Genomic DNA, 288,358 nt, shown 5'->3' with positions numbered 1-288,358 from the left:
GTGGGTTTGACCCTTGATCCTGGGTTGGGGGGGTGGGTCTGAGCCTCGATCCTGGGGTGGGGGGGTGGGTCTTACCCTTGATCCTGGGGTGGGGGTGTGGGTCTGACCCTCGATCCTGGGGTGGGGGGGTGGGTCTTACCCTCGATCCTGGGGTGGGGGGGGTGGGTCTGACCCTCAATCCTGGGGTGGGGGGGTGGGTCTTACCCTCGATCCTGGGGTGGGGGGGGTGGGTCTGACCCTCGATCCTGGGGTGGAGGTGGGTCTGACCCTCGATCCTGGGGTGGGCCTGACCCTCGATCCTGGGGTGGGTCTGACCCTTGATCCTGGGGTGGGGGTGTGGGTCTTACCCTCGATCGTGGGGTGGAGGGGTGGGTCTGACCCTCGATCCTGGGGTGGGGGTGTGGGTCTGACCCTCGATCCTGGGGTGGAGGGGTGGGTCTGACCCTCGATCCTGGGGTGGGGGGTTGGGTCTGACCCTCGATCCTGGGGTGGGGGGGGTGGGTCTGAGCCTCGATCCTGGGGTGGGGGGTTGGGTCTGACCCTCGATCCTGGGGTGGGGGTGTGGGTCTGAGCCTCGATCCTGGGGTGGGGGTGTGGGTCTGACCCTCGATCCTGGGGTGGGTCTGACCCTTGATCCTGGGGTGGGGGTGTGGGTCTGAGCCTCGATCCTGGGGTGGAGGGGTGGGTCTGACCCTCGATCCTGGGGTGGGGGTGTGGGTCTGAGCCTCTATCCTGGGGTGGGGGGGTGGGTCTGACCCTCGATCCTGGGGTGGGTCTGACCCTCGATCCTGGGGTGGGGGGGAGGGTCTGACCCTTGATCCTGGCATGGAGGAGTGGGTCTGACCCTTGATCCTGGGGTGGGGGGGTGGGTCCAATCCTCGATCCTGGGGTGGGTCCGATCCGCGATCCTGGGGGTCTTTGTACGGCGGGGGGTTCTGATGAGGGTAGCTTGAGGGTAAGAGAGGAAGCACTCCTGCTCCTCCTGGCCCACAAGCAGTGCTGGAAAGGTACTTGCCTTCTCCCCGCTACCCTCGCCCCCTGTAGCTGTTAGGTTTCATAAGGCCTTTTAAGCCCATCTGGCCACTGGTAAGCCTGCAAAGCAGGTGAAATCAGCGGCTGCCTACCTGATTAAAAAATGTTAATTGCCAACCTGCCTCCTGGAAGCAGGTTGGCTGCCCACCCCTTGTCCCGCCTCCGTTAAAGGTGGAAGTGAGCGGGTTGGAGGCAGGTTGGGGTCGGGTTTAGATATTTAAAATTTTCACATCTGACCCGACCCCACCTCATTCTTTTTTGGAGGTTAAAATTCGCCCGAAAGAATCTTTGTTTAAAAAGTTGACAAGTAGAAATACTGAATATAATTGTAGCATTTAACTCTCTCCGCAATATATAAAGATAATGTGACATTTTACAGATAGAATTATAGGACAGGATTGCTCCATATTTTGCATCACTGAAACCAAATTGGCGTTGATTTCAGACTCAGCTTTACATATTGTTTCATCTTCATAATATTACAACTGCTGAAAAGCCAACTTTTTAAACTTTAAGGTTACATTTTTTAAATGATGTCAGCTGGGGTCCGCTGGGTTGCGTTTGCATTTCTAACAGTAGAATATTGTTTCTAACATTAGGAATTTCACCAGCATTTGGATGCCAGTTCACAGGATTCAGTGCACGTATTTAATTATGCAAACACAGAGCCTCGATTTCTCCTGACGAGGGAGTGGTGCACAGCCAGCAGTATAATTCAGAACTGTCAGTTTGCACTCCCTCCATCTGTGCCTGCAGGGGTTGAAGTGTTCAGGAAGTGTGGGACATTTCTATTGTCTGCACCATTAATACATTAAAATATAATCTTGCTTTACATAATCTACAAAATGCCATCATGCTGCTCAAGAGATGCATTCATGAAAAAAAATGTTTTATATGTTTATGGGATGGGAACGTCGCTGGCAGGGCCAGCATTTATTGCCCATCCCTAGTTGCCCTTGAGAAGGTGGTGGTGAGCCGCCTTCTTGAACCGCTGCAGCCTGTGAGGTGAAAGTGCTCCCACAGTACTGTTAGGGAGGGATTTCCAGGATTTTGACCCAGCGACGATGAAGGATCAGCGATATACTTCTAAGTCAGGATGGTGTGTGACTTGGAGGGGAACTTGGAGGTGGTGGTGTTCCCATGCGCCTGCTGCCCTTGTTCTTCTAGGTGGAAGAGGTCGCGGGTTTGGGAGGTGCTGCCAAAGAAGCCTTGGTGAGTTGCTGCAGTGCATTTTGTAGATGGTACACACTGCAGCCACGGAATGCCGTTGGTGGAGGGAGTAAATGTTTAAGGGGGCGGATGGGGTGCCAATCAAGCGGGCTGCTTTGTCCTGGATGGTGTCGAGCTTCCTGAGTGTTGTTGGAGCTGCACTCATCCAGGCAAGTGGAGAGTATTCGATCACACTCCTTACTTGTACCTTGTAGATGGTGGAAAGGCTTTGGGGAGTCAGGAGGTGAGACACTCGCCGCAGAATAACCAGCCTCTGACCTGTGTAGATGAGATGCTTTCTTTTGCTTCTAACATCTGTCCAACAAAACCTTCTGTCGCTGTTTTTTCTATTCCTGCAGGGAATTACTTAAATTATTTAAGAAGTTCATTTTAGGCTGCTACAGTACTTCAGTTGCATGTGCTGCAGAATTGTTGACAAGTGGGAGATGTAGAGTAGAGAAAGCTTTAGGGGGAAAAAGTCATTATTGCCCAGGAGTGGGCGCTAACTTGGAAAAGTTTGAAATTTAGCTTCAGGTGCTAATGAATCTCGCTGCATGTAAAGTTTAGTGTCATTGCTCAAAGAGAGGATGGGAGCGCTAAATCAAGCACTAATGACCCAGCTCAGTGGCGTTAGACTCAAAGCGCTAAGCAATTTCAGGTGCAGTCTAACCACAAGTCATCATTGCCACAGGCTCTTTCCAGTTCTTAAAGGGGAGGTGCAATAATGCTGCAGAACCTCATTCTCAGCATTGCTGGTTCTGCAGCTGTCTGAGCAAGCAGCAGAAGGCCAAGGAGAAGGAGCCGGACCACTGAAGGAGGTGTTATTATGACAGATCAATGGCCCAGGGAGAGAGCTCACAGATTCTGCGACCAGGCATTGGAGGTGCTGGTCATTGCTGTGGAGAGACGGAGGGTGGTGCTGTACCCAACAAGTGGCAGGAAGCCCTCGCCACAAGTCTTCCGCACCATGTGGAGGGAGGTAGCCCAGCAGGTCTCGGGCAGCACTGTGGCCCCCCGGACCCACACACAGTGCAGGAAGAAATTTAACGACCTCACTCGGGTGGTCAGGGTGAATGAATTTTTCAACAAATGCTACATACCACCATCTGTACCACAATCTTCACACACTGCCCAAAGCACCACACCCCCAGCACTCACCCACCAACAATCTCTACCAACCAACACTCACACCCACATCTCACACCTTGCACGCAATTACAGCTATTCAACCATGGCAGGCACATCACCCAAACACATTGCTCCACACTCACTCACACACTTTCCTTTCTCTTGCAGGCCAGGGTGGTTCACAACAGGAGGGAGCAGGAGCGCATGGGCGGGGGACAAACTGACACCCAACCACTGTCTGCGCTGGAGAATCGGGCACTGCAGATTATTGGGAGCCAGGTGGTGGGCGCCGTGACCACCAGCGATGTTGACCCTGTTGGGGACATCAACGATATGTTCATCCCTACTCCTTCTTCTCACATCCCACTTCCTCCTCACCCCACAAGCGTTTCGCACTTTGCAGCTAATCATGCTGTATCCATGCATTTCTCCCTTCCTGCCCCCCTCCCCTCACCTTAACCAGACTCTTGTGCCTTTAAGATAATCAGCAAGCACCTGAGCAGCCTGTCCCTGAGGGTACCATAGAGAGTGAGGCGGGAGAAGAGGAGGAGGAAGAACACACCGTGTCACTGCATGTCTCACCCGTAGACATCAGCTCACGGAGATGATACGTGCAATGGCAAGGATGCCCAAGAGCCTGTCAGCAATGATAAGGAGCGTGGAGGAGTCTGCCTCCAACATTGCACAGAGCTCTGCGCACACCATGGAACCCATCATTTCTAGTCTGCAAAGGATGGTCGACTCCCAGAGAGACCGTAGCGACCCAGACCTGATGCCACGTGTGATAGGCGATCTTGCAGTTTCCATTGCAGCACAGTGATGCAACATCATAGTGCTGTAATGCAGTCTATGCTTGGTGGCATCCAATCTCAGACTGCTCTCATGCAGTCTCAGCTTGATGCCATGCAAGCTCTAACTGCTGCCATCATGGCTGGGTCTACCACCGTCGACCAGGGCTTTCATGGTGTCGCAGCAGGCCAGCAATCTGTGCTGCAACAGATTGCTAGGGATGCTGAGGTGCTGCCCCAGGGGAGTGGTAGTGGGTCAGTAGAGTAGGAACCTTCTGTGCTTTCTCAGGATGACAGCATTCCTGCTCCCAGCACTGCCACTCCGCCATTGCCCTTGTCGCTGCCTGTCATCCAGCCAGCCCAGATTACTGCTGCCCATTCTGAGGTGGCGCAGTCCACAGCCGGGCCGTCCAGGCCCAGAGCTGGTCGAGGGCATCCTGCAAGGCCATCTGAAGTCTCCCGCACGGACACTCAGCAGCCTTCCACCAGCCCTGCTGCAGCAACAGGGCCAACACTTTGTAGGAGCACTAGAGTAGGCAAAGGCACAGTAATGAAAGGCACTAAGGATTGCACAAGGGTGAATAGTTAATATTTTTGGTGTAGATATGTGTTCACTGATTTTTGATAAATTTATTAATTCACTTACCATTCTTTTGTGGTGTCCGTCATTTCAGCTTTGCAGTGTAAAATGGCCTATGAGAGGGATGGAATGATGGGGATGTGGTGAGCAGAGGGGATCTGGGCTTTAAGTCATCCTGGTGCGAGGCTGCAGGTCTGTTTGGAGGAGGTGGCAGAGTCCTGTGACCACCTCCTTGGTGAGGCGGAGCTGTCTAATACACTGCTCCTCACTTAATTGAAGGTAGAAGAAGTGCTCTCGGAATACCCTCGGAGGGTAAGGCCTCCTGGTGAGAGCCCTGATGTCCCACCTCATCCCTCTGGACACATGTTCCCGTCTTTCTCACTGCCTCCGCTCCCTCCGCCATAGATCCTGGAGGGCGAGGTGGCGCCAGTACAGTCCCCATTAATATTACCAAGTGTAGCAGTTTGATTCTTTGAAGAATAGATGTAACTACTTTTAGTTGCTGCAAGACTGCTGATACAAAAGAGCCTAGAAATTACTGAATGAAACTGAAAAGAAACTGTTGTAACTGCACTAACCTGACAGCTGCGAGTGATTACTGATGATCCCTTTAAATAACGTCCCTGGAGCCGGCTTCCTGGTGCCTCACGCCAGCTCTCCCTGTTGGTGTTTACTCCAGTTGCTAAGGTAAGTGGTGAGAATCAATTCAGCAGATCGGGTGGTCAGTGAGCATTGCACACTCACTGATGTTACGATCCAACTGCCGTTGACATTCCCGGCGATATCTCTTAGCGGCGGCGCTACGGGGTGGGTAGCGGGATTTGGCGTGCAGCGCTGGATTCATCTTGCCATGGTGATACTGCCATAGCGCCCCATTAGCGTCATCTGCTTGCACTAATGGGTGGTGATAAGGGGATGAATTTTCCCCCCTAGAGTTTCAAATAGGATTCATGGAACATTAAGGGCTGGATTTTGCCAGGCCCGAGGAGGCGGGAATGGAGGCATGTGGGGTGTTAAAATTGCAAAAAGTGGCGGGCGAGCCCGACCCCGCCTCCATCCCGCCTCCAAGCAATTTTCCCAAATGCGTGGTTTCTGATCCCGTCTCCGTCCCGCCTCCAAGAGGTGGGATAGGCCCTTAAGGCCCTTAACTACCACTAAATTGCCTCTATAATCCCATTTTGAGAGGTCTTTCCGATTTTAACATGTTTCCCACGTGATTCCCATCTCCTCTGAAATACGGCGGTGAAACCTAGCGGGAGCACAATTGGATTGCTGACTATCAACTGCAGCTCCACCATTAAATAGGAGATTTGATCAGTCATCATTTGCAGGTTGCAGGACTTTGTTGTCTCAGGTCTGGGGAAACTTTTAGCAGGCATAACCACAGCTGTGGAAGGTTGGAGCCTGACACCCATCTCCAGTGTGACCTCCTGGGAAACCCCTCTCGCCACATTGACTGAGTGCTTCCTCAATTGAGGCACCTACCAGAACCATGGGAACCATTTATTTCCTTTCCTGCTGGACATCAGATTCAGACGAAGACCAGCCGTGGCACCAGCAGAATCATGAACAACAGCAGCACCAACAGCAGCAGCACCAGCAGGAGCGCCAAGCTGCTGCTCACCCACCTGAAGCTGCACAGGCCAGAAGGCGCCAGTGCATGGAAGCCCGTCGGCGCAGGAGATACCCCCCAAACAGGGTCTACAGAGGATCAGCTACCTCAACATGAGTGAGCAGCAGTGCCAAAGGCAGCTCCGACTTTCGCGAGAGGTAGTAGGTGACATCTGCGCAATGGTGCAGCAAGACCTGGAGCCCAGAGGAGCAGGTGGACACCCCTTACCAGTGGCCGTCAAAGTCACCAACGCACTCAACTTTTTTGCTTCAGGCTCATTCCAGGGATCAGCAGCAGACATCAGCGGCATCTCCCAGGCAGCCGCACACACTTGCATCATGCAGGTAACCAATGCCCTCTTTGCCATCGCGCACAATCACATCCATTTCTCCAAGGATCAAGCAAGTGTCATGGCGCATGCCGTTGGATTAGTTAATCTGGCAGGCTTTGCAAGGGTGCAGGGCGTCGTTGACTGCACACATGTGGCCCTTAAGGCACCCCATTGTAATCCAGGTATTTTTGTCAACTGCAAATGCTTCCACTCCCTCTCAACGTGCAGCTGGTGTGTGACCACAAGAAGAAAATTTTGCATGTTTGTGCCAATTACCCTGGCAGTTGCCATGACTCCTTCATACTGTGCCAGTCTAGTGTGCCTCCGCTCTTCAGTCCGCCAGACCAACTTACGGATGGCTACTTGGAGACAAGGTCTATCCCCTGAAGACATGGCTAATGACTCCGTTGAGGAGCCCATCCAACGAAGCTGAGAAGAGGTACAACTCCAGCCATATTTCCACCAGCTCCATAATCGAGCAAACCATTGGCATACTGAAGATACGCTTCAGCTGCCTGGATGGATCAGGTGGAGGCCTGCAGTACTCAGCAGCCAGGGTCTCCAGAAGCGTTGTGGTTTGCTGTGCACTTCACAACATGGCACAGCGTCGTGGCTTGAAGGTTCCTGAGGACCAAGTGGCTCCTCACATATCCTCCTCAGATGAGGAGGAGGAGGAGGAGGAGGAGGAGGAGAGCAAAACCAAACATCTTGCAGAGGCCCATCAACCAGCGGCAGCAGTACGCGAGAACATTGCTGCCCAGTTGCAAGGAACGCACTCATCTTGGCCAGATTTGCTTAGTCTAGCCAATCAAGCACTTTTGCCTCACCGCTTCTTACCAGAGCATCGACAATGGCCAAGAACCAACGGATTCCTAGCACTCTGACCACCCTACTGAAGATGGAAACACTTTGGCAATTGTTGAGTCAGGGACCAGCTATAGAACGGGTAGCATGATCACACCCAGATGATAATGGGCTGGATACGCCTCTGAATTACCAACCATTATGGGGTGGATTTAGGGCGGTTAAAGGCATCAAATACACCAGAAAAAAAACTGCAGCAGAATCCTCCCAAGAAACTGCTAATTCCCTTTACCATCTTCCACAAGCCCATTCTGCCACTTTTAAATAGGGTCAAGGGGGCACAAGGGGGCCCTTCCACCACATTCCCATCTATTTTTGCCCCAACCCACCCCAACTAATTACCGCCACTGTATCAAGGAATAGTGGCAGGTGTGCTACAAAGTATTCCCTTGGCAGATTCCACATTGAGGAGGCCATTTTGTGTACTACCACTGAAGGTAGGTGTTTCTTTGTCTGCATAGCGATAGTTTTAGTACTTTGGGAGTTGAATCAGTATTTTAACCGTTACTTTAACTCAGCTCTGTTCTCAGCAGTGATACGCCAATGAAGGGCATTTTTCTGGTATCCAAACCACCATGCATTGTTAATCAGGATCAGGAAGGAGATTGCATTGTGTTTGTGGCAGGTGCACGTTGGTAGGTTTTAGGGCTGCCCTGCCACAGACTGCCAATGGGACAAGATCCAAGCTTCTCGTCTGCAGCACATTGAGGGTTAATTATTTTTGTACTGAGCACATTGATAAGAAGAAAACTGACAGCTGACTTGCCGACAGAATATTCCACAATCAGTTTCTGTGTAAAGCATAAACAACCCTTTCTCATCTGTTTGGCCAGGAGTTGACACTGTGACACTGGGTACCATCTGCTACCATAATGTAAACCATGAGGGAAAGGTAATGTAGGATAATAAAGGATGGGATAAAGACAGTAGAGCGAAAGGATCTTAGCTCCGAAAATCAAGAAGTGGAATCAATTTGGGTGGATTATAAGAAACAGCAAGGGGCAGAAAACATTGGTGGGAGTTATTTATCGGCCCCCAAACAGTAGTTGTAATGTAGGGCAGAGTATAAATCAGGAAATTAGAGGCGCATGTAACAAGAATAATACAGTAATCATGGGGGATTTTAATCTACATATAGACTGGGCAAACCAAATTTGCAGTGATAGTGTGGAGGACGAAGTCATGGAATGTATACAAGATAGTTTTCTAGATCAGTATGTTGAGGAAACAACTAGGGAACAGGCTATTTTAGATCTAGTATTGTGCAATGAGAAAGGGTTAATTAATAACCTTGTAGTAAAGGGGCCTTCAGGGAAGAGTGACCAGAATATAATAGAATTTTATATTGAGTTTGAAAGTGATTTAGTTAAATCTGAAACTAGGGTCTGAAATCTAAATAAAGCAAACTACGTAGGTATGAGGGGTGAGTTGGCTAAGGTAGATTGGGAAACTAGATTAAAAGGTATGACGGTAGACAAGCAATGGCTAGTATTTAAAGATTATGGGGACAAAATTTGGTTGCTTTGCGACTCCTGAAGGGGTGCTAACGGTGCGCAAAGTAACTAGCGCCCAGGAGCCGCATCGTTAATGCCTCCCGTGAAATTCAGTGAGAGGTTAGCGGCAGTGGTAGCCAGTAGCATCCTGTGGTGCTACACCTCTGGCAGTGACATCATCGCCGTGCGCAGCACCCCACTCGCGCCCTGGCTGCAAACATTGGTCATGCCCCCGACTTACCGCCGGACGGGGGCATACGTGCGGCCAGGGCAGCGATAATTAATGGGCAGGTGCCGGGTGGCCATTTTGTTTGCTGGCCGCCTGCCAGCACCTGCCCCCTCTGCCATCCCCGGCCTTCTCTGCCGCCCCCCCCCCTGCGGGAGGCGCTCCCCCTCCCTCTTGGGGTGCTACCATTGAATTTCGGAAGCGGGGCACTATCCTTTTCGGGGCACCAAAAGTAGCGCCCTGGCGAAGCTATCGCCCCAAAGGGGGTGTGACTAAATTTTTGCCTCTTAATACATAATTTACAACAAATATACATTCCTTTAAGGCACAGAAACCCCACAGGAAAAGTAGTACAACCGTGGATAACAAGAGAAGATAAGGATAGTATTCGATCAAAGGAAGAGGCTTATAATGTTGCCAAAAAGAGTTGTAAGCTTGAGGATTGGGAGGATTTTAGAATTCAGCAAGAAGGACCAAGAAATGGATAAGGAAAGAGAAAAAAGTATATGAGAGTAAATTAGCAAAAGACATATAAACAGATTGTAAACACTTCTATAGGTATGTAAATAGGAAAAGATTAGTGAAAGTAAATGTGGGCTTACTAGAGGCAGAGACAGGAAAAATTATAATGGGCCATAAGGAAATGGCAGAGACATTAAACAAATACTTTGGGCTCTATTTTTCCAACCTCGGTGGGTCCGTGGCAGGTGTTGTCCATGGCGTGTGGGGATCCCGCATCTGTCTAAATCCCAGCCTCCAACATGATTTTCCGTTGATGGGGCTTGTTAAGCCCGCCCTGTGAGGTTCCCGGTCAATTAATAGGAAGCGGGTCTGATGACGTTATTTGATGACGCGTCATCAGCCGGTTTCCTTAAATGGACCATGCCCACATTCATTTTGACAGTTCTGCTGTCAGTCTTCTGCAGCATTGAGGTGCTGCAAGCACTGCACAAAGGTGCACGGCTGCACCCAGGCTCTCCCATTACTCCCTCCCTCCATTTCCCTTCCCATGGGCTGAAGAAACCTCCCCAGGACTCCAATGCAGCCTGAATGCACATTGCACAGGAGGGCAAAAGCAGGGATGTTTTCAGGATGACCAGGCTGCAGTGATCTTTTTGATCTTGACAGCGGACCTGCCTCCGAACCCACACTCTGAGTGCTGGTAAAATTCCAGCATTTGTATCTGTCTTCACGGTAGAGGACACAAAAAACAAGCCGGAAATAATGGGAAACCAAGGGTCTAGAGAGAATGAGGAACTGAAAGAAATCAGTATAAGTAAAGACATCATACTGGAGAAATTAATGGGACTAAGTGGCGACAAATCCCCTGGACCTGACGACCTGCAGCCTAGGGTTTTAAAAGAGGTAGCTGCCGAGATAGTGGATACCATGGTATTAATCTTCCAGAATTCCCTAGATTCTAGAACAGTCTGCAAGGATTGGAAGGTAGCAAACATAACCCTGCTATTTAAGAAAGGAGGAAGAGCAAAAATGGGGAACCATAGGCCAGTTAGCCTGACATCAGTAATAGGCAAAATGCTAGAATCTATTATTAGGGATGTGGTAACATGGCACTTAGAAAATCGTAATATGATTAGGCAGAGTCAACGTGGTTTTATGACAGGGAAATCGTGTTTGACAAATCTGTTAGAGATTTTCAAAGATGTAACTAGTAGGATGGATAAGGAGGAACCAGTAGATCTAGTGTATTTGGATTTTCAAAATGCATTCGATAGGGTGTCACACAAGAAGTTATTACACAAAATTAGGACTCATGGTATTGGGGGTAATATATTAGCATGGATTGAGGAATGGTTAATGGACAGAAAACAGAGAGTAGGAATAAACGGGACTTTTTCAGTTGACAGACTGTAACTAGTGGGGTACTGATAGGATCAGTGCTTGAGCCTCAGCTATTTACAATCTATATTAATGACTTAGATGAAGGGACTGAGTGTAACGTATCCAAGTTTGCTGACGATACAAAATTGGTGGGAAAGTAAGCTGTAAGGAGGATACAAAGAGCCTGCAAAGAGATCTAGACAGGTTGACTGAGTGGGCAAGATCATGGCAAATGGAATACAATGTGGGGAAGTGGGAAGTTATCCACTTTGGTAGGAAAAACAAAAAAGCCGAATATTTTTTGAATGGTGAGGGACCGGGAAATATTTGCACTCAAAGGGACCCGGGTGCCTTTGTACACGAATCACAGGAAGTTATCATGCAGGTGCAGCTAGCAATTAGGAAAGCAAATGGTATGTTAGCTTTTGTTACAATGGGATTAGAGTATAAGAGTAAAGAATTCTTACTACAATTATACAGGGCATTGGTGAGGCCACACCTGGAGTACTGTGTAGAGTTCTGGTCTCCTTACCTAAGGAAAAACATACTTGCCTTAGAGGGAGTGCAGCGAAGGTTCACTAGACTGGTTCCTGGGATGAGGGGATTGCCCTATGAGAAGAGATTGAGTAGACTAGGCCTATATTCCTTAGATGTTAGAAGAATGAGAGGTGATCTCATTGAAACATATAGTGAAGGAATAAGCCGTACAACCTATTCAGAAAAAGACACCATTCTAGGAAAGAATTCTGGCCTTATTAAAACATGACAAACTGGGTCTGGAAATCTAGAAACCGAACGATGAAAAAGCTGTGAAAGCATTCTGGCTATAGAGATAAGATAGTTGTTGACACTGAATCAATAACCTTATTGAAACAGAAGGTTAAAGGCTCCGGTAGGCTGACCTTTCGGAACAAGTCAATGGTTCACCCTGGTTAGGGTGTTCTAATTTAGGGTTAGGGTTAGGGTTAGGTCATAAAAGTAAGAAACATCTGCCTTCATAAAAATGACATCAAGTAAAACACACCTGCCGTTACACTGTTTTTTCTGGTAAACTTAGAACACCTAGAGAAGAGACATAATTCTGTAATGCTACCAGCTGAGGTGACTGTAGGAATTGCAGGGGTCAGCAGAAAAATGACTAGAGATAATTAGCTTACATCAGCAGAAAACCTTAAAGGAAATACCACTGGAAAAGGGTATAAATATTGAACTCTCAAATAGGATAGTAGACTCACTTTAAAGGGGCAAAGCGATTCTCAGCTTCCGAGGCGGCTCTGTAAGTCTCCAACTGTTTGTACCTTGAGGATCAAAGGTATTTGATTTTGGTGGATATCCCGTAGAAAACTAAGAGCTGTAAAACTGTAGCGAAGTTATGATTTGAGAGTAAAGTTCTCTGATAATAGAATTGTAAGCTTTCTCTTTTTGGAACTGTTAATGTTGCAATTGACTCACCAACTGTAAATTACATGTCGGTTCTTTAATAAATCTATATATTTTTAGAATTGTCTCACAGAAGACTTCTGTATCAAACTCGCGAACTCAATCACTGTACATTCTTTGGTGAGGAGTTGCAGAATTCTGGGGGAGTTTTCAGGACCCTCATAATATCCAGAACATTACAGTTTAGCTAAACTTATTAAAAGTGCTATCTGGAGGACGGTAACATTTTCAGGTTGTTCCTTTCCTTTAGGGAGAGATAGTCCAGACCTTTAGACCCAATTAAGCGTCTTTAGGATTCGGCTACCTCAAACTTTAGTTGAAAGTGAATGTCTGAGGAATACGCATGATCCAGGATAACCCTAAAGGGGCTATGACTAGTAATTATATAATAATATAAAACCCGACTCTCCTGACTTTCTGTTTTCAACTAATCAAGACAAAGCACCCGAGTAGCCTGTCCCTGAGGTGTTGCAGGAAAGCGAGGGGGGAGGAGAAGAAGAAGAAGACACAGCCTCGCTGCATCTGTCACTGGCAGACACCAACTCAATAATTGGCACTGCATGTACTTTAGAGGCTAGTGTAGAAGCGGGATCCGCACAGGGTGAGGCACCAGGCACGAGTGGGCTGCTGCAAGACCAGGGGGAAAGGGTAGCTCAGGGGCCAGCTCCCCGGAGGGGAAGTTCTGCTGCACAGGACTCAAATGAGGACCTCGATGAGGGCGGCCTTCAGAAGAAGGGTGATGGGCATGCACACTCAATTGTAAGGTGCAATGGCAAGCTTGCCAGAGAACCTCTTGGCAATGTCAAGGAGCATGGAGGAATCCAGCTCCTATAGAGTCATAGGGCTGGATTTTAATTCAGGGGCGGGCTAGGGTCGTGTAATCCGCATTTCATGTTATCCACCTGAATCTCAATCAATGTGGGAGATTGATGTGATTTTAACTTAATTGGCCAATTGAGTTCCAACATGTGAGAACCCATAGCCAATGAGTTTTTCCAGTCTGAAAGTCGCCTCCGATTATGTCATCATTGCTGCTGCATTTAAGGTCTGCAACAAGCCTTGCTTCTTCTGCAGACTGCCAACCTTTAGGCCTTTCATGCTACAGGGACCTGGAGGAAGAATGGCCAACCAGAGAGCTAGGACTGCTCCGAGGTTTGATGACGTTGCCTTGCAGGCTTTAGTTGAGGGAGCAAGAGCTCATAAAGAGGTGCTCTTCCCTTCTTCAGGGAGGAAGAAGCCTGCCCAGCAGACCAAGGGTGTGTGGATCCTGGTGGCAGAGGAGGTCAACTCATTACCAGTAACCCGCAGAACCTGGATTCAATGCAGCAAGAGATTTCCTGACCTTCTGCGCACTAGAAAAGTGAGTATGAATTTCCCATCACCCTCAATCTGATCCCCATTGCCTTTCCTCACCAGCACTCAGCTTTAGCAATCTCTTCCTCCACATCGCACTTGACACTGATATCCATGCACCTTTCCCCATTCCCTCTCTCTCTATGGTCACATTCACCTAACTATTCGACTATGCAGTCCTCAAACTCCCTATCACTGTGATACTATGAAAACATCTGACAACACACAGGGAGTGCCCTTGGTCTTGCCAGCTCACTCCATCTTTGTCTCCTTCTAAGTATCTATGCTATGGAATCTCTACACTCACTCCTTCATTCTCACTCAACCTCCACTTGTCTCCCTCATTGCAGGAAAAGAGAGCTCACAATAAGCGAGAAAGAGCGAGGACAGGAGGAGGGCCTCCCTCAGTAGCCCACCTCACCCCCTGGGAGGAGGCGGTCCTGGAGATCATAGGAGTGGAGGAAGATGCGCAAGGGGGGACGGACAGAGGGGTGCATCACAGCAAGCTGGTGACAGAATAGTTTACCATCTCTCTCATTGACACTGCATGAGTTGCTGATAATGATTCTGAAGCTCTAACAGATGGACTAATGATCATCTGCAATATGCATTGTGCATGTAACCTTGGCATCACATCTCTGATTCGTTCCTTTACTCCCGCACAGGAGCATCGCAAGTACCCATCCCCACTAGCCAGGAGGAACAGCATGAGCCTCAAGACTCCTCAGAGGAAGCTGCAACATCTGAGGGTGCAGGGTCAGCAGAATTCAGCGCACCCAGCACCAGCGCAGACACTCACACCTTGGTGGACCTTCGGGACATAGAGTAGTGTTGTCACCTGGTGTATCACAGCTCACAAGTGAGCATCAGTAGATTGTGGAGACAGGGACAGCAGTGGAGAGTCCTAATCGGAGGGTGCATGACTCTGCCAGCTCGGCTCAGCTGCATGTCGACCCTCTGCCTTTGGGTCCATCCATAAGATCAGCGGTGCTGGAACTCCAGGAACAGGTGCAGGAGTCTCTGGCAGGTTTTGTCTCCAGGGTCGCTGTGAGTGTGGAGCGAATGGAGGAGTCCATAGCGAACATGAGCAGAGCCTTTGTGGAGTCATTGGCGCATGAACGCATCACCATGGAAAGGATGGCAACCTCCATGGAGGTGATAAGTTGCTAGAGTGCAGAAAACATGGTGAGTGTTCAGAATAGAATAGAATGACATCTCTGGAGGAGCAATGGTCATCTATTGAAAAGAGAAACCAGACCTTCATGGAAGTCCTTCTGAGTAGGACAGCCAGTGTAGATACGGGCCTCCATGGCCCCCCTGATGTGCAGCAAGGTACTCTCAAGCCACTTGCAAGCACTGAGGGGGACCTGACCCATGAGAGGGAAGTTGGTGGCAGACATCAAGGAAGTGGGGGCTCCTCTCCAAGCGCTCACACTTCCATGCCACTGCAGAGCCCTCGGTCAGAGCCCCACCAGAGTTCACACCCAATTGAGATCGGCATCTCAACCCCTGCACAGCCGCAGGAGCAGCAGACTGTTGACGAGCCCTCACAGGTTCGCAACCCCAGAGGACGCCCGCCAAATGAGTTGAGACAGGAGTAGCAGGAAAGTGAGCAAAGGGCCTCCACATCTGCTGAAGCCACAGGGGAAGCACCACGTAGGAGCATGCGTAAGAGAAAGATACTGCACAAATAGTCACAAGGGTAGTCACTTGGGTGAAATTTGATGTTTTCTGTGAAAAAGCCATCAGCTGAATAATGTAAATAAAAATCTGATGGCTACTGCTGTAGTTGTGGCGTGTGTCATTTTGTGAATGGGACTTTCACACTGAGGGCTTAGGTTTACTTGCAATTGTTAGTATTGTGGTCAAATTGCTAGGAATCCGTTGGTTCTTGGCCATTGTCGATGCTCAGATAAGAAGCTGCGAGGCAAAAGTGCTTGATTGGCTAGGCTAAGCAAATCTGGCCAAGATGAGTGCACTCCTTGCATCCCGGGCAGCAATGTTCTCGCGTACTGCTGCCGCTGGTTGATGTGCCTCTGCAAGATGTTCATTTTCGCTCTCCTCCTCCTCATCTGAGGAGGATATGTGATGAGCCACTTGGTCCTCAGGAATCTGCAAGCCACGGCGTTGTGGCATGTTGTGAAGTGCACAGCAAACCACAATGATTCTGGAGACCCTGGCTGCTGAGTACTGTAGGGCTCCACCTGATCTATCCAGGCATCTGAAGCGCATCTTCAGCAAACCGATGGTTTGCTCGATTATGGCTCTGGTGGACATGTGGCTGGAGTTGTAGCGCTCCTCAGCTTCGTTGGATGGTCTCCTCAACGGCGTCATTAGCCACGTCTTCAGGGGATAACCCTTGTCTCCAAGTAGCCATCCATTAAGTTGGTCTGGCGGACTGAATAGCGGAGGCACACTAGACTGGCACAGTATGAAGGAGTCATAGCAACTGCCAGGATACTTGGCACAAACATGCAAAATTTCCTTCTTGTGGTCACACACCAGCTGAACGTTAAGGGAGTGGAAGCCCTTGCAGTTGACAAAAATACCTGGATTGCGATGGGGTGCTTTAAGGGCCACATGTCTGTAGTCAACGACGCCCTGCACCCTTGGCAAGCCTGCCAGATTAGCTAATCCAACCGCACGTGCCATGGTACTTGCTTGATCCTTGGAGAAATGGATGTGATTGTACGCAATGGCAAAGAGGGCATCGGTTACCTGCGTGATGCAAGTGTGTGCAGCCACCTGGGAGATGCTGCTGATGTCTGCTGCTGATCCCTGGAATGAGCCTGAGGCAAAAAAGTTGAGTGCGGTGGTGACTTTGACGGTAAGGGTTGTCCACCTGGTCCTCTGGCCTGCAGGTGTTGTCGCAGCATTGCGCAGATGTCACCCACTACCTCTCGCAAAAGTCGGAGCCGCCTTTGGCACTGCTGCTCAGACATGTTGAATTAGCTGACCCTGTGTCTGTAGACCCTCTTTGGGGGTATCTCCTGCGCCGACGGGTTTCCATGCGCTGGCCCCTTCTGGCCTGTGCAGCTTCAGGTGGGTGAGCAGCAGCTTGGCGCTCCAGCTGTTGCTGCTGCTGTTGGTGCAGCTGTTGTTCTTGGTTCTGCTGGTGCCACGGCTGGTGTTCGTCCTCATCTAATGTCCAGAATGAAAGGAAATAAATGGCTCCCATGCTTCTGGTATATGCTGCAGTTGAGGAAGCGCTCAGTGACGGTGGCGAGAGGGGTTTCCCAGGAGGTCACACTGGAGATGGGTGTCAGGCTCCAAACTTCCACGGCTGTGGTTATGCCTTCTAAAAGTTTCCCAGACCTGAGACTACAAAGTCCTGCCACCTGCAATTGATGGCTTATCAAATCTCCTCTTTAATGGCTGAGCTGCAGCTGATAGGCAGCAATCCAACTGTGCTCCCGCCAGGTTTCACCGTTGTGTTTCAGAACAGGTGTGTTTCATGTGGGAAAAGGGTTAAAATCGCTAAGGCCTTTCAAAATGGCATTATAGAGGCAATTTAGTGCTTGTTAAGGTCCTTAATGCCCTATCCCGCCTCTTGGAGGTGGGACAGAGACGGGACCATTAGACATGAATTAATGAAAATTGCTTGGAGGCAGGATGGAGACGGGTTTGGGCCCGCACACCAGTTTTTGCAATTTTAACCCACAACACACCTCCAATCCTGCCTCCACGGCCCAATGAAAATCCTGCCCATAGAGTCATAACGGCACAGAAGGAGGCCATTCAGCCCATCGAGTCTGTGCCAGCTCTCTGTAGAGTAATCCAGTCAGTCCCATTCCCCCGCTCTATCCCCGTAGCCCTGCAAGTTTATTTCCCTCAAGTGCCTATCCAGTCTCCCCTTGAAAACATTGAGTGTCTCCGCTTCCACCACTTCTGTCAGCAGCAAATTCCAGGTCATCACCACTCGCTGCGTAAAATGTTTTTCCTCACATCCCCCTTGTATCTCTTGCCCAAAACCTTAAATCTGTGTCCCCCAGTTCTTTTACCATCAACTAGTGGGAACAGCCTTTACCCGTCTAGCCTACCCAAACCCATCATAATCTTGTACACTTCTATCAAATCACCACTCAACCTCCTTTGCTCTAATGAAAACAAATCCAGCTTCTCCAACCTGTCTTTGAAGCTAAGAACCCCCATCCACGGAACCATTCTGGTAATTCTCCTCTGCACCCTCTCAAGTGCCTTCACATCCTTCCAAAATATGGTGACCAGAACTAGATGCAATACTCCAGTTGTGGCCTAACCAGCGCTTTATAAAGGTTCAGCATAACTTCTCTACTTTTGTACTCAATACCTCTATTTATGAAGCCCAAGATCCCATTGTTAACCACTCTATCAATATGTCCTGCCACCTTCAGGGACCTTTGCACATTAACTTCAAGGTCCATCTGTCCCTGCACACTCTTTAAAAAAACTGCACCATTTGCAGGGTGTCACAGCAGTCCAGCAATCTGTCCTCCAACAAATGGCTAGTAATGCTGAGGTGTCACCCAGGGGGAGTGGCAGTGGGTCAGTGGGTCAGTGGAGCAGGACCCTGCTGTCCTCTCTCAGGATGCCAGCATTCCTGATTCCACCACTGCCAGTCCGCAATTGCCCTTGCCACTGCCTGTCAGCCCGTCAGCCCAGACTGCTGCCGCCCATGCCGAGGCGGTGCACTCTACAACCGGGCCTTCTAGGGCCAGAGCTGCTCAAGGTCATGTTGCAAGGCCATCTGAAGTCTCCCCCATGGAAACTCAGCAGCCTTCCACCAGCCATGCTGCAGCCACTGGGGGAGCACTTCATAGGAGCACAAGTTCAGGAAAGGGCACACAAACGACAGACACCAAGGGAATAGTTCATATCGTAAGTGTAAATATGTGTTAATTGATTTTGGATACATTTATTACTTTTGATTGGAATCTTTGTGGTGTCTCTCATTTCAGCTTTGTGCTGAAATATTCCGTGACAGAGGAATGGTATGATGTAGATATGCTGAGCAACGGGGTTTTGGGGTTTCATTCATTGGAATTGGAGTCCGATGAAGCATTCATGGGCAGCCCGCCAGGAAGGGATTGACGGCCTGCCTCCTCCCTCCTTCCTCTTCCTCTTCCTCTTGCTCATCTTCCTCCTCCTCTCCCTTGTCCTCCTCCTGCGGTGGTCCTGCAATCCCTGGTGGCAAGTGAAGCACCCTCATGATGGCCAAGTTGTGGAGCATGAAACAGACCACCACAAAATGGGACAACCACTCCGGCGTGTATTGAAGGGTGTAGTGTATGTACCTTTAAGGGGAGAACTACTTTTTACAGCTCCTGTATATTGTAGTACCAGTAGTGACCACACCGGTATATAAACCCTGAGTAGGGATCTGTACTTTAGTTTTTGAGTAACCTGCATCCAGTAAACACCTGTTAATTGTTCCTCTGCAGTCTCTGTCGATTTATTGACGAATACCATACATTAACATTCACGGATTCAACAGTGGCGACGAGTTGATTCGAACGTCCCTGCAATTCTGTAAAAGAAGGCCGATTCCACCAGTGCGGGCGTCGACCATCCGGAGAGGACTTGAACATCGCAGAGGAGGCTGTGGAGAGCTGGGCTTGGTTGCCCAGTCGAGACGATCCAGTACAGCGGGCTGGCAGCAGGTATGGCGCAGACCCTTCCCGGACGGCGGCGGCTGGAGCCGATCGACGGCACACAAAAAGGCTGAGCAGCGTCGACGGGGAAAGAGAGAGGGTGAAGCGCACAGGGCGCAGCCGGGGTTGAAGACCGAGCGGCATCAACGAGAGAAGGGAAAACGCGCAGAGTGCGGCCGGGGTTTCAAGTGCTGAGCAGCGTCCGCGGGGGAGGAAGGAAGCGTGGGAGATGCCATTTTGAGCCGGCAGAGAAGAAGGGAGAGTGCAGGAGACGCCATTTTTAGCCAGTCTAACCACACCCAAGGATGCAGAAGAGTGGCAGTGTCACAGCATTCGACAATGAAGTCGAAGATTGGGCAACATACATAGAACGTGTAGAAGTGTACTGCAAGGCGAATGAAGTGCCAGGTGCCAGGAAAGCACAGGTATTGTTGAATTCCATGGGTGCAAAAACATACGGCTTACTGCGAAACCTAGTAACCCCAGAGAAGCCAGTGGAAAAGGATTTTGAAAGCATAGTGGCAATCCTACAGGACCACTTAAACCCCACACCACTGCTGATAGCCGAAAGATTTAAGTTTCACGAAAGGAACCAGCATAAAGACGAAAGTAATGCTGAGTATTTAACGGAACTGCGCAAACTATCGAAACATTGCCAGTTTTGAACGGGACTAGCAGATACTTTAAGGGACAAGTTTGTGTGTGGGCTTCAAAGTGAAGGAACCCACAAACTGTAGTGTATGTGCCTTTAAGAGCGCTCTGTGTACTGTAATGCGGTAATGGCCACTCGGGCTATATAAGCCTGTATATTGTGTTGTATCAGTTAGTGCACCTCCAGACTTTGTTCAGTAAACACCTGTGAAACCAACTCCTGCCTTCAGTGTCTCTATTAACACACGGATACAAGAGTGGCGACGAATTGGAAATGGACTTACCTGCAATTCGGCAGCACCTCAAGGACATCGATTCCTCAGACGTCCAAAGTCGAAGAAAAGCAAGAAAAAACACACAAAAAACAAACAAACTGTGGTTTCACCAGCTAGACAAGCTGGTGGCAGGTACTGCAATAATCCTTCCTGGATGGCGGGCTGGGGCTCTATCGGTTGGCTCTGCAGCGAGGCCAAGCAGCGAAGGCGGAGGCAAACAGAAACAGAGGGGGGGAGCACTTGGGAGACGACCGGCGCTGCAAAGCAGATCGGCGTTCGGACCTAGCAGAGGGGGGGAAAAGTCCCAGCGAGTCCGGCGGGAACGAGTCTGCACCTGTAAATAAATAAAAAACCGCGGAAAACTGCGTTGTCAGCAGCAGCAGCGGCGGGAAGCGCCATTTTTTTTCTGCAGGAAGGAAAGGAAAGCGCGGGAAGCACCATTTTTTTTCCAGGATGCCTAAGGCTGGCAATATTGATGCTTTCGATAACGATATAGAGGATTGGACCACATATGTGGAAAGAGTGGAGGTATATTGCACAGCAAATGGAATAGAAAATGATAAAAAGGCATCAGTATTTCTAAATCTAATGGGCGCAAAGACATACGGGCTGTTACGAAACTTAATCACTCCAGCCAAACCAAAGGACAAGAATTTTAAGGAAATTGTTGATACCCTACAGGAGCACTTAAACCCAACACCGCTGCTGATAGCGGAACGATTCAAATTCTTCAAGAGGAATCAGCACAAGAATGAAAGTAACGCTGATTACCTCACCGAATTAAGAAAGCTATCAAAGCACTGCCAATTCGGGGCAGGACTGGCAGATTCTCTTCGAGACAAATTCATCTGCGGTCTCCTAAGTGAAGGAACACAGAAAAGGCTGCTTTCTGAGAAAGATTTGACACTGGACAAGTCTTTCAGTATGGCTGTATCATACGAAGCAGCCACAAGAGGAGCAGCAGAGATACAGCAAAAGACACAGGACTTCGGCACCCATGAAATGACACAGGGTTTCGAGAGATGTTATTGCTGCGGCAGATCCACCCATGACCAGAGGGACTGCTGGTTCAAGGACAAAGCATGCAGGCAATGCGGAAAGATTGGACACATTGCACGGGTATGTCGATCTGGACAAAAAAAATCCACGGACAGGAAAAATATCAATAAAGAAAAGTACAGAAAGGTACAAATGATGACGGACAGTAGCTCCGAAGACCAGAAGAGCGATAGCGACTCCGGGAACAAGAGACTAAGCTGTCTCAAATTACATAATGTAATTGCCAAAGAAGATTACCAGACCATTTGGGTTACCCTCACGATAGCAAGGTCCCCAGTTAAAATGGAGCTAGATACAGGATCAGCTCTGACCATCATAAATCGACGGGATTACGAGCGGCTATTTCCGCATATACCTTTAAAAGACACATCCATTATCTTGAAAACATATACGGGGCAGAAAGTATACCCCAAAGGACAAATAAGGGTGCCTGTTGTATACAACGGCAAGGAAATACAGAAGTTATATTCATACGTTCTACAAGATGGTGGTCCACCGCTGTTGGGACGTGAATGGATCAGGAAGATACATTTAGACTGGTACTCCATTCAGGCACTGACAGTGACCAGTAAGAAAAAAAATGATGATGACGTCATACCTGAATGATTAAAAGACATCTTGGCCAACGCCAAGGAAGTGTTTCAAGAGAAACTAGGAACCTTGAAAGGCATCACCGCCTCAATAAAAGTGGAAGATGCGGCAATTCCCAAGTTTTTTAAGGCAAGGCCGGTGCCATACGCAATTCGTCCAGCAGTCGAGGCAGAGCTGGAGAGTTTGGAAAAGGCAGGCGTATTATCCAAGATAGATTGGAGCAAGTGGGCAACACCCATCGTCCCGGTCATGAAGAAAACGTTGAATAATGATGAATCTGAAGAACAGAGAAAAATTCGCATCTGTGGAGACTTCAAGGTGACTGTAAACCCGGTCCTTCACATGGTACAGTATCCTCTTCCGAGGATAGAAGATATTTTCACCTCACTATCCAGAGGGAAACGTTTCACCAAAATTGACTTGGCACAGGCATATCTACAGATGGAGGTTGAAGAGGCCTCTAAAAAGTATCTCACGATAAATACACACAAAGGTCTGTACCAGTACAATCGACTGGTTTTCGGAGTAGCATCAGCTCCAGCGATCTGGCAAAGAGCTATGGAGCAAGTCCTCCAAGGGATTCCGGGGACTCAATGCTACCGAGACGACCTCCTTGTAACAGGAGAAAACAACAATGAGCACCTTGCCAATTTGGAGCAGGTGCTCACCAGGCTGAGAGAACGGGGCCTACGAGCAAATCGCCCCAAGTGCGAATTTTTGCAGAAACAAATCATATTGTGGCCACATAATTAATAAGGAAGGGTTGCATAAGTCACCTGAAAAAATTGAAGCGGTCATAAAAGCCCCAGCACCTGAAAACGTTTCACAATTAAGGTCGTTCCTGGGATTGATAAGTTCGGTAAAAATTTATGATAGTAATTTATCAACTCTTCTGCACCCTCTTAATGAACTGCAACAAATAGGAGTAATTTGGAAATGGAGCGATGACTGTAAACGTGCCTTCCATAAATGCAAAGACTTAATAACGTCCAAGGAAGTTTTGGCTCATTACAACCCATCACTGCCAATCAGACTGGCGTGCGATGCATCCCTTACGGCGTAGGAGCGGTATTATCGCATAGATTCCCTGATGGCTCGGAGCGGCCGATTAGCTTTTGCGTCACGCTCATTGAACTCAGCTGAGCGTAACTATGCCCAAATCGACAGGGAAGCACTCAGCCTGGTGTGGGGAGTGAAGAAATTCAACCATTACCTACACGGACAAAAATTTACCTTGTTGACTGACCATCAACCCCTCATCTCCATATTCAACCCAAAAAAGGGTGTTCCCATTATGACAGCGCAAAGGCTACAAAGGTGGTCCCTTTTTCTAGGGGCACACCAATATGACATAGAATACAAAGGATCAAAACAGCATGGGAATGCTGATGGTTTATCGCGCCTACCGTTGCCAACGGTAGAAGAGGCACCTACAGTAGACCCAGTGGAGATGTTCCACTCTACCATAGTGGAATGTCTACCAGTAACAAATTCTGCCATTGAAAGGGAAACGAGATATGACCCGACTCTCTCACGAGTCTACGATTTAACAGTAAAGGGATGGGCAGCACATGGTGAACCACTGTTGCCAGCATTCTCGCAAAGAAGAGAACAGCTGTCAGTGTGCCGAGGAACCTTGATGTGTGGATCCAGAGTGGTGATTCCACCCAAACTCCAGGATAAAGTGCTAAAGGAGCTTCATGACGGGCATCTGGGTGGAGTGAAAATGAAGAACCTAGCCAGGGCATTTGTATGGTGGCCAGGTATCAATGGAGACATCGAAGAAATGACCAAGAGCTGCCTAGGATGCCAGAAGGTCCAAAACGCTCCATCACAAGCCCCTCTACATCCATGGGAGTGGCCCTCATCTCCATGGCAAAGGGTACACATCGACTTTGCTGGTTCATTTATGGACTCAATGTTCTTAATCGCGGTTGATGCACACTCCAAGTGGCCGGAGGTAATAAAGATGTCCTCCACCACCAAGGAAAAAACCATCACAGTATTAAGGACCATATTTTCCAGGAATGGGCTGCCTGAACAGATCTGTTCTGATAATGGACCGCAACTTGTGTCCGAAGAATTCAGGAAGTTCTTAAAAAGCAATGGGGTTAAGCACTACACGTCCGCCCCATACCATCCCGCCACCAATGGATTGGCTGAAAGTTTTGTCCAGACCTTCAAGAAGGCCATAAAGGCCATGGGTAATGAAGACATAAAACTTCAGCATAAGGTAGATAACTTCTTGTTTGCATACAGGAATGCAACACATATGGTTACAAACCAAACTCCCGCCATGATGTTCTTCAATAGAAGCCTAAGATGCCAGCTGGATTTGATCAAGCCAAACATCAGAAGGGACGTGGAAAACCGGCAATTTCAAGGCATGAATGAAAGGCCAACTAGAACCTTCCAGATAGGTCAACAAGTTTTGGCCCGGGACTACCGTACCGAGAAATGGCAGCCTGGAACTATTTGCACACGACTAGGACCGCTGATGTATACCGTGGACATTGCAGAAAGCATAATAAGGCGCCATGCTGACCAGATCATAGAATCATCTGAAAAGGGACAACCTATACCACAACTCTATACGCCAAATGATGAAGTAGAGATACCCATAGTATCTACCTCCAATCCGGTGATACTGGAACCAGATGAACCCGACACTGGCATTCAAGCCGAATCAGCCTTGCCAAAAGAACCTACTACACCACCAGAAACTAATACACCACCGAGGCATTATCCGGACCGAGTCACGAAGCCTCCAGAGAGACTGACTTATAATTGATTAACGGCAGCAATGTGTAGATTATTGTACTTGTAACATGTAATTAATGATTACTTAAAATATTATGTACTGGTTGGCTAAGAGGGGAGGAATTGTACTGTATGTGCTTTAAGAGCCCCCTATGTACTGTAATGCCAGTAATCGCCACACGGGCTATATAAGCCTGTATATTGTGTTGTATCAGTTAGTTCACCTCCAGGCTTTGTTCAGTAAACACCTGTGAAACCAACTCCTGCCTTCAGTGTCTCTATTAACACACGGATACAACAGAAACGGCTTCTATCAGAAAAGGATCTGATGCTGGACAAGGCTTTCAACATGGCAGTATCACATGAAGCAGCCGCACGGGGCGCTGCAGAGATACAACGGAGATCGCAAGAATATGGCACAAATGAAATGTCATATGGATCAGTGAAGTGTTATCGCTGCGGCAAAACAACACACGACCACAAGGACTGTTGGTTCAAGGACCAAGTGTGCAGACAGTGTGGGAAAAGTAGGACACAGAGCAAGTGTCTGCAGGTCGGGAAAGCAAACCAGCAGCAAGAAATCTCCACAGGAGAAGTACAAAAAGGTACATAAGGTGACGGAGCGTAGTTCAGATGAACAGAAAAGTGATACAGACTCCGGAAGCAAGGAGCTGGGTTGTCTGAAACTACATCATGTAATCAAAATGGAGGATCACCAAACTATCTGGGTCACGCTCAAGATAGACGGAGTCCAAGTGAAAATGGAATTGGACACAGGATCAGCCCTAACAGTCATAAACCAAAGGGACTACAAGCGGCTATTCTCACATATACCCTTGAGAGATACAGAGATTGTCTTGAGACGTACACGGGGCAAAAAGTCTACCCCAAAGGAAAAATAAGGGTGAACGTGATATACAACGGCAAGGAAACACCAAAAATGGACATATATATATTGCCAGATGGAGGACCGCCACTAATAGGGCGTGAATGGATCCAGAAGATACAGCTAGATTGGCATTCCATACAAGCACTGACTGTAGATGCCAAAAAGGATGACGACGTCACACTGGGACGACTGTCAAAAATGCTAACTGATGCACAAGAAGTGTTCCAGGAGGGACTCGGAACACTAAAAGGCATAACAGCAACGATCAAAATAGAGGAAAATGCAAGCCCAAAGTTTTTTAAGGTCAGACCGGTACCTTATGTGATCCGCCCAGCCGTCGAAGCAGAGCTGGAAGGTTTGGAACATTCAGGAGTGCTAGCCAAAGTGGACTGGAGCGAGTGGGCCACACCCATCGTTCCTGTAATAAAGAGGTCATTGAGTAATACGCCTGGGGAACCAAAGAAGGTTCGCATCTGTGGGGACATTTAAGGTGACAGTGAACCCAGTCCTTCACACTGTACAATATCCGCTTCTGCGGATTGAAGATATTTTCGCCTCGCTATCTGGAGGGAAACGCTTCACTAAGATTGATCTGGCCCAGGCGTACCTGCAAATGGAGGTAGAAGAAGCCTCGAAACAGTACTTCACGATCAACACTCATAAAGGTCTCTACCAATACAACCGGCTGGTGTTCGGGGTAGCATCAGCTCCGGCTATTTGGCAAAGGGCAATGGATCAAGTCCTGCAAGGAATTCCAGGGACCCAGTGTTATTTGGACGACATCCTGGTCACGGGCGAAAATGACAGTGATCACCTCGCCAACCTGGAGCAGGTGCTCACTAGATTGAAGGATTATGGGCTCCGAGCTAATCGCCACAAATGCGAGTTTTTCCAGAAGCAGATCTCGTATTGTGGCCACGTTATTGATGAAGAGGGGTTACATAAGTCCCCTGAAAAGATTGAGGCAGTAGTCAAGGCTCCAGCACCGGAAAATGCGTCACAACTGAGGTCGTTCCTCGGGTTGGTGAACTACTACCATAAGTTCTTGCCAAATTTGTCTACAGTTCTACACCCACTGAACACCCTACCGCAAATGGGGATACCATGGAAGTGGAATGACGAATGTAAACGAGCTTTCCAGAAGTGCAAAGAATTGATCACATCAAAAGAGGTGTTGGCTCATTTCAACCCAGCACTACCAATTCGGCTGGCGTGTGATGCATCACCGTATGGCATTGGAGCGGTGCTGTCGCACAAATTCCCGGACGGTTCGGAGAGGCCAGTAGCCTTTGCGTCTCGGTCACTAACCTCAGCCGAGCGTAACTACGCCCAGATTGAAAGGGAGGCCCTCAGCCTAGTGTGGGGAGTGAAAAAGTTCAACCACTATCTGCACGGGCAGAAGTTCACCTTGCTGACTGACCACCAACCACTTGTCTCCATCTTTAACCCAAAGAAGGGCGTTCCGGTGATGACTGCGCAATGGCTACAAAGATGGTCCCTTTTTCTAGGGGCGCAACAGTATGATATCGAGTATAAGGGTACAAAACAGCATGGAAACGCTGATGGGCTATCACGCCTGCCACTACCTACAGTGGAGGAAGCACCAGCAGTGGATCCTGTTGAAATATTTCATTCGACTATAATTGAACGCTTGCCAGTAACTAACGCTGGTATAGAGAAGGAGACCCAAAATGACCCGACACTGTCTCGGGTATATGATTTGACGGTGAAGGGATGGCCAGCACATGGCGACTCACTGTTGCCAGCATTCTCATCCAGAAGAGAACAGCTGTCAGTATGCCAGGGGACTTTGATGTGTGGATCCCGAGTGGTAATTCCACCCAAGTTAAGGGAGAGAGTGCACAATGAGCTTCACGAAGGCCATCTGGGAGGGGTGAAAATGAAACGCCTTGCTAGGGCTTATGTGTGGTGGCCGGGGATCGATCAGCAAATCGAGGACCTGACAAAGAGCTGCTCAGGATGCCAGAAGGTCCAAAATGCACCACCACATGCCCCTCTACACCCATGGGAGTGGCCCTCATCTCCATGGCAATGGGTGCATATTGATTTTGCTAGTCCATTCATGGACTCAATGTTTTTAATAGCTGTGGATGCGCACTCGAAATGGCCTGAGGTGATCAAAATGTCCTCCACCACCACAGAGAAAACTATTGCTGTCCTACGGACCATCTTTGCCAGGAACGGGTTGCCAGAGCAGATTTGCTCTGATAACGGACCACAGTTTGTGTCCAAAGAGTTTCGAAGATTTATGAAAAGGAATGGGGTAAGGCATTACACCTCCGCTCCGTATCATCCAGCCACCAATGGATTGGCTGAGAGATTTGTACAAACCTTTAAAAAAGCAGTAAGGGCCATGTGCGATGACGACATTCCACTGCAGCATAAGGTGGACAATTTCCTGTTAGCCTACAGAAATGCAACACATAAAATCACCAACCAGAACCCGGCCATGATGTTCTTTAACCGAAGGTTGAGATCTCGTCTGGATTTGCTCAAACCAAATGTACGAAGAGATGTTGAGAATAAGCAATTCCAGCACATCAATGAGAAGCCGACAAGGAGCTTCAATGTAGGGCAACCAGTCTTGGCTCGCGACTACCGAACAGAGAAATGACAACCAGGAACAATATGCACACGGCAGGGGCCACTAATGTACACCATGGATGTTGGGGAGAACATCGTGAGATGCCATGTCGACCAGATCCTAGAGTCACAGGAAAGAGTCCAACCCAGGTCTCGCATACCTGGTGATGAACCCGACATACCGGTAGCATCTACCCCAGAAACAGTAGCTTCGGAAGCTGATGAACCAACTGACGACAGGGGGCCAGAATCGCCTCTGCACCAAGAGCAAGACACTCAGGAAAGGCGCTACCCAGAAAGGATCAGGAAGCCGCCCCAAAGACTGAATTTATAAATAGACTATTTGCCGTTAATGTTACATGTTAAAAGTGTTAATTGTTAAATGAATGTTATGGTACTGTTAATCTAAAAGGGGAGGAATTGTAGTGTATGTACCTTTAAGGGGAGAACTACTTTTTACAGCTCCTGTATACTGTAGTACCGGTAGTGACCACACCGGTATATAAACCCTGAGTCGGGATCTGTACTTTAGTTTTTGAGTAACCTGCATCCAGTAAACACCTGTTAATTGTTCCTCTGCAGTCTCTGTCAATTTATTGAAGAATACCATACATTAACATTCACGGATTCAACAAAGGGCTCCTCCCGGGAGATCAAGGCAGTGGAACCGTTGTTTCAGTACCCCGATTATCTGCTCGATGATGTTCCTGGTGGAAGCATGGCTCTCATTATATGAGTGCTGAGCAGGGGTGTTGGGGTTGTGGAGGGGAGTCATCAGCCAGGTGGAGAGCGGATAGCCCTTGTCTTTGAGCAGCATCCTCGAGGTTCTTGTGGTGGCTGGAAAATTTCTGCTACAATGGACTGACGCAGGATGAAGGCATCATGGCTGCTGCCAGGATAGCGGGCATTGACCATCACAAAGTGCTGGGCGTGGTTGCACACCAACTGCACATTAAGTGAGTGGTAGCCTTTACTGTTATGGAAGACCTCAGGATTGTTTTACAGCGCCCACAGAGCCACATGTGTGCAGTCGATGGCGCCCTGCACCATGGGGAAGCCCACTATCCTGGCAAAGATACATGCACGCTAGTCCAGCTTCTCTTTGCTCAGAGAGAAGCAAACATAGTCCCTTCTCCTACTGTAGAGAGCCTCAGCGATCTCCCTGATGCAGTGATGGATGGCGAACTGCGAGATGTTAGCTAGGTCTCCTGTTGCAGTCTGGAAGGATCCACTGGCGAAGATATTGAGGGCGACGATGACCTTGACTGCCACTGGGAGAGCCGTGTTCGGCCAGTTCTGAGGCTGCTGGTTTGGCTGCAGGAGGTGGCAGAGTTCTGTGACCACCTCCTTGGTGAAGCTTAGCCTCCTAATACACTGATCCTGGCTTAAGTGGATATAAGAGAAGTGTTCTCGGAATACAGTAGGTGGGTAAGGCCTCGTGTTGAGAGCCCTCCTGGTCCTCCTCTTTCTCCCTCTGTGCACATCATTTTGTCTTCTTCGCTGCCTCCACCCCTCTCCTGAAGACCCTCGAGTGTGAGGGGGACTGCCAGTCGAACCCCATGACTGTGAACAAGAGTTGTGAGCAGAAGCCTTTAAATAAAAATGAAGGCGTCTCCACTTGTAACAACACTCCCTGTGACCTTAGAACCATGAAAGAAGTTAATAAAGCTGCTGAAGTTGCAGAAAGTTGTACAGAGCCAGTCAAACCGCAGAAACATGTCAGCTGCATGTGATTGCTGGTGATCCCTTTTAATACCACTGCTGGAGCTTCCTTCCTGCTTCTCAATGCTTGCTCAGCTGGTCGCACTTCAGGCCTGCCAGTAAGTGGAGTGGCGAAGTCGAAACTAGCAGGTTGGGCGTTAAGTGAGTGTTGCGAACTCACTGACATCATGATTTGCATAATCTACATATCCCTAGAAAGCGCAGACATCAGCAACGCTGCCAGCCATCCAAAAATGGCGGCTGCCATGGAACCCGACGGCAGCAGGTGGAAGAGCGGTGATATGCCATCAAAGACTCAAAGGCAAGGATTCAACTGAAGGCTTTTAATCACTAAGAACATAGCAGCATAGCAGGTCTTCCCACATCGGGTTCATCTGGTAGTGAGTGACTCATACAGCTCCTGAGACCTTTATATGGCAAAAGACAGGGGCGTAGCCAATACACACAATACGAACAAAAGGGTGTGGTTCACACAATACAAGCAGGTAAAATACAAACAGGTCTAATGAAGGCATATTTCATCACATTCACCCCTTCTACAGATTTAATCTGTCCGGGGGTGTGATAGTCCTTCCTGAACGTCGCAACAGTACCTCGGGTTCCGACCGGGAGTCCGTGGTGCCCTCCTGGGCATACCCATGTGCCGGGGGTGTTGCAGGTACTTCTGGGGGTGTTGAGGATACCTCTGGGGATGGTGGAGGTTCTTCTGGGGGTGGTGGTGATGGGTCGTCGTCGTCGCTTCCTGCCGAGGCGAGGTCCTTTATGGACACGGTGTCCTCACGCCCGTCGGCGTGCTTGACGTACGCGTACTGTGGGTTTGCATGGAGTAGGTGTACTGCCTCCATGAGGGGATCCGTTTTGTGGCCCCTCACATGCTTCCATAACAGGACTGTCCCTGGGGTGGAGAGCCACGAGGGTAGGGATACTCCTGAGGTTGATTTGCGGGGAAAAACAAACATCTTATTGTGAGGAGTGGCGTTAGTAGCAGTACACAGTAGCGACCTTATCGAGTGGAGTACGTCTGGGAGGACCTCCTGCCAGCGGGAGGTGGGGAGGCCTTTAGACCTTAGTGCTAAGGTGACCGCCTTCCACACTGTCACGTTCTCCCTCTCCACTTGCCCATTACCCCGGGGGTTATAACTAGTGGTCCGACTCGTGGCTATCCCCTTCGACAGCAGGTATTGGCGCAGTTCATCGCTCATGAACGACGCCCCCCTGTCAGTGTGGATGTAGTTAGGCATGCCGAACGTGCAAAACAGGTTGCCGAGGCACTTGATGACCGTGGCACTGGTCATATCTGGGCAGGGGTAGGTGAATGGGAAGCGGGAGTACTCGTCCACAATGTTGAGAAAGTACACATTGCGGTCGGTGGAGGGGAGTGGTCCCTTGAAATCTAAGCTCAGGCGCTCGAATGGCCGTGTAGCTTTGATCAGGTGGGCTCGGTCAGGTCTGAAAAAACGGGGCTTGCATTCCGCACAGGTGCAGCAGTCCCTGGTCATAGACCGGACCTCCTCGATGGAATAGGGCAGGTTATGGGATTTTATAAAGTGGAATAGCCGGGTGACCCCCGGGTGGCAGAGGCCATTGTGGAGGCCCTGTAGCCTGTCCCCCTGGATGCTGGCACACATCCCTCGTGACAGGGCGTCGGGGGATTCGTTGAGGGCCCCCGGCCTATATATTATGTCGTACTCAAACGTGGAGAGTTCGATCTGCCACCTGAGAATTTTGTCGTTCTTGATCTTCCCCCTCTGTTTGTTGTTAAACATGAAGGCTACCGACCGCTGGTCGGTAAGCAGGGTGAAGCGTTTGCCGGCTAGGTAGTGCCTCCAGTGCCGCACTGCCTCCACTATGGCCTGGGCCTCCTTCTCTACCGAGGAGTGCCTGATCTCGGGCCCTTGGAGGGTTCTTGAGAAAAAGGCTACGGGCCGCCCACCCTGGTTGAGGGTGGCTGCTAAAGCGAAGTCGGACGCATCGCTTTCAACCTGGAAAGGTATGTTTTCGTCCACTGCCCGCAGCGCGGCCTTCTCAATGTCGTTTTTAATGCTGTTGAAGGCGGCGTGGGCCTCGGCTGTGAGCGGGAAGGACGTTGATTTCAGGAGGGGACGGGCCTTGTCGGAATAATTGGGGACCCATTGGGCGTAATAGGAGAAGAACCCCAGGTACCTTTTCAGGGCCTTGGGAGTGTTTGGTAGGGGTAGCTCCCGTAGGGGGCGCAATCGGTCGGGGTCCGGACCGATTTCCCCGTTTTCCACCACGCAGCCCAGGATACAGAGGCGCGTGGTGCTAAAGACACACTTATCCTCGTTGTAGGTGAGATTGAGTCTGAGGGCGGTTTTCAGAAATCTCGCGAGGTTCGAGTCGTGGTCTTGCTGGTCGTGGCCGCAGATGGTGACGTTGTCTAGGTATGGGTAGGTGGCTGTTAACTGGTTCTCATCGACCATGCGGTCCATCTCCCGCTGGAAGACCGAGACCCCGTTCGTTACCCCAAAGGGGACTCTGAGGAAGTGGTAGAGACGTCCGTTCGCCTCGAAGGCGGTGTATGGACGGTCCTCCGGCCTAATGGGGAGCTGGTGGTATGCCGATTTTAGGTCGATGGTGGAAAACACCCGGTATTGCGCGATTTGGTTAACCATATCCGCCATGCGGGGCAGAGGGTAGGCGTCTAGCTGGGTGTATAGATTAACCGTCTGGCTATAATCTATCACCATCTGCTTCTTTTCGCTACCCTTGACCAGTACTACCTGGGCGCGCCACGGGCTGGTACTGCATTCGATGATACCCTCCCGCTTGAGTCTTTCTACTTCCGACGCAATGAACCGTCTAACCTCCCAGCTGTACCGCCTACTCTTGGTCGCTATGGGTCGACAGTTGGGTGCGAGGTTGGCGAACAGAGAGGGCGGCTTGACCTTCAGGGTAGCCAGACCGCACACTGTGAGGGGCGGCTGGGACCCACCGTAGGTAAGCGTGATACTTTGGTGGTGGCACTGGAAGTCCAGACCCAAGATCACGCTCACACAGAGATCTGGCATTATCAATAGTTTAAAACCTCTGTAATCATTGCCTTTTACCGACAACATAACTGCGCAGAAACCTGTAATTTTTGAGGTATGAGTCTTATCGGCCATGGCGATTTTGCCCTGTGTGGGGACTATCGTTAGAGAAAGTCGTTTTACCAGGCTAGGATGAATAAAGCTTTCGGTGCTCCCGCAGTCAATCAAGCATTTAACCTTGTTCCCGTTTACCTCTATGTCCATCATCGATTTAGACAACGGATGTGGCCTGGATTGATCCACTGTGATCGAGGCCACCAGTGGGTCCTGGAGGTCCGTGTAGTGGGGGCAAGATGGTGGACTCCATGAGGGTGGACAAGATGGCTTCCAAGATGGCCGCTCCCATGGCGCGCACGCGGCAGTGGTGGAGTTGGAGGCAGGGTTCCCTCTGCAGACTTTGCTGAAATGTCCTTTCTTCCCGCATTTAAAACAGGTGGTGCCCTTCGCTGGGCACAGATGCCTGGAGTGTTTCTCCTGACCGCAGAAGTAGCATTTCGGGCCCCGATGCATCGCGGCAGTAGTGGGGCTCCTGGGTGGAGGCTGGGGTTCCGATGGTGCTGGGCTGGCCTGAGACCTGGGAGGTGAAGATGGCTCCCAAGATGGCGGCCCCCACGGCGCGCACGAGGCGGAGTGGGCCGCGTGGCCTGGGGAACAGGATTCAGAGTTCCTCTGGGCCATATCCAGCGATCGCGCTATATCTATAGCCTGTTTTAAGTCCAGTCCCTCCTTTTCAAACAGTTTCTGCCGAATATAATTTGAACTGAGGCCCGCAATAAGGGAGTCTCGAATCAGCTCCTCCGTGTACACGATGGCAGACATGGCCTTACAGTTACAGTCTCTGCCCAGTACTTTTAGGTTTAGTATAAAGTCCTCGTAGCTGGTGGCATCTTGGATGAGAGGGGAGACCCGATGGCTCACCCAGTTTCGCAGGATTCCCAGTTTCATGTCTCCGGTAGCGGTTTCGGCTGCGGCTATGGCAGTGGATGAGTTTGCAATGAAAAATTCGAAGCATTGGAACCAGTGTCCGAACTGTGTGGCTGCGTCTGAGGCATGGGGGTCCAGATCCAAGCGCTCTGGTTTCAGGAGTCGATCCATCTTGGTGTTTTAGTGATTAAAATTGATATGCCATCAATGACTCAAAGACAAGGATTCAACTGAAGGCTTTTAATCACTAAGAACATAGCAGTATAGCAGGTCTTCCCACATCGGGTTCATCTGGTAGTGAGTGACTCATACAGCTCCTGAGACCTTTATATGGCAAAAGACAGGGGCGTAGCCAATACACACAATAGGAACAAAAGGGTGTGGTTCACACAATACAAGCAGGTAAAATACAAGCAGGTCTGATGAAGGCATATTTCATCACAAGCGGCAGCCACCAATTTTTTGCCCAAATCTGGTGGTAACGGGTGGCACGAAATACCCGAGTTTCTAGGCTGCAGTCTCAAGAGCAAAGCAGACTGATGGCCATTAACAAGTTTATAAAATTGGATGCTGGGAAATACTCAAATACTGGTTTACTTATAAAAACGTAATGAACTTGGTGAATTAAGGCACAACGCAAAAGATATATGTTCCAAAAGAAACAAGAGAGATCAAATGAGTGTTGCAGTGTCACTGTCCTCTTATCTCTGTTACCTGGGTTTGAATGCAATCTAAACTGACGAGATAAATGCTTCCTCTGTTAGCTGGCTGTAAAGCAGCCAAGTGAACTGTGCCTGAGCGCACACAGCTTAGTTACTGGTGTGTGTGATTCTAAACTAAAATAAAGACTTGCATTTATATAGTGCCTTTCATGACCTCAGGACAGCCCAAAGTACTTTACAGCCAATTAAGTACTTCTGCAGTGTAGTCACTGCTGTAATGTAGGAAACACGGCAGCTAACTTGCACACTGCAAGCTCCTGCAAACAGCAATGTGATAATGACCAGATCATCTGTTTTGTGGTGGTGGTTGAGGGAAAACTATTGGGCAGGACACCGGGGAGAACTCCCCTGCTCTCTTTTGAAAGAGTGCCATGAGATCTTTTATGTCCACCTGAGAGGGCAGATGAGGCTTTGGTTTAACGTCTCATCCGAAAGACGGCACCTCTGACAGTGCAGCACTTCCTCAGTACTGCACTGGAGTGTCAGCCTAGATTATGTGCTCAAGTCTCTGGAGTGGGACTTGAACCCACTCCAGGTGCTTGACTGTGAAATCTGTTACTAGTTTAGTGCAAATTGCTACAGAAGTCTAAGAGGGCATTTAGATAGAATGGAAATGTCACAAGTCACAGTATGTGGAGCTCTTCTTAGGTGGCTGTTAAAATATATTTTTGGGGTAGAGTGAGGCGAGCAGTGCCCTGCACATTATGCCATTTCTGACCTTGGAATGTTTGACGCAAATCTTGGGTGCCTAAAACTGGGAATTTATTGCATTGCCACGTGGCCTGCTTCACCTCGATGAACACAAAAGCCCACTAAAAGAGAGCAAAAGACACATATTCGTGAATTTTACAAAGTTCCACTCCCGCAGCAAAACCTTGTTTGATGAGAGTGCGGATGGGAGAATTGGACGGAGAGATTAGCGCGACCAATTTGTGGCACTCTCAATTTTCCGATCATTAAAAGTAATCACCGGAAAAATCAGGAGCACTGCAAACTGGGCATGCTGACCTCAGCACCTGATTCTCCAATCAGTGCTTCGGTCACATGAACCTTCCCATCAGCTACTGTAACCATGTAGATACAGGTCAGGTCAAAGTTAGCACATAAACATTTATGGAACAGCTAGTTAAATTGCGATGGGAATGGAAACCTTTATGGAGAAGGGAAACAAGTTTGAAGCTGTGCCTGAACTTCAAATGCAAATTAGATAGATTTCTTTCAGAAAATAACTTTTTGGGATACAGTATATGAGTAATTTAGACATGACATAAGTGCTTGGGAGGAAAAAGGTGACTTTGGACCTATGGTTCCCAAAGCTCTTCACCACTGAGGTTTTCCTTGTATCATTTTTGGGTCTGTGATCAAGATTGATTGCCATGATTAGTCAACAACTCCATTATCGTTGTATCATATGACTACCAGGAATATAGAAGGCAAACTAGATGGACCTTGGCCTTTTTTCATCTAGCAATTCCTATGTTCCTATATAAGCCTGAAATTTACTGTCAACAGTGCTTTCATACAAAAACATAACGGCCCAAAATTTGCGATCGGAGGCTTCCCGCGGGCGGATGCCTCCGACCTGTAAAAAATCTATGCATTTACCTGGTGGCCCGGGAGGTACAGAGACTTGCGATCCTGGGCCTCTCCAGGTATGCGCGGGCAGAGGCCCAAGTATCCCAGGGGCGCATGCAGTTCACAAGCGCCCCTGGGATCATGTGGGCCGGCCCAACCAATCAAAGAAGGAAATCCCAATTCATACTTATGGGAGTTCCGTACGTACAGAAACATAGAAACATAGAAGATAGGAGCAGGAGTAGGCCATTCGGCCCCTCGAGCCTGCTCTGCCATTCAATGCGATCATGGCTGATCATCCAAGTTCAGTACCCGGTCCCTGCTTTCTCCCCATACCCCTTGATCCCTTTAGCCTTAAGAAATATATCCAACTCCTTCTTGAATATATTTAATGAATTGGCCTCTACTGCCTTCTGTGGTATAGAATTCCACAGGTTCACCACTCTCTGGGTGAAGAAATTCCTCCTCATTTCTGTCCTAAAAGGCCTACCCCTTATCCTTAGACTGTGACCCCTGGTTCTGGATTCCCCAACCATCGGGAACATCCTCCCTGCATCTAGTCTGTCCAGTCCTACCAGAATGTTATAAGTTTCAATGAGATCCCCTCTCATTCTTCTAAACTCCAGTGAGTACAACCCCAATCGACCCAATCTCTCCTCATACGTCATTCCTGCCATCCCGGGTATCAGCCTGGTGAATCTTCTCTGAACTCCTTCCATAGCAAGAATATCCTTCCTCAGATAAGGTGACCAAAACTGCACACAATACTCAAGGCCCTGTACAACTGCAACAAGACATCCTTGTTCCTGTACTCAAACCCTCTCGCTATGAAGGCCAACATACCATTTGCCTTCTTAACCGCCTGCTGCACCTGCATGCTTACCTTCAGCGACTGGTGCACAAGGATACCCAGGTCTCGTTGCACTTCCCCTTCTCCCAATCTATTGCCATTCAGATAATAATCTGCCTTCCTGTTTTTGACCCCAAAGTGGATAACCTCACATTTATCCACGTTATATTGCATCTGCCATGCTTCTGCCCAATCACCCAACCTGTCCAAATCATCCTGTAGATTCTCAGCATCCTCCTCACAGCACACACGCCCACCCAGCTTTGTGTCGTCTGAAAATTTGGAGATATTACATCTAGTTCCCTTGTCTAGATCATTAATATATATTGTGAATAGCTGGGGTCCAAGGACCGATCCCTGCGGTACCCCACTAGTCACTGCCTGCCACTCAGAAAAAGACCCATTGTAAGTATGAATGGGGATCACTTAAAAAATACACGAACACATGAAATAAATGTTTTTAAAAATTACATATTTAAATTTAATTAAATATTTTAAATGAAAATTTAATGTTTTGAAAAAAAAATTATGGCCTAGAAATTCGGTTGGCTTTGCGCCCAGTTTTCGCCCAAAGAGAGCTTTTGCGCCAATAGAGGAGTTCACGCTGATATTCAGCGCTGCGGTAATGGTGGCGGTAGCCGGTAGCGCTGCGCCGGCACCGATGACGTCATCGGTGTGCGCAGTGCCCCGGTTCCGCCCCGATGCCGGCCCGAATCCCATATTCAGTTGCCGCCGTCTCCTCCGTGGCGGCCGCTACTTACATTCGGAGACCAGGGCCTTACTGCAGCCTTAGTGGGGCGCATAAAGGTGGAGGTGCGGCCGGCCGCTTTTTCGGCGGCCGCCTGCCCGCACCTCCTTCCCCGGCCTCCTCCACCACCCCCCCCGCGGCATTGCCGGCTGCTTCCCGCGAGCCCGGCACTTCTCCGTGGTGCCGGGCTCATTTGCCGGCACAATCCAGCGGCGATCTCCCCGTTGCAGGCACCTCCACCTTAAGAGAAGGAGGAGGCCTGCAGTACCGCAGCCTGCCGCACCGCATCGGGTGGCGCAGCGGTGCCTACAGCGCTGAAATTCAGTTTCAGCGCCCCAAGCGGGGGCGGGCACACCCTGGAATAGCGCCCGGTTCCGACTTGGGGAGCAAAAGCCGAATATCTGACGGGCGCAACTGGCTCCGCGCTCAGCGCTAACTTTTGGGTGCAAACCAGCTGGCGGGCCCAAACTGAATTTCTAGGCCTCTATGTTTTAACGGGGCTAAAAAAAACTTACCTTATTGGACAGGGTTTTTAATGTATAAATGAGTGATAAAATTTTATTTTTCTATTTTTTAAAACTCTTATGTTGATAAAAGCAGGAGTTTCAAGAAGATGCTTGACAGATTGCAAGTTCCGGGTTTTAGCACATGTGTTTCCCATGCCTAAACCCGGAACAGCGCGGCCCCTATGGGCACGTACACACCTCGTACGTACCCATAGGGGTCGCAAAATATGGCCAAACCTGTTTGTATAAAGTTCCTTGTTGAGCTATTTGAACAGAAATTTAAAAAAAACACCGACTGGTACTTCTATTAAAATAACAAAGAGAAATTTGAAATATGTGGATTAAGTGATCAAATGATGGCATCTCTGACTGTAATTTCTAGCCTTTGGTGACGAGGATAGGTGCACAGCAGCAGATGACTGTCTAGGTGACACCTCGTTATAACGGGCAACATTCCAGGGTATATATTGTTACACCAATTGCGAGCAATAATTACATCTACTGATGAAAATTGATGCACTTCTTCATAGGAGACCACTATCTACATTTCCAAATGTCTAGTGGCTAATTGAAATTCCAATCTGTTTCCATAGAAAAGATCAAAGCCTCCAATTTGCATAAACTGTTGTTGGGAAATTATTCTGCTTCACATATTCACTATAAGATAAATTCCTTAATTTTATTCAGAAAGATAACAGAGCAAGGCCTGTCAGTTGTAACTAACATAACTCTCTCTTCCACAGCCCTTAAATGGACAAATGGCAGAGCCACATAGAAGTGAATGGAGCTGGCTGATGAGCCTCATTCACAATGCTGGCCCTTGAGAGAAACAAATGACCAAGAATCATAGAATCATACAGCAGAGGAGGAGGCTATTCGGCCCATTGTGCCTGGGCCGGCTCTTTGAAAGAGCTGCCCAAATAATCCTCTTCCACCTAGAAGGACAAGGGCAGCAGGCGCATGGGAACACCACCACCTCCGAGTTCCCCTCCAAGTCAAACATCATCTTGACTTGGAAATATATCGCTGATCCTTCATTGTCACTGGGTCAAAACCCTGGAACTCCCTCCCTGACAGCACTGTGGGAGTACCTTCACTACACGGACTGCAGCGGTTCAAGAAGGCGGCTCCCCACCACCTTCTCAAGGGTCATTAGGGATGGACAATAAATGCTGGCCTTGCCAGCGATGCCCACATCCCATAAACGAATTATAAAAAAAGACCTGTCATTTTTTCCTTTTTAATTATATATCCATTTCCCTTTTGAAAGTTACTATTGAATCTGCTTTGACCACCCTTTCAGGCAGTGCATTCCAGACCCCAACAAACCGCTAAGTAAAAACAATTCTCCTCATCTCCTCCCTGGCTTTTCTTTTTGCCAATTTTCTTAAATCTGTATCCTCTGCAACATAGGAACAGGAGTAAGCCATTTAGCCCCGCAAGCCTGTTCCGCCATTCAATGAGATCAGGGCTGTTCTGCGACCTAGCTCCATATACCCGCCTTTGCCCCATGTCCCTTAATAACTTTCGTTAACAAAAATCTATCAATTTTAGATTTAAAATTAACCTAGCGTCAACTGCTGTTTGTGGAAGAGAGTTCCAAACTTCTACCACCCTTTGCCTGTAGGGGTTTTGCTACAATGGATAGGGAGAAACTGTTTCCACTGGCAGGATGGTTGGTAACCAGAGGATGTTACACAAACTAGGGTTGTATTTCCTGGAATTCTCTCACCACCTGTCACAGGCCCAGTCTGCCAGATATGTCCTTCAGGACTCAGCCAGCTCGGTCAGTAGTGGTGCTACCGAGACATTGATGACCCCCCAGCCAGAGTACGTTCTGTGGCCTTGCTACCCTTAGTACTTCTTCCAAGTGGTGTTCAACATGGAGGAGTACTGATTCATCAGCTGAGGGAGGACGGTAGGCAGTAATCAGCAGGCGATTTCCTTGCCCATGAGTGACCTGATGTCATGTGACTTCATGGGGTCCGGAGTCAATATTAAGGACTCCCAGGGCCACTCCTTCCCGACTGTAAACCACTGTGCCGCCATCTCTGGTGGGTCTGTCGTACTGGTGAGACAGGACTTTCCCACGGATGGTGATGGAGGAGTTTGGGACATTGACTGAAAGGTATGATTCTGTGAGTATGACTATGTCAGGCTGTTGCTTGACTCATCTGTGGGACAATTTTGGCACAAGTCCCCAGACTTTAGAGAGGAGGACTTTGCTGGGTGTGCCTTTGTCGTGTTTGGGGCCTAGGTTGATGCTGGGTGGTCCGTCCCTTTTTTTATTCTTAGTATACTTAGTAGTGGTTTGTTACAACTGAGTGGCTTGCTAGGCCATTTCAGAGGGCAGTTAAGAGTCACCGCATTGCTGTGGGTCTGGAGTCACATATAGGCCAGACCAGGTAAAGACAGCAGATTTCCTTTCCTAAAGGACATTAGTGAACCAGATGGGTTTTATGACACTCATGGTCATCATTACTGACACTAGCTTTTGATTCAATATTTAATTAACTGAATTTAAATTCCCCAGCTGCCATGGTGGGATTTAAACTCACGTCTCCAGATCATTAGTCCAGGCCTCTGGATTACTAGTTCAGTGACATAATCACTATGCTATTGTATCCTGAGTGAGAGAGGCTGCCTCAGATTTAACCTACATTTTAAATTTAACTGTGGCACTAATGGATGGCGAGGACTACTGGATCCAGCCTTTACACTTACCTCCTGGATCCAGCATCCCTGCCTAACCCACCCCCCCGTGATCGTAGACCCCCTCACAAGGTCTCCGATCCCCACCCCTAGACCCCCGATCCCCCCTGCCAGGCCCTTCCCAGCCTTCCCCCTCCCCCCACCGATCGTTCTCCATCCCGACCCCATTCTCTCCTTCCCCCCCACCAATCGTTCTGCATGCCATTAAATTCGGCAGGGCCTGTGGAAAACCCGTTCTCCCAGGCCCACTTCTGAGCCCCCCCTCCCCCAACCTCCCGATTAAAATTCCAGCCCATTTGTCAGTTCTCCCATATATACCAACAAAATGAATTCAATGAATTACATATAATTTGTAGCACAGAAACAGGCCATTCCGCCCAATGCCAGTGTTTAAGTTCCACACGAGCCTCCTCCCACCCTACTTCATCTCACCCGTCATCTCACAAATCCTTCTATTCCTTTCTCCCTCATGTGCTTATCTAGCTTCCCCTTACGTGCATCTATGCTAATCGCAACAACCACTCCATGTGGTAGCGAGTTCCACATTCTCACCCCTGATTGAGAAGTTTCTCTTGAATTCCTTATTGGATTTATTAGTGACAATCTTATATAGAATAAATTCATGTATAGAACAAAAGCCAGATTATATTTGGAAATGTGTTGCAAAAGAAAGAAAGAAAGAAAGAAAGAAAGAAAGAAAGAAAGAAAGAAAGAAAAAAAGAAAGGCCTACATTTGTATAGCGCCGTTCGCAACTTCAGCATTGGGGTGACAAAATGCAGTGAATGGAATACCTCATGTTGGACTTCTTGTCTGCTTTGCAAATATTTTATTTCACTCATGGGTGGCCTAGTAGGTCTCCCATCGGAGCTGGAGGAGGAGGAGGAGCACCAAAGGTGACAGCAGCTGGCTGGAGCAGCTGGGAGAAGGGGGAGGAGCAGGGCACTGGGCAGGAGGTCCTACCCACAGCGCATCCGCAGGGAGTATTTTCCTACCTCAACCAGACTGAAGAGATGTGTGTGAGGGACCGCTGCTTCACCAAGGAGACTGTAACGGAGCTCTGTCACCTGCTGAAGCTACAACTGAAGCCTCAAACCAGGCCATGGACAACACTGAGTGTGGCTGTCAAAGTCACTGTGCCCCTTCACCTTTACCCCACAAGGTCATTCTGGGCTGCAGCAGGTGACATAAGTGAATCTCGCAGTTCACTGCTGCGTCAGGAAGGTGATCGACGCTCCCTACTCCAGGAGGAACGCCTACATCTCCTTCCTCAGGGACCGAGAGAAGCAGGATGAAAGAGCACTAGGCTTCACATGCATTGCAGGCTTCCTCAGCATCCAAGGAGTCATAGACTGCACACTCACATTGCCTTCCTTGCTCCCTATCCACCAGCCTGGCATCATCTTCAACAAAAACAGATACCAGTCCCTCAAGATCCAGCTTGGTTGTGACCACAGGCAATGCATAATGCAGGTCTGTGCCCAGTTTCCTGGCAGCAACCATGATTCATTCATCCTGCGCCAGTCCTCTGTCTCGTCGCTATTCCAACCATCATGTCAGAGGCTGGCTTCTTGGTGACAAGTAATATCCTGTCCAGACATGGCACATGACTCCTGTCAGGAACCCAGGCACAAATGCAGAGCAGGCCTACAATGAGACCCATGTCATCACCAGAAATATAATTGAGCAGACCAATGGTGTGCTTAAACAACGGTTCCACTGCCTGGACAATTCTGGAGGTCTGCACTACACCCCTGACGGTATATCAAAATTTGTTGTGGTGTGCTGCATGCTGCATTACTTTGCTGCACAAATGGACCAGACCTTACCACAATCTGGGAATGAAGAAGTGGAGGAGAAGGAGGAGGAGGAAGAGCAGCAAGAGGAGCAGGATGGGCAGGAGCCCCTAGTTGCCAGAGCTCTTAGAGAACAGCTACTACAAGATGGGCTCCACCTGAACCATCACTCCCCTCCCCAATACACCTGTAGCCCTGCCATCCTTATAGCCACCGTCTGATTGCTTCCTTCAGTCCAGCCTCATGGGTCTTGCCCTTACTTGAGTATAAATATTAACACCAACACCAAATTCCGGACAAAAAACTTTACTCCAACAACTCAATTCATATTTGTCTGACAGTTAACTTGCTGAATTAAGCATCATCCTCCTGCAAACCCTTATTGCCTGCCTTGTGTGCTCATTTACCTTTCCTAGTGCTCCTATGAAGGCAGCACGGTGGCATAGTGGTTAGCACTGTTGCCTCACAGCGCCAAGGACCCGGGTTCGAATCCGGCCTCGGGTGACTGTCTGTGTGGAGTTTGCACATTCTCCCCGTGTTTGCGTGGGTTTCCTCCGGGTGCTCCGGTTTCCTCCCACAGTCCAAAGGTGTGCGGGTTAGGTTGATTGGCTATGATAAATTGACCCTTAGTGTTAGGGGGATTAAATACGTGGGGTTACGGGGATAGGGTGGGATATGTGTTGGTGTAGGGGTTACGGAGATCGGGTGGGATATGTGTCGGTGCAGGCTCGATGGGCCGAAATGGCCTCTATCTGCACTGTGGGGTTTCTGTGATTATCTGTGATATCCCCAGTAGCTTTAGCTTGGAAGGCTGCTAAGCTTCTACTGAGGACACTTCAGATGACAGTGGTGGGCGACCTCGAACAACTTTGGGTTTCGAGGGCCAACTGCAGACAGCATCATCTTGGCGTGGGCCAGGGCAGTCTGGCCCAGTTGGGTATGTTACACTGACTAGGGCACTGGAGGAGTGGATGGCAAGGGAACAAGCATGCTGAGAGCCTGAGAAAGGACAACAGCTGCTTCTTCCATGGAGCTAATGCCAATTGTCTGAAGCTGCACCTCAGCACTCCTACTGCTCTTTGCTAAGTGCAGGACTGATGAGATGTTCTGGAAGCCCCCGTCAATGATGAACCCCAGAGCCAAAATGGCAGCAGTCTGAGCTTCCATGGCAGCAGTATGAGTTGTCACCAGACGCTCCATCATAGTGGGCCCCACTGCCGCGTTCATGGAGCTGACCACTCTCTGAGAGTTTTGAGAGTAGGAGGTGCAGAGTGTGTAAGGAGGAGAAGAAGGTGGAGTGACGTGTGGAGCAGTGATTGTAGGAGAACAAAGGGAAATGGGAAAGGGGAGTGTTGTGAGTAATGGAGTTGCAGGTGGTGTAGGTTTGAGGAGAGAGCAATTGAGGTTAGAAGAAACATTGGCCACAATTTTGCTTACCTTAGCAGGAGGGGCCCGATCCCGCTGCTGGCTCCATCCCACTTTCTGAAATGAATTGCTGTTGATGGGGCTTGTTAACCCTGCTCAGCACGTTTCCCGGTCCATTTCATGATGCGTCATCAGTCGGTTTCCTTAAAGGGACCATGGCCAACTTTCTTTTGATATTTGTGCTATCAGTGTTCTACTGCATTAAAGTGCTGCAAACACTGACAAGCACTGCACAGGGGTGCAGGGCTGCACCCAGGTTCTCCCATGACTCCTTCCATATGCTTATGGAGGGAGTCACAGCACACAGGGAGGTCCTCTTCCCTTCTGATGGGCAGAAAACACCTCCCCAGGACACCAACACAGCCTGGTTGCACATTGCAGAGGAGGGCACAAGCAGGGATGTGGTCAGGAGGACCTGGGTGCAGCGGCGCAAACCTTTCAATGATCTCTTTAGAACACGAAACATTACTGCAAAGCCACACTCAACCTCATCCTGTTGTGCCTCTCATCACATCCCCATCACTCTGCCTTCCCAACCCTACTCCTGCACATCCTTACTCACACCAACTTACCTTGCACCTCCACCCATCCCTCTCTCTATCTACATTATCACATCCCCATCACTCTGCCTTCCCTACCCTACTCCTGCACATCCTTACTCACACCAACTTACCTTGCACCTCCACCCATCCCTCTCTATCTACATTATCACATCCCCATCTCACTAGCCCTCATCCTAGTGCAATCATACCAACTAACAACACACAAGGGTAGGCACTTGGGTGTTTTATCCAATGTTCATGTGAAGTTTCTGTTAATGTGCTGTTTAACATTTAAACCTTTATTTTCTCCACTTTGCATTCTTGGACAGATTTGTATGCACCTTTGGAAGTGGCTTAGTGAGTTGTAGTGAATGGTGAGACATAACGGTACCACCTGCAATGGTGGTGAGTGTGAACAGAATGGTTTGGACATTATAGGGATGCTTTATGGTGCCGGTGTGGGGTGGTGCCAACCTGGCATATCATGTGGCAGCCAGGGTGTACAGCGTCAAGTGAAGTAAATCTGGCCATGATGAGGCCATCCCTGGCCACCCAGGCAGCAGTGTGCTTGGGTGCTGATGCCCTCTGTCCTGTGCAGCATCAGGTGATTGCAGAGAAGGTTGGTGTTGATGCTGGTGCTGCTGGTGTGCCTGGTGCTGCTGGTGTTGGGGCTGAATGTGGTCAAGTTCTGAGGACCAAGGTGAGACAGTATAAAGGGCACCCATGTTGATGGAATAGATGGCAGGTGAAGTACAGATGACAGAAGCATTCTGTCAATGGGGAGAGAGTTCTTCCAGAGAGGTGATACTGGATGAAGAGTGGAAAGTGGAAGGCCTGCTGAATCTGTGCTGGAAATGGACTGAAAAACAGCTTGTGGCTGAGGAAGGTAAAGATCTGTCAGGTGGGAGCTTTTACTGTACATTTGAAGCTGTCAAGTAATCAGCTGGAGCAATGGCCACTGAACTCCCTCCTCAGGTTGACAGATGTGGTCCCCGAACAGCGTAGCTCCCGTGGCCATGAAGTTAAAGTGAAAAGGTAAGTTAAAAAAGCCTGTTAATGATCTGTCAACAAGGCAATAATGAGTTTAATTGGGTCGCCTGCCGCTGTCTATCGGGTCTGCTCAGTGCTGACAGACCCGACATTTGGGAAAGGTGCGTGGCGGTGGGTTGACAGCGGGGTCCCGATCCGCTGTCAGAAATACAACACTTTCCCACCTGACCAGCCACCAATCCTGCCCACTGACACCCCAGAAAATTCCCCCCATTGTTACCATGACAACTCTGGTGAGGTTATTAAACATATTACGGTATTGCAGCCATGGCATAGGAGCCTAGATTCTTGCATCACCTCTTCTCCTTATCTTCTGTGGTTTTGCCTGGAGGGCCTTCTGCCCCCCCAGGGGAACAGAATCTCCCTCTTCCTGTGAAAAGTCTGGACCAGGGACTCCAATGCTGCATTGGCGAACCCAGGCCCCTCTATGGAACTCTTGCAGCCTCTTTACACCTTTCAGAATGTTTCGTATAGTCTGCAGCCACAGGCACTTTCCCTTTAAGAGGTGCAGGCTGCCAAAGATGAACAATTTACCACCTCCCCCAACCGCCAAACTGCCCCCCCCCCAAACAGGCGCATAGGCAATAAACAGTGCAGATAGCACAGGCTACACGCCTATCTCATTATAATGAGATCCCAGCACCAATTCCCCATGGTTCTTGTGACCATTTGAACAGGCACATGCAGTGCACGCCCCACCTCCTGTGTGCTCAAATATCTAAGTCTGTGTGTGCCAGACAGTGCAGTTCAGCCCTTGGTTTTTGAGGGAGGCATAAGATAAGGCAGTCGAAAAGAACAAAAGAGGGCAGGAAGATTAACAGCATTCTCTGGAATCTTTCAGAAACATGCTCATCCCTCCTTCGATGTGCACCAGGCAATATATCGCTACCATTCTTCAGGGCATATTGTAGAATCAAAGCACGGGAAATGAGTATGCAAATGTCTTCTGATAAATGTTCCTGTCTCTCACATGTATGTCATTAAATGCTGTATGATGGAAGGCAAGAGGTTGTACCCTGGTGCCATGAGCTACCTTTCTAAGGGTGGCTGCATAAATCCAAGGAGTCAACCATCCAACTTGTCTTCACCCTGAAATAAATCGGAAATCCATGATTTCTTTAAGATGTGGGCATTATGAGCACTCTACTCTCTGGATGTCATGCATTCACATAGTGGTTACATAATATTTGGATGTTTGTTGACTGGTGTTCTTTTCAGTTAATGAATGTTGCATAGGGTTTGAATGGTAATGTGGGTATAGTTGATGGTGCCCTGGGAGCCTCATACCTTCTGAAAAAGCCTGTTAGTCTTTTGTGCTGCCACTGCAATTCAGGACTGATTTTAACATATTCATTAGTATGTCTATGGCTCCCTTGGTGAGGTTTAAGCTCCTCACAAACAGATCCTTGGTAAGGCCAAGGTATCTGTGTTGTTGTTAGACGTGTTGCCTGAGGTAACAGTGAGTCTTGATAGTCCATCTCCTACATTCCCTGCTAATCATTTCTCTTTTCTTTTCCCAGTTGTGGCTCAGTGGGTAGCACCCTCCTCTTTAAAGTCAGAAGGTTGTGGGTTCAGGTCCCACTCCAGAGACTTGAGCACATAATCCAGGCTAACACTCCCAGTGCAGTGCTGAGGGAGTGCTTCACTATTGTCTTTCGGATGAGATGTTAAACCAAGGCCCCATCTGTCCTCTCAGATGAATGTAAAAGATCCCGTGGAATGATTTCAAAGAAAAGCAGGGGAGTTCTCCCTCGTACCCTGTCCAATATGTATCCCTCATCCAACATCACTAAAAGATTATCTGGTCATTATCACATTGCTGTTTGTGTGAGTTTGCTGTGCACAAATTAACTGCTAAATTTCCTACATTACAATGGTGACTGTGGTGTATGTAACCGTTCCACCTTTAAGAGAATTATTTTAAGAGTTGCACTACTTTATCTTGGCTGCTGTATACTGTAGTACCGGTGGTGACCACACCGGTATATAAGTGCTGTGTAATGATTTTTGGGCAGTTCAGCCCGGACCTTCGACTAGTAAAGACCTGTTAAAATTTACTCTTGTGGTCTGTGTAGTAATTCTCATTATAACACACAGACTTAACAGTGGCGACGAGTACGATCTTACCCTGCGGCAGAGATACATCCAAGGCAGTTTAACGGGCGTCGAGAAGAGGCATCCGACCTCATCATTCTGCTGAGAAAAGACTCGGGTCTGCAGAGCAAAGGAAGAATTCTGACACGAAGCCTTAAATCAACAACAGGCAGTGATCATTCCTTCTATCACGGTGGTGGGTAAGCCGATCAGCGACGAGCAGCAAGTCGGCCACGTTGGCTGTGAAGTAGGGGAGGGAAAATCGGAGGATATAAGGGCGGAGAACTCGACCACGGCCGGGGAAAAGAGCCGGACAGAAGTCGGGGCTAGAGGCGCTGAGACTGGGGCAGCGTTAGGCACGGGAGCCGCGGTGAATGTAAACGCAGCCGGTGTAAAAACCGGGCTGCAAGCGGGCTGGGAGACGCAACAGCGTCGAGAGAGAGCTCGACCGCGACCGGTGAAAAAGGCCGGGCAGCTACCGAGGCCGCGAGGCGCAGCAACCGGGACAGCGTAAGGCGCGGGAGAAAATAAACAAACCGCGGAGAACTCAGCCGCAGCCGGGGGAAAGGACCGGACTGCAAGAGGGGCTGGGAGGCACGATTTGAAAACCGCTGGGGAGGGCGAACGCAGCAATACGGCAATTGCCATTACAGCCAGTGGGGGAGAAAGGCAAACGCGGGAAGCCGCCATTTTCGTAGGCGGGGGAAGAAGACAAGCGCGGGAAACCGCCATTTTGAAAAAAAAAAATAAAAGAAAAATTTCTTTTTGTTTCTCAAGAAGATTGCGAGGATGCCTAAGCGTGGTAACATCAACGATTTCGATCCCGATGTTGAAGATTGGGCCACGTATGCAGAACGCATAGAGATATATTGTAAGGCAAATAAAATATCAAATGAAGATAAAGCACTAACCTTACTAAACTCAATGGGTGCGAAGACATACGGGCTATTGAAGCATCTTCTATCACCAGCTAAACCGACGGATCAGACTTTCGCTAATATTGTTGCTGTCCTGAAGAATCATTTGAACCCCACACCGCTGATGTTAGCGGAACGATTTAAATTTTATGCGAGAACGCAACTGAAAGAGGAAAGCAACGCGGAGTATTTAATTGAACTCCGTTAGCTAGCGAAATACTGTCAGTTTGGGGAAAGACTGACAGAGGCACTGAGAGACAAATTCGTGTGTGGATTGTCGAAAGAAGGAACACAAAAGCGGCTACTTGAAGAGAATGATCTTACACTTGATAAGGCTGTCACTATTGCAGCATCGCACGAAGCCGCAGCGAGAGGCACTGCGGAAATGCAGCTGAAGGCAGCGGTACTCAGCGTAGATCAAATGGCTTTGAGTACAACGAAATGTTATCGTTGTGGAAAGACAACACACGATCAGAACCAATGCTGGTTTAAAAACCAGGAATGTAGAAAATGTGGCAAGCTTGGTCACATAGCTAAAGTATGCCGGTCAGGAAAGAAGACCAGCAACAAAAAGTCACCGCAGGAAAAGTGCAGAAAGGTGCATAAGGTGGCTGAGAAGAGTTCGGATGAACAGAATTCGGATTCAGACTCCAACAGCAAGGAACTGGGTAGTCTGAGAATTCACAATGTGAGTAAGGAAGCTGACCTACAAACTATCTGGGTCACACTTCAGATAGCAGGAGTCCAAGTGAAGATGGAATTGGACACCGGATCGGCGTTGACGGTCATGAATAAGCAAGATTACAAAAGGTTATTCACACATATTCCCCTACGGGATACGGAGATAGTATTGCAGACATACACGGGGCAAAGAGTATACCCCATCGGAAAGATAAAAGTCAAGGTGGTACACAAGGGCAAAGAACACCAAGGAATGGACATATATGTACTACCTGAGGGAGGTCCACCACTTCTGGGACGGGAGTGGATCAGGAAAATAAATATGGACTGGCACGCCCTAAAAGCAATAACGGTAGATTCCGGAAAAAAATATGTCAAACCTGAACGATTGTCCAGAATATTGGATGAGAGCATATGCAGCATTGACAGTGACAAAGCAGAGAGTGAGAACTCGGTGAAGACAATCAGCTCAGACTCTGGAACTGATGATGGTAAGACCAGCCCATGTGCAAAAGACAAGTCTAAAATGGACTTGCAGACTAATGATGGAAAAACGAAGGAGTGCATAAATGCTTCAGAAGAGAACAAAGTATCAGAACAGAATTCCACTGAACAACAACAACATAGTTTGACAGAGAATTCTGAGTCTGTCCAGTCTACAGACATGCACATTTCTGAGGAACACCGGGCTCGAACTCAACTCAATTTCAAACTACAACAGCAATTAGAACAAATGATTCGCCGTTTTGAGCAAGAGATGAATGCAAAGAAAAAGTTCTTTGACACAGAGTTGGAGAATCTGGGAAGACAGCAGAAGCAGCTGATTGAGAAAATGGATCAGGAACACACAAACCGTCTGCGCGATGAGGCCAAACGAATCAAAGCTGAGCAAGAAAGGGAATATGTCAAATTCATCGATCAGTTGAAAGCTAAGAAGAAAGAGCACCCTTTTGTGAGCAGTGTCAGCAGTAATAAGCCACTCAGGGAATTGGTGGCAGAGGCAAAAGCTGAAGTGATGGAGGAAATAGAAGACAATAGAGAAGAAGCAGAAGATGATGACTCATCTGAACCATTGTCACCCCTACCAGGTCACGCACGTGGTCCCTCCGAACTGAGCCAAATCAGTCTGGAAGTAGAAAAACTTCCCAAGGTACTCGAGCCTTTAGAAGTCAGCAATGCTGGTTCTGAAGTTATGAAAGTTCAAGCTGTTAAGTCCAGTGAAGGACTATTAGATGAGTCACCCCAGCAACGAGAACCTACTACACCACCGAAAACTACTACACCACCGAGGCGTTATCCGGACCGAGTCAGGAGGCCTCCTCAGAGACTGAATCTGTGAACTGTTTTTACATGAAGTTGTGTATATATGTTAGTATGTTATGTTTAATGGGGAATATATACTGTTAAGCTAAAAAGGGAGGATTGTGGTGTATGTAACCGTTCCACCTTTAAGAGAATTATTTTAAGAGTTGCACTACTTTATCTTGGCTGCTGTATACTGTAATACCGATGGTGACCACACCGGTATATAAGTGCTGTGTAATGATTTATTGGGCAGTTCAGCCCGGACCTTCAACTAGTAAAGACCTGTTAAAATTTACTCTTGTGGTCTGTGTAGTAATTCTCATTATAACACACAGACTTAACAGTGACTACACTTCAAAAGTAATTAATTGGCTGCATAATGCTTTGGGACATCCTGATGTTGTGAAAGGCGCTGTATAAATGCAAGTCTTTCTTGCAGCAAATTGAGCATTGCTGATACACCTATGCCACCCATTACAGTACCTCCTGCTGTGCTCTATTCTGCACCTCAGTCAGCTCACCACACTACCATCACGTTAGTTTTATGATGGACATTGTTCATGAGATGTGGGCTGAAAGGCAAGTATAAGTAAATTTTCAAATATTTACATTTCAACTTGTAAATAGTATTACCAAGATACTACATAGTAAGATGAATATAATATTTATTCTGTTCATGAGGCTGATTTGTATAATTTATTCAGGTGTTTTCAGCCTTCAGAGCTCTACAATCTGAACATAAGAACATAAGAAGTAGGAGCAGGAGTAGGCCATATGGCCCCTCGGGCCTGCTCCGCCATTCAATAGGATCATGGCTGATCCGAACCTAGACTCGCGTCCACTTCCCTGCCCGCTCCCTGTAACCCCTAATTCCCTTATCAGCTAGGAAACTGTCTATCTCCGTTTTAAATTTATTTAGTGTTGCAGCTTCCACAGCTCTCTGAGGTAGCAAATTCCATAGATTTACTACCCTCTGAGTGAAAAAGTTTCTCCTCATCTCAGTTTTGAAAGGGCAGCCCCTTATTCTAAGATTATGCCCCCTAGTTCTAGTCTCACCCATCAGTGGAAACATCCTCACCGCATCCACCCGATCAAGCCCCCTCACAATCTTATATGTTTCGATAAGATCGCCTCTCATTCTTCTGAATTCCAATGAGTAGAGGCCCAACCTACTCAACCTTTCCTCATAAGTCAACTACCTCATCTCCGGAATCAACCGAGTGAACCTTCTCTGAACTGCCTCGAGAGCAAGTATATCTTTTCTTAAATATGGAAACCAAAACTGTACGCAATATTCCAGGTGTGGCCTCACCAGTACCCTGTATAACTGCAGCAAGACTTCCCTGCTTTTATACTCCAGCCCCCTTGCAATAAAAGCCAAGATTCTATTGGCCTTCCTGATCACCTGCTGTACCTGCATACTAACCTTCTGTGTTTCATGCACCAGGACCCCCAGATCCCTTTGTGATGTAGCACTTTGCAGTTTCTTTCCATTTAGATAATAACTTGCTCTTTGATTTTTTCTGCCAAAGTGCATAACCTCACACTTTCCAATATTATATTCCATCTGCCAAATTTCTGCCCACTCACTTAGCCTGTCTATGTCCTTTTGCAGGTTTTTTATGTCCTCCTCACTTACTGCTTTCCCTCCCATCTTTGTATCGTCGGCAAACTTGGATACGTTGCACTCGGTCCCTTCCTCCAAATCATTAATATAGATTGTAAAGAGTTGGGGTCCCAGCACTGAACCCTGCAGAACACCACTAGTCACTGATTGCCAACCCGAGAATGAACCATTTATCCCAACTCTCTGTTTTCTGTTAGGAAACTTTCTTCCTAAGCCCCGCCACTTTGTTACCACTCTTCCCCAAATTCAAAAGCCTTCACAAAACATACCTTTTCAAACATAACTTTGGTCACTTCCCCTAATTCTTCTTCTAATTTTGCTCCGTTCTGCTTCTGTGAAGTGCCTTATGATGTTTATTATATGAAAAGCATCATATAAATGCATTTTGTTGTTTACTTGTGAATTACAGGGTCATAAAGCCTTGGCTGTAGATTAGTTTATCTCTACCCAGACTAATCCTGTTATTTAAATGTATTGTTGTGCTACATCTAATCAGAAATACACGGAGGGAACACAAGCAAAGACACTGATCTTATTAATTATTTGCAGGAATACATTTTGTTGTCTCCTTATGTATATGCCATGTGCTAATGTGCATGTCAATAAATGTTTACATTAGTTCCTTCCATGCTCCCCATCTGGTAGCAGTGTCACTGTAGGAAGGTGGCCTATTGATTCTGGACCTTCATAAGGAACGTTGGAGAAGTCAGTGCCACTCCTTGAGGGTAGAGTATCAAGATAAGGAACGCCTCAGCATTTGCTATAGAGGGTTCTCTGACTTTCAGTGTGTCACTGCAAGAAATGTGAGCAGAGCTGCAGGACATCAGGAACAAGCTAACAGTATGAGCACCAATATCCTGCCACTGGTAGTGAGCATCTTTGCATGACTGCCACTGATCCGTCTGAGAATAAATAACGTGCATCTTTGAATTGAGAAAAATTGTTTACTGCATTCTTCTCCAAGACGATCTAACCTTAATGGCAGACATTTCTGGATAATACATCCCACGTCAGACAGAGCAGCGAGCTTCCCATTACAGAAGTCCTTCTATGATGCTCAGTCTCTTGGTCAATGAGACTTCCACTTCAGCCAATTGTTGGCATAGTACATGATGGATGTCAAAGATTGAGGTACTCATCTCTGAAATGCAGATATTCCGTTCACACATGAAGGTCTCTAATCTGTCCAGCCTCTATTTTATTAGTGTGCACTGCGACAATAACATTGTGAAACTAATCTTCCATTATCTGCAGTTTGAATTTGGGCCCACTAATCTCTGTCTTTGTTCTGGTGCTGGATATAATAGCAGTTGTTTTATGCCTTTTAGTGTGTAATTATGTCTGAATGACCCAGGTTGTTCTGTGGACAAAAGACAGTGATGACAGTCTAAAGTATTGCTCATGTGCATCCATAAAACATACAACTCTTATTGCAGACCACTTATTAGGTGCAAAGTAAAGGATGCAGTAAAAAGAAAGACACTTACTGGAGCCAATGGCAGATGAACCATTGCTGATGTGGAAGTCTGTAAGCAAACATGGATTATTTCCATTGATGCAAGACATGTTACTGTCCTTTTTCTTTGGTGAATTGTAGGATCCGCAAAATTAATATTGTCATATAAGGGTCCTTTGGCAGAAGAGGCCTTTACTTTTAAAAGACTGTTTTAAAAGAAGCCCAGGAAAAGAGGCATACAAAATGGCCACCAGACCCCGTGACCAGCTTTTTGGACACTTTAAAATGGTTCCTGCAGTCCCCAGACAGCCTTTGTGGATTCAGCCCACAGTAAGTTCTGGAAGGCCATTTTGGAGAAAACGAAACGAGACAGAACCACATACATATGGATTGGATGCAGATCCAGTCAGATCGGCCTGTAGATAAAGGCCATCTAAATGTTTACCCAGACAAAGGGAAACAGTTTTATATTCATAGGGGGAGCATCAAAGACCCATTAAAGACATCAAGAAGACATTCAAAACAATACCAGGTCATTCCAGACCAGAGATGGCCATCACCGGCCATCCCGAAAGCAGTTTAAATATAATAACTACCCCGCTGTGCTACAAGCCCGCCAAAAGTTAAACAAAGACTAACCTTGATTTGGCGGGAGATAAAGGCTTCTTTGAGAAGTATAACTGGAGACCCGGGGTAGCGATCGATGTTCTGAAAAGATCGAGGTGCTGAGGAGGTTCACAGGACCTGTTGCTTCAGCTGGGGGAATCATCCTTCACAGATCGCCAGCTAGGAAGGGCTGGAGAAGGAAGAACATCGCCAGCCATCGACAACGCAGCCCTGTTCGGTGCAGAGTTCGGGTGGGGACGACGAGGTTCGAGATGGGAGATCAAGTCAGCATCTAGCCCCAGGGTAACTATTGGGAGATCATCGACCAACCCCGGGATGCTGACGAGACAGGAAGAGACCTATATGAAAATGGTCAAACAGTAGGTCTCGCCCCGCATCAACTTCCAGGCCTGCTGGCATCCAGCCTGTCCGTGATCGTCACCTCGAGGGAGGAGAAGGTGTGTCGCAGCCCGCTGCGTTCCGCTGACCACATGGAGACAGGACGCCTGAAAGGATCAAGACGCAGACCTGTTTTCAAAACTCTATATTTTCCAACTGGATTGGTGAGCATGTTTCTGGCCCCTCACAATCTGATCTAGATAGGTTTAGGGGGTGGGCATTTAAGGGGTAATTTTTAACAATGAGTTGTTGTCCCTCGATGTTCCGTGTGCTTCCCCATTTCATGATGACCTTTGTAAAGTATAATATGCCTGTATCTATCTCAGTTAGTAATGTATTATGAATTTGTTTTTCCCTCCCATGTACCTTTTATTGACTTGCATTTGATTTGTGTTTCTCTATGCAATAAAATCCCATTTCGTTTCCATTAAACCTGGCCTATCGAGTATTCTCTACATTGTAGTTCCTGCATCAAAGTCCAGTGTCTAGAACCTAAGGGGCGAGTGGGTCGAACCACTCAAGATTTTATTGTGCAAGAGAGAGAGGCCTCTAGAGAGAGAAACCTCTGCGATCTAAAACCCCTTACAGAATTCTTCAAGGAAATAATCATTGAGCCTATTATTTTCAGTCCATCTTCAGTGATATTAGAAGTGTTAAAATTAACTGTTCAGTTCTGCAGAGATTATGCCCTAGAAATTCAGTTAAGGCCCGCCAGCAGGCTAACGCCCAAAAGTTAGCGCTGCGCGCGGAGCCAGTTGCGCCCGTCAGATATTCGGCTTTTGCGCCCCAAGTCGGAACCGGGCGCTATTCAGGGTGTGCCCGCCCCCGCTTGGGGCGCTGAAACTGAATTTCAGCACTGTAGGCCCCGCTGCGCCACCCGATGCGGAGCGGCAGGCTGCGGTACTGCAGGCCTCCTCCTTCTCTTAAGGGGGAGGTGCCTGCAACAGCGAGATCGCCGCTGGATTGTGCCGGCAAATGAGCCCGGCACCACGGAGAAGTGCCGGGCTCGTGGAAAGCAGCTGGCAATGCTGCGGGGGGGGGGGGTGGAGGAGGCCGGGGAAGGAGGTACGGGCAGGCGGCTGCCGAAAAAGCAGCCGGCCGCACCTCCACCTTAAAGCGCCCCAGTAGCGCAGCAGTACGGCCCCGTTTTTCAATCGCTGTTTGCGGCCGCTGCAGAAGAGGCGGCCGCAACTAAATATGGGGTTTGGGCCGGAAGCGGGGCGGTACCGGGGCACTGCGCACACCGATGACGTCATCGGTGTCGGCGCAGCGCTTCCGGCTACCGCCGCCATTACCGCAGCGCTGAATATCAGCGCACCCTCTTACACTGGCGCAGAAACCCTATTTGGGCGGTAACTGGGCGCAAAGCCCACTGAATTTCTAGGCCTATGAGGTTTGACATACAGATGCACAAAATAATTAACATATAGTTCACTTTTATAAATCTGAATCAATACTTTCGGAATAGCTTTTTGCCCGAAATTTTATTCTCCTTGTTCTGAACTCCAGCCAATCTTTCCACACACACGTTTAAAATAATAAAGCTATTTTCAAAGTTCTCTCTATTGCACACATCACACTACATATTATTCTGACTCGCAGGGGGAGAAATTGGGTATAGCCCCGTTTGGGGCGCTAGAACTGGCGAAGCGCAAAGCCTAGTGCCAGTTGCGATTTAGCACCACCTGGCACTATATTGGGTCGTTGCGCCCCTGAGGGTGATTGCGGCGCTAAATCAGGCGGTGCACGAGGCTCTTAAGGCGCTATCCCGGGGGCGCAACCCAATTTAGCGGCGGCGGAGCACAGCGCAGGTGCTTTCAATAATCACTGACACCGAGACACACTGGCACCGGCCAGCTCTTAAAGGGGCGGGTCCAGTAGGTTCACCAGACCCAGCACTTCCTGGCACGCCTTAAATTCGGCGCTAACTTACCTGAGGCGCTCCATCCTGTCAAAACATGGAGAGGGCGAGACAGAGGGCAGAGCGCTTCACCGAGGAGGCCCTTGAAGCTTTGGTAGGTACTGTGGACTGCAGGCGTGATATTTTCTACCCTGAGGATGGGAGGAGGGCTCAACATGCAGATTACTGGCGAGCATGGAGGGGTGTGGCCACCAGAGTGACCTGCAAAAGCGTGGTGGCCAGGAGCACCGTACAGTGCCGGAAAAAGTTCAACGACCTCACTCGGGTAATCAGGGTGAGTGCCTTTTCCATGATCATCCTCATCCCTCCATCTGCACCTGACTTAATGGCTGGAGGGTGCCCGAACCCCCAAAGGCCATCTGTCTGCCTGCACTCATGGCCCTTCCAGGAAACACACACGCACATTCAGCTCAATGCATAATGAAAGGGCTAATCTACCAAGGGGGGCATGTAATGTCAGCTCATTGCACAATGTAAGGGCTAATCCACCATGGGGGGCATGTAATGTCAGCTCATTGCATAATGCTTCAACACTTCCTGTTCTTTCTCCTGCAGGCAAAGCTGGCGAGGAACCATCGAGAGTAGCTGGCCACCGGTGGAGGCCCGCCTCACCTGCAGAACCTAAGCGAGTTGGAGCTGAGAGTGCAGAGGATAGTGGGACACCGGCTGACTGGACCAGTCGCCTCTGGAGCTGCCGACCCCAGAGTGGACAGCGATGGTAAGGCTCTCACCTTTTTGATCTCTCTCCTACCAATTGTTCCCCCCACCAGCATGATTCTCCACTGCCGAGCCACTACAGTACATTGCAGCACTTATGCCTCCCTCGCTGCCACCCTGTCCTCACGCTAAAGCCACTCCTGTACCTCCCTGCTTTCAGATGGTGAATCACCAGGTGAGGCTGCGGGCCCTCAAGCTGCCACTCTGAGTGACTCTGGAGGCGACGACCAGGAGGATGCCGGGCCATCCCAACCAACTTCAGGCGAGCGAGCCCAACGCCAGACTGGGGGCACAAGTTCCCTGGAGGGGGGCGGGGGGACCAGCTCTGAGGAGGAGGCAGTTCCAGGCACCAGCGGGCTGCAGCATCGCAGGGGGTTGAGGGAAGCTCGGGTGCCGTCTCCCCGGAGGGCGAGTCAGGCCACCAGTGCTGCTGCACAGAGCGCAGAGGAGGTGCGTGCCCGCAGAGAAATGAGCGCCCAGGTTGGCGGGAGGAACACTGAGCTCATGGCTGCAGTGGGAAGGTTGTCTGAAACCATCGAGACACTGGCGCGGAGTGTCCAAGACATCGGCGCAGCAGAGGCCCGGAGTGCGGTGGACTTTGGGTTAGCATTGGAAAGGTCTGTCCAGGGCTTCGCTGGTGTCCTGCATTTGCAGAGTGAGGCCAGGCGACCAGTGACTGCTGCCACCCTCGATGGCTCAGACAGGATTACCCGGGGCCCTCAGAGCACCACAGCAGGCCAGCAATCTGTGCTCCAGCAGATTGCTCCAGATGCTGAAGCGCTGCCCTGTGGGAGTGCCAGTGTGTTGCTGGAGCAGGGAGGTACTGTCCTCTCTCAAGATGACAGCATTCCTGCTGCCACCACTGGCACTTCCCCACTGCAGCTGCCACCACCTGCAGGGCAGACTGCTTCCACCCATGCACAGGTGGAGCAGTCAGCAGCTGGGCCCTCTAGGCACAGAGGTCGTCCAGGCCGCACCTCAGGGGCATCTGCACTCAGGGACAGTCAGCAGGCCTCCCCCAGCCTTGCTGCAGCCACTGGGGTCACATTAAGGAGGAGCTGCAGGGAGGGAAGGGGCCAGTACGCAAGAGACCGAGATCCCCATCCGGGGGCAAAGAGTAAAGGGGGTGGATGAAGCCTCTGTTGAGGTTGAATCAAGGCCATAGAGGATGCCATGAGAGAACCTCATGTTTTGGACAGTCTCACGGGAGGGAGAGTTTTAATGTGTCTGTGTTATTTAAGCTTTCTGTTGTTATTCCTTTTTCATGTTGAAATGAAGCAATTTCTTTGTATTAAAACACTTTATTCATTTGCAAAGGCCAAATCTGTTTTTTACATGATTTTTGCCCCTCACTGGCTTGGGGGTATGAGGGCGGCTCCAATCCTGCTCCTGGAATGGCCACAAGCATTCCGTCAGAGGGGCCTAGAAGCGACTTCTGATGAGCCTCTGACGCACGGCCCTTCCAGAAAGTCCCTCCCTCCCATCTTGGTCCTCCTCCTCCTCCTCCTGCTCCTCCTCCTCCTCCTCTGCTGGTGCGTCAATGTCTGCTGGCATTGGCTGGGAACGTAGGATAGCGAGGTTATGGAGCATGCAGCAAACAACGACGAAGTGCGAGACTCGCTCGGGCGAATGCTGCAGAGCTCCCCCAGAATGGTTGAGACAGCAGAACCGCTGCTTCAGGACGCCGATTGTGTGTTCGACAATGTTCCTCGTCGCCAGATGGCGCGCATTGAAGTTTTCCTCAGCAGGGGTTCTGGCGATCCGGAGTGGGGTCATCAGCCACAGGCACAGAGGATAGCCCTTGTCCCCGAGAAGCCAGCCTTCTGGGTGAGCTGGGGCCTCAAAAAGGTCAGCAACAGAAGTCTGGCACAGGATGAAGGTGTTGTGGCTGCTGCCTGGAAACTGCGCATTGACTGTGAGGATCAGCTGCCGGTGGTCACAGACCAGCTGGACATTCAAGGAATGGAACCCCTTGCGGTTGCAGAACTCCTCCGGATTGAAAACAGGTACGCGCAAAGCCACGTGCGTGCAGTCAATGGCACCCTGCACCATGGGGAAGTCCGCTATTGCTGCGAAGCCCTCTGTGCGCTCCCGCTGCTTGTCCAGGGTCATTGGGAAGGAGATGTACTGCCACCTCCTTCGAAACAGGGCATCAGTCACTTGACGGATGCAGCAATGCACCGCGAACTGTGAGATGCTGGCTATGTCCCCAGATGCGGACTGGAAAGAGCCGGTCGCGTAGAAGTTCAGGGCAACAGTCATCTTCACAGCCACCGACAGAGATGTCCTGCACCTTATCTGAGGCTGCAGATCTGTCCGAAGCAGGTGGCACAGCTCACTCACGACCTCCTTTCTAAAGCGCAGCCTTCTGAGACACTGCTCCTCCGACATGTTCATGTAGGAAAACTGCTGTTGGAAAACACTGGCAGCGTAAGGTCTGGTGTGGTGACGTCTGTTGGCCCTCCTCCGTCTGGCCATGGCCGGTCCCCTCTCCCTGCGTCTCAGCACCCTTTCTAGATGATGCTGCAGCAGGACGTTCCCCTCCAATGCAGCCCCCATAATAAGCGCGCACAGGAAGTGTCCCCATTGTAAAAGCTCACCAGCAGCAAGGCGATGGTCAGAAGGCTGAAGTTCCTCTGCTTGCGCAGGCTCAGTGGTCAAAAGGCTCTCTGTGTGCAGCTCAGCAACTCTTTGTAACTCACGAAGAAGTTGTGCTCCAGAAATGGCTGTCGTTTTTAAACCACACCAGTCCCCTTTAAATAATGCCCCCCCAGACTGAAAGCGATTGGGTAAGGTTCCCTGTAAGCTGTCACTAATAGCGCCAGGTGCTACGGAGGGGGGCGCCACTGAATTTCCGATCCGGGGTGCACAAAAGACGTTGCACACTGAAATGACGTCATAATCTGCCTGTGCCCATGGGCAGGCGCTACGAGTTTGCGCCGGCGCTAAATGCATGGGCAATATGGGGCGAGGCGTTAGGCACCCTGCGCCCACCCAGAAATTGGCTAGCACCCCACTTCTCGGCCTCTTTAGGCGTTAATCGGTGGCGCTACCAACCGAATTTCTCCCCCGCATAGTTTAAAAAATCGTTTTTCCCCAAGATTTAAAAAGCATATTTTTGAGGTTCAATAGATAACTAAGTTTGCGAATTGTCTGAAAAAGCTGTATCAGCTCCAATCTCATCCCCTAACTGTTGCTTGAGTTACTATCTTTCAGTCCAACATCAGTTGGTGGTTTCATCCCTTTTTTTTAAACCAGTACCATTGTATATCCTGGGTCTGTATGCACATTGACCTATTACTGAATCCAAAAGGAGTATTTATGAGCACAAGCACTGAACTGTGTTGCTTTAATGATATGTATATCCATTAGAAGAAGCTAATGAGTAGCAGAATCCTCTCTGCAACATCCATAATAATCCGTAAGCAGAGGAACAACTCAAAATACCTTGCTTATTGTCATTTAGAATTCAGCTGTTTGATACATCCTTTATCTGTTGCACAATGTTTAAGATTCCTGGTCAACCATGGGCATTACAACATTACAACAGTGACTACACTTCAAAAGTACTTCATTGGCTATAAAGGCACTTGAGGTTGTGAATGATATAAATACAAGTCTTTCTTTTCTTTTTTATACGTGATCAAACTTACACAGTAACCCGTAGCAATCGTTGTGTTATGAGTTGCTATGCTACAAAATAAATTTACTCTCCAGGTGGCTCAGGAGCCAACTGCACTGCCCAGTGACAAACTGAGCTATACAGATCAGGCCGTTCCCAGCTTTGATCATTGAGTTCAGTTGGTTGATCACAGACTCGTTGTTGAAGGAGTGTTACATTTGGCCTCAGCTCCCCAACTGAGGAGAGGGGAGAAAAACAACTGGGTTTCCCTATTCTGATCCAACTCAGGCTGGAAAGTGCATGTGTCAGGTAAGGATATGCTTGACTCTGAAGCCTTCCAGAATCAAATAGCCTACTGATCCTTATTGTCTAGGTGCATGCATGAAGAATGATCACTTGGGCAATACACAGGAGATCGCCTGGTGCTCATAAAATCATGCCCTAGTGATGACAGAAGAGGAGGGGAAAGGATTGCAAAACAATGTTTTAAAATAAAGGTTTTTTTTATTTGTTTATGGGATGTGGGTGTCGTTGGTAGGGCCAGCATTTATTGCCCATCCCCAACTGCCCTTGAGAAGGTGGTGATGAGCCGCCTTCTTGAGCCGCTGCAGTCCATGTGGTGAAGGTACTCCCACAGTGCTGTTAGGGAGGGGGTGCCAGGATTTTGACCCAGCAACAATGAAGGAATGGCAATATATTTCCAAGTCAGGCTGGTGTGTGACTTGGAGGGGAACTTGGAGGTGGTGGTGTTCCCATGCGCCTGCTGCCCTTGTCCTTCTAGGTGGAAGAAGTTGCGGGTTTTGGAGTTGCTGCCAAAGAAGCCTTGGCGAGTTGCTGCAGTGCATCTTGTAGATAGTACACACTGCAGCCACAATGTGCCAGCGGTGGAGGGGGTGAATGTTTAAGGTGGTGGATGGAGTGCCAATCAAGTGGGCTGCTTTGTCCTGGATGGTGTCGAGCTTCTTGAGTGTTGTTGTAGACTAGGTAACATTTGCATTTCAGATCTAATACAATAGTTTTATATAATGCACATTGAATGTAATAGCTGGAATCAAAATTGCCACCCACTTGTTTTAATATCTTTAATAGTCCCATTTTTTGCAGAATACGTTCATTTTCTTCTCTGACCCATATCCTTTCACAAACATGCCTTCAAAATTGCCTGATGTTCTAAGTACTGTGGAGAAAGACATTCAATATGGTTTATCTACTATCTTATTTAAATTTACACATCGACAAATAAAAAAAATCTTTAAAAGTAGTTACTGGAAGAGAAGTACAATAAGGACAGATACAATCCACAATATGATTTCATAGTTGATGTAGTTTGAAGTGTTAACAGGGTGCATTTTTAATGAAGTAATCATTACATCACTCACAATATAGGAAGACTAGACATGATGTGCTAGTATTATGATACGGTACTGTGAACAGTAATACAGATGATTTATGGTTTCATACATAAAAAGGTCACAGGAACAGTGATTTGCTGACAGTCAGTCAATCTTTGTACGGTAACAAGGATGGAAATTTCAATGGAGTCATTCTTTGCTTTTTAATGTTGACATGCTATGTTCGGCTGCCTGTATGTTCTGGTGTGACATATGACATTGGTGTTAAGATTCAATGTATTATCATACCAATGATTTTCATAGATTTCAAATATACACTATATTTAATCTGCAGCCATCAGTGGCTGTAGAAACAATCCCACAGTTCCCAGGACACAAGCTAACACAAATACCCACAGGAATATCCTGTCAATTACCAAAGCCACATATTTCCAATCATCTTCTACCTGCAAAACACAAACAGAGCACAGTATTACCTACCCACTTATTTCAAATATAGATAGCTAATACCCCACTATGCTTAGTTTTTAAATTTTAAAAATAGAACATAAGGCTTGGGACAGGATAAGTTGATTAAAAGAGATACGGAAAAACCAAAAGCATCAAAATATATAGAGAGAATTTTTGTGTAATTTTATTATTGAATATAACCTGATTTGCCTGAAGTTTTATATCCAATGTCTTATCCTGTGACATTCTCCAAGACACAATATAACTAGGTATTAAACAAACAAGTTAGTAAATTGCAAACAAATCAGCATCAATAAAGTATTTTAAAGTGTAATCACTGTTGCAATGTGGGGAAACACAGCAAGATGCCACAAACAACAATGAGATAAATGATCAGAAATAATCTGGTTTTGGTGGCGGTGATTGAGAGATAGACATTGGCTAGGACACTGGGAGAACTCCCCTGCTCTTCTCTGACTAGTGCCATGGGATCTTTTACCACGTGAGAGGACAGATGGGGCATCTGAAAGACGGCACCTCTGACAGTGCAGTGTTCCCTCAGTACTGGACTGTCAGCTAATATTTCTCTCTCAACCACCACCACCAAAAACAGATTATTTCTGCATCATTTATCTCATGTTCAAGTCCCTGGAGTGGAGCTTGACTCACAGGCTTCCTATTAGTTTGTCTTACAAATGTGGAAGTTAGATTCTGAGAAAGGGACTGCAGTTATACTTCAGGTGCAGTTTGACACTGGTACCAGGTTTAAGAATGGTGAGAGTGACCAAACTGAATTATTTGGTTCTCCAGTCAGGGGGAAAATATGGTTCTGTGCAGGTGTACTTAAATCCATGCCCAGAGTTCTTTTGACTGGTCTCTTAACTGGTAATGTTGGAAAAAAACTAATAGGATCATGAGGGGAGAGACCGCTCTTTTTTTATTACAAACTTAAAAAAGATCCAATAGATCTTTACAAATGTATAGGATGTGCTTTTTAAAGTTTAAAGGTTGGCTTTCCATCTGTGCAGTTAGTGATGGGAGTGGGTACATTTTCCGGGGATTAAAGAATCCAACCAAATTGCTGAAGTGATGCTGGTTCGACTGCAATCGAGTGGCAGAAAACGCTTGCACTTAAAAACAAAATGTGCAGCACAGCTCCACTGCTAACTTTTAAAATAATCGAGTGGTGCAACCGCACGACTAACTTTTCGGAAACGAGATTTAATTTGTCGACGGATTTGAAAAAGAACCCTAACATCAATCCCTCTGCGCTGGCTCTGTGAAAACCTTTGTCAGCTGCCATCTGTAACGTTGCTGCTCGCTGGTTGCTCTGGTGATTTACTGGTCTGTTTGCGCAGCTCTGACACAATGAAATTTGCCATCTCTTGGTTTGTTCAGACTCATTCGTATGTACAACTATTCGCAATCAACTGCAAAGTGACACTAAGGATAGTGTTGAGCAGTGTTAAATTGGATACTTTAGCAGGTGAACCAAACACATCAGTTCAGTTCTCCATGCTCTTTCCTTATTAATGACAGATTCTTATTCAAATGTGGAAAACCCGATAAACCCAATGTTTAGATGAAACACAGAAGAAAACTAGAATTGCCCACATTTTCTCTTTTCTTTTAAATCCAAGTCTCCTTACAGATAGTAAGAGTTTTTATAGTTATATGAAAAGAAAAAGGGTGGCTAAAGTAAATGTTGGTCCCTTAGAGGATGAGACCGGGAAATTAATGGTGGGAAATATGGAGATGGCAAAAACACTGAATGAATATTTTGTATCAGTCTTTACAGTAGAGGACACCAAGAATATCCCAACACTGGACAAGCAGGGGGCTATAGTGGGGGGAGGAGATAAACACGATCAAAATCACTAAGGAAGTGGTACTCGGTAAAATAATGGGACTCAAGGCGGATAAATCGCCTGGACCTGATGGCTTACATCCAAGGGTCTTGAGGGAAATGGCGGTAGGGATTGTGGATGCATTGGTAATAATCTTCCAAAACTCCCTGGGCTCAGCAAAGGTCCCAGCAGACTGGAAAACTGCTAATGTAACACCCTTATTTAAAAAGGGCAGGAGACAGAAGGCTGGAAACTATAGGCCAGTTAGCCTAACATCTGTGGTAGGTAAAATTTTGGAGTCCATTATTAAGGAGACAGTAACAGGACATTTGGATAATCATAGTTTAATAAGACAAAGTCAGCATGGTTTTATGAAGGGGAAGTCATGTTTGACAAATTTACTGGAGTTCTTTGAGGAAGTAACATACAGGGTGGATAAAGGTGAACCAGTGGACGTAGTGTATTTAGACTTCCAAAAGGCATTTGACAAGGTGCCACACAAAAGATTATTGCTTAAGATAAAAAATCACGGGATTGGGGGTAATATTCTGGCATGGATAGAGGATTGGCTATCTAACAGAAGGCAGAGAGTTGGGATAAATGGTTCATTCTCAGACTGGCAATCAGTAACCAGTGGTGTTCCGCAGGGGTCAGTGCTGGGTCCCCAACTCTTTACAATCTATATTAACGATTTGGAGGAGGGGACCGAGTGTAACATATCAAAGTTTGCAGATGATACTAAGTAGTGAGAGAGGAGGACATAAAAAACCTGCAAGGGGACATAGACAGGCTAAGTAAGTGGGCAGAGGCTTGGCAGATGGAATACAATACTGGAAAGTGTGAGGTTATGCACTTTGGCAGGAAAAATCGTAGAGCAAGTTATTATCTTAATGGCAAGAAACTGGAAAGTACTGAAGTACAAAGGGATCTGGGGGTCCTGGTGCACGAAACTCAAAAGGTTAGTATGCAGGTGCAGCAAGTGATTAAGAAGGCCAATGGAATGTTGGCTTTCATTGCTAGGGGGATAGAATATAAAAATAGGGAGGTATTGCTTCAGTTGTACAAGGTATTGGTGAGACCGCACCTGGAATACTGCATACAGTTTTGGTGTCCATACTTAAGAAAAGACATACTTGCTCTCGAGTCAGTACAAAGAAGGTTCACTCGGTTAATCCCGGGGATGAGGGGATGGACATATGAGGAGAGGTTGAGTAGATTGGGACTCTACTCATTGGAGTTCTGAAGAATGAGAGGCGATCTTATTGAAACATATAAGATTGTGAAGGGGTTGGATCGGGTGGATGCAGGGAGGATGTTCCCGATGATGGGTGAAACTAGAACTAGGGGGCATAGTCTTAGAATAAGGGGCTGCTCTTTCAAAACTGAGATGAGGAGGAACTACTTCACTCAGAGGGTGGTAGGTCCATGGAATATGCTGCCCCAAAAAGCTGTCGAAGCTACATCATTACATAAATTTAAAACAGAAATAGACAGTTTCCTAGAAGAAAAGGGAATTAAGGGTTACGGGGAGCGGGCAGGAATTTGGACATGAGTTTAGGTGCGGATCGGTCATGGCCCTGTGGGTAGCGGAGCGGGCCCAGGGGCCGTGTAGCCTGATCCTGCTCCTGTTTCGTGTGTCTAATTCTGTTAGATTCAGGAGATAGTCGTGTCAGTGGATTGGCGGTTAGGATCAGATCAGCCATGATCTTATTGAATGGCGGAGCAGGCTCGAGGGGCCAATTGGCCTACTCCTGCTCCTATTTCTTATGTTCTTATGTCCTATTCCCATTGCCTGAAAAAAATGTGCAGCAGTAAGTTAGCTGCTGAAGGACGTTTATACTGCATTGCTCGAAAAGAGGTCAGCCTTGGCTCACTGGTAGGTAGCACACTCACCTGGGTTAGTAGGTTGTGGGTTCAAAACCCACTCCAGAGTCTTGAGTGCATAATCTAGGCTGGCACGTCAACGTAGTACTGAGGGGGTGCTGCACTGAAGGGGGTGCCTTAAACGCGGTCTGGGGGACCTTAAACACTGTCTTCTCTCTCAGGTAGACATAACAGATCCCACAGCACTATTTCAAGAAGAGCAGGGGAGTTCTCCCCAGTGTCCTGGCCAATATTTATCCCTCAATCAACATCACTAAAACAGATTATCCGATCAATTAACTCATTGCTGTTTGTGGGTGCTTGCTGTGTGCAAATTGCTGCTGTGTTTCCCTACTTTACAACAGTGATTACACTTCAAAGGTAATTAATTGGCTGTAAAGCGCTTTGGGACATCCTGTGGTCATGAAAGGTGCTATATAAATGCAAGTCTTTCTTTAAAAAGCACAGTAAATGCTCAATGCAAACAGATCAAAATAATGTAAGAATTATTTTAAGCAAGTTTAAAGGGCAAGTATGTTTACATAACTTGCACATGTTTAAAACTAGGAATGGATAGTAAAATGTTACTCTTCTGTGCCATTTTCACTGTTTACCTTATTGCTCATCTGAATGATTGTTATTCATTAGTCACTGGACCGTGACACTCTCATCCGCAACAGTCATAACACCCCCAGGTCGAATCTAACATGGTTATAACGTTTTGTTTTTTCTTGGTGACATCCAATAATTAGATAGACCGCATAATATTTGATTCAAAAAGCCACATTAACCCCACGAGTGCCGGGCTTCCCACTATTTGAATTAGTGAACAATCAGCACATTTCACAGAAAGGGACATTGATAGCAGGACCTATAGAAGCAGGGAGAAAATGGCCTGATTTTGTAACAAAACTTGCCAAGAATAAGATATAAATACATAAATATAAATGTAAAATAATAATAAAAATATAAAATAAATACACATGAAAAATATAAACACATTAAGATACAAAGATGTAAATACAGAGAGTGGATTGTGGATGTTTGGGGATGATTAATACAGCTGTAGTTTAATCCCTCTATTCTGATGATGACATAAATCACAGAAGTAAAACTGCTGTGGGTTATAGATATCTGCGTGCATTTCAGAATGGTTTTAGAGCCAAGGGCAGATTGCGGAGGACCATCTGCAAATGGTGTTTCTATTATCCATCAATGATACTAAAATTACTCACCAATTGGTAACATTATTGTGATACACATTGCTATTTTTTTTTTTTTTTTTTAAGTAATCTGTATTTTTTTCTGCCCCTTTGTCTTAGGTGAATGGGCTCCTTTACATGTACTTAGGTCATTGGCACTACCCAAGGAATCGGGCGACGTGTGAGTGTCTTCCTGCCTGGGAAAAAAATCATGTTTATTTCTTCCTCATTAGTCAATGAGAACACATGCTAGCTGGGATATGTGAGTTTATGCACGTTAAAATCTGCCTAAAATAAAATGTAAGCAACAGTGAAGTGATATTGACCCAAGACTGCAAGAGGTGTATGGTGATGTGGGCAATGTCAAGGGACACTGTCAAAGTTTGACTGCAAGGTGCAATATGGGCATCTAACTTAGTGTATAGTCTGGTCTCCATATTATAAATAGGATATTGAGGCACTGGAGTAGGTGCAAAAAAGATTTACAAAGATGCTACCAGAAGTGAGAGGTTATACCTATCAAGAAAGATTGAACAGGCTGGGGCTCTTTTCTCTAGAAAAAAGGCTTGGGGTGGACCTGGTAGAGGTCTTTAAGATTATGAAAGGGTTTGATAAGGTAGATGTAGAGAAAATATTTCCACCTGTGAAGGATTCCAAAACTAGGGGCCACAAATATAAGATAGTCACTAATAAATCAAATAGGGAATTCAGGAGAAACTTCTTTACATAGAGAATGGTTAGAATGTGGAACTCGCTACCACAAGGAGTAGTTGCGGTGAATAGCATAGATACATTCAAGGGGGAGCATAAACACCGGCATGAACCAGTTGGGCCGAATGACTGGCTTCTGTGCTGTAAATTCTATGTAATTCTGTGTAATTTGCAGCAAAGAAGCAAAGCAGCAGGACTGTTGAGATTATAGTACATGACCTTATTGCTTGCCCATTAAGCGGAGGCACACTCAGGATGGCTACCTACCTCATTGGCTGCTTTCTGGCTCTTCATGTTTTCTGCAATGTACTTGACACTCTCTATAGCCTGTCGGATTTCAGGAGAAAGAACCGAGACACCCAGCAGACCCTCGAGTGACTGAGGACTGATGTGTCTGCTCAGATTACAAGAAGCAGCGTCACTGGGCTCTTTGCAATGCTGGCAGGGACATTTTGTCTGGTCTTTGGCAAATCTGAAGTCATCGTATTCCAGGTAGTTGGTACAGTCTGTTTGGGGACAGTTAGCCTTCCTTCGCCTGCTCCTCGATTTTTCAGCTTGCTTTTCATCTATAGGCCTTCTCATCAACATCACTCTGGGTAGGGAGTGCAGGAAGACCCTCCGCACCCACTCCGGCATGATGTGAGTGGTTGGAGTTCGATAGTGGACATTCAGGACAAAGACTGTTATAACAATAGAGAGAGTTATGAAGATCATTGTAAATAAGAGGTACTCGCCAATCAAGGGAATCACCAGAGAGGTGGAAGGGATGGTTTCGGTAATAACCAGCAGAAATACCGTCAAGGAGAGGAGGACAGATATACACAGAGTGACCTTCTCCCCACAGTCAGAGGGCAGATAAAAGACTAGAACAGTCAGAAAGGAGATCAACAGACAGGGGATGATCAGGTTGATGGTGTAAAACAAGGGCAGCCTTCGTATGTAGAATGAATATGTGATGTCCGGATAAATCTCTTCACAGCAATTGTACTTGATGTCATGCTTATATCCAGGAGCATCGATGATCTCCCATTCGCCACTCTCCCAAAAATCTTTCAGATTTACTTTGGACCCTATGATGACGAGGTCAATCTTGGCTTTATCATAGGTCCACGACCCAAATTTCATTGAGCAGTTCTGATAATCAAAAGGAAAATAGGTGATGTCCATTGGACAGGAGCTTTTAAAAATAGCAGGAGGTAGCCAGGAAACGGTGCCGTCATACTTGAGTAACGCTTTAATTTTGTCTTCAACTTGGAAATCCCCTACTGCACTGCAAAGGCCAAGGGTCCAAAAGTAGTCAGTGCACCTAGAAAACATCTGGAGAAACAGTGATTAAATACTCCCATCAGATTAGCTAGTGCCCATTTAATGGTCATGTGGAACTCACTTGTTATACAGCACAATGTCTGGTTTCCATATCTTGTCAGACGGAACTCTGATGTATTCGATCCCGTCATAGTCAACTGGGTTCCACCGCAACTTGTAATCGTTCCAGATCTGTTAGAAGGACCCAGCGAAGAATGGAAACGTTGCATTCATTGTAAATATATGCACGGTTGTTTTACCAATAGCAAAAGTATTTGTGAGGCATGGCCCACTATTTACTGAAATGTTTTAATACTGGAGTTACTCTACAATATGTGCAATAGAATCATTGAGCTCATTAAATAGACCACAATAATGCGAAAATAACAAAATCCATAATCTAGCGTTACAGGTGAGTTCTAAGTGTATCATCTTAACTGAATATTAATAAAGCGGTGATGGTAAATACTTAATCAGTAAAAGTGTTATGCTCCTGAAAAGGAGGAAAGCCAGACTTTGTATTTGCAGTATCACGGTCCAGTGTGTTGTAATGATGCCACTTGTGGCTGGAAAGGTGGCATACTGCAGGTTTCTAGGTAGTGAGCATAGACGATCCAACAACAGGTTTTTTTGAGATATTTAAATCATTAACTTGTCTAACTGGTGCAGCTTCTACATGACTGGAGAAGTCAAACTGAACGGGACAATCCTCGAGATCGCAGATCTGTTGTAGCAATTGTCCCTTTGAATGTGGGGTGGGAGATGTGCAAATGTCAGAGGACTCAAGTCAAATAATGTTCGGTTGCTTACCGTACAAGTGATGTCCTGATTCTCGATGTAAATCCCCACCGTTACCCATAATGTAATACCAACTGTTCAGGGTCGTTCAGATAGACCAATCTTTAAAGACCGACACCCAGGGATCATTGACAATAATTTAAATTGTCTTGAATGTTTCCTGATTGTGTGCATTTATACTGCCCCAAGTGAACTGATAGCGAATTGCTCCGCAGTTGCGTCTGGTTTACAGAGACAGTTTACGCTGACTCTTCCAAAACCTGATATTTCCTGGGTTTAAATACTCCTGAAGTCTGTTGAATTGATTCCGTGATGACTCGGATCACATGCATATATGTTGCAGTTACGAATGGCGGAACACATTTCCTACATTACGCACGACCAACTGTTCATCAAATTCCCAATTTTATCTGCCGTGCGCCTTCTCTGGTGTGAATCCTGGAAGCAAAAACTGCAGAAGACCGAGTCGGAATCTGCAATCTAGCTGTGAAGCCAGCAGCTCCCTGGGTTGTTTTGTAACATCACATATCCCACTGTGATAGCTGGCCTCAATCTTTGTACATCACATACCAACTTCAACACAGCACGGCCGAGACTGGTGTGCTGCAATGCTGGTGCGTAATCGCATCCCTTATACTGCACTGCCAATCCGAAACCAGTAGCTGTCAAATTTGAATGCACGGGCAAGACGACCCAAATGACACTGCCCTCCCTCTCACCAGCAGGGAGCACTGCAGATCACAGAATCACAGGACGGTTACAGCACAGAAGGAGGCCACTCGGTCAGTCGAGCCCGTGCTGGCTCTCTGCAAGAATACTTCAGCTAGTCCTATTCCCCCGCCCTTTCCCCGTAGCCCTGCAAATTTATTTCCTTCAGGTACTTATCCAATTCCCTTTTGAAAGCCACAATTGAGTCTGCCTCTACCACCCTTTCAGGCAGTGCATTCCAGATCCTAACCACTCACTGTGTAAAAAAGTTTTTCCTCATGTTGCCTTTGGTTCTTCTGCCAATCACCTTAAATCTGTGCCCTCCAGTTCTCGATCCTTCCGCCAATGGGAATAGTTTCTCTCTATCTGCTCTGTCTAGACCCCTCATGATTTTGAATACCAATCAAATCTCCTCTGCTCTAAGAAGATCAACCCCAGCTTCTCTCGTCTATCCATGTATCTGAAGTCCCTCATCCCTGGAACCATTCTAAAATATATTTTCTGCACCATGCGTCTTCACATCCTTCCTGAAGTGCAGTGCCCAGAATTGGACACAATACTGCAGTTGAGGCCGAACCAGGATGGGTACTTGCAAGCGTGCGCAGACCTAGCTTTCCTGGTGGCTATTTTGTTTAATGTTGAGAGAAAGCAGGTGGCGGTGTCTGCTTTCCCAGAACATTTTTAAAATAAATGTCCAGCACAAAGTTTCCATAGTGGTCAGGGAATGGGAGTTGCCACCTGATCGCTGCATAAGGCCAGCTCCACAGTTACACTGATGGCTGAGCGCTGTGATGTAGTTGAAGGAGTGGGCAAATCTCACACTGCTTGGGTTTGATCGTCAGGGATCAGGTTGGGGCTCGACACCCTAGACAAACCATCACTTTCACATTAGTGGGCACCTGAAATTACTTCGCATCAATGCAAACGTGATAATATAGCTACATCCTAATATACGCCTAAATAACTAAGGATTTCTTGAAACACCCAAGCCTAGAAATTACTGTTGAAAATATCAGCAGATGAGAACTAAACGCATTCATATGACATTCTCCTGTTTCTATACTACTAGTGGTTTTAACCTACTTAAACAGGTTAATCCCGGTCTTAATCCCTCCTTAACAGCACTGTGGGAGTACCTTCACCACAGGGACTGCAGCGGTTCAAGAAGGTGGCTCACCACCACTTTCTCAGGGGCAATTCGGGATGGGCAATAAATGCTGGCCTTGCCAGCGATGCCCACATCCCAGGAACGAATAAAAATATGTGATAGAGGAATTACGTCATTGGATTAAGCCTTGGTCCACTAATGTCGCCAACAGTAATTTCTAGTTTATAATTTGGAAATTATTGAAAAGTAAATTTAGAACAGACACTGAGACCTGCATTGGCTCTCGGTTAAGCAGCGCCTCAATTTTAAAATCCTCATCCGTGTTTTCAAATCCCTCCATGGTCTCGCCCCTGCCTATCTCGGTCATCTCCTCCTACAACCCTCTGAGCTCTCAGTGCTCCTCCAATTCTGGCCCCTTGCGCATCCCTGATTTTAATCACTTCACGATTGGCGGCCGTGCCTTCAGCTGCTGAGGCCCTAACTCCAGAATTCCCTCCCTAAACCTCTTCGCCTCTCCACCTCTCTTTCCTCATTTAAAACGTTCCTTAAAACCTACCCCTTTGACCAAGCTTTTGGTCACCTGCCCTAATTTCTCCTTATGTGGTTCAGTGTCCAGTTTTGTTTGAGAATGCTCCTGTGAAGCACCTTGGGACGTTTTACTACAGTAAAGGCATTACATAAATACAAGTTGTTGTTGTATTCTTTCAAAGAGTGATGTTTGTTTGTAATAGTCTACCAGTAAAGTTAACAGAGGTAGAAAACACTCTGGTTATTTAAAGTATAATTCTGTGTTATGATGGGAGAGTTAATGCACCAGCGGGTGAGGTTCAATGGATTGAATGATCTTCTTTATCATTGACTTTTTTCTCACGTTATCATGTAAGCCCTCTTTCCTTCATGCACTCTTCGTAGAATCATACAGCACAGAAGGAGGCCATTCGGCCCATTGTGCCTGTGCCGGCTCTTTGAAAGAGCTATTCAATTAGTCCCACTCCCCTGCTCTTTCCCCACAGCCCTGCCAGTTTGTACTCTGAGTCCTATTAGCTCTCAATCATCTGTTGCAGCTTTAAAATTGGTTTCTTTCAAAGAGCCTCCCCCAAAACAAATAGTGCCCGTTCTGGTACTGAGTCTGGCGTCCCCAGACCGAACCGTTGTAATGAAGTGAACAAGACACCCTGCTTTTATAAACCCTGCCCTTTCAATAACTGAAGAGGATCCGATTTTTCTATTGCTACTAATTCAGTGCACATATCAAAGCTCACTCTTATGCTTCTGATAATCACGGTGGACTGTGATGAAATTAAGGGCTAGAAGGGAATCAAGTTCCCAGAGACTGGAAGCAAATAGCAGAAACTGCAGCTGGCCCTGGTTCCGTTAAGTGAGAAACTAGATTAGTTCAACATATACGGGCCCCAATGTTACAGCTGCTGCATGAGGTAAGCATTTATTCCCATATAAAAAAAGACTTGCGCCTTTTACGACCGCAGGACCTCCCACAGCGCTTTACAGCCAATGAAGTACTTTTTGAAGTGTAGTCACTGTTATGTAGGAAATGCAGCAGCCAATTTGCACACAGCAAGGTCCCACAAACAGCAATGTGATGATGACCAGGTAATCTGCTTTTTAGTGATGTTTCAGAAGAGCACTGTTTATGTACAGTGTACCTGGCTCAACTTACATGTCGCAGCCAAAGATTTGTCTCCATGATTTGGTTGACTTCGTCCTGCCAAAGAGGTGATTGAAACGAAACGAATTACACTTTAAAATAACATCCAAAAAACACATGTGCAATTAAGTTCTAATTATATATATATATATTTATTTATTAAATGTATAAAGGCGCACTCGTAGTCACTCCCCTTACCACTTTGACCAGCTGAGACATGGAGACCTCGAACTGTACTGTGACTGGGTCAGAAACATTCTCCACCGGCCTGATGTATCGATTATATCGGCGGAATATCCTCCGGAACAGCCGGTCTTCTGCTTTGGAGGAACAACAACCTACAGACACACACACACACACACACACAAAAATATCCGTTTACAAGCAAAGGGCGCAGAATGTAAATTGCACCGTATCTCACTGACTGCAATCTGCAAACAGCATCAACAACATTTTGTGCGAGAATTCGCTTTTCGACCAATAATTATGCTCGCAATTTTTATGTTTTATTGTGGTTAAATAAATCGTGCCCTTACCGTGTATAAAAAAGGGCAGAACAAGGAGGATGAACGGATGCGGTTTCCGAACAGTTGCCATCTGTCCCCCCCTGTGTGCGGGAGCGGCTGCTTTGGGTGGAAGTTCTGGTCGGAAGGGACGCTCACCCGGACTCTCCCGTTAGACTAAGACGGCCACACACACAGCTCCGGGCTGTGCGCCCTCCTTCAGCTTTGAGTGCAGTTTTGGACTCCTCGCCTCCTGTCAGTCACCCTCAAGGTAGTCCGCCCGCGCTCCTCCCCCCAGCACACTGCAGGCTGCAGGGCTGAACAGTGCGTCCCCTTGGGGATAAGAGCTTCAGACTAACACACACAACGTTATCGACCTTTGGGTCCGCATATCGAAACTATTCTGCTTGGACAGATATAGAATGGAATTTCCTGGGGGATGGGGGGCGTCATGTCTATTACACCTAAATTTCCCAGGAAAATCACACCACAGATTCCAGCCTGGAATTCCCTGCGGCGGCCGCAATCTGGAAGTTTCACCTGAATTATGCCCATTCCGCTGATACCAAATTACGCTTGAGAGCTCGCCCACATACCAGCCCTCATTTGCGGTCTGCTGGCGGGCATGGGTGGAGGTGGCAGAGGCACTGAGTGCCGCATCCATAGGGGCCAGGGTGGCGGCGCAGTGCCTCAAGAAATTCAATGACCTGACCAGAGCAGGAAAGGTAAGACACTCACCACGCTCTACCTTTCTCTCTCGCCCACTGCAGCCTCGAATGGCCTACTCCTGTTCCTATTTTTCTATGGTCACCTTTTATATTTCGAATATTGAGTGTAAAATGGCTTTCTGCAGTACCAAAAGATGAGAATGGCTTCAACGCTTCTGGGATCAGTTGATTTGCGCCTGATTCAGGTGACTGTGGGCACCGGTGAGCCTGAAAATCTGGTCAGAATTTGAAGAGACCCTCTCCGAACAAGTGCAGTTGCAGGAAACTCGCATTTGAAAGTTGAGGGTGTGACCAATTTTATAGGCGGCGAGGCGTTTGGGCAGAGGGATCAATAGACAGCTGTAAAGAATGAGGGGATTTAGGAGTATTGGCCCAGAAATTCGGGTCTCCACGGGTGAGTACGCATGGGGTACTCACCCGTAAGTCCAATGGAAGTGCCGGTTTCCTGCATGCACTGCGTATGCGCGGGAAACTGGCACTTCTGTTCCCCTGAAAGAAGGGGTTCAGAGTTCGAACGCGTGCGCCGGAGAGGCAGCGCGTGCGCATCGAACTTACGTTTTTTTTGCAGGTTTTCCCAGGAGGGTAAGTCTGCAGAAGTTACACATTTAAAAATGCTTTTTACAAGGTAAGTGGTGAATTAATTAAAATTAAAACATTTTTTCCACAGGTTTATTATTTTTAAATACTTTAAAGCAAGGTAAGTTTATTTTTAGCCCCGTTAGAAAATAAAATTATTTTTTTCAAAAATGTAAATTATTGTTTAAAATAGTTATTTCATGTAATTTATAGTTTATTTAAAAAATGTGATTAAAAAAAAAATTATTTGAAGATTTAGTGATGTTTTGGGGCCCGTAGTATTTATAAGTTTTGACAGCACTTCCTGTCAAATTTATGAATGGGCATTCCCTGCTCCGATTGTCTCCCCATGGCCCACGTGATCCCAGGGGACACATCAAACTAACTGCGCCCCTGGGATATGAAAGCACTGCGCGCCGGCAGTTGGAGCAGGCCCAGGATCGGAATCCCATGCGGGCCCACAGCACAACGGTAAGTGCAGGTCGGGGGCTTACATCCACGGGAAGCCCCCGACCCGAATTTCTGGGCCAATGTACTTACATGTGTAACTCACTTATGCCCAAGATTCCGTGATAGGTTATTCCGCATAATTAATTTGCAGCCTGGTCACGCAAATGCACGGGAAATTCAAGGCCAGCATGTTTAAGAACTTGCAATCGGGGAAGCTTCAAATCTTTATTCTGCGCAGTTGCAGCAGACTCGCATGCAAGGCTCCGTAACTTGGGGGGACATTATTATGAATGGAGAAGCATTCGGGCTGAAGGACCAAAAGAGGGTTATAAGAGGTAGAGGACATTGTACTTACGCATGTAACTCACTTATGCCCAAAATTCCGCGATCTTTTAGGTCGCGCAGGTGCATGTCTCAGGAAGCAAATACGCAGGAAATCCCAGGCCTCCTTTTAAGTATGAAAATTAAAGCTTGAAGCTATCTAACCATCATTCATTAAGCCCAGCATTTTGTAGAAAATGTAATCATGGAAGCTTTCCAATTATTGTTAAAAACAGAAAATGCTGGGAATACTCAGCAGATCAGACAGCATCTGTGGAGGGAGAAACAGAGTTAACAGTTCAGGTGGATGACCCTTCGTCAGAACTTCCAATTATTAATGTCACTCATACTGATGCCATAAAATGCATTCAAATAAATATGTGCAGGTCTCAGTGAGGATAAATTTTAAAAATCACTTCAATAATTGCCATTAAACACCAGAAATATGACTGCTTCCTGCTGTGTCAAAAATTCTGGGCGATTTACGTGTAGGGCTCTTCAGCCTGGGGGCAGAGCCATTATAATGAGCAGAGATGCGTTTGGGAGCAGGGAACAATAGATGGGCATAAAAGATCGAGGAAACTTGGCCATAACGTAATTAACATGCGTCACTCACTTGAGTCCAATTTCCCTCTATCTTTTGTGCCATATATTTGCTTTATGCCTCGATCACACGTTATACTGGCTGCAAATACACAGGAAATTCCGCCCCTTGCATGTTGAAAGGCAGTTACACAGCAAATTATACATGACTGCATTTATACCTCTCAACGACTCAACCATCCAGGTATGGAGCTAGCCCATAAAAATCAGAGGAATTTGACCAGCGCGAGGACAATTTAGTTTTGACTGCATGCGTCACTTGAGGCTAATTTGCACAGCTCTGTGTAGTGCGATAACCCACCTCTTGAGCTGAAAGCTCTTTCAAAGCATCGGGAGATGCAGTGGAATCTAAAATAACTTTGTTCAGATGCTCCAGAAATAAGTCACAAGACATCATAAGGACAGAAGGCTTTTCCCTGATATTTGGTCCAGATTACACAACTAAATTGCCTCTTTTTAGCCTCCTGATTGCAAGTATTTCCTACAAAGATCCTCAGTGTTTGGGTTAAAGAAATGCTAACATAGACTCGAGGACATGAATATTGTGACAGATCTGAGATCTGTCTTGTTTCAAATCATAAAAGATTAATTTTTTCGGGGATTTTGGTAGCTGGCCAGCTGGTGACCACTTATATTTGATTACTCCTAGCCGGAAACTGTCTGTCTGTGTCTACTCAAGATACACATTATTTATCTCATCTGCGAAAGGGTGGATGAGTCATCGTATCTACGTGGATTGCTTAACAAATCGTAGATGCAAAATTCATTCAGGTGTCTAGGAACAGTTAATATTCATCATGGGACTTCTAATAAGAGACAGAGCTTATTATTTAGGAATCACTGCCTGGCTCATTCTCTGAAAAAGTTATTACTTTCTGCCTTTGTTTTGCATTGTAAACATTGCATTAGGAAAATCTGTCAGGCAGACTGATTGGTGCATTTAAACTCCACTATGATTGGCAGCTGTATTTAATTGTGGAAAAAAAAGGGGCTGTGGATGCTCAGTCGCTGAGTATATTCAAGATTGAGATCGATAGATTTTTGGACTCTAGGGGAATCACGAGATATGGAGATATGGCGGGAAAGTGGAGTTGAGATTGAAGATCAGCCATGATCTATGGCGGAGCAGGCTCAAGGGGCCGTATGGCCAACTCCTGCTCCCAATTCTTATACTTTTTTGATATTCCTTTGTCTCCTTTTGAGCTTCAAAGCGTAGAGTGGGTATAACATTTGCCCTGTAATAGGATTTCTTTCAAACAACAACCACAACTTGCATGTTTTTAGCGCCTTTAACATTACAAAAACATCAGCAAGCACTCCACAAAGCATAAATCAAAAATCAAAGTGAATATCTGCTTCAGTAGGCTGTTGAACTGGGGTTAATGGAAACGCTGGGATTATCCAATTTTACTTTTAAGATTTTCCTCACAAATACATGTTTCAAGATGCGGGAATGATCAAAGTTTTGAGACATTTAATATTTTTGAAACATATTTGAAGTACTGGCCAGAAACCAAGTATTCTTTGCTGTAATCTAATCAAATCTGCTGTGATTGCTCTCGTTTCTATTCCAATTTACTTCTTAATAAATCTGATTCATAGTTTATAGATTCAGGTTTAGGCTGTGTGTTATTTTTGGCTGGAGTAGGGATTCAAAACCAGTCCAGGAGGTCACTTGGCCTGTGTATAACTGGGCAATGGTTGTACCCACTCTAAGCTTTGAAGCTCAAAAGGAGACAAAGGAATATCAAAAAGGTATAAGAATATAAGAATTGGGAGCAGGAGTCGGCCAGAGAAACCAGAAGAACATATAATAATGACAGGCAGGAAAAGACCAGCTGGTCCATCAAACCTGCCAAATATTCATGATGGCTGGAGTAGGGCTCAAAACCAGTCCAGGAGATCACTTGGCCCCTGTATTATCTGTTAATCCACTTACCTCCCATATGATGCCATCTCTGCCCCAGTCTCTGCCCAGTCTCTGCCCCAGTCTCTGCCCCAGCTCCCTCTTGAAGACATGCAGAGAGTCAGCACCTAACACATTCCAGAGGCTCCCTACTCTCTGCTCAAAGAAGAACCGTCCAACATCTAGTCAAAAATGCGAGGCATCTTGTCTTATTTCCATTGAAAAGGCTTATTGTTCACCCTGGGTATGCTAAACTATCATGTACATTGTACATAAGGTCAGGCTTCAGTCAGCAAGGGCTCACTTATGGGAGTGGCCTTTTTTGCTGGATATGAGAAAATATTTGTGATGTGAACCTAAATTATAACATAGATAAACCATAAGCAAGACTTAAGATTAGAAATATTTTTTACATTTTCATTTGGATATATGCAATGTACCCTCTGATAAAACAATGGATGCTATGTTAATTAAATGACAACTAGATAAATATTTGTTTAGGAGTGGGATTGAAGGTTACAAGGATAAGTAGAGAAGTGTGGGCTAAAGTAGGTGTTACCTTTCCCAAGATTTCCCATTATTCCTAAGTTCTCTTGTTTTTAATGTTGATAGTGTGTGATCCTCTGCCCGATGATATTTTTGATGTACTGCATTATATTTCCACAAGGTCACGTAATGCCAGAGGTATTTTAATTTCCACACAAGGACAATAATAATAATAATAATATTAGGACACACAACCTGTTCAGAATCACAGAAATCACAGAAACCCCACAGTGCAGATAGAGGCCATTTCGGCCCATCGAGCCTGCACCGACACATATCCCACCCGATCCCCGTAACCCCTACACCAACACATATCCCACCCTATCCCCGCGTATTTAATCCCCCTAACACTAAGGGTCAATTTATCATGGCCAATCAACCTAACCTGCACATCTTTGGATTGTGGGAGGAAACCGGAGCACCCGGAGGAAACCCACGCAACACGGGGAGAATGTGCAAACTCCACACAGACAGTCACCCGAGGCCGGATTCGAACCCGGGTCCCTGGTGCTGTGAGGCAACAGTGCTAACCACTATGCCACCGTGCTGCAATCTCTAGTCCACCAAAAAAACTCTTTTTTAATAATGTAAACGCTGGAAGATCTCCCATTGTGTTGCTGATAGTAAGTCATAGATCATGCTTTTGCAAGCGGTGTGTGGGGATGGACGTGGGCACTGTCAGGATTTTGAGAGAAGTTTGTGAGAAATGTGTTCAAAGATGAGGAAGTAACATTTGTTTGAATGGTTCCTGGACAATTTGAGTCAATTAGTTTATGTTTGTATTTTGGACTCTAGGGGAATCAAGGGATATGGAGATTGGATGGGAAAGTGGAGTGGAGGTCGAAGATCAGCCATGATCTTATTGAATGGCGGAGCAGGCTCGAGGGGCTGTATGGCCGACTCCTGCTCCTATTTCTTATGTTCTTATGTTTATGGGAATCATGCTTGACAGGAGTAATGAACATGTGCCCGATGCAGCAGTGTTTTTATCAATATATACAAGTCTGATATCTAGCATCTGTCCATCACATCTCAAAAACTTCACACCTGAAAATGTACGTTGTACTTGCATCTGATTTAGCTGAAACATTACTTTCAGAAAACAACAATTAATCAAGATACGGAATGTGTCAATCAGCAAATAGGAAGTTAGAATGAAAACTTTCAATCACAAATCGGTAATCAGGGAGAAGCCTTTTTGCACCCTGCCCAATTATCTTTTCCATTGATGTTAATGAGAATGGGATGCAGCTGGGGGATGATGGATGGAAAACAGGCTGCCCATTCGCTATCACCCATGCAAAGACCAGTATCACCTCATTATTTCTGCCATCCAGATAATATTTTCAGTGCAAGTGGTCATTGTAGTGTCCGTGTGTTGATAAAGACACTGAAGACAGGAGTTGGTTCATAGGTGTTTACTAAGCAAAGTCTTGGGGGGGTTCTAACGGATATACACAATATACAGGCTTATATAGCCCGAGTGGCCATTACAGGCATTACAGCCACCTGGGGCTCTTAAAGGCACATACACTACAATTCCTCCCCTTTTAGCTAACCAGTACATCATATTTTAAGTAATTATTAATTATATGTAATAAGAAAAATAATATACACATTGCTGTAGTTAATTAATTATAAGTCAGTCTCTCAGGAGGCTTCCTGACTCAGTCCGGATAACGCCTCGGGGGTGTAGTAGTTTCTGGTGGTGTAGTAGGTTCTTTTGGCAAGGCTGATTCGGCTTGAATGCCAGTGTCGGGTTCATCGGGTTCCAGTGTCACCGGATCGGAGGTAGATATGGGTATCTCTACTTCATCGTTAGACGTATAGAGTTGTGGTGTAGGTTGTCCCTTGTCGGATGACTTTATGATTTGGTCAGCATGGCGCCTTATTATGCTTTCTCTGATGTCCACGGTATACATCAGTGGTCCTAGTCGTGTGCAGATATTTCCAGGCTGCCATTTCTCGGTACGGTAGTCCCGGGCCAAAACTTGTTGACCTATCTGGAAGGTTCTAGTTGGCCTTCCATTCATGCCTTGAAACTGTCGGTTCTCCACGTCCCTTCTGATGTTGGGCTTGACCAAATCCAGCCGGCATCTTACGTTTCTATTGAAGAACATCATGGCGGGAGTTTGGTTGGTAATCATATGTGTTGCATTCCTGTATGCGAATAAGAAGTTATCCACCTTGTGCTGAAGTTTTATGTCTTCATTACCCATGGCCTTTATGGCCTTCTCGAAGGTCTGGACAAACCTTTCAGCTAATCCATTGGTGGCGGGATGGTATGGGGCGGACATGTAGTGCTTAACCCCATTGTTTTTTAAGAACTTCCTGAATTCTTTGGACACAAATTGCGGTCCATTATCAGAACAGATCTGTTCCGGAAGCCCATTCCTGGCAAATATGGTCCTTAATACTGTGATGGTTTTTTCCGTGGTGGTGGAGGACATCTTTATTACCTCCGGCCACTTGGAGTGTGCATCAACCGCGATTAAGAACATTGAGTCCATAAATGGACCAGCAAAGTCGATGTGCACCCTTTGCCAGGGAGATGAGGGCCACTCCCATGGATGTAGAGGGGCTTGTGGTGGAGCGTTTTGGACCTTCTGGCATCCTAGGCAGCTCTTGGTCATTTCTTCAATGTCTCCATCGATACCTGGCCACCATACAAACGCCCTAGCTAGGTTCTTCATTTTCACTCCACCCAGATGCCCCTCGTGAAGCTCCTTTAGCACTTTATCCTGGAGTTTGGGTGGGATCACCACTCTGGATCCACACATCAAGGTTCCTCGGCACACTGACAGCTGTTCTCTTCTTTGCGAGAATGCTGGCAACAGTGGTTTGCCATGTGCTGGCCATCCCTTCACTGTTAAATCGTAGACCCGTGAGAGAGTCGGGTCATTTCTCATCTCCCTTTCAATGGCAGAATTTGTTACTGGTAGACATTCCACTGTGGTAGAGTGGAACATCTCTACTGGGTCTACTGTATGTGCCTCTTCTACCGTTGGCAACGGTAGGCGCGATAAACCGTCAGCATTCCCATGCTGTTTTGATCCTTTGTATTCTATGTTGGATTGGTGTGCCCCTAGAAAAAGGGAGCACCTCTGTAGCCTTTGTGCTGTCATAATGGGAACACCCTTTTTAGGGTTGAATATGGAGATGAGGGGTTGATGGTCAGTCAACAGGGTAAATTTTTGTCCGTGTAGGTAATGGTTGAATTTCTTCACTCCCCATACCAGGCTGAGTGCTTCCCTGTTGATTTGGGCATAGTTACGCTCAGCTGAGTTTAATGAGCGTGATGCAAAAGCTATCGGCCGTTCTGAGCCATCAGGGAATTTATGGGATAATACTGCTCCTATGCCGTAAGGGGATGCATCGCACGCCAGTCTGATTGGCAGTGATGGGTTGTAATGAGCCAAAACTTCTTCGGATGTGATTAAGTCTTTGCATTTATGGAAGGCACGTTTACAGTCTTCGTTCCATTTCCAAATCACTCCTGTTTGTAGAAGTTCCTTAAGAGGGTGTAGAAGAGTTGATAAGTTCGGTAAAAATTTATGATAGTAATTTATTAATCCCAGGAACGACCTTAATTGTGAAATATTTTCAGGTGCTGGGGCTTTTATGACCGCTTCAATTTTTTCAGGTGACTTATGCAACCCTTCCTTATTAATTATGTGGCCACAATATGATATCTGATTTTGGAAAAATTCGCACTTGGGGCGATTTGCTCGTAGGCCCCGTTCTTTCAGTCTAGTGAGCCTCTGCTCCAAATTGGCAAGGTGCTCGTTGTCGTTTTCTCCTGTTACAAGGATGTCATCTAGGTAGCATTGAGTCCCCGGAATCCCTTGCACGACTTGCTCCATAGCTCTTTGCCAGATAGCTGGAGCTGATGCTACTCCAAAAATCAGTCGATTGTACTGGTACAGGCCTTTGTGTGTGTTTATCGTGAGATACTTTTTAGAGGCCTCCTCAACCTCCATCTGTAGATATGCCTGTGCCAAGTCAATTTTGGTGAAACATTTCCCTCCGGATAGTGAGGCGAAAATATCTTCTATCCTCGGAAGAGGATACTGTACTGTGTGAAGGACCGGGTTTACAGTCACCTTGAAGTCTCCACAGATGCGAATTTTTCTCTGTTCTTCAGATTTATCATTATTCAATGCTTTTTTCATGACTGGAATGATGGGTGTTGCCCACTCGCTCCAATCTATTTTGGATAATACGCCTGCCTTTTCCAAATTCTCCAGCTCTGTCTCGACTGCTGGATGAATTGCGTATGGCACCGGTCTTGCCTTAAAAAATTTGGGAATTGCTGCATCTTCCACTTTTATTGAGGCGGTGATGCCTTTCAAGGTTCCTAGTTTTTCTTGAAACACTTCCTTGGCATTGGCCAAGATGTCTTTTAATCGTTCAGGTATGATGTCATCATTGTTTATTTTTTTACTGGTCACCGTCAGTGCCTGAATGGAGTGCCAGTCTAAACGTATCTTTCTGATCCATTCACGTCCCAACAACGGTGGACCACCATCTTGTAAAATGTATAAATACAACTTTTGTATTTCTTTGCCGTTGTATACAACAGGCACCCTTATTTTTCCTTTGGGGTATACTTTCTGCCCCGTATATGTTTTAAAGATAATGGATGTGTCTTTTAGAGGTATATGCAAAAATAGCCTCTCGTAATCCCGTCGATTTATTACGGTTAGAGCTGATCCTGTATTTAACTCCATTTTAACAGGGGACCCTGCTATCGTGAGGGTAACCCAAATGGTTTGGTAATCATCTTTGGCAAGTACATTATGTAATTTGAGACAGCTTAGTCTCTTGTTTTCGGAGTCGCTATCGCTCTTCTGGTTTTCGGAGCTACTGTCCGTCATCATTTGTACCTTCCTGTACTTTCCTTTATTGATTTTTTTTTCTGTCTATGGATTTATTTTGTCCAGATCGGCATACCCGTGCAATGTGTCCAATCTTTCCACATTGCCTGCATGCTTTGTCCTTGAACCAGCAGTCCTTCTGGTTATGTGTGGATCTGCCGCAGCGGTAACATCTTTCGAAACCCTGTGTCATTTCATGGGTGCCGAAGTCCTGTGTCTTTTGTTGTATCTCTGCAGCTCCTCTTGCTGCTGCTTCGTATGATACAGCCATACTGAAAGCTTTGTCCAATGTTAAATCTTTTTCAGAAAGCAGCCTTTTTTCTGTTCCTTCACTTAAGAGACCGCAAACGAATTTGTCTCGAAGATAATCTGCTAGTCCTGCCCCGAATTGGCAGTACTTTGATAGCTTTCTTAATTCGGTTAGGTAATCAGCGTTACTTTCATTCTTGTGTTGATTTCTCTTGAAGAATTTGGATCGTTCCGCTATCAGCAGCGGTGTTGGGTTTAAGTGCTCCTGCAGGGTATCAACAATTTCTTTAAAATTCTTGTCCTTTGGTTTGGCTGGAGTGATTAAATTTTGTAACAGCCCGTATGCCTTTGCGCCCATTAGGTTCAGCAGTACTGAAGCTTTTTTTTCATCTTCTATTCCATTTGCAGTGCAATATACCTCTACTCTTTCCACGTATGTGGTCCAATCCTCTATTTTGCTATCAAAAGCATCAATATTGCCAGACTTAGGCATTTCAGAAAAGATATGGCGCTTCCCGCGCTTTTCTTTCCGCTGCTGCCGATGACAACGCTGTTTCCCGCGGTTTCCGTTCTTTGTTTTTTTTAATTTATTTATTTATTTTATTTGTTTACAGTTGGAGACTCGTTCCCGCCGGACTTTCTCTGCAGGTCTGAACGCTGACCTGCTTGCCGCGCCGGCTATCTCCCAAGTGCTCCCTCCCAGTCCGTTATTGCTTGCCTCCGATTTCGCTGCCTGCCTCAGCTGTAGAGCTAGCCGCTGGAGCCCCAGCCTGATGCCCAGGAAGGATTAGCGCAGTACCTGCCACCAGCTTGGCCAGCTGGTGAAACCACAGCTTCTCTCACTTTCTTGAGTCTTCTGGACGCCCGAGGAATCGATGTCCTGGAGCTGCTGCCGAATTGTAGGTAATTCCGTTTCCACTTCGTCGCCACTGTAGTGTCCGTGTGTTGATAAAGACACTGAAGACAGGAGTTGGTTCATAGGTGTTTACTAAGCAAAGTCTGGGGGGGGTTCTAACGAATATACACAATATACAGGCTTATATAGCCCGAGTGGCCATTACAGGCATTACAGCCACCTGGGGCTCTTAAAGGCACATACACTACAGTCATGCCGTACAACTTTTGGCCACTTACCTTTAAGTGGTCACTTCCCTTTAAATAGTCCCTGTGACTGCAGGCCCCTTATGTTCCTGCAGCAACATGCAAACTCCTGCTCCTCCACTGTCTGAGCTCCCAGAGGCAGGCCAACAGCTTGCAATGGGAAGAGTCCGGAAGCTTTGAGTATGAACAGGTTTGCGAAGTGCAGGTGAGTGCAAAGCCCAGAGCGCACTGTTCCCACTGAAAGGCGCCTAGATTGTATGAGTTCCCCCCACAGTTCCTAGATTTTGTTTATATTGACTAGAATACTCAGTGCTACATAATTGCAGCAATATACTTTGGTGGTAAAATAAGGCCATAAAACACAAACAAATGATTTCTCAATAAAAAAAACACATGGGGCTAAAAATTGAGTAGCGCCCTGGAAAAATTAGTACCCCAGCGCTGGAAATTGAGTGGTTGCACCACAAGAGGGAAGCGGGGCGCTACTGGAAGCGCCCCGTGTCACTCTTGGGTGTTGCGAGTGAATATCGCGGCGCTATGAGCTGCAGAGCCATGCGCTGTGTCACGTCGCGTCGTAGTATTGCAGGCCTTCCTCCCCTTCTTAAAGGAGAGGGGCCTTGCGCAGTGCGACCCGGGGCCCAGCTGGGCCCCTGGGGATCAGGAATGCCGTCAAAAGAGCCCAGCACTCAAGGGAAGTGCTGGATTTTTGGAGCGCAGCCGGTATGCCATGGGGCGGGGGGGGGCGAAGGTAAGGAGGCCGGGGACAGGAGCGGAGGCAGTTGCTGGCAGGTGACCAGCAACAAAAATGGCCGCCCTGCTCCTCGCCTATAAATAGCGCCTCTCCAGCCACAGGTAGGTCCCCCTGACCCCGTCAGACATGGCGTCTGACAGTAAGTCAGGGAGCACTCCCGAAGATCGCGGCCAGGGCACGAGCGGGGCGCTGCACATGGCGATGACGTTTTGGTTGCTTTATCTAAGGAAGGATATACTTGTCTTAGAGGGGGGTGCAACAAAGGTTTACTAGGTTGATTCCTGGGATGAGAGGGCTGTCCTATGAGGAGCGATTGAATAGAATGGGCCTATATTCTCTGGAGTTTAGAAGAATGAGAGGTGATCTCATTGAAACGTATAAAATTCTTAGAGTGCTTGACAGGGTAGATGCTGAGAGGTTGTTTCCCTTGGCTGGAGAGTCTAGAACTAGGGATCACAGTCTCAGGATTAGGGGTCGGCCATTTAGGACTGAGATGAGGAGAAAGTTCTTCACTCAAAGGATTGTGAATCCTTGGAATTCTCTACCCCAGAGGGCTGTGGAGGCTCAGTCATTGATTATATTCAAGACTGAGATAGATAGATTTTTGAATATTAAGGGAATAAAGGGATATGGAGATTGGGCAGGAAAGTGGAGTTGTTGTAGAAGTTCAGCCATGATCTTTTTGAATGGCGGAGCAGGCTCGAGGGGCTGTATGGCCTACTCCTGTTCTTATGTTTGTAAATAGAAAGCAACACAAATGCTGGTGTGATGTAATTTTTAGACAAATTATGGACCAAACTGTCTTAAGTTATGACATCTTCTTCTGCATCTGTTCCCAGGTTCTGCTGGTACTTAAAACACTCATAACTTTGCAGCTCACATGTTACACGGTTAGCTGCACCTTGTTGCTTAACAATTGTGTCACACTGGCAATAGAGTGATATCCTCCGAGTACAAAATAGCCACAGTTAGGGGGCATCTATCCAGTATTCCCATACAATGTCCTTTAGCTATATTGTTAAAATAGCCTTGGTGTAATGTCCTACTGTTCCATTGTAATGGTAACAACATCTTCAATGCATATATTTTCTTCATGCTACCTCCTGGCTTATTATAGTGATGTGCTGTGGAGTTCTGCTGTGGAACATGTATATCTGTCCAAGAAGTTAATTTCAGTTTTGTGGATTTTCTTTCGTTCCTGCTCCTGAAATTTCCCTTGCGTACCCTTACTTTAAGGTCATTATGCTGAAGTGTTCTCCAACGGATTATTGTGCCGCTGATTATGCATGATGGATGTTTAGGACAGGGATTCATTCATGCTTCCAACCAGTTCCCCCAACATATGTCTCCTCATCATTTATCTAGTGCATTGTGTGAGTAATCAAATGTAAAAGAAATCTATCAAGCTAAACGTTATCAGGATTAGCGCACAATAAGTTTCCTCCAGGATCATACATTTCATGACATTTCGTAAACCTGGAAATACATGTTGGCTATATTAAATGGACACAATGCAGTCATATAATGCTCCTCACTGTTCTTTTAATGGAGCTGTTAACCTGTGGGTCTACCGTAGATATTTCTCTGGTTAATGGCAATAGCTAGACATACGATAGCATAAGTCGGGCGGGGAGGTAACAGTAAGACCTCCTTGGTAAATAAATTTGATATTGTTGTCCTCACACTTGCCCTCACATGCAATTCCTATTCTTCAAAAGGCACACTGATTAACACTTTAGTGAGATGAGGCCAGATGTGAGTCATTAAGCTACTTTATTTTAGTCAGCCAGTGAACATATAGAGTAGCAATTATAGCAAGTCTCATATTAATATAACAACTTTGTTAGTAATACAAATAATAAAAATGCACCACACTGAGACTGGGCTAAAAGCATTCACTTTCCTTTTTCTCAGAAACTTGACCAGCTAATTGAGCTTAGACCAGTATTCTTCTTAAAGGGGTCTTGCCTCCTCCCTGCCCCACTAGGCAGAATTTGTTGGAACTGAGTCTAACTATGTATTTCACTCTCTTTTGTTACCTGTATCCCGGGGTGGTGGTGGGTGTGATTGGACTTCCGACCCGTTTGCTGACCAAGGGGTTGGTTAGTGGAGCTGACAATTTAACCCCAGCTACTGCCCCAATTTCTCTCCCTCCCCCACCCGCCCCCTCCATCCATCTGCCCACGCCCCTGCCGTCACCCCACCCCAACACTGCCTCTGCATGGTAGGTTTGGCCTTTGGTGATGATAATTCATCCAAATTCAATTGTAAATGCCTACAGGAAACAAGATAATGGGCTAGATTTTCAGTATAGGCAGTTTTGGGGCGCTAACCTTAGCGCCCGCCCGAAGTTAGCGCCCGCCCCAAAGTAGCGTCCCGTTGCCGGAAATTCAGTGGCTTCGCCCTAAGAGGTTGGTGGAGCGCTAAAAGAGGCGTTCCACTACTATTTTTAGGCGCTAAGCCGGCAGTCCAGAGGGATAGCGCCCAGGCGGGGCGCAGCGCGGGTGCGGTCATTTTTGGACTGACAGCAGACCCCGCGGCGCCGACCAGCTCTTAAAGGGGGAAGGGACGAATTGGTCTGCTGCCACGCCCTGCACACTGCAGCCTTGCAAAGAGGCCTCAACACTGCTGCTCAGCCCCAGGGAGTCATGGCAACGCCAGAGAAGGCCCGTCAGCGTGCCCTGCGCTTCTCAGAGGGTGATCTGGACATAATGGTCACAGCTCTGGAGGTGAGGCGCAAGATCTTGTTCCCAGAGAGTGGGAGGAATCCAACCCACCACGACTGCACGAAAGCCTGGAAGCAGATCGCCCAGAGGGTGACGTTCACCGGCGATGCCCCCAGGACCCACAAACAATGTCGTAAAAAATACAACGACCTGACCAGGATTGTCAGGGTGAGTACCCTTTCCAGTCTCCTCCTCATTCTTGCATGTACACCTGACATGATGGGCAAAGGGAGCTGAAAGTCCTATTGGCCAGCCCTCAGCCAGCAGCATTGGGACAGTCATGAGCATCAATTGGCCATTCGGCACTCTACACTCTGGCCAAGCTATTCCACCATGGGAGGCTGTGCACACTACATCAGGGCTTCACTCTGTCCAAGCTATTCCACCATGGGAGGCAGTGCACACTACATCAGGGCTTCACTCTGGCCAAGCTATTCCACCATGGGAGGCAGTGCACACTACATCAGGGCTTCACTCTGTCCACGCTATTCCACCATGGGAGGCAGTGCACACTACATCAGGGCTTCACTCTGTCCAAGCTATTCCACCATGGGAGGCAGTGCACACTACATCAGGGCTTCACTCTGTCCACGCTATTCCACCATGGGAGGCAGTGCACACTACATCAGGGCTGGAGGAGCGCATGTGTGTGCTCATGGGAGCCCGTGTGATCGTCCCCACAGCGTGCGGAGTATCCGACCCTCCACTGCCCGGCAATGGTAAGGACCTCGCCTTTTGGCCCTCTCGCGTCGCACTGGCCCATCCGAGCTACCTCCTTTGCCACTGTCCCACCAATGCGCTGAATGCCACCAGTCCTAACTCCCTCGCTGACGCCGTCTCCTCACTCTGAAGCTACTCTTGTGCATTCCTGCTTTCAGCTGGTGACGACCAGGACCCTGAAGCTGCCAGTGACAGCACCTCCGAGCAGGAGGAGGAGGAGGAGCAAGCCGGACCATCGGGGGAACAGTCACGTCCCGCAGGAGAGGAGGAAATGCTTGACACCTCCTCACTGGACGAGTGCCTGGAGGAACTGTCGCAGGGCAATGCAGCTTCTGGGACCAGTGGCGTCCAGCCACCCAGGAGCCGTGCGCGTGGCCCGCGGCCTTCCCCCCAAAGGGGGCAAGGATCAGAGGGGAGTGCTGCTGATCGGCACACTCGCCGCCACCAACATGGCAAGTGTCCCCTAGTTCGGCCCCCTCCTCCCCAGCGGGAGAGTCGCGACTCCAGTCCGGACACCTTCACCTCGGAGGAGGTGCGGAAGCTGGATAAGATGGCCGAGGATTCGGACCGGCGCCACACGGAGCTCATGAGCGTGGTGGGGCGCATGCCTGAGGCCATCGAGTCGCTGGCGAACAGTGTGCGCGAGTTCGGGGCAGCAACTGCTGCGAGTGGCCGCATGCTGATTGATGCCGTCAAGACCCTGGCGGATGCGATGCGGGCGCACACCAGGACCACAGGGGCACTCACTGCTGCCACACGCGCTGTCTCAGGCAGGCATTGCCAGGGCAGCCGCCGCGCTGGACCATCCCAGCAAGCCGCCCCTCGGCTGATTGTTGCGGATCCTGCAGTGCGGGCCCGGCCGAGTGCCACCGCACCACAGCACCAGCCAGCGCGTCCCAGACGCCAGCTGGCCCACATTGCGCCATCCGTCACCGCCATTCCCCCACTGGGGCGTCAAGGGCAAGCGGCTGCAGCTGATGGTGGCCAAGCTCAGGTGCGCCACTCAGCAGACGGCCCCTCGAGGCCCAAACGCCGTGTAGGCCGCCCCCCAGCGGCATCTGGCGGAAGGGCATCTGAGCCTCAGGCGCCTTCCCCCAGCCTCGCAGCAGCCACTGGGCAGAGCTTGCGAAGGAGCAGCAGGCCGGGCAGGGGAGGCAAAAGGCTGGGCAAGGTCTCGCCCTCGCGGGCCACTCAGTAGAGGGTGTGGCCAGCTTTCCTTTTATATGGCGGTGGCCATCTTTATTTTGCCCATGGTTGTGTTGTTGGAGGGCTTATTTTTTGCGTTAGGCCGACGTTGAGGCCCGGTTTGAAGAAAGGTGGAGTGACTCCTCCCCAGTTTGTGGGAGTGAGTCGTTTGTTGGGCTTTTTGTGGGGCCCGTTTATTGTTTTTACGGATTCATGTGGGAAGGGCTTTTCATTTTTGTGTAATAAAAAATTATCTTTATTCATGCAGTCTCCATGGTTGTTCTTCTTAGTGTTTGTTGGCTTCGCCGGCTGAGGGGTTGCGGAGCGGCTGCATTCATCTTCCCTCATGGCCCCTGGCCATTCCCTGACAGGGGGCTTAGAAGTACCGTGTAATAAGGTGGCGTCGTGCGGCCCTTGGCCCTGGTCGCTCCCTCCTGGGAACGTACTCCTGCTCCTCCTCCTCCTCCTCCTCATGCTCCTCCTGCTCCTCCTCCTGAGGTGCTGGTCCAACGTCAGGTGGCAGTGCCTGAGTCCTGCGGATAGCCAGGTTGTGTAGCATGCAGCAAACCACCACAAATTGGGAGACCCGGTCCGGCGAATACTGGAGAGCTCCTCCGGAGCAATCAAGGCAGCGGAACCGCTGCTTGAGGACCCCAATAGTTTGCTCGATGATGTTGCGGGTGGTTTGATGGCTCTCGTTGTAGGCCTCTTCAGCAGCGGTCCTGGGCGCGCGGAGCGGGATCATGAGCCAGGTGCACAAAGGATAGCCTTTGTCCCCGAGTAGCCATCCTCTTGGGGGAGGCTGTGCCTGGAACATGTCATGCACAGTACTCTGCCGCAGGATAAAGGCATCGTGGCTGCTGCCTGGGAAGCTGGCATTGACTGCCATGATGCGCTGCTTGTGGTCACACACCAGCTGCACATTCAGAGAATGGTAGCCCTTCCTGTTGCGATACTGCTCGCCATGCTCCAGAGGGGCCCGCAAAGCCACATGCGTACAGTCAATGGCGCCCTGCACCAAGGGGAATTCCCCGAGTCTGGAAAATCCCAATGCGCGCTGATGCTGGCTCTCCAGGGCCATGGGGAAGGAGATGAATTGGCTTCTCCTTCTGAACAGTGCTTCGGTCACCTGGCGGATGCAGCGATGCGCGCCGTACTGGGAGATGTTTGCTATGTCCCCAGCAGCGTATTGGAAGGAGCCGGTGGCATAGAAGTTCAATGCCACCGTCACCTTCACTTCCACCGACAGAGACGTCCTGCACCTGAGCTTTGGCCGCAGATCTCGGCGAAGCAGGTGGCAGATCTCTGCAATCACCTCCTTTCGGAATCGGAGCCTTTTAACACATCGCGCGGCACTCATGTTTAGGTAGGAGCGCTGCTGGCGGTATAGCCTGACTGGGTAAGGCCTACGTGGCCGACGCCTGTAGCCCCCTCTGCCTCTAGCCAGGGCTGCCCCTCTCACAATGCGTCTGCGAGCCCTACGGACATGGAGCTGCAGCTCCGCGTTGGCACCCCATGCAACCCCCATCAAATCCTGGCAAACACTCAAATTTCCAAAAGGCCATTTGCAGCGCTCTGGCCTGAGTCCAAAAATACCTGAGCTCTTGCTGCTTGAAACCAGTTAGCTATCCTCCTTGTTGTGTCTCCAGAAATGCGTTGCACAAGAGTGTTTTCTGAAAAAAGGCTGGCCTTTATACTGGAGAGCACGCCCCCTTTAATTTGCGCCCCCCGGGGCCCGCGCTGGTTGTGTTGCGTTCCTTTTTCCAAACGCTCCGGCCGCCAGCCGCACAATGGGGCGGTCCGACTGAAGTTTGGAATCGGGGCGGCCAAAGGGCGTTGCACGAGGATGTGACGTCATTTTCTGCGCGCGCATCCGGGCGGGCGCTAAACTTTGCGCCGGCGCTAACGGGCAACTTAATTTGGGGCGGGGCGCAAACTGCGCTGCGCACGGGCGCTACACGCATAGCGCCCGAAAATCACTTCTCTTAAGACGCTAACTGCTGGCGCTATCAACTGAAAGTCTAGCCCCACATTTATACAGCACCGTATCGCGTCACGAGAAACATCCCAAAGCGCTCCACATACTTTGGAGTACAGTTTACCCTCATTATGTAGACTGCAATGGTGACAAACCAGCAGGAATTTCAGGAGCAAAGGAAATAAGTGGACCTCATTTAGAAACCTTATGGGAATTACTTAATTTTTGATGCTTGAGTATACATTTAAAATCTAGGGCAACAGTTTGTAGTGGAGTAAATTACAGGTATATATTTTCTTGGTAGGAAACGTGAATATATTTATTTAGCTGTAATTCAGATCAGCTGCTTTCATTAAATAGCTTATCTTATTTCTGTGCCGAGTGTCTGTTTTATTGTGCCTGCTTTATTTTGGCAGGCAGACCATTCTATCGATACTTTGTTCTCCCACTGAATATAATGGCAACAGAAGAACAGAAGAATTAGGAGCAGGAGTAGGCCATGGGGCCCCTCAAGCCTGCTCTGTCATTCAATAAGATCATGGCTGATCTTCGAGCTCAACTCCACTTTCCCGCCTGATCTCCATACCCCTGATTCCCCTAGAGTCCAAAAATCTATTGAACTCAGCCTTGAATATACTCAAAGACTCAGCATCCACAGCCCTCTGGGGTCGAGAATTCCAAAGATTCACAACCCTCTGAGTGAAGAAATTTCTCCACATCTCAGTCCTAAATGGCCGACCCCCTATCCTGAGACTATATCCCCTACTTCTAGACTCACCAGCCAGAGGAAACAACCTCTCAGCATCTACCCTGTCAATCCTTCTCAGAATCTTATATGTTTCAAATGAGTTTATTCCTGTCCTCACACAGTCTTTTTCTTAGTCAATGCTAGTGCAAGGAGGTACGCTTTAATGAAAGGTACACTTGACAAAACTGAGAGGCATTGTCTAGTTTTAATTTAGTTTAGTGGCTGTTCTTTTTAAATACAGTCACAGTCCATAAGCAGCTGAAAATGAAATGACTGCAGTTCAGATCCCCGTACCGAGCTTATTTCGATACAACATTGCATGTTTTGTTGGTTATGAGCAGGAGGGAGGGATAATTCAAAACAGTGGTGCGTGACTGATTCAGTTTGTATATGGCTGACGGTTTCTTTTTATGTTTGACTGGTGGGATATTGAAAATACAGGAATTCCCGTTGCTCTTTTCCAGGATATGAAAAGAGCTATCCTGTTCAAATCCGAGTGTCTGGGGGGGGGGGGGCGGGAATGGGGAGGATTTCAGAGGGGTCAGCTTGAAAAGAACTCATCTGTTTGAAACTCCTGAAGGAGAGAAAATAAATTTGAATTCCCAAGAAACAGTGCAGATTAACTAACCTCCCACCATGGTAAGAAATTCAAGCCAAAGAAACACTATATTATTGAAAAGTTATTTACAAAGAGTTAGCTTAGTTCTAAAGAGTTGTGATCTTTGTATTATTCTGCCCATTAGGCAGAAGGATGTCCACTGTAAATATGTAACTATTTTACATGACTGCTACTTGTGCATTTGTTCATCTTCTGTTTAAAATAAAGTTGCTTAATATTTTTAACTTAGAATAAGGACTGACATGATGTTCTACCATCTCAAAGACTGGAATGAGATCTTATGGAGGTGCAAGACAAACTAGCAGCTAAAAGCAATTACTGGACAGGGTCAGCTGTTTGTTTTCACAGGCATGTTACTGAAAGCTTATTTAGATCTTAAGGAAGGAATAGACATTCTTGAAGGTATGGGCAGTTGGGACTTACCCACCAGTGAAATTTGAGATGTAAGAGCCAAAACAATCTAGGATAAGAAGGTAAGAAAAAGACCCAGAAATGTAACATTATACCAGGGCAATGGGCTACATGCGCGGGCAAGGTTTCTGCCCATTAACTCTCTCTCTCTTTCTTAGGCAGTCCCTCAGAACCGAGGATGACTTGCTTCCACATTAAAAATGAGTTCTCAGGTGACTGATGAGTCCAATGCGGGACCTACAGTCTCTGTCACAGGTGGGGCAGATGGTGGTTGAAGGGGCGGGTGGGTGGGCTGCTTGGGTTGACGTGCGCTCCTTCCGCTGTTTGCACTTGGCTTCCGCTTGCTCCCGGCGAAGAGACTCGAGGTGTTTGGCGCCTTCCCAGATGCTTCTCCTCCACTTTTTGCGGTCTTGGGCCAGGGATTCCCAGGTGTCAGTGGGGATGTTACACTTTTTCAAGGAGGCTTTGAGGGTGTCCTTGAAGTGTTTCCTCTGCCCACCTGGGGCTCTCTTGCCATGCCGGAGCTCCGAGTAGAGCGCTTGTTTTGGGAGTCTCGTATCAGGCATGCGGACAGTGTGACCAGTCACATTGTCCATTAACTCTAAAGGAAGCAAAATCACAAGGTGGCAAGTGGAGAAGCAGAATATTCCATTGTAAAAGAAATCTTGCATTTATATAGCGCCTTTCAGGAACTCAGGACGTCCCAAAGCAATTTACAGTAAATTAAGTACTTTTGAAGTGTAGTCACTGTTTTAATGTAGGAAACACGACAGCCAATTTGCGCACAGTAAGCGCCCACAAACAGTAGTGTGATAATGGTAAGATAATCTGGGTTTTGTTTAGTGATGTTGATTGAGAGATAAATATTGGCCAGGACACCAGGGTTAACACCTCTTCGAAATAGTGTCATGGGATCTTTTACGTCCACCTGAGAGAGCAAAGAGGGCCTCGGTTTGCCATCACATCCGAAAGTCGGCACCTCTGACTGTGCAGCACTCCCTCAGTACTGCACTGGAATTATTATGCGCAACTCTCCTGGGGTTTGAACACACAACAGAAGCTGCCATGCTACCCACTGAGCCACAGCTGACATCTATATTGCTGAAGTAGTTCTTAAGCTGCAAACTAATTTCTGCCAGAGGAACGAATCCAATGCCGAGAGGCGTGGAAGAAATAATAGAGGAGATTTTGAGGCCTCCTGTCCAGTGAAAACGGGTGTGGTAGTACCCCAAGAATGGTGGAGTATGACTTACCGCCCCGTTCCCACTGGCAGTAAGGCCGTCCCTATCTTCCCGAGGACCTACTGCTAGGCGGCTGGAGAGCCTGGCTGAGTCAGGTGATAGGTCCTTTAAATATGCAAATTAGGGTTGATGGCGTACATAGAACCCAGTTTCGGCCGGCAGTCCAGCCAAAGATGAGCCCGAAGGTAAGGTTTTATTTATTGTTATGGCTCCAGTGCTGCACCGGGTAACCAACCCTCTTTCCGAGTAGTGAACACACCCGGGGCACTCGTTTTCTGCCCGCTGGCCACCGGCCCTATGTTAGTGAGGCCCAGCCCGGCCCTCAAAATGGACCAGTCCTCTCGCCGCCGCCATCAGGTGCCAGTGAGTTCTGAGGCCATTCAATAACACATCGTTTGTTAACAAGTCTTGTCAAATCTCACACTAAAACCTAACTGGAAGCTCAGTGCAAGAATTCGAAATGTGGCACCTCGTCTGTCAGTGAAGAAATTCAATTCCAATTCATTTTTATTTTCCCAAATATTTTTGCACATATAAGTTAGTGTTAGCAAGTTAGAATGGTAGGCTTGTTTGATTTCTGTTTCTTCTTCTGTTTCGGAAGTTTGAACACAGACGAGAGGCAACAGCAGTTTACTCGCTGGCCCTGTGATTGACCTCTGACTCACAGAAACAGCTGGACAGGTGTGGTTACAATTCAAATTGTGATGTGGTAACATTGGGAAAATTGTCAATTTTCTCCCTTTAATTGCTTTTGATAACATTTTGTTGAAATGCAAAAGGCCTATTGCATTGCTCCTGAGGCTACACTTGTGTAATGTAAATGTTTAATAAAGGTGCACTTCTCCGGCAATCTTGGTGCAAGATGGTTAATTCTAAGCAACCTTTGTGGCATTTCCACGTCAGATAGTGCAAACTGCTATTACGTTTTGTCAAATGCATGTGTGATTGATATCTTCAAGGTCGACATTTATAAGGGATCATCCACATTTTCCTTCCTTCCGTACTTGTTTAGGCCCCGTAATCTAGAAAATGCTGTTTATAATATTAGTTTATAAACACTTTGACATGACATGTCTCTCTGTCATTTTAACTTGGGCATTAACCCTTTGGTTTTAAACATCTTGTATTATTTCTGACCAGTTTTTCCACGGAAAGGATTCAGATAGAAGTTATATTGAAGTGTTGCTTTTATGTTAAAGCCAGTTTTATAAAATTTAAGATCCTCCTTGCTGGCACATAATGGAGCTGCTGGGTCCAAAGTGCATATTGGTAATGTTAATGAGTTAATCCGAGAGATAACGTGCAGTTACTGAACCTGTGGCCCGTAATAATCCTTGATAAAAGGAGAGTCTAGGGCTAGATTTTCAGTTGCTAGCGCCAGCAGTTAGCGCCTTAAGAGAAGTGATTTTCGGGCGCTATGCGTGTAGCGCCCGTGCGCAGCGCAGTTTGCGCCCCACCCCAAATTAAGTTGCCCGTTAGCGCCGGCGCAAAGTTTAGCGCCCGCCCGGATGCGCGCGCAAAAAATGACGTCAAACCCTCGTGCAACGCCCTTTGGCCGCCCCGATTCCAAACTTCAGTCGGACCGTCCCATTGTGCGGCTGGCGGCCGGAGCGTTTGGAAAAAGGAATGCAACACAACCAGCGCGGGCCCCGGGGGGCGCAAATTAAAGGGGACGTGCTCTCCAGTATAAAGGCCAGCCTTTTTTCAGAAAACACTCTTGTGCAACGCATTTCTGGAGACACAACAAGGAGGATAGCTAACTGGTTTCAAGCAGCAAGAGCTCAGGTATTTTTGGACTCAGGCCAGAGCGCTGCAAATGGCCTTTTGGAAATTTGAGTGTTTGCCAGGATTTGATGGGGGTTGCATGGGGTGCCAACGCGGAGCTGCAGCTCCATGTCCGTAGGGCTCGCAGACGCATTGTGAGAGGGGCAGCCCTGGCTAGAGGCAGAGGGGGCTACAGGCGTTGGCCACGTAGGCCTTACCCAGTCAGGCTATACCGCCAGCAGCGCTCCTACCTAAACATGAGTGCCGCGCGATGTGTTAAAAGGCTCCGATTCCGAAAGGAGGTGATTGCAGAGATCTGCCACCTGCTTCGCCGAGATCTGCGGCCAAAGCTCAGGTGCAGGACGTCTCTGTCGGTGGAAGTGAAGGTGACGGTGGCATTGAACTTCTATGCCACCGGCTCCTTCCAATACGCTGCTGGGGACATAGCAAACACCTCCCAGTACGGCGCGCATCGCTGCATCCGCCAGGTGACCGAAGCACTGTTCAGAAGGAGAAGCCAATTCATCTCCTTCCCCATGGCCCTGGAGAGCCAGCATCAGCGCGCATTGGGATTTTCCAGACTCGGGGAATTCCCCTTGGTGCAGGGCGCCATTGACTGTACGCATGTGGCTTTGCGGGCCCCTCTGGAGCATGGCGAGCAGTATCGCAACAGGAAGGGCTACCATTCTCTGAATGTGCAGCTGGTGTGTGACCACAAGCAGCGCATCATGGCAGTCAATGCCAGCTTCCCAGGCAGCAGCCACGATGCCTTTATCCTGCGGCAGAGTACTGTGCATGACATGTTCCAGGCACAGCCTCCCCCAAGAGGATGGCTACTCGGGGACAAAGGCTATCCTTTGTGCACCTGGCTCATGACCCCGCTCCGCGCGCCCAGGACCGCTGCTGAAGAGGCCTACAACGAGAGCCATCAAACCACCCGCAACATCATCGAGCAAACTATTGGGGTCCTCAAGCAGCGGTTCCGCTGCCTTGATCGCTCCGGAGGAGCTCTCCAGTATTCGCCGGACCGGGTCTCCCAATTTGTGGTGGTTTGCTGCATGCTACACAACCTGGCTATCCGCAGGACTCAGGCACTGCCACCTGACATTGGACCAGCACCTCAGGAGGAGGAGCAGGAGGAGCATGAGGAGGAGGAGGAGGAGGAGCAGGAGTACGTTCCCAGGAGGGAGCGACCAGGGCCAAGGGCTGCACGACGCCACCTTATTACACGGTACTTCTAAGCCCCCTGTCAGGGAATGGCCAGGGGCCATGAGGGAAGATGAATGCAGCCGCTCCGCAATCCCTCAGCCGGCGAAGCCAACAAACACTAAGAAGAACAACCATGGAGACTGCATGAATAAAGATAATTTTTTATTACACAAAAATGACAAGCCCTTCCCACATGAATCCCCAAAAACAATAAACGGGCCCCACAAAAAGCCCAACAAACGACTCACTCCCACAAACTGGGGAGGAGTCACTCCACATTTCTTCAAACCGGGCCTCAACGTCGGCCTAACGCAAAAAATAAGCCCTCCAACAACACAACCATGGGCAAAATAAAGATGGTCACCGCCATATAAAAGGAAAGCTGGCCACACCCTCTACTGAGTGGCCCGCGAGGGCGAGACCTTGCCCAGCCTTTTGCCTCCCCTGCCCGGCCTGCTGCTCCTTCGCAAGCTCTGCCCAGTGGCTGCTGCGAGGCTGGGGGAAGGCGCCTGAGGCTCAGATGCCCTTCCGCCAGATGCCGCTGGGGGGCGGCCTACACGGCGTTTGGGCCTCGAGGGGCCGTCTGCTGAGTGGCGCACCTGAGCCTGGCCACCATCAGCTGCAGCCGCTTGCCCTTGACGCCCCAGTGGGGGAATGGCGGCGACGGATGGCGCAATGTGGGCCAGCTGGCGTCTGGGATGCGCTGGCTGGTGCTGTGGCGCGGTGGCACTCGGCCGGGCCCGCACTGCAGGATCCGCAACAATCAGCCGAGGGGCGGCTTGCTGGGATGGTCCAGCGCGGCGGCTGCCCTGGCGATGCCTGCCTGAGACAGCGCGTGTGGCAGCAGTGAGTGCTCCTGTTGTCCTGGTGTGCGCCCGCATCGCATCCGCCAGGGTCTTGACGGCATCAATCAGCATGCGGCCACTCGCAGCAGTTGCTGCCCCGAACTCGCACACACTGTTCGCCAGCGACTCGATGGCCTCGGGCATGCGCCCCACCACGCTCATGAGCTCCGTGTGGCGCCGGTCCGAATCCTCGGCCATCTTATCCAGCTTCCGCACCTCCTCCGAGGTGAAGGTGTCCGGACTGGAGTTGCGACTCTCCCGCTGGGGAGGAGGGGGCCGAACTAGGGGACCCTTGCCATGTTGGTGGCGGCGAGTGTGCCGATCAGCAGCACTCCCCTCTGATCCTTCCCCCCTTTGGGGGGAAGGCCGTGGGCCACGCGCACGGCTGCTGGGTGGCTGGACGCCACTGGTCCCAGAAGCTGCATTGCCCTGCGACAGTTCCTCCAGGCACTCGTCCAGTGAGGAGGTGTCAAGCATTTCCTCCTCTCCTGCGGGACGTGACTGTTCCCCCGATGGTCCGGCTTGCTCCTCCTCCTCCTCCTGCTCGGAGGTGCTGTCACTGGCAGCTTCAGGGTCCTGGTCGTCACCAGCTGAAAGCAGGAATGCACAAGAGTAGCTTCAGAGTGAGGAGACGGCGTCAGCGAGGGAGTTAGGACTGGTGGGATTCAGCGCATTGGTGGGACAGTGGCAAAGGAGGTAGCTCGGATGGGCCAGTGCGACGCGAGAGGGCCAAAAGGCGAGGTCCTTACCATTGCCGGGCAGTGGAGGGTCGGATACTCCGCACGCTGTGGGGACGATCACACGGGCTCCCATGAGCACACACACGCGCTCCTCCAGCCGAGTGAGCTTCTGCAGCTTGGCGCGGCCACCCCTGGCACGGGCCTGGCGATTAAAGGCTACTTTAGCCTGCAAGAGAAAGGACGGGCTGTAAGTGCGCAGTGTAGCCCTGATGTAGTGTGCACTGCCTCCCATGGTGGAATAGCTTGGCCAGAGTGAAGCCCTGATGTCGTGTGCACTGCCTCCCATGGTGGAATAGCTTGGACAGAGTGAAGCCCTGATGTAGTGTGCACAGCCTCCCATGGTGGAATAGCTTGGACAGAGTGAAGCCCTGATGTAGTGTGCACAGCCTCCCATGGTGGAATAGCTTGGCCAAAGTGTAGAGTGTCGAATGGCCATTTGATGCTCATGACTGTCCCAATGCTGCTGGCTGAGGGCTGGCCAATAGGACTTTCAGCTCCCTTTGCCCATCATGTCAGGTGTACATGCAAGAATGAGGAGGAGACTGGAAAGGGTACTCACCCTGACAATCCTGGTCAGGTCGTTGTATTTTTTACGACATTGTTTGTGGGTCCTGGGGGCATCGCCGGTGAACGTCACCCTCTGGGCGATCTGCTTCCAGGCTTTGGTGTAGTCGTGGTGGGTTGGATTCCTCCCACTCTCTGGGAACAAGATCTTGCGCCTCACCTCCAGAGCTGTGACCATTATGTCCAGATCACCCTCTGAGAAGCGCAGGGCACGCTGACGGGCCTTCTCTGGCGTTGCCATGACTCCCTGGGGCTGAGCAGCAGTGTTGAGGCCTCTTTGCAAGGCTGCAGTGTGCAGGGCGTGGCAGCAGACCAATTCGTCCCTTCCCCCTTTAAGAGCTGGTCGGCGCCACGGGGTCTGCTGTCAGTCCAAAAATGACCGCACCCGCGCTGCGCCCCGCCTGGGCGCTATCCCTCTGGACCGTCGGCTTAGCGCCTAAAGAGAGTAGTGGAACACCTCTTTTAGCGCTCCACCAACCTCTTAGGGCGAAGCCACTGAATTCCCGGCAACGGGGCGCTACTTTGGGGCGGGCGCTAACTTCGGGCGGGCGCTAAGGTTAGCGCCCCAAAACTGCCTATACTGAAAATCTAGCCCCTGCTCCTTTCTCTGGAGTAAGACTTTGACCTCTGTATGCATGTCCAAAATTGTGATTCAGAGGCGGATGTGCTGGACTCAACTATGAAGGCATAAGAGACAGTTTATGTAATTAGACTTCTGATGGTTCTGCAATGATACTGCTGCCGGAAGACAGAAAGCAGATATTTGATTTATTTCTTTGGCATGCAGCAAGCTATGAAGGACATTATCTGGGGACTTGTAGGACCATTTTGCTGTACCACAGTGCTCACAATGAGATTATGGATTTATGATTGCCGACAACATCACAGAATATTACAGTACAGAAATAGGCCATTCTGGCATTAAATCTGTTTCTACACATCAGCCATCTAGTCTAATTGCATTCTTATTAGCTCCAAATCCCCTTTCGTATATTTATTTTACAAGCAACTATTTCATTGCCTAATGATTTTAAGGACACTGTTTCAGCAGCAATTTGTGCGGCGAATTCCTCATTTCACCCAGCTTATACATAAAGAAATTGTTCTAACCACCCCTTAAATTTCTATTTCTGATTACCTTATCTTACATTTATCTTCTTTCATTACTGCCTCACTAACCACCGGGAGCAATTGATCACCGTTAACCTTAACGTGACCCGTCATAATATTGAAGACCTCCATCAGGTCAGCCCTTAACCTTCTCAGCTGAAGTCAACTAAAAGTTCAATTTACTTAGTTTATTAAACCTTCCTCGCACCTCCAAGGGGGTTTGACTAAATGAAGTAAATGTACTGATGATATATTGAATCAATCTGTGAGGGACTAGTTTTAATGGATCAGGATTTATAGTTTATTGGATGGTAAGGTTCCTCCAGGGCTCACCACTGGGATTAATTGGTAATATGATGGGGACATGTAACCGTAGCCCTTCATCCCTGCTAACGTTTCAACATGGAAATTACTGTATCGGCTATCAGGTTTTGCAGCAGTCTCAGATGGTGTAATTTTGCTTTTTCTATTGTGTTCCAATTGACATCTTGCAAGTGCTACAAGTCATTGGCCCAGATTTTTCCGAAATAATAATGGTGTGTGAACGATGCACGCCGTTATTAATGCACAAATCGGCCAGCAACTTGTGGTGAGGAACAGATACACAGTGAATTGTGAATCGCCATGAGTTGCTGGCCAATTTGCGCCGCTCCACTGTTAGCTTAGTGAAAACAACATCTCACGCTTAACTTCGCAGTGATTGGCATGAAGTTGTTGCATTTGCACATTAATTGCCCATTAAATTTGCCATACAGAGTTAAGTTTAGTAATTAATGTAAAGTGGCAGGTGGCAGAACATATTGAGAGAGAGGTTAACAAAGCTTATGGGATCTTGGGCTTCATAAATAGAGGTATTGAGTACAAAAGTAGAGAAGTTATGCTGAACCTTTATAAAGCGCTGGTTAGGCCACAACTGGAGTATTGCATCCAGTTCTGGTCACCACACCTTAGGAAGGATGTGAAGGCCCTTGAGAGGGTACAGAGGAGATTTACCAGAATGGTTCTGGGGATGGGAGATCTTAGTTACAAGGACAGGTTGGAGAAGCTGGACTTGTTTTCATTAGAGCAAAGGAGGTTGAGGGGTGACTTGATAGAGGTGTACAAGATTATGACGGGTTTGGATAGGCTAGACGGGGAAAGGCTGTTCCCACTAGTTGATGGTACAAGGACTAGGGGACACAGATTTAAGGTTTTGGGCAAGAGATACAGGGGGGATGTGAGGAAAAACATTTTTATGCAGCAAGTGGTGATGACCTGGAACTTGCTACCGACAGAAATGGTGGAAGCGGAGACACTCAATGTTTTCAAGGGGAGACTGGATAGGCACTTGAGGGAAATAAACTTGCAGGGCTATGGGGTTAGAGTGAGGGAATGGGACTGACTGGATTGCTCTACAGAGAGCCGGCACGGAGTCGATAGGCCGAATGGCCTCCTCCTGTGCTGTTATGACTCTATGATTCTTAGTACCCTTTTAATGTGATAATTCTTAATGACTGCCAATCAAACACTGTTGCCCAGAAAGTGAACAGTTATAAGTGTGCAGTCTATTTGATTCAGATTGCAAATGTCTTAAGAGATTTTAAAACTGTTAAATTAAATTTTTAATTATTTTCTTACTTTCTGTCTCTTTTTTCGCTCTCTCTTAATCCAATCTTCTGTTCCCTCTCTTTATTACTCTTTCTGTGTCTAATTTGACATTGAATTCACCCACTTTAATTCACCTCATGCTCTGTTAGTTAGACTTGTTCGCGTACGATTTGGTTTAAAAACATTTCATACAAAGTTGCTGGAAATGTGAGCTGATAACAGCACAGCGAGGGCAACAGGGCATCTGGGACCTTGGTGAACGACAGGACCAATGGGGTATCTCCTTCACCAATGAGATTTAAGGATTGAAAAATAAACAGATGAAGGAATGAGAAGGAGGGTGAATTAGAGTGGGTGAATTCAATGTCAAATTAGATACAGAATGAGACATAAAGAGAGGGAAAGAAAGATTGGATTAAGAGAGACGGGAAAAAAAGAGACAGAAAGGAAAAGTAAGTTTTTTTTTATTTGACATTTTTAAAAATCTCCAATAAATTAACATTGTTACAATTCACAACCTGAAGGAATGAGACGTCACACCTATAATTGTTTACTTTCTGGACCTGAGAGGTTGAATGGCAGTCATTAAGAATTATCACACCGTTAAAAGGGTATTTACATTGTTAATTACTAGACTGAATTGAATTGACTGAGCTTTCTTTGGCGAGTTTAGTGGGCAATTAATGTGCAACTGCAGCAACTTCATGAAACTCAAGGGGAGGTTAAGCACGAGATGCTGTTTTCGCGAAGCTAATGGCGGAGCGGCGCAAATCGGCCAGCAACTTGTGGCGATTCAGAATTCATGGGCTCTCTCTTTCTCGTCACAAGTTGCTGGTCAATAATAACACCTTGCATCCTTCAGAATTCAGCGAAATCTCGGCCAATATTTGGGAAATAGCAGACACAAGTGAATACGATACCTATCCCCTCTGACCTTCCCCTCTCTGACCCTGAACGATCAGTCCTCAGCAAAGGCCTGAGCTTCATCCCCTTACACCCCCACCTCAATGAATTTCGAGCTCGGCACGATGCTGAGCTCTTTTTCCACCGCCTTCGTCTCCGTGCCCACTTCTTTGGCCAGGAGTCTTTCCCTCGCATGGCTGACCCTTTCTCCCGCTTTCAGAATTCCCGTTCTACCTGGACCCCTCCCTCTGGCCTCTTACCCTCTCTAGATCTTTTCATCGCTAACTGCCGCCGTGACATCGGCCGTCTCCATTTCTCTGCTCCCCTCACTCACTCCAACCTACCTCCCTCTGAACTTGCAGCACTTCACTCTCTCAGATCCAACCCCGACATTGTCATTAAACCTGCTGACAAGGGTGGTGCTGTTGTTGTTTGGCGAACCGACCTCTACCTAGCGGAAGCAGAACGCCAACTCTCCGACACCTCCTCCTACCTCCACCTGGACCATGACCCCACTACCGAACATCAAACCACCATTTCCAAGACTGTCACTGACCTCATCTCCTCTGGAGATCTTCCCCCCACAGCCACCAACCTCTCAGTTCCCCAACCCCGCACAGCCCGCTTCTACCTTCTTCCCAAGATCCACAAACAGGACTGCCCTGGTAGACCCATCGTTTCAGCCTGTTCTTGCCCCACGGAACTTATCTCTTTCTACCTCGACTCTATCTTTTCTCCCCTTGTCCAGTCTCTTCCCACCTATATCCGCAAATCTTCTGACACCCTCTGCCACTTTAACAGTTTCCAGTTTCCTGGCCCCAACCGCTTCCTTTTCACCATGGACGTACAATCCCTCTACACCTCCATCCCCCACCAGGATGGCCTGAGGGCACTCCGCTTCTTCCTTGAACAGCGGCCCAACCAGTCCCCATCCACCACCACCCTCCTCCGCCTGGCTGAACTTGTTCTCACATTGAACAACTTCTCCTTTGACTCCACTCATTTCCTCCAAATTAAAGGTGTTGCTATGGGTACCCACATGGGTCCTAGCTATGCCTGCCTTTTCGTGGGCTATGTGGAACACCCTTTGTTCCAGTCCTACACGGGTCCCCTCCCTCACCTCTTTTTCCGGTACATTGATGACTGTATCGGTGCCGTTTCCTGCTCTCGCCCTGAACTCGACAATTTCATTCACTTTGCCTCCAATTTCCACCCTTCCCTCACCTTCACATGGTCCATCTCCGAATCTTCCCTTCCCTTCCTCGACTTCTCCGTCTCCATCTCTGGAGATAGGTTATTGACCAACATTCACTACAAGCCCACTGACTCCCACAGCTACCTGGACTACACTTCCTCCCACCCTGCCTCCTGTAAGGACTCTATTCCATTCTCCCAGTTTCTCCATCTCCGCTGCACCTGCTCCGACGATGCCACCTTCCACACCAGTGCTTCCGACATGTTTTCCTTTTTCCTCAACCAATGGTTCCCCTCTACCGTGGTTGACATGGCCCTCAACCGGGTCCGTTCCATCTCCTGCACTTCTGCCCTCACCCCTGCCCCTCCCTCCCGGAACCACGATAGGGTTCCCCTTGTCCTCACCTTTCAACCCACCAGCCTCCACATTCAATGGATCATCCTCCGCCATTTCCGCCACCTCCAACGTGATCCCACCACCAAATGCATCTTCCCCTCCCCTCCCCTTTCTGCATTCCGTAGTGACCACTCCCTCCGAGACACCCTAGTCCACTCTTCTATCACCCCAGCACCCCTTCCACTTTGCCCGGCACCTTCCCGTGCAAGCGCAGAAGATGCAACACCTGGCCATATACCTCCCCCCTTCCCACTGTCCAGGGCCCCAAACACCCCTTCCAGGTGAAACAGCGATTTACTTGTACTTCTTGCAATCTAGTATACTGTATTCGCTGCTCACGATGTGGTCTCCTCTACATTGGGGAGACCAAACACAGATTGGGTGACCGCTTTGCGGATCACCTCCATTCAGTCCGTAAGGGTGACCCCGAGCTTCCGGTCGCCTATCATTTCAATTCACCGCTTCACTCCCACTCAGACCTCACCGTCTGCGGCCTCTTGCATTGTTCCACGGAAGCTCAACGTAAACTCGAGGAACAGCACCTCATCTTTAGAACAGGCACTTTACAGGCTTCCGGACTCAATATCGAGTTCAACAATTTCAGATCATAACCTTGGCCCTTATTATATTTTTATATTTTTTTATCCACACTTTTGGTTTGTGCCTTTTCCTTTTATTTCACTTTCTCCCACATGGCAGCTGTCTTTCACTCTGCCAGCGCTTTTCACACTTCATCTAGAGCCATTGTTTGCCTCTTTACCTGTCCTTTTACCATCTCATCTCACCTTGAATATCTCTTAATGTCTCTTCTTTCATCCCCTCCCCCATTTCCCAGCCCCCAAACTGCCTTTTAATCTTTTCATTTCCTGCCTTTTTTTCGCAGTTCTGTAGAAGGGTTTCGACCCGAAACGTCGACTCTGTTTCTCTCTCCACGGATGTTGCCTGGCCTGCTGAGTTTTTCAGCGTTTTCTGTTGCTAGACACAAGTGAATGCCCTGCTACTGTTCACTGCAATACATTAGTGCGCTGCTTGGCTAGTTATAGTAATACGATATTAAGATTTAAATCAGCCTGATAGTGATTAATTAGCTTTTCAAGCGTAGATTATAATGATAACCTTAATTAAATGGTTGCTGTTTCATAACAAAAATAAGACATTCCTTAATAAGGAAGCGACAGTATGGGTATTGGGTCTATGTGATCTCACTACACTACCAATGATGTTGGTGAAGTGTACATCACATCCGCCATATGTTTTAGCATTCAAACGGGTGTGCAGCGTAGAGTATGGAGTGTTAAGTCAATGTAAGTTCCAATTTTGGTCAGCTCAGCACTCTACTTGCGATCAATGGATAGATTGCCAGCATAAGTTAATTTACATACTAAATAATGTCTGTATGTTTTGACTATCCCATAAATTAGAATTTCTGAACTTTCAATTGTTTGCCTGAACCATTTCCACTTGCCAATCTACCAGATTCCATCCCTGTATGAGATACTATGGCTGATCTTGATCTTGGTTACTATCGTGACATATGTCTTCCTTGAACAGATAGGGACATCATAGTATTGATTCCTTTCAGGCTTCAATGAGATTATTTAATTGATAAAAGATGGATAGCTGGACCATACTTAGAAATTGAGAACATGAAATATTGAACAGAAATCCAGACTGCAGATTAATCTTTCCAACAAGCTACCTAAAGTCAGTTCTCCAATAGAGTACAATACATCAAAAGTTAATTCTACTATTATATCATATTACTATGGGTTTCTTCTCCAGTTAAAGCTTCAATCTGTCATCAGAACTGTTTTGCGACAGTGCCATTCTTAGATAGCTATATTTTGCACAGGAACAGCATTAAGAAATATATAAGGTAGCGATGTTGGTGTCTTGCCCAGAATCCCAACTTGACCTTTTGTATAGAGCCATCCATCTTGGGTCCATTTCTGTATATTGCTCCACTGTGATTGGAGCTTGTGTATGAGCTAATTGCCCTTCAAGTTCTGAAGGGCTTAAAAACAAATTTTGTAAATACACATATCATGAACTAATTTACATTCTAATGAAATTGAAATGATCCCAATGAAAGGCATACACTGCACAATGAAGTAAACTCATTCTGTAAAATTCCAGCATTAGGAATGTGAGTACAGTTCATGAAAGTCATCCTGGTATCAAAGTGCTAGGCATGAGGAAATTGGGATATTGGAGAGGCAGAGGGGTTCACGCAGGGAATTCCAGAGTGCGAGGCCTAGACAGCTGGAGGCGTGGATGCCAATGGTGGAGCGAAGGGAAAGGGGATGTACAAGAGGCCACAGTCAGAGGAACACAGAGTACTCGCAAGGTTGTAGAAGCGGATGAGGTTACAGAGGTGGGGAGGGGTGAAGCCATGACAGGATTTAAACATGACAATGAGAATTATAAATGTGATGTTTTGAGAAACCAGGAGCCAAAGACAGGGGTGATGAGTAAGACGAACTTGCTGTAGGATCGGATATGGACAGCAAAATTTTGGATGAGCTGAAGTGTACAGATGGGGGAGGATGGGAGGCCAGCCAGGACAGCATTAGCATAGTGGAGTATGGAGGTGATAAAGGCATGGATGAGGGTTTCAGCAGCCGAGGTAGAGGCGCAGGTCAGTGATGTTACGCAGGTGGAAGCAGATGATCTTTGTGATGGAAAGGATATTGGATTAGAATCTCGGCTCCGGGTTGAGTCGGACATGAGGTAATGGCTGGGAGGGCTTCAGTTTTCCTAATGTTTATCTGGAGGTAAATTGTGCCTCATCCAAGACTGGATGTTGGACTAGCACACGGAGACAGTGGAGGGGTTGAGATAGATGATGGAGAAGTAGAGCTGGGTGTCGTCAACGGTATATGTGGAAGCTGACCTCATGTCTATGGATGATGGTGCCAAGGGGCAGCATGTAGATGATGAGGAAGAGGGGGCCAAGGATAGATTCTTGAGGGACTCTGGAGCAATATTCCCCCTAAGGTGCGCGGGCGCACGGCTGCTCATCAATCGGCAGGTGCCGTGCAGGCCGCTCACAAGCTGATGCCGCTGGAAGATACCGCGCAGCAAATTTAAAGGAACCGCGCACGAGAAACAAAAATTAGAGAGGACATTACTCTGGAGGTATTGGTGCAGGGATAGGAAGAGAAACAACTGCTGGAGATGCTCTTGCTACAATCGGATAGGTACGAGTAGAACCAATTGAGGGCAGTCCCATTGAGCTGGTCAATGGAGGAGATGCACTGGAGGAGGATGATGTGGCCAACCATGTCAAGGGCTCCAGAAATGACGCACCAGATTCAACACAATCATAAAGGATGCCATTTGAGACTTTGATTATGGTAATTTTGGTGCTTTGGCAAGGACAGATACCTGTTTGGAAAGATTCAAACATCAAGCTTCAGGAAAGATGGTCACGGATTTGGGAAGCGACAATACTTTCAATGAGAGAAAAGGAGTTAAGAAATAGAGTGGTAGTTTTCAAGCACAGCGAGGTTGAGGGTGGGTTCTTTAAGGATGGTAGTTCTAAAAGACAGAACCTGAGGAGAGGGAACCATTTACAATGTCAGCTAGCATGGGGCCAGGAAGGGATGTTGGGTCATCATGAGTTTTTGGGAATGGGGTTAAGGGAGTAAAAGCTTGGTCTGGTAGAAACGATGAGTTTGATGAAGGCATGAAAGGGGGTAGAAGAGAAAGATATGAGTTCATGGCTAGTGCATGGGGAGCCTGCGGGGAGGTTTGGCTTGGTGGGCAAGGAGAAGATGGGACGCAGCAGAGGCAGCTGAACAGATGGTCTCAAAGAAGTCCATGAGCTCCTTGCACTTATTATTTGGGGTCAGGGTAGGGAGGCAGGGGAGACGGTTATTGGGAGATGGTTGGTAGTTGAAAGAAAAAAGCCAGTTAGAAGGCAGAGGAATAGTGATGAGTTGAAATAAGGACTGGGAGGGAATAAAGCATCCGAGTGGGGAGATATGGAAGGTGGCATGAATAGGTAACAGGAAGGAGAGGGAACAAGAGAGAAAGGCCTGAGATGGGGCCTTCTGAGAAATAAGGGAGATAGAAGTAATGGGTGCAGGTCTGGAGCAAAAATGTGCATGAGAATGTACACTGAGGGGATTCAGGTTACATAGGAATGGACAGAGATTTGGGGAGAGATGTTCTGTTTGTAAACAGAGGATATGGAAGCAACTATGAAAGAGTCCAAAGTTAAAGTCTGAGATCCTGTAATAGGATGAAGTTGACTTGTAGATAAGGTGGAGTCAGCTTGGAGCATCCATGAAACAGTTTCTAATCTTAGAGACAGTTGTGGAGATGGAGTGGATCCAGGCGTTGTTGGAGGGGCAGAATATCAGCTGAGGCACTGATGGAGGTTGTCCAGTAGAAACGGATGGTTGAGGATGAATGGAGAGTCAATTGTGAGGCAGCAGAGGTTGATCCGGGGTCAGCAGAGGTGCATAGTAACAATGTAATGGCATGCAGTGCCATGAATAGGACAAAAATGATCATTAGCTACATGAGTGCATAAATTCAGGGCTTAGTGGTTAACATCATTAAATTGAAGAGGCAAGCTGGTATTGTCAAAACTCCACACATGGTGGCATGACCATTTGACTGGGTATGTTATGTATACATGTTTTGCTAAAGGGGATGGGGAAATGCACTCACACATTTTAGGGTGAGTTGTGCTTCTCACTATGCTGCTTGTGAAGAACTCCTGGTAGTTGCTGTCCATCTAGCTGGGCTAGATATTCATCAGTTGCCTAATTACCAATTTATACCACAACTTCGCCTGCCCATTCCTCGTACCCTATAGAATCATAGAAATTCATATATAGAATCATAGAATGACTGGTGGTAAACTTACTCCCCTCCCTAGACCGCTATTGTGACAGAGCCATGTGAGCTGCCCATTGACTATAAACATGTGCCACAGAGAGAGAAAAGGGCCAAGAAGAAAATGAGCCAAAACTGAGAAATTGAAATGAGAAAATCAGGAACAGAGAGACTGTGAGAACAAGTCTACTTGACTGCATTTGATGGGAGTTTCATGCCTTCCAGTCTAATGCTAATGGCAGGCCTAATTTCCCACCATTGAAAGCAACAGTGACAGGTACTACTGTATATGCCATATATATGTGCCTTTGTTATGAATGCTGCACTACAGTATGGGAAAACTTCATTCTTCTTGAAGTGGGAGGGACAGAGATGGCAGGAGGAGTATTTATCTAGGAATGGTGCAGGTCAGCACTGTATTAGCTGTATTATATACATGCAACCACTGGGTGGGTAAGAATTCCATGACTTGCCAGCATCGAAATACCAGGACTAATCAGCTGGAAAATTGCCCATTCCAAATCCCAGAACTGTCCTCAACATTTTATATGTGGTTGTATTTCTGTACCTCAGCAACTTCGAAATCACATCGGCATCAAAATCAACATTTTGTTTGAATATTGACCTTTTCTGAAAGTTGAGGGATAGGTAATATTATGCTGAAAATGCCTTTATGAACTCCTAACTCTTTGCCTCTTACTTTAGGATTGATTTCTGTGTATTTCCCACAAAAGGAGCAAGCGGAACACTCACAAATCTCAGAGCCAAGTGGGCTATGAAGAAAAAGAAACACTTAAAAAAAGAAACAGACACTTAAATGAGAGAAAAAGGTGAGAAAGACAGGGAAAAGATAGAGGTGAGAAGAATACTTTAATGTTGCCTGGTTGTCTCTTGTGTCCCATGTAATAGATACTACTTTTAGCCATATATGCTTTTGGCATGAGGTGATGCCTTGAGTATATCACTCATGATTTAAAACCTCACACCTTGCCTGCGATTTTACGAACCTCAGCGGGTCCATGGCAGGTGATGTCGGTGGCGGGTCCTGACCCCACTGCTGGCTCCATCCCGGCCTCCGAAATGAATTTACTGAGATTGAGCTTGTTAAGCTCCGCCCAGTGCATTTCCTGGCCAATTAGAGGAAGTGGGTCTGGTGACTTCACTTGATGACACTTCTTCAGCCAGTTTCCTTAAAGGGACCATAGCCAACTTTCTTTTGACTCAGTGTTCTACAGCATTGAAGTGCTGCAAACACTGACAAGCACTGCACAGAGGTGCACAGCTGCATCCAGGCTCTCCCATGACTCCCTTCATATGCTTATGGAGGGAGTCACAGCATGCAGGGAAAGATCTCCCCAGAAGATCAACACAGCCTGGTCACACTTTGCAGAGGAGGGTACAAGCAGGGATGTTGTCAGGAGGATCTGGGTTCAGTGCTGCAAATGGAGCTAAGCGGCGGACCAGCGAGAGGCACAGAGTCAGCGAGAGGAGGGTAAAAAGAGCACGGAGAGGAGGCCTGGGACTGGAGCTGAGCGGCGGACTTGCGAGAAAAACAGAGTCAGCAAGAGCAGGATAAAAAGAGCGCAGAAAGGTGGCCTGTGACCGGAGCTGAGTGGTGGACCTGCGAGAGGCACAGAGTCAGCGAGAGCAGGATAAAAAGAGCGCAGAGAGGAGGTCTGGGACCAGAGCTCAGCAGCGGACCTGCGAGAGGCACAGAGTCAGCGAGAAGAAAGAGAGAAGTAAAAAGTAAGCGAAGTGTGACATCACCAGAAAGCAGGTAAGTGATTGGTAGGTGAGTATTTCTCTCTTTCTCGCTTTTTTCCAAACTTAAATTTTGTGGTTTATAGTTTCTACGGTCTCTGTTGTGTAGCGGGGGGTGCTGGTAAACAAGGGCCCTTGAGTATATCATTTAATTGTAGTGTAATTAATGGTATTGATTTGATTTAATTTAATTTGAATTAATTAAAGGGTAAGTCATGGCAGCACAGCTCGGCCCCGTGGCATGCTCCTCCTGCACTATGTGAGAAATCAGGGACACTTCCTGTGTCCCTGATGACCATGTGTGCGGGAAATGTATCCAGCTGCAGTTACTGGCAGACTGCATTGCGGCGCTGGAGCTGCGAATGGATACATACTGGAGCATTCGTGATGCTGAGGACATCGTGGATATCACATTTAATGAGTTGGTCACACCGCAGGTAAAGGCTGCACAGGCAGGAAGGGAATGGGTGAGCGCCAGGCAGGGTAGTAGGCATAGGCAGGCAGTGCAGGGGTCTCCTGTGGCCATCCCCCTCTCAAACAGATATACCACTTTGGATATTGTTGAGGGAGGTGGCTTATCGGGGGAAGACAGCAGCAGCCAACTTCCTGGCACTGTGGGTGGTTCTGCTGCACAGGACGGAGGAAAAAGAGTGGGAGAGCTATAGTAATAGGGGATTCTATTGCAAGGGGAATAGATAAGTGTTTCTGCGGCTGCAAACGAGACTCCAGGATGGTATGTTGCCTCCCTGGTGCAAGGGTCAAGGATATCTCGGAGTGGCTGCATCTCCCATCACTGACTGAAGTACTTGAGGTACTTAAAACTGTCAATCAACTGCGGTTGAGGAAGTTCAACAGAGGAACAAAAGGATTGTTTGTTTACACGAGCTCTCTACAATGTTGACTCAAGGGCTTAAGTACTTAAAGCTGTCAATCAGTTGCGGTTGGGCGGTGACCACAAGACAATGGATTGTTTACAAAGTACTTGAGTGCTGTTGACTGAACACTTAAGGATTTGTTTGTCCAGCACTTGAGACATTTTAAACTGAGCACAAACCAGTTAAACGAATGGGAAACACATTCAAACCCATTACAGTCAATGGGGACAGATCGGTCCCTTTTGTTTAGCCCAGGTACATCCAGATTTGGGCGCGAAGATAACGGCTGCCAATGGGGTATAAAGATAGCCCCTCAGGAAGCCACTCTCTCTCTCTCTCTGCCGCCTTGCTTCCGATGCCCTGCCTACAAGAGGAACAGCTCAACAGCCTGCCCAAATAAGTGGAATACCAGCAGTTACTTTTGAATTACTGGGGTCTACTTCGGGGCGGTGAAGAATCTAAGATAGACCGCAGGGGCACGGAGCAGGCGTTCACTGGTGAGCATAAGCTTTCTGGCCCATTACAAGGCAACCTAGATAGGTATTTGTAGTGTATGTACCTTTAAGAGAGAACTACTTTTACAGCTCCTGTATACTGTAGTGCCGGCAGTGACCACACCTGTATATAAGCCTTGAGCATGCCTCTGTACCCCCAGTCTTGAGACTACCCTACTCCAGTAAATACCTGTTGATTGTTAAGCTACAGCATCCGTGTGGTTATTGAAAAACATCATACTATCAGAATCACGGATCTAACAGTGGCGATGAGTGTCGATTTGAATCTACCTGCAACTCTGCATTTCCCTTCGAGGATTCGCTCCGGGAGGGCGGTGGAAGAAAGTCGAGGCCAGAAACACGGGCGTCGACCACGAGCAACCGCCCAGTCGTCCAGCAGAGAGTGAACATCGCAGGGGAGGCTGTGGAGAGCCGGGCTTGGTTCCCCAGCCACGACGATCAGCAACAGACTGACGACAGGTACCAGGTACAGCGCAGACCCTTCCCGGACAGCGGCGGCTGGAGCCGACCGACGGCAGAGAAAAAGCCGAGCAGCGTTGACGGGGTAAGATAGAGGGTGAAGCGCACAGGGCACAGGGCACAGCTGGGGGTTGAAAACCGAGCGGCATCGAGGAAAAAGAAAATGGAGAGAGAGAGGGTAAAGCAGCAGCCGGGTTCAGGACCGAGCGGCGGAAATGGGAAAGGCGCACAGAAAAAAAAAACGCGCAGAGCACAGCCAGGGCTCAAGGGCTGAACAGTGTCCGCGGGGAGAAGAAGGGAGAGCGCGGGAGAGACCATTGAGCCGCGGAGAAGAAGGAAGAGTGCGGGAGACGCCATTTTTAAAAGCCGCAGTGGAGAAGAAGGGCGAGCACGGGAAGAAAGGAAAGTGCGGGAGATGCCATTTTGTGCCAGCGGAGAAGAAGGGAAAGCGCGGGAGACGCCATTTTTGACAGTTAATTCACACTCAGGGATGCCGAAGAGTGGCAGTCTCTCTACGTTCAACAATGAAGTCGAAGATTGGGCGACATATGTGGAACGTATTGAAGTGTACTGCAGGGCGAATGAAGTGCCAGATGCTAGGAAAGCACTGGTTTTGTTAAATTCCATGGGTGCAAAAACTTATGGGTTACTGCGAAACGTAATAACCCCAGAGAAGCCTGTGAATAAGAATTTCGAAAGCATAGTAGAAATCCTACAGGACCACTTAAACCCCACACCGCTGCTGATAGCAGAATGATTTAAGTTCCATAAAAGGAACCAACACAAAGACGAAAGCAATGCTGAGTACTTAACGGAACTGCGCAAGCTATCGAAACACTGCCAGTTTGGAGTGGGACTAGCAGATACGTTAAGGGACAAGTTTGTGTGTGGGCTTCAAAGTGAAGGAACCCAGAAACGGCTTCTATCAGAAAAAGATCTTATGCTGGACAAGGCTTTCAGTATGGCAGTATCACACGAAGCAGCCGCAAGGGGCGCTGCAGAGATACAATGGAGACCGCAAGAATATGGCACCAATGAACTGTCCTATGGAACAGGGAAGTGTTATCGCTGCGGCAGAACAACACACGACCAGAAGGATTGTTGGTTCAAGGACCAAGTGTGCAGACAGTGTGGAAAAGCAGGGCACATAGCAAGAGTCTGCAGGTCTGGGAAGAAAACCAACAGCAAGAAATCTCCACAGGAGAAGTACAAAAAGGTACACAAGGTGATGGACAGTAGTTCAGATGAACAGAAAAGTGACACAGACTCCGGAAGCAAGGAGATGGGTTGTCTGAAACTACATAAGGTAACCAAACTGGAGGATCACCAGACTATCTGGGTTACACTCAAGATAGACGGAGTCCAAGTGAAAATGGAATTGGATACAGGATCAGCCCTAACAGACATAAACCAAAGGGACTACAAGCGGCTATTTTCACATGTACCCTTGAAAGCTACAGAGATTGTCTTGAAGACGTACACGGGGCAAAAAGTCTACCCCAATGGAAAAATAAGGGTGAAAGTGATATACAAAGGCCAGGAAATACCTAAAATGGATATATATGTATTGCCAGATGGAGGACCACCACTGCTAGGACGTGAATGGATCCGGAAGATACAATTAGATTGGCATTCCATACAGGCACTGAAGGTTGAGGCCAAAAAGGATGACGACGTCACACCTGGATGACTGTCAAAAATGCTAACTGACGCAAAAGAAGTGTTCCAGGAGGGACTCGGAACACTAAAAGCCATAACAGCAACGATTAAAATAGAGGAAAATGCAAGCCCAAAGTTTCTTAAGGCCAGACCAGCGCCTTATGCGATCAGACCAGCCGTCGAAGCAGAGCTGGAAGGGTTGGAATGTTCAGGAATACTGTCCAAAGTAGACTGGAGCGAGTGGGCTACACCCATCGTTCCTGTAATGAAGAGGTCGTTGAGTAATACGCCTGGGGAACCAAAGAAGGTCCGCATCTGTGGGGATTTTAAGGTGACAGTGAACCCAGTCCTTCACACGGTACAATATCCGCTTCCACGAATTCAGGATATTTTCACCTCGCTATCTGGAGGTAAACGCTTCACCAAAATTGATCTAGCCCAGGCGTACTTGCAAATGGAGGTAGAAGAAGCCTCGAAACAATACCTCACAATCAACACTCAAAGGTCTCTATCAATACAACCGGCTGGTGTTTGGGGTAGCTTCAGCTCCGGCTATTTGGCAAAGGGCAATGGATCAAGTCCTGCAAGGGATTCCAGGGACCCAGTGTTATTTGGACGACATCCTGGTCACGGGCGAAAATGACAGTGATCACCTCGCCAAATTGGAGAAGGTGCTCACCAGATTAAAGGAATATGGGCTACGAGCTAATCGCCACAAGTGCGAGTTTTTCCAGAAGCAGACCTCGTATTGTGGCCACGTCATCGATGAAGAGGGGTTACATAAGTCCCCTGAAAAGATTGAGGCAGTAGTCAAGGCTCCAGCACTGGAAAATGTGTCACAACTGAGGTCGTTCCTCGGGCTGGCAAACTACTACCATAAGTTCTTACCAAATTTGTCCACGGTATTACACCCACTGAACACCCTACTGCAAACAGGGGTACCATGGAAGTGGAATGACGAATGTAGACGAGCTTTTCAGAAGTGTAAAGAATTGATCACATCAAAAGAGGTGTTGGCCCATTTCAACCCAGCACTACCAATTCGTTTGGCATGTGATGCATCACCCTATGGTATTGGAGCGGTGCTGTTGCACAAATTCCCAGACGGGTTGGAGAGGCCAGTAGCCTTTGCGTCTCGGTCACTAACCTCAGCCGAGCGCAACTACGCCCAGATTGACAGGGAGGCCCTCAGCCTAGTATGGGGAGTAAAAAAATTCAATCACTCTCTGCATGGGCAGAAGTTCACCTTGCTGACTGACCACCAACCACTTGTCTCCATCTTTAATCCTAAGAAGGGCATTCCAGTGATGACTGCACAATGGTTACAAAGATGGTCCCTGTTTCTAGGGGCGAATCAATATGAAATAGAATATAAAGGCACGAAACAGCATGGAAACGCTGATGGGCTATCACGCCTGCCACTGCCTACTGTGGAGGAAGCACCAGCAGTGGACCCTATTGAGATATTTTATTCGTCAATAATTGAACGATTGCCAGTAACAAACGCGGATATAGAGAAGGAGACCCGCAATGATCCGACATTGTCTCGTGTATATGATTTGACGGTGAGGGGATGGCCAACACATGGCGACTCATTGTTAGCTGTTCTCTTCTGGATGAGAATGCTGCCGTCAGTATGCCAGGGGACAGTGATGTGTGGATCCCGAGTGGTGATTCCACCCAAGTTAAGGGAGAGTGCTAAATGAGCTTCATGAAGGTCATCTGGGATGGGTGAAAATGAAAAGCCTTGCTAGAGCTTATGTGTGGTGGCCGGACATCGATCAACAAATCAAGGACCTAACCAAGAGCTGCTCAGGATGCCAGAAGGTCCAAAATGCACCACCACATGCCCCTCTACACCCATGGGAGTGGCCCTCCTCTCCATGGCAACGGGTGCACATTGATTTTGCTGGTCCATTCATGGACTCAATGTTCTTAATAGCAGTGGATGCTCACTCGAAATGGCCTGAGGTGATAAAAATGTCCTCAACCACTACAGGGAAAACGATTGCAGTCCTACGGACCATATTTGCCAGGAACGGCTTGCCAGAGCAGATTTGCTCTGATAATGGACCACAGTTTGTGTCCGAAGAGTTTCGGAAATTTATGAGAAGGAATGTGGTCAGGCATTACACATCCGCCCCGTATCACCCAGCCATAAATGGATTGGCTGAGAGGTTCGTACAAACCTTTAAAAAGGCGATAAAGGCCATGTGCAACGATGAAATTCCACGACAGCATAAGGTGGACAATTTCCTATTAGCCTACAGAAATGCGACACATGCAGTCACCAACCAGACCCCGGCCATGATGTTCTTTAACCGAAGGTTGAGATCTCGTCTGGATTTGCTCAGACCAAACGTACGAAGAGATGTTGAGAGTAAACAATTCCAGCATATCAATGAGAAGCCGACAAGGAGCTTCAATGTAGGACAACCAGTCTTGGCCCGTGACTACCGAACAGAGAAATGGCAACCCGGAATGATATGCACAAGGCAGGGGCCATTAATGTACACAGTGGATGTCGGGGAGAACATTGTGAGACGCCACGTCGATCAGATCTTAGCGTCACAGGAACGAGTCAACCCCATGTCTCGGCTACCTGGGGATGAACCCGACATACCAGTAGCATCTACCTCAGAACCAGTAGCAGTGGAAACCGATGAACTAACCGACGAAAATGGGCCAGAATCACCTCCGCACCAAGAACAAGAACCTCAGGAAAGGCGCTATCCCGAAAGGATTAGGAAGCCGCCCCAAAGACTGAATCTATAAATGGACTATTGTTGTTTAATGTACATGTTAAAGTGTTAATTGTTATTTGAATATTATGGGTACTGCTAATCTAAAAGGGGAAGAATTGTAGTGTATGTACCTTTAAGAGAGAACTACTTTTACAGCTCCTGTATACTGTCGTGCCGGCAGTGACCACACCTGTATATAAGCCTTGAGCATGCCTCTGTACCCTGAGTCTTGAGATTACCCTACTCCAGTATATATCTGTTGATTGTTAAGTTACAGCATCCGTGTGGTTATTGAAAAACATCATACTCTCAGAATCACGGATCTAAGAGTATTAGGGGTGGGAAATAAAGGGAAATTTTGTTAAATTGTAATTTTAGTCAATTTTCCCTTGATGTGTCCGTTTCTCCTCCCCATTAAGTAAAAGTGTGCTGTATTAAGCAAAGGTGTGCTGTATTAAGCAAAGGTGTGCTGTATTAAGCAAATGTGTGCTGTATTAAGGAAAGGTGTGCTGTATTAAGTAAAAGTGTGCTGTATTCATTACTTTCAATTCATTTTTTTATTATTTCAATAAATACTGGTCTTCTTTGCACCCAACCACGAGTCTCGTTTTGTCTACATCGCTAATGAAATAAGTCCGGCGGTCAGAACCAGAAAGGGGAGCGATTCGAAACCGCACGGGGCCTGGAGCAGCTCAGATACTTCTGACTGGCCAGAGACAAACCCCAGGGGCAACCAAAACCACACCCCATCTGGTCTCCCCCCCGCCCCCCCCCCCGCTTTTCTACAGGTCAATTGGGCTTATACTCGCTGGAGTTTAGAAGAATGAGAGGGGATCTCCTTGAAACTTATAAAATTCTAACAGGACTAGACAGATTAGATGCAGGAAGGATGTTCCCGATGGTCGGGGAGTCCAGAACCAGGGGTCACAGTCTAAAGATAAGGGGTAAGCCATTTAGGACAGAGATGAGGAGGAATTTCTTCATCCAGAGAGTGGTGAACCTGTGGAATTCTCTACCACAGAAGGCAGTTGAGGCCAATTCATTAAATATATTCAAGAAGGAGTTAAATATATTTCTTAATGCTAAAGGGATCAAAGGGTATGGGGAGAAGGCAGGGACAGGGTACTGAGTTTGGATGATCAGCCATGATCTCACTGAATGACGGAGCAGGCTCGAGGGGCCGAATGGCCTATTCCTGCTCCTATCTATGTTTCTATGTTTCAATGATCTCAGTAGATCACAAAACATTAGTACAAAGCCATACTCACTTTATCCTGCTATGCCTCTCATCACATCCCCATCACTCTGCCTTCCCTACCCTATTCCTGCACATCCTTACTCACACCGACTTACCTGCACCTCCACCCACCCCCCTCTATCTACATTATCACATCCCCATCTCACTAACCACCCCTCACACTCACCCTCATCCTAGTGCATTCATACCAACTGACAACACACAAGGGTAGACACTTTGGTGTTTTAGTCAATGTTCACGTGAAGTTTCACTTAATGTGGTGTCAAACATTGAAACCTTTATTGTCAACACTTTGTGTTCTTGGACAGATGTGTGTGCGTCTTTGGAAGTGGCTTAGTGAGTTGCAGTGAATGGTGAGACATAACAGTACCCCCCGCAATGGTGATGAGTATGAAAGGAATGGGTTGGTCATTGTCGGGATGCTTTATGGTGTTGGTGTGTGGTAGTGCCAACCTGGCGTATCATGTGGCAGCCAGAGTGTTTTTTATTTGTTCATGGGATGTGGGCGTCACTGGCAAGACCAGCATTTATTGCCCATCCCTGTACAGCATCAAGTGAAGTAAATCTGGCTATGGTGAGGCCATCCCTGGCCATCCAGGCAGCAATGTGGTCGGGTGCTGAAGCCCTGTGCCCTGTGTAGCATCAGATGATTGCAGAGAAGGTTGGTGTTGTTATTGGTGTTGCTGGTGTGCCTGGTGCTGCTGCTGTTGGGGCTGATAGTGGTCGGATTCTGAGGACCAAGGTAAGAGAGTATAAAGGGCACCCATGCTGATGGAATAGATGGCAGGTGAAGTAGAGATGACAGAAGCGATCTGTCAATGGCGAGAGAGGTAATGAGATCAGATTGGATGGAGACTTGTGTAAAGACTTGTAGCATGGTGAATCTGTTGTGGAAATGCAATGAGGAAGAGTTTGTGGCTGAGGGACAATATCTCTGTAAGGTGGGAGCTTTGAGTTGACATTTACATAGAAACATAGAAGATAGGAGCAGGAGTAGGCCATTTGGCCCCTTGAGCCCGCTCCGCCATTTAATGAGATCATGGCTGATCATCCAAATTCAGTACCCTGTCCCTGCTTTCTCCCCATATCCCTTGATCCCTTTAGCCTCAAGAAATATATCCAACACCTTCTTTAATATATTTAATGAATTGGCCTCAGTTGCCCTGTGTGGCAGAGAATTCCACAGGTTTACCACTCTCTGGGTGAAGAAATTCCTCCTCATCTCAGTCCTAAATGGCTTATCCCTTATCCTTAGACTGTGACCCCTGGTTCTGGACTCCCCAACCATCAGGAACATCCTTCCTGCATCTAGTCTGTCTAGTCCTGTTAGAATTTTATAAGTTTCAATGAGATCCCCGCTCATTCTTCTAAACTCTAGCGAATATAAGCCTAATCGACCCAGTCTCTCTTCATACGTCATTCCTGCCATCCCAGGTATCAGTCTGAAGCTGTCAACTCATCAGCTGACCTCCTGCCTTAGCTTCACAGATGAGGTCTAGGCACAGTGGGAAACTCATGGGCGACCTGTCAAATCCAAAAAGCTGGGGAAAAAAACATGGATAAGTGGCTGTAAACAATACACTAATGATTTTAATTGCCTTGTGCAAGAAGTACAGTCAAGATGTAGGTAAAGGGTAGGCTCCTAGAATTCGGCATCACCTCAAGGTCAGTTTCCAGGGCAAACCCAATCAAATTCTGCAACAAGAGGAAGTCAATTCTTATTCAAGCTGTAAAGTCTGTGGGTTGTTTAGTTAATTAATACACAGACTCCAAGAGTAACTTAAAACAGGACTTTACTATTCGAAGGTCAGGGCGAATCTGCCCAATAACTCCTGGCACAACACTTATATACTGGTGTGGTCACCGTCGGTATTACCGTATACAGAAGCCAAAGTAGTGCCACACCTAAAATAGTTCTCTTAAAGGTGAACGGTTACATACAATAGTTCTCTTAAAGGTAGATGGGTACATACACTACAATCCTCCCTTTTTAGCTTACAACATACCTATTCCCCATTAAACATAACATATAATCAACTTCATGTAAAACAATTCACAGATATAGTCTCTGCGGGAAACAGTTCACAGATTCAGTCTCTGCGGGAACAGTTCACAGATTCAGTCTCTGGTCTTGACTCGGTCCGAACAACATCTCTGTGGTGTAGCCGGTTCACATTTCTAGCGTGACTCATCCAATAGTCTTTCCCTTGGCTTAACAGCTTGAACTTCCGTCCTGCTGAACCAGCAGTGCTGACTTTTACAAACAGCTGGACTGCCTTGGTAATTTTTCCTACTCTCCAACTGATTTGGCCCCTTTCGTGGGGCCCACGTGCATGATCTGATAGAAGTGATAATGATTTAGATGGTTATCGTCTTCTGCTTCGTCTTTTTCTTTTCTGCTTCTTGGAGACTCTCGGGGCTCCCTTATCTGCTGCCAGCTGTAGCGCCACCATCTCCCTATGTTCCTTAGACTTTAAGTGCTTCATCCTGATTTCTGCACTTTGGGAGTTTTCATCACAAGCTGGACAGACCAAGTCATCGTAATATTCCGTGTCACTCAACAGGTCATGGTAATATTCGGTGTCGTCCTGAGCTAGTCTAGCGAGAGGGCCTGCTACTTCTTCCGTACCCAACTGGACGTTAGCTGACTGTTGTTCCCTCCCTAGACATCTTTCCTGAAGAGACTTCTTCATGCGTTCATATTCATCCCGCTCTTCCTGGGTTTCCTGCAAATCCTTCACTAATGACCTCGTTTGTGATTTCAATACTTCCCCTTCCCTCGGGGATTGATTGATCAGGCTATTCAATCCTTCTACTGGAGCAGCTGTTTCAACATTCTGCTGTTCACATTGACGTGATTCAGCGTACTTTTGGCATCCCTGTAAAATCTGTGTTGCAACCTCAGCTATTTCCATAACTTTTGAGAGCTCCGAACTCCTTCCCTTTGAAGATTGAAGCTCGTGTTCAGATTGTTCCCATTGTAGAGTCTTGTCCTTCAGCATATGAAGGAGTTGGCTGACCGTTAACTCTTCCACGGGAACACTGTGGGTCAGAGTCTTATCCATTTCATCCACCTTTTCCTCCAATGCTTTCACCTTCTTTTCCTCTTGTACTTTGGCTTCCAGCGCTCGGAGAAGTTGCACCTTGATGCTCTCTAGCTCATGTTCAGAGGCCATTCTTACAGTCTCTGTGTTTCTTACAGTTCCCTTTTCTTCCACTGAACGGATTCCCAGTTGAATCTGTTCTTCAAGTTGTTGAATCTCGGTCATTGCCGCCCCATATTTGTCTTGGGTTTCCTTTAATATTTTTATGAGTTCTTGTACATCTTGTCTTTCATGTTCTGCCATGTCTTTCACCTCTAATTTCTCATCTATGGATGGAACTTCTACCGATGAGTCTGTCTTGGCCTTGAGCTCATCAAGAATTTCCTGCAGCCTTTGGACTTCTTGCTCATGTTCAACCTTCAGTTGCTCATATGCTTCCACTGAAACTAGCTTTTCGGAGGTTGCCGAGTTAACCCCTTCCAGAATTGTAGCCTGGGCCTGTTCATACTGTTCTTTCAACTTCTCACACTCTGCTTGTAAGGAGTCGTAGAGAAGAACTGGAATAAAATCCTGGCTTCCTGAAGATTCCTCTTCATTTGCTTCTTCCTGCAAATATTCTAACTCCTGAACAGCATAAGGGAGATGTGATCGGTAATTGGTCACGATGGCTCTATGGTCGCTCTCTGCTTGAGCTAGCTGCTTCTGTTGTCTTTCCAGATTCTCCCATTCGGTGTCATAGAACTTTTCCATTGTTTTCATCTCTTGTACGAGACGGTAACTCAATTGTTCTAATTGTTGTCGTAATTTGAAATAAGTTTGAGTCCGAGCTCGGTGTTCTTCCATCATGGATATGTCCGTAACTTGAACAGGCTCAGAATTTTCTGTCAAACTAGGTTATCGTTGTTCGGTGGAGTTCTGTTCTGAAACCTTGTTCTTCTCTGGAGCATAAGCCTTTATGCATGCCTTCGTTTTTCCAACCTTCGTCGGCAAGTCCATTTCAGCCTTGTCTTTCATATTTGGGTTGGTCTTATCGTCATCCGTTTCAGAATCTGAGCTGATTGTCTGCACCGAGTCCTCACTCGTTATGGCTTTTAGATAGTGCCATTCCATGTCTATTTTCTTGACCACTCCCGTCCTAGAAGTGGTGGTCCTCCCTCATGTAGTACGTATAAGTTCATTCTTGGGTGTTCTTTACCCCTATCTCTCACTTTGACTCTTATCTTTCCCATGGGGTATACTTTATGCCCCGTGTATGTCTGCAATACGAACTTCGTATCTCTTAAGGGTATATGTAAGAATAGCCGGTGGTAATCCCTTCGATTTATGACTGATAGAGCTGATCCAGTGTCCAACTCCATTTTCACTTGGATTCCAGCTATTTTTAGCATGACCCAGATAGTTTGTAGGTCAGCTTCCTTACTCACATTGTGAATTCTCAGACTACCCAGCTCCTGGCCGTTTGGGTCTGAGTCTGAATTCTGTTCGTCTGAACTCTTCTCAGCCACCTTGTGTACCTTGTTGTACTTTTCCTGTGATGGCTTCCTTTGGTTGTTGGTCCTTTGGTTGTTGGTCTTCTTCCCTGACCGGCATACCTTAGCTATGTGACCCAGTTTGCCACATTTCCTACATTCCTGGTTCTTAAACCAGCATTGGTTCTGGTCGTGTGTTGTCTTCCCACAACGATAGCATTTTGTTGTTGTCGAGGTAATTTGATGCACCCTGAGTGCCGCTGCCTTTAGCTGCATTTCCGCCGTTCCTTTCGCTGCGCTTCGTTCGATGCAGCAATAAGGACAGCCTTCTCAAGTGTAAGATCGTTCTCTTCGAGCAGTCGTTTTTGTGTTTCTTCCTTCGACATTCCGCACACGAATTTGTCTCGCAACGCCTCTGTCAGATTCCCTCCAAACTGGCAGTGTTTCGCTAGTCTACGCAGTTCGACCAAGTATTCTGCGTTGCTTTCATCTTTCCTTTGCGTTCTCGCATAGAATTTGAATCGTTCCGCCAACATCAACGGTGTGGGGTTCAAGTGATCCTTCAGAACAGTCACAATATCATCAAAAGTCTGATCCGCCGGTTTAGCTGGTGCTAGTAGATGCTTCAAGAGCTCGTATGTCTTCGCGCCCATCGAGTTTAGCAAGGTTATAGCTTTGTCATCTTCTTCTATTTTATTGGCCTCACAATAGATCTCAATGCGTTCCACATACATGGCCCAGTCTTCTACCTCGGAATTAAAATCGTTGATGTTACCCCGCTTAGGCATCTTCCTCTCTTCCTGATAACACCACGAATTATTTCTTTAAATTTTTTTTTTTTCCAAGATGGCGGTTCCCGCGAAAATGGCGGTTTCCCGCACTTATCTTCTCTCCCCGCCCACTTCAATGGCGGTTCCCCGCTTCTGTCTTCTTCTCCGCCTAATGGCGGCTTCCCGCGTTTCTTCCCCTGGCGGGAGGGGTACACTTTCCCCACGGGCGACGGCCGCTGGCTTTCAGGTTCACAGCCTGCGCGTCGGCTTCAGTGCTTTCCCTTTTCTCGGCAGGGCAACCGGCGCTGGGTACACCCCGTTGACGGCGAACAGTTTCAGCCGCTGGGCTGGCTCTCGCTCAGTTTCCCTTGCTCGGGCTCTGTCTCTCTCCCGCTCGCTCGGCTCTACCGGCGCTGGGTACACCCCGTTGACGCCGAATAGTTTCAGCCGCTGGACTGGCTCTCGCTCAGTCTCCCTTGGTCGGCTCTGCCTCTCCTGCTCGCTCGGCTCCCAATCGCGCCTCCCAGCCCTCTCGCAGTCCGGTGCTTCCCTCCCCGGCTGCGGCTGAGTTTTTATATCTTCCCGCGCCTACGCTCCCGGTCGCAGCGCTTCGTGGCTTCGGTCACTGCCCGGCCTTTTTCGGCGGTCGCGGTCTAGCTGTCTCACGACGCCGTTGCGTCCCCAGCCTGTCTGTACCGCGGCTTCCTTGCTCCACGCTGCCCCAGTCTCAGCGCCTCTGGGCCCGACTTCTGTCCGGCTCCTTTCCCCCTCGACCATGGTCAAGTGCACTGCCCTTATCCTCCGGTTATTCTTTTTACTTTTCCCTTACTCACAGTCACCGTGGCCGCCTTGCTTCTCGTGCTGATCGGCTCACTCCTCACCGTGGCAGAAGGGACAGTCAGTGCCTGTTGCTGATGGAAGTCTTTGTCTCTGAATTCTTCCTCCTTTCCAGCTCTGCAGACTCGAGTTTTCTCCCAGCAGAATGACGAGGGCGGTTGCCTCTTCTCGACGCTCGTTAACTGCTTCGGAATTATTGTTGCCATAGGGTACGATCGGACTCGTCGCCACTGTAAAGTCTGTGGGCTGTTTAGTTAATTAATACACAGACTCCAAGAGTAACTTAAAACAGGACTTTACTATTCGAAGGTCAGGGCGAATCTGCCCAATAACTCTTGGCACAACACTTATATACTGGTGTGGTCACCGTCGGTATTACCGTATACAGAAGCCAAACAAAGTAGTGCCACACCGAAAATAGTTCTCTTAAAGGTGAACGGTTACATACAATAGTTCTCTTAAAGGTAGACGGGTACATACACTACACAGGCCTCTCTTAAAATCCCCTTAAAGTATAATTTTTTTTTTAATTTAAAGACAAAAGGGACTGATTTTCAAATCTTTACTCCTGGCATGGAACCTCACTCTATCGGAGTGCAAATTGGAAATAGGATGCCGAGATCAGTATTTGTAGTGTTCTCGGTTTTCCAGAAATCAGCAGGGCTGATCTCTGTGCCAGATTCTCAAATCCTAGGTCCCTGCATAGAGCAAGGCTCCATATCAGGAGCACAGCTAGAGTTTCTGTTTGATGGTGCCATGGGACCACTGTAGGGTTTTCTTTTCGGCTGATTGAGTTGTGAATGGCTTCCCTTCATCTATATGTTGTCAACTGATCCCATTGTGCACATTGTTTAATACTAAATCATGGCAAACAAACATCATTGAAACTGCTGTGCACCATTGGTGTCATTAACAAGTGAGAACAATTAATGTAATTACAAAGCATTTCCTGTCTGTTTTTCACCTCGTGTTAATAAAGGACAAGATATAATTTATGGTGGAGTACAGTAGCCACACCTAATTGGTAGTACCAGGGTAATCTCATTGGCAGAGTAGCAGGAATCATTAATTACAGGAAACTCTTATTTAAACGGCAGCTAAATATCCGGAATGCTCTATTAACCGGCAAAATTCATACTCCGAAAACACCTCAATAACCGGCAATGTGCCCGAGTCCGAGTCTCCCGCGGTGGCCGAGTTAGTCAGTGGGGGTAGTTCTCCAAACTGCCACTACTCGGCTTCTTGGCACTATCAGAAGTCAGAACACCTCAATAACAGGAGTCTGACTCTTTGGCCTAGAAATTCAGTATAGCCACTTTTGGGGCGGTAAAGTCGGGCGGCCGCTAAAGTTTGCGCCCGGCGCAAAGTCGCGCTCCCTTCGCCGATATTCAGTCGCATCGCCCCAAGAGGTTGCTGCTGCGCTAAAACAGGCGATGCATGACTATCTTTAGGCGCTAAGCCGGCGGTGCTGAGTGATACCCCCGAGGCCAGGCGCAGCGCCGGTGCGGCGAGTTCTTGATTGACGGCAGACACTCTGGCGCCGGTCAGCTCTTAAAGGGGGAGGGTCGATTTGTTTGCCTGCCACGCCCTGCATACTGCAGCCCTCAACCTAGGCCTGACCACTTCAACTTCACCTGCACAACGCCCAGGGCTATGGAGAAGGCCAGGGAGAGAGCGCAGCGCTTCAGCGACGGTGACCTGAGACTGCTGGTTGGCGGAGTGGAGCGCAGGCGCCATGTTCTGTTCCCAGAAGGTGGCAAGAGGCCGCTGCCCAGCACCTACTGGAAAGCCTGGAGGGAGGTCTCCAACAGGGTGTCTTCCAACAGCATGGTTGCCAGGACTCCTGTGCAATGCCGGAAGAAGTTCAACGACCTCACTCGGGTTGTCAGGGTGAGTACCCTTTCCAGTGTCCTCCTCATCCTTGCATGTGCACCTCACTTTATGGGCAAAGGGACCTGAAAGCCCTAATGGCCAGCCTTCATCCAGCAGCTATGGGACTGGCATGAAAATCACTTGCACATTCAGCACTTTACACACTGTACAAGCTATTCCACCATGGGAGGCATTGCAGACAAGATCAGGGCTACACACTGTACAAGCTATTCGACCATGGGAGGCATTGCAGACAAGATCAGGGCTACACACTGTACAAGCTATTCGACCATGGGAGGCAGTGCAGACAAGATCAGGGCTACACACTGTACAAGCTATTCGACCATGGGAGGCAGTGCAGACAAGATCAGGGCTTCACACTGTACTTAGAGGCCGTCCTTTCTCTTGCAGGCCAAGGTGGCGCACAACCGGCGCAACCGAACTGAGACCGGGGGAGGCCATCCTGACCTCAAAGAGCTCTCCGACCTCGACCAGCGTGTGGAGCGCATTATGGCAGGCCAGCTGATTGGCCCCATCGCCAGTGGAGATGCCGACCCTGTTCTGGGCACCAATGGTAAGGCCATCACCTTTTGGACCTCTCTCGTTCCACTTGCGCATGAGATCAGCATCCTTTGCCACTGTCCGACCAATGCGGTGAATGGCAGCACTCATGCCTCCCTCGCTGCCGCCCTGTCCTCACTCTAAAGCCACTCTTGTGCCTTCCTGCTTTCAGATGGTGAATCGGCAGGTGAGGAGGCGGGCCCTCAAGCTGCCACTGTCAGCCCTTCGGAAGACGAGGAGGAGGAAGAGGAAGCCGGCCCATCAGTGCCACCCTCAGCCACGCCAGCCCATGGCGATGTAGGGGACACGTCTTCCCTGGAGGGGAGCCGGGGGGAAGGGTCGGAGGAGAGTGAAGCCCCGGGGCCCAGCGGCCTGCAGCAACGCGGGAGGGGTGGGGAAGCTCGGCGGACTTCTCCCCAGAGGGTGAGTGCGGCCTCCAGTCCTGCGACGGTGAGCGCAGAGGAGGTGCGGCTCCTGGAGGAATGGCTGTCCAGGCTGAGCGCAGGCACAATGAGCTCATGGCTGCAGTGGCAAGGATGCCTGAATCCATTGAGTCTTTGTCAAGGAGTGTGCAGCAATTTGGAGCAGCACAGGCCAGGAGTCTGCAGGACTTCGCAGCAGCACAGGCGGCTTCGAGCCAAGTGCTCAGTCGTGCCGTCCATTCACTGGCTGTTGTCATGCAGACACAGACCAGGGCCACACGGGCACGAACTGCTGCCACCCTCGCTGGATCAGCCAGGCATCGCCACGGCACCCGCCGCGCAGCAGCAGCCCAGCATTCTGTCCTTCAGCTGTTTGCTGCGCATGCTGCAGTGCTGGCCCGTGCGAGTGCCACTGTATCAGGTGACCAGCGAGCACCTGCGATCTGCCAGGTTGGCACCATTCCTGCAGCCGACACTGCCACTCCGCCATTGCAGCTGCCACGAGCCGCTGGACAGACTGCTGCCGCCCAGCCAAAGTTGGAGCAGTCAGCAGCCGGCCACTCCAAGGCCAGAGCTGGTGCAGGCCGATCCCCAAGGGCATCTGCCGTCACGCCATCTGCCCCTCAGCAGCCTTCCCCCAGCTTTGCTGCAGCCACTGGGCTCCCATTGAGGAGGAGCTGCAGGGCGGGCAGGGGCCAGGCAAGGATGCGAAAGGCATCGCCCTCGCAGGGCAAAAAGTAGAAGGTATGCTCAAATGCCTGTTGTGTTTTTGTAAGGCCGAGACTGGTGTCTTTCTTTTTGTAAGGCCGAGACTGGTGCAGTTGTGTTTTTGTAAGGCCGAGACTGGTGTCTTTCTTTCTTTTTGTAAGGCCGAGACTGGTAGTTTTGTGTTTTTGGAGGGGGCTTCTCCACATGAGCATGTAATGTGGGAAGGGCAGAGGTTTGCAATAAATTATTGTTGTTAAATTGCACTGTGAATGGTTTTTTGGTTAAGTCCTGGTTGCCCTGCTTGGCTGAGGGCTTGTGGAGCGGCTACATTCATCTGCTGACATTGGCACAAGCCATTCCCTGAGAGGGGGCCTGGAACCGACGTTCAATAAGCCGGCGACGGGCGGCCCTTGCACTTTCTGCCTCCCTCCTGTGCTGGTCCTCCTCCTCCTCCTCCCCCTCAGGTGGTCCTCCAATCTCTGGTGGCTGAGTCATGCAGATAGCCAGGTTGTGCAGCATGCAGCAAACGACCACGAAATGGGAGACTCGCTCCGGTGAATATTGTAGGGCTCCACCGGAACGATCCAGACAGCAGAACCGTTGCTTCAGGACGCCGATTGTTTGTTCGATGATGTTCCTGGTCGCTTGATGGCTATCATTGTATCCCTCTTCAGCAGGTGTGCTGGGCGCACGGAGCGGGGTCATCAGCCAGGTACACAAAGGATAGCCTTTGTCCCCGATAAGCCATCCTCGTGGGTGAGGCTGGGCCTGGAACATGTCTGCCACAGAAGTCTGTCGCAGGATGAAGGCATCGTGGCTGCTGCCTGGAAAGCGGGCATTGACAGCTAGGATGAGCTGCCTGTGGTCACACACCAACTGGACATTCAGCGAATGGTAGCCCTTCCGGTTGCGGTACTCCTCGGCATTCTCCAGAGGTGCCCGCAAAGCCACATGCGTGCAGTCAATTGCGCCCTGCACCATGGGGAAGCCCGCGAATGCTGCAAAGCCCATTGCACACTGTTGCTGCTTGGCAAGGGCCGTGGAGAAGGAGATGAACTGACGTCTCCTTTTGAAAAGGGCATTGGTGACCTGGCAGATGCAGCAATGCACGGCGAACTGGGAGATGTTGGAAATGTCCCCAGTAGCGGATTGGAAGGAGCCGGTGGCATAGAAGTTGAGAGCCACCGTCACCTTCACTGCCACCGACAGAGACGTCCTGCACCTCAGCTGTGGCTGCAGATCACCGTCAAGCAGGTGGCAGATCTCTGTGACCACCTCCCTTCAGAATCGCAGCCTCCGAACACACTGCTCTTCAGACATGTTGAGATAGGAGAACTGCTGTCGGTATACCCTGGGTGGGTAATGCCTCCTTTGCCGATGCCTGTTGCCCCCTCTCCATCTAGCCAGGGCTGCCACTCTCTCATGGCGTCTGTGAGCCCTTTGGATGTAATTGAGAAAGCCAGCGTTTACACCCATTGCAGCCCCCATAATATGCTGGCAAACAATGAGATGTCAATGAAGGCAAAGACAAGTGGAAAGCTGTGGTCTGAAGCCACAAGTACCGGTCCGAGTGATGAGCCAAAGCAGAAAGCTTTCTACCTTGGTCTCTCTGCAAAGATCCGTCTCTCAAGAAGGAGTGCTGCGAAATGGCAGCCTTTTATAGTGCAGGAGGAGTGCCCTTTAATTTGCGCCCCCCGCGCCCCGCATCGACTGAGCACCGTTCCACTGTAACAGTCGCTAGGGGCGCCAAGCGCACAATGGGGCGAAGCGACTGAATTTCCGGTTTGGGGCGCACAAAGGGCGTTGCACGAGGAAATGACGTCAGGATCTGCGCGCGCAGCTGAGCGCGTGCAAAGATTTTGCGCCGCCGCTAAATCTTGAGTGAAGTTGGGGCGAGGCGCAGATCGCGCTGCGCCCGGCCGCTAGCCGCCTAGCGCCCGACATCTACTCCTCCTAAGGCGCTACCGGCTGGCGCAACCAACTGAATTTCTAGGCCTTTGTTTGTTAAAAATAGCCTTGGTAGATAACCCTCTCCGTCATCCGGAATTTTTAATCAACCGGCACCATCCCATGTCCCATTGGTGCCGGATACCAGAGAGCTTCCTGTACTTGTTTTTTGATTAATAGCAGTTAATCAAATAAACAATGACTAAATCAGCACCTTTTTTAATTATTCTAAAAGCATGTAGGTGATTATTTAAAAAACTTATAGGCGTTTCAATGGGCCAGTCAATGGCCTTTCACCTGTAGAACCTGGTTCAAATCCAACCCAGATTGGTGGGATTGAAAGTCTCTTCTGTCTGTAAGGGTCTGACTGACATTTCCTACGTTACAACAGTGACTACACTTCAAACGTACTTCATTGGCTGTAAAGCATTTGTGACGTCCTGAGGTCATGAAAGGCGCTATATAAATGCAAGTCTTTCTTTCTTTAATTGCATTGTGTTAAGTGTAAGCCATGTTCCTAGTGGGTATAGGCCGCAACTATAAAACTGTTGATAATTAGGCAGTAAATTGACCAATTCAGACAGGTCTTAAGGAGGGTGTGGAAATCAGAATTATCGTACTTTGGATATATCGAGGCAAAGTAGAGCCAGTTTTACTCCACCTAAATGGGAATGTGTTACATTTCCAGAAAAGGGTCGTGATTAGTCGACTTTAATAACAGGTCAAATAAATCAAGAAAAAAAAAACGTTTTTTACATGTAAAAATATCGGGCATTGACAGCCCTTTGTGCTATTTGTATCAAATTCTTGCATGTACTAATTTAGCAATCATTAATCCTCTTAAGGTAAAAGAGGGATTCCAATTCCTTGGTTCATTCTATTTATTATGGTTAGCTATGAATGCCTGCGGAGACAAGCAATGATTGAAAGGCACTGTCGCAATATTCCAGATATCAAAATGTATTCTTCACCTCAGGGGCGGTGAGATATACATGTACAAATCACCACTAAGTATGATAGATAAGCAGTCAAATCAGTTATAGTCATTCTGATTATTATGTAGAGAAAAAGAGGTGACAACTTTTCTCATAAATGTTATGTGAAAATGGCAGCATTCTGACTGCTCTACTTTTCCCCTATTAATTTAAATCTCCCTACTACACATCTTTTCTGGCTCATGTAGAGACAAACATTGGCACAGACTAGGTGGGCAAAATGGACATGTTTCTGTGCCACAGAATTTAACAAAGGAAAAGCTGGAAGGGCCATTTGTGTGGTCAAGATATCAACATGACAGATCAGCTATGACCTAATTGAATGGTGGAACAGGCTTGAGGGAATGAATGGCCGACTCCTGTTCCTCTGTTCTTTTGACAGGAAAATAAAAAATGACTGCCAAGTAAGTACGGAGAAATTTTTCTCTCTCGATCTCTCGTCTACCTGAAAGTGGCAGTTCCATGGGAGACAGTTACTGGTCTTCCGAAGTGCAGCACAACATCCTCTGGTTTGTGTTTATCGTGGTGAAAGGATAGCAGAAGCAGACCTGAATTGGAGAATGCCCCACAAGCTATAAACCTTTGAGGTGGTTATGTTGGAAATGCAAGAATTGAGAACATAGAGGGAATGGGACAGGCTGAAACCAGAGACCTCCCCCAAGCTAAGGACTCACACCATCCTGCATATGTTCTTTCTCTCTGCCTACTCACTCATTCATTCACTCACTTACACCCAGGCATACACTCAAGCACAACATCAGACTGCATGGCTTATTGGCATGTATAGAAGAATGGAAGGAGTATTATTTAGTCAGAATTCTAACATATCATCCTCTTCTATTCTCTTTCTTTAAGCATTCTTCAGAAACCATCTGCAACTCAGTATCTATAAAGAAAGCAGAACCTCACAGCAATTAGCATCATTCACTCTACTTGTTGTCAGCACAGTTACATCCTGAGACATTTAGTTAGTGAGCTTGAGGAGAGAACGCTAAGTGAAGCACTGAGCATGAGTGAGGAGTGCAGAAGAACCTGCTGGCTGGAGGGCCAACTTACATCCTCTCTGAACTTCGGAGACAAGGGATTTGGACATCACGGGGTCTGCCCTTAAGAAGATGTTACCATCATCTAATGGAAAGATCTGAGACTGTTTAAATCAATGTGCAAGGTGTGGTGACAACTATTGTGGAATCCAATCGCTGCATCTGTGCAGTCAAGAAGGAGCCTTATTGGTATTGCAGTCCACTGTGGAACATTGGACAATTCTCAACCATCTGCAGCAGAGGCCCAGTGTTAAAGGTCCTAAGTGCCAGGGAAACATCTTTCCTAAATAACAACAGAAAATGCTGGAAAAACTCAGCAGGCCAGGTAACATCTGTGGAGAGAGAAATAGAGTCAATGGTTCAGGTCGAAACCCTTCGTCGGGACAGAAAAAGCACAGGAAATGAAACAGATTAAAAGGCCAGTTTGGGGGCTGGGAAATGGGGATGAGAGAACAAAAGAGAAGTGAAGAGACATGGGCCTAGAAATTCAGTTGGGCGCGGCAGCCGTTAGCGCCTTAGGAGGAGTAGATTTCGAGCGCTAGGCGCTTAGCGGCCGGGCGCAGCGCGATCTGCGCCTCGCCCCAACTTCAGTACACATTTAGCGCCGGCGCAAAGTCTTAGCGCGCGCCCTGCTGCGCGCGCACATCATGACGTCATTTGCTAGTGCAACGCCTTTTGTGCGCCCCGAACCGGAACTTCACTCGCGCCGGCCCATTGTGCGCCGGGCGGCCCGAGCGACTGTGAAGTGGAATGGTACACAGCCCAGCCGGGCCGCGGGGAGCGCAAATTAAAGGGCACTTACCCAGCAGTATAAAGGCCAGCCATTTTGCAGCATTCACTCTTGTGCAACGGTTTTTTGGACAGAGACCAAGGAGGAGAGTTTACTGGTTTGGACCAACACTTGGACAGGTATTTTTGGCTCAGGCCAGAGCTTACCAATTATCTTTGCCTTCATTCAGAGCTCAGTGTTTGCCAGCATATAATGGGGGCTGCATTGGGTGGCAACGCTGAATTTCAGCCTTATGCCAGAAGGGCTTACAGACGCCGTGAGAGAGTGGCAGCCCTGGCTAGACGCAGAGGGGGCAACAGGCGTCGCCAACTGAGGCCTTACCCACGCAGCGTATACCGCCAGCAGTCTTCCTATCTGACCATGTCTGCCGCGAAGTGTGTTAGGAGGCTGCGATTCAGAAGGGAGGTGGTTGCAGACATCTGCCGGCTGCTTCAGAGAGATCTGCAGCCACAGCTGATGCGCAGGACGTCTCTGTCGGTGGCAGTGAAGGTGACGGTGGCTCTCAACTTCTATGCCTCCGGCTCCTTCCAATCCGCTACTGGGGACATCGCTAACATCTCCCAGTTCGCCGTGCATTGCTTCATCCGCCAGGTGACCGAAGCCGTTTTCAGAAGGAGACATCAATTCATCTCCTTCCCCATGACCCTGGACAAGCAGCAGCAGCGTGCAGTGGGGTTTGCAAGAATAGCGGGCTTCCCCATGGTGCAGGGCGCCATTGACTGCACGCATGTGGCTTTGCGGGCACCTCTTGAGCATGCCGAGGATTACCGCAACCGGAAGGGCTACCATTCCCTCAATGTACAGCTGGTGTGTGACCACAGGCAGCGCATCCTAGCTGTCAATGCCCGCTTTCCAGGCAGCAGCCACGATGCCTTTATCCTGCGACAGACAACTGTGGATGACATGTTCCAGGCACAGCCTCCCCCAAGAGGATGGCTTATCGGGGACAAAGGCTATCCTTTGTGTACCTGGCTCATGACCCCGCTCCGCGCGCCCACGACCCCTGCTGAAGAGGCATACAACGAGAGCCATCAAGCGATGAGGAACCTTATAGAACAAACAATCGGTGTGCTCAAGCAACGGTTCCGCTGTCTCGATCGCTCCGGGGGAGCCCTCCAGTATTCGCAAGATCGAGTCTCCCAATTCATCGTCGTTTGCTGCATGCTGCACAACCTGGCTATCCGCAGGACTCAGGCACTGCCACCTCACGTTGGACCACAACCTCAGGAGGAGGAGCAGGAGGAGCATGAGGACGAGGAGTACCAGCCCAGGAGGGACGCACAAGGTCCAAGGGCCGCCCGTCGGCGGCTTATTGAACGTCACTTCTAGGCCCCCTGTCAGGGAATGGCTTGTGCCAATGATAGAACATGATTGCAGCCGCTCCGCAAGCCCTCAGCCGGTTAAGGCAACAAACACTTCAAAGATCAAACATGGACAATGTGAATAAATAAAATGGTTTATTGTACAAACTCTGGGCCCTTCCCACATGAAAACCAAAAACAGACGAAACCCCCAAAAAACACTCAAACACATTACTCGCTCCCACAACCTGGAGAGGATTAACAAAATAGGGCAACTAAAATGGCCGTCATTCTCGGCCTTCGTCAAAAACAAACATCACATCATCGGCCTTCAAAAAACAAACATCCAATTCTCGGCCTCAAGAAACAAACACAAATGGTCACACATTCGACTATTTGGCCCGCTAGGGCGATGCCTTGGCCATCTTTGGGTGGCCCCTGCCCGCCCTGCTGCTCCGCCTCAAAGTAAGGCCATTGGCTGCTGCAAGGCTGGGGGCAGGCTCCTGAGGGGCACATGTCGTGACGGCAGATGCCCTTGGGGGTCGGCCTAGTCGAGGTCTGGCCGTCGAGCGGGCGGCTGTTGATTGCTGCAGCTGTGGCTGGCCAGCATCAGTCGCTGCAGCAGCTCCTGGCAGCTCCACTGGGGGACTGGCAGTGGCGGCTGGAGGAATGGCGGCAAGCTGGCGGATGGCAGGCGCTCGCTGGTCGCCTGAGACACTGGCACTCGCCCGGGCCAGCACTGCAGCATGCGCACCAATCTGCCGAGGGACAGACCGCTGTGCTGCTGCAGCGCGCCGGGTGCCCTGGCGATGCCTGGCTGACACAGCGAGTGTGGCAGCAGTGAGTGCCCGTGTTGACCTGTTCACTGACCGCATCAGAGCAGCCAGTGACTGGACGGCACCACTGATCACCTGGCCAGTCGCTGACAGAGCTGCCCCGAATTCCGCCCGACTCGCTGCCTGATCTGCCCGGTATTCCGCCCGACTGGTGGCCTCTGAGGGCCCGAACTCGGCCACTCTCCGAGAGAGGGAATCGATGGACTCAGGCAACTGTGCCACTGCCGCCATGAGCTCCGTGTGCCGGCGCTCCGAGTCCGCGGACAAGTCTTCGAGGCGTTCCATCTCCTCGGCGAAGAGCATCTCCTGACTGGAGGCCGGACTCTCCCTCTGGGGAGAAGGCCGCCGAGCTGGCCGACCCTTCCTGCGTTGCTGGAGGCCGCTGGGCCCAGCAATTGGACTCCCCTCCGACGCTTCCCCCCTCTGGGGAGAAGGCCGCCGAGCTTCCACCCCCCTCCCGCCTTTCTGCAGCCCGCAGGTCCCAGGAGCTCCCCTCCCCTTCGACACTTCCGCCACGCTGCCCTCCAGGGAGACGTGTCCCCTACATTGGCCTGGGTGGCCGTGGCTGAGGATTCCCCTGATGGGCCGCCTTCCTCTTGCTCCTCCTCCTGCTCCTCTTCGGAGGGTCTGTCACTGGCAAGTTCAGGGACCTCCTCTTCACCATCTGAAAGCAGGAAGGCACAAGAGTAGCTTTAGAGTGAGGAGAGGGCGTCAGTGCGGGATGCATGAGTGGTGTCATTCAGGGCATTGGTCGGACAGTGGCAAAGGATGTAGATCTGATGCGCAAGTGGGATGAGAGAGGTGCAAAAGGTGATGTCCTTACCATTGCTGCCCAGAACAGGGTCGGCATCTCCACATGCAACGGGCCCAATCACCCGGCCACCCATGAGGCGCTCCACGCGATGTTGCAGGTCGGTGAGTGGCTGGATATGGGGTCGGCCTCCCCCGGTCGCAGTCCGGCTCTTGCGATTATTCGCCAGCTTGGCCTGCAAGAGAAAGGACGGCCTCTAAGTACAGTGTGTCGCCGTGATCTTGTGTGCACTGCCTCCCATGGTGGAATAGCTTGGCCAGTGTGTCGCCATGATCTGGTGTGCACTGCCTCCCATGGTGGAATAGCCTGGCCAGTGTGTCGCCATGATCTGGTGTGCACTGCCTCCCATGGTGGAATAGCCTGGCCAGTGTGTCGCCATGATCTGGTGTGCACTGCCTCCCATGGTGGAATAGCCTGGCCAGTATGTCGCCATGATCTGGTGTGCACTGCCTCCCATGGTGGAATAGCCTGGCCAGTGTGTCGCCATGATCTGGTGTGCACTGCCTCCCATGGTGGAATAGCTTGGCCAGTGTGTTAAGTGCAGAATGTGCAATTGATGCTCATGCCTGTCCCATAGCTGCTGGATGAAGGCTGGCCATTCGAGCTTTCAGGTCCTTTTGCCCATAATGTGAGGTGCACATGCAAGGATGAGGAGGTCACTGGAAAGGGTACTCACCCTGACAATGCGTGTGAGGTCATTTAACTTTTTGCGGCATTGGGCACCGCTCCTGGGGACGTCGCTGTTGGCTGACAGCTTGCTGGCGACATGCCTCCAGGCTCTCCTGTAGACGCGGACCGTCGCCTTCTTGCCATTGTCCACGTACAAAATATGGCGCCTCTTCTCCACAGCACCAACCAGCACACTCAGATCACGCTCTGAGAAGCGCTGCGCACGTTCACGGGCCTTCTCCATGTCTTCAGGCGCTATTTGGGTCCAGCAGCAGTGTTCAGGCCTAGCTGGAGGGCTCCACTATCCAGGGCGTGGCAGCAGACACAGTCGACCCTTCCCCCTTAAGAGCTGGCCGGCGCCAGGGTGTCTGCTGTCAATCACGAGATGGCCGCACCTGCGCTGCGCCCGGCCTCGGCGCTATCGATCACCACCTCCGGCTTAGCGCCCAAAGAGAGGCGTCCAGCAGCAGTTTTAGCGCTCGCCCGAACTCCTAGGGCGAAGCTAATGAATATCGGAGAAGTGGCATCGATTTGGCGGCGGCCGCAAACTTTAGCGGACGCCCCACTTTAGCGCCCCAAAAGTGGCGTCAATGAATTTCTAGGCCATTAAGAGGTATTCAAAACGAGACGAGATGGTGATCGGAGTAGTGGAGACAAAAGACAGCTCTAGATTAGGTGTGAAATGCGCTGGCAGAATGAGAGACAGCTGCCATGTGGGAGAGAAAAAAAGGGGGAAGGGCCAAAACAAAGGTGTGGATAAAAAATATATGTAAAAATGTAATAGGGGCCGAGGTTATGAGCTGAAATTGTTGAACTCGATATTGAGTCCAGAAGGCTGTAAAGTGCCTAATTGGAAGATGAGGTGCTGTTCCTCAAGCTTACGCTGGGTTTCCGTGGAACAATGCAAGAGCCCGAGTACGGTGAGGTCTGAGTGGGAATGGGGCGGTGAATTAAAATGACAGGCGATCGGAAGCTCGGGGTCACCCTTACGGACTGAATGGAGGTGTTCCGCATGCGGTCACCCAATCTGCGTTTGGTCTCCCCAATGTAGAGGAGACCACATCGTGAGCAGCGAATACAGTATACTAGATTGCAAGAAGTACAAGTAAACATCATTCCTAAATGCTTAGGCTTTTAGAAAAAAATTAATTTGTTCATGGGATGTGGGCGTCACTGGCAAGGCCAGCATTTATTGCCCATCCCTAGTTGTCCTTGAGAAGGTGGTGGTGAGCTGCCTTCTTGAACCGGTGCAATCCTTGTGGTGAAGGTACTCCCACAGTGCTGTTAGGGAGGGAGTTCCAGGATTTTGACCCAGTGACGATGAAGGATCAGCGATATACTTCCAAGTCAGGATGGTGTGTGACTTGGAAGGGAACTTGAAGGTGGTGGTGTTCCCATGTGTCTGCTGCCCTTGTCTTTCTAGGTAGTAGAGGTTGCGAGTTTGGGAAGTGCTGCCGAAGAAGCCTTGGTGAGTTGCTGCAGTGCATCTTGTAGATGGTACACACTGCAGCCACGGTACACTGGTGGTGGAGGGAGGGAATGTTTAAGGTTATGGATGGGGTGCCAATCAAACGGGCAGCTTTGTCCTGGATGGTGTCGAGCTGCTTGAGTGTTGCTGGAGCTGCACTCATCCAGGCAAGTGGAAAGTATTCCATCACACTCCTGACTTATGCCTTGTCGATGGTGGAAAGGCTTTGGGGAGCCAGGAGGTGAGGCACTCACTGCAGAATACCTAGCCTCAGACCTGCTCTTGTTGCCACAGTATCTGGTGATCCCCAGGATGTTGTTGGTGGGGGATTCAGCGATGGTAATTGTAATGTCCATGTGTAATTGAGAGACGGACTGCAGAAGTTGGTTATAACAGGTGTTTACTGAATGGAGACAAAACTGGAACTGCTATACAAAGTTACTACACAGGCTTATATACAGGGGTGGTCACTACTGGCACTGCAGTATACAGGGGCTGCAGAATATAGTTCCTTCTTCAAGGTACATACACTACAATTCCTCCCCTTTTAGCTAAACAGTACATAACATTCAATTAATAATTAAATAACATATTTACAATTACAGTTGCTATATACATTAGCTGAAGTTAATCAATTATAAATTCAGTCTTTCAGGAGGCTTCCTGATTCTGTCCGGATAACGCCTCTTTGGGGTATCAGGTTCTTCTGGCAAAGTTGATTCGGGATCAACGTCGTTGGTTGGTTTGTCTGCTTCCAATATCACCGATTCTGAGGTAGATGCAATTGGTACTTCGGTTTCATCACCAGGTGTATAGGATCGTGGTGTAGATTTGACGTTTTCCAGTGACTCTAGAATCTGGTCAGCCTGGCGTCATACAATGCTCTCTCCAACGTCCACGGTATACATTAAAGGTCCTTGCCGTGTGCAGATCGTTCCTGGCTGCCATTTCTCTGTGCGGTCGTCCCGGGCCAAAACTGGTTGACCTATCTTGGAACTCCTGGTTGGCCTTTCATTCATATTCTGGAACTGCCTGTTCTCCACATCTCTTCTGATGTTTGGCTTAACCAAATCCAAGCGGCATCTTAGTCTTCAATTGAAGAACATCATGGCAGGAGTTTGGTTGGTAACCGCATGTGTCGCATTCCGGTAAGCAAACAAGAAGTTATCCACCTTGTGTTGTAGGGGTATGTCTTCATTGCACATTGCCTTGATAGCCTTCTTGAATGTTTGAACGAACCTCTCAGTCAATCCATTGGTGGCTGGATGATATGGGGCGGATGTGTAATGCTTAACACCATTGTTCTTTAAGAACCTCCGGAACTCTTCAGACACAAACTGTGGTCCATTGTCGCAGCAAATCTGTTCAGGCAGCCCATTTCTGGCGAATATGGTTCGTAAGACTGTGATAGTTTTTCTGTGGTGGGTGAGGACATTTTTATTACCTCAGGCCACTTTGAATGTGCATCCACCGCAATTAAAAACATCGAGTCCATAAATGGACCAGCAAAATCAATGTGTACCCTTTGCCATGGAGATGAGGGCCACTCCCATGGATGTAGAGGGGCTTGTGGTGGGGCGTTTTGGACCTTCTGGCATCCTGTACAGCTCTTGGTCATCTCTTTGATTTCTCTATCGATTCCCGGCCACCACACAAACGCTCTGGCTAAGTTCTTCATTTTTACCCCTCACAGATGACCCTCATGAAGCTCATTGAGCACTCTATCCTTCAATTTGGGTAGAATTACTACTCTGGATCCACACATCAAGGTTCCTCGGCACACTGACAGCTGTTCTAGTCTCGCCGAGAATGCTGGCAACAGTGGTTCGCCATGTGCTGGCCATCCCTTCACCGTTAAATCATAGACCCTGGAGAGTGTTGGGTCATTTCGTGTTTCCTTTTCTATGTTTGCATTCGTCACAGGTAGACATTCGACTATGGTCGAGTGGAATATCTCCACAGGATCCACTGCAGGTGCTTCTTCCACCGTCGGCAATTGTAGGCGCGACAATCCATCAGCATTCCCATGCTGTTTAGTTCCTTTGTACTCGATGTCATATTGGTGTGCCCCTAGGAAAAGGGACCACCTCTGTAGCCATTGTGCTGTCATTATCGGGACGCTCTTCTTAGGGTTGAAAATGGAGACAAGAGGTTGATGATCAGTTAGTAGAGTAAATTTCTGTCCGTGCAGGTAGTGATTGAACTTCTTCACCCCCCACACCAGGCTGAGGGCCTCTCTGTCAATCTGGGCATAGTTACGCTCGGCTGCAGTTAACGAGCGTGACGCAAAAGCTATCGGCCTCTCTGAACCACCAAGGGATTTATGTGACAGTACCGCTCCAACGCCATATGGAGACGCATCACACGCCAGTCTTATCGGTAGTGATGGGTTGTAGTGAGCCAATACTTCTCTTGAAGTGATCAGGCCTTTACACTTCTGAAAGGCCCGCTTACATTCATCGCTCCATTTCCATGCTACTCCAGTTTGTAGCAGGGCGTTCAGTGGGTGCAGAATTGTGGACAAATTCGGCAAAAACTTATGGTAGTAATTCACCAATCCGAGGAATGACCTCAGTTGCGACACATTTTCAGGCGCTGGAGCCTTAACTACCACTTCAATTTTGTCAGGGGACTTATGTAACCCCTCTTCATCAATCACATGGCCACAATACGATATTTATTTCTTTAAAAACTCGCACTTGGGGTGATTGGCTCATAGCCCATGTTCTCTTAGTCTAGTGAGCACCTGCTCTAGGTTGGCAAGGTGTTCACTGTCATTTTCACCTGTCACTAGGATGTCGTCCAAGTAACACTGAGTCCCCTGAATCCCTTGCAGGACTTGTTCCATCGCTCTTTGCCATATAGCCGGAGCTGATGCTACTCCGAATACCAGTCGATTATACTGGTAAAGACCTTTGTGAGTGTTTATCGTGAGATATTTCCTAAAGGATTCTTCAACCTCCATCTGCAAATATGCTTGCGCTAGGTCAATTTTTGTAAAACGTTTCCCTCCAGATAGTGAGGCGAAAATATCTTCTATCCTCGGAAGAGGATACTGTACTGTGTGAAGGACTGGGTTCACAGTCACCTTGAAGTCCCCATAGATGTGAACCTTTCTTGGCTCCTCAGACTTATTGTTTAACGTTTTCTTCATGACAGGAATGATGGGTGTCGCCCACTCACTCCAATCTACCTTAGATAACATGCCTGCATTCTCCAGATTCTCCAGCTCTGCCTCGACGGCTGGGCGAATTGCATACGGTACCGGTCTTGCTTTGAAAAACTTGGGAATTGCGTTCTCTTCTATTTTTATCGAGGCGGTTACGCCTTTAAGAGTTCCCAGTCCTTGTTGAAATACCTCTTTAGTGTTTGCTAAGGTTTTTGACAATCGTCCAGGTGTGACGTCGTCATCCTTTTTACCAGCCACAGTCAGTGCCTGAATGGAGTGCCAGTCTAAACTTATCTTTCTGATCCATTCACATCCCAATAACGGTGGTCCACCATCTTGCAGTATGTACAGATACAATTTCTGTATTTCCTTGCCGTTGTATTCGACAGGCACCCTTATTTTCCCTCGGGTATACTTTCTGGCCCGTATATGTCTTCAAGACAATGGATGTGTCTTTCAAGGGTATGTGTGAGAATAGCCGCTCGTAGTCTCGTCGATTCATGACGGTCAGGGCTGATCCTGTATCCAATTCCATTTTGACTTGGGACCCTGTTATCATGAGGGTGACCCAAATGGTTCGGTGATCCTCTTTTGCGATTACGTTGTGTAGGTTGATTCAGCTTAGTCTCTTGTTCTCGGATTCACTATCGCTCTTCTGGTCTTTGGAACTACTGTCCGTCATCTTTTGTACTTTCCTGTACTTTTCCTTAGTAGTCTTTTTGTTGTCATTAGTCTTCTTCCCGGACCTGCAAACTCGTGCAATGTGTCCCATCTTTCCGCATTGCCTGCATGTTTTGTCCTTGGACCAGCAGTCCTTCTGGTCATGGGTTGTTCTGCCGCAGCGATAACATTTTTCAAATCCCCGTGTCATTTCACAGGTATTCCTGTGGCTTTTGCTGTATTTCCGCAGCTCCCCTTGCTGCTGCTTCATACGATACTGCCACGCTGAATGCCTTATCTAGCGTCAGCTCTTTCTCTGAGAGTAACCTCATCTGGGTTCCTTCACTCAGGAGTCCACAGACAAATTTGTCCCGTAGGGTATCTGCCAGTCCTGCTCCGAACTGGCAGTGCTTTGATAGCTTGTATAGTTCCGTAAGGTAATCAGCATTGCTCTCATCTTTATGCTGATTTCTCTTGTGGAATTTAAATCTTTCTGCTATCAGCAGCGGTGTAGGATTTAGGTGTTCCTGTAGGATATCAACAATTTCGTTAAAACTCTTCTCCATCGGTTTGACTGGAGTGATCAGGTTCTGCAATAGGCCGTACGTTCTTGCGCCCATTAAGTTTAGTAGTACCGATGCCTTTTTCTCATCGGCTACTTCATTTGCCTTGCAATATACTTCGACTCTTTCCACATACGTGGTCCAGTCTTCTATTGCATTATCGAAGGCAGTGATATTGCCAGTCTTCGGCATCTTGGAGATCTAAGATGGCGCCTCCCGCGCTTTGCCTTCTTCCCCGATTGAACAAAATGCGCCTCCCGCGCTTTGCCTTCTTCCCCGCTGGATTAAGATGGCGCCTCCCGCGCTTTCTGCCTGTTTCCGCTGCTGCCAGCGCTGTTGCTGGCGTTTTTATGCCTTGATGGCGACGCCCTATGGTCTTCGCGCGCTTCCCCCGCGCAGCTGCCAACGCCGCTCTCCGCGGTCCCCGGGGCAACTGCAGCTCCTCGCGGCTTTCTGCGCTTCTAATTTCTTTTTCTTTTATTTTAATTACTGTTCCCGTCGTCAGAGGAGACCCTATGGGACACTTCCCTCCCTCTTCTCAGGTCTGTATGCTGCCCAGCTTCGTAGCACCGGCCGCGCCCTGTGTGCTCCACCCTCTCTCTCTTTCTCCTCTTCCCGACAACGCTGCTCGGCCCCGTTGAAAAGCCACCCGATCGAGCTCTAGCCCGCCGCAGCCCAGGAAGGATCGGTGTACTACCTGCCACCAGCCCGATTAGCTGGAACACCATAGACTGGAGAACCAAACCCAGCTCTCGACAGCTTCTCCTGCAAATCTTCGAATTCGATGAATCAGAGGGTGGTTGCCCACGGTTGACGCCCGTTTCTTATGTTTTTTTTGTTTTTTTTTGGTGTTCTTCCTTCTGGCTTCGACCTCTAATAACTTCGCTTCAGGGATGGATCCCCTTGAGGTGGTGCAGAACTGTAGGTAAGTTCGGATCTGTTCGTCGCCAATGTAATGTCCGTGTGTAATTGAGACACGGACTGCAGAAGTTGGTTATAACAGGTGTTTACTGAATGGAGACAAAACTGGAACTACTATACAAAGTTACTGCACAGGCTTATATACAGGGGTGGTCACTACAGGGGCTGCAGAATATAGTTCCTTCTTCAAGGTACATACACTATAGTAATGCCGTTGTATGTCAAGGGACGGTGGTTAGTCGCTTGCTTGTTGGAGATAATCATTGCCTGGCACTTGTATGGCGCGAATGTTACCTGCCACTTATCATCCCAAGCCTGAACATCGTTCAGGTCTTGTTGCATGTGGGCATGGACTGCTTCATTATCTGTGGAGTTGTGAGTGGCACTGAACACGGTGCAGTCATCAGTGAGCATCCCCACTTCTAACCTTATGATGGAGTGAAGGTCATTGATGAAGCAGCTGAAGATGGTTGGGCCTAGAACACTGCCCTGAGGAACTCCTGCAGCGATGTCCTGGAGCTGTGATGATTGACCTACAACCACCACAACCATCTTCCTTTGTTCTAGGCCTGACTCCAGCCAGTGGAGTGTTTCCCCCCGATTCCCATTGACTTCAGTTTTACTAGGGCTCCTTGATGCCACACTCGGTCAAATGCTACCTTGATGTCAAGGGCAGTTACTCTCACCTCACCTTTGGGATTCAGCTCTTTTGTCCATGTTTGGACCAAGGCTGTAATATGGTCTGGAGCTGAGTGTTCTTGGTGGAACTCAAACTGTGTATCAGCGAGCAGGTTATTGGTGAGTAAATGCTGCTTGACAGCACTGTCAACGATACCTTCCATCACTTTGCTGATGATTGAGAGTAAACTGATGGGGCGTTAATTGGCTGGGTTGGATTTGTCCTGCTTTTTGTGGACAGGACATACGTGGGCAGTTTTCCACATTGTCGGATAGATGCCAGTGTTGTAGCTGTACTGGAATAGCTTGGCTAGAGGCGTGGCTAGCTCTGGAGCACAAATCTTCAGCACGACAGCCGGGATGTTGTCGGGGCCCACAGCCTTTGCTGTATCCAGTGTGCTCAGCTGTTTCTTGATATCACGTTGAGTGAATCAAATTGGCTGAAGACTGGCTTCTGTGGTGGGGGGGACCTCAGGTGGAGGCCGATATGGGTCATCCACTTGGCATTTCTGGCTGAAGATGGTTGCAAATGCTTCAGTTTTGTCTTTTGCACTCACGTGCTGGGCCCCACCATCAATGATGATGGGGATGTTCATGGAGCCTCCTCCTCCAATTAATTGTTTAATGGTCCACCACCATTCATGACTGGATGTGGCAGGACTGCAGAGCTTTGATCTGATCCATTGATTGTGGGATCACTTAGCTCTGTCTATAGCATGCTGCTTCTTTTTAGCATGCATGTAGTCCTGTGTTGCAGCTTCCCCAGGTTGGCACCGCATTTTGGCTCTTGGCATGCTCTTCTACACTCCTCATTGAACCAGATTTGGCCCCCTAGCTTGATGGTAATGGTAGAGTGAGGGATATGCCGGGCCATGAGGCTACAGATTGTAATGGAATAAAATTCTGCTGCTGCTGATGGCCCACAGCGCCTCATGGACGCCCAATTTTGAGTTGCTATATCTGTTCTGAATCTATCCCATTTAGCATGGTGGTAGTGCCACACAGCACGATGGAAGGTGTCCTCGGTGTGAAGGCAGGTCACTGCTATCGATGCTGTAATGGACAGATGCATCTGCAACAGGTAGATTGGTGAGGAGGAGGTCAAGTAGGTTTTTCCCTCGTGTTGGTTCTCTCACCACCTGTCGCAGGCCCAGACTGGCAGCTATGTCCTTCAGGATTCGGTCAGCTTGGCCAGTTGTGGTGCTGCCGAGCCACTCTTGGTGATGGACATTGAAGTCCCCCACCCAGAGTACATTCTGTGCCCTTGCTACTCTCAGTGCTTCTTCCAAGTGGTGTTCAACATGGAGGAGTACTGATTCATCAGCTGAGGGAGGGCGGTAGGTGGGAATCAGCAGGAGGTTTCCTTGCCCATGCTTGACCTGAAGCCATGGGACTTCATGGGGTCTGGAGTCAATGTTGAGAACTCCCAGGGCCACTCCTTCCCAACTGTATATCACTGTGCCACCACCCCTGGTGGGTCTGTCCTGCCGGTGGGACGACATACCCAAAGATGGTGACGGAGGAGTCTGGGACATTGGATGAAAGGTATGATTCTGTGAGTATGACTATGTCAGGCTGTTGCTTGACTAGTCTGTGGGACAGGTCTCCCAATTTTGCAAGAAAGACTTCAGTCTCCAACATATAATGAGCTCTTTTTGAAGAGGCTGCCAGATTGGCCATTATGCCGGGGTTGACTGCCCTTATTGCTGTCCAGAAATCTGTTCCTGGGCAGATCATTGGGTATGCTGAGGAGTGTTCAGCAGCAGGGTTGTGGGTGCTATAGGCATGAATGAGGCTGCTGCCTCTCAAAGCAACACCACAACTGACACATGTAGCCCTCTATCTAGGCAGCTCAGGTGGTAGTGGATGTAGCAGAATAGATTTGAGATGATGCACAGAGTAAACTATCAGCAAGAGAAAGCAACAGGGCAAATAGAATTGGGGTGGATGTTTACCTCGTCCTATTGTCCTGTTGCGTGGAAGCTACAGGTGTTCGAAGACAGAGGCCAATGAATCAGTAGAAATTGGTCTTATGGCCTTATCTACATATCCAGGGTGAGCTGCCAGAGGCCCTCAATAAGTCCAGAGAGGGATGGGTGGGAGGAAGGCAGGAGGGGGGTCGGGGTGGCAATTCAGGCTGTCAGAGTAAAACAGAGCTGCGAGGAGCACTTCTGCTCTTCCCAGCTCCACATAAAATGTAAAAAAAATATTTTACTTACGTTTTTGGTGGTGGCATTGCCTAGGCCACATCCACTTCCAGAAAACCAGTGCGGAACAGTCCCGAGGCCTGCTTTGCTCAGTGGCCCAATTTCTGGAAAGATGTTAGTCCCCTGATTAGCATATAGAAGGGGTCTAACTCCTACTTTAGGCGGCCAATTTCGGATCGGATGCTTTTTTAAGGATGTAGCACCCTGAAATTGGTCCTTCACGTGCCCGTTTTACGCCTGTAAAATGGGATGCATCAAGGACCAATTTCTTCCCCATTGACTGCACGTGCACTGATCACGTTTAGGAAAATAAATTGGGTACTATTTCAATTTTACCCAGAAAGTTTGTTTCTGCTGGTGCAGAATAAGGTAGCAGCAGATACAAGGGTGGCATTCCATGGTCATTTAAGTAGCGGAGAAGGAAATGTTTCCAGCCACTGCCTAGTGTCCATGTTCTGCAGGTCCTTTAGTGAAATGTACAGGTCAGGTAGCTAGACAATAGCTGCACCTGTGTCTGTGAACACAGTTCTGCAGGTAAAGATAGCTGCACGCAAACCACCTCTTGTACAGATGAACCTCCCTGGCATTCCTTTGTTTATTCTCCCCTTCAGCTTCCAAAAAACATAGGAGAGCACTAAAATGCTGTAGCATTTTGACAATTTTGGTTGCAGCAATTAAAATTGAAAAGTTCACCTTTAAGAACATCTTTCCTGAAAGGGCACAACATGATTGGTTCTTAATGCCCGTGTTATATGGCTGGCATAAGTAGCCATGTAAAACAGGTGCTAGCAGTGTGAAATTATACGTGGGTTGATTTGGATGAGATTGCATGTGCTAATTAAGTTCTCACATTCAAGGCCCCTCGACCTATCACATGAATGCAATGGGGAGCCAAAAAAATATGGACCTGTGCCATTTCCTGGGCCCCTATAGATCAAATCTGGATAGCAACTGTGAAACAGGAGAGTGCTGGCAGGTTGAGGTAGAACTATCACTTCTTTCTCGTTGAAGGAAGGGTTTTGGTGTTGCAAAGTACCCAAATATTGTGACACTGTTTTTTACCATTGAGATGTCAATGCAAATACAAGTGTGACTGACTACTCTACGAAATGAGACTTTCAGATAATTTTATCAAAGCTAACAGTTGCCTTGAATTCTTTTTAATGTCTGAAAGTAAATGTTGTGGCTCTTTAATATCATCTATTAACTTAGCCAAATATATTATTTCTGCTATCGACAGTACTATGCACTCAGGTATCAATCCTACACGAGTTCCTGACAACGTTTTGATATGCAAACATTGGCTTTGGTGAATTTGTGCAGAGCAAATGGTTCAGCCTGAGGTCTGTAATTAAAAAGGTCTGAAAATGGACTGAAAGCAATAAGCAGGGTAAGTGTGGAACCCTAATAGTTTACTAGGTAAATGCTCAGCCCAGTGTGGCACTGTACCATACTGATCAGGAAACTCCCAGGTTTGATCGCTAGCATGTGCGGAGTTTGCTGGTTAATCTGTATAAATTAGGTCCTTGTAATTCTAATGTGCCTTGAAAACATGTCAGGTGGAACTTATGGTAGTATGTGCAGAATGATTTGACAATTCAGGGTAAGGAGCTGTACAGATATTTACATATGGGGTTTGAAAGCAAAAGCTTTTATTGATGTTCAATGTCTCACTGAGTCACAATGTTCAATGTCTCACTGAGTCACAATGTTCAATGTCTCACGGAGTCACAGGCCTAGAAATTCAGTGGGCCTTGCGCCCACTTAGCGCCTAAAGAGGTCTTTTGCGCCGGCAGGGTGGTAGCGCTGAAATTGAGTGCAGCGGTATTGGCGGCGGTAGCCGTTAGCGCTGCGCCGGGACCAATGACGTCATCGGTGTGCGCGGTGGCCCGTAACGCCCTGAAACCACGCCGATCCCCATATTTATTTGCGCCCGCCTCCACCGAAGCGGGCGCAAACAGCGAACAGAAAACAGGGCCGTCCTGCTGCCATAGTGGGGCGCTTTAAAGCTGAAGGTGCGGCCGGCCGCTTTTTCGGCGGCCGCCTGCCCGCACCTCCTTCCCCGGCCTCCTCCACCCCCCCCCCCCCGCGGCATTGCCTGCTGGTTTCCGTGGAGCCCGGCACTTCTCCGTTGTGCCGGGCTCTTTTGCCGGCACTCGCGATCGGGGCTCCGGCCGTTGCAGGCACCTCCCCCTTAAGAGAAGGGGGAGGCCTGCAGTGCCGCAGCCTGCCGCACCGCATCGGGTGGCGCTGCAGCAACTAGCGCGCCGATATTCAGTTGCAGCGCCCCAAACGGAGGTGGGCACACCCTGGTATAGCGCCCGCTTCCGAATTGGGGTGCAGAAGACGAATATACGGCGTGCGCTAATGCCTCCCCGCCCAGCGCTAACTTTTGGGCGCGAGCGAGCTGCCCGCGCCCAAGTGAATTTCTAGGCCACAATGTTTAATGCTAAATTTTCTTTACAGCAAACATCTGTTATTCTCATGGTTACAATAACCCAGAACCATAAACACAGCTCACAGTTTGGACCCAACAAGCTTCTACTGTGATTTTCTTGGGAATCTGGATTCAAACTCATTTAAAAGCACCACCATGTTCACACAAAACGTTCACAAACCAACAATGTAATGGCACCAATGAAGTTACAAAGCAGCATAGCATGAATTATGCATGATTTCTGGATCAAAGGGACATATAAATCTTTTAGCTTGTCTTCCTCCCCAAAGATTTGTCGAGTAAGTTTTCATGAAGACAGTGCCCTAATTAAAAGTTCAAGTGTTGAAGAAGTCAATACGTTGAAATGGAAATTCCTGGTATAGAATATGAAGTACAGGTCAGGGAGGGATGACTATTGCTACAACGTCATAGAATAGAATCACAGACGTTTACGGCACAGAAGGAGGCCATTCGGCCCATCATGTCCGTTTCAGCCGAAAAAGAGTTATCCAGCCTAATCTCACTTGCCAGCTCTTGGTCCTAAGCCCTGTAGGTTATGGCACTTCAAGTGCATATCCAAGTACTTTTTAAATTCAATGAGGGTTTCTGCCTCTACCACCCTTTCAGGCAGTGAGTTCTAGACCCCCACCACCCTCTGGGTGAAAAAAGTTCTCCTCAACTCTCCTCTAATCCTCTACCAATTGCTTTAAATCTATGTCCCCTGGTTATTGACCTCTCTGCTAATGGAAATAGGTTCTTCCTATCCACTTTATCTAGGCCCCTCACAATTTTATACACCTCAATTAGGTCTCCCCTCAGCCTCCTGTGTTCCAAAGAAAAAAAAAAGTCTTTCCAATCTTTCCTCATAGCTAAAATTCTCCACTCCTGGCAACATCCTCATAAATCTCCTTTCTACCCTCTCTAGTGCAATCACATCTTTCCTGTAATGTGGTGACCAGAACTGTACGCAGTTACTCTTTTGCCATTTGTCATCAAAAATGTTTTTTATTGCTTTTTTTTCATATTTTTCCCTGTTATTTCATTGTGGTAATATTTAAATCAAATATAACACTAATCAGGTAACAATGGGCACGCATGTCCGCTAAGTGCTATGTTCCATTAACATTTAAACATTTTAAACAAGTGTTCGACCAGCTGTGTATTTGTAGCACTTCCTTTTTACCCTAACCAATTGAGAGAAATAGGATAATCTAGAGAGGGAAACTATACCTATTGTGTTAATTTTTCTTTATCAGATGAACATGCAGCCATGTTTATTTCAAAATGATCAGTAGCATCACACGTGCCCCTAAGTTGCAGTTCACTCTTGCTGTGTATCTGCAAACTGAACATGCTTGTTTGGCGCCTCGTATTAATTTTCTTTTAAATCTGGAAAACGCAGCCATCACACACGGAAGAACAAATAAACAATTATTCTGCATCGGAAAACATATTTGGTGAGGCATGGTTTTGAAATAAAGGTTGAAGATAGAGTCCCATTGTGCCAACCACACACACACACACAAATACCCACAAAAACAGACGGTCGATAACCATAGCAACATACTTCCAGTCTTCAATGATCTGAAAAATAAAGATTAATAAATGTAAAAATATAGTTCATTAAAATGTTAACAAACAAATGCTACAAAGAGCTTATACATTCTTTCTTGGCCCTTCTTCATAGCAGTGATGTCCTCAACAGCATCCAGACTCCTTCAATGATGATCCCAATCTGTGTTCATCAACTTCATTTAAATTGCATGGCTTAAAACACACCAGGGGTCATTTTGACTTTGGGCAACAGTAAAATGGGCGATATTAGCTCAGCCACCCGTTCAACATCTCTTCCCATTTCCATTGAAGCCATCAGAGAGAAAATGGGGAATGTTGTTTAATGGGCGGCTAAGCTGATATAATGCATTTTACCCTGTCATCTATAGCCAAAATTACTTGCAGACTATTCAAACTCACTTCACTTTGGAAAGTATGCCACTGCACTTCAAATCAGTTATTTTTATTAATTGCTGGGATGTGGGCGTCGCTGGCAAGGCCAGCATTGATTGCCCATCCCTAATTGCCCTTTAGATGGTGGCCGCCTTCTTGAACCGCTGCAGTCCATGTGGTGAAGGTACTCCCACAGTGCTGTTAGGGAGGGAATTCCAGGACTTTGACTTAGCGACAATAAAGGATCGGCGATATATTTCCAAGTCAGGATGGTGTGTGACTTAACTTGGAGGTGGTGGTGTTCCCATGCGCCTGCTGCCCTTGTCCTAGGTGGAAGAGGTTGCAGGTTTGGGAGGTGCTGTCGAATGAGCTTTGGCGAGTTGCTGCAGTGCATCTTGTAGATGGTACACACTGCAGCCACGGTACGCTGGTGGTGGAGGGAGTGAATGTTTAAGGTGGTAAATGGGGTGCCAATCAAGCGGGCTGCTTTGTCCTGGATGGTGTCGAGCTTCTTGAGTGTTGTTGGAGTTACTTTCATCCAGGCAAGTGGAGAGTATTCCACCACACTCCTGACTTGTGCCTTGTAGATGGTGGAAAGGCTTTGGGGAGTCAGGAGGTGAGACACTTGCTGCAGAATACCCAGCCTCTGACTTGCTCTTGTAGCCACAGTATTTAAGTGGCTGGTCCAGGTCAATGGTGACCCCCAGGATGTTGATGGTGGGGGATTCAGTGATGGTAATCATGTTGAATGTCAAAGGGAGCTGGCTAGACTCTTTCTTGTTGGAGATGGTCATTGCCTGGCACTTGTATGGTGCGAATGTTACTTGCCACTGAATGTTGGCCAGATCTTGTTGCATGGGGGCACGGACTACTTCATTATCTGAGGAGTTGCGAATGGAACTGAACACTGTGCAGTCATCAGCGAACAGCCCCACTTCTGACCTTATGATGGAGGGAAGGTCATTGATGAAGCAATTGAAGATGGTTGGGCCGAGGACACTGCCCTGAAGAACTCCTGCAGCGATGTCCTGGGGCAGAGATGATTGGCCTCCTACAACCTCAACCATCTTCCTTTGTGCTACGTATCATTTCAGTTCAAATCATGCAGTTTTATTATAAGCTTTGCCAGTCACGATCTGCTGTAACACCTGCCAGCAGGACGAAACCACAAAATAAAAGAATAAAGCCATTCTCCATGAATTCCACCTGTACATATGTAGAAAGAGAGTAACATGGTTTTGGAGTCTCCTGCAAAGACATTGACAATGAAACCTTTACAGTCTACTGGAGTTCATCCCTCACAGTTTATGACATCATCTTAATTGCTTAATGTGCCATTGCCTATGGGTTACCCAAATACAGCACAACAGATGCCAATTATTATTGAATCTTAAACCAGGCTGACACTTCAGTGTAGTACTGAGGGAGTGCTGCACTGTCAGAGATGCCTTCTTTCAAATGAGACGTTAAATCAAGGTCTTGTCAGCTGTCTCAGGTGAGCATAAAAGGCCCCATGGCACTATTTTGAAGAAGAGCAAGGGAGTTATCCCTGGTGTCCTGTTCAACATTTATCCCTCAACCAACAACACTAAGACATGTAGGGCTAGAAATTCGCTATAACCAAGGAATGGACGGTGTTTAGATTAAAAATGTTAAGTAGCGCCAGTTGAAAATCGTCTAGACTCCACGCAAAATTCAACCTCACTCCTCATTAAAATGATTGCAGCAATGATTCTAGTCTAAAAATCCAAGCTCATTGGCATTACACTGAAAAGATGGACCAATATCGGGTGTAGTCTAAACGCAAGTCATGATTGCCACAGGCTTTTTGCACTACTTAAAGGGGAGGACCGTTGATGCTGCAGCACCTCATTCTCAGCATTGTTGGGTGTGCAGCTGCCTCAACAACCATAAAAAGAAGGACAAAGAGAAGGAGCATTTATTTACAAATACTGACGGCAGATCGCCGCCCCAGGGAGAGAGCCCGGAGGTTTTCTGAGGAAGCTTTGGAGCCGTTGGTTTTAATGGTGGAGATTGATCCCATTGTGCAGGCCCAAGCATATGTTTGAGCATGCCTTATCAAATCAGTAAAATCAGGTACTCCTTTGCACCACTCAACTTGAGTAAGCTAAGCCTTGAGTCAACTAAGCTCTGGAATTCCTTCCCTAAACCTCTCCGTCTCTCTACCTCACTCTCCTCCTTTAAGACTCTCCTTAAAACCTACCTCTTTGACCAAGTTTTTGGTCATCTGCCCTAATCACTCCTTATGTGGCTCAGTGTCAAATTTTCTTTGATAACGCTCCTGTGAAGCGCCTTGGGACGTTTTACTACGTTAAAGGCGCTATATAATTATAAGTTGATGTTGTTGAAGCTTGGGAAGAACTGAAAACAAGCAGCGTTCAAAATGGTTCAATGCTCCGTTAGCTATGGAACATTCTTGCCATTGAGTACCACAGCCATGGCAAGTTATAGGTTCTTTACCAAGGCCCTCAACGGAACGTATGCCAACTCTCAGCTGTCTGTGCAGCCCAGGAACTTCTCCAGACACACCCGATTGATGTGGGGCAGGGGAGGGGGAATGGGACTCAGAGGGGGAGGGGGAGAGGGGGGTTGGGCAAAAGATTCACCTGTTTCCCTGCGGACCAGAATTTACTCTTCCTTCTGTGTAGGGCAGACTCCTGGTGGAACCGAGTGCTGACCCACATTCCAGCTCCCTGCTGAGCAAGGTGCCCACTCTCCGTCCTCTCTGCCCCCCCGCCCCCCCCCCACCGAATCTCGGGACTAATATATTGCCAATCTAGTACTTTTTATCTTGAGTATTCTGACAGGAACTGCTGCTAACTCCTTGATAAACAATAAAATAAATCTAAAAGACTCGGAGGCTGCATAAATCCTGTCTTTCAACTGCAGTGAAGGGGAACTAGGGACCAGCATTATACAGCAACATTATGGGCTTACTGCTTTGTAACACCACCAGAAAAAAATAGATTATGATGGTGAAGAGAGCTAATAAAATATTAATGTCATGCTGCCTGGAGACTGCTGGAAATTTGCATCTTCGACATGAATTCAAAAAGGTTACCCAAATATGGGCGATTCGCTGCATCATTATTTATACAAGCAAGTTAACCCTTACAGGGCCAACATCTGCAGGAAATCCCGCAGCCACTGAGCTGACGTTAGATTTCACCTCAGACACTGTGAGGCAGAAAATTGCCGGAAATTCCAGTAACTATGCTGCTGAGATGTCAGGAACAGCTTGAGCACTGAGGACAGAGGCCCAACCCGGGCCAATTAAAAAGAAAATTGCTGCAGTGCACTTAGGAAATAAATTAAAATTTGGGTCAGAAATTAGTAAAGTGGAAGGAAATCGCAAAGACAAAAATATAAATAGAATGCCAAAAAAAGAGTTCCAGCAACTAGGTTACCAACATCAGTGATCAGAAGACTGGAGAACTGCAAATGTTACACCCTTGTTCAAAAAAGGGTGTAAAGATAAACCCAGCAACTACAAGCCAGTCAGTTTGACCTCGGTAGTGGGGACGCTTTTAGAAACAGTAATCATGGACAAAATTAACAGTCACTTGGACAAGTGTGGATTAATTAAAGAAAGCCAGCATGGATTTGTTAAAGGCAAATCGTGTTTAACCAACTTGATCGAGTTTGTTGATGAGGTAAGAGAGAGGGTTGATGAGGGCAATGCGGTTGACGTGATGTACATGGATTTCCAAAAGGTGTTCGACAAAGTGCCACATAATAAGCTTGCCAGCAAAGTTGAAGCCCATGGAAAAAAAGGGACCGTGGCAGCATGGATATGGAATTAGCTAAGTGATAGGAAACAGAGAGTAGTGGTGAACGGTTGTTTTTCGGACTGGAGGAAGGGACACATGGATCGTTACTAGGACCACTGCTTTTCTCGAAATATATTAATGACTTGGACGTGTGTGTACAGGGCACAATTTCAAAATTTGCAAATGACCCAAAACTTGGAAGTATAGTGAACAGTGAGGAGGATAGTAATAGACTTCAGGAAGACATAGACAGGCTGGTGAAATGGGCGGACCGTGGCAAATGAAATTTAACGCAGAAAAGTGTGAAGTGATACATTCTGGTAGAAAGAATGAGGAGAGGCAATATGAACTAAATGGTACAATTGTAAAGGGGGTGCACGAACAGAGAGACCTGGGGGTATATGCACACAAATCGTTGAAGGTGGCCGGGCAGGTTGAGAAAGCAGTTAAAAAGGCTTACGGGATCCTGGGCTTCATAAATAGAGGTATAGAGTACAAAAGTGTGGAAATTATGAACCTATATAAAACACTTGTTTGGTCCCAACTGGATTACTGTGTCCAATTCTGGGCACCACAATTTAGGAAGGATGTGAGGACCTTAGAGAGGATGCAGAAAAGATTTACGAGAATGATTCCAGGAATGAGGGACTTCAGTTACGTTGATAGACTGGAGAAGCTGGGGTTGTTCTCCTTGGAGCAGAGACGATTGACAGGAGATATGATAGAGATGTTCAAAATCATGAGGGGGCTGGACAGAGCAGATAGAGGGAAAGTGTTCCCATTGGAAGAAGGGTCAAGAACCAGAGGGCACAGGTTTAAGGTGTTTGGCAAAAGAACCAAAGGTGATGTAAGAAAAAACTTTTTTACGCAGCGAGTGGTTAAGATTTGGAATGCACTGCCTGAAAGAGTGGTGGAGGCAGATCCAATCATGGCTTTCAAAAGGGAGTTGGCTAAGTACCTGAAGGAAAGAAATTTGCAGGGCGAGTGGGACTAGCTGAAGTGCTCTTGCAGAGAGCCGGCATGGGCGCGACGGGCCGAATGGCCTTCCGTGCTGCAGCCATTCAATGATTCTATGATTCTTAGAGGTTGGCAACTGATGTTAAGTAGGTAAGAAGAACAAATTTGCATTTATAAAGTCACATCCTTGGAGCATTGTAAAGCGGATTATAGTCAATTAATTACATTTGAAGTGTAGTCAATATTTTGCAGGGAAACAGCAGCGAATTTGCACACAGCAAGGGAGGGGGATGGAATGGTCTTCATTAAAGGGATACTTAAATATTACGTGCGTGATGTGGTCGGGATTGCTGCGAGTGCAGGTGACCACCCACAGCCCAGGTGGAGGAACATTTAAACAGGGAATGAGCAGTGACCCATTTTCCTCCATCACCCAGCATGAATCTATCAGAAGACAAGCAGTAAATGGGAGGAAAATCTGCACCAATTCATTTTGTAATAATTAGTATTTATAATGAGCAGCCCCTTCACTAAGCGTGGAATACGTCTTTTTTCCCATTGTATTAATACAAAATTCATTAATCACGTGGGACAAGAATTCCCACACATGGGATACAAGATCATATCTACCAAAATCTCAATTTTTGAGGTAACAAATGAAAATTTCGTTTGGTGATTTTTTACTTTTTGAATATTTTAGAAGCGAGTAGCCTTCACGTCACTGGCTAACTCTGGCAGTTCGCGAAGAAAAAAGAAAATGCATTGATTAAGGTGTAATTCTAGCCTATAAACATTTACAGGAAGATTAAACAGTTTCCTGCAATAATCCTAACTCCCTCAAGCGCTAAGAGTAAATGTTTACCCCAGCAGCGGAGTGCATTGAATCAGAAAGTTAAAAAGTCACACAAATGAGTAAAGAAATCTCACAGTCTTAACCACAAGTGAAAGCTCCAGTGGAGCTAACATCTTTGAAGAGCATGAATGTCAATGCACAGCAGGGGGTGTTTCTCTAAAAGCTAGAAATAAAACTCAGGATAATAAAGCAATGTGTTCAATTAACCTTAAACAGAAAGTAGTTACTGGACTATCAAATCTTCCATACATATGATTGTAAACATTTATAATATATAGGAACCACAAGGAGCCTCTTCATATCTTTGGACTTATGGTTTTGTAAATTGGATACAGGTTGGAGAAATTTAAGTGGAACTTTAAGGGGTGCCTTCAAACAAGTGTCTCCACAGAATAATGAACTACATGTATGCTACTGAGCTCTACAGAATGAGTTGTTTAATTAGATTCATTAATTAGATAAGAATGTGTCCTGTGGTGTTGCTAATTGCAAGTCAGAGTTTAGGGTGTTACAAGGGGAATGGAAGTGGGAAGGATGCACATCTCCACTGTAAGGATCTGGAAAGAAATTTACAAGGGATGTCTGTAGAGAGAATAGGAACATGGGAACAGGAGTAGGCTGTTTAGCTCCTTGAGTCTGTTCTGCCATAAAATGAGATCAGGGCTGATCTGTGACCTAATTCCATAGACCCACATTTGCCCTGTATCCCTTAATATCTTTGGTTAACAGAAAGCTGTCAATCTCAGATTTAAAATTAACAATTGACCCAGCATCAACTGCCGTTTGCGGAAGCGAGTGTGTGTAGAAGTGTTCCCTAACATCTCTCCTGAAAGGTCTGCCTCTAATTTTTAGGCTATGTCCTCTAGTCCTAGATTCCCCAACCAGCAGCAATAGTTTCTCTCGATCTACCCTATCAGTTTACATAAGAACATAAGAAATAGGAGCAGGAGTAGGCCAATCGGTCCCTCGAGCCTGCTCCGCCATTCAATAAGATCATGGCTGATCTGATCCCAACCGCCAATCCACTATCACAGAACCATCTCCTGAATCTAACAGAATTAGACACACGAAATAGGAGCAGGATCAGGCTACACGGCCCCTGGGCCTGCTCCGCTACCCACAGGGCCATGACCGATCCGAACCTAGTCTCATGTCCAAATTCCTGCCCGCTCCCCGTAACCCTTAATTCCCTTTACTTCTAGGAAACTGTCTATTTCTGTTTTAAATTTATGTAATGATGTAGCTTCTACAGCTTTTTGGGGCAGCATATTCCATGGACCTACCGCCCTCTGAGTGAAGAAGTTCCTCCTCATCTCAGTTTTGAAAGAGCAGCCCCTTATTCTAAGACTATGCCCCCTAGTTCTAGTTTCACCCATCATCGGGAACATCCTCCCCGCATCCACCCGATCCAACCCCTTCACAATCTTATATGTTTCAATAAGATCGCCTCTCATTCTTCTGAACTCCAATGAGTAGAGTCCCAATCTACTCAACCTCTCCTCATATGTCCATCCCCTCATCCCCAGGATTAACTGAGTGAACCTTCTTTGTACTGACTCGAGAGCAAGTATGTCTTTTCTTAAGTATGGACACCAAAACTGTATGCAGTATTCCAGGTGCGGTCTCACCAATACCTTGTACAACTGAAGCAATACCTCCCTATTTTTATATTCTATCCCCCTAGCAATGAAAGTCAACATTCCATTGGCCTTCTTAATCACTTGCTGCACCTGCATACTAACCTTTTGAGTTTCGTGCACCAGGACCCCCAGATCCCTTTGTACTTCAGTACTTTCCAGTTTCTTGCCATAAAATAATAACTTGCTCTACGATTTTTCCTGCCAAAGTGCATAACCTCACACTTTCCAGTATTGTATTCCATCTGCCAAATCTCTGCCCACTTACTTAGCCTGTCTATGTCCCCTTGCAGGTTTTTTATGTCCTCCTCACTCACTACTTTCCCTCCCATCTTAGTATCATCTGCAAACTTTGATATGTTACACTCGGTCCCCTCCTTCAAATCGTTAATATAGATTGTAAAGAGTTGGGGACCCAGCACTGACCCCTGTGGAACACCACTAGTTACTGATTGCCAGTCTGAGAATGAACCATTTATCCCAACTCTCTGCCTTCTGTTAGATAGCCAATCCTCTATCCATGTCAGAATATTACCCCCAATCCCGTGATTTTTTATCTCAAGCAATAATCTTTTGTGTGGCACCTTGTCAAATGCCTTTTGGAAGTCTAAATACACTACGTCCACTGGTTCCCCTTTATCCACCCTATATGTTACTTCCGCAAAGAACTCCAGCAAATTTGTCAAACATGACTTCCCCTTCATAAAACCATGCTGACTTTGTCCTATTAAATTATGATTATCCAAATGTCCTGTGACTGTCTCCTTAATAATGGACTCCAAAATTTTACCTACCACAGATGGTAGGCTAACCGGTCTATAGTTTCCAGCCTTCTGTCTACTGCCCTTTTTAAATAAGGGTGTTACATTAGCAGTTTTCCAGTCTGCCGGGACCTTTGCCGAGTCCAGGGAGTTTTGGAAAATTATTACCAATGCATCCACAATCCCTACCGCCACTTCCCTCAAGACCCTAGGATGTAAGCCATCAGGTCCAGGTGATTTATCCGCCTTGAGTCCCATTATTTTACCGGGTACCACTTCCTTAGTGATTTTGAACATGTTTAGCTCCTCCCCCCCTTTAGCCCCCTGTTTGTCCAGTGTTGGGATATTCTTAGTGTCTTCTACTGTAAAGACTGATATAAAATATTCATTCAATGTTTTTGCCATCTCCATATTTCCCACCATTAATTTCCCAGTCTCATCCTCTAAGGGACCAACATTTACTTTAGCCACCCTTTTTCTTTTTATATAACTATAAAAACTCTTACTATCTGTTTTTATATTTTTTGCTAATTTACTTTCATAATCTATCTTCCCTTTCTTAATCAATCTTTTTGTTATTTTTTGCTGTCTTTTAAAGTTTTCCCAATCCTCTATCCTCCCACTAGATTTGGCTACCTTATATGCCCTTGTTTTTAGTCGAATACTATCCTTAATTTCTTTACTTAGCCACAGATGGCTGTCTTTTCTTTTACACCCTTTTCTTCTCAGTGGAATATATATTTTTTGGAAGTTGTAAAATAACTCCTTAAATGTACACCACTGATCATGTATCATCTTACCCTTTAATCTATTTTCCCAATCCACTCGACTCAATTCCGCTCTCATACCTTCATAGTCTCCTTTATTCAAGCTTAGCACGCTTGCTTGAGAGCCAACCTTCTCACCCTCTAATTGAATATGGAATTCAACCATGTTATGGTCACTCATTCCATTAATATTTTGAAAACTTTGATCAAATCACCCCTTAATCTTCTAAATTGCAGGGAATACTACCCTAATTTGTGTAATTTCTCCTCCTAACTTAACCCTTGGAATCCAGGGGGGAAAAATTTGGTACCTTAGCGCGGCCCATTTGCACCAGCATTATCGCCGGGGCGAGGCAAATCCAATGCCGCACGGCAAATCCTGTCCCCCGCAGCGCCGCCGCTAACAGTTAGCGCCGGGCACCTCAACGCCAGGTGGATCATGACATCAGTGAGTGTGCAACGCTCACTGGCTGTCCGATCTGTGAAATTGATTGTCGCCACCTACCTTCGCGCCTGGAAGAAACAGCGACAGGGAGAGCTGGCATGAAGCCAGCTCCAGGGACATTATTTAAAGGGAACTAAAAAGTAGCTACATTTATTCTTAAAAGAATCAAACTGCTGCAGTTGGTTACATTAATGGGGCTGTACTGGCAGTCGACCTCGCCCTCCAGGATCAACGGCAGAGGGAGCGGAGAGAGCGAGAAAGACTGGAACATATGGCCGGAGGGAGGAGGAGGGCCATCAGGGCTCTCAACAGGAGGCCTTACCTTCCGAAGGTATTCCGAGAGCAATGATTCTACCTCCACTTAAGCGAGGAGCAGTGTATTAGAAGGGTCTGCTTCCCCAAGGAGGTGGTCAAAGAACTCTGCCACATCCTGCAACCAGAACTCCAGCCTCAGATCAGGGCGACCACGACTCTCCCAGTGGCAGCCAAGGTCACCCTCGCCCTCAATTTCTTCACCAGCGGATCCTTCCAGTCTGCAACAGGAGACATAGCTAACATCTCGCAGTTCGCCGTCCATCGCTGCATCCGGGATGTCACAGAGGCTCTCTATAGTAGGAGTCTTTTGATACTGAAACTCGCCTCTGATGACGTAATCTATGCAGCTGGATTTAATGCCTGCAAGCAGCCTTGGTTCTTTTTCAGCCTTACAACTTTATCAACATACTTCTGAGGGATTCCTAATGCAACTATGTCCAGCACCAAACCAAAGTATGCACCCAGATTCGATGAGGCCTCCCTCCAAGCTCTGGTGCAGGGAGCAAGAGCGAATAAGTGCTCTTTCCTACCTCAGGGAGGAAAAAGCCTCTACAACAGACCAAAGCTGTGTGGCTGCAAGTGGCACAGGAGGTGAATGCGATTTCAATGTGCAGCAGAACCTAGCTGCAGTGCAGAAAGAGGTTTCATGACCTTCTCCGTACAGGAAAAGTGAGTATTCCATCCCCATGACCCTCAATCTGACCCCCATCGCCTCTCATCACCAGCACTCTGCTTTGTCAACCTCCTCCTCCACATCCCACTTCACCCTTACATCCCTGCACCCTTACCCATTCCCTCTCTCTGTATGTTCACATTCACTTAACTATTCGACTATGCAGCCCTCACAATCCCTATCACTGTGATGCTATGACAACAACTTACAACATACAGGAAGGGCCCTTGGTCTTGGCACCTCACTCCATCTTTGTGTCCTTCTAAGCATCTATGCTATGGATTCTCTACACTCACTCCTTCATTCTCACTTAAACTCCACTTGTGTCCCTCATTGCAGGAAAAGAGAGCCCACAATAAGAGGGAGAGGGCAAGGACAGGAGGAGGGCCACTCTCAATAGCCCAGCTCACCACTGCAGAGGCGGCGGCCCTGGAGATGGTGGGAGTGGAGGAGGATGCATAAGTGGGGGACGGACAGATGGGCGCATCAGAGCAAGCTGGTGACAGAAACGTTTTGCATCTCTCTCATTGACATTGCATGAGTGACTGATATGGATTCTGATGCTCTAACAGATTGACTTATGATCATCTGCACAATTCAATGTGCATGCAACGTTTATCTCACATGTCCAACTCTTTCCTTTACTTCCCACAGGACCATCGACAGCCCCCCCTCCCCACTGTCCAGGAGGAACAGCCTGAGCCAGAAGACTCCTCAGAGGAAGCTGCAACCTCTGAGGGTGAAGCGTCAGCAGAATTCAGCGCACCCAGCACCACCGCAGACACTCACACTGCGGTGGGACCTTTGCGAGATACAGTGGTGTTGTCACCTGGTGTATCACAGCTCACAAGTGAGCATCAGCAGATGGTGGAGACAGGAACAGCAGTGGAGAGTCCTCATTGGAGAGTGCAGGACTCTCCCAGCTCGGCTCTGCTGCATGTCGACCCTCTGCCTCCGGGTCCATCCAGAAGGACAGCGGTGCTAGAACTCCAGGAACAGGTGCAGGAGTCTCTGGCAGGTTTTGTCTCCAGGGTCGCTGTGAGTGTGGAGCGAATGGAGGAGTCCATCGCTAACATGAGCAGAGCCTTTGTGGAGGCATTGGCGCATGAACGCATCGCCAAGGAAAGGATGGCTACCTCCGTGGAAAGGATGGCTACCTCCGTGGTAAGGCTGGCTACCGTAGAGGAGAGGATGGCTATGGTAGAGGAGAGGATGGCTATGGCCATGGAGGAGCTTAGTCACCAGGGTCTTGAAAACTTGGTCATTTTTCAGAATAGACTGGCATCTCTTGAGGAGTGATGGTCAGCTATTGAACAGAGAAACCAGACCTTCATGGAAGTCCTCTGGAGTAGGACTTCCAGTGCAGAAATGGCTCCTTGTGATCCCCCTGAAGTGCAGCAAGGTGCTGTCAAGTTACTTGCTAGCTCTGAAGTGGGGCTGACCCATGAGAGGGATGTTGGTGGCAGAGAACAAGGAAGTTAGGGCTCCTCTCCAAGTGCTCACATGACCATGCCACTGCAGAGCCCTCGGTCAGAGCCCCACGAGAGTCCTCACCCTACTGAGATCGGCGTCTCAGCCCCTGCACAGCAGCAAGAGCAGCAGACTGTTGCCGAGCCCTCACATGCTCGTAACCCCAGAGGACTCCCGCCAAAGGTGTCGAGGCAGGAGCAGCAAGAAAGTGAACAAGGGGCCTCCACATCTGCTGAAGCCACAGGGGAAGTATCACGTAGGAGCACGTGTAAGAGGAAGATAATGTACAAGTAGTCACAAGGCTAGTCACTTGGGTGTCCTATTGTGTTTAATTTTGAAAAGCCATCCGTGAATTGATGGCAAACTGTTGAAGTTGTGGCCTGTGTCATTTCGCAAATGGGACTTCCACATTGAGGGCTTAGTGCGATTTGCAATTGTCAGTATGGTGGTCAGAGTGATAGGAATCCGCAGGATCTTGTCCATTGTCAATGCTCTGGTAAGAAGGTGCGAGGCAAAAGTGCTTGATTGGGCAGGCTAAGCAAATCTGGCCAAGATGAGTGCGTCCCTTACATCTCGGGCAGCAATGTGCTCGCATGCTGCTGCCGCTGGTTGACTTTGCCCTCAGTAGGAGGTAGGCGATTTAGTCAAATTTCCACTAAGTGAGAGAACTGTGGCGTTAGTAGCAGAATTCAGTTCTGTGGAAGTGGGGGAGGGTGGGGTTGGGGGGGGCGGTTAGCTGGCATATTTCTATTAAGTCGGCTGATTCTAGGGTTTCTTTTAAGTGGGAAGGGCATTGGCAGACTTCTTATGATTTATAATCAGGGGGTGGCGGAGGTGCCTTGATTTCAGATTGGGCAGCGGAGGCAGTGGTTAACAACAGTGTTTCATCTCAGTAGGGTGGGTGGCTGTGACCTAATTGCTGGTTAGATCAAACCATTCTTTTAGAAGTTCTGCTTCTTTGAAGGGCACACTGCTCTTCCAGAAGTGTTTGGTAAATCTGTTTGTTTGCTAAACACTGGATGGAATGACTTTCTAAGTGTCGGAAGGCAGCAATGCATCAGAACGGCCCAGAAATTCGGGTCTCCACGGGTGAGTACGCACGGGGTACTCACCCGTAGGCCCAATGGAAGTGCCGGTTTCCTGCATGCACTGCGCATGCGTGGGAAACCGGCACTTCTGTTCCCCTGAAAGCAGGGGTTCAGAGGTCGAATGTGTGCGCAGGGGAGGCTGCGCGTGCGCATCAAACTTCGTTTTTTTTTACAGGTTTTCCCAGGAAGGTAAGACTCCAGAAGTTAGACATATAAAAGGCAGGCGTAAGGCCTGCTTTTTACAAGGTAAGTGGTGAATTAATTAAAATTAAAACATTTTTTCCACAGGTTTATTATTTTTAAATACTTTAAAGAAAGGTAAGTTTATTTTTAGCCCTGTTAGAAAATAAAATTATTTTTTTCAAAAATTTAAATTATTGTTTAAAATAGTTATTTCATGTAATTTATAGTTTATTTAAAAAATGTGATTTAAAAAAAAATGTATTTGAAGATTTAGTGATGTTTTGTAAGAAGAAGGGGCCTGTATTATTTCTAAGTTTGACAGCACTTCCTGTCAGACTTATGAATGGAGCATTCCCTGCTCCGATTGGCTCTCCATGGCCCACGTGATCCCAGGAGACGCATCGAACTAACTGCGCCCCTGGGATACGCAAGCACTGCGCGCCGGCAGCTGGAGCAGGCCCAGGATCGGAATTCCACAGGGGCCCACAGCTCAACAGCCGGCGCGCAAGGTAAGTGCAGATCGGGGGCTTGCACCCGCGGGAAGCCCCCGACCCGAATTTCTGGGCCGTTATGATGAAAATGATGTTAGGCTTTTTTTGGCCCTTCTCCTTCCCAATGACAAAGTAAGGATCCTCATTAAAACTTACTATTCCCCCTGGAACAGAGAAGGCTAAGAGAAGATGAAATAAGTTTTTTTTTAAGTTCTGGAGGGTTTTAATAGAGTGAATTGGGAAAGGCCATTTCCTCTGGCTGGGGAGTCAGTTTCGAGGGGTCATTAATTTAAAATTGTCAATAAGAAAGCAAGGAGAGAGGTTGGAAGACATTTTTAATGCAGAGGGTGGTTGGAGTATGAAATGTGTTGCCATAGAAAGTTGGTAGTGCAAAGACCATTGCATCTATTAAAGGAAAGTTGGATGCATATTGAAAGCAGAGCTAAGGAGAGCGAGCGAGTTATTGATTGCTCGAGCAAAGAGCTGGTACAAACACGATGGGCTTGCTGTAAACTTTCACGGTTCTCTTCATGCTAAATTTCTGGGCAAAATCATATTGCATATTCAGCAGGGTTTCTTTTCACTATGATGCTAAAATTTAATCTTAACTTAAACTCCCATAAAATGAAACATTAATTAGAATATTTTTCACTGTTCACTAATTTTAGTTTCATTAGGTGTCAACGTAAGAGTTAGAAAAGGGTGAACTCACACTCTGATCATCATCTTCACTCTTCATATGTTCCGCTATGAATCTGACACCATCAACTGCCTCTTGCACGCTGGAATTAATCTTTGCGGACCTAATTTTCCTTAAATCTTGATGGTCAAACATATCCCCTAACCTCCAGCCATATTCTTTTGCTGACTCTTTATTCACATAGCACGTTTGAACATCAGCTTTCTCTGCTTTGCCATCTGTACAAGCTGACAACTGCTTCTTTCCGATTCTGTCCATATTTTGATTTTCTGGGCGCTTCATGAATAAGAGGGCGGGCAGCTTTTTGAGAAACATTTGCTTCACCCACTCGGGCATGGTGTGGGTGCTAGGCGACCGATGGTGAACGTTCAATACACAGACACTGGTAACTATTGAAAAGGTCACCAGGACCATGGTAAACATTAGGTACTTGCCTATTAGTGGCACATCCAGTGAAGTTGGCGGAACAATCTTTGAGATGAGCAGTAAAAAGACAGTTAACGCTAGCAGAACCGAAATACACAGTGTTATTTTTTCACCACAATCGGAGGGCAAGTAGAACACCAGAATTGCAAGAGAAGTGATCAGCACACAGGGAATGATTAGGTTAATGGTATAAAATAATGGTTTCCTCTTGATGATAAAATCATATGTGATATCAACATATGTTGGGTCTGTTGGAATCTCATTCCTTCTCCCTGGAAGAGACACAATATCCCATTCTCCGCTGGGTGTGAAGTCATCCATGCTCGCAACATCGCTGCTTAAAACTAAATCAATTTCAGTGCGATCGTATGTCCATGATCGAAATTTCAGGGTGCAGTTTTGCTGGTCGAAAGGAAAGTGTTTCACTTCGATTCTGCAGGCACTCTTATAGATGGCAGGAGGTAGCCAGAACACATCTCCATTGTTGTATACAATTGCATTAGTATAGAGAGACACTTCGTAGGTTCCATCAGCACTGGAAAGAGAAAAAAAAAACATTAAGGACTAGTTTCTCGAAATAATTTGGGAGAGGCAATCAATTCCTCACTTCATGCGGCTGCAACTTTCCATTTGTATTTCGCCTGTAGGTGGCACTGTGGGCGTCACATTATGTTACCCATTAAGAACAGTGTAGCCCACCTAACGTTACGTGACAGCGCCACTCTTACTACCCTGAACTCCCCCTTCACCGTACCTAAAAGCTTTTGAGTTAACCAACTCAAAAGGAAGTTTTAGCCTGTTGATTCAGCCATAGATCATGATGCCTTCCACACCCCTCTATTGTAGCGTCCACTTGTTTCTTAAATGATTCCACGATTTTCGCCTATCTAGAAGTTTATTCCACACGCTGATTACTTTGTGTGAGGAAGAATTTCCTGATATCTGCACTAAAAGTAACCTTCTCTAGTTTGTAGCTGTGTCCTCTTATTCTACTCTCGCCATTTAATTTAAAGTAATATTCCTGATTAACTTTTGAGGAATTTTTTGAGGATGTAACTGGTAGAATAGATAAGAGAGAACTAGTGGATGTGGAGTATTTGGACTTTCAGAAGGCTTTCGATAAGGTCCCACATAAGAGATTAGTGTGCAAAGTTAAAGCACATGGGATTGGGGGTAAGGTACTGACTTGGATAGAGAACTGGTTGGCAGACAGGAAGCAAAGAGTTGGAATAAACAAATCTTTTTCCGAGTGGCAGGCAGTGACTAGTGGGGTACCGCAGGGATCGGTGCTAGGACCCCAGCTATTCACAATATATATATAAATGATTTAGACGAGGGAACTAGATGTAATATCTCCAAGTTTGCAGACAACACAAAGCTGGGTGGGCGTGTGTGCTGTGAGGAGGATGCCGAGAAACTCCAGTATGATTTGGACAGGTTGGGTGATTGGGCAGATGCATGGCAAATGCAGTATAATGTGGATAAATGCGAGGTTATCCACTTCAGTGGCAAAAACAGGAAGACAGATTATTATCTGAATGACAATAGATTGGGAAAAGGGGAAGTGCAATGATACCTGGGTGTCCTTGTGCACCAGTCGCTGAAGGTAAGCATGCAGGTGCAGCAGGCGGTTAAGAAGGCAAATGGTATGTTGGCCTTCATAGCGAGAAGATTCGAGTACAGGAGCAAAGATGTCTTGCTGCAGTTGTACAGGGCCTTGGTGAGACCATACCTTGAGTATTGTGTGCAGTTTTGGTCGCCTTATCTGAGGAAGGATGATCTTACCATGGAGAGAGTGCAGCGAGGATTCACCAGACTGATACCTGGGATGGCAGGAATGACGTATGAAGACAGATTGGGTCGATTAGGCTTATATTTGCTCGAGTTTAGAAGAATGAGAGGGGATCTCATTGAAACTTATAAAATTCTAACAGGACTAGACAGACTAGATGCAGGAAGGATGTTACCGATGGCGGGAAAGTCCAGAACCAGGGGTCACAGTCTAAGGATAAGGGGTAAGCCATTTAGGACTGAGATGAAGAGGAATTTCTTCACCCAGAGAGTGGTGAACCTGTGGCATTCTGTACCACACAAGGCAGTTGAGGCCAATTCATTAAATATATTCAAGAAGGAGTTAGATATATTTCTTAAGGCTAAAGGGATCAAGGGCTATGGGGAGAAAACAGGAACAGGGTACTGAGTTTGGATGATCAGCCATGATCTCATTAAATGGCGGAACAGGCTCGAGGGCCCAAATGGCCTAGTCCTGCTCCTATCTTCTGTGTAACTTTAACAATCTTATATGTCTCTGTAAGATCATCTCTCAGATGCCTACTGTCCAGGCTGAAAAGACCAAGGCCTAGAAATTGGGTATAGCCCCGCTTGGGGCGGTAGAATTGACGTTGCGCAAATTTTATAGCCAGACGCAACTTATCGCCACCTCGTGCGATATTGGGTTGCAGCGCCCCTAAAGGTGATTGCGGTGCAAAATCAGGCATTACACGGGGCTCCTAAGGCGCTAACTCGGCGGCGCTACTCAATATCGGCGCGGGCGCAGCGCAGGTGCTGTCAATAATCGATGACCACGAGACTTTCAGGCGCCGGCCAGCTCTTAAAGGGGTGGGTCAGTAAGGATCAGCAGCCACACTCTGCGACTTGTAGGCCTCAAAATCGGCGCTGGGCATTCTGTGGCGTTAAAAACTTTGAGAAGATGGAGAGGGTGAGGCAGAGAGTGGAGCGCTTTACCAATGGGGCATTGGATGCTTTGGTGGGCGCAGTGGAGCGCCGGCGAGCTGTGCTGTACCCCGACAATGGCAAGAGGCCTAATCAGAAGGAATACCGCAGAGCTTGGAGGGAAGTTTCTCAAAAGGTCAACTCCAACAGCATGGTGACCAGGAGCCCTGTGCAATGCAGGAAGAAATTCAACGACCTCACTCGGGTCGTCAGGGTGAGTGGTGTTTCAGCAATCTTCTTCATCCCTCCATCTGCACCTGACTTTATGGCCAGAGGGTGCGCGATGCCCCATTGGCCATCTGTCAGCAAGCACCCATGGCCCTTTCTGGGAACACACATGCACATTAAACTCAGGGCATCATGTAAGGGCTATTCCACCATGGGGGGCATGAGATAACAGCTCAGGGCATCATGTTTCATCACTTCCCGTCCTTTCTCCTGCAGGCCAAGCTGGCCAGGAACCGCAAAGAGCAGCTTCAGACCGGAGGAGGATCTCCTCGCCTCCAGACCCTCACGGACCTCGAGGAGAGAGTTCACCAGATTGTTGGAGGCCGGATGACTGGACCTGTCACCACTGGAGCTGCCGACCCCATTGTGCACAGCGATGGTAAGGTCATCACCTTTTTGATCTGTCTCCTCCCACTTGTTCCCCCCACCAGCATGCTTTTCACTCTGGACCCATGTCATAGCATTGCAGCAATCTTGCATCTCTTGCTGCCACCCTGTCCTTTCGCTAAAGCCACTCTTCAACCTCCCTGCTTTCAAATGCTGCATCACCAGCTCGGGAGACGGGCCCTCAAGCTGCCAGTGCCACTGACTCTGGAGGCGACCAGCAGGAGGAAGCCGGAACATCTGTGCCAGCCTCAGGCGAGCCAGCCCATCTGGAGACTGGGGATAGTACTTCCCTGGAGGGGAGCGGGGGGTGGCTCTGATGAGGAACCAGTTCCAGGAACCAGCAGGCTGCAGCAACGCAATGGGGGTAGGGAAGCTCGGGGGCCGTCTCCCCAGAGGGCGAGTCAGGCCACGATGATTGCTGCACAGAGCGCGGAAGAGGTGCAGTCCCTCGCTAAAATGAGCGCCCAGGCTCGGCTCAGGCACACTGAGCTGATGGCTGCAGTGGCAAGGATGCCTGAATCCATCGAGACACTGGCAAGGAGTGTCCAAGACTTTGGGGCAGCACAGGCAAGGAGTGCGCAGGACTTCAGGGCAGCACAGGCAAGGAGTGGGCAGGACTTTGGGGCAGCACTGGAAAGGGCTGTCCAGGACTTCGGGGCATCACTGGGAAGGACTGTCCACGGCCTCGGGGCAGCACTGGAAAGGACTGTCCAGGGCTTCACCGAAGCAGTGGAAAGGACTGTCCCGGCCTTCAGCGAAGCACTGGAAAGGACTGTCCAAGGCTTCACCGAAGCACAGGCACCTGCCATGCAAGTGCTGAGTGCTGCCACGCAGTCACTCGCTGGCCTCATGCAGACGCAGATTGAGGCCACGCGAGCACTGACTGCTGCCACCCTCGATGGATCAGACAGGATTACCCGGGGCCCTTGCAGCACCACAGCAGGCCGTCAATCTGTGGACCAGCCGATTGGGGTGCATGCTGCGGTGCTGCCCCGTCAGAGTGCCAGTGTGTCGGCTGAGCACGGAGCAGGTGTCCGCTCTCAGGATGTCAGCATTCCTGATGCCACCACTGGGACGTCTCCAATGCAGCTGCCACCACCTGCAGGACAGACTGCTTCCACCCATGCACAGTTAGAGCAGTCAGCACCCGGGCCCTCCAAGCCCAGAGGTCGTCCATACCGTCCCTCAGGGGCTTCTGTGTTTTCGGACACTCAGCAGGCGTCCCCCAGCCTTGATGCAGCCACTGGGGTCCAATTACGGAGGAGCTGCAGGGAGGGAAGGGGCCGATCTCGTAAGAGAAGTAGATCACCATCAAGGGGTAAAGAGTAGAGGGAGCTGCTGAGACGTCTTATTTGTTGAATTCAAGGCCGTATACACCTGCTGTGAATGTTAGTTATGTTTTGGGTAGTCTGGCGGGTTTGCGAGACAGTTATGTGTTATTTCGTTAGTTATGCTTTCGGTTGCCATTGCTTTGTCATGTTGGAAGGAAGCACATTTTTGAAAATAAAGAGGTTTTATTTACAATGGCCATCTATACTATTTGCAATCATTCTGGCCTTCATAGGCTTTGGGTGACCCGGATGGTTCTCTCCCAATGACACCAAGCATTCCTTCAGAGGGGCCTTATGAGCCTCTGACAGACGGCCCTTCCAGTTTCTGGAACCTTCCCGTCTTCCTCCTCCTCCGCCTCCTCCTCCGCCTCCTCCTCCTCTGCTGGTCCTTCAAGGTCGGCTGGCATTGGCTGGGTGAATTGGATGGTGAGGTTGTGGAGCATGCAGCAGACAACGACGACGTGGGCGACTCGCTCCGGCGAGTACTGCAGGGCGCCCCGTGAATGGTCGAGACAGCGGAACCGCTGCTTGAGCACACCGATTGTGTGCTCCACAATGTTCCGCGTCGCCTGATGGCTGGCGTTGTGCTGGGCAAGCGGAGCGGGGTCATAAGCCAGGGGCACAGAGGATAGCCCTTGTCTCCGAGAAGCCAGCCTCGTGGGTGTGCCGGGGCCTCGAAAAGGTCTGCCACTGAGGTCTGTCGCAGGATGAAAGCATTGTGGCTGCTGCCAGGGTATTGTGCATTGACCACGAGGATCAGCTGCCGGTGGTCACAGACCAGCTGTACATTGAGGGAGTGGAACCCCTTGCGGTTGCGGAACTCCTCGGGATTATGTACAGGCGCGCGCAAAGCCATGTGCATACAGTCAATGGCGCCCTGCACCATGGGGAAGTCAGCTATTGCCGCGAAGCCCTGTGCGTGCTCCCGCTGCTTCTCCGGTGTCAAAGGGAATGAAATGAATTGCTGCCTCCTCTTATATAGGGCATCTGTAACTTGGCGGCTGCAGCAATGCACCGCAAACTGGGAAATGTTAGCAATGTCACCAGTTGCTGCCTGAAACGAGCTGCTGGCAAAGAAATTCAGGGCTACAGTAACCTTTACGGCCACCGACAGAGAGGTCCTGCACCGTATCTTCGGCTGCAAATCGTCCTGAAGCAGGTGGCACAGCTCAGTCACCACCTCCTTGTGGAATCGCAGCCTTCTGACACACTGCTCCTCCAACATGTTGTGGTAGGAGAACTGCTGCCTGAAAACCCTCACCGCGTAAGGTCTGCAGTGGCGACGTCTGTTGGCCCTCCCCCGTCTGGCCACTCCTGGCCCTCTCTCCCTCCGTCTCTGTGCCCTCTCAGCATGGTCGACCAGCAGGACGTTCCCCTCCAGAGCAGCCCCCATAATAAGAGCGAACAAGGTAAAGGTTGTAATGTTTCACCAGCAGCAAGGTAATGTTCATAGGGCTGACGGTCCTCTGGCACCGCTGGCTGAATGGCAATAAGGCTCTCCCACTGCAGCTCTGCAACTCTCTGAAATCAACCAACAAGTTGCGCTCTCGAAATGGCTGACGCTTTGATAACAGTGCAGTCCCCTTTAAAGAGCACCCCCCTAGCCCGAGAGTGCCTGGGGAACGTTCCAGTGAGCTGTCACTATTAGCGGCAAGCGGAACGGAGGCGGGCGCCACTCAATTTCCGGTCCGGGGCGCCAAAAAGGCGTTGCACACTGAAATGACGTCATGATCAGCCTGCGCCCGCGAGCGGACGCTAAGAGTTTGCGCCGGCGCTAGATGCATGCTCAATATGGGGCGAGGCGCTAGGCTCCCTGCGCCTGCCCGGAAATTGGCTAGCGCCCCACTTCTCGGCCTCTTTAGGCGTTAATCGGTGGCGCAACCGACCGAATTTCTCCCCCCAAGTTTCTCCAGGCTTTTCTCATAAGCTAGACCACTAACACTGAAGATCAGCCTTGTGGCTCTTTTCTACACTGCCTTTAACACTCGAATTGTTTGGCGAGGAACATGAGATCCCAAACAGCACCGACGTGACTTGATTGCCGATAAGATTTCCCATCTCCTGGAGTCAATTGTCGGGGAAAGAAGAGAATAGTTCCTCAACTTCCTTCCTCCGCACCCCAAAGAATCAAGGCAATCATATAAATATCCCCCCCCAAAAAAAAGAATCGAGGCATTGAGATAGATAGGAATAGCTCCTCACATCTCCTGGCTACTGAGCAGTTATTTGAGATATGGAGAGGTGAAGACTGCTGTCTCCCCTTCATATTCCCCCTCCCATTGTCAGCTGGCAGCATTCAACATATGAGATGTAAGAATACTGAGTACCACAGGCCACATATTGAAATTATTTCAATGCTTAAATTGTGTCCATTAGCTATTGTTCACATCAGCATGTGAAATATCTCCAAAAGAAAAAAGTTCTAAATTAAAAACAGAAAATGCTGGAAGTACACAGCAGATCAATCAGCATCTGGAAAGAGATTAGATGGGTTAAGATGGTGATTCTGTGATCTGGCGCTCTCACTGAGCAGCACATCTCAGAAAATTATGGACTATGTACCTAAATTTCTTGTGATACACTCCTGGCGAATGGCACTCCCCTCGGAGAGATTGCAGAATCACCCCTGACAGTTCAGGCAAGAACTTTTACATTCCCAGCATCCATAGTTATTTTTTTTAGGGTGAATAAAGGGTGTTTCATCCATACACTCATCCAAGCAGGTCCTAAGGACTACAAGTTGATTACATAACTATCTAGCAGTACCAAAGTTCCATCAAAATGAAAAGGAGCAATGTGATGAATGAATTACTTACTTGTTATATAATACTATGTCGGGGAGCCAAAGATGCTGAGAAAATATTCTGAGTTTATCAATTCCTTCATATTTTCCTGGGTCCCACCTCAGCCGATAGTCATTCCATTCCTATTTGAAGACGATCAATCGCAGACCATGGATTATTAAAAGGTAATTTTTACATTTTTGTTAATACAATTACAGCAGTAAATTAGCTAAGAGTTCAATAAGAGAGTTGTAGAGTTGGTCTTACTCAAAGACAGGTGAAGAAGCAGTCTCTATAACATTGAAGGATCGGAACCTATTGCCGCATTCTCACTGCATGTATTGCCCATTGCCCTCATCATCAGATTTTAACCAAAGACATTTAATTGAAGATTTATGGTCAACTAAAAAGTTTTGGTATCAAACTGCACTCAGCAAGCAAACTAGAGGTAAGATTCCTCTCCATCATGGGTCAGGTTCTTCATATTTTGTCATGTGTGCATTATGTTATCTCTATCATACATCCAACAAACCTACTCTGAACTTGGGGAACCTTCCAGCGAATGTTAAACAATTATCTTGCACATGAAACAATTCTCGTTCGTCTTATTCCTTGTTTCCTCACTACTCCTAAGCTTTCATCTGCAAGTAAGCATGCCACAAAATCTTATTGTTTGGTTTTATGTAGATAATAATAATTTAATAGAATTAAATTGAATTCATTAATGAATGTGGAGCAAAAAGTCAATAACGCTTTTTCCGTATTGTCTCGATCATCTGTTTTACAATTTAACCAAGTCAACTTAACTTAAGTCAATCTGCTTCCCAATTTGAAGATCAAGTTGCTACAAGTATTTATTTTAATCATGGTTGAAAGATGGCATTATTGATCTGCAATAAATGTTATGTCATCTGTAATCAACTTGTCTACTGATAATTTACTTGTGGGGTCTTCGGAACGAGGAATAACTGGAGGTGGAGTAAAATCGCTTGTGAATGTCATACTTCCTTGGAAAATGTTGAGAAATTGAGTGCCTTTTTGGTTGAAGATAAAAATAAAACCAACTCCATCACTCACCACCATGAAGCCACAACCCAAGGTGGCCAGTTGGTATACCAACTCGGTGCACTATGAAGTGAAACTATAGGGTTCATGTTTGTGAATCCCCCATGTAAAGAGTTCCTGATCTCAGCCACTATCTGCAGGGAACACCAAATTGTTACGTTCATTAATAACTAGACATTCTTATTATGAACAGCTAGCTTCTAGCTAGACATTTATTCAGTACACGTTCTCTAGGTACAGCATCTGTAGAGATTCAGCATGTGTGCTTCTGTGTGCAGGCTTCCATCTTGACTACTGCCTTCTGGGTAGCCTAGTGCATCTTGGGTAGTGTAGTCTTAAACACATACAACTAAATATACAGCTCTATACAGCTCTACAGCTCCATCTAGTGTACCACTCCAGAATGACATGTTATTTATCATTACATCCCCCTTTCTTTGAGGTTAACAAAATCAATATCAATCAACTTTCAAGAGAAACAATAAAGATGATATCAGTAACACTTTTGTTAGTGCTCTATAAACATAAACATTTTCATAACAGTCAATACATTTTCAATATAGTTTTTTTTTGTACTCAAAGATTAAGTCTATCAGGCTTTTTTACTACACGTGTGGGTCTTCTCAGCACGGGTAAGTCTGATGTGTTTTCATGAGATTGTTCTGGTGGTGAATGACAAGATTCAGTTGCGGCATTGTCATCAATCTGCTCTTGGATAGTTTCTTGTGTTTTCAAGAGGGAACGGCGGTTCCTCCTGAGAATCTGTCCTTCCTCAGTTCTAACAGTGTATGACCTTGGTCGTACTTCCTCAAGAACTGTAGCTTTCCTGTTCCATGCATCTGGATCCTCAATCCTGACAACATCATCCCTTGTCAATGGTTTTAGAGTTTTGGATGACTTGTCATAGTATCATTTCTGTTTCAGCTTTAACAGTTGAAGTCTCTGTCTCAGTTCCTTACTTTGCTGTTCTTTTGCACAGCAGGGTAGCATGGTGCGCAACTTGTGACCCATTAGTAGTTCAGCAGGTGAAGAACCACAGTCTAAAGGTGAGGCTCGGTAGCTCAGCAGGGTGAGATAAGGATCAGACTTGCTTTCTGTCACTTTCTTCAGTAGCTGCTTGAGAACTTGAACACCTTTCTCTGCCTTACCATTCGACTGAGCATATAGAGGACTGGATGTGATGTGCTGAAAGTCATAATGTGCTGCAAACTGTTGCCACTCCTTACAGTTGAAGCACGGACCATTGTCGCTAACGGCAATCCTGGGAATTCCATGTCTGGCGAAGATGGATTTCACATGCATTATGACACTGCTTGCTGATGTGCTTGAGAGCAGTGCGATCTCAGGATAGTTAGAATAATAGTCAATCACTATTAGATATTCTTTACCATTTAAATGAAAGAGGCCCATACCAACCTTTTGCCATGGTGCTGTTGGTAAGTCAGCTACTATCATTGGTTCCTTTGTTTGTTTGTTTGGTGTTTCTGACATGTCTCACATTTGCCTATCATGTTCTCAATGTCCTTATTTATGCCAGGCCAATAAACAGTGTCTCTTGCTCTCCTTTTGCATTTTTCAATTCCGAGGTGTCCCTCATGAATCCTTTTGAGCATGTCTTGACGTAGAGCCTGTGGAATGACTATTCTGTTCTGTTTTAGTAATAGTCCACTTGCGACACTCAATTCTGACCTTATGTGAAAGTATTTTGGACAGGAACCTTTTGGCCAACCATGATGAATGTTCTCTATTACTGTTTGTAACACTGTATCTTTTACTGTTTCTTCTGCTATTTGCTTTGATTTTGTGTCTGACACTGGCAGCGCAGCAGTGACCATACTCACATGAACATCCACGTCTTCTTCAGTAGAGCTCACTTGACTCATTGTGGGTGCTCGGGATAGTGCATCTGCTAACACTATGTATTTGCCTGGTGTGTAGATCAGTTCAAAGTCATATCTTTGCAGCTTCATCATGAGTCGTTGAATCCTTGGAGACACCTCATTCAGATTTTTTTTAATGATGGCAACCAGTGGGCTGTGGTCTGTCTCAACTGTGAAGGTGGGAAGTCCATATATGTAGCCATGGAACTTTTCTAATCCAACTACCAAGCCTAGACATTCCTTTTCAATCTGGGCGTATCAACACTCAGTATCAGTCATAGACCTGGAGGCATAGGCAACAGGCTTCCAATCTTCACCCTCTGCTTGTAGCAAGACCACGTGTGCTGCCTTCCTTTAGGAATTTATGTTAGTTTTCCAGTTAATTCAGGGGTTTGAGTAATTTGGGTCGATATCCATTGTGTGCCACCACCTAGTGGATATTTGGTACCTAGCAAGTGCAGTAAAGCGCAGTAAAGTGCAGTAAAGCGCAGTAAAGTGCAGTAATGTAAACTACTGTATATCACAGACCTGCAGCTCGACACATGGTCTGGGAAGTTATTTTCTTGTTACGCTCCGGCCTTGGACACTATTTGTCTGTAAGTACTTGAGAATGTTATAGATGATTAGTGTACAGTATATTTTGCAGAAAATGTTTAGTTTATAACCTTTCTCTGTAAGCAAACCTGCTCAGCCAGCCGTGAAGTGCTCGCTCTCTGTGCCTAGCTGGTTAACTTGTAGCTGTATTTTGATGCACTATGTACAGGGCTAATTTAAAGTGAATGTAAGAGAATGTCTTTCAGTTTGCTAAATGTATATCCACATAAGCTGTGTTTCCACGTGTTTTGGTAAGTTACATGCCAAATGTACTGTGTTGCTCAGGCTTACCTAAATTTGTGTATGCACATCAGTTATGTGCTTGTATACTAATGTGTGATTCCATTTCTGTATTGTATTTCAGTTTCACAATAAGAATCTTTCAGTAAAGTTTACAAGAAAAGTCAAGCCTTGTAATTTTTATGGGAAGATATCAAGTTGTTAGCTACCTGTCTAGCTCTGCATAGGAACGCGCTGCAAGGGCAGAATACTGTGCCTAGGCCATCCTTTGATGCATCCGTTGACACTTTGATTCTCTTTGTTGGGTCAAAGAAGGTGAGTACAGGTGTGGTTGTCAGCACTGTTTTGAGATTGATCCACTCTTGTTCATGTCTTTCTGTCCATGCGAACTCATTTGTTTTATGTAACAGGTCTCGCAGACAGGTTGTCTTGGCTGACAAGTTAGGAATGAACTTTCCAATGAAGTTTATCATCCCCATGATGCGTAGTACTCCTTTTTTGTCAGTGGGTCGGTGCATTTTGAGTATGGCGTTTACTTTTTCCATATCTGGCTCTATTCCTTTACCAGATAGAATATCTCCTAGGAAAGTGACTTCCTGGACGCTAAACTGACACTTGGCTTTGTTGAGCTTCAGTCCATTCCGGCGTATGCTCTGTAGCACTTTAGTCAGTTGCTCATTGTGTTCTTTCAGTGTGGAGCCCCAGATGATGATGTCATCAACATAGACCCGGACTCCTTCCAGACCTTCAATTATGTGTTCCATCGCTCTATGAAAGATTTCAGATGCAGATATTATCCCGAAAGGCATTCTGAGGAAACAATACCTGCCAAATGGTGTGTTGAAGGTACAGTATTTGGTGCTCTCTTCATCCAGTTTTAGTTGCCAAAATCCTTGTGAGGCATCGAGCTTTGTAAAGTATCTGGCACCTGACATTTCACTGGTGATTTCTTCTCGCTTGGGAATCTGGTAGTGTTCACGTTTTATGTTTGCATTTAAGTCCTTTGGATCCATGCATATTCTTAGACCATTGTTCTTTTTCTTTACACATACCATGGAGTTAACCCAGTCTGTTGGCTATTCGACTTTCCTGACGACTCCTAGTATGGTCATTCTGTCCAGTTCTTTCTTGAGCCGGTCACGCAGGGGTGCTGGAACTCTTTGTGGAGCATGTACCACTGGCTGAGCATCCTCTAGCTGGATCTTGTAAGTGAATGGTAGAACTCCAAATCCTTTGAACACATCCTGGAAATTACTCACTACAGAATCCACTGAGTCATCTGGTCTGCTTATGGCACAGTTTATACGGTAGACTCTCTTGACCAGTTCTAAGTCCTCACAAGCTTTGTCACCCAGTAGTGAATCAAGTCCTTCAGCCACAACAGAAAACATGAGATGATGCACTTTGTCTTTGACTGTCACTTTAAGTCTGCATACACCTAAGCTATCTATTTTCTGTCCATTATAGCTCTTCAGTAGTACTGACTTTTTCTGTATTTTGGGCTTTTCTTTCATGTTTTTAATGTCACTCATACTGATTAAGTTTGCTTTTGCCCCAGTGTCTAGTTTCAATGTAACTAATGCTCCATTTACCTGCAGTAGGATCATCCATTTGTCCTCTTTTACTGCATTAACTTTATGTTCAGCATTGTTTATTCCTGAGGGCTGCACATTTTCTGTATCCTTTTCTATATTGTCACTTGACACCATTCCTACAAAAAATGTCTCACTTAAATCAGTGTCCTCAATCATATTGACTTGTTGCCCTTTTTTTGTTGTTACTTTTGAAAAGCATTGTTTGGCAAAGTGATTCTTTCCATGACATTTTGTGCACATTTTTCCAAACGCTGGGCATTGTTTTAACTGGTGTTTGTAACCACAGCATTTACGATTTAAAATTCCTTCCTCCGATTGCTTTTCATTTCTGTTCTGCCCATGTTGCTTCCCCTTGTAGAACACAGCACCGACAGCAGCACTTACTACAATTGCATTATTATTGATTTCACTGAAAGTCTTCGTGTGCTGTCAAGCTAGCTCACTGGCTTGGCATATATTCACAGCATTTTCCAATGTTAGTTCGGTTTCTCTCAACAGACGTTCCCTGACTTTTTTATCATGAATACCAAACACAATCTGGCCATGAATCATGGATGCTTTCAGCTCAGAGAAATTACATGTCTGTGCTTTCAATTTCAGATCAGTCACAAAGCTATCAAAAGTCTCATTTTGCCACTGTGTCCTCGAATGGAACACGTATCTTTCATAGGTTTCATTCTTTTTGGGAGAACAATGTGTATCAAATTTCTTTAGCACATCGTCTAAATTTTCTCTGTTCTCCTCTGGATTAAATACAAATGTATTAAATACCTCTATCGCCTGTGGGCCTGCAACCGTGAGCAGCAACGCTATTTTTCTTGCATCTGGCTTCGTACTGAATCCGATGGCAGCAATGTAGAGTTCGAATTGTTGTTTGAAAGTCCGCCAGTTGTAGTCGACATTTCCCGTGAGATTCAAAAACTCTGGTGGCCTCAAATTCTCCATGTCGCTTTTCACAATTTTCAGCAGATCTTCACCAATCCTGGTACCATGTTACGTTCATTAATAACTAGACATTCTTATTATGAACAGCTAGCTTCTAGCTAGACATTTATTCAGTACACGTTCTCTAGGTACAGCATCTGTAGAGATTCAGCATGTGTGCTTCTGTGTGCAGGCTTCCATCTTGACTACTGCCTTCTGGGTAGCCTAGTGCATCTTGGGTAGTGTAGTCTTAAACACATACAACTAAATATACAGCTCTACGGCTCCATCTAGTGTACCACTCCAGAATGACATGTTATTGATCATTACACAAATGGAAGCGGGGTGTGGTTAGTGGTGATTCAAAACAAATAATCAAACTGATCATTTTTACACCTCCTAATAGGTTCCACATAGCATCAGTAGAACTTGTCTGGGAACAAGTTACCCGTCCACTCTCTAAACTAAAGAAGGAGCATAGACTGAAGGAAAAGAGGAAGAAATCAGTGGAACATAAGGTTTCAAAAACCCTGATTAAAGAAATTCCATTTTCAATTGTATGCTCCGATCCTGCCCACATTTGTGCAATCATGTGACTTCCATGGAGGGGAACTTGCCAGTGGTGATGTTCCCATGCACGTGCTGCCCTTGTCCTTCTAGGCGGTAGAGGTTGCAGGTTTTGCAGGTGTTGCCAAAGAAGCCTTGGTGATTTGCTGCAGTGCATCTTGTAGATGGTACACACTGCAGCCACAGTATGCAGGTGGTGGAGGGAGTGAATGTTTAAGGTGGTGGATGGGATGCCAATGAAGCGGGCTGCTTTGTCCTGGATGATGTCGAGCTTATGTCTCATCCCATTTAAATGAGAGTAATTATTTTGCCTCTGTAGCCTGCAAATATTTTGAACAGTGTTATTGTACTAATGCATAAGGTGTTCTTATCAAATTCTGCTGTATTAAGGGAGGAACTTTATACAAGCCTATTAAGCACTGATACCATAACATTGCTCAGTGATTTGCAGGTGTTTCTTATGAATGAAAAGTTTATAACATATCATGGCAATGGGATTTTTATACAATTCACTATCGCAAATAATTTTGTAATACTGCACAAAACTCAAGTCTCTTGAGATTGTACAGTGTAAACTCAGAATCTGGAGGATCCTGCATCACATGGAAACATGCTTATCACCAAAGGAAGACACCTACAATGTCAAACAGAAAACCCATTTTATGTGAAAATTTCATTTCCACTCTATATATCATAATAAAAACAGTAAGGCTGCTGTGGATAGTTTTGGTCTATTACAGCACACCTTTGTCACACTTAATCATAGCCAACAGTATTCAAAAATGCTTGACAATTTTCTGTGTCACGCCTAGAGTTGATTGGCTCAGATTCAAATTCCATCCAGATAACTTCAAGCAAAAGGGCCAAAATTTCAGATGAATTCTCTTTTCCTACTCCCCGTCTGCTGCAAGGTGTGCTGCACGTTCCTCTCTATTGTTGGGAACATATCCAACAACAACAACAACAACTTGTATTTATATAGCACCATTAACATAGTAAAACGTCCCAAGGCTCTTCACAGGAGTGTTATAAGACAAAAAAATTGACACCGAGTAATATAAGGAGAAATGAGGGCAGATGACCAAAAGTTTGGTCAAAGAAGTGGGTTTTAAGGAGTGTCTTAAAGGAGGAAAGTGAGGTAGAGAGGTGAAGAGGTTTAGGGAGGGAATTCCAGAGCTTAGGGCCTAGGCAACAGAAGGCATGGCCACCAATGGTTGAGTGATTATAATCAGGGATGCTCAAGAGGGCAGAATTAGAGGAGCGCAGATATCTCAGGTGGTTATTGGGTTGGAGGAGATTTCAGAGATAGGGAGGGGCGAGGCCATGGAGGGATTTGAAAACCAGGCTGAGAATTTTGAAATCGAGGCGTTGCTTAACCGGGAGCCAATGTAGGTCAGCAAGCACAGGGGTGATGGGCAAACAGGACTTGGTGCGAGTTAGGACACAGGCAACCGAGTTTTAGATCTCCTCAAGTTTACGTAGGGTAGAACATGGGAGGCCAGCAAGGAGTGCATTGGAATAGTCAAGTCTAGAAGTAACAAAGGTACGGATGAGGGTTTCAGCAGCGGATGAGCTGAGGCAAGGGCGGAGACGGGCGATGTTACGGAGGTAGAAATAGGCGGTGTTATAAATCTCATCATTCATCAAGAAACTACTTGTGAAATAACGCTGGACGACCAGCTGGTGGCGCCGTCCAAGGAGTATAAATACGCGGGCGTGGGCCCAGCTTTACAGGGACATTTTGTAAGACAAGGAACTAGTGAAATACAACTAGACCTGCATGTTCTGAAACAAGTTGATTAAAGCCCTGCTTTATGCTCAAACCAAGTGCGTAGTGAGTTTTATTACATCAGGCGGTCTTAGTTATGCTGTGGATATGTGGTCCAAAGCTCATTTCAGGGCCAAATATGACACCATGGTTGCGAACAGTGTGGTTCAGCCTCAGACAAATGTTAGGGAGAGGGATGGCGACAGTGGCTAGGGAACAGAGTTTGTGGTGAGGACCGAAAACAATGGCTTTGGTTTTCACTATATTTAATTGGAGAAAATTTCTGTTCATCCAGAATTGGATGTCGGACAAGCAGTCTGACAGTTTAAAGACCGTGGATGGGTCGAGATGAGTGATGGTAAAGTAGCGCTGGGTATCATCAGCGTACATGTGGAAACTGACGCTGTGTTTTCGGATGATGTCGCCAAGGGGCAGCATGTAGATGAGAAATAGGAGGGAGCCAAGGATAGATTCTTGGGGGACACAAGATGTAACGATGTGGGAGTGGGAAGAGAAGCCGCTGCAGGTGATTCCCTGGCTATGATTAGATAAGAATGGAACCAGGCGAGTGCAGTCCCACCCAGCTGAACGACGGTAGAGAGGTGTTGGAGGAGGATGGAGTGGTTAACCGTGTCAAAGGTTGTAGACAAGTCAAGAAGGACGAGGAGGGATAGTTTACCTTTGTCACAGTCACAAAGGATGTCATTTGTGTCTTTGCTGAGAGCCGTTTCGGTACTGTGGCAGGGCGGAAACCTGATTGGAGGGATTCAAACATGGAGTTGTGGGAAAGATGGGCATGGATTTGGGAGGTGACAACACGTTAAAGGACTTTGGAGAGGAAAGGGATGTTGGAGATGGGGCGGTAGTTTGCAAGGACGGAGGGGGTCAAGGGTTGGTTTTTTGAGAAGAGGGGTGATGTCGGCAGAATTGAGGGAGAGGGGGACAGTACCTGAGGAGAGAGAACTGTTAACAATGTCAGCTAACATGGGAACCAGAAAAGGGAGTTGGGTGGTCAGCAGTTTGGTGGGAATAAGGTCGAGGGAGCAGGAAGTGGGTCTCATGGACAAGATGAGCGTGGAAAGGTCATGAGGGGAGATCGGAGAGAAACTGGAGAAAGATGTGAGTTCAGGGCTAAGGCAGGGGAGAACCTTAGAGGAAGTTTGACCCGGTGGACTAGGGGAAGGAAGGGAAGTGACAGAGGCAGCTGAACGAATGGTCTCAATCTTAGAGACAAAGAAGTCCATGAACTCCTTACATTTGTTATCGGAGGTGAGGGTGGAGGAGACATGGGGAGAGAGGTTTAAGAAGACGGTTAGCAGCAGAGAATAGGAGCCGGGTTTTATCTTTGCATTCCAGAATGATTCTGGAATAGTGAGCAATTTTGGACCCGATAATGCTTTATGTGGTCCAGCCAGATCCGGCGGTGAATGGCTAAACCAGTTGTCCGCCATATCCGTTCAAATCTGCATCCCTTAGACTTAAAGGAGTGAAGATGAGGGCTGTACTGGGGGGAACGGCCAGGGTGAGAGAGAGTAATTGTTTTAATAGGGACTAGGGCATCAAAGGTGGTGGTGAGGGTGTGGTTGAGCAGATCAGTAGCTGCAGAAATGTCGTGGTGAATGGAGGGCAAAGACTGGACAGTTGGGATTTCATATGTGCAGTTGTAAGAGAGTTGTAAGAGAGTTTTTTCCAGGGGCAGACACAGAAGGAAGTAGGGTTGGAGCGGGGGGAAGGGGGATGTGGGTGGAGAGTGATACGAGGAAGTGGTCAGAGATGGCCTTATCTGCGATTGACACGATGGTAGTAGTGAGGCCCCGAGAGATGGCAAGGTCGAGGGGATGGCCGTGAATATGGGTTGGGGGAGTTTACATGGAGGGAGAGATTAAGGGAGGATAGGAGGCTAGTGAACTCAGAGGAGAGAGAGCATGATGAATTGAAATGGAGGTTGAAATCATCGAGGATGAGAAGTCATTTGGTGCAGAGGCTGAGGAAGGAAAGCAGTGAAGATATCTCGGTAATAAAATGTTTATTGTACTTGGGTGGGCGGTAAAGAAGAAGAATTTTAAATGAGAGGTGTGAGGGGTGGAATAAAGTGAGATCCTTAAAGGAGGAGAAAGTGCTGGATGAGTAGGGGGACAGACCAAGGTGTGATTTGGTGATGAGAGCCACACCGCCACCACGGCGGTCTGAGTGGAGCAAGTGGTGGAAGGTACAGCCAGGCGGGGAGGCTTCATTTCAGGGTAAGGTGTCATCACCCTTCAGCCAAGTTTCCATCAGGGCCATGGTATCGATGTAATCATCCACGATAAGTTCATGGATGGCAAGGGCCTTGTTCGCATGGGAACAGACATTCTGGAGGGAGATGTGCAGAGGGTTTGTGATGGCTGACCCACTGCCAGCATCCACAGGGTCAGTGCTGGGAGAGGTGAATTGGACGTGAGGAGATTGGCAAGATTTGCCTCCAGTGGGCGCACTGAGTGGGAAGGTCGGCGAGAGAGTAGGATGGGACAGTTGGGGTTGCTGCTCGTAAGGCGGCAGCGATGAGTCCCTCGATGGGCCCTTCGTAGGATGCCAAGAGAGGCACAAAGGGAAGCTGTAGGCTTATCTAAGAGAGAGTCAAGCCTGGGACGGCAGCAGGAGAGTAGGAAGGTCGAAGAGTAATGAAGGGTTGGGGTTTGGGTTTGGGAGGGTAGAGTATCCGAGATAGGAGTGATGAAAGGAGGCACGACAACAGGAAAGAGTGGTCAGGGAGGGATAGAGAGAAAAGGAAAATAGAGAGAAAAAAGTGGAAAAATAAATGAACGACTTGGGTCTGAAGCAGCAGCCAAAGTGCACACGTGAATGGACACAGGAAAACGCTCAGGTTACAAAGGCCTAGTTATGTAATAATTAATTGGATAAATAATTCCCGATAGCAGGGAATAGGTTGGAGACAACAGTAGGAAGACCAGGGTCAAAGTCAGAGGTCCCATGGAAGGACAAAGCCGACGTAGGCAGGATGGAGCCAACACGGAGCATCGACGAACCGCTGTGAAGTCCAGAAGCTATTTGAAGGATAGAGAGTTTGAGGATGGAGGTTGTTGCTGTAGGAATGAGAGTCAGTAGCGGTGCAGAAAGATGATGGTGAAATTGACGCAAGTTGGAGGTCACCGTAGATCAAAGCGGCAGAGAAAAAGTAAAACCACAAGCCAGCGACCAGCTGTGTGTATCCAGTGTAGTTCAAAGCGGAAACGTATTCCCCATTACTCCACCTACCACTCACCTTCTGCCATTCTACTTTTCCCGGCCTCTCTCCACCATTGTTTAAAAGATCCGTTGACGATCTCTCTTTGACACGATGGATGATGTTACGGCGGTGGAAGCAGGTGGTCTTTGTGACGGAGAGGATTGGGGTCACACAGGAGACCGAGGTTGTGAACGGTCTGCTTCAACCTGACACAGTGGCCGATGATGACTTTGATGTTCCCAATTTCTAACTGGAAGAAATTGCGGCTGATTCAGAGCTGGATTTCGGACAAGCAGTCTGACAACACAGAGGCAGTGGAGGGGTTAAGAGAGGTTGTGGAGAGTTAGAGCTGGGTGTGATCAGCGTATATGTGGAACCTGATCCTAGGTCTTTTGATGGTATCGCCAAGGTGCAGCTTGAGGAAGAGGAAGGGGCCATGCGTAAATCCTTGGCGGACTCCAGAGGTAACGGTGACGGAGCGGGTAGAGAAGCCATAGCAGGAGATGCTTTGGTTTCAATTGTATAGGTAAGAGCAGTCCCACAGAGCTGGACAATGGAGGAGAAGTGTGGTCAACCAAGCAGAAGGGTGCAGAGAGATCGAGAAGGACAAGGAGAGATAATGCACCACTGTCAGAGTCACAGAAAATTTAATTTGTGACTTTGGTTCGAGCCATTTTGATGCTGTGGCAGAGGCAAAAACCTGATTGGAGAGATTCAAACATGGAGTTGTGGGAAAGATGGGCATGGATTTGGCAGGCGACAACATGGTCAAGGAAAGGGAGGTTAGAGATGGGATAGTAGTTTGCAAGCACAGAGGGGTTGAGGGTGGGTTTCTTGAGGAGAAGGTTGTAGTTTTGAAAGGAAGTGGGCAGCACCTGAGGAGAGAGAAACATTTACAATAACAGCTGACCTGGGAGCCAGGAAGGAAAGTTGCGTGGTCAGCAGTTTGGTGGGAAAAGGGTCAAGCGAGCAGGAGGTGGGTCTCATGGCCAAGATGAGCTTGAAAATGGCATGAGGGGAGATAGGAGAGAAACTAGAGAAAGACGCAGATTAAGGGTTAGGGCAGAATGGGGTCTTGGAGGAGGTCTGGCTTGGTGAGCAGGAAGTGGGGATGCAGTAGTGGCAGCTGAACAAACGATCTCAATCTTAGTGACAAAGAAGCCCATGAGCTCCTTGCACTTGTTGGAAGTGAAGGTGGAGTGGGCAGGGAAGAGGGGCTTAAAGAGACAGTTGTTAGTGGAGAAAAAAGGCCGGGTGTCACCTTATACATACATCTGTAAAGCTAATTGTTCAGCCTGTGCTATCGATGACTCTGTATTATGAATCAGTATCTAAGCTGGCCTCCTCATATCAATTATTCATCTTACTACAGCTGATGCGACATTCATTGAAGACTTTTTTGCACGTTACTATTATAATGCAGGAAACAGTACCAGTTATTTGTTTCTCATGTGCTAGCTCATCAGTCAGCTATGCTTAATTTCAACATAATGGCCCTTATCTTCCGATCGGAGGCTTCCTGCATGCGGAAGCCGCCGATATGGAAAAAAATCTACACCCTTACCTGAGGGCTCCAGAGGTCCAACCATTTCCGCTCCTGGGCCTCTCCACGACGAAATGCGCAGGGCCCAGGTATCCCAGGGGCGCAGGCAGTTCGCAAGCATCCCTGGGATCACGTGAGCCATGGGGAACCAATGAAAGAAGGGAATCTCCCTTCATACTTTTGACAGCTTAGACCTGTCAAAAGTATGAATGGGGAACACTGAAAAAACACATCAAAACATTAATTACATTTTTTTTTATCATGTTTTTAAAATTACATTAAATTAAATATTTTAAACAAAATTCTAATTTTTTCAAAAAAAATTCAAAGTTTCTTATGAGGCTAAAATTATACTTACCTTTTTTTAAAAGTATTTTTAAATTATAAATGAGTGAAAAAACATTTTATTACTTTTTTAAACTCTTATGCTGGTAAAAGCAGGCCTTACACTTGCTTTTACCAGGCGTAAGATTTCTAAGGGTTTTCAACGGGCAGAGATTTTGCAGAAAGCAGAACTCTCCACCCGCAGAGGCCCCTCTCCAGGGCAGGCGTGCGATCTGTAAGAGCATTCTTGACAGATCGGAAATGCCGGTTTTCAGCGCATGTGCTTCGCATGCCTAAAACCGGCACTTGCGAGGCCCCTACGGGTGCGTACACACTTTGTACACACCCGTAGGGATCGGAAAATACGGACCAATATTCAGGATATATGTGTAAATTAACTAACTGTCATCTTCCGACCTGAAATGCTTGATTTTTTTCAATTGTTTCTATAGTGTCATTCTAGAATGACGAAATTCACAATTAAGTACCGACTCAAGTTACAGGACAGGTTTATTATGGTTCCAGCGTTTTACATATATGATTTAATACATTGTGGGTAAATTATACAAACCTGGGTGAGCCAGACATTTGTGGTCATTATCTGTTCCCGCTCATTCTGGAGAAAAATTTAAAAAATCAGACAATTATATCTCGATAAATTATTTCAAATCATATACGTGCAGACACATTCATGCACATCGCTAAACGATCCAACCGAACTGAGAACATCCACAATCTTAGTTAAACGAATTAACCAAACATGATTATCAAAAGTGCTTCATCTGGATAATTAGAAAAAAAATAGCAAGGCCTGGAGTTTCCGCTCGCTTGCGTCAGGATTTTCGCCGCAGTTCGCCTGAAATCTGCTTAAGCAGCGGCAAAAATTGCGGAATTTTAAGCGCGACTCGAGTTTCTGTGATCTTTTGCGCTAGCTTTAAAAACAACGCGTGAGATGTGGGCCCCACTCTCAAACCTGGCCACGGCCCCCCAGAGTGAATCAATCACCATGGGGAGTTTCTGCTAATTGCCCTCGTTAACGGGCCTTCGAGGAGGCTCCAAAAATTAATCTGGATCTTTTGGGCGCAAGGACCAATAGGCACGTTTTGAAAAGTTTTGAATGAATTTTTTTTTAATTTACTAAGAAACTGACTACTGTACCCCAATCTAACCAGAAAACACTTTGGTGTATTTTTTTTTAAAGGCATTTTTCAGTCATTTAAAATCGGGTTACTCATAGCTGGTGGATTGACACTGTGATTTAAAATGCTTGATTTTTTGTGAAAAACCCATTTTCAGCTGTATTCATCAAACTGCACCAAGATACCACTCGTAAATATATCAAGGAATATTTTTTAAAGCAAATTTTTTTTTAAATTACATTTTAAAACGCTGCCCGATTGCGCTGGTTTATTGCAGATTTTGGGCCGTATTTTCTGATCGGAGGCTTCCTGCATGCGGAAGCCTCCGATCGGGGAAAAATCTATGCCCTTACCTGAGGGCTCCCGGAACGCACACACTTCTGCTCCTGGGCCTCTCCAACTCCAAGTGTGCAGGGCCTACGTATCCCAGGGGCACATGCAGTTCACACGTGTGCTATGGGGAGCCAATCGCAGAAGGGAATCTCCCTTCATACACTTGACAGGAAGACCTGTCAAATATATGAATGGAGATCACCCCCAAAAACATAGTAAAACTTTAAATAAATTTTTTAAAAATCACACTTTTAAAATGACTTGAATTGCAATTAATTAAATATTTTAAACAAAAATGTAATTTTTTGAAAAAATAATTCGTTTTTTACAGGGCTAAAAATAAACCTACCTTTTTTTAAAGTATTTTTAAATGATAAATCAGTGAATTTTTAAAAAAACTTTTTTTCAACTCTTATCCTGGTAAAAGCAGGCCTTACATCTGCTTTTACCAGACGTAAGAATTGTAAGTGTTTTCTGCGGGCGGAGGGTCTCCAAAAAGCGGAACTTTCCGCACACAGAGGCCCTTCTCCAGGGCTGCCAGAGGATCTGTCAAGAGCTTTCTTGACAGATCGGAAATGCCGGTTTCCAGCGCATGCGCAGTGCATGCCTGAAACTGGCATGTCCGATGTCCCTACGGGTGGGTACACAGTGCGTACCCACCCGTCGGGATCAGAATATCTGGGCCTTTGTGTTTGGTGATATGCAAATGAGTTTGAGCGGAAACTTTTCAAAACAGGCCCAATTTTGAGTACAATTCACGGCTGGATCGCTGACAGCGCCCAAAGCAGAAATTCTACCCCCTAATATTTATCATTCCGGAATGTATCATTCCTGCTTCTTCCCCTCTTGACACACATTCTCCATCTCACAGAACACAGAAGAGGAATTGAGACGTCTATCACAAAATGTTTTTGTATGGAATTTACCTTTTTAGGCCAATATCTTACACGGTTGAGGTGTAAAGAATCACCAGCTTGCAAGCTGGCATGAATTGTGCCACCTTGTGAGATCATGGCCGTGTATCTCAGTGATGGATGGAGAAGGAGACATGAGCAATATGGACCTGGGATTTCCCCACTAGAAACATAGAAAAATAGGAGGAGTAGGCCATTCAACCCTTCGATATGATCATGGCTGATCCTCTAACTCAATATCATATTCCCGGTCTCTCCCCATACCCCTTGATGCCTTTGTGTATAGAAATATATCTATCTCCTTCTAAAATATATTCAGTGACTTGGCCTCCTCAGCCATCTGTGGTAGAGAATTCCACAAGTTCATCTAAGTGAAGAAATTTCTCCTCATCTCAATCCTAAATGTCCTACCCTGTATCCTGAGACTATGACCCTTCGTTCTAGACTCCCCAGCCAGGGGAAACATCCTCCCTGCATCCAGTCTGTCTAGCCCTGTCAGAATTATATACGTTTCAATGAGATCCCCTCTCATTCTTCTAAACTCTAGTGAATACAGGCCTAGTCGACCCAATCTCTCCTCATATGACAGTCGTGCCATCCCAGGAATCAGTCTGGTGAACCTTCGCACAATGAGAGTACTCTGGACTGTAGGAGCATGTGACAGGGTGTTGGGGGGGTTAGGTGTGTATATGATATCCAACTGAGATGGAGACTGGGACTTCAAAGACAAAGCGTTAATTTCACAGACATGAAGTGGGGGGGGGAATGAAATTTGTAGCATGGTGATGTAAAGGTACGGAAATACAAGCACTTTACAGCACTGCATGTGGGCCGGGAGGCGAAAGAGTGTTTCTGCCCGGCCCAACAAGCAAACCTGTAAACACTGCCTCCCCTGCGATCTGTCCAACGGCACTCCCCCAACCCCCACCCGGTGGCCAGATCTGACCGACCCCCTCCCTCCGCGAAATGACCAATGACCAAACCCCCTCCCGATCACTTAACCCCTTGCCGGTGCCAGATCTCATGCCGGTGGCTTTTGGACCCACCGGGAGCAGAGGGGCCCAATCACGCGGGAAACCTGGAAGTCCGGATTTCCCCACACACTGTGGAGTGCAGCGTGCGTGTGATGTCACTGACAGGTTCCCCGTCTGGCAGCCGGTCTGATTTACAGGCTGGCTTCCAGTCGGGCGGGGATTGCTGGAGAAGAGGCCCCAACCCCAGGTAGGTGTGAGACCCGACCCCGGGGGAGGGGGGTCCAATCCCTGGTGGGGGGTGTCCAATTCCCTACCACGGGGAGGCGGGGTCCGATCTCGGGGGGGCTTGGGGGCCGAGGGCAAGCACTCCCGCTCCTCCCAGCCCACCAGGATTGCTCCCCGAGACTGCCCTCGCCTCACTGCAGCTGCTGTGATTCCCAAGGCCCAGGAACCCCGACCGGCTGCAGCAAAGCAGGTTAATCCCGAGGCTTCCAGCCAATGTTCCCTGTCATTTTTTTTAGGGCCGCACGGCTCCCTTTAACTGGTTGCGTGGCCCATTCAAAAATCAAAAATCAAAAACTTTTGCATTTAAAAACCGGCGAGCCAGCTGTGCGGAGCTCCCAGACTGCTGCATGACTACGCAGCTTAAAGGGAACATTGCTTCTAGCCTCATTATCATATTTAAAGTGTCGACCCGCCTCCTGGGAGTAGGTTGGCTGCCCGCCCCCCATCCCGCTCGTCAAAACCGGAAGTGGTTGGGTTGGGGTCGAGATTCAGATTTTTAACACTTTAACCTCCCACCCGACCTCAGCCTGCCCATTTTTGGGGATTAAAAATGCCCCTCCCCCCCGCATATTATTTTCAAATTGTAGAATTGTCAACAATTCCAAAGTAGTTTGTGGTTCCCCCGCCCCAACTTCTTTACTTATTCCCTGTGTGAGATAGATGGAGAGTGTGTGCGAAAGAGTGTAAGAGAGACTGGGTGAGAAATCAGGAATTGAGATGCGGAGGGTTTGCTCGTAACATCAGCCGTTCTTTCCTCGGTATTATTCTATTTTACCGCTCCTGTTTGAGGTTGTTAACAGAATCAGTGCCTTGTTTTGACCTGCACTCGTGTTGATGTCACGCTGTGCAATGCAACATTAGGAATAAATGTGTCAACAAACAGATTTGTATGAAATTCCTTTCTTTGTTGATTTAATAAAGGCATTAACCTGTGCTAACTAGCAGACCGAGGAATTTGCATATTGGTTACTTACGTCACAGAGCGCAGTTTGAAGCTCTTAGTGACTTCAGAGACTGACTGCCCATATTCTTTTTTTTTATTCGCTTATGGGATGTGGGCCTCGCTGGCAAAGCCAGCATTTATTACCCATCCCTAGTTACCCTCAAGAAGGTGGTGGTGAGCCGCCTTCTTGAACCGCTGCAGTCCATGTGGTGATGGTACTCCCACGGTGCTGTTCAGGAGGGAGTTCTGGATAGACTGTAGATGAAGTGGAAGTGTCACCTACTGTCCTGTATGCACTGGCAGGTCAACGTGCATTTGGCTGCAAATGGTGCGTTAGCCTTTATCACAAGGGGGTTTGAGTATGAGTAAGGATAGTTCTGTGATAGTGGATTGGCAGTTAGGATCAGATCAGCCATGATCTTATTGAATGGCGGAGCAGGCTCGAGGGGCCGATTGGCCTACTCCTGCTCCTATTTCTTATGTTCTTATGTTCTTATGTTATGTTCTTATGTTCTTATGTTGTCAGTGGTTGGGTGTTATTTATGGTACCTGACTACCATGAAAAAGATGTGAGCAAGTGGAGGTGTTTCCAATCCAAACGCTGAGCACTGTGACAGGGATTGCCACTTAGGTACAGAGCTACTGAACACAAAATATTAAAATGGATGGGGGGTAATCTTGACTTCATGCGATAGTGTAAAACATCTGAGAGTAAATCCACTTCAATGCAAATAAAAGTGGGGAGAGATGTAAAACAGGCTGTTGATTCGCTATCACCCGTTTTACACTATCGCACAGCCAAAATTACCCTGTGTGTGAGAGGGCGTTTATTGATGTCGTGGGGGCAGGTCATAAGAACATAAGAAACAGGAGCAGGAGTAGGCCATTTGCCTTTTTGAGCCTGCTCCGCCATTCAATAAGATCATGGCTGATCTTCGACCTCAACTCCATTTTCCCACCCGATCTCCATATCCCTCGATTCCCTTAGTGTTAAAAAATCTATCAATCTCAGTCTTGAATATACTCAATGACTGAGCCTCCACAGCCCTCTGGGGTAGAGAATTCCAAAGATTCACCACCCTCTGAGTGAAAAAAGTTCTCCTCAGCTCAGTCCTAAATGGCTGACCCCTTATCCTGAGACTATGCCCCCTAGTTCTAGACTCTCCAGCCAGGGGAAACAGCCTATCAGCATCTACCCTGTCAAGCCCTCTAAGAATGTTATACGTTTCAATGAGATCATCTCTCATTATTCTAAACTTCAGATAATATAGGAGCAGGAGTAGGCCATATGGCCCCTAGAGCCATGATCATTCAATAAGACTCCTCTCATAGGACAACTCTCTCATCGCAGGAATCATTCCAGTGAACCTTTGTTGCAACCCCCTCTAAGGCAAGTATATCCTTCCTTAGGTAAGGAGACCAAAACTGTACACAGTATTCTAGGTATAGCCTCACCAAAGCCCTATATAATTACAGCAAAAATTCCTTACTCATACTCAAACCCCCTTGTGATAAAGGCTAACACACCATTTGCATTGTTGTATTTTGTGGACTTAACACATGAGTATGTATTGAACTCATATATATTGAACATTGCAGCAATCTCCTTGATCAGTATTGCAATTTGTAATACATTCTTACAAAGTTCAGTGTTAATTTAAGCATCACAGTAGGATTATTTCAACTAAAGTGACGTGTACTCACCACACTTATTAACTGCGAGAGCGACACTTTTATTGCAATGGTCACTATCTCACTGCTGTTCTTTGCAGGCCTGATGAGCTTATTGTACCGATCAGCATGTAAAAGGTAGTTAACCAGTCGCTCTTCTGCATTTGGAGGTAGGGTACCTGTGATAATAAGAAAAAATGAACTTCACAGTAAATTTTAGCAACTGGTTTTATTTGATTTTTTAATGTCAATTATGGTGCAGGATTTCAATATTAGGGATTTAAATACTCTTCCAGTTTCAGTATTTTCATTCCTATCTCAGCTGTAGCAGGGTAGCCACAACGTAAAGTTTTCCTGGTTTTCACAAACCATTTTCCCTAATTCCCTGCAATGCTCAATAAGACCATCAAAGCACCAGTGTGAACATCCTATTTCTCACACCAATCATCTTCACACCCACTCTGAGTGAGACTGCCAGTTTTCTATGGGATGGTGCACACTGGTGACTAGGTTAAAAGCACTCAAATCTACTTCATGTAAAATCTTCACAGTCAGCAGAGGTCAAAATCCATCATCCTACAGGTAACGGTAAATGTACTGACTCATTGTACTAACCATTCTCTCACCGATATTTTATTCAGCAAGAAAAGCAAAATGTTTAATGTCCTTGACTAGGGATATGGAGAAGGCAGATAATCTTGTGGTAAATTCACTTTACTTTTATCATAACTGTACAGAACAAGAGAAACCATTCTTTTGGGGTCCCTGATCAGTTTGGAGTAGGTTTTTATATACAGGATGAATTAGCATTAAATTGTGTAATGGTCATAGGTGCGGGGGCTGTGTATCTCAGTTCGTAGTGCTCTCCCCTCAGAATCAGAAGGTTGTGGGCTTGAGGAGTCCAAGGCCTAGAAATTCAGTGCCCTTAGCACCGATTTTGCGGCGTTAGAGGGCCTAGCGCTGCAATTGGCGCCGGTTCCTAAATTGACTGGGGCCCTTCCGCGGCGGTAGACCGGTAGCGCTGCGCCGGCACCGATGACGTCATCGGTGTGCGCAGCGTCCCGGTTGCCGTGGTAACCCGGCCCCAAGCCGAAATTCAGTTGCGGCCGCCTCGCCAGTGGCAGCCGCAACTAAGACTCCGGCAAACGAGTGTTGCCGGAGTCTGCGCCGGCGCTTTAAGGAGGCGCGGCGGCCGGCCGCTTTCCCACCGGCCGCCTGCCCGCAGCTCCCTCCCCGGACTTCTCCCCCCCCCCCCCCCCGGAACAGATGCAAGCCCGGCACTTGTCCGAGGTGCCGGGCTCATTTTTGCAGAGATTTGCGCGGGCCATGGCCGGGTGCAGGCAGCTCCTCCTTAACGGAAGGAGGAGGCCTGCACTTCCCGAGCCTGCCGCACCGCAGCGGGCGCCGCAATGCGGTGCGTTGCGCCAGTTTTCAGGCGCTAAAACCCTTCAGTAGCGCCGGCAGCCGTTTGGGCGCGGCGCTACTGAATTTTTGGCGCGCGCAAAGGGACTTAGTGCCAGCGCTAACTTCCGGCGCTAAAGCCCTGGCGCAGCGCAAACTCAATTTCTAGGCCTTCACGTGTATAATCTAGCATGGCATTGAAATCTACTGCTTATTCCCAGAAACCAAATATAGAAATGATCGATATATATAGTCCATATATAGTCTAACATGTCCAGGGAATTATAGACCAGTCAGCTTTACATCCATGGTAGGAAAAATAATGGAATCCCTACTAAAGGAATGAATAGAAGAACATCTAGAAACGAAAAGTATAATAATGAATAGTTGTAGTGTATGTAACCTGTACCACCTTAAGAGGCTACCTTAAGGTGATGGACTACTTTTTGATGGCTCCTGTACATTGTAGTACCGGTGGTGACCACACCGGTATATAAACCCTGTGGAGCAAAGTGTATTCCAGTTCAGCCCTGACCCTCAATTACTAAAGACCTGTTTAATTATTTCTGTAGTCTGTGTCCAGTTATTCAGCATAACTACATTTGGAAACACAGGCTCAACAGTGGCGACGAGTCTGATCTTACCTAGCGGCAGTTGCATCAAAGGAAGCTTCGCCTCTGAAACGGGCGTTGATCAAGGACATCCACCCTCAACATCCTGCTGGGCACTGCATAGCACGGGAGGCAATCGGGAACCCGGGTTGGTTTCTGGCTACGAAGCCAAACATCAGTGAACATCCCTTCGACGACAGCGGCGGGTAAGCCCGATCGAGCGGCACAGGGGGGAAGTCGGCCGAGTTGTCAGTAAGAGAAGGGGAGATAAACGACGAAAAGGGCAGAGAACACGACCGCAGCCGGTGTCAGGGGCTGGACTGCAATCAGGGCAGAGACGCGCAGCAGCCAGAAAAGCGTTTATGTCCACAAGGACCGCGGGAGCGGCGGGGAACAAGAGCAGCAGCGTAGGGGAAAATAAAGGACCGCTGGGAGGCGAGAACGGCAACAGCGCGGTAATCGCCATTTTGAGTCGGCGGGGGAAGAAGACAAGCGCGGGAAGAGCCGCCAAGCGCGGGAAGCCGCCATTTTGAACAAAATGAAATAAAATACTAATCATATCCGAAGGAAAGGAAACTCAACAAGGATGCCAAAAACGGGTAACATCACTGCTTTTGATAGCGATGTGGAAGATTGGGCCACTTATGTGGAACGCGTCGAAGTTTACTGTACAACGAATGAGGTACCGGAGGATAAGAAAGCACTAACCCTATTAAACTCGATGGGTGCGAAGACGTACGGGTTATTAAGGAACCTTGTAACACCAGATAAACCAGTAGGAAAGAGTTTCACGGATATTGTTACTATCCTGCAAGAGCATTTAAACCCCACGCCGCTGCTGATAGCGGAACGATTTAAATTCTACAAAAGAATTCAACTTAAAGAGGAAAGCAACGCTGAATTCTTAATCGAACTGCGCAAGTTATCAAAGTACTGTCAGTTCGGTACAGGACTAGCAGACGCACTGAGAGATAAGTTTGTGTGTGGGCTCCTAAGGGAAGGAACCCAGAAGCGACTGCTAGAGGAAAAGGATCTTACGCTGGACAAAGCTTTCAGCATTGCAGCATCGCACGAGGCAGCAGCACGAGGCGCTGCAGAGATACAGCAAAGGCCATTGGAATTCAGCACCAATGAAATGGCATTGGGCGCAGTAAAGTGCTATCATTGCGGAAGGACAACGTATGACCAGAACCAGTGCTGGTTCAAAGATAAAGAATGCAGGCAATGTGGCAAACTTGGTCACATAGCGAGAGTATGCCGGTCAGGAAAGAAGACCAGCAGCAAAAAGTCGCCGCAGGAGAAGTACAAAAAAGTACACAAGGTGACAGAGAACAGTTCGGATGAACAGAAGATGGATTCAGACTCCAGCAGTAAGGAACTGGGTTGTCTAAAAATACATAATGTGGGTAACACAGCAGACCACCAAACTATCTGGGTCATGCTTCGGATAGCAGGAGTCCAAGTGAAGATGGAATTGGACACTGGATCGGCATTGACGGTCATGAATAAGCAAGATTACAAAAGGTTATTCTCGCACATTCCCCTGAGGGATACGGAGATTGTATTGAAAACATACACGGGGCAAATAGTATACCCCGTCGGAAAGATAAAAGTAAATGTGGTCTACAATGGTAAAGAAAGTCAGGAAATGGACTTGTATGTGTTACCTGATGGAGGGCCGCCACTACTGGGACGGGAATGGATCTGGAGAATAAATGTGGACTGGCATTCCATACAAGCACTGACTGTAGATTCCTGTAAAGAGGACGACGTCAAACCTAAACGACTGTCCAAAATATTGGACGATGCTAAGGAGGTGTTCCAACAGGGACCGGGAACACTGAAAGGAATTACGGCAAACATCAAGGTTGAAGAACATGCAAACCCAAAATTTTTCAAAGCCAGACCGGTACCTTATGTGATACGACCTGCTGTGGAAGCAGAGCTGGAAGGGCTAGAATGTTCAGGAGTACTATCAAAGGTGGACTGGAGCGAATGGGCCACACCCATTGTTCCTGTCATGAAGCATTCATTGAGCAACAAGCCGGGGTAACCTGGGAAGGTTTGCATCTGTGGCGATTTCAAGATCACTGTTAATCCGGTTCTTCACACGGTGCAATATCTGCTTCCGCGGATTGAAGATATCTTCGCTTCGCTTCGCTGTCTGGTGGGAAACACTTCACCAAGATAGACCTGGCGCAGGCGTACCTACAGATGGAAGTTGATGAAGCGTCACGCCAGTATCTCACGATCAACACACATAAAGGCTTATATCGGTATAATAGACTGGTTTTTGGAGTGGCATCGGCTCCAGCGATTTGGCAAAGGGCCATGGAGCAGGTATTGCAGGGAATTCCAGGCACACAATGCTACCTGGACGACATTCTGATTAATGGAGATGATGATAAGGATCACCTCGCGAATTTGGAGCAGGTGCTCACCAGATTGAAAGAATATGGGCTCAGAGTTAATCACCAGAAATGTGAGTTCTTTCAAAAGCGAATCTCGTACTGCGGCCACGTCATTGACCAGGAGGGGCTCCATAAGTCACCTGACAAGATCGAAGCTGTTGTGAAAGCTCCCGCTCCGGAAAATGTATCCCAGTTGAGGTCGTTCCTTGGGTTGGTTAACTATTACCACAAGTTTCTTCCCAATTTATCCACGGTGTTACACCCGCTGAACACTCTTTTGCAAATGGGAATACCATGGAAGTGGAGCGATGATTGTAAGCAGGCTTTTCAAAAAAGCAAGGCACTGATCACCTCTAAGGAAGTGTTGGCTCACTTTAACCCAACGCTGCCTATTCGCTTAGCTTGTGATGCTTCTCCATATGGTATCGGGGCAGTGCTCTCACATAAGTTTCCAAATGGCTTGGAAAGGCCAGTCGCGTTCGCATCCAGATCATTGACCTCCGCAGAGCGTAACTATGCTCAGATAGATAGGGAGGCTCTCAGCCTCATGTGGGGAGTTAAGAAATTTAACCATTACCTGCAAGGCCAAAAGTTTACGCTGCTGACAGATCACCAGCCGTTGGTTTCCATTTTTAACCCTAAGAAGGGTGTTCCGGTTATGACGGCGCAGAGGCTTCAGAGATGGTCCCTTTTCCTAGGGGCACATCAATATGATATCGAATTCAAAGGTACAAAGCAACATGGTAATGCTGATGGGCTGTCGCGCCTGCCACTACCTACAGCGGAAGAGGCACCGGCAGTTGACCCTGTCGAGGTATTTTACTCGACCATCATCGAATGCTTACCAGTCACCAATGCGGGTATTGAGAGAGAGACCCGAAATGACTCAACACTGTCTCGGGTCTACGATTTGACAGTAAAGGGGTGGCCAGCACATGGCGACCCACTGTTACCAGCATTCTCAGCCGGACGAGAACAGCTGTCCGTCTGTCAAGGAACATTGATGTATGGAACAAGGGTGATTATTCCTCCTAAATTAAGGGAGAGAGTTCTGAAGGAATTGCATGAAGGTCATCTGGGGGGAGTCAAGATGAAAAACCTTGCTAGGGCTTATGTGTGGTGGCCAGGTGTCGACAAACAAATAGAGGATCTGACTAAAAGCTGCTCAGGGTGCCAAAAAGTTCAAAACGCACCTCCAATTGCACCGCTGCATCCGTGGGAATGGCCTTCAACCCCATGGCAACGTGTGCATATCGACTTTGCAGGTCCATTCATGGATTCCATGTTTTTGATAGCAGTAGACGCACATTCTAAATGGCCAGAAGTGATTAAGATGTCGACCACTACCTCTGAAAAGACGATCGCAGTTCTAAGAACCATATTTGCAAGGAATGGGTTGCCGGAACAAATATGTTCAGACAACGGACCACAGTTAATGTCAGAAGAATTCCAGAAATTCATGAAAAAGAATGGGGTGAAACACTATACATCTGCCCCATATCATCCGGCTACAAATGGGTTGGCCGAGAGATTTGTACAAACGTTCAAAAAGGCAATAAAGGCCATGAGCGAAGACCATGTTCCACTACAACACAAGGTGGACAATTTCCTGATGGCATATCGAAACGCCACGCATGCAGTGACAAATCAAAGCCCTGCCATAATGTTCTATAACAGGAGGTTGCGGTCCCGGTTGGATTTGTTAAAACCCAATGTGCACAGGGAAGTCGAAAACAAGCAATTCCAGCACATAAATAACAAGGCCACTCGGAGTTTCGAAATAGGACAACCAGTGTTGGCCAGGGACTATAGGAATGATAAATGGCAATCCAGAACAATTCATGCCCGACAAGGACCCTTGATGTACACAGTAGACGTTGGAGAGAACGTAATACGATGTCATGCTGACCAACTTGTGGAATCGAGAACAAGGGTCGACCCCATGTCTACGGCAGAGACACCAGTTGAAGAAGTTATTGAGCCTGCAGCATCTACCTCAGACTCGAACGTACATGATGATGTTCAATCCATAGGAGATCAAATGGATGAGTCACCCCAGCAACGAGAACCAGAGACCCCTGAAAGGCGTTATCCGGCCCGGATCAAGAGGCCTCCTCAGAGACTGAATCTTTGAACAGTTTTGTGTGAAAGTTGTATATATGTTATCCATGTAATGTTTAAATTGGGGTGTACACTGTGTGGTGATTATTCTCTATGTTTAGTAAGAAGTATTGTGATTGGTTGTTTGTTTCCTGCCTTGGGATATATGCTGTAATCTCATTGGTAGTTGATGTCATGTGATTTGTGGTGGCCATCTTAAATTCAGTTCTTTCCAGCCTTTAGTTGGGACTGGGTGTTGAAGATGTTCTACAGGATTTTTAAGTTAATATAGCCTAGATTAGAAAGGCAAATCTATTCTTTATTTCAATTTATTAACTTTATGTCAGAATGGAGCGATATCTTCAACCAGAACGATTCAATGCTGACCCTAATTCTGCAGGAGTGGATGATAAATGGAAACATTGGTATTGTACATTTAAAAACTTTTTGGGCGTGTTGGATCAAGAGTCTCTAAATAAGCTGAATATGCTGATCAACTACATTGCTCCGGATGTGTATAAGTATATTTTGGACTGTAAAACTTACGAAGTGGCTATTTCTACATTGGAAAAGATTTTTGTTAAACCAAAGAATGAGGTATTTGCACGTCACCTTCTATCTGCCCGTAGGCAGCAGGTGGGAGAATCTTTGGATACTTATTTACAAGCACTTCGGTGCCTTAGTGTTAACTGTAATTATAAGGCCGTGACGGCTGAAGAATATAAGGAAGAATCGGTACGGGATGCTTTTATTAATGGATTACTGTCTAGATCAATTCGTCAGCGGTTGTTAGAAAATAAGACTTTGGATCTTAAGAGTGCTTTTGAGCAAGCTTTTGCATTGGATGTGGCTCAGAGAAGTTCGGATTCTTATGCTCTTTTTAATCGGCCTGTGACTGTGGTTTCGGCAGTTCCGGATGAAAAGGAATTATGTGGACTTAATAGGAGTGGTTTACTAGATTCTGAAACAGTTTCTACTTCAGCGGCTGTTGCCTCTAGGATTCAGAAGTGTTATTTTTGTGGGAATGTCCGGCACCCTCGTCTGAAGTGTCCTGCTCGGGAGGCTGTGTGTAGTAAATGCGGCAAGAGAGGTCATTACGCGCGTGTGTGTAAATCATCAGGTTCAATTACCTCCTCTGTGACTATTCAGCCTTTAGATAGGGCGTTTATTGCATCAATTTCTGCTGCATTTGCTCATGGCCTAAACAAAGCTATAGTTACGGCCCAAGTTAATGGGTTGGAAGTGAAGGCCCTTATAGATACGGGCAGTACCGAGAGTTTTATAAGTCTTCAGTTTGCAAAGGAGAAGCATTTGAAAATTTTGCCTGTTTCCTATCAGGTGTGTATGGCTCAGACGACTCTCACTTCACAAGTAGCTGGTTGTTGCCGTGTGAAATTGATTCTTCTAGGTAATGCGTATACTGATATACGCCTATCTGTTTTGCCTAATCTCTGTGCGGATATTTTGATTGGTCATGATGTGCTTCAGTTACACGAGTCTCTTAGTCTTTCATTTGGAGGGACTAAGCCACCTTTATCTATTTGTGGATTAACCTCTTTATCCATTTCTCCATTATCACTTTTTTCCAATTTGATGCCGGATTGTAAGCCAATTGCTACCAAGTCAAGAAGGTATAGCAGTCAGGATAGAGAATTTATTAATTCTGAAGTTCAACGTCTCTTATTGGAAGGAATCATTGAACCTAGTTGTTCGCCTTGGCGGGCACAGGTAGTTGTCACGACTAACGAGAGACATAAGAAACGAATGGTGATAGACTATTCCCAAACTATTAATAGGTATACTCAATTAGATGCGTACCCTTTGCCTAAGATTGATGAGCTTATCAATAAGGTATCTCAGTATAAGGTTTTTAGCACTATTGACCTAAAGAGTGCTTATCATCAGATTCCTATTGTTAAGAAGGATCAACCATATACGGCCTTTGAGGCTGGTGGAAAGCTGTATCAGTTTTGCCGAATACCATTTGGTGTTACTAATGGTGTTGCTTGTTTTCAACGGGCAATGGATGCTTTTATAAGTGATAACTCTCTCTCTGACACCTTTTCATACTTAGATGACATCACGGTGTGTGGCAAATCAAGGGTGGAGCATGATTCTAATTTAGAAAGATTCCTTCAAGCTGCGGAAAAAGTTGGTTTAACTTTCAATAAAGTGTACCTTTTCGACCACTGAGGTAAATCTACTGGGGTACATTATCTCGGGAAACAAGATTAAACCAGACCCAAAACGTCTGCGACCATTGATTGATTTACCTTGTCCTACTAATTCTAAGGCTTTGCAACGAGTTGTTGGACTGTTTTCTTACTATTCTAATTGGATTGCAAATTTTTCACAGAAGATCCGGCCTCTTATTCGGGTTACGACATATCCTCTATCATGGGAGGCCAGGACGTGTTTTGATAATTTTAAAAAGGATATCCTTGGAGCAGTTGTGCATTCTATTGATGAGCAGGTTCCTTTTGTGATTGAGACGGACGCTTCTGATTTTGCAATTGGGGCTACTCTGAACCAAAATGGAAGACCTGTGGCCTTTTTCTCACGTACTTTGAACAATAGTGAAAAAAGGCATTCTTCAATAGAGAAAGAGGCGTATGCAATAGTAGAAGCACTGCGTAAATGGAGACATTATTTATCGGGGCGACATTTTACGTTGGTAACTGATCAAAAGTCTGTGTCCTTTATATTTGATGTCAAACATTTTGGAAAGATTAAGAATGATAAAATAATGAGGTGGAGGATTGAGTTGGCATGTTACCATTTTGATATAGTTTATCGTCCGGGGAAGAATAACGTTGCTGCTGATGCGCTGTCGAGGGCTTATTGTTCTGTGATTCACGGAGATACGCTTATTAATCTTCACAATGCCTTATGCCATCCTGGGGTTACGAGGATGATACACTTCGTATGCAGTAAGAATTTGCCCTTTTCAGTTGAAGACGTCAAGCGGATGACTTCATCATGTTCTATCTGTGCTCGGTGGAAACCGAATTTCTTTAAGCCTCAACGAGCTCATCTTATAAAGGCTACTTCTCCTTTTGAACGTTTGAGCGTCGATTTCAAGGGGCCTCTTCCTTCAACTACTCAAAACCGATATATATTTACTGTTGTGGATGAGTTTTCAAGGTTCCCTTTTGCTTTTCCTTGCGCAGATGTATCAGCTGCTACAGTTATCAAATGTCTGACTCAACTTTTTGTCATCTTTGGGATGCCTGCGTATATCCATTCGGATCAGGGAAGTTCTTTTATGTCTTCCCAGTTGAAGGAATACCTTCAGAGTCAGGGAATTTCTACTAGTAGAACTACCCCGTATAATCCCCAGGGTAATGGACAGTGCGAACGATACAATGGGGTGATCTGGAAGGCAGTTATGTTGGCTTTGACATCCCGGAACCTTAAGAATACACAGTGGGAAATGGTACTGCCTGATGCCCTGCATTCCATTAGATCATTGCTTTCAACGGCTACTAATGTGACCCCCCATGAAAGGCTCTTTAACTATCCGCGGAGATCTACTACGGGATATTCGGTACCTTCATGGCTTACTATGCAGGGACCTGTGCTGCTTCGACGCCATGTTAGATTGTCAAAATATGATCCTTTAGTGGAGGAGGTGGAGCTGTTGGAGGCAAATTCCCAATATGCTCATATTCGATTCCAAGATGGGAAAGAAAGTACCGTTTCAATTAAAGACTTGGGCCTAGAAATTCGCTATCGCCGCGCCAGGTCTTTAGCGCCCGAAATTTAGCGCTCGCCCGGATTCCCGTAGCGCCCGCCTGAAATTCAGTTGCGGCGCCCCAAGACGGAGGCGGGCGCTATTGCAGGGTTTGGCCGCCTCGCTTGGGGCGATGAAAGTCAATTTCAGGCGTCCAGCTGCCGCTGCGGCACCCGATGCGGTGCGGCAGGCTGGGGTACTGCAGGCCTCCTCCTTCTCTTAAGGAGGAGCTGCCTGCAGCCGTGAGATCGCCGCTGGATTCCCCCGGCAAATGAGCCCGGCACCACGGAGAAGTGCCGGGCTCGCGGGAGTCAGACACCAATGCCGCGGGGGGGTGGTGCAGGAGTCCGGGGAGGGAGGTGCGGCCAGGCGGCCGCCGGGAAAGCGGCCGGCCGCCCCTCCACCTTTATGCGCCGGCCTCTCGGAGCTGCAAGGCCCCGTTTTTCAAACGCTGTTTGCGGCCGCTACGGGCGAGGCGGCCGCAACTGAATTTGGCCGTCGGCACGGAATCGCGTTGGAACCGGGGCGCTGCGCACACCGATGACGTCATCGGTGCCGGCGCAGCGCTACCGGCTAACGCCGATTTTAGGGACCAACTGAATTTCGGGCACTAAAAAACTTCCGGCGCAAACCACTCTTTAGCCAATAAGTGGGCGCAAATGCGACTGAATTTCTAGGCCTTGGCTCCTTGTGGTGGCCAGCCCTCTTCTGAGGATATTAACAATAGTCATGATTCAGATAATGTGGATGCTGTTACAGATACTACGAATATTTCCAATCCGACTGCAGATAATTATACTTCTATTAGTCAGCCCTCGATGGATGTTCATGACCGTCCCAGTTTACCTCCTGATGGGATTTCTAATCCGGAAACTGTTGAAAATCGGGATATGGATAGCCTTCCTGCAGAAGATACTTCTGTGTCTCCTGGTGTGGGAGGGCAAGGAATTTCACCAAGGTTAAGAAGGTCGACACGAACAAGGTATCCGGTCGACCGATTGAAAATGGACTTTTAAATTGATAGTAATGTTTTAAAATTGTTGAAATATTATATTATATTGTTTTAGTTGAGAGATACTTAATACTTATGTGCAATGTTACTATTTGTTGTTGCTCACTTAGTATTGTGTCATGTTGAATAGTTTTTTTTTGTCTGTGCATAGTTTTAGTTGTAAATAATTAATTATAAATTGTAAAGGTTATTTAGGTTGGAGTATATTTTAAAAGGAGGGGTGAATGTCGTGATTATTCTCTATGTTTAGTAAGAAGTATTGTGATTGGTTGTTTGTTTCCTGCCTTGGGATATATGCTGTAATCTCATTGGTAGTTGATGTCATGTGATTTGTGGTGGCCATCTTAAATTCAGTTCTTTCCAGCCTTTAGTTAGGACTGGGTGTTGAAGATGTGCTACAAGATTTTTAAGTTAATATAGCCTAGATTAGAAAGGCAAATCTATTCTTTATTTCACACTGTTAAGCTAAAAGGGGAGGAATTGTATTGTATGTAACCTGTACCACCTTAAGAGGATACCTTAAGGTGATGGACTACTTTTTGATGGCTCCTGTACATTGTAGTACCGGTGGTGACCACACCGGTATATAAACCCTGTGGAGCAAAGTGTATTCCAGTTCAGCCCTGACCCTCAATTACTAAAGACCTGTTTAATTATTTCTGTAGTCTGTGTCCAGTTATTCAGCATAACTACATTTGGAAACACAGACTCAACAATAGTCAGCATGGATTTCAATGGGGAAGGTCTTGCTTGACCAGCCTTATTGAGTTTTTTGAGGAGGGAGCGGAGGGGGTGGACGGTGGTAGTACGGTGGATGTGGTTTATCTGGATTTTCAGGGGGTCTTCAGTAAGGTACCCCATAATAGACTAATGAATAAGATCAGAGAATGTGGAGTCAGGGGCAGAATGGATTGCTGGCTGGCTTCAACACAGAGGGCAGAGAGTGGGAGTGAAGGGTAGCTATTCACAGTGGCAGAAGGTGGGTAGTGGTGTTCCACAAGGATCAGTGCTGGGACCACTGCTGTTCACAATTTACATTAACGATTTGGACTTTGGAATCAAAAACACAATTTCTGGATTTGTGGATGATACCAGATATGAGGGGATAGTCAATACTGAGGAGGACTGCAACAAATTACAGGAGGACATTAATAAACTTGCAGAATGGGCGAATAATTGGCAGATGAAGTTCAGCACAGACAAGTGTGAGGTGTTACATTTTGGTAGGAGGAATAGGGAGGTCACTTATCACTTGGAGGGTGCGAGTCTGGATGGGGTGGAGGAACAGGGGGCGGGGGGTGTGGTCTGTGAGTGCAAATACACAAATCACTGAAAGTTGCGCCACAGGTTGGCAAGGCTATTAAAAAAGCAAACCAAGCACTGGGGTTTATTTCTAGAGAGATTGAGTTGAAAAGTAGGGAAGTTATGCTAAACCTCTATCGAACCTTTGTTGGACCACACTTGGAGTGCTGCGTACAGTTCTGGTCGCCATATTATGGAAGGGCTATAGAGACACTGGAGAGGGTGCAGAGAAGATTTACAAGGATGATGCCAGAAATGCGAAGGCATACGTATCAGGAAAGGATGAACAGGCTGGGTCTCTTTTCTCTTGAAAAAAGAGGGGTGACCCAGTAGAGGTCTATAAGGTTATGAGAGGTTTTGATAGAGTGGATACAGAGAGAATGTTTCCATTTGTGGGGAAGAGCATAACTAGAGGCCATCAATATAAGATAGTCACCAAGAAATCCAATCGGGAATTCCGAAGAAACTTCTTTACCCAAAAAGTGGTGAGAATGTGGAACTCGCTACCACAGGGAGTGGTTGAAGTGAATAGTGTAAGATTCTCAGAATTCACAGGTCCCCCAAAGCTAGAAGAAAACCCTAAGGAAAATGACTTTGGACTCTTTCTAAACAAATTTCAGGATGATAAAATAAAAAGGCATGTTTGGACCTGTACAGGGAGAAAAGGCTGCAACAGGAAATGGGATCAACCTCTGTAAAGACAGTTTGGATATTGGAGTAAATCAAATTGTCTGGGGAACTGTATAACCTCAATTCATCCTAACATTCGATCCACGAAGGAGCAGTCCCCACCCAAAACACAGGACCCATCCAAAATATGCATAATGCAAATCACCTCGCCAACTTACATAGAAATCTCAGGCTCAGACAGGAAACTCGAAACCTAAATATAACTATGACAATGAACTCATTGACTAAACAGTACAATATCCCAAAACCATTTTTCACATGTTTAATCAAGTTACCTTAATGAGCCCGCCCAAATCAAACAATAAACCAGGACTGATTTGGCACGTAGATTAGGAGGCCCCAATTAGTATAATTAAAGGCCTGTTTTCTAAAGAAAAACTCTCCAGAAGTTCGAGACAACTCAAGAAGTTCTCTCTCAGAAAGCTTGCCCCAGAAGCAACACACAAGAGAAACCGAAGCATCGAAACGGGGCAGCATTCTACCGTACACCCAAGTTCAACAGCTTCAGTGACCCAGGACATCGTCGGACACCCTGTGGCAACAAGAGCCTTACGAAACTACCAACAAAATATTACCACCAACCAATCCGGTAATATTGAGCCACCGTGACCAAAGAAAAACAACTCAGGAGAAAAACCGAAGATTCGAAAGTTTCCACTCGACAATCTATTCCTGACTTACCCCAGGTAAGATTTTTACTTAAAAGGAACTCTAAACCCTATCTCTACCAAAGAAAAGTGGGTACTCACCCCATAGATCCAAAACGCACCCTACCGCATCAGCGGACTCGTGAAGACTGACCAGCAGATAGTCGAAGTCCTCTACTGTGTATGGGGTACAGCAGACACCGACCAACACATCCAGTGAACCCTGAAACCGTGAACCAGCTCAACTGTCAAGGATTCGTTTTGGTGAGCATTATCCCTGGTCCTCTAGAGCCCAACTTAGCTAGGAAGTGGGATTGGGAGGGGTGAGGTATTTTTCTATGTATTTTCCCTCGTATGTATCAAAGTGTTCCCCATTTTTATTAGAGTAGAAGATTGCTGTGTTATATTTTCTTTCTTGAATAAAGATCAAAGTTTCTTGCACCAAAACCAGTTGTCTGCTGCACTTTTGTCACAACCCCCAAATAAGCCCAAGGTCTAGAATCAAGGGAGTGGAAGAGATTCGAACCGCTCAGAAGTCAGAGGGAAAGCTGATCCACACACCACCCCCTACAATAGTATAGATTCATTTAGGGGGAGGCTGGACAAGCATATGAGGAAGAAGGGAATAGAGGGTTATGCTGATAGATTTAGATGAGGAAAGACAGGAGGAGGCTCGAGTGGAGCATAAACTCCAGCATGGACTGGTTGGGCCAAATGGCCTGTTTCTGTGCTGTATATTCTTTGTAATCCCTAAAATGCTTTTCAAACACAGTCTTTAATCAGAATGGAGACTGCATATTGGTACAATTGAAGCAATCTAGAATATTTAAGAATATCTGTGGATTAAGAAAAGCACAGGAACCAGAAGAATGGAGCTAACCTAGGCCCTAAGCTCTGGAATTCTCTCCCTAAACCTCTCCGCCTCTCTACCTCTCTTTCTCCTTTAAGATGCTCCTTAAAACCTATCTCTTTGAGCAAGGTTTTGGTCACCTGCCCTAATTTATCGTTATGTGGCTCGGTGTCAAATTTTTTGTCTTATAACGCTCCTGTGCAGCACCTTGGGGCGTTTTACTACATTAAAGACGCTATATAAATACAAGTTGTTGTTGTAACACAATGGGGGTAGATCTTGACTTGATGCGAGAGTGTAAAACAGGTGATAGCCTGTCGGCAGCCCATTTTACCATCTCCTGATTTTTATCTGCATTGACTTCAATGGAAATCAAAAGTGGGAGAAATGTAAAACCGGCTGGCGATTCGCTATCACCTGTTTTACACGCTCGCACTAAAGTCAAGATCTATCTGCTGTACTCACCCTGGCCAACCTTATGGAAGGCACCGTAACTAAATTATGCTGCATGGAAAATTTGCGAATCAATGGATCAGTTATGAAGATGGCTGAATTGCCTGAAATAGCCTGGCACTTAGGCCCCAGAATCAAAGTCAAAACATACCGATTCAGCCAGGCTGAGTACATCAGGAGCCACGAAAAGTGGAAGTGAAGTGAATTGGCGAATTCTGTGACTTTCAGACATGTTACAAGGAGGACATGTCAACCCTGATTATCTGTGCTGGGTGAAACTGTGGCTAAGCTTGTGTCTGGCACAGATGCTCATGTGCCAATAGCGAGGAGGACTGGCCTCACCAAATCTTGTGCAGCAAGTTTCTCCTCTTCATTTCAATAGACTACCTGTGCAAGAAAGGCCTGCAGCTTGCCCTTAAAGGTGGGGGGGGTGGCGGAGGGTGCTAGCAATTGTTCGAGAGAGATCAGCAGATTTGTGATCTCATTGAAATGTATAACATTCTTTGAGGGCTTGACAAATTATATGCTGAGAGCCTGTTTCCCCTGGCTGGAGAGTCTAGAACTAGGGATCATAGTCTCAGGATAGGGGATCGGCCATTTAGGACTGAGGAGAAATTTCTTCACTCAAGAGGGTGGTGAGCCTTTGAAATTCTCTATCCCAGAGGGCTGTGGATGCTCAGTCATTGAGTATGTTCAAGACAGAGATAGATAGATTTTTAGATGCGAAGGGAGTCAAGGGATATGGGGATAGGGCGGGAAAGTGGAGTTGAGGTCGATGATCGGCCATGGTCTTATTGAATGACAGAGCAGGCTCGAGGGGCTGTATGGCCTACTCCTGCTTCTTATATTCTTATGTGCGTGATGAGTGCATCACTGAAGACTCTAATCTTTAGCAATCGCTCCTTGTTGGTGCTGCTGCAGGATGTGCAGCAAAGAAGTTTGGGCATGCATGATTCTGAAGGTCACCCGCGCACACCCACTCCCGCCCCTCACACCCACTCCCCCACCCCACGCACACCCACTCCCGCCCCCACCACACCCGCCCCCCACTCCCGCTCCCCCCACTCCCACCCCCCTTTTCCCGCCCCCCACTTCCCCCCCACACCCACCCCCCTCACTCCCACCCTGCCCCCCCACTACCACCACGCACACCCACTCCCACCCCAACCACACCCGCCCCCCCAGTCCCGCCCCCCACTCCCTGCTCCACCACACCCACGCACACCAACACCCGCCCCCCCCACTTCCGGCCCCCCACTACCGCCCCCCCCACACCAGCCCCCCCACACCCACCCATAGAAACATAGAAACATAGAAGATAGCAGCAGGAGTAGGCCATTCGGCCCCTCGAGCCTGCTCTGCCATTCAATGAGATCATGGCTGATCATCCAAATTCAGTACCCTGTTCCTGCCTTCTCCCCATATCCCTTGATCCCTTTAGCCTTAAGAAATATATCCAACTCCTTCTTGAATATATTTAATGAACTGGCCTCCACCGCCCTCTGTGGCAGAGAATTCCACAGGTTCATCACTCTCTGGGTGAAGAAATTCCTCCTCATTTCAGTCCTAAATGGCTTACCCCTTATCCTTAGACTATGACCCCTGGTTCTGGACTCCCCAGCCATCGGAAACATCCTTCCTGCATCTAGTCTGTCCAGGCCTGACAGAATTTTATAAGTTTCAATGAGATCCCCTCGCAATCTTCTAAACTCCAGTGAGTATAAGCCCAATCGACACAATCTCTCCTCATACGTCATTCCTGCCATCCCAGGTATCAGCCTGGTGAATCTTCGCTGCCTTAATTTTGCACGCTAATCTCTTATTTCAACTCTTTGCTTTCTATCCGCCAACCAGTTCTCTATCCAAGTCAATACCTTGCCCCCAATCCCATGTGCCTTAATTTTGCACGCTAATCTCTTATGCGGGACCTTATCGAAAGCCTTCTGAAAGTCCAATTACACCACATCCACCGGTTCTCCCTTATCTATTTTACCAGTTACATCCTCAAAAAGTTCTAGTAGATTAGTCAAGCACGATTTACCTTTTGTAAATCCATGTTGACTTTGTCCGATCCTGTCACTGCTTTCCAAGTGCTCTGCTATTACATCTTTTATAATGGACTCTAGCATTTTCCCCACTACCGATGTCAGGCTTATCGGTCTATAATTCCCTGCTTTTTCTCTACCACCTTTTTTGAATAGTGGGGTAACATTAGCTACCCTCCAATCCATGGGTACTGTTCCAGAGTCTAGCGAGTTCTGGAAGATGACCAGCAATGCATCTACTATTTCTAGGGCCACTTCCTTAAGTACCCTGGGATGTAGATTATCAGGCCCTGGGGATTTATCGGCCTTCAGTCACATCAATTTTCCTAACACCATTTCCCTACAAATACTGATTTCTTTCAGTTCCACCCTTGCATCAGACCCTATGTTCCCCAGCATCTCTGGGAGGTTATTTTTGTCCCCCTTTGAAAAGACAGAACCAAAATATGTATTTAGTTGGTCTGCCATTTCTTTGTTCCACATTATAAATTCCCCTGATTCTGACTGCAAGGGACCTACACTTGACTTCACCAATCTTTTTCTCTTCACATATCTATAAAAGCTTTTTCAGTCAGTTTCTATGTTCCCTGAAAGCTTACTCTCATATTCTATTTCCCCCTTCTTAATTAATCCCTTTGTCCTCCTTTGTTGAATCCTAAACTGCTCCCAATCCTCAGTATTATTGCTTTTTCTGGCCAATTTAAATGTCCTCTCCTTGGATATTATGCTATACCTAATTTCCCTTGTTAGCCATGGTTGAGTCACCTTTTTTGTTTTATTTTTATGCCAAACTGGGATGAACAAATTCTGTAGTTCATCCATTCGGTCTTTGAATGTTTGCCATTGCCTATCCACCGTCAACCCTTTGAGTGACATTCCCCAATCAATCCTACCCAACTCGCTCCTCAGACCATCGTAGTTTCCTTTATTTAAATTTAGGACCTTAGTCTCTGAGTCAACTATTTAATTCTCCATCTTAATGAAGAATTCAATCAAATTATGATCGCTCCGACCCAAGGGGCCTCGTACAAAAAGATTGCTAATTAATCCTTTCTCTTTACATAATACCCAGTCTAAGATGGCCTGATCTCTGGTTGGTTCCTCGACATATTGGTCCAGGAAACCATCCCGTAAACACTCCAGGTATTCCTCCTCCACAGTATTGTTACTAATTTGGTTAGCCCAATCTTTCTGTAGATTAAAGTCACTCATGATAACTGCTGTGCCCTTATTGCACGCTTCTTTAATTTCCCTTTTAATGCCATCCCCAACCTCCGCCTTACTGTTTGGAAGTCTATATACCACTCCCACTAACGTTTTCTGCCCCTTAGTATTTCTCAATTCTACCCATACAGATTCCACATCATCAGAGCTAATATCCTTCCTTACAATTGTGTTAATCCCTTCTTTAACCAGTAATGCTACCCCACCTCCCTTTCCTTTTTGCCTATCTTTCCTGAATATCGAATACCCCTGGATGTTGAGTTACCAGCCTTGGCCATCCTTGAGCCATATTTCCGTAATCACAACCAAATCATATTCGTTTACCTCTATGTGCGCAGCCAATTCATCCACCTTATCACGAATGCTCCTCGCATTAAGACACAAAGCCTTCAGGCTTGTTTTTTTAACGTTCTTAGACCTATTATAATTATTATTTACTGTGGCCACGTTTGATTTAAACCGTTGATTTCTCTGACTGCCACTTTTGTTTTTCTCCTTCCTATCTTTTGCTTTTATCCTTGTTTCCCTTTCCTCTGTCTCCCTGCTCAGGTTCCCAACCCCCTGCCATTTTAGTTTAAACCCTCCCCCAGAGCACTAGCAAACACTCCCCCTAGGACATCGGTTCCAGCCCTGCTGAGGTGCAAACCGTCCGGTTTGACCTGGTCCCACCTCCCTCAGAACCGGTTCCAATGTCCCAGGAACTTGAATCCCTCCCTGTTGCACCATTCCTCTAGCCACGTATTCATCTGAAATATCATTCTATTTCTACTCTGACTAGCACGTGGCACTGGTAGCAATCCTGAGATTACTACCTTTGAGGTCCTATTTTTAAATTTACCTCCTAACTCCCTATATTCTGCTTTTAGGACCTCATCCCACTTTTTACCTGTATCATTGGTGCCTATATGCACCACGACAACTGGCCCCCCACACACCCGCCCCACACTTTCGCCCCCCAACACCCGCCCCCACTCCCGCCCCACCCTCACACTCCCGCCCCTCCACTCCTGCCCCCCCACATGCATCCTCCTCACACCCACGCACACCTACTCCCATCCCCCTACACCTGCCCCCCCACACCCACCCCCCACACTCCCGCCCCCCACTCCCGCCTCACCCCCCCACTACCACCACCCGCCCCCCACTCCCACCCCCACCACACCCACGCACCCCCACTCCTGCCCCCCCTACACCCGCCTCCCCACTCCCGCCCCCACAACCGCCCCCAATCCAGCCCCCACCCCCACCCCCCAACTCCCGCCCCACTCCAGCCCCCCACCCCCACCTCCAACTCCTGACCCCCTACACCTGCCCCCCTACACCTGCCCCCCCACTCCCGCGCCCCCATTCCCACCCCCCACTACCCCCCCACTCCCGCCCCACACTCCCACCCCCCACTCCCAACACAACCACACCCTCGCCCCCACTCCCACCCCCCCCACTCCCACATCCCTCCCAACCCCCCACTCACAACCCCCTCCCGCCCCCCCGCCCCCCCACTCCCGCCCCGCGCCCCCACTCGCGCCCCGCCCTCCCACTCCCGCCCCACCACACCCGCCCCCCCACTCCTGCCCCCCCACTCCTGCCCCCCACTCCTGCCCCCACCCCACACCCACCTCCACTACACCCCCTCCACTTCTGCCCCCACACCCCCGCCTCACCCCCACCACACCCACTCCCCACTCCTGCTCCGCCCCACCACTCCTGCCCCCACCCCACACCCACCCCCCCACTCCCACCCCACCCCACCACACCCGCCCCCCCACTCCTGCCCCCCCACTCCCACCCGCCCCACCACACCCACCCCCCCACTCCCACCCGCCCCACCACACCCACCCCCCCACTCCAGCCCCCACCACACCCGCCCCCCACTCCCACTGCGCCCCCACCACACCCACCTCCCCACTCCTACCCTGCCCCACCACACCCGCCCCCCCACTCCCGCCCTGCCCCCACCACACCCACACCCCCACTCCCACCCCCACCACACCCACCCCCCCACTCCCGCCCGCACCACCACACCCGCCCCCCCACTCCCGCCCTGCCCCCACCACACCCACACCCCCACTCCCACCCCCACCACACCCACCCCCCCACTCCCGCCCGCACCACCACACCCGCCCCCCCTCTCCCGCCCTACCCCACCACACCCGCCCCCCCACTCCCACCCCCCCACTCCCACCCGCCCCATCACACCCACCCCCCCACACCCACCCCCACCACACCCGCCCCCCCTCTCCCGCCCTACCCCACCACACCCGCCCCCCCACTCCCACCCCCCCACTCCCACCCGCCCCACCACACCCACCCCCCCACACCCTGCCCCACCACACCCAACCCCCACTCCCGCCCCACCCCCACCACCCCCCCACTCCCGCCCCCCACTCCCGCCCTGCCCCACCACCCCACTCCCACCCCAACCCACCACACCCGCCCCCCACTCTCGCCCCGCCCCACCCCCACCACCCCCCCACTCCCGCCCCCCACTCCCGCCCTGCCCCACCACACCCACCACCCCACTCCCACCCCAACCCACCACACCCGCCCCCCACTCTCGCCCCGCCCCACCACACCCACCCCCCACTCCCGCCCCCCACTCCCACCCTGCCCCACCACACCCAACCCCCACTCCCGCCCCGCCCCCACCACACCCGCCCCCCCACTCCCGCCCCCCACTCCCGCCCTGCCCCACCACACCCACCACCCCACTCCCAACACACCACACCCACCCCCCACTCCCACCCCCACCCCAACCACCCCCCCACTCCCGCCCGCCCCCACCACACCCGCACCCCCACTCCCGCCCCCCACTCCCGCCCTGCCCCACCACACCCACCACCCCACTCCCACCACACCACACCCACCCCCCACTCCCACCCCCACCCCAACCACCCCCCCACTCCCGCCCGCCCCCACCACACCCGCCCCCCAACTCCCGCCCCCCACTCCCGCCCTGCCCCACCACACCCAACCCCCACTCCCGCCCTGCCCCCACCACACCCACCCCCCCCACTCCCACCCACACCACACCCACCTCCCCACTCCCGCCCCGTCCCATCACACCCACCCCCCACTCCCGCCCCCTCCACGCCCACCCCCCCCACTCCCACCCTGCCCCCACCACACCCACCCCCCCACTCCCGCCCCCACCACACCCACCCCCCCACTCCCACCGTGCCCGCAACACACCCACCCCCCCCACTCCCACCCCCACCACACCCACCCCCCCCACTCCCACCCTGCCCACACCACACCCGACCCCGCCACTCCCGCCCCGGATGGAGGTCGCTAAGTGAGACAATGCAGTGTCACAGTTCTGCTGGACTTGAGAGTAAAAGATTGGAAGGAAGTTGATTTTCACCTGGAGAGGAGCCAGGGTGCGTGTGGGCACATTCTACCTTCATACTTAGGTCAATGTAAATGTTCATCTGCAGTGTAATGAAAGCATCGTGGCTAGCCCTTGGATAATAGACGTTAACAGGCAGGATGATATTTCTGTAGACTGAGATCACCTGCAGATTATAGAGTGGTACCCTTTGTTTTTCAGGTGCTGAAGTTTGGCGGCTTGATGGCCACGTAGGTTCCACCTATAATAAACTGGAGTCTTGGGAAACTTGCCAAATGGTAAACATTCGGTGGCTGCTCCAGTGGTGTTTCAGTTGTAGATAGAAAACTCTATAGAGAACTCAAAATATTGCTGAATTCCTGAACAAGAAATTCATTTTAATCCCAGTTGACAATGCATTTATCAAAATGTCCACAGCTTTAAATGAGAGGGGCACAGAGAAGCATCATTACATACTGTAGTGTATTTACCTTTAAGAGCCCCTGTGTACTGTAATACCGGTAGTGACCTGTATAGTGTCTTGTATCTTTTAGTTCACCTCCAGACTTTGTTCAGTAAACACCTGTTAAACCAACTCCTGCATTCCGTGTCTCCATGAACACACGGATACAACAGTGGCGATGAATTGGAAACGGACTTACCTGCAATTCGGCAGCACCTCAAGGAGATCAATTCCTCAGACGAAGGTTGAAGAAAAAAAAACGAGAAAAAAAACAAACTGTGGTTTCACCAGCTAGCCGGGCTGGTGGCAGGTACTGCACTAATCCTTCCTGGGCGGTGGGCTGGGGCTCGATCGGGTGGCTCTGCAGCGGTACGCAGCGAGTCGGAAGGCGGAGGCAAACAGAGACGGAGGATGGAGCACTCGGGAGACGGCCGGTGTTGCAAAGCAGGTCGGCGTTCGGACCAAGCAGAGGGAGGGAAAAGTCCCAGAGAGTCCGGCGGGAACGAGTCTCCAACTATTTAAAATATCTGTGTAAATAAAAACCGCAGAGAACAGCGTTGTCAGCAGCGGCAGCGGCCAGAGGCGCCATTTTTTCTCGGCAGCGAAGAAAGGAAAGTGCGGGAGGCACCATTTTTGATTTTCAGGATGCCTAAGACTGGCAATATTACTGCTTTCGATAGTGATATCGAGGATTGAACCACATATGTGGAAAGAGTGGAGGTATATTGCACAGCGAATGAAGTAGAGGATGATAAAAAGGCATCGGTACTTCTAAATCTGATGGGCGCAAGGACATACGGGCTGTTACGAAACTTAATCACTCCAGCCAAACCGATGGACAAGAATTTTAAGGAGATTGTTGATACCCTACAGGAGCACTTAAACCCAACACCGCTGCTGATAGCGGAACGATTCAAATTCTTCAGGAGGAATCAGCACAAGAATGAAAGTAACGCTGATTACCTCACCGAATTAAAAAAGCTGTCAAAGCACTGCCAATTCGGGGCAGGACTGGCAGATTCTCTACGAGACAAATTCGTCTGCGGACTCCTAAGTGAAGGAACACAGAAAAGGCTACTTTCTGAGAAAGATTTGACACTGGACAAGGCTTTCAGTGTGGCTGTGCCATACGAAGCAGCAGCAAGAGGAGCTGCAGAGATACAGCAAAAACCACAGGACTTCGGCACCCATGAAATGACACGGGGTTTCGAGAGATGTTATCGCTGCGGCAGATCCACCCATGACCAGAGGGACTGCTGGTTCAAGGACAAAGCATGCAGGCAATGCGGAAAGATGGGACACATTGCACGTGTATGCCGATCTGGAAACAAAAAATCCACTGACAGAAAAAAAATCAATAAGCAAAAGTACAGAAAGGTACAAATGATGACGGGCAGTAGCTCCGAAGACCAGAAGAGCGATAGCGACTCCGGAAACAAGAGCAAAGCTGTCTCAAATTACATAATGTAATCGCCAAAGAAGATTACCAGACCATTTGGGTTACCCTCATGATAGCGGGGTCCCCAGTTAAAATGGAGCTAGATACAGGATCAGCTCTGACCGTCATAAGTCGACGGGATTACGAGCGGCTACTTCCGCATATACCTTTGAAAGACACATCCATTATCTTGAAGACATATACGGGGCAGAAAGTATACCCCAGAGAGAAAATAAGGGTGCCTGTTGTGTACAACGGCAAGGAAATACAGAAGTTGTATTTATACGTTCTGCAAGATGGTGGTCCACCGCTGTTGGGATGTGAATGGATCAGGAAGATACGTTTAGACTGGCACTCCATTCAGGCACTGACGGTGACGAGTAAGAAAAAAAATGATGATGACGTCATACCTGAATGATTAAAAGACATCTTGGCCAACGCCAAAGAAGTGTTTCAACAGGAACTAGGAACCTTGAAAGGCGCCACCGCCTCAATAAAAGTGGAAGATGCGGCAATTCCCAAGTTTTTTAAGGAAGGCCGGTGCCATACGCAATTCGTCCAGCAGTCGAGGCAGAGCTGGAGAATTTGGAAAAGGCAGGCGTGTTATCCAAGGTAGATTGGAGCGAGTGGGCAACACCCATCGTCCCGGTCATGAAGCAAACATTGAATAATGATAAATCTGAAGAACAGAGAAAAATTTGCATCTGTGGGGACTTCAAGGTGACTGTAAATCCGGTCCTTCACACGGTACAGTATCCTCTTCCGAGGATAGAAGATATTTTCGCCTCACTATCCGGAGGGGAAAGTTTCACCAAAATTGACTTGGCACAGTCATATCTACAGATGGAGGCTGAGGAGGCCTCTAAAAAGTATCTCACGATAAACACACACAAAGGCCTGTACCAGTACAATCGACTGGTTTTCGGAGTAGCATCATCTCCAGCTATCTGGCAAAGAGCTATGGAGCAAGTCCTGCAAGGGATTCTGGGGACTCAATGCTACCTAGACGACATCCTTGTAACATGAGAAAACGACAACGAGCACCTTACCAATTTGGAGCAGGTGCTCAATAGGCTGAGAGAACGGGGCCTACGAGCAAATCGCCCCAAGTGTGAATTTTTCCAGAAACAAATATCATATTGTGGCCATATAATTAACGAAGAAGGGTTGCATAAGTCACCTGAAAAAATTGAAGCGTTCATAAAAGCCCCAGCACCTGAAAATGTCTCACAATTAAGGTCATTCCTGGGATTGATAAATTACTATCATAAATTTTTACCGAACTTGTCAACTGTTCTGCACCCTCTTAACGCACTGCTACAAACGGGAGTAATTTGGAAATGGAGCGAAGACTGTAAACGTGCCTTCCGTAAATGCAAAGGCTTGATCATGTCCAAGGAAGTGTTGGCTCATTACAACCCATCACTGCCAATCAGACTGGCGTGCGATGCATCCCCTTACGGCGTAGGAGCGGTATTATCGCATAGATTCCCTGATGGCTCAGAGCGGCCGATAGCTTTTGCGTCACGCTCATTGAACTCAGCAAAGCGTAACTATGCCCAGATCGACAGGGAAGCACTCAGCCTGGTATGGGGAGTGAAGAAATTCAACCATTACCTGCACGGGCAAAAATTTACCTTGTTGACTGACCATCAACCCCTCCTCTCCATATTCAACCCTAAAAAGGGCGTTCCCATTATGACAGCGCAAAGGCTACAGAGGTGGTCCCTTTTCCTAGGGGCACACCAATATGACATAGAATACAAAAGATCAAAACAGCATGGGAATGCTGACGGTTTATCGCGCCTACCGTTGCCAACGGTAGAAGAGGCACCTACAGTGGACCCAGTGGAGATGTTCCACTCAACCATAGTGGAATGTCTACCAGTAACAAATTCTACCATTGAAAAGGAAACAAGAAATGACCCGACTCTCTCACGAGCCTACGATTTAACGCTGAAGGGATGGCCAGCACATGGCGAACCACTGTTGCCAGCATTCTCGCAAAGAAGAGGACAGCTGTCAGTGTGCCGAGGAACCTTGATGTGTGGATCCAGAGTGGTGATTCCACCCAAACTCCAGGATAAAGTGCTAAAGGAGCTTCACGAGGGGCATCTGGGTGGAGTGAAAATGAAGAACCTAGCCAGAGCGTTTGTGTGGTGGCCAGGTACCGATGGAGACATCGAAGAAATGACCAAGAGCTGTCTAGGATGCCAGAAGGTCCAAAACGCCCCACCACAAGCCCCTCTGCATCCATGGGAGTGGCCCTCATCTCCATGGCAAAGGGTACACATCGGCTTTGCTGGTCCATTTATGGACTCAATGTTCTTAATCGCGGTTGATGCACACTCCAAGTGGCCGGAGGTAATAAAGATGTCCTCCACCACCACGGAAAAAACCATCACAGTATTAAGGACCATATTTGCCAGGAATGGGCTGCCTGAACAGATCTGTTCTGATAATGGACCGCAATTTGTGTCGGAAGAATTCAGGAAGTTCTTAAAAAACAATTGGGTTAAGCACTACACATCCGCCCCATACCATCCCGCCACCAATGGATTAGCTGAAAGGTTTGTCCAGACCTTCAAGAAGGTCATAAAGGCCATGGGTAATGAAGACATAAATCTACAACATAAGGTAGATAACTTCTTGTTTGCGTACAGGAATGCAACACATGTGGTTACAAACCAAACTCCCGCCATGATGTTTTTCAATAGAAGACTAAGATGCCGGCTGGATTTGATCAAGCCAAACATCAGAAGGGATGTAGAGAACCGGCAATTTCAAGGCATGAATGAAAGGCCAACTAGAACCTTCCAGATAGGTCAACAAGTTTTGGCCCAGGACTACCGTACCGAGAAATGGCAGCCTGGAACTATTTGCACACGACTAGGACCGCTGATGTATACCGTGGACATTGGAGAAAGCATAATAAGGCGCCATGCTGACCAGATCATAGAGTCATCCGAAAAGGGACAACCTACACCACAACTCTATACGCCTAATGATGAAGCATAGTACCCATAGTATCTACCTCCGATCCGGTGATACTGGAACCAGATGAACCCGACACTGGCATTCAAGCCGAATCGACCTTGCCAAAAGAACCTGCTACACCACTGAAAACTACTACACCACCGAGGCGTTATCCGGACCGGGTCAGGAAGCCTCCAGAGAGACTGACTTATAATTGATTAACTGCAGCAAATGTGTAGATTATTGTTCTTGTAAACATGTTAATTAATGATTACTTAAAATGTTATGTACTAATTATCTAAAAGGGGAGGAATTGTAGTGTATGTGCCTTTAAGAGCCCCTGTGTACTGTAATACCGGTAGTGACCACTCGGGCTATATAAGCCTGTATAGTGTCTTGTATCTTTTAGTTCACCTCCAGACTTTGTTCAGTAAACACCTGTTAAACCAACTCCTGCATTCCGTGTCTCCATTAACACATGGATACAACACATACTTTTGCCAGTGCTGGCTTATATCAATATATAGTGGAATGCGCTGCCTGAAAGGATGGTGGAAGCAGATTCAATAGTAACTTTCAAGAGGGAATTGGATACATACTTAAAAAGGAAATATTTGCAGGGCTATGGGGCAAGAGCAGGGGGAGTGGGGCTAATTGGATAGCTCTTTCAGAGAGGCGGCACAGGCATGATGGGCCAAATGGTCTCCATCTGTGTTGAATGATTCTATCCTGGTCCGCAGCAGAACCTGTAAACCTCAAGTATCTATGGAGCTTGTAAATCCAGAAAAAACAGTATCTTCCAAGAGGAAGAGAGAGAGACTGGGCAGGGTGAACACACAGGGAGCAGGAGCTGGACAAATGGACTGCCAACTGAATGCCAAAGGCAAGCAATGGACAGGTTTAGCACAGATGAGGGGAATGAGCCAGATTCTGAATGTCTTGCCTGAGAGAAGTAACCTCCTGCGGCAGTCAATGGCAACATCTGCCAAATGCATGTCATTGTAAGGGTGGGAGATGCATCTGTTTCTACGTCTGCCTCCTAATTCAATAATTGCTTTTGGAGACCACAACTCAAATGATGAAGATTCAGAACCAGCAGATTTCTGTTGAATGTAGTGGAAATATTTCTTGAGATAAAGTGATGAGACCAGTCTGATGAGGAGCAGTGCAATTTAAAAAATAGAAATGGGATGGGATTAAAAACAATAAAACAAAAGACAAGTCAATAAGCTATAGACAGTTTACTTAAAACGTAGGGAAATTGAATCCTTAGACCCAAGTACATAGTGAAATGGTCAAATTTACAGTGTAGAGTTTTACGTACTGGAACACATAGTTTACAACACAAACAGAAGTAATCATAGAATGGTTACAGCACAGAAGAAGGCCATTTGGCCCGTTGAGCCTGTGCTGGCTCTCTGCAAGAGCAATTAAGCTAGTCCCACTTGCCCGCCCTTTCCCCGCAGCCCTGCAATTTTTTTCCCTTCAGGTACTTATCCAACTCCCTTTTGAAAGCCGTGATTGAATCTGCCTCCACCACCCTTTCAGGCAGTGCATTCCAGATCATAACCACTCGCTGAGTAAAAAAGTTTTCCCTCATGTCGCCTTTGGTTCTTTTGCCAATCACCTTAAATCTGTGTTCTGTGGTTCTTGACCCTTCTGCCAATGGGAACCGTTTCTCTCTATCTGCTCTGTCCAGACTCCTCATGATTTTGAACACCTCTATCAAATCTCCTCTCAGTCTTCTCTGCTCCAAGGAGAACAACCCCAGCTTCTCCAGTCTATCCACGTAACTGAAGTCCCTCATCCCTGGAATCCCTGTAATGGTGATCCTTAAAAGGTGATCCAAATAGTTCAACTCTAATGTGCAGAATTTACTGTTCTCGAGAAGCAGGACAGAAAACTAATTCAATATTGTTGTAAATCACTGCACATAATTAAACTGCTAAATATTTAATACAGCCTACTAACTTAATATCCAAACTGAAAGTATGAAAAGAGCCATAATATAAATTGTAATAAGGAAAAATTAATATAAAGAGATGCAACATAGTAGCCCAGTGATGGATCCATGAGAGGAGTCCCAAACCTCACATGGAAAGAAAATATTTAGCTAGCATTTCAAGAGGTAAGTTTATAGCTCATTTCAGTTAACTGCATTTGTTCTCGGTCTGGATCGATACCACACCAATTACAGATTAATTAGAAGATTAATTCCTTTGTCCTGGTTACTTTCACTTTTTTTTCAGATCATGATTATCAAATCTTTCAACCTGACATGTCAACAGCACCCACTTCAGTTGCAGGGTATTTCAGGGGTTGGTGCATGCTTCACCTTTCAGCCTCATGGTGGTCTACCAAGGCGATGGCCAAAATGTTTCATTTCAACGTGAGGTTGGGCAGAGATAACACCTCACCAAACCAAACAGCATGGGGTGGCACTCTGACTGTAATAAAACACTGACTGAGAAAGTGAAGAAAATTCCTTTTATTTAAGTCCGAACATGATTGTTTTCCTGATGTTCGGTGGCAGGTTAATTACCCAGTTAAACAGATAGCAGAGCCCAGGTCATCAGGTGACCAATAATTACTTGGAACTTGCATTTGTTAACCAGCTTCTGTTCAAAGTTACCGGCTCCATCTTGTAAATGGCACCATAATACAAAATGGAATTTTTTGCTCTTATTGCATTCTAATATTCTGCACATCCCAGAGTGCAACAGGCAAAATTTATGGTACTAGTTCATTGTTCCTTGCCGGACTTAATTTCCATCCACAAGTGACATCACATGACCTTAGACTACTTACGCTCATAATCATCTTTATTTCAAGTTTAATTTTACATGTTGTTATTCTCAAACTGTACTACTGTGTCATACAAACAAAAGGAATATGTTGTGAGCAGTGGGTTATCAAATAGTTATGGATTTGCCAATTTCATTTGGTTCATTCCCTCTTAATCTACTACCTCTAGTTATTTCGCTGAGATCGATAGATTTTTGTGAGGTGAGGGTATCAAAGGATATGGAGCAAAGGTGGGTAAATGGAGTTGAGATGCAGATCAGCCGTGATCTAATTAAACGGGAGATCAGGCTCGAGGGGCTGAATGGCCTACTCCTGTTCCTAATATTCCTATGCTCTGCTGTGTTGATCCCTTGGTTTCATATTTAAGAGAATTTGTCATTATTATCCAAAAGAAGATTGCCCTCTTTTGCAGCAACCCACATAGTTCTCAATTTAGAACTTCCCATTAATACCGGGGTGATGTTCACCTCATATGCTGTCCTGTAAAATAAAGATGCTGTTCTTGTCACATTCATAACGGGATATAATCTCTTTAGTGCTTGACATCATTGGAAACTCTTTCACTCAACACTTTGGGGTAGAATGATGCCAAGGAGGTGGAGCGAGAGGTGGAGCTGGGGGCAGGGTCTGGGCGCAAAACTGGCAGGAACCAATCGGCTACCTGTCAAACACCCCCCTCGATGGAAAGGAAAACCAGGAAAGCTGATCCACTGTCGCCAGTTTTCAGTCCGGCGGTGAAAGTTAAAATTTACCTCATAATCTATCCACAACTGCTGACATGGCAACAGCCTTGCACTTGATACTTGATTACATTTAGCACTGTTGACAGCATTGTTCAATAAATGGAAAGAAAGTTCATTACTTCGCTCCGTGACCAATTGCTACCCAATTAAACATGTCATTATTTGAAAGCAAAGCTGAACTATATCATTCAATCTTTCCATTGTCTGACAACTTATAAACAAAAGACACAATCACTGCGATAAATATAGATGAGGGTGGTCATTTGCCCTATCAGGCTCATCCTTTCCCGGACACAACAAGTGGTGCCTCATTATAGCATCCAGCTCCTGCTAGAATGATTCCAAACTTTTCCCCTCCACTATCCGACCCAGAAAGCCATTCCAAGTAATGCTCACTCTTTGAATGAAGGGCTTCTTGGCATCACTCTTGAGATTTATTTTTTTGCCGGTTTATGTTCCCGTGTCCTACTGTTGTGGTTTAACTAGTTTTGGGTTAACCTTTCTACAACAACAACAACAACAACTTGTATTTATATAGCACCTTTGATGTAGTAAAACTTCCCAAGGCGCTTCACAGGAGCGTGATCGAACAAAATTTGACACCGAGCCAAATAAGGCGATATTAGGACAGGTGACCAAAAGCTTGGTCAAAGAGGTAGGTTTTAAGGAGCATCTTAAAGGAGGAGAAAGCGGTAGAGAGGAATGTTCCCTGTAAGCTGCACTCTGTTCTGCGCGGCCTGTTTCTTTTAATGTGATGTCCCTTTAAATATCTGCGCAGGCGCGGTATTTACAATGTAATAGCCGGGGAGCGGCCTGAGCGGGACCTTGCAGATTACTGTGCGCCTGAGCGCGCACCTTAGCAGGAACATTGGTAGAGAAGCGGAGAGGTTTACGGAGGGAATTGAAGAGCTTAGGGGCCCAGTCAGCTGAAGCCATGGCCGTAAATGATGGAGCGATGAAAATCTGTGATGCATAAGAGACCAAAATTGGAGGAGAGCAGATATCTCGAGGGGTTGTGGGGCTGAAGGAGATTACAGAGATAGGGAGAGGCGAGGCCATGGAGGGATTTGAAAACAAGGATGAGAATTTTTAAATTGTACTCTACTTAGTATCTATAATTCCTCAATAAAGCCCCCTCCTCTCTTTGCCTCCTTTAAACGTTAGCTGGCTATTCTAAAGCTTTTTCACTGCTGACGCGATTTGTTTGAAAAATAATCGTGACTCAAGTAAAATGCTGAATCAAAACAAAATGAAAAGCCTGGATTTTGCAACGGATGCAAAGCTGGGGTTCAGCCCATGCCTCACGCTGGTGCTGCTGGTGGAGAAGATTGGCATCACCAAGCTTTATGAGGTTAACACCTTCCTCCTAATACTATGGGCTTCCTGTGCATTGGAAAACAGGCACAGAGTACAGCACAACTGGCTCAGTGAAACGGGGTGACACATGCCCATCTGGGGCCACATCTCCGGTGCATCCAAGCAGCCAGAAAATCCAATGATTGCCTGCCATCAGGGGAGGGTGCTGCCCAGGACAGACACCCAGCCCAACCCTCGAGATGCCATATACCTCCTCCTCTGGCCTCATGTAAGGGGGCTGAAACCAAACTCCCTTACAATAAAAAAGACGCACCAGTCCTCAGCGGGTCCAGGCTGTTCCCGGGACTGCAGCCCGCTGGTGGAGCTCATTTGGAGGGTGACACACCTCTTCCCTCTCAGCATACCAGCCTCCAGTATTACACTGGGTCCCATTTGAGCTGGTGAAGTGGGAACTCCCAGTGTTGAGAGATCCTGTCCCCAGCTCCACCTCTCGCTCCACCTCCTTGGCATCATTGGCAGGCAAAGATTCTGACCGGGAACTCCCAGTGTCGTTGGGGACCTGGCATAACTAGAACCCTTCCTTTGACCGGTGCGTTACGTCAGACTCTTGCCAGATATACGCTGGGAGTCCAGCAGATCCCTTGAGCAAATTCAAAGCCATTGGCCCCGATATTTGCTTGGAGATGTGTTGGAAGTGGGCGGTCCGATATCACGTGGGAAACCCAGAAGTAAGTTCAGCGGGTCTGTCAGGAGCTGTTTAACTGAGCCAGTTCATTATCACTTTACTTCTGGGTTCGGCATCCAATCAGCGTCAGCGGCGCGATGAGGGCCCACATGCCGCAATCTCAACTCCAATATTTAAAGTGACAATCTGAAGGTACAGTTTGGAGGATTGGAGTTTGCAACAAAGGAACAAGAAGTTAAATGATGGATTCGAGCTGGGCAAAGGCTGCACTGCATTTCAATGACGCCTCCCTCGATGTGATGCAGGGAGCTGTGAGCAGCCGCAGAGAGATGCTCTTCCCCAGCAATGGGAAGAAGAAACCTGCTGCTGCCACAAAGAAGGCATGGATGGAGGTGGCCCAGGGGGTGAGCAGCAGGACCATAGTGTCACGATTCTGGATTTAGTACAGGATCCGCTTTAATGATCTAACCATGTCAGGAAAGGCGAACACAGTTGCACATTCACTTACATCCTGCTGTGCGCATCACCCCACCCCCTCACTCTGCCTTGTCAAGCCTACTCCATCACATAGCTCCTCACACCCACATACCTTGCACGCCCACCCATCCTTCTCTTTCTATGCACTTTCTCACATCTCCATCTATCCATCCACCACTGCCACTCACCCTCATCCTTATGCAATTTCATGCCTCTCCCCGATAGTCACCCTCACCAAATACAGTCCATTCGTGGGGTGAACACATGCCATTACACAAACTCTTTGCAGGAGAAGGGAACACAGAACATCAGGGAGAGGGAGCGAAACGGAGGTGGCCCTCCACACATTTCCCAGCTCACAAGTGCAGAAGAGGAATCGCAGGAGATAAGTGGAGTTTCGGCGTCTCTGGTCATCGGAGATGGGGAGACGAGGACCTCCCAGCTACCTGGTGACACTATTAAATATTAGCGACCCACATGTCATACGGCACCCAGTCATGTTGACTTGATTCCAACAGTGAGTGAAATATGATTATCTTCAAAATGATAAATTGCAACATATTCTTACCTTGCCAGGACTAATTCATATCTTTTATCTCTGATGGAGCCTTCACGTGTGCAGCAGAAGTTGGTGGAGCTCGGCGACGACGATTCCTCAGAGAAGCTGAATCCTTCTGAGGGTGCACCATGACAGGACTCATGCAGACCATTCACCAGCTCAGACACTCACACTTCGGTGGGACCAGTTAGACCGATAGTTGGGTTTTCACCTGGTGACTCACACTTCACAGGTGAGCAAAAGCAGATGGTGGTGGCAGGGACAGCAGTGGGGAGTCCGTGTCAGAGGGTGCAGCCCTCACCAAGCTCTGCTCAGCTGGACACAGATGCTGCACCCTGGGGGCTGTCGATGAAAAGGAGAATCATTGAGGAGCAGCAGAGAATGCGCGATGCACTGACAGACCTGCCAAGCATACTGACCACGATAGCAGAGAGAATGGAGGAGTCTGCCTCAAACTTGAGTGGGTTGATGTCACAGGGCATTGTGATGATGTGTTCTTGCATAGATAGAGTGGTCAGCTTCATGGAACATCAAATGCAGCTATCAACTGAGCCCATGAATGCCTTGACCATAGCTGTGCAGACTTGAGACAACAACAGGTCTGCCATCTTAAGTAGGATGACCGAAACCTGAGCCTTGGCCTTACAGGGCTGCACTGATCGGCACCAAAGTGCTCACCACAACAGTGGTAGCAGTGAAATGTGGCTGTGTCCTGAGAGGGATGATAGCAAAAGAGGACATGGAAGTGAAGAGTCCACTCAAAGCTCTTCAACTTCTCACCCATTGCTGCCCCCTCACCCACCCTGCCTCAGTCAGTAGCCCACCTGGTCACAGGTGCAGGTGGAGCAGTCTTTGGCGGGGCCTTCACGGGCTCCAAGACCCAGAGGACGTCAATCAAGTGCATCTCAGCTGTCACTGCAGGGATCTGAGCAGCCTGCCTCGACCTCTGCTCGAGTCACAGGGGTTGCACCATGTAGGAGTAGTAGGAACAGGAAGAGTAAGACTTTGTAGTTGCACAATGTAACGTCCGTGTGTAATTGAGAGACGGACTGCAGGAGTTGGTTATAACAGGTGTTTACTGAATGGAGACAAAACTGGAACTACTATGCAAGGTTACCACACAGGCTTATATACAGGGGTGGTCACTACTGGTACTGCAGTATACAGGGGCTGCAGAATATAGTTCCTTCTTCAGGTTACATACACGACAATTCCTCCCCTTTTAGCTAAACAGTACATAACATTTGATTAATAATTAAATAACATATTTACAATTACAGTTGCTATATACATTAGCTGAAGTTAATCAATTATAAATTCAGTCTTTGAGGAGGCTTCCTGATTCTGTCCGGATAGCGCCTCTTTGGGGTATCAGGTTCTTCTGACAAAGTTGATTCGGGATCAACATCGTTGTTTGGTTCGTCTGCTTCCAATATCACCGATTCTGAGGTAGATGCAATTGGTACTTCAGTTTCATCACCAGGTGTATAGGATCACGGTGTAGATTTGACGTTTTCCAGTGACTCTAGAATCTGGTCAGCATGGCGTCTTACAATGCTCTCTCCAACGTCCATGGTATACATTAGAGGTCCTTGCCGTGTGCAGATCGTTCCTGGCTGCCATTTCTCTGTGTGGTAGTCCCGGGCCAAAACTGGTTGACCTATCTTGAAACTCCTGGTTGGCCTTTCATTCATATTCTGAAACTGCCTGTTCTCCACATCTCTTCTGATGTTTGGCTTAACCAAATCCAAGCGGCATCTTAGTCTTCGATTGAAGAACATCATGGCTGGAGTTTAGTTGGTAACCGCATGTGTCGCATTCCGGTAGGCAAACAAGAAGTTATCCACCTTGTGTTGTAGGGGTATGTCTTCATTACACATTGCCTTGATAGCCTTCTTGAATGTTTGAACGAACCTCTCAGCCAATCCATTGGTGGCTGGATGATATGGGGCGGATGTGTAATGCTTAATACCATTGTTCTTTAAGAACCTCCGGAACTCTTCAGACACAAACTGTGGCCCATTGTCGGAGCAAATCTGTTCAGGCAGCCCATTTCTGGCAAATATGGTTCGTAAGACTGTGATATTTTTTTCTGTGGTGGTTGAGGACATTTTTATTACCTCTGGCCACTTTGAATGTGCATCCACCGCAATTAAAAACATCGAGTCCATAAATGGACCAGCAAAATCAATGTGCACTCTTTGGCATGGAGATGAGGGCCACTCCCATGGATGTAGAGGGGCTTGTGGTGGGGCGTTTTGGACCTTCTGGCATCCTGTACAGCTCTTGGTCATCTCTTCAATTTCTCTATCGATTCCCGGCCACCACACAAACGCTCTGGCTAAGTTCTTCATTTTTACCCCTCCCAGATGACCCTCATGAAGCTCATTGAGCACTCTATCCTTCAATTTGGGTGGAATTACTACTCTGGATCCACACATCAAGGTTCCTCGGCACACTGACAGCTGTTCTCTTCTCGCCGAGAATGCTGGCAACAGTGGTTCGCCATGTGCTGGCCATCCCTTCACCATTAAATCATAGGCCCTGGAGAGTGTCGGGTCATTTTGTGTTTCCTTTTCTATGTTTGCATTCATCACAGGTAGACATTCGACTATGGTCGAGTGGAATATCTCCACAGGATCCACTGCAGGTGCTTCTTCCACCGTCGGCAACGGTAGGCGCGACAATCCATCAGCATTCCCATGCTGTTTAGTTCCTTTGTACTCGATGTCATATTGGTGTGCCCCTAGGAAAAGGGACCACCTCTGTAGCCGTTGTGCTGTCATTATCGTGACGCCCTTCTGAGGGTTGAAAATGGAGACAAGAGGTTGATGATCAGTTAGTAGAGTAAATTTCTGACCGTGCAGGCAGTGATTGAACTTCTTCACCCCCCACACCAGGCTGAGGGCCTCTCTGTCAATTTGGCTGTAGTTACGCTCGGCTGAAGTTAACGAGCGTGACGCAAAAGCTATCGGCCTCTCTGAACCATCAAGGAATTTATGTGACAGTACCGCTCCAATGCCGTAGGGAGACACATCACACGCCAGTCTTATCAGTAGTGATGGGTTGTAGTGAGCCAATACTTCTCTTGAAGTGATCAGGTCTTTACACTTCTGAAAGGCCCGCTTACATTCATCGCTCCATTTCCATGCTACTCCAGTTTGTAGTAGGGCGTTCAGTGGGTGCAGAATTGTGGACAAATTCGGCAAAAACTTATGGTAGTAATTCACCAATCCGAGGAATGACCTCAGTTGCGACACATTTTCAGGCGCTGGAGCCTTAACTACCGCTTCAATTTTGTCAGGGGACTTATGTAACCCCTCTTCATCAATCACGTGGCCACAATACGATATCTGTTTCTTAAAAAACTCGCACTTGGGGTGATTGGCTCGTAGCCCATGTTCTCTTAGTCTAGTGAGCACCTGCTCTAGGTTGGCAAGGTGTTCACTGTCATTTTCACCTGTCACTAGGATGTCGTCCAAGTAACACTGAGTCCCCGGAATCCCTTGCAGGACTTGTTCCATCGCTCTTTGCCATATCGCCGGAGCTGATGCTACTCCGAATACCAGTCGATTATACTGGTAAAGACCTTTGCGAGTGTTTATCGTGAGATATTTCCTAGAGGATTCTTCAACCTCCATCTGCAAATATGCTTGTGCTAGGTCAATTTTTGTAAAACGCTTCCCTCGAGATAGTGAGGCGAAAATATCTTCTATCCTCGGAAGAGGATACTGTACTGTGTGAAGGACTGGGTTCACAGTCACCTTGAAGTCCCCACACATGCGAACCTTCCTTGGCTCCTCAGACTTATTGTTTAACGTTTTCTTCATGACAGGAATGATGGGTGTCGCCCACTCGCTCCAGTCTACCTTAGATAACATGCCTGCATTCTCCAGATTCTCCAGCTCTGCCTCGACGGCTGGGTAAACTGCATACGGTACTGGTCTTGCTTTGAAAAACTTGAGAATTGCATTCTCTTCTATTTTTATTGAGGCGGTTATGCCTTTAAGAGTTCCCAGTCCTTGTTGAAATACCTCTTTAGCATTAGCTAAGATTTTTGACAATCGTCCAGGTGTGACGTCTTCATCCTTTTTACCAGCCACAGTCAGTGCCTGAATGGAGTGCCAGTCTAAACTTATCTTTCTGATCCATTCACGTCCCAATAACGGTGGTCCACCATCTTGCAGTATGTACAGATATAATTTCTGTATTTCCTTGCCGTTGTATTCGACAGGCACCCTTATTGTCCCTCTGGGGTATACTTTCTGCCCCGTATACATCTTCAAGACAATGGATATGTCTTTCAAGGGTATGTGTGAGAATAGCCGCTCGTAGTCTCGTCGATTCATGACGGTCAGGGCTGATCCTGTATCCAATTCCATTTTGACTTGGGACCCTGCTATCGTGAGGGTGACCCAAATGGTTCGGTGATCCTCTTTTGCGATTACGTTGTGTAGTTTGAGACAGCTTAGTCTCTTGTTCCCGGATTCACTATCGCGGTCTTCGGAACTACTGTCCGTCATCTTTTGTACTTTCCTGTACTGTACCTTAGTAGCCTTGTTGTTGTCGTTAGTCTTCTTCCCGGACCTGCAAACTCGTGCAATGTGTCCCATCTTTCCGCATTGCCTGCATGTTTTGTCCTTGGACCAGCAGTCCTTCTGGTCATGGGTTGTTCTGCCGCAGCGATAACATTTTTCAAATCCCCGTGTCATTTCATGGGTGCCGTATTCCTGTGGCTTTTGCTGTATTTCCGCAGCTCCCCTTGCTGCTGCTTCGTACGATACTGCCATGCTGAAAGCCTTATCTAGCGTCAGCTCTTTCTCTGAGAGTAACCTCTTCTGGGTTCCTTCACTCAGGAGTCCACAGACAAATTTGTCCCGTAGGGTATCTGCCAGTCCTGCTCCGAACTGGCAGTGCTTCGATAGCGCGCGTAGTTCCGTAAGGTAACCAGTATTGCTCTCATCTTTATGCTGATTTCTCTTGTGGAATTTAAATCTTTCTGCTATCAGCAGCGGTGTAGGATTTAGGTGTTCCTGTAGGATATCAACAATTTCGTTAAAACTCTTCGCCATCGGTTTGACTGGAGTGATCAGGTTCCGCAATAGGCCGTATGTTTTTGCGCCCATTAAGTTTAGTAGTACCGATGCCTTTTTCTCATTGGCTACTTCATTTGCCTCGCAATATACTTCGACTCTTTCCACATACGTGGTCCAGTCTTCTATTGCATTATCGAAGGCAGTGATATTGCCAGTCTTTGGCATCTTGGAGATCTAAGATGGCGCCTCCCGCGCTTTGCCTTCTTCCCCGCTGGATTAAGATGGCGCCTCCCGCGCTTTCTGCCTTCCTGCTGCTGCTAGCGCTGTTGCTGGTGTTTTTATGCCTTGATGGCGACGCCCTATGGTCTTCGCGCACTTCCCCCCGCGCTGCTGCTAACACCGCTCTCCGCGGTCCCCGTGGCAAACTGCAGCTCCTCGCGGCTTTCTGCGCTTCTAATTTCTTTTATTTTAATGACTGTTCCCGTCGTCAGAGCAGGCCCTATGGGACACTTCCCTCCCTCTTCTCGGGTCTGTACGCTGCCCGGCTTCGTAGCACCGGCCGCGCCCTGTGTGCTCCACCATCTCTCTCTCTCTCCTCTTCCCGACAACGCTGCTCGGCCCCGTTGAAAAGCCACCCGATCGAGCTCTAGCCCGCCGCAGCCCAGGAAGGATCAGTGTACTACCTGCCACCAGCCCGATTAGCTGGAACACCATAGACTGGATAACCAAGCCCAGCTCTCGACAGCCTCTCCTGCAAATCTTCGAATTCGATGAATCAGAGGGTGGTTGTCCACGGTCGACGCCCGTTTCTTCTGTTTGTTTGTTTTTTTCTTTTTGTATTTCTTCCTTCTGGCCTTGACCTCTAACAACTTCGCTTCAGGGATGGATCCCCGTGAGGTGATGCAGAACTGTAGGTAAGTTCGGATCTGTTCGTCGCCAGTGTAACGTCCGTGTGTAATTGAGACACGGACTGCAGGAGTTGGTTATAACAGGTGTTTACTGAATGGAGACAAAACTGGAACTACTATGCAAGGTTACTACACAGGCTTATATACAGGGGTGGTCACTACTGGTACTGCAGTATACAGGGGCTGCAGAATATAGTTCCTTCTTCAGGTTACATACACTACACACAAGGGTATGCACACGTGTGTTTGAGAAAATGTTTTTTTTTAAGTTTATGGCAGTGAAATTTGGGGTTGTAGGCTGGCCGTTTTTTAATGAAAAAATCGTGTCCGCCTCGCTTTCAGCATACTGCCCGCTCCTAACCACGCACGGAAGACACTGTCAGCATTTCTTAAAGGGACACCCACATCTTTCAGGTAAGTTTCAATTTCAGCTTTTGGACTTGTTTTTAGATTATACTGGAGTAGTGGCTTGGTGCAAAACATTTAAAAAGTTGTTACTGTGTGCAGGGAGTGCTGCTGGACACTTGCAATGCTTTGGATGTTAAAGGAAGGCCTCTGAGACAACCACTTGCTCTCAGTCCTGGAGGCGCTAACTGCAGTCCCCCTTGGGCTGCAGCATCACATGGAGATGAAGCAAAGGCAGCAAAGAGGACAAGCTGCTTGCAGAGGGAGGAGGAGGAAGTAGAAGAGGAGGAAGTAGAAGAGGAGGAAGCCAAAGAGGAAAAAGCAGAGGAGGAGGAAGCGGAAGGAAGGAAGCAACCCAGACAGCCCCTCTCTGGCTGGGATATCTGGGATCAAATCATTCACCTGCGGTACCAGTGATCACAACCCCAATTCCCCTTTCAACATTTGTCCACATCTTACCATCTCTCTGTTACTGACCATCATAGCGTCATCTTGGCCACAATGCTGAAAAAAAGCCACCACAAAGCAAACTTTCCAATCCAACTTTTTCCAACTGCACCCAATATTACATTAAAAAAATCAAGTAGTCACCCTTGTGCATTCCCTTAGTGACTGTCTTGTGTGTGCCTTTGCCTATCCTAGCGATGTCACGCAGTGCTACCCCAGTGGCTGCAGCATGGCTGGTGGAAGGCTGCTGACGTTCAGTGGGGGAGACTGCAGATGGCCTTGCAGGACGACCTCGAGGAGCTGGTGGCTGGAAGTGTGAAATCGAGTGACGGTGTTTCCTCTTCTTCTTCACTCTCCTCTCCCTCTTCTTGGTCGACCACTGGCTGGGCAGGCTGGATATCTTGGGTGTCTGAAATGAGGAAGGCACAAGGGTAGAGTTGTGGCGAGGGAAGGGCGGGAAAGCAAGAGGTATGTGCTTACACCATGCGCAGCTTGTAAATCAGAAGAGATCGTGGAATGAGGGGGAAGTGGGATGTGAGAAGGAAGATAACGCATTAGGATACCCAGAATCTTGTATTCTTTCAGCCCCGCTGCGGGCCAAGGGCTCAGCCATGCCCCTGCCAAGAATGGCCAGCACCGTCTCCTCCAAGGGAATGGGGTGAAGCTCGGAATTTGAGGTGTGCCTCGTGTTTGGTAGAAACTGTTGGCAGGTGAGTGATGGTGACGGGTGGGGAGGTGGAATGTGGGGGGAGGGGTGGAGGGGTCGTGCATGGAGCGGTGTGTGAGGCTAGTGGTGCAGTTGGTAGGAGACAGCCTTTGAACATGCATTCACTGACCTTCGTCCACTCGTCTGAGGTCATGAAACTTCTTTGGGCATTGGAGCCAGGTCCTGGGGGCAGAAGGCAGTTCAGTTTTAAGGGGTCAAGACTGCTTTCAAAACTTACAGCCTTGCTTTAGGAAAATGCAACGTTGCTACAGCGACATGACTCTGGGCCTCCTGCTGAGCACACAGCCAGAAGTATTGCAATAGTCGCAGGGCTGTGCGCTGAAATCATTTAAATTAGCAGGCAGCGCAGAATGAACGTGCTGCATGAACTTTCTAATCAGGCGCGAGCAAATCTTGCCCTGTGGTGCCCCTGCCTGTTTTCAAGCATTATCGAATTTCATGCCCCTCTGTTCTATAGTTAGGTGACATAAATATTATTATTTTGCACAAATTTCCCGTCTTGTCCATTCTTGGGTGCTGGGTGGCAAGTTGCCTTTTAACTTGTTTGATGGTGAATAGGAAGATATGGGTGGTCATATGAGGAGAGGTTGAGTAGATTGGGACTCTACTCATTGGAGTTCAGAAGAATGAGAGGCGATCTTTGTGGTGTATGTAACCGTTCCACCTTTAAGAGAACTATTTTAAGAGATGCACTACTTTATCTTGGCTGCTGTATACTGTAATACCGGTGGTGACCACACCGGTATAGAAGTGCTGTGTAATGATTTATTGGGCAGTTCAGCCTGACCTCCGACTAGTAAAGACCTGTTGAATTTACTCTTGTGGTCTGTGTGCAGTGATTCTTATTAACAATAACTAGAACACACAAACTTAACAGTGGCGACGATGACGATCTTACCCTGCGGCAGAGATATATCCAAGGCAGTTTAATGGGCATCGAGAAGAGGCATCCGCCCTCATCATCCTGCTGAGAAAAGACTCGGGTCTGAAGAGCAAGGAAGAATCCTGACACGAAGCCTTCCATCAGCAACAGGCAGTGATCATCCCTTCTATCACGGTGGTGGGTAAGCCGATCAGCGATGAGCAGCAAGTCGGCCACGTTGGCTGTGAAGTAGGGGAGGGAAAAATGGAGGATATAAGGCCGGAGAACTCGACCACGGCCGTTTTACCATGTTAAAGGCGCTATATAAATACAAGTTGTTGCTGTAGCAATAGGATGGAGTGATGGTGACGGAGAGAAGCTGGGAGAGATAGAGTGAAGGAGTGACGGAACTATGCAGGGACGAAGAGCGAGATTTTCAATACGTTTCGGTCACTAACCTGGTCAATGTTGAGGCGTAGTGGCATGAGGGAGACTCGTAGGCAGCATTCAGGGCCACCGAGCCCAGATTCCGGCCGCAAGTGAAGGGCCTTAATCGTCAGCTACAGAACAAAGGCAGACATTAAGGCAATCATTCCAATGCTGCAAAGGCGAACACCCCCTGTACAGCTCCCCAATAATCTTAGTGGGTAAAGGCCCCAGCGAATAGGTTAATGTGCCGCGATACTGAACTCAAGGACCCGGGGGCGAGTGCGTCATTAGCTAGACAGAAGTCGGGGCCAGAGGCGCTGAGACTGGGGCAGCGTAAGGCACGGGAGCCGCGGTGAATGCAAACGCAGCCGGTGTAAAAGACCGGGCTGCAAGCGGGCTGGGAGACGCAACAGCGTCGAGAGAGAGCTCGACCGCGACCGGGGAAAAAGGCCGGGCAGCTACCGAGGCTGCGAGGTGCGGGAGAAAATTTTAAAAAAACGCGGAGAACTCAGCCGCAGCCGGGGGAAAGGACCGGACTGCAAGAGGGGCTGGGAGGCACGATTTGAGAACCGCTGGGGAGGGCGAACGCAGCAATACGGCAATCGCCATTACAGCCAGCGGGGGAGAAAGGCAAACGCGGGAAGCCGCCATTTTCATAGGCGGGGGAAGAAGACAAGCGCGGGAAACCGCCATTTTGAAAAAAATAAAATAAAAATTTCTTTTTGTTTCTCAAGAAGATTGCGAGGATGCCTAAGCGTGGTAACATCAACGATTTCGATCCCGATGTTGAAGATTGGGCCACGTATGTAGAACGCATAGAGATTTATTGTAAGGCAAATAAAATATCAGATGAAGATAAAGCACTAACCTTACTAAACTCAATGGGTGCGAAGACATACGGGCTATTGAAGCATCTTCTATCACCAGCTAAACCGGCGGATCAGGCTTTCGCTAATATTGTTGCTGTCCTGAGAAATCATTTGAACCCCACACCGCTGATGTTAGCAGAACGATTTAAATTTTATGCGAGAACGCAACTGAAAGAGGAAAGCAACGCGGAGTATTTAATTGAACTGCGTAAGCTAGCGAAATACTGTCAGTTTGGGGAAAGACTGACAGAGGCACTGAGAGACAAATTTGTGTGTGGATTGTCGAAAGAAGGAACACAAAAGCGGCTGCTTGAAGAGAATGATCTTACACTTGATAAGGCTGTCACTATTGCAGCATCGCACGAAGCCGCAGCGAGAGGCACTGCGGAAATGCAGCTGAAGGCAGCGGTACTCAGCGTAGATCAAATGGCTTTGGGTACAGCGAAATGTTATCATTGTGGAAAGACAACACACGATCAGAACCAATGCTGGTTTAAAAATCAGGAATGTAGAAAATGTGGCAAGCTTGGTCACATAGCTAAAGTATGCCGGTCAGGAAAGAAGACCAGCAACAAAAAGTCACCGCAGGAAAAGTGCAGAAAGGTACATAAGGTGGCTGAGAAGAGTTCGGATGAACAGAATTCGGATTCGGACTCCAACAGCAAGGAACTGGGTAGTCTGAGAATTCACAATGTGAGTAAGGAAGCTGACCTACAAACTATCTGGGTCACACTTCAGATAGCAGGAGTCCAAGTGAAGATGGAATTGGACACCGGATCGGCGTTGACGGTCATGAATAAGCAAGATTACAAAAGGTTATTCACACATATTCCCCTACGGGATACGGAGATAGTATTGCAGACATACACGGGGCAAAGAGTATACCCCATCGGAAAGATAAAAGTCAAGGTGGTACACAAGGGCAAAGAACACCAAGGAATGGACTTATATGTACTACCTGAGGGAGGTCCACCACTTCTGGGACGGGAGTGGATCAGGAAAATAAATATGGACTGGCACTCCCTAAAAGCAATAACGGTAGATTCCGGAAAAAAAGATGTCAAACCTGAACGATTGTCCAGAATATTGGATGAGGTTAAAGAGGTGTTCCAACAGGGACTGGGAACACTGAGAGGAATTACGGCAAAAATCAAGATTGCAGAACATGCAAACCCAAAATTTTTCAAAGCCAGACCGGTACCTTATGCGATACGACCTGCTGTGGAAGCTGAGCTGGAAGGGCTAGAATGTTCAGGAGTACTGTCTAAGGTGGACTGGAGTGAGTGGGCCACGCCCATTGTTCCCGTCATGAAGCATTCATCGAGTAACAAGCCAGGGGAACCGGGGAAGGTCCGCATCTGTGGAGACTTCAAGATCACGGTTAATCCGGTGCTTCACACGGTGCAATATCCGCTTCCGCGGATTGAGGATATCTTTGCTTCATTGTCTGGCGGGAAACACTTCACCAAGATAGACCTGGCGCAAGCGTACTTACAGATGGAAGTTGAGGAAGAGTCGCGCCAGTATCTCACAATCAACACGCACAGAGGCTTGTATCGATATAATAGACTGGTTTTTGGAGTGGCTTCGGCTCCAGCAATTTGGCAGAGGGCCATGGAGCAGGTATTACAGGGAATTCCAAGCACTCAATGTTACTTGGACGATATCCTGATTACAGGAGATGACGATGAGGAACACCTTGCAAATTTGAAACTGGTGCTCACCAGATTGAAGGAATATGGACTTCGAGTTAATCGCCAGAAATGTGAGTTCTTTCAGAAACGGATCTCGTACTGTGGTCATGTCATTGACCAGGAGGGGCTGCACAAGTCACCTGACAAGATCGAAGCTGTTGTGAAGGCTCCCGCTCCGGAAAATGTATCCCAGTTGAGGTCGTTCCTAGGGTTGATTAACTATTACCATAAGTTTCTGCCAAATCTATCCACGGTGCTGCACCCGCTGAACGCTCTTTTGCAGAAAGAAGTACCATGGAAGTGGACCGAGGACTGTTAGAAGGCCTTTCGCAAAAGCAAGGCATTGATCACCTCAGAGGAAGTGTTGGCTCACTTCAACCCAACGCTACCTATTCGTCAAGCTTGTGATGCTTCTCCTTATGGTATTGGAGCAGTACTCTCACACAAGTTGCCAAATGGCTTGGAAAGGCCAGTCGCATTTGCATCCAGATCATTGACCTCCGCTGAGCGCAACTATGCTCAGATAGATAGGGAGGCTCTCAGCCTTGTGTGGGGAGTAAAGAAGTTTAATCATTACCTGCAGGGCCAGAAATTTACACTGCTGACAGACCACCAGCCGTTGGTATCCATTTTTAACCCTAAGAAGGGTGTTTCGGTGATGACAGCACAGAGGCTCCAGAGATGGTCCCTTTTCCTAGGGGCACATCAATATCAGATAGAATTCAAAGGTACAAAGCAGCATGGTAATGCTGATGGGCTGTCGCGCCTGCCACTACCTACTGAGGAGGAGGCACCGACGGTTGACCCGGTGGAGTTATTTCACTCGACCATCATCGAATGTTTACCTGTCACCAATGCAAATATTGAAAGGGAGACTAGGAATGACCCGACACTGTCCCGGGTCTACGAATTGACAGTAAAGGGATGGCCAGCCCATGGTGATCCACTGTTACCGGCATTCTCAGCAAGACGAGAACAGCTGTCCATCTGTCAGGGAACATTGATGTATGGAACAAGGGTGATTATCCCTCCTAAGTTAAGAGAGAGAGTTCTAAGAGAACTACATGAAGGTCATCTGGGGGGAGTCAAGATGAAAAGCCTTGCTAGGGCTTATGTGTGGTGGCCGGGTATCGACCAACAGATAGAGGATCTGACGAAAAGCTGCTCAGGGTGCCAAAAAGTCCAAAATGCACCTCCAATTGCACCGCTGCATCCATGGGAATGGCCTTCAACCCCATGGCAACGTGTACATATTGACTTTGCTGGTCCATTCATGGATTCCATGTTTTTAATTGCGGTGGACGCACATTCTAAATGGCCAGAAGTGATTAAAATGACTACCACTACCTCGGAGAAGACGATCGCGGTGCTAAGAACGATATTTGCAAGAAATGGATTGCCAGAGCAAATATGTTCAGACAACAGACCACAGTTCGTGTCAGAGGAATTCCAGAAATTCCTGAAGAAGAATGGGGTGAAACATTATACCTCTGCCCCATATCATCCAGCTACGAATGGGCTGGCCGAGAGGTTTGTACAGACGTTCAAAAAGGCAATAAAGGCCATGAGCGAAGATCAGATTCCACTGCAACACAAGGTGGACAATTTCCTACTGGCATATCGAAACGCCACCCATGCAACAACAAACCAAAGTCCTGCTGTAGTGCCCGTGTGTAGATAAAGACACTGAAGACAGGAGTTGGTTCATAGGTATTTACTAAGCAAGTCTGGGGGGGGGTTTCTAAAGGATATACACAATACACAGGCTTATATAGCCCAAGTGGCAATTACCGGCATTACGCACACCTGGGGCTCTTAAAGGCACATACACCACAATTGTTCTTAAAGGCACATACACCACAATTCCTCCCCTTCTAGCTAACTAGTACATCATATTTTAAGTAATTATTAATTACATGTTATATGCAAAATAATATACATTGCTGTATTAATTAATTATAAGTTAGTCTCTCAGGAGGCTTCCTGACTCGGTCCGGATAACGCCTCGGGGGTGTAGTAGTTTCTGGTGGTGTAGTAGGTTCTTCTGGCAAGGCTGATTCGGCTTGAAGGCCAGTGTCGGGTTCATCGGGCTCCAGTATCACCGGAGCAGAGGTAGATATGGGTATCTCTACTTCATCGTTAGATGTATAGAGTGGTGGTGTAGGTTGTCCCTTTTCGGATGACTTGATGATTTGGTCAGCATGGCGCCTTATTATGCTGTCTCCGATGTCCACGGTATACATCAGTGGACCTAATCGTGTGCAGATAGTTCCAGGCTGCCATTTCTCGGTACGGTAGTCCCGGGCCAAAACCGGTTGGCCTATCTGGAAGGCCCTAGTTGACCTTTCATTCATGCCCTGAAACTGCCGGTTCTCCACGTCCCTTCGGATGTTAGGCTTGACCAAATCCAGCCGGCATCTTAGGTTTCTATTGTAGAACATCATGGCGGGAGTTTGGTTAGTAACCATATGCGTTGCATTCCTATATGCAAATAAGAAGTTATCCACCTTGTGCTGAAGTTTTATGTCTTCATTACCCATGGCCTTGATGGCCTTCTTGAAGGTCTGGACAAACCTTTCAGCCAATCCATTGGTGGCAGGATGGTATGGGGCGGACGTGTAGTGCTTTACCCCATTGTTCTTTAAGAACTTTCTGAATTCTTCGGACACAAATTGCGGTCCATTATCAGAACATATCTGCTCCGGCAGCCCATTCCTGGCAAATATGGTCCTTAATACTGTGATGGTTTTTTCCGTGGTGGTGGAGGACATCTTTATTACCTCCAGCCACTTGGAGTGTGCATCAACTGCGATTAAGAACATTGAGTCCATAAATGGACCAGCAAAGTCGATGTGCACCCTTTGCCAGGGAGATGAGGGCCACTCCCATGGATATAGAGGGGCCTGTGGCGGAGCATTTTGGACCTTCTGGCATCCTAGGCAGCTCTTGGTCATGTCTTCGATGTCTCCATCGATACCTGGCCACCATACAAACGCCCTAGCTAGGTTCTTCATTTTCACTCCACCCAGATGCCCCTCGTGAAGCTCCTTTAGCACTTTATCCTGGAGTTTGGGTGGAATCACCACTCTGGATCCACACATCAAGGTTCCTCGGCACACTGACAGCTGTTCTCTTCTTTGCGAGAATGCTGGCAACAGTGGTTCACCATGTGCTGGCCATCCCTTTACTGTTAAATCGTAGACCAGTGAGAGAGTAGGGTCATTTCTTGTCTCCCTTTCAATGGCAGAATTTGTCACCGGTAGACATTCAACTATGGTAGAGTGGAATATCTCCACTGGGTCCACTGTAGGTGCCTCTTCTATCGTTGGCAACGGTAGGCGTGATAAACCGTCAGCATTCCCATGCTGTTTTGACCCTTTGTATTCAATGTTGTATTGGTGTGCCCCTAGAAAAAGGGACCACCTCTGTAGTCTTTGTGCCGTCATAATGGGGACACCTTTTTTAGGGTTGAATATGGAGATGAGGGGTTGATGGTCAGTCAGCAAGGTAAATTTTTGTCCGTGTAGGTAATGGTTGAATTTCTTCACTCCCCATACCAGGCTGAGTGCTTCCCTGTCTATCTGGGCATAGTTACGCTCAGCTGAGTTCAATGAGCGTGACGCAAAAGCTATCGGCCATTCCGAGCCATCAGGGAATCTATGGGACAATACCGCTCCTATGCCGTAAGGGGATGCATCGCACGCCAGTCTGATTGGTAGTGATGGGTTGTAATATGCCAAAATTTTCTCGGATGTGATTAAGTCTTTACATTTATGGAAGGCACGTTTACAGTCTTCGTTCCATTTCCAAATCACTCCTGTCTGTAGAAGATCATTAAGAGGGTGTAGAATAGTTGATAAGTTCGGTGAAAATTTATGATAGTAATTTATTAATCCCAGGAATGACCTTAATTGTGAAACATTTTCAGGTGCTGGGGCTTTTATAACTGCTTCAATTTTTTCAGGTGACTTATGCAATCCTTCCTTATTAATTATGTGGCCACAATATGATATCTGATTTTGGAAAAATTCGCACTTGGGGCGATTTGCTCGTAGGCCCCGTTCTTTCAGTCTAGTGAGCACCTGCTCCAAATTGGCAAGGTGCTCGTTGTCGTTTTCTCCTGTTATAAGGATGTCGTCTAGGTAGCATTGAGTCCCCGGAATCCCTTGCAGGACTTGCTCCATAGCTCTTTGCCAGATAGCTGGAGCTGATGCTATTCCAAAAACCAGTCGATTGTACTGGTACAGGCCTTTGTGTGTGTTTATTGTGAGATACTTTTTAGAGGTCTCCTCAACCTTCATCTGTAGATATGCCTGTGCCAAGTCAATTTTTGTGAAACGTTTCCCTCCGGATAGTGAGGCGAAAATATCTTCTATCCTCGGAAGAGGATACTGTACCGTGTGAAGGATCGGGTTGACAGTCACCTTAAAGTCCCCACAGATGCGAATTTTTTCCTGTTCCTCAGAGTTATTTTTCAATGTTTTTTTCATGACTGGAACGATGGGTGTTGCCCATTCGCTCCAATCTATTTTGGATAATACGCCTGCTTTTTCCAAATTCTTCAGCTCTGCCTCGACTATCGGACGTATTGCGTATGGCACCGGTCTTGCCTTAAAAATTTTTGGAATTGCTGTATCTTCCACTTTTATTGAGGCGGTGATGCCTTTCAAGGTTCCTAGTTTCTCTTGAAACACTTCTTTGGCGTTGGCCAAGATGTCTTTTAATCGTTCAGGTATGATGTCATCATTGTTTTTTTCCTTACTGGTCACCGTCAGTGCCTGAATGGAGTGCCAGTCTAAACGTATCTTCCTTATCCATTCACGTCCCAACAACGGTGGACCACCATCTTGTAGAATGTATAAATACAACTTTTGTATTTCTTTGCCGTTGTATACCACAGGCACCCTTATTTTTCCTTTGGGGTAGACTTTCTGCCCCGTATATGTTTTTAAGATAATGGATGTGTCTTTTAGAGGTATAAGCGAAAATAGCCTCTCGTAATCTCGTCGATTTATTACGGTTAGAGCTGATCCTGTATCTAGCTCCATTTTAACTGGGGACCCTGCTATTGTGAGGGTAACCCAAATGGTTTGGTTATCCTCTTTGGCAAGTACATTATGTAATTTGAGACAGCTTAGTCTCTTGTTTCCGGAGTCGCTATCGCTATTCTGGTCTTCGGAGCTACTGTCCGCCATCATTTGTACCTTCCTGTACTTTTCTTTATTGATTTTTTGTTTTCTGTCAGTGGATTTATTTTGTCCAGATTGGCATACCCGTGCAATGTGTCCAATCTTACCACATTGCCTGCATGCTTTGCCCTTGAACCAGCAGTCCCTCTGGTTATGGGTGGATCTGCCGCAGCGATAACATCTTCCGAACTCCTGTGTCATTTTATGGGTGCCGAAGTCCTGTGTCTCTTGTTGTATCTCTGCAGCTCCTTTTGCTGCTGCTTCGTATGATACAGCCATACTGAAAGCTTTGTCCAATGTTAAATCTTTTTCAGAAAGCAGTCTTTTTTGTGTTCCTTCACTTAAGAGACCGCAAACAAATTTGTCTCGAAGATAGTCCGATAGTCCTGCTCCGAATTGGCAGTACTTTGATAGCTTTCTTAATTCGGTTAGGTAATCAGCGTTACTTTCATTCTTGTGTTGATTTCTCTTGAAGAACTTGAATCGTTCCGCTATCAGCAGCGGTGTTGGGTTTAAATGCTCCTGCAGGGTATCAACAATTTCTTTAAAAGTCTTGTCCTTTGGTATGGCTGGAGTGATTAAATTTCGTAACAGCCCGTATGTCTTCGCGCCCATTAAGTTCAAAAGTACTGAAGCTTTTTTTTCATCTGTTATTCCATTTGCAGTGCAATAAACCTCTACTCTTTCCACGTATGTGGTCCAATCTTCTATTTCGCCATCAAAAGCCTCAATATTACCAGATTTAGGCATTTAGGCATTTCAGAAAAGATATGGCGCTTCCCGCGCTTTTTTTTTCTTCTCTCTGTAGCAACGATATGGCGCTTCCCGCGCTTTCCCGCCGCTGCTACCGATAACAATGCTGCTTTACTGTGGTTTCTGTTTATTCACTGTTGGAGACTCGTTCCCGACGGAGGTCTAAACGCTGACCTGCTTGCCGCGCCGGCCGTCTCTCGAGTGCACCCTCCCAGTCCATTATTGCTTGCCTCCGATTTCGCTGCCTGTCTCAGCTGTAGAGCCCACCGCTGGAGCTCCAGCCTGATGCCCAGGAAGGATTAGCGCAGCACCTGTCACCAGCTTGGCCAGCTGGTGAAACCATAGTTTCTCTTACTTCCTTGAGTCTTCTGGACGCTGGAGGAATTGATGTCCTTGAGGTGCTGCTGAATTGCAGGTAAGTCCGTTTCCACTTCGTCGCCACTGTAGTGTCCGTGTGTAGATAAAGACACTGAAGACAGGAGTTGGTTCATAGGTATTTACTAAGCAAGTCTGGGGGGGGTTTCTAAAGGATATACACAATACACAGGCTTATATAGCCCAAGTGGCAATTACCGGCATTACGCACACCTGGGGCTCTTAAAGGCGCATACACCACAATTGCTCTTAAAGGCACATACACCACACCTGCCATGATGTTCTATAACAGGAGGTTGCGGTCCAGGTTGGACTTGTTAAAACCAAATGTGCAGAGGGAAGTCGAAAACAAACAGTTCCAGCATATCAATAACAAGCCCACTCGGAGTTTTGAAATAGGACAACCGGTGTTAGCCAGGGACTATAAAAACGAGAAATGGCAATCTGGAACAATTCGGGCCAGACAAGGACCCCTGATGTACACGGTAGATGTTGGTGAAAATGTAATGCGACGTCATGCTGACCAACTGGTGGGATCGAGAACAAGGGTCGAGCCCATGGTTACGACAGAGACAACCGTGGAGGAAGTTAGTGAACCTGAAGCATCTACCTCAGAAGTGAATATACCTGATGATGATGTCCTAACCATAGGGGATCAACTAGATGAGTCACCCCAGCAACGAGAACCAGAGACCCCTGAAAGGCTTTATCCGTCTCGGATCAGGAGGCCTCCTCAGAGACTGAATCTGTGAACTGTTTTTACATGAAGTTGTGTATATATGTTATTATGTTATGTTTAATGGGGAATATATACTTGATGCGCCATCAATTACTCAAAAGACTGAGGTTGAGCGAGTAACAATCAGGCTTTTATTAACTAAAGAATGAAGGTCTTGTCTCGAGTGGTCGACCCGTCCAGAATACTAAGGGACTGGGAGGTAGTCACTTATATACCTGGGATAGTGGGAGGAGTCAGCCGAGGCATGTCCAGACCTGTACCTAGTGGAATACACATACAGACACAGACAGGTATGACAGTGGTTTACCACATTCACCCCTTGTTTAAAAATGAGTCCGGCGGGGTGAAGTGTATTTAAAAGTTCGTGTATTGGAGTCTCTCCGGAGGTCTTGTCTGCCGCTGTGATCGACGTGGCGACGGCAGGGGTGGTGGAGCTTCCGGCGTCGCGTCCCGTGTAGGCTGGGGCCCTGGAGTGTAGTCCTCGTGGGTGATGGGCCAAGGCGAGCCGGCTGCTGGGGTTGGATATCGGGTCGTGGGGGGGGGCGGTAATGGGTAGTGGGTTACAGCGGTCCCCGAGGTGCGAGGTCTCGTATGGAGACTGTGTCCTCCCGCCCGTCCGGGTACGCAATGTAAGCGTACTGGGGGTTGGCGTGGAGGAGGTCGACCCTCTCGACCAGGGGGTCCGTTTTATTGGCCCTCACATGTCTTCTCAGTAGTACCGGCCCTGGGGACGTCAGCCATGGCGGTAACGATGTCCCCGATGTGGACTTCCTTGGGAAGACAAACATTTTCTCGTGAGGGGTGGCATTGGTGGCAGTGCAGAGAAGTGACCGAATCGAGTGGAGCGCATCGGGGAGCACCTCCTGCCAGCGGGAGGTCGGAAGGCCCCTAGACTTTAAGGCTAGTAGGGCGGCCTTCCAAACAGTTGCATTCTCTCTTTCCACCTGTCCGTTCCCCCGGGGGTTGTAACTGGTGGTCCTGCTTGTGGCTATACCCCGAGCGAGCAGGTACTGGCGGAGTTCGTCGCTCATAAACGATGAGCCCCGGTCGCTATGGATATAGCTGGGGAAACCGAACAGGGTGAAGAGGCTGTTCAGAGATTTAATGACCGTGGCACTGGTCATGTCCGGGCAGGGGATAGCGAACGGGAACCGGGAGTACTCGTCAATGATGTTGAGGAAGTACACATTGCGGTCGGAGGAGGGGAGAGGCCCTTTGAAATCGACGCTCAGGCGTTCGAAAGGGCGAGTGGCTTTTATCAGGTGGGCTCTGTCTGGTCTATAAAAGTGCGGTTTGCACTCAGCGCAGACTTGGCAGTTCTTGGTCATGGTCCTGACCTCCTCGATGGAGTAAGGCAGGTTGCGGGCCTTGATGAAGTGGAAGAACCTGGTGACCCTCGGGTGGCAGAGGTCATTGTGGAGGGCCCTCAGCCTATCGATCTGCGCGCTGGCGCAGGTGCCACGCGATAGGGCATCTGGGGGTTCATTGAGCTTCCCAGGCCGGTACAAGATCTTGTAATTGTAGGTGGAAAGTTCGATTCTCCACCTCAAGATCTTGTCATTTTTGATTTTGCCCCTCTGCTTGTTGTTGAACATAAAAGCAACTGAACGCTGGTCAGTGAGCAGGGTAAATCGTTTTCCGGCCAGGTAGTGCCTCCAATGACGCACAGCCTCCACGATAGCCTGGGCCTCCTTCTCGACCGTGGAGTGTCTGGTCTCCGGGCCCTGGAGGGTTCGTGAGAAGAATGCCACAGGTCTCCCCGCCTGATTAAGGGTGGCGGCCAGAGCGAAGTCGGACGCATCGCTTTCCACCTGGAAGGGGATGGATTCGTCCACTGCGTGCATGGTGGCTTTGGCAATGTCTTCCTTGATACGGTGGAAGGCTAAGCGGGCCTCTGCCGTCACGGGAAAAGAGGTGGACTTGATCAGCGGACGGGCTTTGTCTGCATAGTAGGGGACCCACTGAGCGTAGTAGGAAAAAAACCCTAGGCACCTCTTCAGAGCTTTTAGGCAGTGGGGCAGTGGGAGTTCCATAAGGGGACGCATCCGGTCCGGGTCGGGACCGATGACCCCGTGTTCTACAACACAGCCAAGGATGGCGAGGCGGTCTGTGCGGAATATGCACTTCTCCTTGTTATATGTCAGGTTCAGGAGTTGGGCGGTGCGGAGGAATTTCTCGAGGTTTGCGTCAGGGTCCTGCAAGTCATGGCCGCAGATGGTCACATTATCTAGGTAAGGGAAAGTGGCCTGCAGCTCGTTTTGATCGACCATCCGGTCCATCTCCCTTTGGAAGACGGAGACCCCGGTGGTAACGCCGAAGGGAACCCTAAGGAAGTGATAGAGGCGGCCGTTTGCCTCAAAAGCAGTATACTGGCGGTCTTCAGGGCTGATGGGGAGCTGGTGGTACGCTGATTTCAGGTCAATGGTCGAAAAGACGCGGTACTGCGCGATCTGGTTGACCATGTCAGCTATGCGGGGGAGTGGGTAGGCGTCCAGCAGGGTGTAGCGGTTTATTGTTTGGCTGTAGTCGATGACCAGGCGTTGTTTCTCGCCGGTCTTAACGACCACAACCTGGGCTCGCCAGGGGCTGGAGCTGCCCTCAATAATCCCCTCCTTCAGGAGCCGTTCCACTTCGGTTTTGATGAAAACCCTGTCCCCGGCACTGTATCGCCTGCTCTTTGTGGCGATGGGCTTACAGTCGGGGGTGAGGTTAGCAAACAGTGGGGGGGGTGGGACTCTGAGTGTGGAGAGGTTGCATCTGGTGCGCGGCGGGCAATTTGGAGGCTGCTGGCTGCGGACTGTGAGTGGGGGGAGGGGGCCACCGTATGCCATCGTAACGCTTTTGAGGTGGCACTGGAAATCCAACCCCAGTAGAACGGCAGTGCAGAGGTCGGGCAGGACCAGGAGTTTAAAATTATTGAACACAGTCCCGTCTACTACTAGTGTCACCACGCAGTAGCCGCCAATGTCCGCTGACTGGGACTCGGAGGCCATAGAAATCCGCTGGTGCGCAGGCAGGACTGGGAGAGAGCAACGCCGCACCGTGTCGGGGTGGATGAAGCTCTCTGTGCTCCCGGAGTCAAAAAGGCAGTTTATTGCATGGCCGTTTACCTTAACGTCCATTTTGGACCGAGCTAGTTGGTGCGGTCTCATTTGGTCCAGCGTCACAGAGGCCAGCGTAGGGGTCGGTGTGTCGCTGCGAGTATCAGATGGGGGGGGGTTGGCGGTCTGCTGCATCCCGGCTGGTGTCCAAGATGGTGGCGTCCATGATTCCCATGTGGCTGGAGTCGTCCAAAGTGGCTGCTGCTGCGGTGGTTCGCACATGGCTGGGGAGGCCCAAGATGGCGGCTCGCACGGCCCACACGCGGTGCTGCTGGCGTTTGGGGTGGCTTTGGCCTTGCAGACGCTGGCGTAGTGTCCCTTTTTCCCGCAGCCCGAGCAGGTCGCATTCTTCGCCGGGCAGCGCACTCTGGGGTGTTTGGCCTAGCCACAGAAGTAGCATTTCTGGCCTTGGGATACTGCTGTCTGGCTTTGGGACACTGCTGCGGTAGTTGGGCCGTTGTTGGGCTGTGGCTGGGGTGGCACGGTGCTATGGGGCTGTCCTACCGTGTCCCAGGTTGTCGTTCCCCGCGGCGTCCACGGTGCAGAGGAGTAGGCATCCATGCCCCGGAAGGCTGCGTCCAGCGTTAGTGCGATGTCGGAGGCTTTGTCGAGGGTGAGGTCACTCTGCTCCAGCAGTCGCTGTCGGGTGTAGTTGGACCTGTGGCCCGCTACGAAGGCATCCCGGATCAGTTCCTCCGTGTACTTAGTGGGCGTTACCGCCTTACACCCACAGGCCCGGCCAAGCACGGAGAGTGCTTGGAGGTATTCCTCAGTCGATTCCCCAGGTTGTTGTTTGCGACTCCCCAGAAGGTGCCTAGCGTATACTTCGTTCACAGGGCGCGTGTACTGGGTCTTGAGGAGCTGGAGGGCGGCTGTGTACGAGGTCGCGTCCCGGATGACTGAGTACACTCGGTGGTTCACCTTGGAGAACAGGACAGACAGTTTGTCCGCATCCGTTTCGACCGCAGTGGAGGCAGTCAGGAATGTCTCGAAGCACGTGAGCCAGTGAGCAGACTTGGTGGAAGCGTCCACTTCCCGACTGTCCAGGTCCAGGCATGCTGGTGTGAGGATCTTCTCCATTATAAAAAATTTAGTTAATAAAATTGATGCGCCATCAATTACTCAAAAGACTGAGGTTGAGCGAGTAACAATCAGGCTTTTATTAACTAAAGAATGAAGGTCTTGTCTCGAGTGGTCGACCCGTCCAGAATACTAAGGGACTGGGAGGTAGTCACTTATATACCTGGAATAGTGGGAGGAGTCAGCCGAGGCATGTCCAGACCTGTACCTAGTGGAATACACATACAGACACAGACAGGTATGACAGTGGTTTACCACAATACTGTTAAGCTAAAAAGGGAGGATTGTGGTGTATGTAACCGTTCCACCTTTAAGAGAACTATTTTAAGAGATGCACTACTTTATCTTGGCTGCTGTATACTGTAATACCGGTGGTGACCACACCGGTATATAAGTGCTGTGTAATGATTTATTGGGAAGTTCAGCCTGACCTCCGACTAGTAAAGACCTGTTGAATTTACTCTTGTGGTCTGTGTGCAGTGATTCTTATTAACAATAACTAGAACACACAGACTTAACAATCTTATTGAAACATATAAGATTGTGAAGGGGCTTGATCGGGTGGATGCGGTGAGGATGTTCCCAATGATGGGTGAAACTAGAACTAGGGGGCATAATCTTAGAATAAGGGGCTGCTCTTTCAAAACTGTGGAACCTTGTGTGAGAACCTCTCTGGATATGTCGAGGGCATCCTGAAACCCATCGTACAGGGAACCCCCAGCTTCTGTCGCGACACTGCAGACTTCTTACAGAAGCTCAGCACCCACGGACCAGTTGAACCAGGAACACTCCTCGCCACGATGGACGTCTCGGCACTCTACACCAGTATCCCCCACGATGACGGCATCGCTGCGACAGCCTCAGTACTCAACACCAACAACAGCCAATCTCCAGACGCCATCCTACAACTCATCCGCTTCATCCTTGACCACAATGTCTTCACCTTCGACAACCAGTTCTTTACCCAAACACACGGAACAGCCATGGGGACCAAATTCGCACCCCAATACGCAAACATCTTCATGCACAAGTTCGAGCAAGACTTCTTCGCTGCACAGGATCTCCAACCAACGCTATACACCAGATACATCGACGACATTTTCTTCCTATGGACCCACGGCGAAGAATCACTGAAAAGACTACATGATAACATCAACAAGTTCCATCCCACCATCAAACTCACCATGGACTACTCCTCAGAATCAGTCTCATTCCTGGACACACGAATCTCCATCAAAGACGGACACCTCAGCACTTCACTCTACCGCAAGCCCACGGACAACCTCACGATGCTTCACTTCTCCAGCTTCCACCCTAACCACGTTAAAGAAGCCATCCCCTATGGACAAGCCCTGCGAATACACAGGATCTGCTCAGACGAGGAGGAACGCGATGGACACCTACAGACACTGAAAGACGCCCTTGTAAGAACGGGATATGACGCTCGACTCGTCGATCGACAGTTCCAACGGGCCACAGCGAAAAATCGCATAGACCTCCTCAGAAGACAAACACGGGACACAACCAACAGAGTACCCTTCGTCGTCCAGTACTTCCCCGGAGCGGAGAAACTACGCCATGTTCTTCGCAGCCTTCAACATGTCATCGATGATGACGAACACCTTGCTAAGGCCATCCCCACGCCTCCACTACTCGCTTTCAAACAGCCGCCTAACCTCAAACAGACCATCGTTCGCAGCAAATTACCCAGCTTTCAGGAGAACAGCGACCACGACACCACACAACCCTGCCACAGCAACCTCTGCAAGACATGCCAGATCATCAACACAGATACCATCATCACACGTGAGGACACCACCCACCAGGTACATGGTACATACTCATGTGACTCGGCCAATGTTGTCTACCTCATACGTTGCAGGAAAGGATGCCCCGGAGCATGGTACATCGGCGAGACCATGCAGACACTGCGACAACGGATGAATGGACACCGCGCAACAATCACCAGGCAGGAGTGTTCCCTCCCAGTCGGGGAACACTTCAGCAGTCAAGGACATTCAGCCTCCGATCTTCGGGTAAGCATTCTCCAAGGTGGCCTTCGAGACACACGACAACGCAAAATCGCCGAGCAGAAACTGATAGCCAAGTTCCGCACTCATGAGGACGGCCTCAACCGAGATCTTGGGTTCATGTCACGCTACATGTAACCCCACCTGATGCAGGGTCATCCAGACTCGAGTCGACATTGGCTTGTTCTCTCTACACAGATGCGGCCGGACCTGCTGTGATTTCCAGCCAAAAAAAATGTTTTTTGTCTGTTTTTTTGTTTTTCATACAGACCCCAGCATCTGCAATATTTGACCCCTTGTGACCCCACCTCATTGTTCTTTGATGTAATGTTTCCCTGACTGACCTGTTTGGACACCATTCACACCTTTGACTGCTGTGATTATCTCTCTGCCGAGGTGCGATAACTGGCAGTTGGAAAGGTTACCTGTAAACATCTGACATGATTCTCTGACTATATAAGCTGTGTCTTTATGCATTTCTCCACTTCAGCTGCTGAAGAAGGAGCAGCACTCCGAAAGTTTGTGATTTCAAATAAAGCTGTTGGACTATAACCTGGTGTTGTGTGACTTCTTACATCTTTCAAAACTGAGATGAGGAGAAACTTCTCCACTCAGAGGGTGGTCGGTTTGTGGAATTTGCTGCCCCAGAAAGCTGTGGAAGCTACATCATTAAATAAATTTAAAGCAGAAATAGATAATTTCCTAGAAGTAAAGGGAATTAAGGGTTACGGGGTGTGGGCAGGAAATTGGACATGATTCTAGGTTCGGAATGGTCATGGCCCTGTGGGTAGTGGCGTGGGCCCAGGGGCCATGTAGCCTGGTTCTGCTCCTACTTCTTGTGTTCTAATTCTGTGTTAGATTTCAGGAGATGGTTTTATTCCTGTTCCTGGCTGGGGTGGAGATCGCCTTTACAGAAGGTAAGTACTGTAGAAAATACAGGGACAGAGTGATCGCCTGGACGAGTTTCGATTGCCTAGATGGGTCGGAGAGGAATTTCCCAGATTTTTTTCTCCCAAATTGGCCATTGGTTTTTTTTAAAATCTGGTTTTTCGCCTCTCCCGGGAGATCACATGGGTTTGGGTGGGATGGAGAGTGATAGAAGATTTGAGGTTAGGATCAGATCAGCCATGATCTTATTGAATGGCGGAGCAGGCTGGAGGGGCCGATTGGCCTACTCCTGCTCCTATTTCTTATGTTCTTATGTTAATTGATGGAGACCAATGGAGGAATGTTAAAGGGGTGGCTGGTTGTTTGCAGGACTGTTTTGTGTCAGTGGCATTGGAGGAGGGGTCGGGGGGGGCAAAGAGTGACCGTTGCATGTGCCTGTGACATGGTTCCACCAGTGCAACCTAAGTGAACCTTGCATTAATAAGGGCATCTCTGGCATCCTGGGCAGCAATGTCAGCAGCTGGGGGTGCATTGCCCTCATCACCTTCCTTCTCCTCATTTTCCTCCTCCTCCTCCCCTCGGAATTGTCCGAAGAGGATCTGAGCTCTTCGCCTTGTTCCTCCAGTAGGTCCAAACCTCGCTGCTGCACAATGTTGTGCAGAGCACAGCACACCACGACCATTCTGGAGACCCTGGCTGGTGCCTACTGAAGGGCGCCTTCAGATCTGTCCAGGCACCTGAAGCACATCTTCAGCATGCCGATGGCTTTTTCGATCACACATCCGGTGGACATATGGCATTCATTGTAATGCTGTTGGGCTTCATTATTTGGGTTTCTGATGGGTGTCATGAGCCAAGTTTGAAGTGGGTATCCCTTGTCTCCTAGCAGCCACCCCTTAAAAGGTAAAGAGGAAATTGGGATACAATAAAGATTCACAGTACAAATAAAAGTCATGAAGCACCCAGAGGAAAAGCAATAGCTGACCTGAGTCCATTACCATGAATCCATGAAGAAGATAATGGGGTACATTTGTAATATAGCATTCATGGCACAGAGCTTTGGAACGTTTACAGTGCCTTTTTACTACTGTATTGTTTTAACTACAGATATTTTCAATATTTATGAATTTTGTATTTTTGGAATTAATTTTTGGGGGACAATTTCCTGACACATTTCTTTAATTTTGTTTCTAAACATCCACAAAAATTGGAAAATGGATTCAAAGCAAGCATTACGAAGACTTAAGCTGAAGGAAAGAACTTGTATTTAAATAGCGCCTTACTAATTCCTCAAGACGTCCAAACCTCCTTACAACAATGGATTATTGTGGAAGTGCAGCCACTGTTGTTATGTACACAAACATGGTCGGCAATTTGCATACAGCAAGAGCCCAAGAACAGCGAATGAGATAAATGACGCTCTTTTTGGTGGTGCAATATAGACAGGGAGCTTAACATGAATAAATAATGAGGTACAACCCCAGGAAGTCATTGGGGATATCTGCCCTGCTGGAACTCACAAAGCATTGTGCCTGCCGCCTAGACATTTCACTGGTTTCTGGAGAGCAGAGTTGAGGGCTGCACTTCGGCCTGCTGTATACTGGGTGCAACTGGCAGGATTTCCAGTGGGAAACATTGTTCCACTAATCTCACCTCTTACAGTAACATCACGACAGATGGGCAGCAGGCAGAAGAAGTTTATGTGCCCACTTACCCATTAGCACTTTGCATTAGGGCCAATATGGGGCAGATCTGGATTCGTCCTGTACCAGACTGCGCACGTTCTGTGCCAAAAATATTAGAACATTGAAGGCTATGGTCTATTGTAGCTGCCAAAATATGTTTTTCTTGTCCTGCTGGTATTAAGGCCCCTGTTATTGCATCACACTGGAGAACGTGTTGGTTAGACAATAATGAACAAGACAAGCATTGGTTCAATTGGAGCCTTACAATCCCAAGTGACTGTTTTGGTAGTATATGCTTGCCTAAGTTCATTAAATCCCAATCCCGTTCATTGATCTGTAAATATAAACCAATCATGATATTTCAAAGACACCGCATGGTCTGTGGCTACGCAGCTGAACAGTTTACAAATGGAGCTTAATTGGGAATGAGAGTCAGGTCAATGATGGACAAGAGTCTATGCATGAGGCATAGAGAAAATGTAGTTCTCAGATCAGCAGCCTAGTGTAGTATGCCAGGCATTTACATCATTGTGATAATCAATCACGTCATTGATATTGATTCTGCAGATGTAATATGGGATTTAACATGCCAGGGACCATTTTAGCATAAAGCCAAGTCCTTAGACAGATTTTGGTATATCACAACCCATATGAACACATGCTTTTGATTTGATTTTTATTAAGTATCATAAGTTTGTCTCTGATATGCGACTTGCTGGACCAGAGCAAACGGCTCAGGCAGACTATTGAAAATGCAGTTTTGGCAAAGATCGTATCAGTCATCCAAACTGCTGATTAAAATTGGATACAGTACCAGACAGATACAATTACTATATGTCATTTAGACACCTGGCAGTTTATCTGGTATTGCAGTGTCAATATTACTGAGCCATACTCTCAGACCACAGTATGGCAAGAGAGGTGTCCAAATAGTTGTCTAAAAGATATGAGCATAAATGCTATGAGTTAGCGCTCACAAACATTCACTCTCTCCACCACCGGCGTACCGTGGCTGCAGTGTGTACCAGCTACAAGATGCACTGCAGCAACCCGCCAAGGCTTCTTCAGCAGCACCTCCCAAACCCGCAACCTCTACCACCTAGAAAGACAAGGGCAGCAGGCACATGGGAACACCACCACCTCCAAGATCCCCTCCAAGTCACACACCATCCTGACTTAGAAGTATATCGCTGATCCTTCATTGTCACTGGATCAAAATCCTGGAACTCCCTACCTAACAGCACTGTGGGAGTACCTTCACCACACGGACTGCAGCGGTTCAAGAAGGCGGCTCACCACCACCTTCTCAAAGGCAAGTAAGGAGTGCCAATAAATGCTGGCCTTGCCAGCAACACCCACATCCCATAAACAAATTAAAAAAAGTACAGGGGGCTAAATTCAGTTGTTTGCGCCTCCCGTTAGCGCCTTAAAAGGGCGCTAATGGGACGCAAAGCAACGAGCACCCAGGCGCTGCGATGTTTGTGCCACTCGCGAAATTAACTAGACTTTTGCGGCGGCACTAAACACTACCGTCACGATCTCCTGCGCTGGCAGATCGTGACGACAGTCGAGTGCTCAACACCCCGGTAGCGCCCCGGACCGGATATTGAGTGGCGCCCCCTGCCTTACCGCCTGCCGCTAGCAACGACAGGTTGAGGGGAGCGTTTTGCAGTCAGAAAGGGACTGGGGGAGTGCTATTTAAAGGCGACTGCTTCCTGCCTTTTTTTGTTGGTGACATTTCTACACCACGCATTCTGAGAGAGAGAGAGACTTCTGGAGAGATTCAACGCTGTGTGAAGGAGTTTTGGGTACTGAGCAGCACTTTGCAGGTTCATTTTGATTTGCCCTTCCTTGCTTCACCAGCGCTCTGAGGTAGTGCCTCGCTCCTCGGCCTTTGCACCTTAAGACAGGTGTGAAGCGCCTGATTTAGCGCTCCAATCACCTCCAGGGGCGATAAAAGCCAAGTTTGCCGTCGGAGGCAATAATTAGCACCAGGCGCTAAACTTTGCGCACGGCCGATAATGGCGCCCCAAACGGGGCGATACTGAATTTTTCCCCCAGTATGTTTTGGGTGAGGTTCTGTGCCAGGAGGGCTAAACTGTAAAATTTACCCCATGGTCTGCCCAGAATTAAAGTCAAAATCCTGCAAAAATAATAGCAACCTAAGATACTTCTAAAGTTATTTAGTTCTTCAAATGATGCTTTTAAAATATATTTTAGAGTAGTGTGAGCTGGCAGAATTGAGTTATACTGCTAGCTCTGAATACTTTGTACTAAAGCACAAATATACTTAAATTTATGTGCTAAGTTTCATTCACCAGCGCCAGAATTCTAGTGAAAGTTTTAATGTTGGTGAAGAGCGGAGTGTCCAATCAGCTCTTTACTACAATTAAATTTATAACGGTAAAGGATTCCCCTGATGGCTCAGGTCATTAACAACAACAGTTTGCATTTATATGGCGTCTTTAACGTAGTATAACATCCCAAGCTTCGCAGGAGCATGATCGAACAAAATCTGACACTGAGCTACGTAGGGAGATATTAGGACAGGTTTGGTCAAAGGGGTAGGTTTCAAAGTCAATCTTAAAGGAGGAGAGCGAGGTACAGAGGTGGAAGGAGGGAATTGTAGTGTTTAGGACCTAGGCAACTGAAGGCAATCGCGGAGCGAAGAAAATCTGGGATGCGCAAGGGACCAGAATTGGCGGATCGCAGAGATCTCGAGGGTTGTGGGGCTGGAGGAGGTTACAGAGATAGGAAGGGGCGAGGCCAGGGAGGGATTTGCAAACAAGGACGAGAATTTTAAAATCGAGGCGTTGAATAAAATTAAGGCAATGCGTACCTGAGTAATTAATACAGATCCAGAAAGGTTCAGGTTCAATCTCCCATTTGTTCAGAGTTAGCTGATCTCAGCCAGGTTGGTGGGAGGATACTAAAGTTGGCCTCAGTGCTCTTGGGTTCGGAAGGAGAAAATTGGCAAGGGTTACCACTCACAATTGCTGTCCAGTGACATCTGCTGGTCAGTCATTGTGAGGACAGGATTGGATTTGGCTAGGGCTCCTCCCCCACATTTAAATGGACTGTCAACACTCAGGCCGCGATTTTCCGAGTGGAGACGGTTTGGAGGTGGCTTTGATGCTCGGCAAGTTCTGGTCGCTGCTGGTTTCAGCCACCCTGAACTTATGATTTTACCTTAAGTGGGCTGATTAAGCCCGTCGTGCGCGCTACCCAGCCCAACCAGTGGGCTCGGGACTGCTGCTCACCTCTGCTGACATCTTTCAGCCAACTGTATTTAAGGGTTCCATGCAGCCTTGTTTCTGCTCAATGCTATTCTGCTGCTTCTCGGTATGGCACTTCTGAGAATGACTGCTGCAAGACCCAAGGCATCTCCAAGATTTGATGATGACTCCCTCCATGCTCTTGTGGAGGGAGTGAGAGGGCGGCGCCAAGAGGTACTGTTCCCCTCAAATGGACGGAGGAAGCCTCCTCAGCAAACCAAGGCAGCCTGGCTGCAAATTGCTGAGGAGGTGAGCGCCAGGTCTTTGTGTTCACGCACCTGGGTTCAGTGCAGGAAAAGGTTCAATGACCTGCTACGCTCAGCAAAAGTGAGTATAACATCACACTTACCATCAATCTGCTCTCATCACCAGCACTCTGCATTGTCAACCTACTCCTGCACATCCCACTTTACCCTTACATCCCTTGCACCCTTAACCATCCCTCTCTCTCTATGTACACAATCACTCCACCATTCTACTATGCACCCCTCACACTTGCTATCACTGTTATGCAATGACAACAACTAACAACGCACAGGGAGGGCCCTTGGTATTGGCACCTCACTCCATCTTTGTCTCCCTCTAAGCATCTATGCTATGGATTCTCTACACTCACTCCAACATTCTCACTCAAACTCCACTTGTGTCCCTCATTGCGGGAAAAGAGAGTCCACAATAAGAGGGAGAGGGGCAGGACAGGAGGAGGGCCACCTTCAATTGCCCAGTTGACCACCACTGTGGAGGTTGCTCTGGACATCCTCGGAGGTGCTGAGGATCTGGAAGTGGGGGACGGTCAGACGGGCGCAGTGGAGCAAGCTGGAGACAGAATAGATTTGCAGCCCTCTCATTTAGATGCATGAGTGACTGATATGGCATCTGATGTTCATTCAGATTGAGTTTGATCATCTGCACAATTCAATGACTCTGCTACGTTAATATCACATGTTTATCTCATGCCTTTACTCCCCCAAAGGACCATCGAGAGCCCCCCTCCCCACTGTCCAGGAGGAAGAGCCGCACAACTCCTGAGAGGAAGCTGCAACCTCTGAGGGCGCAGTGTCAGCAGAATTGTGTGCACCCAGCACCAGTGCAGAGACGCACACCTTGGTGGGTCATTCGCGAGATAGATTAGTGTTGTTACCTGGTGTATCACAGCTCACAAGTGAGCATCGGCAGATGGTGGAGACAGGGACAGCAGTGGAGAGTCCTCGTCAGAGGCCGCAGGGCGCTCCCAGCTCTGCTCAGCTGCAAGTGGACCCTGTGCCTCCGGGTCCATCCAGAAAGAGAGCATTGCTGGAACTTCAGGAACAAGTGCAGGAGTCTCTGACAGGATTTGCATCCATGGTAACTGCGAGTGTGCAGAGAATGGTGGAGTCCATCTCAAACATGAGCAATGCCATGGTGGAGGCAATGGTGCATCAACGCACCACCATGGATAGGATGGCAACCTGCGTGGAAAGGATGGCTACGGCCTTGGAGGAAGTAAGTCGCCAGAGTCAGGAAAACATGGTGACTGTTCAGAATAGACTGACATCTCTGGCGGAGTGATGGGCAGCTATTGAGCAGAGAAACCAGATCTTCATGGACGTCTTTGAGGAGAAATGGGTCCTCATGGCCCCATTGAAGTGCAGCAAGGTGCTGTTCTGCCACTTGCCAGCACTGAGGTGTGGCTGACCCATGGGAGGGATGTTGGTGGTCGACAACAAGGAAGTGTGGGCTCCTCTCCAAGCCCTCACATTCCCATGCCACTGCAGAGTCCTCAGTCAGAGCCCCAGATTCCTCACCCAACTGAGATGGCCGTCTCAGCCCCTGCACAGCCGCAGGAGGAGCAGACTGTTGCCGAGCCCTCCCAGGCTCCCAAAACCAGAGGATGCCCACCAAAGATGTCGAAGCAGGAGCAGCATGAAAGTGAGCAAGGTGCCTCCATATCTGCTGAAGTTACAGGGGAAGCACCACGTAGAAGCACGCAAAAGAGAAAGTTAACACACAAATAGTCACAAGGGTAGTCACTTGGGTGTTTTAATGTTATACAAATTTAAGATTATCTTCGTCATTTCCATTGTAATAAAGAAATGCGATGGCAAACATTCAAAGAGTTGGCCTATGTGTGTCCAGAAATGGAATTGTCACAGTGAGGTGTCAGGGCGCCTTTCATCCATAATGATGGTGGTGAGAGTGATAGGAACCCACAGTTTATTGTACAGATGGTATATGGTGTGTTAAGAAGGTGGCAGCCACATGTGTTTGCTTCGTTAACAAGCAAATCTGGAATGGATTACTGCATCGCTTACATCACGGCCAGCAATGTGCTCATATGCTGGTGGAACTGGCACATCCACATCTGCAAGGTCTTCCGCCTCCTCCTCCTCCTCATCTGAGGAGGCTGTGCGCTGAGCCCCTTGTTCCTAAGGCAGTGGTAAGCCACGCTGCTGTGAAATGTTGTGCAGGGCACAGCAGACCATGATGATTCTGGCGACCCTGGCTGGTGAGTGCTGCAGGGCTCCACCAGATCTGTCGAAGCATCTGAATCACATTTTGAGCAAGCCAATGGTTTGCTCGATGATGGCTCTGGTGGAAATGTGGCTGGCATTGTAGTGCTCCTCAGCTTCGTTAGATGGCCTCCTCAATGGCGTCATTAGCCACATCTTCAGGGGATAGCCCTTGTCTCCAAGTAGCCATCCGGAAAGTTGGGTTGACGGATTGGAGAGCTGAGGCAAAGTAGACTGCCGCAGGATGAACGAGTCATGGCAACTGCAAGGGAACTTGGCGCAAACATGCAAAATGTTCTTCCTGTGGTTACACATCAGCTGGATGTTAAAGGAGTGGAATCCCTTGCAGTTCACAAATACAGCTGGGTTGTGATGGGGTGCCCTAATGGCCACATGTGTGCAGTATATGACACTCTGCACCTTTGGCAAGCCTGCCATATTTGCAAAGCCAACCGCATGCGTGGTTACACTTGCTTCATCCGTGGAGAAGTGGATGTAATTGTGCGACTCTGCAAAGAGGGCATCGGTAACCTGCGTGATGCAAGTGTGTGCGCCCAACTGGGAGATGCCGCTGATGTCTGCTAATGATCCCAGGAAGGACTCTGAAGCAAAAAAGTTGAGTGCGGTGGTGACTTTGACAGCCACTGGTAAGGAGTGTCCACCCGCTCCTCTGGGCTCCAGGAGTTGGTGCAGCATTGCGCAGATGTCAGCGACTGCCTCTCGTGAAAGTCTCAGCCTCCTTTGGCACTGCTGCTCAGTCATGTTGAGGAAGCTCATCCTCGACCTGTAAACCCTGTGTTGTGGGTATCTCCTGCGGCGTAGAGCAACCCTGCACTGATGCCCTGTGCCCTGTGCAGCATCAGGTGGATGAGCAGGAAGTTGGCGCTCCTGTTGTTGCTGCTGCTGTTGTGCCCGGTCCTGCTGCTGCCGCGGTTGCTCTTCCTCCGATTCTGAGGACCAGGATGAGAGGGTATAAATGGTTCCCATTCCGCTGGTATATATCTCAGTTGAGGAATAGATGTTATAAGCACTCAGGCAATGTGGGGAGAGGGTTTTCCAAGGAGGTCACAGTGCAAATGGATCTCAGCTTCACCACTTACAAGCTCAATAGACCTGCAAAAAGTGTTCCAAGTTCGGTCATTTGGAAATCAGCCATGTTACAGGTCTGCTTTTATGCTGCAGGAGCAGCTGTCAAGAATTCAGATACTTGCTGAACCCGGCACAATCAGCTGGCGTGTTTTCGGAACAGCGTGGAACATGCTGAAAATGTCCTAACATGGGAAGAGCCTGCTAAAACCGGATTAAGTGCCTCTCCCGCCACTCGGTGGCAGCTCTGAGCGGGACTCCCAGACCCGACACTTGGTAAAGTTGCGTGGAGGCGGGTTGACGGCAGGTTCGGGCCCCGCCATCAATCAAAACGAATTTAATCTGACCCGCCTTCAAACCCGGCAAAATCACAGCCTACCTGTCTGGGATACAAATGACAAATGGTCACTTGGTTGCGGTCTGGAGGATGGCTACTGTTTCTGCATACATTAGTCAATGCCTTCAGGAGTTGTAGAAACGAGGGGAGGAAATTCACGGAAAAAGGAGATTTTTTTAAAAAAAGGAGTGGGACCTTCTCAACTTCAATATTACGGCAGTATTTTAAGAAGATGGCTTCACACCATACAATAGCCCAGTGCTACGCCCAAACAGCAAGAGACCACCGCCAGAATTTGTCACATGCCGCTTGGAAAAATTCAAAGCACTCTTGAAATAGCAACTTTGAATCTCAGTTAAAATGTGTTTTGTGCAATGATGCAACATAGCTAGAATTGCAGCTTAACAGGCCTCTAAATGCTTAGATATCCCCAAGTGAGTGACTTGGAATGAAAAGCACTGATCTGAAATGAAGACCACTGATGACAGCAATGATCAAGTTACAGTCCATTTCAACCAAACTTCCAGATTAACCTTAATTTGTATAAACTTGCCAAGGGGAGAATGTGTTTTTTTTTACTTAATGAATAATGGAAACACAAAGAAAATCCAACAGATTCTTAACATTTCTCTATTAAGATAGAACTCGCTGAACGTGTCTACAGGCTAAAACGGTTTTGTTTAATTTCATGACAAAAATGTAAATATTTATTTGAAGTATCGGATAAAAAAATCAATTTTTTTATTTGATACTTAAATTAAATATTTAATTTTTTTCATAAAATTAAACAAAACCATTTTAACCTGTAGACACGTTCAGCAAGTTCCATTTTAATAGAAACGTATTTAGCTGAGATTCCTCACTGTTATTTTAGCAGAGGTGTTAGATTGTTTAAAATAAATGAGTGAATATTTCCACTAAAATAGCAGTGATGTAGCTTTAGGACAAGCTCTATCAGGGTTCATACATTAGCATCTCTGCGGCGTAATTTCTGGACTGGTGCTTCCTGAAAACCTATATAAGAATATTCAAAGTGCTTCTTTTGCCTGTTATTGGTGCCCTTTGTCTATAAAGGCCATGCACTGCGCTCACCTGCACTAGTTGTCTATTGAGACCTTCATTTTGAACACTGGCATATACAGAGCTGTGTGCAATGAGCTAGGAGTATCTTCTATACAGAGTGGCAACAGGAATTTGGTGAGAGTGGGAATTCAGTGCCGAGGGGGAAGGAGGTGCTAAGTAATTTAAACCACAGGGCAACAGTAAATATATATAAATATTCAGTGTAATTAATTAGATCTAAAGGGATTTATTTTTAAGCTAAATGATGGGATAGCTGAGACCCATTGCCTGTTCCATGTGGGAACTCCAGGACGCTTCATGTGTCCTGGATAACCACGTGTGCAGGAAGTGACTCCAGCTGCTCGAACTTGAGCTCAGGGGGTAATCACCCCGCAGCTACAGAGTTCAGGAGGATAGCAAGTGGGTGGCCATCTGTCAGAGTAGGAAGGGGCAGGCAGTGGATGAATCTTTTTCAGGGGGGGTGGCACTCTCAAACCGGTTTTCAGTGAGGATGAGGATGGCAACACCTTGGGGAAGGGCAGTCTAGAGCACATCCATGGCACTGTGGGGCAAATAACTACACAGGAGGGCACAGCAAAGTGTAGAAATGCAGTGGTCATAGGAGATTCAATTGTCTGGGGTTAGACAGGCAATTCTGCAACTGCCGACGTGAATCCCGCGTGCTGTGTTGTCTCCCCGGTGTCACTGAGAGGGTGCAGAACATTTTGAGGGGAGAAGAGAAACAGCCAGAAGTCACGGTCCCTGTGGGAACCAGTAACATGGGAAGGAAAAGGGTTGAGGTCCTGCAGTCAGAGTTTCAGGAGCTAGGAAAGAAGTTAAAAAGCAGGAGTCAAAGGTAGTAACCTCTGGACTACTCCCAGTGCCACTTGTTAGTGTGTATAGGAATAGTTGGATAAAACAGGTTAATCTGTGGCTGGAGAAATGGTGCAGGAGGGAGGGCCTCAGATTCCTGGGGCATTGGAACCAGTTCAGAGGCAGGAGGGACCTGTTTAAGGTGGACGGGTTGACCTCAACAGAGCTGGGACCAATGTCCTCATGGGAAGATTAACTAGTGGGGAAGGGTTTAAACTGATCTGGCAGAGGGATGGGCACCAGGATAATACAACAACAACAACATGTATTTATATAGCACCTTTAATGCAGTAAAACATCCCAAGGCCCTTCACAGGAGCGATTATGAAACAAAATTTGACACAGAGCCACATAAGGAGATATTAGGGCAGGTGACCAAAAGCTGGGTCAAAGAGATAGGTTTGAAGGTGAGTCTTAAAGGAGGAAAGAGAGGTAGAGAGGCAGAGAGGTTTAGGGAGCAAATTCCAGAGCTTAGGGCCTTGGATACTGAAGGCACGATTGCCAATGGTGGAGCAATTAAGAGGCCAGAATTGGAGGAGTGCAGATATCTCGGAGGGTTGTGGGGCTGGAGGAGCTTACAGAGATAGGGTAGGGCGAGGCCATGGAGAGATTTGAAAACAAGGATGAGAAATTTGAAATCGAGACGTTGCTCAACCAGGAGCCAATGTAGGTCAGCGAGCACAGGGGTGATGGGTGAATGGGACTTAGTGCGAGTTAGGACAAGGGCAGCCGAGTTTTGGATGTCCTCAGGTTTACAGAGGGTAGAATGTGGGAGGCCAGCCAGGAGTGCATTGGAATAATCAAGTCTAGAGGTAACAAAGGCATGGATGAGGGTTTCAGAAGAATGAGGAGAGGAAATATGAACAGAATGGTACAATTTTAAAGGGGATGTAGGAACAGTGAGACCTGGGGTGTATGTACAAATCTTTGAAGGTGGCAGGACAAGTTAAAAAGGTTGTTAAAAACGCATATGGGATCCTTGGATTTATTAAGAGAGGATTAGAGTACAAAAGCCAGGAAGTTATGGTAAACGCTTATAAAACACTGGTTAGGCCACAGCTGGAGTATTGTGTTCAATTCTGGGCACCGCACTTTAGGAAGGATGTCAAAGCCTTGGAGAGGTTGCAGAAGAGTGTTACTAGAATGGTACCAGGGATGAGGGACTTCAGTTATGTGGAGAGACTGGAGAAGCTGGAGCTATTCTCCTTAGAGTAGAGAAGAGTAAGAGGAGATTTGATAGAGGTGTTCAAAATCATGAATGGTTTTGATAGAGTAAATAAGGAGAAATTGTTTCCACTGGCAGAAGGGTCGGTAACCAGAGGACACAGATTTAAGGTGGTTGACAAAAGAACCAGAGGCGACATAGGGAAACAGCGAGTTGTTGCGTTCTGGAATGCACTGCCTGAGAGGGTGGTAGAAGCAGATTCAGTAATAACTTTCAAAAGGAAATTGGATAAATACTTCAAGGGAAAAGAAAATACAGGGCTATGGGGAAAGAGCAGGGGAATGGGATTAATTGGATAGCTCTACCAAAGAGCCAGCACAAGCACAATGTGCCGAATGGCCTCCTTCAATGCTGTATAATTCTATGATAGCTGGAACTAGAAAACAATTTAATTTTGCATCTAGCATACATTTCTGTAGCAACCTATAACCCATTCTTACGAAAACATAAGAACATAAGAAACAGGAGCAGGAGTAGGTCATTTGGCCCCTCGAGCCTGCTCCACCATTCGATAAGATCATGGCTGAACTGGTCTTGGCCTCAACTCCACTTCCCTGCCCACTCCCCACAACCCTTGACTCCCTTATTGTTCCAAAATCTGTCTATCTCCACCTTAACTATATTCAATGACTCAGCCTGCACAGCTCTCTGGGGAAGAGAATTCCAAAGATTCACGACCCTCTGAGAGAAGAAGTTCCTCCTTATCTCCGTTTTAAATGGGCGACCACTTATTCTGAAACTATGCCCCCTAGTTCTAGATTCCCCCACGAGGGGAAACATCCTCTCTGCATCTACCCTGTCGAGCCCCTTCAGAATCTCATACATTTCAATAAGATCACCACTCATTCTTCTAAACTCCAATGAGTATAGGCCCAACCTGCTCAACCTTTCTTCATAAGACAACACGTTCATCTCAGGAATCAACCTAGTGAACCTTCTCTGAACTGCCTCCAATACAAGTATATCCCTGCTTAAATAAGGAGACCAAAACTGTACGCAGTACTCCAGGTATGGTCTCACCACAACCCCTACTTTTATACTCCACCCCCCTTGCAATAAAGGCCAACATTCCATTTGCCTTCCTAATTACTTGCTGTACCTGCATGCTAACTTCTTGTGTTTCATGTACAAGGACCCCCAGATCCCTCTGTACCGCAGCATTTTGTAGTCTCTCTCCATTTAAATAATAATTTGCTTTTTTATTTTTCCTACTAAAGTGGATAAGCTCACATTTTCCCATCTTCCAAATTTTTGCCCACTCACTTAACTGATCTATATCCCTTTGCAGATTCTTTGTGTCCTCTTCACGACTTGCTTTCCCACCTATCTTTGTATCATCAGCAAATTTGGCTACATTACACTTTGTCCCTTCATCCAAGTCATTAATATAGATTGTAAACAGCTGAGGCCTCAGCAGTGATCCCTGTGACACCCCACTAGTTACAGTTTGCCAACCTGAAAATTACCCATTTATTCCGACTCTCTGTTTCCTGTTAGTTAGCCAATGCTAATATATTATCCCCAACCCCATGAGCTCTGATCTTGTGCAGTAACCTTTTATATGGCACCTTATCGAATGCCTTCTGGAAATTCAAATACACCACATATACTGGTTCCCCTTTATCCACCCTGCTCATTACATCCTCAAAGAACTCTAGCAAATTTGGCAAACATGATTTCCCTTTCATAAAACCATGTTGACTCTGCTTGACTGTATTATGATTTTCTAAATGTCCTGTTACTACTTCCTTAATAATGGACTCCAGCATTTTCCCAATGACAGATGTTAGGCTAACTGGTCTATAGTTTCTTGCTTTCTGTCTCCCTCCTTTTGTGAATAGGGGTGTTACATTTGCAATCCGCTGGGACCTCTCCAGAATTCAAGGACTTTTGGTAGATTACAACCAATGCATCCACTATCTCTGCAGTCACTTCTTTTAAGACCCTAGGATGCAGGCCATCAGATCCAGGGGACTTGTCCACCTTTAGTCCCATAACTTTGCCTAGTACTTTTTCACTAGTGACAGTGATTGTTTTAAGTTCCCCCCTCCTTATAGCCCCTTGATTATCGATTATTACTGGAATGCTTTTAGTGTCTTCTACCGTGAAGACCGATACAAAATATTTGTTCAAAGTCTCTGCCATTTCCCTGTTTCCCATTATTAATTCGCCAGTCTCATCCTCTAAGGGACCAACATTTACTTTAGTTACTCTCTTCCTTTTTATATACCTATATAGAAGCTATTACTATCTGTTTTTATGTCTTGCTAGTTTACTCTCAAAATCTATCTTCTCTTTATTATTTTTTTAGTCATCCTTTGCTGGTTTCTAAAAATTTCCCAATCCTCTGGCCTAACACTAATCTTTGCATCATTGTATGCCTTTGTTTTCAATTTGATATCATCCTTAATTTCATTAGTTAGCCATGGAAGGTTCATTCTGCTCTTAGAGTCTTTCTTTCTCACTGGAATATATCTTTGCTGAGAGTTATGAAATATCTCTTTAAATGTCTGCCACTGCTTATCTACCGTTTAATCTATTGTTCCAGTTCACTTTAACCAACTCTATCTTCATACCTTTGTAATTGCCTTTGATGTAATAAAACTCACTACGCACTTGGTTTGAGCATAAAGCAAGGCTTTAATCAACTTGTTTCAGAACATGGAGGTCTAGTTGTATTTCACTAGCTCCTTGTCTTTCAAAATGTCCCTGGTAAGCTGGGCTTACACCCGAGTATTTATACTCCTTGGACGGCGCCACCAGCTGGCCGTCCAGCGTTATTTCATAAGTAGTTTCTTGATGATGAGATTTATAACAGCCTTTATTTAAGTTCAGAACATTAGATTGAGACCCAAGTTTCTTGCCCTCTAACTGAATTTGAAATTCTAACATGCTATGATCACTCTTCCCTGGAGGATCCTTTACTATGAGATCATTAATTAATCCTATCTCATTACACATTACCAGATCTAAAATGGCTTGCTCCCTGGTTGGTTCCACAATGTACTATTCGAAGAAACCATCCCGAATACACTCTATGAACTCTTCCTCAAGACTACCTTTGCCAATTTGATTTGTCCAATCTATATAAAGATTAAAATCACCCAACTTTATTGCAGTACCTTTCTTACAAGCCTCCATCAATTCTTGATTTATATTCTGTCCTACAGTGTAGCTACTGTTAGGGGGCCTATAGAGTACTCCCACCTGTGACTTCTTCCCCTTATTATTTCCCTTATCTCCACCCAAACTGATTCTACATCTTGATCTTCTGAGCCAACATCATTTCTCACTACTGCACTGATCTCATCCTTTATTAACAGAGCTACTCCACCTCCTTTTCCTTTGTGTCTATCCTTCCGAATTGTCAAATACCCCTGAATATTCAGTTCCCAGCCTTGGTCAGCTTGCAACCATGTCTCTGTAATGGCTATCAGATCATACCTATTTATTTCTATTTGTGCCATCAACTCATCTATCTTGTTAAGAATGCTGCATGCATTCAGATAAAGAGCTTTTAATTTTGTCTTTTTTACCATTTTTCCCTAATCTGACTCTACTCTCTGATGCACTCTTATGTTTATACACTCTGGTTATCATTACCCCTATCGCTACCCTGCACCAGAAAGGGGTGGAAAACCCTGGGATATACAATACTATTACATTTGCAAAAACAATACCTGCGCATAAAAAGAGAGGAACTCATTTGTCAAGATGAATCACTGACAATGCAAAGTAGCAGTCGACATTGAAAATATCATTGTGGCAAAATATTCAGTAAGTGGCATTTCCTGAAATCACCAGGCTGAAGAGGGGCAGATAAGAATTTTACACAACAATGCCTTATTTGTGAGAACAGCCAGCAAGAGCAACAATACAGCTAAATACTTTTATAAGGTAAATTTTCAAAGTGAGGTCCACTGACACTAGACAGTCTATGAGGGGAATCCATGTGTCCATCCCAGTGCCCTGAAGTTGTCAAACTTCTGTTAGTCCGGTTCATTGTGTCTGGGGAAGTCTATACTTACCATTTATCCTTATTGTTTGATTTACTACCAGGTAGTTTCTGTTGCGTTATATATGATTTTTCTGCACTGGTAACACTGTCAACATATCTCTTTGAGTACCTGACGCGATCATGGGTCCCTCTGTGTGTGCCAATATATGCAGGAGGTTCCTGGGGATATATCAATGTATGTAGGGGGTCCCTGGGAATGTGTCAATATATGCAAGAGGTCCCGGGGAGTGTGTCAATATAGACAAGAGGTCCCGGGGAGTGTGTCAATATATGTTGGGGGTCTCGGGGACTGTATCAATATAAACAAGAGGTCCTGGGGAGTGTGTCAATATAGACAAGAGGTCCCGGGGAGTGTATCAATATAGACAAGAGGTCCCGAGGAGTGTGTCAATATAAACAAGAGGTCCTGGGGAGTGTGTCAATATAGACAAGAGGTCCCGGGGAGTGTGTCAATATATGTTGGGGGTCTCGGGGACTGTATCAATATAAACAAGAGGTCCCGGGGAGTGTGTCAATATAGACAAGAGGTCCCAGGGAGTGTGTCAATATATGCAGGAAGTCCTGGGGAGTCTGTCAATATAGACAAGAGGTCCCGGGGAATGTGTCAATATAGACAAGAGGTCCCGGGGAGTGTGTCAATAGAGACAAGAGGTCCCGGGGAGTGTGTCAATATAGACAAGAGGTCCTGGGGAGTGTGTCAATATAGACAAGAGGTCCCGGGGAGTGTGTCAATATAAACAAGATGTTCCGGGGAGTGTGTCAATATAGACAAGAGGTCCCGGGGAGTGTGTCAATATAGACAAGAGGTCCCGGGGAGTGTGTCAATATAGACAAGAGGTCCCGGGGAGTGTGTCAATATAGACAAGAGGTCCCGGGGAGTGTGTCAATATAAACAAGAGGTCCCGGGGAGTGTGTCAATATAGACGAGATGTCCCGGGGAGTGTGTCAATATAAACAAGAGGTCCCGGGGAGTTTGTCAATATAAACAAGAGGTCCCGGGGAGTGTGTCAGTATAAACAAGAGGTCCTGGGGATTGTGTCAATATTTATTTTTAATTTATTGATGGGATGTGGGCGTCGCTGGCTAGGCCTGCATTTAGTGCCCATCCCTAATTGCCCTTGAGAAGATGGTGGTGAGCCGCCTTCTTGAACCGCTGCAGTCCATATGGTGTAGGTACACCCACAATGCTGTTAGGAAGGGAGTTCCAGGACTTTGGCCCAGCGACAGTGAAGGAACGGCGATACAGGTCCAAGTCAGGATGGTGTGTGGCTTGGAGGGGAACTTGGAAGTGGTGATGTTCCCATGAGTCTGCTGCCCTTGCCCTTCTAAGTGGTAGAGGTCGCGGGTTTGGAAGGTGCTGTTGAAGGAGCTTTGGCGAGTTGCTGCAGTGCATCTTGTAGATGGTACACACTGCAGCCACAGTGCGCCGGTGGTGGAGGGAGTGAATGTTGAAGGTGGTGGATGGAGTGCCAATCAAGGGGGCTGCTTTATCCTGAATGGTGTCGAGCTTCTTGAGTGTTGTTGGAGCTGCACTCATCCAGGCAAGTGGAGAGTATTCCATCACACTCCTGACTTGTGCCTTGTAGATGGTGGAAAGGCTTTGGGGAGTCAGGAGGTGAGACACTCACCGCAGAATTCCCAGCCTCTGGCCTGCTCTTGTAGCCAGAGTATTTATATGGCTGGTCCAGTTCAGTTTCTGATCAATGGTAACCCCTAGGGTATTGATAGTGGGGGATTCAGCGATGGTAATGCGATTGAATGTGAAGGGGAGATGGTTAGAGTCTCGTTTGTTGGAGATGGTCATTACCTGAGGACCCGGGGAGTGTGTCAATATATACAAGAGTTCCCGGGGAGTGTGTCAATATATGTTGGGGGTCTCAGGGAGTGTGTCAATATAGACAAGAGGTCCCGGGGCGTGTGTCAATATAAACAAGAGGTTCCAAGGAGTGTGTCAATATATGTTGGGGGTCTTGGAGAGTGTGTCAATATATACAGGAGGTCCCGGGGAGTGTGTCAATATATACAGGAGGTCTCAGGGAGTGTTTCAATATACACAAGAGGTCCCGGGGAGTGTGTCAATGCAGACAAGAGGTCCTGAGGAGTGTGTCAATATATGCAGGAGGTCCGGGGAGTGTGTCTATTTAAACAAGAGGTCACGGGGAGTGTGTCTATTTAAACAAGAGGTCACGGGGAGTGTGTCAATATAGACAAGAGGTCCTGGGGAGTGTGTCAATATAGACAAGCGGTCCCGGGGAGTGTGTCAATATAGACAAGTGGTCCCGGGGAGTGTGTCAATATAGACAGGAGGTCCCGGGGAGTGTGACAATATAGACAAGAGGTCCTGGGGAGTGTGTCTATTTAGACAAGAGGTCCCAGGGAGTGTGTCAATATGGACAAGAGGTCCCGGGGAGTGTGTCAATATATGCAGGAAGTCCTGGGGAGCGTGTCAATATAGACAGGAGGTCCCGGGGAGTCTGTCAATATACACAAGAGGTCCCGGGGAGTGTGACAATATAGACAGGAGGTCCCGGGGAGAGTGTCAATATAGACAGGAGGTCCTGGGGAGTGTGTCAATATAGACAAGAGGTCCCGGGGAGTGTGTCAATATAGACAAGAGGTCCCGGGGAGTGTGTCAATATAGACAAGAGGACCCGGGGAGTGTGTCAATATAGACAGGAGGTCCCGGGGAGTGTGTCAATATAGACAAGAGGTCCCGGGGAGTGTGTCAATATAGACAAGAGGTCCTGGGGAGTGTGTCAATATAGACAAGAGGTCCCGGGGAGTGTGTCAATATAGACAAGAGGTCCCGGGGAGTGTGTCAATATAGACAAGAGGTCCTGGGGAGTGTGTCAATATAGACAAGAGGTCCCGGGGAGTGTGTCAATATGGACAAGAGGTCCTGGGGAGTGTGTCAATATAGACAAGAGGTCCCGGGGAGTGTGTCAATATAGACAAGCGGTCCCGGGGAGTGTGTCAATATAAACAAGAGGTCCCGGGGAGTGTGTCAATATAGACAAGAGGTCCCGGGGAGTGTGTCAATATACACAAGGGGTCCCGGGGAGTGTGACAATATAGACAAGAGGTCCCGGGGAGCGTTTCAATATAGACAAGAGGTCCCAGGGAGTGTGACAATATAGACAAGAGGTCCCGGGGAGTGTGACAATATAGACAAGAGGTCTCGAGGAGTGTGTCAATATAGTCAAGAGGTCCCGGGGAGTGTGTCAATATAGACAAGAGGTCCCGGGGAGTGTGTCAATATAGACACGAGGTCCGGGGTGTGTATTAATATATGGATGATGTCCCGGGGAGTGTGTCAATATAGACAAGAGGTCCCGGGGAGTGTGTCAATATAGACACGAGGTCCCGAGGAGCGTGTCAATATAGACAAGAGGTCCCGGGGAGTGTGTCAATATAGACAAGAGGTCCGGGGAGTGTGTCAATATAGACAAGAGGTCACGGGGAGTGTGTCAATATAGACAAGAGGTCCCGGGGAGTCTGTCAATATAGACAAGAGGTCCCGGGGAGTGTGTCAATATAGACAAGAGGTCACGGGGAGTGTGTCAATATATACAAGAGGTCCCGGGGAGTTTGTCAATATAGACAAGAGGTCCCGGGGAGTGTGACAATATAGACAAGAGGTCTCGGGGAGTGTGTCAATATAGACAAGAGGTCCCGGGGAGTGTGTCAATATAGACAAGAGGTCCCGGGGAGTGTGTCAATATAGACAAGAGGTCCCGGGGAGTGTGTCAATATAGACCAGAGGTCCCGGGGAGTGTGTCAATAGAGACAAGAGGTCCCGGGGAGTGTGTCAATATAGACAAGAGGTCCCGGGGAGTGTGTCAATATAGACAAGAGGTCCCGAGGAGTGTGTCAATATAGACAAGAGGTCCCGGGGAGTGTGTCAATATAGACAAGAGGTCCGGGGAGTGTGTCAATATAGACAAGAGGTCACGGGGAGTGTGTCAATATAGACAAGAGGTCCCGGGGAGTCTGTCAATATAGACAAGAGGTCCCGGGGAGTGTGTCAATATAGACAAGAGGTCACGGGGAGTGTGTCAATATATACAAGAGGTCCCGGGGAGTTTGTCAATATAGACAAGAGGTCCCGGGGAGTGTGTCAATATAGACAAGAGGTCCCGGGGAGTGTGTCAATATAGACAAGAGGTCCCGGGGAGTGTGTCAATAGAGACAAGAGGTCCCGGGGAGTGTGTCAATATAGACAAGAGGTCCCGGGGAGTGTGTCAATATAGACAAGAGGTCCCGAGGAGTGTGTCAATATAGACAAGAGGTCCCGGGGAGTGTGTCAATATAGACAAGAGGTCCGGGGAGTGTGTCAATATAGACAAGAGGTCACGGGGAGTGTGTCAATATAGACAAGAGGTCCCGGGGAGTCTGTCAATATAGACAAGAGGTCCCGGGGAGTCTGTCAATATAGACAAGAGGTCACGGGGAGTGTGTCAATATAGACAAGAGGTCCCGGGGAGTGTGTCAATATAGACAAGAGGTCCCGAGGAGTATGTCAATATAGACAAGAGGTCCCGGGGAGTGTGTCAATATAGACAAGAGGTCCCGGGGAGTGTGTCAATATAGACAAGAGGTCCCGGGGAGTGTGTCAATATAGACAAGAGGTCCGGGGTGTGTATTAATATATGGATGATGTCCCGGGGAGTGTGTCAATATAGACAAGAGGTCCCGGGGAGTGTGTCAATAGAGACAAGAGGTCCCGGGGAGTGTGTCAATATAGACAAGAGGTCCCGGGGAGTGTGTCAATATAGACAAGAGGTCCCGAGGAGTGTGTCAATATAGACAAGAGGTCCCGGGGAGTGTGTCAATATAGACAAGAGGTCCGGGGAGTGTGTCAATATAGACAAGAGGTCACGGGGAGTGTGTCAATATAGACAAGAGGTCCCGGGGAGTGTGTCAATATAGACAAGAGGTCCCGGGGAGTGTGTCAATATAGACAAGAGGTCCCGGGGAGTCTGTCAATATAGACAAGAGGTCCCGGGGAGTGTGTCAATATAGACAAGAGGTCCCGGGGAGTGTGTCAATATAGACAAGAGGTCCGGGGTGTGTATTAATATATGGATGATGTCCCGGGGAGTGTGTCAATATAGACAAGAGACCCCAGGTGAGGAGTTTTCAAACAAACTCGATTGCTATTTGGCCCTAAACAGTCAATACACCATGGCTGAAAACCTGACCATGGTAAAGGATAGCAAACTGAGAAAAGCCTTGACAATGTGCAGACTTAGTGAACATAGCCTGGCCATCGAAAAAGGCAGACACAGGCAGACCTGGCTGCCCAGAGAGGACAGGATATGCTCTCACTGCAATCAGGGAGTGGTCGAGACAGAGATGCACTTCCTCACAACTTTGGAAACTATCAGGACATAAGGGAGAACTTCTACCCAAAATTCACAAAAATATGCCCTGAATTCAAAAATTTGAATGACCACCAAAAACTCCCATATCTATTGGTGGAACAGAGAAAATGTGTAACTATAGCGGCAAACTATGTTACAGCTTGCCACAAGCAGAGGGACAACCAGTGACCATTAAATCTAAGAAAAGATTATATGCATATTATATGTGTGTATATCTATGTATACATGGGTATACTTGTCTATACACTGTATGTCTAGATCGGTGTTTATGTGGTCAATCATACATGTATTTCTGTGCTTTGGCAACATAAGATGTATCTTGTCATCATGCCAATAAAGCAATTTGAATTGAATTGAATTGAGTTGTCAATATATGCAGGGAGTTCCTCGGATCTGTCGGAGGTCCCTGAAACGTATCAATACACACAGGAGGTCCCTGACAAGGTGTCAATATATGCAGGGGCCCCTGGGAGTGTGTTAATATGTGCAGGAAGTTCCCGGGAACGTGTCAATACTTTCAGCTGGTTCTTCCACTTAGAAAAGTTTGAAAACAGGTTTTTGCTGGTATTCGACTAATGTGTACATTATTCATCTAGACAGTCGCACTGAAATGGCCAGTCATGAAATATGAAGGAGTCTGAGGTGGTGCTCCTACAAAGCACGTGTGCCGCTTCCAACTCCGCTGCTTTCTGTGTGGTTCTTTCTCCATGAAGCTCGTGTCATAACTTCCCGTTTGAGGGACTCATTGATCCAAGCTCCAATAAGCCGAAGACCGGGGGAGCCGATAACAACACATTGCTGTTCTGGAGTCGGGGTAAACACGGCGATGCTTTCTCGAACACTAAGCGGTTCCTTTAACATAAATAGCTGGCAGAACATCGAGAGTAAGTGCCCGCCTGCCTGTGCTGTTCACCAACCTGCTCACTTTCACTACAACACGTTCTCTAAATATTATACAATAAATATCCAGCGTGAACTCTGCAGCCAAACAAGAAAGACACACACAAACCCCAGCTCACCAGAATCCCTCTCCTTCGACAGACCCCCTGGTCATTTCGCTCACATCTGATGCATGACAACCAAATGCAAGGTTTGGACTTACTTTTGCAGTTGAGAAATAGAAAGGAGACGGTCAGCGTAAATGCCATCATCATCTTGCTTCGATTTCCTTCTCCCCACACACACACACACAGATCATAAACAGGGGGATCAGGCTGCAGTTGGAGACAGGAATCGAGAAGGACACTTCACCGCGTCTACCTCCTCTGCTCGACACGCAGCCGGACTGAGGCAGAAAGTCAGAGTCCCGTCAGTGTGAGCAGGCAGGCTCTCAGGGGAGGGGAGGGAGAGGGAGAAAGGGGAGGGAGAGGGAGGATGGGATGGCGGGGTGGGGGGGGGGAGAGAGAGAAGGACAGAGGGAGGGGAGGGAGAGACAGAGGGAGGGGAGGGGAGGGAGGGGAGAGAGAGAGGGAGGGAGGGAGGGGAGAGAGAGGGAGGGAGGGAGGGGAGAGAGAGAGGGAGGGAGGGGAGAGAGAGAGGGAGGGAGGGGAGAGAGAGGGAGGGAGGAGGGGAGAGAGAGGGAGGGAGGGGAGGGAGAGACGGAGGGAGAGATGGAGGGAGAGGAGGGGAGAGAGGGAGGGAGAGAGGGAGGGGAGGGGAGGGAGAGCAGGAGAGGAGAGGAAGGAAAGGAGTGGGAGGGTGAGAGGAGGGGAGGGAGAGAGAGGAGGGGAGGGAGAGAGAGAGAGGAGCTGAGGGGAGGGAGAGAGGGTAGAGGAGGGGAGGGGGAGGGGAGGGGAAGAGAGGGAGAGGAGGGGAGAGGGAGGGGAGGGGAGGGGAAGAGAGGTAGGGGAGAGGAGGGGAGAGGGAGAGGAGGGGGAGGGAGGGAGAGGGAGGGACCGAGAATGGAGAGGAGGGAGAGGAGGGGAGGGGAGAGGAGGAAAGGGAGGGGGAGAGGAGGGGAGGGGAGGGGGAGAGGAGGGGAGGGGAGGAAATGGAGGGGGAGGGGAGGAGAGGGAGTGGGTAGAGGTGGGGAGGGGAGAGGTGGAGACGGGGAGAGGAGGGGAGAGGCGGGGGGGAGTGGAGGGGAGGGGGAGAGGAGGAGGGGGAGGGGAGAGAGGAGGGAGGGGAGAGAGGAGGGAGGGGAGAGAGGAGGGAGGGGAGGGGAGAGAGGAGGGAGGGGAGAGAGGAGGGAGGGGAGAGAGGAGGGGGAGTGAGAGAGAGGAGAAGAGGAGGGGAGAGGGAGGGGGAGAGGAGGGGAGGAAGGGAGAGGGGGAGAGAGAGGGAGAGGAGAGCGTGGGGGAGGAGAGGTAGAGAGGAGAGGGAGAGGAGGGAGAGAGGAGGGGATAAAGGGAGAGGAGAGGAGGTGATGGAGAGGAGAGGGAGGAGAGGTAGAGAGGGGAGGAGGGGAGGGGAGGTGTAGGGAGGAGAGGGGGAAAGGGGAGGTGGAGAGTGAGAGGAAGGGGAGAGGGAGGGAAGGGGACGGGAGAGGGAGGGGAGAGGAGGGTGGGGAGAGGGAGGGGAGGGAGAGGAGGGGAGGGAGGAGAGAGGAGGGAAGGGGAGGGGAGAGGGAGGGAGTGCAGGGGAGGGGAGTGGGGAGGGAGAGGGGAGGGAGGAGAGAGGTGGCGAGGGGTGGGGAGGGGGAGAGGGAGGTGGAGGGGAGAGGGAGGTGGAGGGGAGGGGGGAGCGGGAGGTGGAGGGGAGGGGGAGAGGACAGGGAGGGGGAGGAGAGGGGCGAGAGGATGGGAGAGGGAGGGAGCAGAGGGAGGTGAGGGAGGGATGGAGGGGAGGGGGAGAGAGGAGGGGTGGTGGGAGGAGGAGAGAGAGAGGGGAGGAGGAGAGAGAGTGGGAAGAGGAGGGGAGAGGGAGAGAAGGAGAGTAGGAGAGGGGGAAGGGGAAAGGGAGGGAGGGGAGATGAGGAGAGGTTGAAGGGAGAGGAGGGGAGGGGAGTGGAGAGGGGGTAGGGAGAGGTGGGAGGAGGAGGGAGAGAGGAAGAGGAGAGAGAGGGGGAGACGGAAAGGAGGGGAGAGGGAGAAGGAGAGGGGGGGAGGGGAGAGGAGGGGTAGGGGAGCTGAGGAGAGGGGGAGGGGAGGGGAAGGGTAGAGAGAGAGGAGGAAGGGGAGAATAGGGGAGGGGAGCGTAGGGGAGAGTGAGAATTAGAGGAGGGGAGAGAGAAGGGGAAGGGGATGGGGAGAGAAGGGGTTGGGGAGAGGAGGGGAAAGGGAGGGGGAGGGGAGAGGAGGGGAGGGGAGGATGATTGGGGAAGGTGGAGGGAAGGGTTTGATTTGGGGCATTTTACTTCGTTAAAGGCGCCATATAAAAACAGGTTGTTGTTGTTTCATCCTGGTGCCCACCCACCAAATTAGTTTAAACTCTCCCCCAGGAATCTGAAGCTCTCCCTCCTGCACCATTTCTCCAGCCACACCTTAACCTGTCTTATCTAACTATTCCAATACACACTAACAAGTGGCACTGGGAGTAATCCAGAGATTACTACCTTTGAGGTCCTGCTTTTTAACTTCCTCCTGAGCTCCTGAAACTCTGACTGTAGGACCTCATGGACTACGACATTTGTCTGTTCCCCTTGATGTAATAAAACTCACTACGCACTTTGTTTGAGCATAAAGCAAGGCTTTAATCAACTTGTTTCAGAACATGGAGGTCTAGTTGCATCCACTAGCTCCCTTGTCTTTACAAAATGTCACTGGCAAGCTGGGGCCAACGCCCGAGTATTTATACTCCTTGGACGGCACCACCAGCTGGCCGTCCAGTGTTATTTTATAGGTAGTTTCTCGATTATGAGATTTATGACATTCTTCCTCCCTAAAAAATTTGGAAATCCGACGACTTCCTCTTAGTGGATTAGGCGGACCACGAATAGCCGCAGTCTTTTAGATTCTTGTTCATGGCCAGAAGGCACGTCTCCCCGGACTGTGTCTTGGTACCTGGGCCACTTGATCCATGCTGGTGGATCGACAGGGCCTGTGTCGCCTTGATCGACCTGAGGGAGACTGGGGAGATTGTGACTCCGGGTGTGGGTCCCCACAGGCGCAGAACTGGCTTCATCCCGTTGGTTAGCCGGAGATTGACCGGCGTCCTGGCCCGGCATAGCCATTCCACGGGGAGTGCTCTGCTCCCCGAGCGGATCTGGCGGGGCAGCCGGCAGATCCCTCGATGTCCCAGGTAGGGCATCATCCTCGGCGGGGGGGCATAGACAGTCGGCCTCATCCCCGCGGGTCCCTCCATCAGTCGGGTCCGTGGAACCGGCCGGACAGGGAGCCAGGTCCCGGAACGAGATGGTGGACTCCCGGCCATCCGGGTACCGCACATGGGCATACGTGGGGTTGACGTCTGTAAGTTCTACCTCGTCAACTAGAGGATCGGTTTTTGACGATTGGACGAATCTTCGGAGCAGCACGGGGCCAGGAGCTGCCAACCATGATGGTAGAGACGTCCCATGGGTGGAGCGACGCTGGAAGCTGAAGAATTGCTCATGAGGTGTGACATTGGTAGAGGTAGAAAGGAGAGACCTGATGGAATGCAACGCGTCAGGGAGCATAGTTTCCCACTGCTGGTCTGGTAGATTGCGTGACCTCAGCGCAAGACGAACAGCGTTCCAAATGATAGCGTTGTATCTCTCAACCTGTCCGTTACCGATGGGATGGTACGGTGTCGTTTTACTTGTGGTGATTCCCCATTGGGAGAGATAACTTTTGAGTTTGCTTGACATGAAGGTGGGACCCCGATCAGAGTGGATGAAATTGGCCGTACCGCAAAGGGAAAAGACTTGATCAAGGCATTTGATCTCTGTGGAAGTAAGCATATTGGGACAGGAGAAAGCAAAGGGAAAGCGTGAATATTCGTCCACCATAGCCAGTAAGTAGGTGTTCCGCGTTGAGGAAGGCAATGGCCCTTTAAAGTCAATGCTGAGTCGCTGCATAGGCTGCATAGCGTGTATGAGCGAGCCATCCAATGGACGGAAGAATTGCGGTTTTAACTCCGCACAAATTTTACAGGAGGAGCACGTTCTTTTCACATCTTCCGTAGAAAATGGGAGATTTTTAGATCGCACAAAGTGCAACGTACGGGTAACGCCAGGATGGCATAAGTCAGTATGAAGATCCACCAAAGTCAAAGTTGACATAGAAGAGCAGAGTGCCCACGTGAACGTATCCGGGGCCACATTCTCTTTGCCGAGTCGATAATGTATGGGGTATCCAAAGGCAGCCAATTCCATCCTCCAGGGTTGTATTTTGTTGTTCTTGATCTTAGTGCGTTTCCGGTTATCCAGCATAAAGGCCACGGAGCACTGATCGGTTATAAGTGTGAAATGGCGACGAGCGAGAAAATGACTCCATTTACATACCGCTTCGATGATGGCCGTAGCCTCCTTCTCGACAGGAGGAAAATGGAGCTCGCTACCCTGCAAAGTTCTGGACAGCAATGCAACGGGTCGACCACCTTGATTCAAGGTAACAGAGATCGCCACATCCGATGCATCGCACTCGACCACGAAAGGAAGATTTTCATCAATGGAACGAAGCGTGGCTTTTTCCAGTTGTCACTTGAGGAGGTTGAAAGCTGAAATAGCTGTTGCCTCCAATGGAAATGACTTTGCGTGAAGCAGGGGCTGGATCTTGTCGGAGAAGTGGGGTATCCATTTCGCATAATAGGCGAACATGCTGAGTGCCCGACGAAGAGAGCCGAGATTCGTAGGGGGAGGGAGCTCCTGAAGCGGACGAAGTTGCTCCGGATCCGGTTTGATGACACCATTGCCCACCCAGTAGCCAAGGATGTTGACTGATGGTGCTGATTTCACAGATTTGGACTCATTTAAAGTTAAGTTGCGACGACGGAGAACGCCAAAAAATTTCTGGAGATTGGCATCATGCTCCTTCTGGTTATGACCAGCAATGGCGATATTATCCAGATATGGAAAAGTGTCCGTTAAGTTCTCCTGTTTGACTCGGCTATCCATTGCCCGTTGAAAGATGGCCACCCCATTGGTGACCCCAAATGGAAGGCGACAAAACTGGTAAAGCCGACCATTGGCCTCAAAGGCCGTATACTTTTTGTCAGAGTCCTTTAACGGTACTTGATGATATGCGCTTTTTAAATCAAAAGTTGAAAATACCTTGTAGTTGGCAAGGTTATTGACCATGTCATCGATGCATGGTAGTGGGTAGGCATCCAGGTTGGTATACTGGTTAATAGTTTGCAAGTAATCGATGCAAAGACGTTTCTTGTGTTGCTTCAGAGGATTTTTAACAATGACTACTTGAGCCCGCCAGGAAGATGAACATGGCTCAACGATACCGTCAGCTAGAAGGCGATAAAGGCTCGATCATCTCGGCTGAAACGTCGTGATTTAATGACTATGGGCTTACATCGGGGGGAAAGATTGGCAAACAAGGAGGGCTCGTCGAGCGAAGCCGCCGAAAGTGCACAAAACGGTACTTTGGAAATCGTAAGCTCTGGCTTTGACCCTCCAAACTCGAAAGTGAGTATTTTGTGTTGTTTCTGGGAATCCTGTCCCAGGAGCACATCACTGCATAAGTTCTTGAGCACCCAGAGCCGGGTGGAGAAATAAGTGCGGCCATTGAGAATAAGGTCGACAAGACAAAAGCCGGAAGAATTGGTGGTCAGTGTCGTCAAAGCCATTGCAATTTCCCTGTCCGAGATGTAAATATGCAGTTTTAACTTACTGACAGCCCGCTCACTAATAAAGCTGTCAGAGCAGCATGAGTCGATTAGTGCACTCAAAATGTGTCCATTTATCGAAACCTTCGTGGCTGCACGGGACAAAGTTTGGGGAAAAACAGCTGTGATGGGAGGAGGGGCAGTTTTACCCTTGACAGCTGCAACCTTAGTAGCGGTTCTTGGGGGAGGAGCAGTTTTATAGATTGCTGCTGTAACCTTAGTAGTAGCTCTTGGGGGAGGAGCAGTTTTATAGATATTAGCTGCAAAACTAACAGGAGCTCTCGACCGGTATACCTTAGAAAAGTGGCCTTTCTTTCTAACAGCAGCTCTTGACTGGCATACCTTAGAAAAGTGACCTTTCTTGCTGCAATGATTGCAGGTCGCGTTACGAGCAGGACAAAATTTCCTATAATGGAACGCTCCTCCACAGAAGAACACATCCTTCCAGATTGCCAAGATGCCGCTAGGGCGGGGTCATCATCAGTGTAGGTTTCTAGGGTAGGGTTGTCATTAGCCGGGTTGGAGTCGTCATCCGTGAGGGCTTCCACCCGAGGCCTATTGAAAGAGTCACTAAAAGAGATAGCAGCAGCCCGTGCACGTGGTGAAAGATAGGAGTCTGCATTCCTCTTTGCTAAGTCCAGAGAACATGCCTGGTCATAGGCAGCCTGTAACTTGAGGGTTTTATTCTCCAACAGACGCTGACGTATGAAGGGAGATGCAATCCCGTTAATAAAGGAATCACGAATTTACTCCTCCTGGTACTGCTCAGCTGTAACAGCTTTAAGATTACAATCCTTGCTGAGCCTGCGAAGTTTCTGAAGGAATTCATCAAGTGATTTCCCGGGTTGTTGTCGAGTTGTGGCCAGTAGATGCCGAGGAAAAATTTCATTTGGGGACTTGACATAAAACTGCTGTAGTATTTGGATAGCGGCGTCATAGTCTACACAGCCTTCGATATAATTAAACACATGAGGGGATACGTAATTAGCAAGTATTTCTAATTTATCAGGAACATTTTCACCACACACCCTGAGGAAGCTGCTAAAAGTACGATACCAGTGTTTCCATACCTTAGCAGCTATAAGTGAATTCGGGTCCAGGTCGAGACGGGCGGGTCCGAGTAGTTTCTCCATGATGGATCGATTACTTGTCTGAGTTCCCTTCTACGGTTCGAGTCATAGCTGGCTGTTCCCAAAATCACCCAAAGCGTGGAGTCGATATTAAGTTGATTAAATTGATGTAATAAAACTCACTACGCACTTGGTTTGAGCATAAAACAAAGCTTTAATCAACTTGTTTCAGAACATGGAAGTCTAGTTGTATTTCACTAGCTCCTTGTCTTTCAAAATACCCCTGGCAAGCTGGGGCCCACGCCTGAGTATTTATACTCCTTGGACGGCTCCATCAGCTGGCCGTCCAGTGTTATTTCATTGGTAGTTTCTCGATGGTGAGATTTATGACACCCCTTATCTCCTCAAAATGTTCTGCATCCTCTCAGTGATGTCCTTTACCCTGGCACCAGGGAGGCAACAAACCACGCAGGACTCACATCGGCAGTTGCAGAAACGCCCGTCTAACCCACGGCTATCGACTCCGCTATGAAGGGGAGGGATGGGATGGGGAGTGGAGGGAAAGAGGGAAGAAGGAGAAAGGAAGGGGAGGGAAGGAGCAAAGGGGAAGGGGAGAGGGAGTCGAGGGGTGGGATGGGAAGGGAAGGGAAGACAGAGGGCGCCCTCCCCACAGACTGTGAGACCTTCAGCCTATGAGCATGAGTTTACTGGCAGATGGCTGGACAGCCAGATGGACACAAGGGTCCCACACCGCCCCTCTGGATATAAATAGCCTCAGACCGCCTACTTCCACCTCCGTAATATCGCCTGACACCACCCCTGCCTCAACTCATCTGTTGCTGAAACCCTCATCCATGCCTTTGCTACCTCTAGACTTGACTATTCCAACACACTCCTGGCCGGCCTCCCATCTTCTACCCTACATAAACTTGAGCTCATCCAAAACTCTGCTGCCCGTATCTTAACTCGCACCAAGTCCCATTCACCAATCACCCCTGTGCTCGCTGACCTACATTGGCTCCCGGTCCACCAACACCTTAATTTTAGAATTCTCATCCCTGTTTTCAAATCCCTCCATGGTCTCGCCCCTCCCTATCTCTGTAACGTCCTCCAGCCTACAACCTCCCGAGATCTTAAATTCTGGCCTCTTGCCGATTTTAATGGCTCCACCATTGGCGGCCATGCCTTCAGCTGCCGAGGCCCTAAGCTCTGGAATTCTCCCCCTAAACCTCTCCGCCTCTCTACCTCTCCTCCTTCAAGATGCTCCTTAAAACCTACCTCTTTGACCAAGCTTTTGGTCACCTGTCCTGATATTTCCTTCTGTGGCTCGGTGTCAAATTTCGATTAATAACGCTCTTGTGAAGCGCCTTGGGACATTTATCCACATTAAGGGCGTTATATAAATGTAAGCTGTTGTTGTTCAGAGGGGCGACCCTCTGTTGGCGGCGGTGCGGTCAGATTTAGGCGCTGTTATCATTACGTGTGCTGCTTTATTTCTCATCATCAGGATGAGAAAACAATCACCAAACAGGGAACTTTTAACTTTACCTTTCATTATATTAATGAAATGGAAGGAACTGAACGCACCGCTTTATATGAGCGGAGCTCAGGTTGGGCTGTGGCCACTTAGACTGCAGTCTGCCTCCTCCTCACTCCTATTATGTTTATTATTTAAACTTGTTTCACTAGGACACCAGACACAAGAGGCAAAAGGCATCAAGGGGTATGGGGAGAGAGCGGGAATATGGTACTGAGATAGAGGATCAGCCATGATCATATTAAATGGCGGAGCAGGCTCGAAGGGCCGAATTGCCTAATCCTGCTCCTATTTTTCTATGTTTTCTATGTTTCTAGGCCGCCTCCCTCTCAAGTTTCTGCAGGGTGTAAAAGCTCTCCAAAAGTTTTTGCCAAACACTAATAACAGGTCCTGCTACTGCACATCAATTCCGCTGGGGGACAGCCGTTTAAAAAGCAAACATAGAATAACATGGCAGTAGGTGCCACACACTAACTACATGCCAAGTGTCTCGCTCCTAGCTCTCATTCACCACCTTCGGTTCATTGTTAGCAGATAGTATTATATTGTGAATTTCGATGGAGACAGTTGAATCTGTGTTAGCCCTGAAGAAATGGAAACTATTTGAGCTCACGTCATGTTTCATTCTCCTTAACTTCAATTAATTTACAATCTCCTCAATGTTACCTTTGTAGGTACGGGATGACATTCGCGTGTTGAAATATTTTTACCCATTCTGCACCCTGTGTACATTAGCTTCTTGAGAAAAAGCGTCAGGTGTCGAATGTATTTACACTGGGCTCTCCCCAACGTTGGGCTCCAGGAGTTGGAACTGTCTGACTGCTCTGTGCCTCTGTAACAGTGAGCTGACTTCGTGTAATAAAGTGCTGTCAGCTCATTTAAGTAAAAGTTGGCACTCCTGGCCTAGAGTGCATGATGTGCTGGGAGCATGCAAGGTCAGGGGTTGGGCAGTCTGGCACCAGCAGTTCTTAAAGGGCTGCTGGATGCATTAAATCTGCGCTGCTACTGAAAGGGAGGGGGGAAAGAATGCCCAGTGAGAATTGCTCCCATTCAGTAAGGCTGCTTTGGCGATCCAGCTCCAGGAGTCAAGGGTCGCAGGTTAAATGTTACCTGCCCTCCTGTCCCCTGTGCAAAGAATGGTGTCCCTTTTTGAAGGTGATGGTCACTCTCCAGTGGAGGTCATCCCAGAGTAGGCTGGATGGAGGTGGTAGAAGGAATATATGCTATCTCACCAGTGCACTGAACGTAGGAGCAGGTGAGGGAAAACAATTGCTGGCCTCAGGAAGGTTACCAATGTAAGGTTCTCACATTCTGCTTCATCTTACAATCTTACTGTACAATTCATGTTAACAGTACCTCTCTGCAATCTCCGTGGAACATCTCAGAGGGAAAATGGACCACAGTTGGTAACAGTCTGTGTAGTTTCTAAATGCCCAGACATGGTCATGCTTTTCCAGGGCAGTCTGTATTGCTGCTATCACAACGGGTTTTCCTGTGGCACAAGAATTGTGTCAAGCAACAAACCGCTTATTACCCGCACCAGGTACCAGCATGCTGCATGCATACACACTCGCGTAAGGTTTTGTCTGGGCACTTGGTGACAAACCATCCTCTTTCCAAAATAGATCCCATTCCTCTTCTTGCAGAAGCACATAACCCACACCAGTGCACAGAGACAGGAGGGGAGGTGACATCTAAACTGTGACCCTTGACTCTTTATGAAGTGAGCGATCTGGAGATTCTGGACATCGAGGCAATAGAGGGAATGAGGAAGGTGCAGGTTGGGGCCCGCCCCCAGTTCAGCACTAGTGCCTTGCTTTATTTATTATTCTTTCTCCCTCCACCCGATCTTTACCAATCATTGAAACAGAGACATACAGTGGTCTGCAGCTGCATAACATACAATATATTGCCATGTTAGCTGGGGTTGATTTTCTTGTGGATTGTACATCAGACGGGCAGTGGACAGCACATAGGTGGCGATCACCCAGAGGAGTAGACATATGCCTCATGGAATTTTCATTGCCAGATCAGATTTGATTAGGCCACTGAGCTGCCAGAGCAATAATGTGCTCCCAATAGTCATCTCGCCAACTCGAAGGGGAAGAAATCCAGTAAGGCTTCTTAAAGCCCTGCAGCCGCACCTTAAAGGAGAGGTGTTTTTTTATTGTGGGGAACAGAGACCAGTGAGATTGTATGGCAGCAGGCAAGATGATTTCCGACTGGAATCGAAGTTCTCCGATGCAGCAGTGAAGATGCTGATTGAACAAGTGACCAACATGGAGGAGGTCGTCTTCCAAATCGATGGGCAACAGATGCCAAGATAAATCCGTCAACATGAAGGGATAATTACTAGTCCTAGCCCTTTTTGGGCTACCCCAGATCAGGCATATTCCCCAGATGTTCACCTTCAACTAAAGTTAGAGATAGCCGAATTCTATAAGATGCTTAATTGGGTCTAAAGGTCCAGGCTATCTCTCTCTAAAGGAAAGGAATGACTGAAGATGTTACCGTCCTCCAGATAGCACTTTTAATAAGTTTAACTAGACTGTAACCTTCCGGATATTATGAGCATCCGGAAAACCCCCCAGAATTCTGTAACTCCTCACAAAAGAGTATACAGAGATTGAGTTTGCGAGTTTGATACAGAAATACTAATTGAGGCAATTCTAAAAATATATACATTTATTAAAGAACCGACATTCAGTTAACAGCTTGTGAGTCAATCGCAACTTTAACAGTTCAAAATACAAATAGCTTACATTTCTTATTCTCAGAGATCCTTATTCTCAAATCTTAACTTCATACATTTTTACATTTCTTATTATTTCTTAATCCAGAATATCCACCAAAATCAAATAAGAGTACCTTTTTGATCCCCGAGGCTCAAAGAATTAAAAACTTACAGAGACTGCCTCTGAAGTTAAGAAACGCTTGCCCTTTCCAGCGACTTCTGACTTTCCATGTGAAAAGCTCTATTTTTATACCTTTTTTTAGTGGTTTATTCTTTGAAGTTTTCTGCTGATGTAAGCTAATTATCTATAGTCATTCTTTGTTGAATTCTTTTCTATTCTTACTCTCATTTCAGCTGCCAACTCTCAGAATCCTGTCTACTGTATAGGTGTTTCAAAAACCTATCATAAAATGGTTATAACAGATTTATCTCTTTGATGCCATTCTTATTGAAGGCCTTTCATTCAATTTCTAAATCACCCCTGCTGTTTGAAAGCAGATGTTGTGTCTACTAACTATTCCATTTTCAATACAAACACAATGTAATTGCTTGGTGTATCTATTGAAGCCATATCTACAAAGTCTTCTGTAGGTATCATATTTACAACATGTAAATTAAAAACACTTCATCTAGGGTGTTCCTTGCATTTGTTAGGTACTTCAATTGGTTGTATATTAATCATGTTTCCTGTTTCATTTGATGTTACTTTTACAAAAGCACATGGTTTTTTAATGTTCTATGTTTCTGTTCAAAGTGTAAGTTTTTAACACTTTACTTGGGCATTGCTGTTGTGTTGGTTCCAAACTGCAGACTTTTCAGAAGCAAGCCTTTGCTTTTTCAATAGGGCCATTGTTTTAGTATTAACAATCAATTCCCATTTCAAAAGCTTGTGTGGTGTTTACAACTTGTGTTAACACTTCATCTTATCTCAGAAGGCTGTATTTCTGTTTACAGCT

The 288,358-nt window shown here is 47.8% G+C and overlaps 2 protein-coding genes across 4 annotated transcripts; both read right to left on the bottom strand.

Moving 5' to 3' along the window:
• Positions 1–62,390: 62,390 nt before the first annotated feature.
• Positions 62,391–75,389, bottom strand: LOC147124817 (neuronal acetylcholine receptor subunit alpha-3-like). Of its 3 annotated transcripts, XM_085993537.1 has the most exons (7): positions 74,869–75,387; positions 74,531–74,670; positions 74,345–74,389; positions 70,135–70,244; positions 69,015–70,017; positions 63,091–63,120; positions 62,391–62,499 (listed from the first exon to the last, which is right to left on the bottom strand). In XM_085993537.1, exons 1-7 carry the CDS (start codon positions 74,927–74,929, stop codon positions 62,461–62,463), a joined length of 1,428 nt encoding a protein of 475 aa, XP_085849663.1. In that variant the 5' UTR covers positions 74,930–75,387; the 3' UTR covers positions 62,391–62,460. The 3 variants fall into 3 exon arrangements, with proteins under 3 accessions (XP_085849663.1, XP_085849645.1, XP_085849653.1); XM_085993519.1 differs by having other exon boundaries at positions 62,391–63,120; positions 74,869–75,384; XM_085993527.1 differs by lacking the exon at positions 74,345–74,389 and having other exon boundaries at positions 62,391–63,120; positions 74,869–75,389.
• A 75,449-nt stretch (positions 75,390–150,838) lies between these two features.
• Positions 150,839–276,738, bottom strand: LOC147124816 (neuronal acetylcholine receptor subunit beta-4-like). Its single transcript, XM_085993507.1, has 6 exons — positions 276,468–276,738; positions 195,166–195,311; positions 189,445–189,489; positions 175,181–175,290; positions 167,272–168,220; positions 150,839–152,765 (listed from the first exon to the last, which is right to left on the bottom strand). Exons 1-6 carry the CDS (start codon positions 276,517–276,519, stop codon positions 152,613–152,615), a joined length of 1,455 nt encoding a protein of 484 aa, XP_085849633.1. The 5' UTR covers positions 276,520–276,738; the 3' UTR covers positions 150,839–152,612.
• Between the last annotated feature and the right edge of the window lie 11,620 nt (positions 276,739–288,358).

Source organism: Somniosus microcephalus, chromosome 1 (assembly GCF_052327205.1).
Source record: "Somniosus microcephalus isolate GS21.2 chromosome 1, FLI_Smic_1.0, whole genome shotgun sequence".
Taxonomy (NCBI): domain Eukaryota; kingdom Metazoa; phylum Chordata; class Chondrichthyes; order Squaliformes; family Somniosidae; genus Somniosus; species Somniosus microcephalus.
Note: the sequence above shows the minus strand (reverse complement) of the source record. Positions and strands in the feature narration are given on the sequence as shown.

What these genes read in the sequence shown, in the direction of transcription:
- LOC147124817 (XM_085993519.1), bottom strand. Translation starts at nt 74,929, where the DNA reads ATGGCAACTGTTCGGAAACCGCATCCGTTCATCCTCCTTGTTCTGCCC. An exon ending in GACATTGTGCTGTATAACAA is followed by an intron (nt 70,018 to 70,134) that starts GTGAGTTCCACA and finishes TGGCCTTTGCAG; the next exon opens with TGCAGTAGGGGATTTCCAAG. An exon ending in GCCAGAAAGCAGCCAATGAG is followed by an intron (nt 63,121 to 69,014) that starts GTAGGTAGCCAT and finishes TGTGTTTTGCAG; the next exon opens with GTAGAAGATGATTGGAAATA.
- LOC147124816 (XM_085993507.1), bottom strand. Translation starts at nt 276,519, where the DNA reads ATGATGATGGCATTTACGCTGACCGTCTCCTTTCTATTTCTCAACTGC. An exon ending in TCTATTTCTCAACTGCAAAA is followed by an intron (nt 195,312 to 276,467) that starts GTAAGTCCAAAC and finishes TTATTATCACAG; the next exon opens with GTACCCTACCTCCAAATGCA. An exon ending in GTGAAGATGATGATCAGAGT is followed by an intron (nt 152,766 to 167,271) that starts GTGAGTTCACCC and finishes TTTATTTTTCAG; the next exon opens with ATCATTGAAGACTGGAAGTA.